The sequence below is a fragment of the Phyllostomus discolor genome, chromosome 4 (assembly GCF_004126475.2).
Source record: "Phyllostomus discolor isolate MPI-MPIP mPhyDis1 chromosome 4, mPhyDis1.pri.v3, whole genome shotgun sequence".
Classification (NCBI taxonomy): Eukaryota; Metazoa; Chordata; class Mammalia; order Chiroptera; family Phyllostomidae; genus Phyllostomus; species Phyllostomus discolor.
This window is the reverse complement of record NC_040906.2, coordinates 49,285,603-49,573,960: the sequence shown is the minus strand read 5'-3', so window position 1 is coordinate 49,573,960 and position 288,358 is coordinate 49,285,603. Positions and strand designations below refer to the sequence as shown.

At 39.6% G+C, this 288,358-nt stretch overlaps 2 protein-coding genes, 1 long non-coding RNA gene and 3 pseudogenes across 3 annotated transcripts in view; 3 read left to right on the top strand and 3 right to left on the bottom strand.

Moving 5' to 3' along the window:
* Positions 1-63,966: 63,966 nt before the first annotated feature.
* OLA1 (Obg like ATPase 1) lies at positions 63,967-224,434 on the bottom strand. Its single transcript, XM_028508819.2, is given in 14 exon segments — positions 63,967-64,441; positions 64,444-64,474; positions 68,033-68,106; positions 68,109-68,153; position 68,314; positions 70,199-70,295; positions 70,982-71,122; positions 114,921-115,018; positions 115,331-115,411; positions 139,812-139,987; positions 204,553-204,680; positions 210,354-210,497; positions 222,904-223,004; positions 224,290-224,434. Coding segments are annotated over 13 exon segments (1,185 nt in total). The 5' UTR covers positions 224,290-224,434; the 3' UTR covers positions 63,967-64,373.
* LOC114493961 lies at positions 129,054-130,074 on the top strand (annotated as a pseudogene).
* Positions 172,844-177,064, bottom strand: LOC118500076. Its single transcript, XR_004902606.1, has 3 exons — positions 177,054-177,064; positions 175,732-175,734; positions 172,844-173,190 (listed from the first exon to the last, which is right to left on the bottom strand). It is a non-coding gene; the product is annotated as an uncharacterized LOC118500076 (long non-coding RNA).
* On the bottom strand, positions 189,783-199,166 carry LOC114494017 (annotated as a pseudogene).
* Positions 224,435-261,882: 37,448 nt separating the features above from the next.
* Positions 261,883-262,739, top strand: LOC114495462 (annotated as a pseudogene).
* Positions 262,740-288,005: 25,266 nt separating this feature from the next.
* The window catches only part of SP9 (Sp9 transcription factor), a 3,700-nt gene continuing 3,347 nt past the window's right edge, over positions 288,006-288,358 (top strand). The window contains exon 1 of the mRNA XM_028510622.2: positions 288,006-288,139. Within this exon, the coding sequence (XP_028366423.1) occupies positions 288,119-288,139 (21 nt within the window). The 5' untranslated portion in view covers positions 288,006-288,118. The remainder of the gene's footprint in view (positions 288,140-288,358) is intronic.

Here is a 288,358-nt window from a genome sequence, read left to right as displayed (position 1 = left end):
GGAGTTGGTGGAGGAAGAACAGCCAGACACCAACGTCCCAGAGAAACTGGGGATCCAGTCGGAGAGAGACCGTGACACAGCCACGGAGCCTCTCACTGCACGTCCGTTTGCTCCACATCTGTCAAGTCACGCTGAGTGAGGAAGGAGCTTTGTGAAATACACAAAGCATCAGAAGCAATATTCAACTTCTTGAGTGGCCAGGCATCGTTTATCTGCTATACGGTTTCGGAGTAGAAAAAGATAATAATAGCAACATCACCATTGACTATTATCTCTCTCTATTCTCACAATAAACTCAGGAATTACAATGATCCCCATTTTATAGATGAGATAATACGAGGCTTAGAAAGGTTGAGTAACTCACTTAATAGTCCATAGATATTTGATAGCAAAAATTTTAACCCAGATTTATCTGATTCCAAGCCTTTGCTTTTTGCCATGGCACTCAGCCAACTTCCACTGTCCTGGGGGTCAGCTGGGAAACACACCGTCAAGAAGGTGAGGTTTGAATTGCTCTTGTGGGCAGTGCATGGTTTGGACTGCCTTGGGTTGAAAGAGAAGGTAAGAGGGCAGGTTCCCAATTGCTGAATTTATATCCCCAGGGCTTACAACACTGCCTAGTACAATTGACCCTTGAACAATACATGTCTGAACCGCACAGGTCAACTTATACGTGGATTTTTTTCAATAAATACATACAATACTGCCAATGTATTTTCTTTTCCTTATGATTTTCTTAATTACATTTTCTTTTCTCTAGCCTTATTGTAAGAATACAACAACACATACAACATACAAAATAAGTGTTCATTGACTGTTTATGTTATCAGCAAGGCTTCCGGTCAATAGTAGGCTATTCAGAAGTTATACAGCGATTTTTAACTGTATGGAGGGTTGGAGTGTTGTTCAAGGGCCAACTGTGTATGATAGAAGCTCAATTCCTATTTAATGAATGGATGGATGGATGGATGGATGGATGGGAAACCATACACACAAAGGCAAGGGGATGGGTATAAGGATGGAGAGCAAGGGCCGGGAAAGGGAAACTGAGAAAGTGGAAAAGGAGAGAGTGGAGAGATCAGATTGGATCACAGCATCCATTGTGGCAAAGGGTAGGGTCTGAGTTCATCTCACCCGGGTGGAACAACTGGGTGGGGCGCAACGTCTGAGGGTGCGGAACTTGGATTTAGTTCAATGCATCGCTGTAAAATAAATTCCTAAAGAGGGGCCTGACAAGGTGAAAGCTGAGATTTAGCAGGATAAATCTGCACTACTGAGCAGAAGGGGCTGGAGGTAGAGGGACCAGAGACAGGGAGACCAGCAAATGACTGCTTCAGCCATGCGAGCACCCGGGGCACTAGCTGTGGAGGAGCTGGGGTGGGCAGGTGGGGGTGGGGGACTCTGATTGGTGAGCTAGGGTTAGATACAGGCACAGACCTGGGTCTTGGTTAGATTGAGTTAGGCATCCCATCATGAGTGAATTGTTTACAGCAAGTAGAAGACAGTAGGAGAACACACAAACTCTCTTCATCCACACCACACTTGGAAAATGGAGATATTTTGAAACTATCCTTCACAGTCTCACTGAACAAATAATTACATTGTAAAATCTTTGGTCACCAGGTCAAAGTAATTGGCTATTGGTCTGAGCAAGTGGTTATAAGTACTTTTAATGATTTTCACTGACTTGAGATATTTTTTAAAAAATTAATTTGAGATAGAGAGAGAAACATCAATTTGTTCTTCCCCTTATTTATGCATTCATTGGTTGACTCCTATATGTGCCCTGACTAGGGATCGAACCCACAACCGTGGCGTATTGGGATGATGCTCTAACCAAATGAGCTGCCCGGGCAGGGTTTATATTCTCTCTCTCTCTTTTTTTTTAACTTGGTGAAATTCAGGTGGATCTTCTTGCTAATCAGAGTCATGAACCATAGGTGTCCATTACTATAGAAACTTCCCCAGCCAGAGGGCCGACTTGTGGAGAAAAAGGCCGGCTCTGCTCCTTTTGAGGGAACCTTGCAGTGGGCTCAGCACAGGGCACACATAAAATGAGTGCTTCACAAATGCATGCTGCCTTGACTTCCTAGCAACTGAGAAGCTTCCTCTAAGTTCTACACAGAGTTGGCACTTAGCTGATTCCAGTAAATGCTCAAAGAGCTGCTGGAGCTTCAAACATTTGTGCCCAACCTCAGCTCTCTGACTACGCTTTGATGGCAGACACCCACAGAGGTTTTGCCTCTAAGAAATGCAACTTAGGGCTCTTAGATGTTGGTCGCATTCTACGAGCAGAAGAGGATTTGGAAGTGCAGACACATAGATGCCCTATTCAACCATTTGACAAAATATTTGCTGCGTCTGCGGTACACAGGCCCGTTTATGGCACTAAAAATGCATCAGTGAACAACACAGGCGAGCCTGCCTTTGTGAAGGTCTCCTTCTAGTAGAAGAAGACAGAGAACAACCAACACATGTAATAAAGGAGCACATCAGTGGGTTGGAGAGTGAGAAGTGCTGTGGAGAGAAGCAAGAGCATGAGGATGGGGGCGGGGTCCCTCCCAGTTGTCCTTAAGACGGGCAGAGCAGGCCTCACTGAGACTGTGGCTCTGACCAGAGGACTGAAGGAGAGAAGTGTGTTGTTCCTAATTATAATACTTTTATGTAAAGTCTTCCTTCCAACATCAAACTTAAGGTAAAAATAGCAGCATCAGCCTATATGGTACACACCAAACTGGGGACTGGCCCTCTTGTTCTGAAACTCATCAGACACCTGTCTTCTGCACTTCCATTTTAACAACAAAGGCCAACAGAAAACGTGATTTTCTGGGGCATGATGTGTTAAAATACCATCTCCATGCCCCTTCTGGGTAAGAAAACTCCCCGTGTTAAAATTCTGGTCCTACCTGCCCGCGCCACTCTCCGAGGGTCCATTCTGTCTCTGAAGGCTACAGGAACAACTACTGTCTTATCAACATTAAAAACAGAAACTAAAATTTGCAGGAGATAATTAATAGCCAACAGTGAGTCCTAGCATTCATTCAGTGGTATATGGAGAAGTTATGAAAATTCCCTTTGCCAGAGAAATAATCAGCTGTCTTACCATTCACCAAGCTGCCTGTATTTCCCACTCGGTGCTGTACTGTACTCCTGGCATTTATGGGGGAAAAGAGGTTGGGAGTTACGTGTTGGATAGGTCTGATATCTGTCTAACAAAGGATAACAATTCATGTTAAAGTGCATGTTGCTAAAACTGTAGCTTCTGTTCCAGATTGTAAGCTATTATAATATGCTTATTTTCAAGACTTTCAGGTTCCAAATGGCTCCCAAATGTAGAAAATTATTGTACTGCTCAGGGGCTTGGTCTTGAAGAGAACCCATTTAGAGAAAGCTCCGGTGGGTGGGGAGCTCTCAGTCGCTGAAGCAGGATGCCTGTCTGGGAAATCAGCAAGTCCATGACGTGTGTCTGCATTACGTGGTTATAGCTAGGCTTGTGAGTGGCGTTCATGGCTCCTGAGTGGCTCTGCCCACAGATTCATCCCCCACGCCACCACCTCCAGGTGTCCACCTCCTGCCTGCCTTCCTCCCGCAGCTCACGTCCCGTCACTTCCGACATTGCTCCACACAGCTCAGGCCTCCCCCACTCTGAGCTGTTGAGACCAGAGGGCGCGGCTGAGGCACTGTTGAATATTCATGTGAAAGGAACCCAACTTCTGCTTCAGGGTCATTTAGCAACAGTTGCTCTATTTCCTTTTCTTCTGTTAAGCAATTCTACTTGCACAGAAAAATATAACCAACAAGTGATTTTTCTTGAAACCAAGTACTAAAAGTAAAGATAAGAAATTAAACTATGCCAGACATTTACATAACCTCCCATGCTCCCTGGGCACATCTGGCAATGTGTCGTGAGCCCTTTCAGGGGGAAATAACAAAGAACTTAAATGACAAATATTTTTTACCAAAAGCAAAAAGCATGGCTTAATTGTGATTTGACCTGACAAGGAACACTTCCTGCTTCAGGCAAAAATACTTCAGATCATCGGGCACCTTGTCGGGGTGGTGTTGAATACACCTGCTTATTTTCTCCATCCTTTGCCAAACACTCGATTTCTAGGCTTAGTATAGAACCCACAAATATATTCTGGTAAAGCACAGGAAAAAAATGGATGTTTTGTTCCACATGAAGGGTCAGCATATGAACATTTTCCCTTTGACCTATCCAACCTTGAGGCTCCACGCATGACCTTCCACACCCATGGAGCAAACCTGTCTTTCACTATAACCTCAGCCACCCTCCTGTCGTGTCCAGGAATGAACTGCGACAAGGTGAAGCAACACTCTCGAGGTCCAAGCACAGCACCAGCACTGTGGCCCAGGGATCCTGCCTGCCCGGCTAGTGCTCATGGCCCAAGGTTACACATGTCACTAACAGAAGGTGAAGTGCGTCCCTGCTTTCCAGCTTCCACAACATCTACTTCTCACCCTCTCTCACCCCCTCAACACACCTAGCATGTGCCTCAGCACAGTGGGAACATCTTGTTTCTGTCAACACGTGTTTGTATCCAGGGCCTCTTCTAAGTCTTTTGGTTGAGTGCTGTTTGTCTCATATGCAGGGCTGATATTCAAAATGTCTCACAACTGGTGTGACCTAGGCACTGACCAATCAGAAGGAACACCGACCTAGTGCTGGGTCAAGGACCTGGGGGCTCCCCTCCCCCTGCAGTAGGCCACTTCAGCTGGGGGGAGAGGGACAGCAATCAGAGGGATCCCAAGAAAGCTCTGCTTAGGGGCAGTTTCAGAAGGGACACTTGTAAAGGATCCAGTCTTCTGTAATTTGTGTACGTGTACAGTGCTTTCGATTTGTTGTTCACTGAACAAATTTAAACACCGGCAATGTGCAGAACCTTATGGAAAAACAAAGGCAGTCAGACATGCCCTCATGTCTTACCCTACTTCCTGACAGAATAGATGAGAAATGCTCCTTAGTAGCTACACTAGATGCCAGAAAGTTGTCTGTGTTTTAAGGTAGGTCCAGGAAAATGGGCTGGCAGACAAAAATAGGGGAAATCCTTTGTGGTCATAGATCAGAGGAGGCTTTCTAGAGGGTTCATTTCAGCTGTGGCTTTTAAAGGGTGAGGAAGATTTCATGAGGAAGAGCTAAAGGGGACCAGCGTTCCAGGCTGCAGCAAGAAGAGAAAGCAGCACTCGTGGGTAAGAAATGGTCAGGTAAATAAAGGCAACAGCCGTGGTCCAGCCTGGCTAGGGGCACAGGCGAAAGCATCAGCACCTAGTGGAAGTGGCAGACAGGTAAGGGAGAGGTAGACGACCATTGCCTGCTGGCGACTAGGGATCCCTGGAGTTCCAGGCAGGCTCCCCAGGAGCCCTCTCATTGCTAAGTTGGCCAGGCACCCCCCTCCCTCCGTTCTGACCATACTAAAGAACAAGCAGGCATTTGCCAAGCGGCCTAAGGGATTACATACCCTTGCCTGGCTCCGACAAAGCCAGGGAAGTATTGGCAATTGAATGCTGTGCCTAGAACCGCTGCCTGGGAACAGGATGCGCTCTCTCCGCAGCTTGGAGGCAGCCCAGCAATGAGTCTGGCCCTGATCCAATCTGGTTCCGGAGCCAGAAGGGAGTACGTGGCTATGGGCGGTGGGTGCTCCCTAGTTCCTAGCACAAACTCAGTTTAGGCTGGAGGTGGGAAAGGGGAGGGTTGGTGAAAGATGTAAACTAGGAGGAGGCAGAGAATGCTGGGAGGTCATTTGAGAAGAATGATTGATTCTCAGAGTCTGCTGTAGACAAAACTGGGAGAGATTAAAAAGTTGTTTTTACCACCCTCTATAGTATATGAGTCCCTCATACTTTTAGTTTATTGAAGGACACTAGCAATGTGCTAAATGAAAGAGCAAGGGCTCCGGAGTCCCACCAGTCTGGTCCAAGTCCTTCTCTTGCTAGGAGTGCACAGTTCCTCTTTCCCTGGAAATGATGCACTGGCCAGGAGGACGCACGGATTCGAGACGAAGTCTAGGAAAAGGGAAATCAGTGGCTAGTAGTTTGCGCATCTCTATCATAGTGCAGGAAAGATGAGGCTCTGTTTTCCACGACTGGGGGGTCCTAAACAGAAAAAAATGCACATAGGATAACTAGCCACCCTCGTCTGAGGGCTGTGTTCCCTGAGAACGGCCCCCTCCCTCTCCTTTCAACCTGCCTTCTGACCTGCAGTCCCGTTTCCTGAGTGGACTTGCTTTAGGGCATCCTGCAGTTTTCAAACGAAGCCTTTCTCCCATTACGTCGTTTTCCAGCTTGGAGTCTTTAATCTTATTCGCAGAAGTCCATAAATTCTTTAGAATATTTTCAAATTTCATGTTTTCATTTTAATGATATATAAAAGTTTTAACACAAACGTTACTTGGATCAGCACCGTTTTTACAGAGTGATGCCATGTAATAGCGATGCCCAGCCTGGGTTTGCATTTATGACTGTTTTTAAAGTCTCATAATGTAAGTGTGAATTTAATGTTCCTCAAACTGGGATATAGTCAAGAGTCTACAAGTTTTTAATTTTAAGAAAGAGTTCCTATTATAAATAATCTAGCAAGCTAGTTTATACATCAGTTTCATATAAGTTTGGCTACAATGAATTGATCCTTTCCAGCTTAATCGCTCTGAGTGAAGAGGCCCAGAAGTTATTGAATCGGCGAAGCCAAGGGTCAGATCTGTGGTGTTTGTACCAACACATTGCCGATCGGTACAGCAGTCAGCCAGAGATGTCCTCCTTGAAAAGTTCTACTCTCTTTTGTGTGACACATGGATTGTGATTGGTTCATCAGACAAACCCATCTTAAATTTGAAAGAAAAGACTTTTGGTCCTCAGTCCTTTAATCTCTGCTCTCAAATTTGTAAACTATAGGTGATACTACTACTACTACTTCTACTGCCACCAGGGATGTTGTGTGCTAATAATTTCCGGCTTTCTGTCGTTCTGAGTCTCTGTCTGGCCCCACTCCCAACACAGTACTCTAGGGGCTTACAATTTGCCAAGAGACCCATGAGGTGAGAGAGGCATGAGAAAGAACAACATTTTGGCAAAGTCATCCCTGAAGTCTGCAGACTAGCTCTGGTGGAACTGTGAAAAGTTTCTTTAAGCAAATAGTGCGTCTAAGACACATCTTGAGTCCAGATAAGAGCAGCAGTAAGCAGGTTTGGGATCCAAGTATCAAAGTAACAAAGGGGACTCACTGGCTCTTGTGTCTAGAATTGCAGAGGTGGGTCAGGCTGCGTGTGGACCCGGTGGCTCTGCCTGCCCTCGGGACAATTCCTGCCTGCCCTCCTGCCCTGCCAAACTCGGAGTTGGCTCCACCCTCAGGCTGGCCCTCCTCATGGGCATGAGATAGCTGCCAGCGATGGGCGAGCTACGTGCTTCCTTAACTTAGGGGTGTTTCTGCTCAGCTTTTCAAGCAAGAATTCCAAGATTTGCCCTGATCAGAGCCCTCCTTGACATCTCTCTTCTCCAACACTCCACATCCAATCCATCAGAAAATTGTTGGGTCTACCTTCACAATAAACCCTTCACCCAACCACCTCTCACCATCTCCGCTGCTACCACCCCACTGGCACCCACGAGCATTTCACCCGGATTACTGGAGCCATCTCCTGACTGGTCTCTTGTCCCCACTACAGCAGCCTGAGTGATATTTTACAAACAAAAGTCAGATCTTGTCTCTGCCCAGAACCTTCCAATGGCTCCCAATCTCTCCGAGGAAAAGCCAACGACCCATGAGGGCATGCGTGATCTGGCTCCCCGGTAACCTTTCTGACCTCAGCCCCTGCCACCCCCTCCCTTGCTCACCCCACTCCACTCCACTCCAGCTGAGCTGGTTTACTGTTTCTGTTACCAGCCAGGTGTGCTCAGTGTACCACTGGGGACTCTCCATTGGCTGAACCCTCTGCCTGGGACAGGATTCAGCATGAAAGGGCCTGGAGAACATGTCCTTGAATCTTTTGGTCACTGGAGATGAATGCTCCCACTGTGAGAGGACATTCTGTTCTCTTAAGAGTCTTAAGGAGTGTGGCTAGCATGACTCAGTTCCTGAGAGCCTGACCTCGGGGTCTGCATCGACAATGTGAGTTTTGGGAACTACACAACTGTGATGACCCCTCATTAGGCCTGTCTGCAGAACCAGCTGGCTTCATTCTCTGACATCATGGTGTCTCCTCTACAACTACAGAGGGAGCTCCATCTTAGAAGATTCCTAAAAAACAGTGAGTGAAGCCAGGAGGTGTATCTAGTGCACATCCCTCGCCAGCCCCATTTCCCAACAGTCGCCACACCAAACCTACTTCTCAGGCTCCAGGTCTGACACCTGCAAAAACGATGGATGTCACACGGTGTGCCCTCATTACAAAGGGGACAGACATGCTGGAGTCACAGATGGGGATTCCCAGATATTTTGCCACAGGCAGTCCGTCCTTTCACTGGTCCATCTTCCCTGGACAATAAGCATTTTGAAAAGCGGTGAACTTCTGAGAGCTCGTCCTATGGCCCAGAGTAAATAAAGCTGTCGACCCAGGAAAATACCCTCCTGCCCTTACTAAGCCCTCTGACCACACAGCCACATACCTGGTGCATCTGGGTGTCTCCACCAAGAAGGAAGGTCTTGATTTCAACTTAAACAAGTGTTCTCGCTTTTCACCATCCTTTTCTGGCTCTATCCAGTGTCCCTGAAAAGGATGCAGGGCTAAGACTCAGCGGAGGTTCTTAGAAGCCCCAGACATTGTCATAAACTGGGAAAACATGTTTTTTTAGATTAGCTGAGACATTTTTGTCAATTAATCTCCTCATTCTATCCATAGAAAAGGATATAATCAAATGGCCTTAAAATGCTCAGCTATGGTTGGTTAAATCTGTAACATGAACTCTGTGGGCCATCGGCACCAATTCTGAGCTTGAGAGTTTGGGATCCAGGCCAGGTTTCTTTAAAATTCAAACCACAACAGCCAAATCTTGAGTACGAGGTTTCCAAACCCTAGTGGTTGACCCAGAATTTAATCCAACGAAATTTCACTGCAGTTACAAGCCCTCTTACCAGAACACTGCTTGACCAACTCACTGGATTAACCCTCACTCCCTGCTCCTCTAATCCCCACTGAGCCGGTGTACTGAATGCTAGGAGGCTACTTTTTAGCATAGTATTTTTCAAACTGTCAGTCTTCATATCAATTTTCTGAGTAAAAATAAACTCACTGGGTGTTGACCACCATTTTTAAAGTGAAACAATACAGAATGGCTGAATTGTGTGCTTAGAGTCATTTATTTCTTCTAAAATGTGTTTATTGCCTCATAAAACAATGAAACGCAAGTGGGAAAAAACCCAAACAAATACAAGGCATGAGAAATGATGTACAAATAAAGTTGAGTGCTTTGAAAAGACTCTATAAAGGCAAGTCACTTAAAAATAAATAATGAAAACTGATGTTAAATTAGCTGCAAGTTAGAAAACTATAAAAGATGAGGGAGATATTGTGAAACCTGAAAGAACTCCACAATGATACTGTTTTACAACGCTCTTTAACTCTTTCCTCGCTGTAGAAAAACAAAGGCTGGAAATCCTAAACCCGCTGTGTCCAGAGTGGGGTGAATGTGAGAAAAACAATGAACAGTTTCAGTCAGAGTGCCCACAAGGTGAGCCCAACCTAACGACTGGCGAATTAATGCACAATTATATGCTTTAAGTAAAAACAGAAAGTTAAAGGTTTAACGTGTTTCATAATTTCAATGATACATAATAAAAGGACATATATTTTTAAATTTTAGCCAGTCCTTGAAGTATGATGAAATAGGACTTGAATGTTATAAACTCATTACACTTATCAATGAGTTTAAAATCACAAAGCTACCCCTCAAATTGTCAGAGAATGACATGTTTAGAACAAAGGGCACACAAAAAATGAAAGTTTCATACCAGGCCCTGACTGGTGTGGCTCAGTGAGTTGTGCATTTTCCACAAACAGAAAGGACACTGGTTCAATTCCTAGTCAGGGCACATGTCTGGGTTGTGGGTCAGGGCTCCCAACCAACTGACGTTTCTCTCCCCGTTTCTCCCTCCCTCCCTTCTCTCTAAAAATAAATAATAAAATCTTTAAAAAAAAAGTTTCACACCAGGAAGGACTACGCACTTAAAGCTAAAGGTTCATGACCAGCCCAGATAACTGATTTTCTACGAAGTTTTTCCTGCCTCCTCCTTTGCACTGTCCACTTGACCCACTAGAACTGGCTACTCCTTCATGTCCCACTGGCTGCTGTCTGCTGAGGGCCTAGCAAAGCCCCTGGAAGAATTCTATATGCAGCGTTGTGTGTCTGTGCATGTCTTCGACCCTGTAAAGGGTAAGAACCAAGTCTTGCCTGGTATTCTTGGCCACAGTCTGGGGCCTGGCACTTGGTAGGGAGGTACTTACCAAATATTTTCTAAGTGAACGATTCTGTATACAGATAAATTAAAGTCTTGCCCTAATTTTCAATAAAAATAGAAGGTAACTGAAGCAATTTGGAAATTTTAAACAAGTGTTTAGTAATAGAGGTGGGAGGGCACTGGCTTGGCACTGGAAAGGTTGAAGTTCACCAGACTGTTACAGGTTGGTCAAGATAACCGTGAAGACCATTCCACTCACTTTGCCTTTCTGGATTGAATACGAGCCCTTCTGTGGTTTTGGTTCCCTGCCTGGGACCTTGACACTACAAAGTGTCCCCTAAATAGACCAGAGAAAGGGACTGTCTTTACACTTCAAACAGATGAATTGATTTTTTAGCACAAGTCAGAAAAGATTGGCTGGTCTGGGGTTGCGGGGGAGGGGGGGAAGTAGAGAAAAACTATTGCTTTATTCTTAGGATATTTCCCCTCTACCTCTAAATATCCAAACTATGATCATTTTTATCAGCTATGTTATATATATAATTAAAGTACTTTTCCCGAGTTACAGGGTAATGCATACTGACCGTGAAAAAGTTGCAAAGGACTAAAAATCATTAAACAGCAGGAAAAAAAAACCTACCCATAATCCTACTACACCAGGACATCAACTCTAACACCTGGCATGCTCACATGTAACCTGGGAGTAGAAGCAGAGAATGATAGGCAAGAAGAGAGAACAAACTCAGTACTGGTCACTCGTAATGATAAGCTTTCCAGAAGATCACTGTGAGCAGGACAGGACCGAAGGCAAAGTATCGGGACCATACTTGATTCATAGCACTTGGGCCACATTGGAAGCTGTGGCTTCCCTGGGGACCTCCTGCCTTTTGAATTGGGACAGGTTTCATAGCCTACAGGTAACCCTAACCTTTCACCCCACCACTTACTGGAGTTTTTGCTTTTGTTTCTGGAGGGGAGGGCTGGTTACTGGAACAAAGGCCTTCATCCTTCATGAACACTTACTCCTTCCTGCTCCCATACCTCCCACAGACAAACACCTTCAACCTGGAAGAATGACAAACTCCACCCTCCCCTTCATCCTCCAGTTTCCGACAGAAAGGAAAGCCTCCTTTGCAGAACCACGGGCCCCTTGGAGGGGTTGGTCGAGGGCTGGGATGTGAGTCGCGCTGAAGCCCCTGCCCATCCAGGTTGCACTTCAGACTGGAGCCCCAGAAGCTAGAAGCACCCATGGCCAATCCTTTCTACAGAAAGCACAGCGTGGCCACGCGCCAGGCTTCCACCCACGTTTATGAGGCCGCACAAACGGGAACTGGCCTGGGAGGCTGCAGCGCCCTCCGCCAGGCACCCCTCCTTCCGTGGTTTGTCCAGACTTCCGCTCACTTCCCGGGCCGTCAACGCCCCCTGTGTCCCCCGACCTCCCGGCGGGCCGTGGGCAGAGCGCCCGGGCTTCGGGAGCAGAGTCCGTGCGGGAAACACAAGGTGCCGCTCCTTCGACCTTAGGCTCGCTCCGCGCGCCCTTTGGACTTTCCAGCGCTGGGCGGGCTTCGGGCGGCACCCTGGCAGGGCCCGACCGACCGACCTCCCTCGCTGTCCTCCCCCACCCCACCCCCGGGGGGCCCTCCCTCCCGGGTCCTCAGCCCCTTTCCCGGGCCTCCCGCCCAGCAATCTCCTCGGGCTTCTCCACCCGCCCTCCGATTCCCCGCCCTTCTCCTCTCTTCCCTCTCCCCGCTTTTCCTCTCTCCCGTCTTCCCACCCCCTTCCCACTCTCCGTCCTCCGCTCGCCTTCCCCCCTCCCCCTCTCCCCTCTATCTTGCCGGGTCCCTGTGGCCTCCCCATCCCCCTCTTCCTGCTTCCCTCCCCCGAGTGCACTCGGCAGGGAGGCGTGCAGCGCCGAGGTGAAGATCCCTTTCCTCCCCAGGGCGAGGGAAGCCTTGGAACTTTTAAAGTCCCGGCCGCCTGAGTCCTGGTGCTTCCGGACCCAGAATATGCAAACACTGAGCCAATGACACCCGCCAAACGGGTTAAAGGCACAAATTAAGCTTTTCGCACGAGTGGCTCCTTCCTTTGGACGCGGGAAAACTAAGAGGCAAGACTGCAACTCCAGGGAGAAAATATCTGGACGCAGATGGGGCCCTGAGGCACATTGGAAAGTGGGAAAGAATTTAGGTCAAGTAGCAAAAGTCCCAGGTCAGACCCAGATGCCCCGGGCCTCTTCAAGGGGATGCCCCCACCCCCCAACGTCCCTGCATGTGTTCTCCCTGCATGTGCTCTCCAGGCCCTCCAGGTGCCAGAAACATCTTTAGCGCACCCCCCCCCCCCCCCCCCCCCCCCCCCCCCCCCCCCCCCCCCGCAAGGCTTCAGTAAAGAATGGTAGAGCCAGTATTTTACATTGGGGGGAAGGGATTACAACCCTGCATGTCAAGAATGTAGAGCCAACATTATGATTTGACCAAAAGGCAAAATGATGTGCTCCACGAAAAAAAAAAAAATCAGTTGGGAGTACAGGACGATGGTGAGATCTAGAGTAAAAAGATTGGTTAAAATCTTGACATTTGCCCCCCCCCCACACACACACACAGCTAGTTTTAGGCCTGGAATAAGACATTGAAGCTCTTTGAGACCATTTCTTCATTTGTAATATAGAATAACAATCCCTTCCCTAATGGCTTTGAGGAGAAACTGTAGAATGCATGGGATAAATGTAAGCTATAAAATGCCATACAAATGTAAAGTTATATCCTCACAGATTTATGACCCATAAATCTGGTGGGGGGGACAGAATAGCTTCACCCCGACTTCCAAGGAGACCACAGTAAAAGTTGTATTTCCCAACATGGTTTGAGCAATACCCTGAAGGAGACCCAAGGGACCTATGTGACTGTCACACAATTCTTGCAAAACTGCCTTAGCCAGGATATTTGTATTTCACCATCACTAAAACATAACTTGCCATTTAGTATATCTGAGAAGAGGAAATGTTATGACTTAAAGATTGTGTGGAAATAGTGAAAAGCTAGATGAAGATTAGAAAGCATTCAGTTAAACCCAGTAAAACAGGCTGCTGTTTTACTACAGAATTTCTCAGAGTCTTTGGTAAGTGTATTGTGACTCAAAAGAGGTTCCCAGGAATCAGTGTTTCGGGACTGATGAATCTCTCAAGAAATGCACCTTAATGCCAAGCCTATCCTTAACTCACATCTTCACAGGCAGCTCGGACTAATCTCATACTCAGATTTCTAAACGTTTGGACTTGAGGCAAGTCATGGGCATTTCACCTCCCTCATCTGTAGCCAAATGCTTGCAAGTAAATTTTTTTTTAAAGAGAGGGAAAGCAAGGGAGAGAAAAAGAGAGAGAAACATCCATCCACCTGAGAGAGTGAATCATCAGCCACCTCTTGAATCTGACCCACAAGCCCCGAGGGCCTGCAACCTAGGCTTGTGCATGTGCCCAGACCAGGAGTGGAACCTGCAACCTTTCCCTTTGCAGGATGGTGCTCAGCCAACTGAGCGACACTGGCCAGGGCAAACCTCATAGATTCTTAACCAAACTTATCACATGCCTATGTGCCAGGCGTAGCACAAGGCTACAGGTACATAAAAGCATCTAAAATAAGTAATACTCCAGTTCTCGAGGCGTTTCCAATCTCAGGAGAAGACAAGCACAAATATTGACAATGCCACTGAGATCAGCTGTTCACCTTGAATGCCTGTCACAGAGAGCCGGGGTCGGGTCTCCAACTCAAATGACGACCAGGGAAGAGACGGGGAGTATAAAAGGGAGAGGCTGGGCCACAGCGCCGTGGAAGAGAGACCTGGTCTGCAGGGGGAACCACCGAGAAGCATGTCACAGACCTGCAGGGCCCAGTTACTACCGGTCTTTCAAGATAAGCCAGAAATCTGAATTTTATCTGAAGTCACATGATTTCTAAATGCGGTCAGCTAATTCAAACTTTTAGAAAAACACTTGCAGGACCATCAAAACTCATTCCGTGGGCCTGGAACTAACTAACCACATCACCCAAAACTATTCAACAGTGTGGCAGTAACACAAGAGTGAGAAACACTGCTTTGTGGCTACTACTGCAAAAGGAGGAGCAAGTGCCAGGTAAATATTATTTAATCTTCATGACTATCCATAAATACTTATTACAGGCATAATATGTGCTGGCCTTATTGTTTTGATTTTAAAAACTATCTGAATAAGTCATATTTCAGTTTATCCATCAAAAAACAAAAACAAAACTCTTGGCTCCACCTGAGTAGTAAAAAACTCTAAATTTTCCCAAGCAAGTAAAATGAACAGTGAAGGGAATTGACGTGGTTGCTGAAGTCAAAATATTGATTGTGATGCCATCCCTTTAGGTCCTCAGAATACTTGAGTTTGGGGAGGAATCCTGGTGTGCACACATACTATATTTATGTAACTGCCAATTCTGTTTTAAAGCTGCTGCCCAATACAGTTTACATTTGTTTTGCCGAACATGTCACCCAACTATAGTTTTTATGTTTGTTAAGGAATGGAGCTCTGGGCAAAGATGCTGAAAAGTTACTGAAGAGGGGCCCGAACACCCTCCAGCGAGCATGGCCGAGATATCCTCAAGGAGAAACAAACAGGCAGTTGATTAATTTGATCAAGACCAAAATTAAATTATTTTCTTTTTCACATTGTTGGGAGGGCATGCTGGATCAGTGAGGAACAAAGAGAAAAAGTAAGAAAAGGAAAGAGAGTGAGAACTAACAGCACCTACTATGTGCATCCTGTGAGAAAGTGTTATTGAAGACCCAGGATATAAAATAGACATGAGATTTACTACCTCTCCCCCTATCTCTCCACAGATAACCAAGCTCTCTGCCCACCTCATGGACAAAGTTAACGTGAAGTCTGCTTTCTGCCTTTACCTTGCCTTCATTACAAAAGTGGAGCCTTCCTACCCCAAGCCACACTTCCCCTTCATAGTCCAGCTTCTGCCCTCATCTCTACAGAAAAAGCCCCTACTAAAGTCACCAATACCTTTTCTTTGGCCAAACCCTCAGTGGTTAATTTTCAGTATTTTTCTGAAACATTTGACACTGCTTACCCATCCCTCCTTTTCTTTGATTCTGTGTGTCTCTCCTGTTCCCTGCCTGCCCTTCCTCAGTCTCCCCTGGGGCTCCTTCCCTTCCTTGTATTATAAAAAGCTAGCCCTTCTTTCCTTCTACTCTTCTTGGATGAGGTTATCCATGCCCACTGTTTCTGTTACCACATGGACACTAGAACCCTCAGGTCTGTGTCTCGAGCCCATACCTCTACCCCGAGTTCTCAGTCAGTGTGTCCATAATATGTCCAAAGACAAGACATCTCCAAGAGGGACCCCACCTCTTGAGGGATTCATCATGTCCTCGCCTACTCCTATCCTTGGCTATCATGTCTGTTATCTGTGCTAGAAACCTGGGAGTCAGCATCATGAGCTCCTCTTCTTCCCGTGTCCCCAACACTGGGTCAGCCGTTGAGTGTGTTCTCAGCAGTCTGTCTCCTCTTCACCTCCATAAACAACCTTGGCTTATTTAGCTCCTCTGTCATCTGGACCGTGCAATCAGCAGTGGCATCCCTTACCATCCTTCCATCACTCACCTCCTTCCTTATCTTCTAACAACTGGAACAGGACCACCAGAATGACTGAAGACACAACTACTCACATCACTCCCTGCTTAAAATCCTTTAGGGTTTCCCACCATCATTGGGATAAAGTCAAAACTACTTGGTGTTGCGAGCGAAGTCCTCTCCGGCCTTACTTCTCACTGCTTCACTCTTTGCATGTTATGCTCCAGTGAAAACTATTCCTGTTGTACAAATGTTGGTGGGATCCACATGTTTGCAGCTCAGCATCTTGGTGGGCATGAAGCCCTTACCTAGAAAGACTTCGACCTTCCTTACTCTAGGGGATGCCTCCCAGTATAGTCAGCCACTTACCACAGTATCCTCGGGATGGCTTTGGGGGCCCACTGCCTGCCTCCACCCTGCAGCCTCTTCATTATTTAACAGCCTTCACCCTCACTTTTCCTAGCCACCTTGCCTTTTGTCCTCTTCACCTCCGGAACCCTAATGCTTGTCAATAGTGAGAAGATATGTGCCCCTTAGTATTAGGAGGGCTTACAGCCAGTGCCATCTTATTTTGGAGAAAACTGCCTCCACAAAGACAGTCTGATTTCTCCCATAGGCTCTTGTCCATTCTGCTTCTGTCCCAGCCAGGTTACAGTGGACTTTTCCTCACAGCGAAGGAGGGCCCTCCCCAGCCATCGGCTGAGGTCGACTGGCCTCATCATCACCAAAGCCCTGTGGCTCCATGGGTATTGTTGGTTAGAATGAGGCTAGCTGGTGCATTCATGTTTTTCAAAAGTGAATTTATTAAAATAAAATATACTTAAAAATAATAACCCAAATGGTTTGTGGATAAGGCAAAATCACGAAGGCTGTTCACAAATGTCTGTTATTGGGGAAATATCCCACAGTAATAACTTAGGCCTGTGCCAGAAGTGCGCTGAGAGGCTGAGGGAGGCGCGGATCTGAGGACAGTCAGGGGAAGGAGAAGGGACCCTGTAAGGACTGGCTGGAGCCGGGCGCGCCTTCCCTCACGTCACCATCCCCCTCACCCCGCATTATCCCTTGAGTGTAACTTGGCTGCACTTCAACATAATAGTAAGAGAAGCCTAACATTTTTGACAAGAAAACTCGCTGGGGTTTTCAGTGGGACGGAAGGCATCTCCATGACCCCGTGTCCCACAGTGAAGACAGGGCAGGACCCGCTTTGGGCGCGGGACTCCGTGCGTGCGCACAGAGGGGGCGCACTCCACTCTGCAGCGACAAATTGCCCACTTAATTATCTGTGAATGTCCTGCAAACTCTAACTTATTTGACATTTTCTCCAAGAAAACATCTCCAAATTGCCAGCCGTCTCCCCTGCATCCTAATTATTGCATCGCTGTGTTGGTTCCACGTCTTTTTATACAGAACGGGTCCCTCGGCACAGGCTGATTGTGGTTATCACTCTTTAATGGCCAAATCTAATGGCCTCACAGAGTTTCCCCAAAGCTGCCGGCCATCTGGGCCTCAGCTTCGCGCCTCTCGCGCCTCCGCCTCCACGCGAGACAAACGGAACCGAGTAATGCCGTCCTAGCCGTCCGTCGGCGCTGGAAGAGAGAATGTCAGGAGCACAGGACAATCAATGATCGAACCACTTATGAATTTGAATTTGGCTGTACTTGTTGAAGGATTTTAACTACATGATGTTAACCACCTAGTGCCTTTAAATTTCATATTTTAAAAAAAAAACTATATAGTTTAATTTTTCTACCATATTTCTTGGCCTACCAGCCACGGGTAGGTTAACACCCAAGGAGCCCAGCACTCAGTCTGCATTAATAATCACAAAAAGCGACGATGGCGAATGAATGATGGCGAATGAATGGTGAACAAACGCTGCTCCGTGCCGGGCCCTGTTCTGAGTGCTTTGAGTGCATTGACTCATCTAATCGAGCAAACACTCTCTGAGGTAGTTACTGTTACTTTCCCCGTTTTACAGACGAGAAATGGAAGCACCGAGTTTTATGGAGGCTACGGAGCCAGGCAGTCTGCCCCGAGGCCACGCCCTTAACACCAGTTGCCCCCACCAGAAGAAGCAGCATTTCATTATCATCAAAAGATATGTGTGGAATAGCGCGTGAACTGCTTCACAGTCATCTCTCGTTTAATTCTCACACAAACTCCATAAGGAAGTACGCTGAACGCCACCTTACGGAAGAAAACATGGAGTCCCGTTACTGGGAAGTGCCAGAACACGGACTGTGCATTAGCTCCACCGGCCACTGCATGAGTTGCCTGTACGGAAAGGATTCTGACCCTGGCAGAGCAGCAGGCCCTAACTAAAGTCATCAGCAGAGAAATGTAAAATGCCCTGGGAGGCCCTCTGTTGAAATGCAGATTCTAGGGCGGAGGCAGCTGGGTTGAAAACACAAGATGAGCTTGGGGCATTTTGTAGTGGCAGCAAAGTAGTGCCCCGACAAAGTGAAACATGACGAGGATGGGCATGTCGAAAGGACGGAAGCAACCTACAAGAGCTCCCAAGTGTCCAAACCAGAACAATCTGGTAACAAGATTAATAACAATAATGTTAGATTATAACTCAAAGAAGAAAATGAAGATCCATGGGTCCATATAGATAGAAATAAATGACTGAACATGTAAACACATAAACAGGAGAGACAACTGTCCTGACAGAAGGTTCCAGATCGCAAGCGCAGGAGGGAGGAGGGCATCAGGAAATCGCCATTGGAGCCTCACAGTCGCAACTGCAGCCGGCAAGTCCCCTGGGGAGTGTGGACATTACGGGTGAACCAGCGAGGAGAAACAGGATCTTTGTATCTACCCCTAAATCTTAACTAATTACACCGGAGTTTGTTTTGTTTTCTTAACATTATGCCACAAATTCTGTGATATCCCTTCCTCCACAAAAGGAGCATAATTCCTTATCCGCTGAGTGTGGGCTGGACAGAGTGACTCACTGGCAACAAACAGAGTACGGAAGAAGAACATCAGCAACTTCACAGCGGTGAAACCTGGCAGATGCCACCTCGACTGAGTGATCAAACTAATATCATTTGCCCTGGCTGGTGTGACTCGGTTGGTTGGAGCATTGTCCTGTAACCAAAAGGGTGCGGGTTCAATTCCTGCTCAGGGCACATGCCTAGGTTGCAGGAGGCAACCAATCAGTGCTTCTGTCTCTCATTGATGTTTCTCTTTCTCCCTTCCTCTCTCTCTAAAAAAAAAACAAAAAAACAAAACAGCAATGAAAAAATGTCCCCAGTGAGAATTAAAAAAAAAACATTAACATCATGTGTAAGGGAATATCAGGTTCATATATGAACCCCCTTATTTGACGTCATGAGAAAGGCACTTCCCCTCCAGGGTCTTCTTCCTTCAAATTCCTCACTCCAGTCTCGTCATGAGAAAACATCAGCCCCAAACTCAGATGGAGGGACAGTCTACAAAATGCATGACCAGAAGTACTCGAAAGTGTCAAGGTCAGGAAAGACAAGGAAATCCTAAGAGACCGTCAGAGGTTGGAGAAGACTAAGGAGGCATGACAAGAGAATGCAGCGTGGTGTCCTGGACTGGATTCCAGAGCAGAAGAAGGATACTAGTGGGACACGTGGTGAAATCGGTGTGAGGTCTGCAGTTGAGTTGGCAGTCTCCTATCGATGCTGGTGTCTCAGTCGGAATAACTGTGCCGTGGCGGCAGGACATCGACATTAAGGGCAGCTGGGTGAAGGGTCGGAGGGAACTCCGCGTGATAGTTCTGAAGAGCAGAGGGCTAAGACGTGAGGGGCTGGCTGGGAGGCTCGGACAGCACCTTCGATGTGCAGACTGCTTTGCAGCCAGCGCTTCCGTGTGTTCTCTCATCAAAACTCACCTCAGTTCTGTGGTTTTTCTCTGTTTAGCTTTTGAAAGCCTGGAAGGCGATTCGAGAAAACAAGAAGCCGGATTAGGGAGTGGGCATGGAGGCAGCTCCAGTTGACCGGAAACCTGGGGAAATCAGGATACAATATGGAATTCAGTTAATAATATGTCATTATTGGTTCATCCATTGTAACAAATGTACCATGCTAATAGGAAAGCTGAGTATGAGGTATATGGAAACTCTCTGTCTTTCCAATATTTCTGTAAAATTAGAACTATTCTAAACAATAAAGCCTATACACAATTTAAAATAAAATACCGCCCCACTTGTGCTCCTAATGTAAACAGAGCACAGAGACTCTCTGAAGGCTCAGCAGAGCTGCCCTGGTGGCTCCGAGGGACTTGTGACGGGGCCCAGAGAGAGTGGCAGAGCATGCAGGTGACAGAAGAGCCTGGAGGAGAGGACACAGCTAGTCCTAAGAAAACAGGCAAAGGAGGACGGTGGAAGAGCAAATGAAGGAGACCCTGCACCTGAGGCAATTTGTTTAATTCGGCTGCTCTGCCCCACCACCCACCCTCTCACCTCTCCTCTTCCTCCCCCACCATTGCCTTCCGACACACCATTGCCTTCCAACAGACTGTCGGTTTTGCTAGATATTCTGTCTGTCCCTCCAAATTCCCCTTCCACTCTTTCCCACCCTGCTGCGTGCCCCAGGGCACTTTCTGCCAGTGGCTTGGTTGTGGGGGGATGAGAGGGGCCTGGCCAGTGGGAGCTGTGGGCCAGCTCTGAGAAGAAAGGGGGTGGGGTTGGAATCTGTGGTCCCCACCCCCATCTGTGTGCCTCAGATGGGCTAGCTAGGTCCCTCTAGCAGAGGCCACAGCCCCCTGCCCACAGGTCCCCTCACTTCATTCTGTGGATCACCCCCATTTTGCCCTGTCAGGCCTAGGCATGGGTAGTGGTTCCCCACAGTGGGTAATTCTGGGGTGCTACACCATTCCTTGTCAGCTTCCCTGCCTAGGTCTTGAGAAATCCTCCTACTAAGAAACTCCTCTCCATTACCCAATGGGGCACATCACCTGTTTCCTGCTGGGACCACAACTGATAGAGTTACTCATTCTGTTTATTGTCTATTGTTTATCCTTCCTTTTAGAACATAAACCCTATGAGGGCAGAGATCTTGTATGCTTCCTTCATGCTGTGGCACTTGATAAATATTTGTGGAGTAAATGCGTGAATGCCCACTTTAACCGGACTGTCTCCCACGGGACGCGTGGCTAGTGGCGACAGTGCCCGCCTAAGAGACTCCCTGAGTGCAAGGCATGTCCTCCAGCTACTGACGCCCTCCCTGCCCCAGCAGGGGTTAAGACAGTAGCTCGGCTGTTTCCCTTGCTCTGGGGGATGGTAATGCTGGTCTCTCTGTCATTCTCTCTCACAGGCAAACTTGGCAATGTGTGCTTTGCTTTTATACGTTTACATGTTCATTTCCCTGCAAACTTTCTGTTTCTTGGATAATAGAGTTACAGAGTGCTCACTAGGCCCTTACAAACTTGCAGCTTACAAAAGAGCTCTGGCCTTGAGCCAAGGGAGTCTCCAGCTGCTCACTGACCCTGCCTGGAAAGTCAACTTGGAAGAGACGCAAATGTCCTAATCCTCTTCCAAACCACCCTAAGTAGGTTTTATCCGGTGATCTGTAAAACCAAATTAGTAAAGGGACCCTTGAATTCCCGCTTGCTAGAGAGCTTCTGGAATCTTTGAGAAAGCCAACACAGCAAATTTCTGTGCTGGGGGGCCGAGAAACGCATTCTGTTTTCAAAAGCAAAATGTCTTCACTTTTTCATGGTTTCTCTCACCGTGCTCAGCACACGGAAGGCGTTTTCTGAGGCTCTCATGGGGGTCCCCCATGAAGGTGAGAGGGGAGGGGAATACAGTGGCCACGAGGCCGAGTGATTTTCCCCAGGTCCTGCCAAGCCCAGTGCGGCTCTGGTCTCCTGACTCCAGTGCAGGGAACATTTGCTCTGTTATTATTACCCCAGGAACTGGCTTATTGCACAATATCAGGAAATCGTCCATATGAAATCCTGGTCCACAGAGCGTACATGTTCTGCTTTTTATTCTGCAGCTTTTTAATAAAGTGTGTTTTCCTTTCCCATAATGTCATCTGGAAGCAATTCCTCCCAACAGCTGGCTTTGCTTTCCCCATTGGTAAACACATAAAATGGAAGGCAGGGAAGATGCGGGTGTCACCAGAGAGCCTCTTCCCCACCCGCTTGGCTCACGTTCTGAGGCTTATCTTGGGTCTCTGCACAAGCCTCATCAAAACTGAGAATGTCTTTAAATGAGCGACCCACACTGCAATCCCTCCTTCAGAGGGTCAACATGTTCTTTGGGGGAGAAATTTTCTGAAGGCTTTGCAGATAAAATTGACCAGATGCAGACCAGATTGCCAGCTGCCAAGATCTCCAAGCCACATGTGGAGGCCAGCAGAGCGGCATCTTCCCAAAGTTCCCACCGTTCTGGTACAGCCAGGACTTTGGGGGGTCTCGAGGGAAGCCTCTCTGAGAGCAAAGCCTGCCCCGTGCCGCTGCCACTGGAGCCAACAAGGCGACCACAAGAGCCCGAAGAGCACTGACTGGGTCATCAGAGAAGAGGAACGTCCCACAATGTGCTCCTCAGGAAGTCTTCACACGGAGCAGCGGCCAGCGCTCTGGAAATGGCCGAGGCCAAGAGCACAGCTGTCTTCTGGGTGTTGGCTCACCCCCTCTCCACTCTGTTCACCAACATGGTCAGCTCTGGTCCAGGAGGTCCAGGGCACAGTTTCAGCTGGAACACAGTCTAGGGGACAAAGCTCAGGCTTCAGGCACTCCCCACGTCCACGTAAGCAATGTTACTCTTTCAGTCCAAGTTTCAGATTTGAGGGAAATAAGCCCAGTCACATGGCTCAACTCTCAGAGGGAGCCCAGGAGCATGCCTGTGACCAGGCAGCCCTGGGAAGATGTAGGAAAGGGCATGTGTCACCCAGCCCAGGTGCAGGGATGACCCCTCAGCACAATGCTGGCCAGGCTGGAGGGAAGGAGAGGAGTTGGGAGGGGCTTCTTCCAAGCATCGCCAAGTCTCCAGATAGCCAGGGCCCACTCCACCTGAAGGGGCTTCCCCTTGCTGTGGGCCTTTGGCTGCCGGGTTCTCCCAGCGGAAATGGCTGTCCCTCCCACTGCACAAACAAGAAGAGACTGCCAGGGGCTGTCTCACCAGAGGAGGGTGGCTGCCCAGCTCTACGGCACAGGCCACCAACAGAGCTTCTCTGCCTGGGCCCAGGGTGGGTGCAGTGCTCCCCATCTCAGTTCTGCTTCTACACTGGGGTCCCGTTTCTCTCTCCCTCCTCCAGGAGGAAACTGCCTTGTCTGGGGTCAGGAGACAGAAACTGCATCATACTTTTCCCCCAAATATCTGGAATTTTGGAAATCTGCTTTCTGGTTCCACACCAAGACTGGTTCCCTCAGGCCCTGGCGACTCTGGTCTGGTCTCCTGGACCGCTAGGAAGGGGCCTCACAGCACACTTGGAGAGGCTCGCTGAGACAGAGAACAGGGCTGGCTGGGGCAGGGGGGGGCGGGTGAGAGCGGCCCATTGGGTAGTGCTGCCAAATGGCCCTCGAGGTTAAAGCGGCCCAAGAGGCCTAACAACCAAATGCAACACGTGCACCTTGTGTGGATCCTGATTCAAACGAACTGACTCCAAAATGAAGACATTTTGGGATGATCAGGAAAGTTTGAATTTGGACTGAGTATTATAAAATATTTACGAATTGTTCATTTGATGTGTGTGATAATGGTATCATGGTTGTATAAGAAAATGTCCTCATGTTTTTCTCCTTTATTATTGTTGTTGACACTATTACAGTTGTCCCATTTCCCCCCACCCTTTGCCCACCTCCACCCAGCACCCCCCCATCCCTCTGGCCATCACCACACTGTCTGTCCTCACGTTTTAAAACATGTACACTGAAATATTTGGGGGTGAAATACAATGCTGGCCTATTCTAACATGTTTAGGGGGAAAAGCTGCTGTAGCAAACACGGTGTCTCAGTCCATTTGGGCTGTTGTGACAGACACTGCAGACCGGGGGGTGGCGCTTACAGAAAACAACAGGCATTTGCTCCTCCCAGTTCCAGAGGCTGGGAGTCCGTGACCAAGGCGCGGCAGATTCGGGGTCTGGTGGGAGCTCTCTTCCTGGGTCACAGGCAAGTGTCCTCTCACTGTACCCTCACCTAGCAGAGGGGGTGAAATAGCCCCCGGGGGTCTCCTGCATAAGGGGCACGGATCCCATTCCTGAGGGCTCCACCCTGAAGACCCAATCCCCACCCAAAGGCCCCCCTCCTAACAGCACCACAGGTAGGCTTAGGTTCCCGCATATGCACTCGGGGGGACCAAATGTTCAGCCTGCAGCACATGGCAAAGCACTAATGGTTAAATCTGGACAATGGGTATATGGGTTTGTTTGTTTGTTTGTTTTCAGTAAGATGACTGGAAAATTTTTGATGACTGCATTGTAGTTCATCATATGATTTAACAAAAGTTTTTAAAGTTGAGTTTTTAAATGGATTTATAAAATTGAGATATTATTGACATATAACATTGTGTACGTTTAAGTACACAACAAAGAATTGTTTACACTATTCTTGCTACTTTTATGTATGTGGGGAAAAACTCTTACAATAAAAAGTGAAAAACAGACTATTTTATCACGAAAAGTCACAGAGAGGAATCAAGCCCACCTGTTGCCCCACCTCGGTGGTTGTTGAATTCCATACTGAGGTTCTTAACCCTGCTGGTCAGACAGGACCAGCGGGACCGACCCTGCAGAGTAATAAGGAAGTGACAGCACAGGGGCCCGGTGGAAGGCGACCCTGGCAAGCTCTGGCCAGGGGCTGCGGTCCCACCCTCCGCTCCTCTGCCTGGCAGACTGCGGAAGGAGCTCCTGTCCCAGAACAAGGGTGGCCTTCCTCGTCCCAGCTGGCTTTCTGGACTGTGGTCTCCTCCTGTGCATGCCACGTTGCCTAAGCAGGTCAGGGGCCTGGTGAGGGAAAGTAGGACACAGACCACATGCCACTGAGTAACTAACTACCAAGTAAAAGTCCCTGTTATCACAGCTTCTAGTTGCCACGCTGCCCTCACCGCCACTGTCCCATTGGTGTGCCGGCCGCCATCCTGTACTGACTCGGTCACAGGCTTGGCTTCAGGAAGAATCCCGGGCCAGTCCCCTTGTGAGGCACAGGGCAGGGTCAGGACTGTCTCCAGGGACAGCGGAGAAGGCCACCAGTTACTCCAGTTAGAAAAGGCCCAGGGGGGTCTGGCACTTACTCTCTCCTCATCGCTGGCCTTCTACCTTCCTTCTCACTCTAAAATCTTGAGCCTTGACCTGGTTTGAGAAGAAGATTCTTTGCTGTTTTCTTATGTCCTCCTTCTGGCTGAAACACAGGCCTTTCCAAAAAACAAAACAAACAAACAAAAAAACCACTTTTTCTTTCTGCTTTGAAATGTGCTGGTTATTCTATTTTCTTTGAGTCCTTGAGTAAAAGGGTAGTGTCTCCCACTGGTGCTGGGCTAGGCGGTCCTTCCTGAAGCACCCACTATAGCCCCAGCCCTCCGGGTGGGAAAAGGCCGCTGCTGAACAGCCTGCCTGAGCTGTTATTGCCAACACATGTTACAAGAAAGACTACTTTCCCAGAAACAAAAAAATCAACTTTAAAAAGCCTAATTATACTTTGTCAGACTCAATATTTGATATTTCTTCAGCATTTTCAATAGGTTCTCTAATTATATATTTTTTCCTTCCAAATGGTTTCCACCTTTGTCTCAGTTATAAGAGAGATACAAGTCTCACACATTTTTTTTTGTATTTCTGTTCATTTTTTAGTGAATAAGAAGAGCGCCAGCCCTGCAGGAACTGAGCAGGGGTTCCACTGGTGTGACACCACGTGATGGCCCAGCTGTTTCCCTCACCAGTGGGTACGTGGAAATCCAAATCCAGTCCTCAAAAGGCAAGTAAAGAAGGCCAATGCATGAAGTTTGAAAGTGTGGGTTGTTTAAGCTCAATATACAAAAGTCGAAAATGTCACCCAGCCTAAACTAGAATGGAAGCACCTTGCAGGCAGGAGTGCCGTCCACTTCGTGCACAGCCGCAGCCCTGTGCCTAGAACAGGGTCTGCCACACGGTGGTGCTGAGTACTGAATGCGTGAACTGCCTGTGCTTTGGGATTCTTGTAGCCACTCGTCACATTCTACCATATATTGCATTTTACTTAGAGATTGAAAGTTTCTTGAAAGAAGTAAATTTTTGTCCTTTGTAATTGGGATTCAATAAGTGTATCTTGAACAGATTGAACTAGCTAGTGATTAAATAGCTTTAAAACAAAATCCCATGTAGTTCATGAGGAAAGCGATGGCCTGTGCTATAGAAACGGACAACTGCTGGAGCCCCCAGAAGTTTCTAAAGGACTATGTAGCAGGGAAGTACATTTCCTGCCCCAGAAATCTGGCAAAAGAATTCACTTAAGGATTTAAGTCTCAGGGAAAAAAAAGACCCAAAGAAGGAGGCAGAGAAGGGGAGGTCTTTTCCAGGGCCTACAGATTAAGGGGATTTAGATACCACTTAAGAAAGGAACCAGATGCCAGGCAGGTTTGTGCTTCAGGGTAACCACGTTCCCTGTGAAACATGTTTATGGGAAGATCAGAAGCTCTGGCAATCCTTACAGAAGAGGATTCAGAGAAATTATCGCCTACTCCGGCTGAAGAGAGAACAAGTCCCGGTCTCCTTTTGGTGTCAACCTCGACTGAAATGTGCTGTTATCAAATCAAAAAGGGGACAGATCTGGAATTTCACAACTCTGATGAAAGTGAAATAAAAGAAAATCTGTATCATCTTAATCAAAGCATGTGCCACCTGAGTCGGCTCCCTGTCTCGTCCCTTGGCCTTGGTGACGCTCATGTGCTGGAGGTTAAGGGTTTGTTAAAGAAGATGGGTTTTGATTAAGTGTCACATTTAGTGTGATGTGACACGCTCTTTATCATTGCAAGGGAAGATTGCGGGCCAGGGGGAGCTTTATAGCTAGTTCCCAATATAAATTAGGAGTCTTGGGGAATGGGTGCTTTGCAGTTGGCCTTGATCTTCCCAGGGCCCAACGAATGCGTGCATGTGAGAGTGTGCACACATGTCTAGTGTGAGTGTGTTTGGGGAGATGGCAGAAAAGTCAGTTTCCAGACGCCTGCGCTAATGGGCTGGATCCCCCTCTTGGAGTTTGCCTGGCAATTGTAACACAAGGCTCCCGTTCTAAATTTGTCCACATTCTTCACACTGAGGGCAAAGGTCTTTGCACCCTTTCTTTCTTTGGAATTTCAGTGTTGCTTAGGGAAATCTCAAAGCACCCATTCATCCCTCTTGGGGACCATGGCATGAATTTGAAGATGGTGAAGCAGGAAGAAGCATTCTGAGCCCTTCATGCCATTTCTAACCAGAGGCTATGGCAATGCCTTTCCTGACTGCACCTGGAGAAAGGAGAGTAGGTGCAGCTGAAGCCCCCTCCCTCCAACTTGAAGGTGTGCATGCAGCACACCTGCAAGTTCTGAGTCTGGCCGATCCTGGCTGTGAGAGCACAGATTTGCTGCAGGGATGGGAAAGCCCAGCTGCCCTGGATGCTCATTAGGAACAGGAAGACGACAGGTGGGGATCAAGGAAAACATCCAACAGGGACCAGTGTCACCCAGAACACACCCCATCTCCAAGTTAACCTTCCTAAAACTGGCATCGAGAGGCCCCTCCCTGCTCAGAACCCTTCCGTAGCCTAGTCCTTCACTCTCATGGTCTAAGAAGAAAAATCCACACCCTTTATACTTGTACTGATGCCATACATTCTAGGTACCACCAAATTCATCCATTCACTGCCTCCCAAATGACTGACTTGCTCCTCTCCCGGCGTTTGTTCATGTCACTGCCCTATCCGGCTGCCGTCCCTGTTTCCTTCTTATGGAAAGGCTACCACCCATCTTCCAAGGACTGGCTACAGCTGCAGGAGTCACAGGCCTCTGAGATAATTCTTTTTTAAAATCCAAATATGTGAAAGGAGAGCCTACTAAGTGCCTAGACTAGCTGTAGGCATCTGAGATGGGTCAGAGAACAAAACAGATACAGATGCCTGCCTTCAACAAAGCTTACACTGTAGTAGTGGGGGCCGGGGGGGCGGTAAACACTGAAGATAAGGAATAAGCAGTATTACTCAGTAGCTGACCATTGCCATACAAAAAAAGAGCAAAAGAAAAGAGGGAAGGGGAAATGAGAAGCTCCAGCAGTTTGGGGGCAGGGACAGGCTATACTGTATCACAGGACAGTCAGGAAAGGTCTTGTTGAGATGCTGCAAGAGTAGAGAGAGGCAAGGGAGTCAGCTGGGCAGACATACCTGAGCGAAGAGCGTTCTAGGCAAAGGGAGGACCTGGGCATAGGCCTCCAGACGGAGCTGCCCTAGTCATCAGGGGGAATGGAGCACCCACCCCTTCCTCCTCACCTTTCCAGGGGTCTCTGCACACAGCATAGCTCTGGAAGAGTGTCTATGGACAAAGAAAACATAAAAGGAAAATTAAATAACATGGAGGAAGGCCTACAATGCTCATTACAGCCGGTTCTGCCTTAAGGAAGAAGTTAGACAAGTAATGGAGCGGTGCCTGGGTTTCATTGCTGTGCTCAAAGGTAATCTTTTTAACTAGAAATTTTTTTTCTAGTTAAGTAGATTTCTATTTATTTCTGTTCCTTTCATACATCTTACTGTTCAGGAGAGAACTGTAAGCACGTACCTGAGGTAATGCACTGTCACACACTCTATCTAAAGGCAAACACTGTAAGTAGAACTGACCAGCCATCCAGAGTTCTCAGCCTGTGGGGCCTTGCTCTCTGACTTCATGTTAATTTCTGAAAATCAGAATTAGCATCTCCAAAAACTAGTAAGGGGGTTTTAAACAAAAATAGTTACTTTCTTTAATGTTGGAGAAATGGAAGATATTTTCTTTAAAAAATGAAAAACTAAGAAAATACCGCTTTACATCATTGGTGTGTCAGCAGGAAAAAATACTGTGATAAGCCTCCTCTTCGCTACCAAGAAGACGTTCTAGTCCAAGCTTGAATGTGCTTCCTATGATTTCATAGAAGCTTCTTTCCTGCTGCTCCCAACCTTAGAGGTTTGGTACGGGCTTTGAAATTCATTAACGAGGCGCAGCCGTTAGCCGCTGCTTTCTCCTCAAATGGCACTCGGCACTCTAACCGTTTACGGTAGGCAGCAGGGCAGTTTCATTCTTGTAAACACTCTGGCCAGTGAGAAACCTCACCAGGACACAAATTCACCGAATAGTGCAAGAAACCTACTGAGTTCTGGATGGTTTGCTGCAGGATTATGAAACCTACGCCTCCCATCATAAACAGGAAGCTGGATGTGAGTCCTTCCATAATACAGGGAGGGCAAAGGTAGCTTTACAGTTGTGAGTACATGAAACACGGAGTTTATGCTTGTATTGTTATGTATTAATTATTGTAGCATTTTCCATACAGACCACTGTAAACCTACTTTTGCCCCGCCCTGTATAGTGTCCATTCACTCTGTAGGCCAAGAAGGCTACTGGCCTCTGCTACCCATGCTCATCAGTGGCAGAGCCAACACCTGGAGGTTCGACAGTGACATAAAGCACTTCCTTCCTGCCATGAGGAGGCGAGGCACCACCACCAGGGCGCATGCCATCATGGCCGTGCACCTAGGGCAGCCTCTTCAGTGTCAGGTGGGGACGTTGGAACACTGAGAATGGGACTCCGCATGCAGTCTTCCTGTTGGTGGCCACAAGGGCAGCTCTTGGCCTCAAGCCCCACATGCCACCTAGAAACAGCTAAGGCAATTTTTTAAAGACATTAAAATCATAAAAGCATTAACTGGCAATTGCTTTTTCGTATGGGGAAACAACAAATGCACTTGTGAAATGCACCGATGCCCTGCGTTTTGACTTGGACCTCATCACTGACACCTTACTGAAGCTTTCTAATAATCATCTCCTAGGGCCGCTCTTCCAGCCGCATTCATAGTTGGCAGTAACCTGGTGTTGTGATAGGGTGTGGAGTGGATCCCTACACTTTCACCTCTTGTCTGCCTGTATGTCCTTGGACGAGTAACTCGGCCAATCTGTTCCTCAATTCACTCTCTGTAAAGTGGGGTTTATCTTCACATTATTCTGCAGTGGGACATTTAAATTGCTTTCAGCCCTGAGAGCCATCCTGCAGAGCAAAGAGTTGCTGGTTCGATTCCCAGTCAGGGCACATGCCTGGGCTCCATGCTGGTCCCTGGTTGGGGCACATGCTAGAAGCAACCAACTGATGTGTCTCCCACACATGGACATTTCTCTCCCTCTATTTCTTTCTCCCTTCTACTCGCTCTAAAAATAAAATAAATAAAATATTTTAGAAATTGCTTTCAATGTCTTGCTATTATAATTTCTGTTATTATAAATTATTGCAATGCATATGTTCACATAAGCCTTTTTTTGACACTTAGGACTATTTCTTTAGAGCCCCAGAAGTGGAATTATTGAGTTAACAAGTATGAACGCTTCTAGGACTTTTAAATTCATTTTGCCAAACTCCTCCCTGAAGAGGGCTGTACAATGTACACTGCGACTGGTAATATGCAAAAATTCCAGCTTTGTGATGGCTTCAGCTGCGCTGAGTACTATTACTAAAAAACATTTTTTGATAATAGTTAGACACTAAATTTATTTTCTTATATAACCTGTATAATGAGGTTTATCATACGTTTAGAGAAGTACACACATAAGTGAGTTTTCACAGAGTAAGTAACCAGCACCCAGATCATGAAACTGAACATTCCCAAGACCCCAGAAAACCCCTGTCATGCCCCTCTTTCCCCCCTGCCCCCCACCCAAGGATGATCAGCACCCTGACTTTTCTACACCATAGGTTAGTTTTGGAAAGTGGCATTGTTAATTTTCATTTCCTTGATTGCTAGAAGAGCCAGCCATTTCTCCACATATCAGTTGATGAATTGTAGTTCTTCTTTTGTGAACTACATCTTTTCAAGTTCTTTGTCCAGGAAGTGGTTGATTAGTAAGCCATCTCCTAAGGTTGAGTTTGGCTAAAGATGGACTATAGTCATCATGACAAGGTTTGAAAATGGAGAAGTGTGTCTGTGTGCGTGTTTATGCTCTCGCGGCCTCGCCCTGAAAATGCTCCCCTCCGACTTATCCGTGCTTCTTCACTGCAAAGCAAGATGGCACCTCTCTAGGCAACACCTGGCAGGAGCAACTTTTCAGTGATGGAGCTGAGCCTAAATAGACTCTGCTTTCTTTCAGTGTCTGCGAGAATTACAGAAATAGGTCACTGAACCTTTTCGAAAATAGAACTGACACATTTGGAGAAAGCATATTTTTCTGCTGAGATGGCACACAGTACAAGACGAAATGATCTTTAAAGGGCAGATGAACTCAGACATTTGGTATCAAAAATAAATATGCTTAATTGTCATAACTCACAGGAAATATACTATCTTTCATAAGAAAGGCCTTTGAACATTGTTACCTGCACAGTCTATGTAAGGTCTTCCCGCTCAGTTCTAACGTAGGTTCTTCTGAGGTATAAGCAGTATCTTGCTAGCCCTTGGCAACAGCTGTTGATGGAAAGAGAAGGGTCACATCATGGTTGTGGTCCGTATTTGTGCCCTCACCAAAGCCAAGATCTCCCGTTCACTGGTTTGCTTTCTCCCCTCCTAAGTGGTTATACAGTCCACCTGCTCACTCGTGTGAGCTGTGTCACAGGCAAGGGCAAGATTATCTCACCGCCTGGGTATAGGTCCATTCCAGCCCTTCCAAACTTGACTGATTTGTGGCAGGCCAGCCGCAGCATCTTTGCCTACAGGTTCCTCACAAGCCACCTAGGGGCCTCAGGCCTGCTCCGTGGGAGGCCCTTTTCAGCTGGTTCCTGAGTCATCCCCAGAAAGCTCTCTAGTTATTGCCCCGGCCTCTCCTCATACTCCTGTATACCCAACTGCCTTCAGAAACCCTGTGCACCTCATGGGTGGTCACTAATGTCTTCTCAAGGGATTCCTGAGGAACTGCCTACACTCTGTGCTTGGGCTCCACAAATGAGAGAGGTGAGGTCTGTTGGCTGAGCCTGGATTTGCTAGGAAGATAATTCGATTCAGCCCCAAGAATGGCAAGAAGTCACCTGTAGGGCTTGGCAGTCCCAGGAGCGTGTGTGGCTGTAGGGGGAAGGGGAGAGGGTGGATGGGAGCGAAGGAGGAGAATGCAGAGCTGGTGCAGGGAGACCTGTGTTTTAAGGTCTGGTAGCAGGGAGGCAGATACAGGGCTGTTAGTGCCCAGGCAACCGAGCAGCTGCTAGGTGGGGCTGAGTGGGGCGGGTGGGGCAGAGGGCAGAACAGGAGGGGACAGATGCATAGGTGTGAGACATTTCTCAGAGGTAGAACTTGTAGACAAAAAAGGGATTCTGTAATAAAACTGACAAGGCTGCTGGGAAGTAGCCACACAGGTGATCTCATCATAAATTCCTAACTGAGCAGGTCATGCTCAGTAGTCACACCCCAGGCATGTACTTCTTCAGTAAAAGGGTTATTTTTGCCTTAAACAAGTCCTGGCCATTGTTCCTGACCATCTTGTTTAACTGACCTTTGAAATAAGTAACCACCCTCAAAAGAGCACACAATCAAGTTAACTCTCCTGCAATCCAGCTCCTGCCTTGCTTTCTGCCACCTTTGTGTAATCTTCCTTGTGTTCTCTCCCTAATTTCCAATGCATAAAAGAAACTGTGAAACTATCATTCTCCAAAGCATCTGAGATCTTGCTTCTTGGCATTTATCATCATTTTTGTTCAAACTCTTATTAAAATTCTCTGTAGGTTTGAACATTTCTTATGTCAACAACACACAGGCAGCACCTGATGACTTTGACACTGTACCAAGAGAGAAAGAAACTTCAAAGATGCTGATGCAGCACTTTTGAATCAAAACAGTTTCTCTTCTACACACATAATCATTCGGCAAGTATGTGTTGCATGCTTACATTGTGTTAGATACTGTCATAGAACCTGGGAATACCACATAGTACAAAAGGCTGCTTGCATTCTGCTGGGCATGGGTGATGGCGGTGCAGAAAACAAACTGGGAAACAAATAAAAAAGATGATTTCACATGGTGCTAAGTGCTCTTGGAAGATGATTCAGGCTGGGGGATTGTATGAAGATGTGCATTTGAACTGAGACCTGAATGATAAGAATGAGCCAGTCCAGGGAAGAGCCAGGGCAAGAACACTCTAGGTAAATCAAAACACCTCTGCAGAAGGCTCCAAGGTACCCTCCTGGCACACCTGAGGACAAGAAAGAAGACCACTGTGGCATGACAAAGAATTTTGCAAGATGAAATAGTTTTGCAACCCTATTTGCTGAGCTGTTGCTGGAGTTATACTGCCTAAGGGTTTCATCTTTGGTTTCCAGACTCTGCAGATCCCTTCTAGACCCTTCCTGCATTTCTTTATTCCTTTCTCTCCAGACAACCTAGGTTAAGAAGTGAGACCAGTAGCCATCACACCCCATCTGGGACTTGGGGAGGGACTGGTACCAGTTCAGTCCTTCCAGAAGCCTTGGAGCCAGCCTGGCTCCTTTTTGTAGGACTGCAGTTGCTAACCACTCTTAAACTACAAACCCCTGTAGCAATCTGTAATGAGCCATGGAAAACACAGCTATGTAATTCTGTGCACAATTTCAGAGTGATTGGTGACTCTTAGGAAAGCTCATCATCGACCCCCTTCTAGGGTCTCTAACTAGACAGCCCTTTCTAAGCTAGCCTATTTTCTCATTAAAGCTGTGTCGCTTCCACAAGAGAGAGGGTACGTGGAAAAAAATCCATGTATCCTTATAAACAGCAAATTAGCCTATAAATACAAGTTCTTATGATTATTATATCTTCTGGAGAGATATAATAATCTCTGTACATAGCAAAATGTAACCATAATATAGTAAAAATACATTTACACCGTGTTTTTTATACTGTACACACATTTCACTCATATCATGTTGTCCCATTGGCATCCTTGGCACGTGGGTAGGGAAGGCATGGTCATCCGGTTTTACAGAAGAGGACACGGAGGAATAGAAGGCTTGGTGGCATATCTGCAGTAATGGCCATTCATCAGCAGCTTTGGGACAGGAACCAAAGTCTTGTCACTCTCAGGCCCAGGTTCCCCAAGAAACACAGGTCAGGGCAGTGTCCATCCTGACTTCTCTTTGACTTCTCTCCGCGTTGCCTTACCCCAGGGCCTGGAGACAGCGCGAAGGCCATCTGTGTGCACACACACTCCTGGGGCCCGCTGCCTTCTTGGTGGGAAACAGAGACAGGGAGGACGTGATATTTTCTAACATGGGGAAACAAGCCCCAAGCCTGCCTACAGAAGTCAAGATTGTGTGGAACGAAGGACACTTCCCATTAGGGTTTCCTCTTGGCCAATTAAAACTAACAAGTCATTTCCTTTTTCCTCTGAAGATGGACAGTCCTGCAGAAATGAATCTAATGGCGCGCCACCTAGTGGCCTAAACCATAAGTCATAAGTATCCTAGTTATTTCCCCATGCTGCCCCGCCCCCCCCCCCCCCCCCCCACCCACACACACACTCCATGGGGCCACCTTGCCTGTGGGAAAATTGGACCCAAACCTTTTACCACTCACCAGGTAAATGCCAAATGGATCAGAACGCCAACTGTGAAAATGAAACCACCCCACAAGTATTAGAAGAAAACATGGGTGGATTTTCCTGGGTGTGTGAAAAGTCTTTCTATGACTCAAACCACGTGCAAACCCACGGCAGCGCTGGAACCGCCTATGCAGCTGAGAGAAAGGATGTGGAGCAGCTCTCTCCCTCCTGTAGCACCTGCCCTCCCCAATAAGAGCTAGGTGACTATCCCCAGCCAGGGTTCCTTGGGTTTAGGACAGGGATGCGGAACTCCTGAGAGACTGAAAACCAATCAGACCCGCTCGGTTCAGTGCCCCAACACTTCCTCGGCAGGAGGGAAAAAGAAGTCTCACTACTGCGCCTCACAAAAGGGAGGGATATCCAGTACAAGCCCAGCCCAACTCCCAAATCTATGCTTTCTAATGAAAAATAAAAGATCCAAATGCAATAAAAATGAATATTAATAAATTTAACATTTTTAAAAAATCCTGCTGCATGGCAAACAAACAAACAGCAAACTGAGAGAAAATCTTTGTAATAATATAGATACAGGCTAATCTGTAGTATTAGAAATAGAACAAACATTTTCTTAGAGCTTTTATTTATTTATTTTTAGAGAGGGGGGAAGGGAAGGAGAGAGGGAGAGAAACATCGATATGCCTGTTGTCTCTTGCACTTCCCCAACCAGGGACCTGTCCTGCAACCTGGGCACGTGCCCTGACCAGGAATTAAATCAGCGACCCTTTGGTTCGAAGACCGGTGCTCAGTCCACTGAGACACATCTGCTAGGGCTATAAGGAATATTTAAATATTGAGGGGAAAAAGCCAAAATTTGATAGAAAGCTGGCAAAAGAATGAAGAGTTCACACATACACAAACAACATGCGTAGATGGACATCAGATATATGAAAAGATGTTGAACGTCACTCAGAATGATATGGATGCGCATTAGCACTACTCTGAGAGCCCTGGCTGGTTCGGCCCAAATGTTGGGTGGTTGTCCTGCAAATCAAAATATTCTCAGTTTGATTCCAGTGCAGAGCACATGCCTAGGTTGCAAGTTTGGTTCCTGGTCCAGGAACGATGTTTCTCTCCCTCTCTCTAAAATAAAAGAAAATTAAAAAGAAAAAAGAACTGCATTGAAATATTGGTCTTCCTTGAAGTCTTATAGTCCTTGGTGGGAGTGCAGAATTCCTGTGGAAGGAATTTGGAATATCTGGCAAAGCTACATATGCATTTACCCCAATTCCAAAAATTCACCCTGTACATTTCCACAAATACAAAACAATATGTTTGTAAGGTTATTCATTAAGACAATATTTATAAATACCAAAATATTAGGAATAACTTACATGCTTACCCATTAGGATACTAACTGATTTAAACTATGGTGAATTTGTACAATGAAGTAACATAAAGCTGAAAAAGACTGTGTAATATTTCTATAAATGAACATTTGGTGATTTTGAAGATATATTAAGTGAAAAAAAAATCAAGGTGATAAAGAGTAGAGGTAGTATGCTACTTTTTGTATAAGAAAAAGAAACACAGGAAGAAGGAAGCAGACACGAAGAAAAGTGTCTGCCTGTAGTGGATGGGTAGGGATGGAGCGGAAGGAATGAGGATGAGAGCAAGGCTTCTGGGTACACCTTTTAATGTACAGTTTTGACTTTTGAACCATGTGATGAAAGTTGTATATATTGTATAGTACAATAATTAAACTTTGAAAGATTTGAAAGAAGCAAACCCTAAAACTAAATGCAAACAGAAACAAAGAAACCCAGCGGCACATCAGACTGGAAATGGAGACACACACCCACACGGGCAGCTCACAAGATTTGCGAGGGCGGTGCTCCATGCCCATGTAGTGGGGTGCCTTCTGAAAGCAAACAGAACTGCAGAGAAGTCTCGGGTTTTTCTTTAGTAATACCCCAGGAGCAGTGAGCAGACCCAGTGCCCAGAGCGTGGAGAGAGGGCTGACCCCAGCTCTGGGGCGGGGGAATACGGAGTGAGCCAGAAAGCAAGGACATGCAAGAACACGCTCAAATGATGGATGGAAACGTGTCAAAAGGACACAGACCTCGGCCTGAAGGAACTTCTAACCAATTGGGGGCAATTTGACTATCAGAAGTCAGTTGTTCCAGGGGACGACATCACAGGCGGCTGTGGGCCGGCCTCAGAAGACCCTCCCCAGGTTCACTCCTGTGGGCCCCTCTGCACGGCTGCCTCCCCACGGGGCAGGTGGCTTCCCCAGGGCAAGTGGTGCAAACAGAGAGATGCAGAGAGCCCCCCAGGTGAAAACCACAGTCTTTTTATAACCTAGTTTTGGAATCGACATTTTATGTCTTCCGTCATACTCTAGTCTTTCAAAGTGAGTCACTGAGTCCAGCCCGCACTCAAAGTGTGGGGGAGCGCACAGGATGTGACTCCCAGGAGGTAGCAACCACTAGGGGCCGTCTCCGCGGCTGCCCACCACACCGAGTGACTGAAGGTCATAGCGTCAATGATGGGGCAAACCGACATTCCGTGCCTCCTCATACAACGCAGTGGGAACGCACCATGTCGCCTGGTCAGTGTCGTTGGGGGGAAAGAGGAGAATATGAGGGAACAGATACACCCAGAATGTGGCACACTCTACAAGAAAACTAACTAGTCTGGACTCAAAAATGTCAGTATCATTGAAACGAAAAAAAAAATCAAAGTGTTGGAAGTTACAGGGGACCAAAGAGAAATGATAACTCCGTGTGATTGATGATTCTTAATTGGGTCCTGGGTCAACAAACAAAAATAACATCCCTGAACCAGTGAGAAAATTTGAATACAGATGATATATTAACCAGTAAGTATGTGTTAAATTTGTTGGGTGTGATAACAGTGTTGTGATTATAGAGGATAACCTTTCTCCTTAACAGAGGCGTGCTGAAATACTTAGGAGTCAAGTGTCATGATATCTGTAAGCTCTTTTCAAATAGTTTAGCAAAACAGTAAAAACAAACAAACAAACAAAACACAGAAAACTCCAAACCTCTTCTAACATGTGAAACATATATAAGTATGTATATATGTTTGCAAATATGAAGGACATACTCGTGTTCATTGTTTCACTCTTTCGACTTTTCTCTAGGTTCCTGGTTTTCCGAATAAAAGGTGATGAAGAGGGGAGTTTTGGTTGTTATCAGGAGCTCAGTGCGAAGCTCTGAGAGGGAGCCCCTGGCACTTGTCAGGCTGTCCTGAAGGTTCCGAGGAACATGGAAGTGCCGTACACTTTTCCTTGTGGTGGCTGGTGCGCAGGTTGGGGGTGCTGCGGGTCACTCCATTGTGAAGGGTGTAAAGGTGGTTTGGGAAATCAGACAAACTTGGACCCTCATCCTTGCTCTGTCCCTTCCTGGCTGTGTGACTTGGGGTAAGTTACCAAACGTCCCTGACCCTCAGTTTCCTCATTTGTAAAAAGAGAGGCCATGCCTATCCTGCAGGTTGTCGTAATATGCTCATTGAGTCCGGCCTCCCACTGCCAGACCGTTCATCCAATAAGCATTTACTGTTCCGCGCCAAAGGAAAGAAATGCAAATATGAGTCCAGTTCCTTCAGGGAACTCACCATCAATGAAGGGAACACACTGTGGTGAATGCTAAATTGAAAGATTGGCCCTGAGTGTCTTGGGAGCATGGGCGTGGGGAGGGGTGAGCAGGTGCCCCAGAAGACTTCACACAAGCTGTGTGCCTGGAATGACGAGCTTGGTGGCGTGCATGGGTGATGACAGAGGAGAGTGACCTGCACTGAGGGACATCGGGGGCCCTGGCAGGGAAGAAGGGAAGAGAGCTGGCAGAGTGGGCAGGGCCCCGTCAGGAGATGGGTAGGAGGCTCTGGTTCAGGATGATGGGCTGCCTCTAAAGGATGCACTTCCCAAGATCACTTAGTAGTGGCCAGACCTTGATGTTGGGTTCAGAACCCAGTTAGTGGAGCTCAGCTACGTTGTACTGGTTTAAAGAACACTTGAACTGGCGAACAGGAGGGAGTTACGGACCTTAAACTTTCTCCTGTCACCGTTCTCACAACCCTCTCCCCAGAAGGGAAGAAGAGGCATGGATGGGGGACCAGGTGTGGCAATAGGGCCTACTTCCAAGAAGGGAGATCGTGAAGCTTTTCTGTTACCTGTGGCCACCATCTCCTCATCTGGGCTCAATCCCCAGACACTGAAGACTGTTAGGTCCTCCCACCCCCAGACTGCAAGACTTCCTATTCCTAAGTCACATGCTTCTGTAATGCTTCATTTCCCTTCTTGCTGGGGGAGCATGGGGGCTCCACCACATGCCAGCACCCCTGCCCCTGGGGGCGGAGAGCCCCTGGTTGCCGGTCCCAGCAGGGTGCCTGGGGCCAGTCTGTGCCCAGGAGCGCTTAGCCCCCAGCTGGGTGGCACATGCAGAAGGGAGCTTCTTGCCTGATTCCAAATCATTTTTCTAAGAACAAAAACTATGTACAAATGAATATTTCCATCTTTATTTCAAATTCTAGGTTTCAACTGCAATATTAATGCTACTCCACAGTGTAATTTACTTGTAATAATATATCATTATTTCTATTTTACAGTTCTCTTCTTAAAGTAGTAAAGCAAATGTTTAAAACAGCACAAACCCGCAGCCCCACAATTCTCCATTCAGGCTCAGAATTTGTGCTCTCCTTTCAGAATTGCACGTAATTGAAAACAATGAAAACCCCCGATGTGTTAAATGCTCTAGTCATTAAAGCATTTTTTACTTTGGAATAAAAGACTGTTCTTGTGGTTGTGGTTATTTATTTATTTATTTATTTATTTTTAGAAGCCCCAAACAAGCTGCTTCCTGTTCCCAGACTGACATCTGCTGGGGATGTCAGGCTGACCGCCTTCCCAGGCATGCCCACAGCCGGCTGCCAGTCCTCCCACCCTGGGGGGCAGGGGACCAACCCCAAATGGGCCAGCGCCCTACCTGCAGGCCAGGACCAGGGCAGCCTCGGTTCAGGGCTACTCTCCTGTCAGCCAGGATCCAGGTTGAGCCCCTGGGCCCAGGGACCCCAGTTTCTCTCCTGTTCCCAGCAGCTGGGTTAAGGCCCAGAATGGCACCGAACCCCAGTCTTGGCGGTTCAGGTGAGGGGCTGCTGAGCCAGAAAGAGTTTGGGGGCAAAATAGGCGTGTGGGCAGGACGATGCCCTCTGCATGCAGACAGGCCTGCAGACTCTCCAGGGGCGGATCCTCTCTCTTTGCTCTCACCAGGAGTCTCCTTGCGTGTTTTCCTTAATCCAAAAGCAAGAAAGGAACAGGGAATAGAGAAAAGGACGGGAAAAAGAGCCCACCCTGCTTCCTCTGAAAATAGGACTTCGTAACTTCCTCATTCCTCCTTCCTTCCTCCTTCCCTTCCTTCCTTCCTTCCTTCCCTCCTTCCCTTCATTCCTTCCTTCCTTCCTCCCTCCCTCCCACCCTTCCTCCTTCCCTCCTCCCTCCCTCCCTTCCTTCCTTTTTTTCTTTCTCTTTTTTGGTATTGGCCATTTTGCCTTTGTTAAAACAGCTCCCTGCTTGAGAAGCCCTGGGCATGGGTCCTCTCGGGGAGGGTCTCCACCCTTCAGCAATCAGATCCCAATTCCACAGGCTTCACAGCTAACTACCAGGAATCAAGCTTCCTTTTCCACTTAGCCAGTCTGTAGCAAGTCTGGGTCTCCTCCCCTTCAATTTAAAGCAAAGAGGGGTAGGGGTGGGGGCTGTGGGAGGCTGGAGAACAGGAGTGGTCTCTTCTCTCACCTGGAGATGTCCTCCTGCTCCAGCGCCCCAAGAGCAGGAAGGATGGGTCGGGGCAGGGGGTCACCAGGACAGAGAGCCCGGGCACCTAGCCACAGGGAGAACTACGAGCCTTTGTCCAGCCACTCTCTAAAGCATTGGAGATGGCAGCTAGGCCTCAGTTGTATTTCAGCTCCAGGCCTAGAAAAGCAGCAAAATCAGACAACCGATTCCATGGCTGACATCAGGACCAGCTACAATGACTAATGACCCCCTCACTCTGGGGGGTGACCAATCCGTGGAGACCAGGACCCTGAGAAGACACACATGAAAAGCTGATGAATATCCTGTGTAGATCCACCCCTGAGACCCCAGGTAAGAGCCCTCTGCGTGGAGGACCCAGCGAGACCGTCTGCAAGGAGCCCACCTGCGCCTTTCCCCAGGCACGCTCTCCCTCCCTTTGCCAGAGCCTCTCCTCCCTCACTTTTTTGCCTCACACCACATCTCTCTCTCTCTCTCTCTCTCTCTCTCCCTCTCCCCTAAGCTCCAAAGGCCCTTCGACCATACCTGTGACTTTCTAAATAAAATTTTCCTTATAATTTGAGTCTTGGCTCTGAATTCTTCTCTTAGAACTCAAGAACTGCGGCTGCTGAACCAAGTCTAACTCACCCCTGGTGCCGTTTTCCCAGTGCTAACCCTGGGATCTGCAAAAGGGTGGATCCAAACCTGCATCTCTGGCCTCCACCCCCATGAGGAGCATTTTCCATAAGGTGCCCCTGACCCCCTCAAAGTCAGTGTCCTGCCCCAGCCGGCCCCCAGCACGCTCTGCTGCACCCCCAGCCCTGCCTGAGCAGCTCCCATGGCCTGGACTCCTGCTGCTTTGAACCCTCTGGTCCACTCAGGTCTGTCCCGCATCTGTCCCTTCCTGACCACCCGCTTTCCCACCCCAACCCCACCCAACTTCTTCTACTCCCATCAAAGTGCTCACCCCATCCCCAGATGAAACTCTCAAAGGCGCTCCCCAAATTTGCTTAAGCACCTTTATTGGAACCTCAGTGTCCACAGAAAAAGCCCAAGCCTTCGGCCTGACGCTCAGAGACAGGGCGGCTCAGCCCAGCTCCAGCCAGGGCTTCGCAAGCCTGGGAGCCTGCCCTGGTCGGGGGTGGGGGGGTGCGGTGTGGGGGAGGGGTGATGGGGTGGGGGTGCGGGGGGGTGTCCCTGGGATGATATTCAGTGGGATGAGGAGGAGGCGTTAGAAAGTGGAATGAGAAAGTGATTCTACTCTTAACTCTCTTTGACTTCTCAATGTCAAGGACAAAGCTTGGTTTGGAGCTATGATTTTTTTTTTTTAATGAAGCTTTTACTTCAGAATAGTTTTAGATTTATAGAAAAGTTGCAAGAATAGCCCGTCGAGTTTCTGTAAACCCTGCCCCAAGTGCCCCCGTGCTGACATCGCCAGCGGAGGCTGTGACCACCTTGCCGGAGACGCTCCTGTTGGGCCAGAGCCCGGTGCAGCCACCGCCGGTCAGCGGCCGCGCTGGAATCACCTCGCTTCTTTGGCAGTGAATGCATTTCCCAGCGCCTTCTATTTCAAGCAAGTGATACTACTTGTCCATATTCTAAAATCCACCAAGCTCTGAAAAAGAAAAGTGTTTTGTAAGTTGGGAGCCAAGGCTGATTTGAGGCAAGCTATATATAGCCTTTATCCTACCTTGTGTAAGTGTTCACACATTTCCCGTCAGAAGTGTCCATTGATTCTTTTGCCCTCTAGGGGTGTTAACTACTGTTGGTTACATGCTTGATTACCTTCCGAAATCAGAAAAAATACCTGATTTCCAAAACCATGTGATACTGTGAGCTTACCATTTATAGCTGTAATACATAATTTCCTTTAAAAATAAATTTAAATAAAAAGAGCAAGTCATTTAAAGAGAAACAGTAAGTAAATTGTAAGTACAGATGACCTAACTTTTAAGTTTTTTGTTTTACTTTTTCCTACCCTTCCCATGAACATGTAACTAGCACCAAAACCAAAACAAAGAGCCTTGGCTGGTGTGGCTCGGTTGGAGTGTCGACCCATACACCGAGAGGTTGTGGGTTCGATTCCTGGTCAGGGCACATACCTGGGCTGCAGGTTTGGTTCCCAGTCAGAGTGCAGACTAGAGGCAAGTGATCAATGTTTCTATCTAACATCCATATTTCTCTCCCTCCCTTCCCCTCTCTAAAAATAAATAAATAAAATCTTTAAAAATGCAAGGTCTTCAGGACCCAGCCGGTGCCCCTCAGCCAGTGTTCCTCTGTTGCTCGCGTTGCCGGCCCCACTCACCCCTCTATGCCCCAGCCGTACCTGTTCCTCCAACACACCGACTTGCTTCCCTGGCCAACTCCTGGCCCTTCTTCCAGACTCAGCTCAGCTGCTACTTCCTCCAGGAAGTCTTTCCTAGCCATGTAGTAGGCAGTTAGACAGGCTTGAGCAGAGCAAGGTCACCAGGGAGGAAAGCCCTGTGTGCTAGCAACGGGCAATTATAAGATGGGACCTCACCTCCAGGGTGACCTCTCCTCCCCCAGCATATTGCGGGCATGCAGTTTAGACCCCCCGACCTGTCATATTGCTGGTTATGATGCGGTGTGGATCCTCCCTGACCCCTCCTCCCCTAAAGTGTTTCTAGTCGTGTGGTTCAGGCCCTCCCGCATGTGGTAGGCCCCTTTAGAGGAGGAACAAAGAGGGTGGGAGACAAGCCTCATGTCACTCCCGTACAAGCCCTTGCATGTCTGCTCCCTTAAACATTAAGCCCTCAAGACAATGAGGTTCTGACCCACATCAAATCATCTTAGGAACAAAGCCTTGGGTCTGTTGACCACAGAGACAGAGTTTGGGTCAAACTAAAGATAACATCTAGGCCTTGGGCTCCAGGACCAGAGAAGCAGCAAGGTCAGGCCAGGTGATTCCATGACTGACATCAGGACCAGCTCCTATGACTAATGACCCACTGCCCTGGCGCTGATCAACTGGTGGAGACCTTGACCCTGAGGGGACACAGCAGGAAAGCTGATGAATATTCTATTGAGATCCTCCCCTGGGACCTCCCCTGAAATCCCTGCCTTTTGCAAGCAGATAAGAGCCTTCCAGCTGAAGAATGGCTCTCTGCCCTTTTGAGCACACCATCCTTTCCCCCACCGCCTTCTCCTTTCCCCGGCGAGCTCTCTGGAACATGCCGGAGGCTTTCCCCTCCCCTTCCCTCCAGGCATGTCTGTCTGTCTGTCTTTCTTTCTCCTCGGTTCCAAGGGCCCTTCGTTTGCCTCTGTAACCTGTTTCCTGAGCCCATGCAGCCCAGCTGGCTCACCTCTTCCACAGCTCATTTCTTCTGCCTCCGTGACTTTCTAAATTAACTTTTGCTTGGATTTGAGTCTTGGCTCTGAATTCTTTCTTAGCTAGAACTCAAGTATTGATACCAAGACTGTTGAACCAAGGTCCAGTCACCGGTAACATTCTGGTGTCATTGTGCCACTGACAGTTGCACCCAGTCTTGACTCGGCGGTCATCCTGGGAGGTTCAGTGGTCCACTATACACAGTATTGCAGGTAAGGGTGCGGTGTGACCCCCCGCTCTGCTCCTTTTAGCTGGGTGCTTTGCATCACTTAGTTATACTCACTAAGCTTCATAAGTGGGATTAGTAATGATAGATTTTATGTATGTATGTATGTATGTATGTATTTATTATTTCTTATAAATCCTCATCTGAGGACATGTTTATTTATTTTAGAGAGAGAGAGAGAGGGGAGGGGAGACAGAGAGAGAGAGGGACAAATATCCATGTGAAAGAGAAACACCAATTGGTCACCTCCAGTACACACCCCTACCAGGGACTGAACCCACAGTCTAGGTATGTGCCCTGATTTGGGGGTTGAACATGCAAATTTGGGGTGCACAGGACAACATTCCAAACAACTGAGCCGCCCAGCCAGGGCAATAGCTATTCTTTATTGAACTCATGCACTAGTCTAAGTATATATTTACACGTTTAAATTAATTTCACCCTCACAAGCCTGAGAGGTAACAACTGTTTTGATCTCTATTTAACATAGGGAAAAACTGAGGCCCAGAGAGGTTAAGTTCCTTTCCCAAGGTCACAGTGGACAGGGATAGCTAGGATTTCTCCCTCTATTGTTTTTGCTCCTCTTTGTAGAGCGGCTGGGGAAGCACCTACCTCGAGGGTCACCGGGTGAATAAAAGGGGAAAGCCCCGTCACGTGCTGCACCGCATCTCTGCAGGCTGCTCCCGGCCAGGCCTGCGCTCAGCGCCCCGGACCTGGCAGGCAAGCACTTGCTTCTGAGGAGAGCTCAGCTGGGGCCCTGCAAGCCTCTGCTCTCTGCTGCTCCTCTCTGACTTACCATCTCTCTTCTGGACCCTTCCTTTCTAAGCCCAGTTTGGGTGGGGCCTGCCCACAGCTTTTTATTGTAATCAGTACACATTTACAGCTTTGGCCTCTCCCTCTGAGCTCAACAGAAAGAAATGTGCTGGACTCACATTTGTCTTTCATCTCCTACCCTGTGCAGGGTCTGAACCAAGGGTTTGGTAAACACGAGAAGAATCAATGATGAAATAAATGTATGCATGCATAAATAAGTGGATGGGTGGGTGGGTGGATGAACGGATGGAATAACAAGGAATGAACACATTTTTTCCTTAAGTTTCTAATGCGTTTGACATCCTGTGACTCAAGCAGAGCGAAAAATAACATTATCCAGATAACTCTTCTAACCAGATGTTCAGAGGCTGAAGAAAAAAGCAGAGAAAGCAGTCCTTCGCCCTGCATTGCACTGTCTGCATTTGTGGTAATGGGTTTGATATTCAACCCTACAGTTCTCGCTTGAGACAGGAAGCTGATAAGGAAACACCAACATTCTCGATGAAGTTAGGACACAGTAACTGGCACTGGATACACTGAATGGTATAATAACACTCTAAGTAAACCTGAGCAGGACCCTAAGTGACAACGAAGAGCCGGGGTGTGTGAGCTGCCATCAAAAGGTGCCAGGCTGCACAGGGCCAGTCATGATGACCACAAACTGCAGCGCTGGGAGATCAGGTCCCGTGGAAAAGTGCGCAGGCGACCAGATACGTTCCAAGGCAGACAGTCAGTATGTCAATGATGACAAAGGGATGAAATGTCATTAACATTTACTTTATTAGACTACTGACCCTCTTTTTTCTTCTCTTCTAAATTTGGCAATGGAAGGATTACATTCATTAATGAGTGCATTTTTTTAAGGTACAAGTGTCTAATTATGGGATAAGAGGAAATTATTTTGCAGGAGAGTACGGAACAGCTTTGAGTCTGGGAATGGCACCCTCAGATGCTGCTGTTTAATTTATAAGCTATTTATCTCCTCCCTTACACCTGGCAGAAACAATTAGCACTTGGTAATTTGTTGATCTTATCAGGTCCTAGGATTAGTTATTTTAGCCTCCGCCAATATAAAGGCTATGCAAAATAAACAATTTAGAAATAGCCTGCTATTAAATCATGTTTATTTAACTGGGTTTGAATTTATTTTAGTCTGGTGGAGTCTTCGTATCTCGGTGTCACTTCTAAATCAATATATTAAATTTCCAAGGGATTTAACATGCTCCAGAGCCTTACACTATCACGATGGAGATGAGGATTATTTCAATTTTATTTATTGATTTTAGAGAGAGAGAGAGAAGAAAGGAGGGAGAGAGACAGAGAGATAGATGGGTAGAGAGAGGAGAGAGAGAGGGAAACATCGATTCGTTCTTCCACTTACTACGCACTCATTGGTTGATTCTTGCATGTGCCCTGACCAGGGATGGAACCCAAAACCTTGGCATACGGGGACACAGCCATGGCAGAACACCTTTTAAAAGTGTCACTGGGCCCTGGCTGGTATGGCTCAGTTGGTTGGTCCGTCCTGCAAACCAAAAGGTCTCGGTTTTGATTCCCAGTCAGGGCACACACCTGGGTTATGGGTTCAGCCCCCAGTTGGGGTGCGTGCCAGAGGCAACCTATCAATGTGTCTTTCCCACTCTTTCTCCCCTCTCCAAAAATAAATTAAATAAATAAATAAATAAATAAAAATTTTAATGCTAATAGGCTTAAAAAATAAAAATAAAAACCACTGGTTAGGCGCACTTGCTAATTAATTTCCTTGCTGTTAACACTGCGAAAAGCCGTCAGACTTCGGAGAGCTCCCCCACCCCCACGGGGCCTGAGCAGAGGCCTTCACTTTACTGTTCTCCACCTCACTGACCCCATCCCTCCGCCTTCACACCCTGCGCGGGCTGCTCACAGGGCTCTCCGCACCAAACGTCTGGCATGCAAATCTCTGCCTTGGAGACACTCCCATGCACACTGACCTAAGACTTGTCCGTTTACACATGCCATCAATTATAATTAAAATAACCAGTTTCCTGATTTATTGCAGTATTTCTGCATAGTTGGAATCTTTAAATGATTATACCCATGCAAGATCTATGATTTCTGTAAAGAATGAATAAAAGACAGGGTCTCCGTGGCAGCCAGCCTCCAGGACGGCCACATGTGATTCCTGGCTTGTAAAGAGGGCCGATCAGTAGGAAATACGGAGATAAATGTCTGACTTCTGAGGCTAGTTCATGAAAGATATCTTGGCTTCCGCCTTGCCCATTCTTGGATAGCTCACTCTGGGGGAAGCCGGATGACTTGGCGTGGAGATTCTCGAGTAGGTCTGTGGAGAAGCCCGCTCAGTGAGAACGCACAGAGGACCGATCCGGCAGCCGCGAGGGCGCCCTGTCTCAGAGGCGCGTCCTCCAGCGCCACGCAGGCCTTCGTTTAGGCGACGGCAGCCCAGCCAAGCGGATGCCAAGTTTCTGGCCTATAGAAACTGTGCTAAATAATAAATGTTTATTGTTGTCTTAAGTCGCTAAAGTTAGGGGTAATTTGTTATGTAGAAATTCATAACTAATAGAGTACCTAATCTTCAGGAGTTTTACAACTTAGCAGGGAAAAAGGATGGCTACAGACATATACAGGTATGTGAAATAAGCCAGTATGTGTATAATCAGATACTGAGTGCTACAAGTTCTAAGAAATGGGAAGGAGGGAAGGAAGAGGTTGTACAGCTGAAAACAAGAAGACCCATTTGGGGTGCTTACAAAGGGTCAGTTTTGAAAGAAAAGGAGATTTAAAGAAAGGCAGGACCATGTAGTAGAGCCTCTCCTTTTTGGAAAAATCAAATTTCTGAGGCATTTACCCAAGTGTTCTTTGCAAAATGTGAAATCCACTTGAAAATCAAGAATGTATCTTTTTCCCTGGGTGGTGTGGCCCAGTGGATTGAACGCTGGCCCGAGGGCCAAAGGGTGTCGGTTCGATTCCCTGTCAGCGCACATGGCTGGGTTGCCAGCTGAGTCCCCATTTGGGGGTAAACAGGAAGCAACCAATCAATGTTTCTTTCTCACATCGATATTTCTCACCCTCCCTTTCTGCCTCTCTTCTCTTCTCTCTGAAAATAAATAAAATCTTAAAATATATATATATATACCTTTTAAAAATTGAATTTATTGGGGTGATATTGGTTAATCAGATTTTATAGGTTGCAGGTATACAGTTCTATAATACCTCTTCTGTGTATTGTATTGTGTTCACCACCCCAAGTCTAGCCTCCTTCCATCACCACTCATCCCTCCTGTACCCTCTCTGCTCCAGCCCCGTCCCCTCCTTTCCCTCTGGTAATCGTACTACTGTCCGTGAGCATATATCTTTGGAACAACATACAAGTCAACCCACTTTCAGTAAAGTAATCCAAAAACATACCAATAGACTCAAAAGTTGTTACCAGGTTGCTATCAACCACCGCTTATGTTGGGTGAGATGCAACAGAATATTTACTCATTTGATTGGTTTAAATTAAAGAATAAAAAAAGATCTAGTTCTTAGTGGGCTGGTTTCCATACTGGAGAAATGCATACAAGCTGAAATAAAGGGAGGGATTTCTATTTATTTGAAAGAAATAAACAAACAAGAGCCCTTCAATCAACCAGAGAAAATTAGTACCTCTTTCCAGCCTATTGTTTTCATTTTGCTTCGCCTTTTTTTAAAAGCAAGTTTAGAGCCTGGTGGAGGTTGGGATGGTGTGAAAGTGCTGGCGCTGGTGGGGGAGCACACAGGTGTCCTTTCATTTTGCCTGATTCTCATTCAAGACATCAGTTTCAAATGGCATAGAGAGTTTGCTTAAACCAAATGGAAATCAAAGCACAAGCATTAAGCAGCTGGAAGAAAAAATACTATAAATATAAAGTAAATGAGTAAATGTATTAAAAAATACTCATCCTCACAATAATTAAATAAATACAAGGCAAACTATAGCAACATGTAATTTGACAGCAGATTGGCAAAGGCTAAAAAGCTTGATAATGCTCAGTATTTTCGGGTAAGTGGAGTCAGGCATATCACAGGGGGCAAAGGGGTGTAAACTGGTATGACAATTTCAGAGAGCAACTCGCCATCACCTAGCAAAATGTTAAATGTACAGACCCTTTGACAAAGCAGTTCCATTCCTAAGGATTTATCCTAGATGTAAATGTGTCAGTGCAAGTTCAAGGATATTCATTACAACCTTGCTAGGAATAGTGGGACAATCAGAAATAGCAATGTATACAACAGAGGGCAGGCAAGTAAACAAAGAGGTTCATGGTAAGTGTAGCATGCTTGCTTATTCTGTGCCAGCACTGCCCCAAGAGCTGTATGTATGTGAGAGCACGTGATCTGACAAGAACCCTGAGACTTGATTCTCTTCTCACCACAGCGCAGCCACCCAAAAGCATGGGGGTAGGCCCGGTGGTGCTGACACAAAGACCGCTCCTCAAATACAAGGGATAACAGGAGGTTTCAGAACTGACTACAGAGGACAATCTCATTTATCACAAAAACGTGTGTATATATGTTTATATTTGTGCAGGAAATATCTAGATGAGGTCTGGCCAGGATGGCTCAGTTGGTTGGAGCGTCATCCAGTAACCAAAAGGTTGCCAGTTCGATTCCCAGTCAGGACATGTGCCCTGGATGCAGGCTCAACCCTCCGTTGGAGCACAGGCAGGAGGCAGCCGATCGGTGTTTCTCTCTCACACTGATGTGTGTCTCTCTCTCCCTTCCCCTGTCTTTTGAATGAGAATAAAATAAACCTTTTTAAAAAAAGAAAGAGAACATCTAGATGATAAGCCAGGAAAAAATAGCTAACAGTGAGATCCTCTAGATTATTGGGACTGGTGAAGCCAGAGAAGATAGGAGAACTTACCATTTTTTACTTAAATCTTCTTATAAATTTTGTCTAGGTACAATGCATATGTATATACTTTTTGCCTGGAGTCAGAACGTGCAAAGGTTCAGTTGCTAAGACTGTCTTTATTTCTAACACCAACTACATGTTTGGGAGCATTCCTAAAATCACCACCAGGCTTGATAAAGTCACTAGAAAGGCTCAGAAGGCTCACTGAGAGCTTTTATTCAAATGGCTTTGGTTGGCTACAGGGAGACTGTACAGATTAAAATCAGCCAAAGGAAGAGATGCACGGGCAGAGTCGGGGAGGGTTCTGGATGTGAGGCTTCCAGTGTCCTCTCCTGTGGAGTCAGGATGCGCTGCCCTCCTGGCCTCCGTGTGCGACAGTGCGTGCGGAGCACTGCCCACCGGGGCAGCTCACCTGAGCGCCAGTGTCCAGAGTTTTTAATGGGGCTTCGTGATGCAGGCATGATTCACTGGTTGCCTGCATGGTTGAAGCCTGAAACCAGCCAGACACGACGTGACACAAACCCCCACCCTCAATTACAGCTGGTCTTTCTGGAGAGGCCAGTCCCCACCCTAAGATCAGGTGTGGCCGTCCTGTGCCCTAAACAAAGACCAGTCCTGTCAGGTGTGACATACTAATCCCAGAGGCTGTGAGTGAAGGCAGAACAGCCCTCTCTTTCAGCAAGGCCATATTCTTTGCTACACATTTTTATAATTAAAACCCAGAATAGTTAAGTGGTTGGTTTTCCACCTGCTTGTTGGTACACAGTATAGTTTCTAGGTGGTGTTTCTATGCAAGAGCGTTGATTTGCACTGAGCTGGCCTGGTCATGTGGATTTTTGTTCTGTGTTTTCTTAGATTCTATATTTGTCTATTTAACATCCATTAGTCAGTCACAAGGTCAAAGTAATGGACAAAGTTGTTTCACGTCTCCTCTGTGAACCAGCTTCAGTGGGCGCATGCAAATCATGTTACAAACCCTCTGACCAATCATGAGTCCATACCCCCAACCACCTCCTTTGCCTACTTCTCACACACCAGGCCAATACTCCTCTGCCCTACTCCCCCAGGGCTGGGTGGCACACGGCCGGAGACCACCCCCACAGTCCAGAGCCTGCCGACATTGTTCAAACTAGCCAAGCCTACGCTGTTTCCCTGCCTTGCCTTTCCTGTGGCAAACAATAGAGGTTCTGGGCCATGCTTCCCCCTCACTACTTCTGCCTGCGAATCACTGGTGTTTCCCCAGGTAGCCCTGAATGGTGTGGCATGGCCCCTTCTCTCGGCAAATGTAATACCAATATTCCCTCAATGGCAGCAACTTCTTTGCGTTACCACCCGGCCACCTCCAAAAATCAAAATCCTGTGGGGTACATTCGAGACGACTTCAAAGCCCCTCCTCACAGGCTAGGTTTCAAGAGGGCGACAGATACAGGCCGGCACAGGCCTGACTCAGATGTGCTTGCTGAATTGCATAAACAGGATTTACACCGGTGGTTTTACTCCAGTGATGCAGGAGATAAATTATGCATCTTCTTGGTGCAGTCAGTGCTCTACGGGGAATTTGAAAATCGGTTCAATAAACCACTTGTGGAAATGGTCGTCAGCCTATGAATTCTGCACTGACTGAATTCACTGCAAGTACTTACTTCCTAACTTCGTCCCTGCTCTTTCTCACTGGCTCTGATCCTCCCTCCCACCCCCAACCCCACGCCCAGCCCCAATTCATGTAGTTAGCAAATAAGGTCGTATCTACTGTCAGTGACTACATCTGCCTCGGCCAACTTAACACCTAAAACTCAGAATGGAGAGGAGCTTGTGCTTATTGCACTTAGGCTGGCTGCATGGTTTTTTTCGGCTCTGAGCAGATGGTAGTTTATGACTCCTTTTGCTTATTACAAAATGTCAGGGGTTTCCCAGAGCTGGTTTGAACCCAAACACCGTAATTGTACTCTCAGGCAAAAATATGGAAAACAGAAAACCAGGGGGAACTGGAGGTGTCCATTTGGTAGTTCATTCCTTAAGTGACAGTGTTGTCATCTACCCATTTGACCTAGCAGTCCTCAAAATGAGGTTTAGCCAAATTCCTGCATTTTCAGGGATGCAAGCTATAAATATATGAATGGGTTGAGAAGGAGAAAAACTGTGATGAATGTATTAAAAGCAGAACAAATGTAAGCCTCTAGTAATAAAAATGGATAACATGCTGAAGTTATAGGCAAATAAGGTTAAAAAATGCCAAGCCCTAAAGAATGAAGAATATTTGGGATTTTACTAATGCAGGTGAGCTTTTACAGCAACGAAAAAAATAGCATAGTGACCGCCTCAGTCACTCTGTGGAGACTGTCATGGTTGGTTTCCAATAATTCCCCATGGCTGACCCAATTAAGAGCTGGAATGCTGAGCCAGAAAGGTTGAAAAACAATTTAAAGAAGAAATGCTAAAACGACTATTTGTGAATACCAACATTCTCTTTTCTACAGATTAGTTATTTAAAACCCATTTTATTTATATTATTCCACTTTGCCAGGGTGCTAGAAAACCAAAAGAATTAAAACACTTTGCTTTTATAACATTCTTGGATCTTCAACTGTATTTGACAATGGAGCCACGGCTTAACCACCAGGCAGAAGATGAGGGGTGTTTACGTAGAGCTGGGGGAGAGTGTCAGTTATAAATGCTCCTGAGTGTAGTCAGTTCTGTGAAGTCACGTGTGCCTGGGGGCGTTTGGCTGCAAGTAATGGAATACTTAACTAAAAGCGGCTTCAACAATGAGGGCATTTAATTCTTGCACAAAGCAGGTCTGGAAGGAGGCTGCTCCAGGACTGGCTAGCAACAGGGATGCTTCTTGGCCCATGTCTTGGCTTTCCTTTTCCATAATTGCACGTAGTATTTAAGTCCATTTCAAATAAAAGAGGATGATGTCCAGGGAGCCCTGGAATTCACCTCCAGTTCTCACAGCAGGAGGAAAAAGAGAGGGGCTCTCTCTTCTTGTCTCCCTCTTTTTAATCAGGGAGGAATGTTTCCCCCCACAGCTCTGCCAAGCCCCCTCCCCAGGCCTCTTCGCTTGTCACAGGTCAGAGCTGGGTCACCTGCCTACCCCTTGTCCCTGGCAGGGAAGAGAGATTACAGGATGAGTTTAAACCAATAATGACTCATTTCCTGGAGCTGGGCACACTCGCTCTCTGTGGAACAAAGCTGAGATTTTGCTAGCGAGGAGCAGAGGGCGAGCGGGTAGTAGGTTGTTATGGGCAAACAAGCAGCAGTGCCTGGGACATCTGGAGGCCTTAGCCAGTGGAAGGTAAGACATTGGTCCCCAGTGCCTGCACTGGTCATTGCTATTCCAAGGATGCAGAAAAAAAAAATGCCTTTTACTTGGTACATTGCTTAAATCGGGTAAAGACCTCAAACTTGATACTGTGTAATACGTGGCTTTGTAAGAGGCCACAGGGCAGGCTCCTTCCTTAGACATAACACTAGGCCAAACCTTACAGTTGTTTTAATTAAATCCACTTTCAAGTAAAAAGAAGTTGTATCTTGAGGGTCCCTGGAATTCACTCCCAAATGACACAAACATGATAAACCCAGTGGCTGAAATCACTGACGCACAAACTTCGACCACAGTGAGTGCGCTTGCTCTCGTGCAGCGATGAGAAGAGCAGCGAACTGGATGGACGCTCGAGGCACCGGGAGCTCTGCATTCGAGAGACGAGGCTCCTTGGAGCGGGCAGATAGGTATCAGTACACAGGGTTAGTTCACCCGCGCAGGCAAGAGCCTCAGCAGTTCCGTCTGTGCTCTCCTGTCTACACTTTTATGGGCTTTCAAAGGACTGAAATGAAAGGCCACAAACCCTGCATATCACCCCTGCCCCCTTATTGATAGCATTTGTTAGCAGCAACCCTGCCTTCTACTCTCTACTGGGAATGAAACTTCTAAAGAAGGGTGGTTAGCTGATCTAAACAGAAACTGCTCTGACGTGGCTGCCCTGAGAGTCAGAGCTGAGGAACCTTTCACGACACTAGTAAACTATAAAGCAGAGCTCATCCGAGGGGACCTGACGTGCCAGCACTTCCTAGTCCTGGGGACACGGTAAAGAGCAGGAGCACAGGGTGCTCCTCCCCGGACCGAGGCAGCCCACTGCCCACGTGGGTCACATGCCGGAGTCCTTCTGAACTGACCCATGATTGACTCGTACCCCAAGTGCTGCTGCCCCTGCCCACAACCCGGGAAGCAAAGGGCTCCCAACAGGACAAAAGCCACTTTCTCGGGCCCTCTTTCCCAGAGCTGGCTAGACCTCCAAGCATGACTGACACTCACTGTTTATGAGCCTTTATCCTCAGGCCTAGAAAATTACTGGAGGCGCCCTGCAGGCACAGAGGTTCTGGAAGCCACGGAACAGGACAGACAAGACCACAAGGACCTGACCACCTGATGGGGTACCCTGCTCCCAAAGATAACGTTAGAACAAGCTGCAGCCCAGCTGAAACGCCCTGCTCTACAGCCGCCCCATCCCCCATAAAAGCCCAAAGCCCTGACCCCCCGCGGCTGGCGCACATCTCCGCACCTAGCCCTTTCCCTCCCCTGGGAAAGTAAAAATAAACACCCTTTCTTCTCTGCACTTTCTGCTCTTTGTGAATGCCTTCACAGCCCATGTTACCGACCACCCTAACAGTTACTAAACAGAGGCTTCCAGGATTCCGTGCTAGTCCAAGGTTTTAAAGAAAAACAGAAGCAAAAGTGCACGTTTGAAGAGGGCTGTGTAAACCTCCTACCTTTCCCTCAGACCTCCTCTCTCCACACTCCTCTGCTGATGGCTTCGACTCAAACTCAGAGACAACAAACTACACACCTGCTCAAGTCTTCCCTGTCTTCTCTCCTCTTCCCATGAAAGAAGCATCTACTGGAGGCCAGCGCCCACACCTCTGTTCCACATCTTACCCCCTCACCACGTAACTTCTCAAGGTTCCTGCTTCTTCTGTTCCCTCTTTTCTCTCTTGCTTCGTCAGCCTCAGACTCTCCTCCCCACAAGCATTTCTATCAGCATGAAGACACGCTCTATCATTTCCCATTGCTAAAAACCCCAAACCAACCCACCAGCCAACCCCCCACCCACACTATTGCCTGAACATCGCCCTCCAGCCTCCACCCCATTTTTCTTGTCTCCTTTATAGCTAAGCTTCTCAAAAGAGTAATTTACACTTGCTTTTAAATGAAACAGAACTTGTCAACCAGCACATCTTTGTCTTCATTTTTTTCAACTGTTCGGCAGCCTTTGCTTTCTTTTGGAAATTGACTTCCGCCGCTCTGACACCATAGTCTCTCGATGCTCCTACCTCATCAGCTGCTCCCTTCAGCTGTTTTGCTGACCCTGCTCCTTTCCTGACATCTGCATCAGGCTCACTACCCGGCCATCTCCTTTTCTGTTTCTGTGCTCTCTCTCTAGTCTAGGTGATTTATTCCAGCCACCAGGTTTTAAGTAGCACCATGGAGTGATGATTCTAAATTTATATTATCTGCTGCCTCAAACTTTCTTCTGAGCTTCAGACACATGAAGCTAGTGGCCATCTTAATATCTACCCAAAGGTGTTTAAAGGGCATCTTGAACCTACATTTTAAACATTTTTAAATTGAGCTGTTTATTTTCTTATTGTTGAGTTTTTAGAGTTCGTTTTATATTTTGGGTAACAGTTCTTTATCAGATATGTCTTTTGCAAATATTTTCTCCCAGTCAGTGGTTTGTCTCATTGTCTTGACAGCATCTTTTGCAGAACAGCAGCTTTTACTTTTAAGGCAGTCTGGCTTGTCAATTCTCTCTTCTCTGGATTGTGTCTTTAGTGTTGTGTCTAAAATGTCATCACCATACCCAAGGTCATCTGGTTTTCTCCTTTGTTATCTTCTAGGAGTTTGCTAGTTTTGTGTTTTACATTTAGGTCTCTGATCCATTTTAAGTTACTTTTAGTGACAGGTGTAAGGTCTATGTCTAGATTCATTTTTTTTTTTGCATGTGGACGTCAAGTTGTTCCAGCACCATTTGTTGAAAGGACTCTTTGCTTCATTGTATTGTATTTGCTCCTTTGTCAAAGATCAGTTGACTATACATACGTGGCTATTTCTGGGCTCTCTGTTCTGTTCCATTGATCTATTTGTCTATTCTTTCACCAATGCCACGCTTTCTTGATTACAGTAGCTTTATATTAAGTCTTGAAGTCAGGTAGTGTCACCTACATTCAAAATAGATTCTTGATTTCCACCTCCACACACATTTTATACCTGCTGCTTCCCCATCTCAGTAAATGACACCATTACACATCCAGTAGCTCACACTACAACCCTGGGAATCATTCTTTTTTTTTTTTTACATGAGGTATTTTTTTTTCAATTACAGTTTACATTCAATATTATTTTATATTAGTTTCAGGTGTACAGCATAGTGGTTAGACAACCCTATGCTTTACAAAGTGGTCCCCCAGTTATGTCCAGTATCCACCTGGCCCCATACACAGTCATCATGATATTACTGACTTCTTTATTCTCTATGCTGTAATTTACATCTTTGTGACTATCCTGTAACTGCCAGTCTGTAGTTCTTAATCCCTTTGACTTCTCCGCCTAGCCCCACAATCCTCCTTCTCCCTGGCAACCACCCGTTTATTCTCTGTATTGAGTATTTCAGTTTTGTTTATTTTGTTGTTTAGATTCCACATCTAAGTGAAATCATATGGTATTTGTCTTTCTTTCTTTATCTTATTTCATTTAGGACAATATCCTCTAGGTCCATCCACGCTGTTGCAAGAAGTAAGATTTCATTCTTTTTCATGGCCAAGTAGTATTCCATCATGTATATGTGCCACAGCTTTTTTATTTGCTCGTCTATTTGCTTCCATAACCTGGCTGTGGTAAATAATGCTGAAACGAACATGGGGGTATATACATTCTTTTGGTTTAATGTTTTGGATTTCTTTGGATATACTCCCAGAATAGGGTTCATTCTTAATTTCTCCCTTCCCTCTACTCATCCAATCCATCAGTGTCTTCCTCTAGCAAGCAGATCAAACCAAATTGCATCATTCCATTTGTACTCAGTCTATGTTCAGAGTCAATCTTCTTATTGATTGATTGATGATTGATTGAATTGAGAGAGAGCTGTTGAAATTATTTATGCATTCATTGGCTGACTTTTCTATGTGCCCTGACCAGGGATCAAACCCACAACCTTGGTGTATCAGGACAATGCTTAGCCTAACCAATTGAGTTACCTGGCCAGGGCAAGAGTCAGTCTTACTGGTACTACTATAACTAGTCTCTCCTTGTCATCCTCTAGTCAATAAGCCACCTAAACTTTTTCTTAAAAAAAAGGAAATGAGGATTTATCATACATTTTTAACATGCAGCTTTAAATGAAAACACAACCAGCCTGAGCAAAGTGCCTTTTTTTGAGATTTGTTGACATCACATGGGGATGAGATTTCAGGCTAAATTCCTTAGTGGGAAGGACAAAGCCCCAGACCTGCACTGGTCACTACAGTGGCCACTAAGGCATATGTGGCTCCGGAACCTGGAAACATGGCTAGTTTGAATCAAGATGTATTGTAGGTATAAAATACACGCCAGATTTTGAAGACTCAGTATGAAAGAAAAATATCTAAAACATGTTAATAATTTTTAGGTTGCTTACATGTTAAAATATTGATATTTGGATTTATAGGGTTAAATAAAATATATTATTAAGATGAATTATTTCTTTAAAAATGTGGCTGCTAGAAAAATTTAAATTACATGCATGGCTCGCATTATGTTTCTATGCCCTGGCCAGTAAGGCACATCCGGTGCACTTCTCTAGCCTCCAACAGGGCCAAGTGCTGCTCCCAGGGCCTCTGCTCCATCTGCCCCTCTGTACATCCACCAGCACTTTGCTTCGTTCTCACAGCTGGCTCTCACAGCTGGGAGGACTGGGTAACGTGGCAGATGGGTCAAGATTCCAGGTGATCCTTAAAATATAAATAAGATCATATGCCTGTCTTGTTTAAAACCCTCTAGTGGCTATCTGTTTAAGTTAGAATAAAATCCCAGCACTGCATCATACATACGAAGCTCTGTGTAATTGAGAACCTTGTATTCATTACACTGTAGCCACTCCAGCCTCCTGTCTTCTCCCAGAACGCCAGGCTCTTTCCTGCCTCCGTCTCTGCATTTGCCGTTCCTTCTGCTTGAGACGCTCGTACCCTCTTCTTTTGATAGCTGGATCCTTTTTCGCTCCTCTTATCTTGGCTTTAATGAGTATTTTAAAAGTCCTCAGACATGATGTAATTCTAGTTGCAATTTTACATTGCCTTCAAATCTTTAATTCAGACATTTGAGTGAAAAATTGCCTAACAATTAGATATAGCCCCATTTCTGTAAGAATATGTGTAGATGTATACAACACATACACAAATACAACTATTTGAAAGGAAACACACCAGTCGAGGTTACGTTTGTAACCATACTATACATTTTGTCCTGGCGCTTACTTTTCACAAAGCAAAGTAAGAAATGTTTCTGTGCCAGCTCACATAGATGTACTTCATTCTTTTTAAAGTCTGAAGGTACTTTTTTTTTTTCATTAAATCTCAGCCACAAATGAATGTCTATTCTTTTTTAGAAATTACTTTATTGTTGTTCAATTACAGTTGTCTGCATTTTCTCCCCACCATGAAGGTATTCTTTGTATGGATGTGTAATTTGTTCCACCATTTCCCTATATTGATGGATATTTAAATTGTTTCAAATTATTTTTGTCATTACAGTTGAAACCTATGATAGTGGATATAGATTTCAATTCTTCAGATCACAGAAAATTATTTATCTTCCCATCTATGGGAACCAGTGTTTTATCAGTTTCTGAAACATACATACTGTCCAATGAGTCATCTCGTGCATTAACAATTTTTGTATGCAGTTTATACAAGGTCTATCCAGAAAAAGTCCAGCCACTTACTATCATGAGGATGCTTTGCACATCAATGTAACCTGGCAGCTAAGGAGAGTGGACTGGAATGCACACGTGTGAACAATGACAACTTCACTGTACTAGTCAGTAGGGTTGGTAGACGCTGTTGAGTGAGCATGTGTACTGTGTGGCCACCGCATTCAAAATGACTGAGTGAGTACCATCAGATTTTGTGTTAAGCTTGAACATTCCTCTGTGGAAACTATCGGATGATTCAGAAGGCTGCAGCTATGGGCAACTGGTGATTGGCAGCTTCATCACAACAATGTGCCCTTGCATCATGTCTTGTGCAGACTTTTTTGGCAAAACATCAAACCACCCAAGTGACTCAGCCCCCCTATACAGCACAGATTAGGTGCCCTGTGACATCTGACTTTTCCAAAAACTAAAATTACCTTTGAAAGGGAAGAGATTTCTGTCAATGAGATTCAGGAAAATATGATGGGTCAGCTGATGGCAATTGGTGAGAACAGTGTGAGGTCCCGAGGTGCCTATTTTGAAGGGGACTGAGGCATCATGTCCTTCGTACACTGTTTCTTGTATCTTCTTCAATAAACATCTCTATTTTTCATATTACTGAAGGCTGGATACCTTCTGGACAGACCTAGTCCATCAATGATCTTCACTATACACATGAAGAACCTAAAGTAGTGACATCTAAGTGGTGGAAGTGGTATCTCAATGTAGATCTGATTAAGCTCTTTTCACCCTATAAAGCTGTCTTCATAACACAGAACAGAAGGTAGAAGCTCCAAATAAGTTATAAAGGAGAGAAGTACAGAAAACATCTGTATTTGCTAAGGTAGAAACTAAGCTGCTGCGACAGAAACACGGCAGCTCAAGTACAGTAGCTTCAAGAATATCTGAAGGTTCCTTTCCTTCTCATGTACCAGCCCAAAGGTAAGCAGCGGGTTACTGGGTGCTGTCTTCCTGAGGGTCCTTCCGAGATGCAAGTTCCTGCCCTACTGTCGCTCCACGGTCCCCTAGGGTACTGTCCTTGTGTGAATTATTAATGGATTCTCTAGAGGAAGAAAAGTTCCTGGGGAGCACACATCCATCATTTTAAGGTCTACATCTGGAATCCACCTTCATTCACATTCCACCGACAAGAACTTAGTCACGTGACCTGGACCTAGCTGGAAGGAGGCTGGGCAGTCTGTAGCGGGACAGCCACGTACCCAGCTATACTCTAAAGTATGAAAAGAAAAATGCATTTTGGTAGGCAACCAGCAGACCCTCATGTCATTCTCTGAGTAAAATCAACATTGAAATAACAATCTGCAAATAACCTCCTTCTAACAGAGACAGTTATGATCTGAAGAGTGTATTATAAAACTATATAAGAGGACTAGAAAATGTGATTGAATGTAATTAAATGAAGATGTGATCTATTTTTTTGTACTCTAAGGCAAACCAAAGGGGGTATATTTCACCAGAAAAAAATAGGCAATTTTCATGAAGATCAGGAGAGTCAAAGACTGCTTTTTATTCTCTTTCCCACACTCCTGTGGCAGGAGAAGGAATGCACTGCCCTTACCCAATGGCTCTGCGGGCCTTCGAGCACCTGGTGAAGGCTTCGCTACCTCCTTAGGTTCGTAGTCAAAAGGTGAAAGCAACTCTATTGTCCATAGTAAGAAAGCAGGCAGAGAAGTATTCCACCGGAAGAGCATCAAAATAAGCCACTGTCTGGTTTGGGCAGTGGCAAGTCCAGAATGACAGGAAGAGTTGGCTCTGAAAATCCCAACTCATGTGACTGGTTTTTCCTGTTTCGTTAAGAATTCTGTTGCATACTCTAAAGCTTAAAGGGCTGCGATGCTAAATGGGCAGATCCCCCTATTATCTCCCACTCTCATCTGTCCTTAGAAGAAATGCTGTAATTATTTGTTTATCATTTTACTATGGCCATACAGAAGAACGACTAATCAACTGGCTTATTCATCAAGTAAACAGAAGTATACGCAATTGGGAATGTCCATTAGAAATCCCACAAGTGATTTCCTGAAGAACCTTTAGGTTCTGCCTAGTTTTACATTCACCAAGCAACTTTCCCTTCTATGATTTGGTCTCTTGAGTGGATCCAGATGCTGTAACACTCCAAATTTAAATTAAAAGAATTGCCAATATCTACTAAGCACTTAGTAGGTGCTAAGCAGTTTTAGCGTCTTACATGTATAAATTCATTTAACCTTTACAACAACCCTGTGAAGGAGATTCTGTTGTCTCGTCCCCATATTACAGCTGACTTGCCTAACCGGAGTCACACATCCAGCATGCGGTGCAGTCAGGATTCAAATCCTGGCTTCCTGGCTCCTGAGTATGGGCCTTTGCTATTTATGTATCACAAACACATTCTACTGTAAGTGAAAGGACTTGCATTCTAGTTTACAAATTAGACTCTAAAGTTTGGAAAGTATTACACACAGCATCAGCTGACCTGAAACAAATCAAGTCCCTAGACGGCAAAGCCAAGGACCAGACCAGGTACGTGCTTTAAAAACCCTGGAGTGTGGCCTGTGTGATCAGTGAGGCCCCTTGTTTTTATATTCCTGATTGTGATGCGAGCTTTTCAGTGAGATACTAATTTATAAGTGGGTCAGATATTCATGTAGCATGAGGGCAATTCAAGAACGGTCAGTTTTTATAATGGGCCCCAAATCAGTTAGAAGGAGACAAAAAAGTCACTCAAAGGTCAAACCTAGCTCTTTTATTTTATTGCCCGTGTATTTCTACTAGCTTAAAATAGATGAGATCAATTTTCCCAGCTAAAGCAGTTTGCCATTAGAGATAATCAACACATTTGAAATATCTGGCAAAATAAAAAAGAGTATTAAGTGCATTTAAGTAGACTAATCAGAAAAATATAAGACAGGAAAAGAAGGAATTTTCTTTCCCTGACTCTTTGAGGGGGACAGAGTTGTTACAAAGGAGTTTTGAAAATACCAAGGATAAAAACATTGATCTGGACTTAAATGCAGGAAAATTGATTAATCATGAGTAAGAAGACTTACTTTTCAAGTGGAGCTGGCAAATTATAAGTGAACAGAAGCTTCGCAATCCAACTATGCTGATGACGAAAGGTGCCTGGAGTTTTGTGGGGTGAAGACGGGGGTGTGGCTCTGATCTGGGAGCAGGTGCCCAAAGAGCAAGTACAAAGGTAATATGATAAAACTAAGCTAAATGTCATCACAAACTTTTTCCAAATTTGGGCAAACAATAAATCTCTTAACTACAAATTTGGTTAAGATGGAGCTACAGACAGGTGAAAAAAATACTCACTTATAATCCTAAAATACATATGATTATCACCGATATTAAATATGAAGATATAGGCATACTCAGTTATCAAAATGTAAAAAGTTCTTGGAATCCTCAACATTTGCAGCAAATAAAATTTGTACACATATTTAGAATGTTGAAGAACGTCTAATCAAATTGAACATTTTTTAGCATTTAATTTTAGCCCCTAATGAATGCAGTTATCCTCAAAAACTTCTCTCTCTCATTAATGGTTCTGTCCTGCAATGTAAATACACAATCTTAAAGGCTTTTAAATGAGATTTCAAACTTATTTAAGAAGTCTATGCAGTTACTTTGGAGAAGACTCAAAAGCAAAGTATTTGACTTCTATACTAGTAAAATCCCTAACAATCCACTAATCTGTATGTTTCTCCAATACAGAAATACAAGAATTTTCATAGCAAACTTGGTCAACTACACTTGTGCCTGAGTTTCATGTTTATTTAGCTGTTTTTAAAAATTTTCACTTAGTTTTATTTCTCTGCTGCAGTTTACTAATTTTATATTTGCAACAGAATATCTTGCTCCATCTAGTTCCTCCTTATCTGTGGTTTTGCTTTCTGCAGTTTCAGTTACCTGCGGTCAACTGAAGTCCAAAAATATAACTCAAGAATTCCAGAAACAAATGAGTTTTAAATCACACAGTGTTCTGAATAGCATGGTGAATCCCACGCTGTCTCGCTCTGTGCCGTCCAGGACACGAGTGACCCTATCATCCAGGATCTGCACACTGTGTATGCTGTCTGCCTGCTAGTCACTTAGTAGCTGCTTCAGTATCAGATCGGCTAGTAGAGACCACATTTACGTAACTTCTGTATAATAATTACAAAGGTTCTATTTTATTGTTGTTCTTAATCTCTCACTGTGCCTAATTTATTAATTAAACTTTATCACAGGTATGAAAAACCACAGTATATATAGTGCTTGGGGGTACCCTCAGTTTCAGGTACCCACTGGGGTTCTGGAACATATCCCTGAGGATAGGGGGGACTCCTGCGTCTGATTCTCGAGAGAGTATACTTACTTAAAAGCTTCTAAATTACATTAATATTCAACCGAATCCTCTTTAAACACCCTTTCCTATGTATAGCCAGAGCCCCTTTAAACTCACTTTTTTCTTGCCTTTTGTGCTACATTAAGTTTCCATGTTAAGTTTGCCTGTGTTTAATATTTCTTTATCTTTGATGTGACAAAGTAAAACAACAGAATAAAGGGCTGACCCAGGTATGAATCTGCATTCCACTGAAATGGCCCTTTGGCACAGGGGAAACAAAAGGACCGTGGCTGGCGACAAGGGAGGGCTCGCAGGAGTGTGACCAGGGGAGAAGGGGCGGGCACGGGGAGGACAGAGCCTGAAGGGTGTCATGTTAGAGAAGGAGGCTGAGGGCCAACTGGTCTCCACATGACTAACTCATCATTATTTTCTTTCAGAATTTCCTATTACAATTTTCGAAAGTGCTTAACTTACACACACAAAAATTTCAACTTGTCTAAAATATTTGATAGCAAGTACAAAAGTTTTTTATTTTCAAGGTCTAATCTTTTTAGTAATAAATGTTTACACTCACTACTGAATTTAAACAAAAACCACCACCAGGCATGAACGGTTAGTTTTCACAGTAACTTCATAATCTCAAAGGAAAGATTAAAATAAACACTCTCTTCCATATGGTCAGAAGAACAACAACGGTCCCTTAATTTTTGAGGCAGACTTTTTCACATTTTTTTGCTTTTGGTCCCAGTCACTCATGTTATATCCTTTGTAGCATCACTGCTATCATCCTTCAATAAATGTCCATCTACAAATTAATTAACTTTCTTGAAACAAATCCCTGGTATACTATTCTTCTGATTCCCATGAAAGACTCACTTTTTAGATACAATTGCAGCTGCCCCACACTGCCAGTTACTGTGTCACACACACGCCTTAAAATTCTGTAATCAGCAACCACCAGGTGCCGTATCGCACTCAGCACACCACAGCCAGTCAATACAGACATCCCCAAACACACCGAGGCTGGTTTTGTCAAATGTTTTATTGAGTGTAGACATCTGGAGTACTGTAAAACATGCATTATCTGTAGATTCAGAAAGGAGCAAGCCACATTGTCCTCACTGTCAGTGGTGTCAGGCTTGGCGTACATGATGGAGATTAATGAAGTATCATGAGAGTAATGTGGTTCCTGGAAAGCTTCTGCAGTTTGGAGGGGTCTTAATCACGTGAAAAGCAAAGCTGCTCACGTTAGAGAACTTGCATTTTTCATCAGAGGTACACAGCATTTTAATTTTAGAACAAATAAAAATAATTCTGTTTGTAGAAGATTCCCACCCCCAATTCTGTTTGTCCCTTCAGTTTCAGAAATTTTAATTAAAAAAATCATACACCTTTTGGAAATTGTATGTTTATCTGAGCAATAAGTAAAATTTATTTCTTCTTCGGTTGCTGAGGTGTATTAAATTTGAAGAAGATAATATCTCCATCTTCAACAATTAATTTCTGCCTTGTTGCCTGTACTTTCCAGCAGCCTGCAAATAGGAAATACAGAAGAAAGGGATTATTGTACAACTAAATGCGTAAGGCACAAGTATTATACTTATTGGGTCATATTAAAAAAATTAAAAACTAGACTCAGAGAGAAGCACAGTATTCCTGATTTGGGCAGAATTAGATTTCCCATACATACATAATCATAATGTATTCTCCACTAAATTGTTGGTACATAAATGTAATTACACCAATATCATTAAGTTTCATTACATGCTGTTTATGGTACATTTCTGATGTGTCTGCAAACATCCAGCAAGTCACTGTAACAAAACAGATCAAACCAGGTAGGAAAAAAAAGACTACATAACTAGTTTAAGACTTCTTTATTTCTTTTTAGAAATTTTTTATTTATTGGTTTTAGAAAAAGGAAGAAAGAGAGGGAAACAGACAGACAGACAGACAGACATTGATTTGTTACACCTATCCATGCATTTATTAGTTGATTCTTGTATGTGCTGATCCTGACCCAGGATTGAACCCACAACCTTGGTGTATTGGGATGCTCTAACCAGCTGAGCTACCCAGCCTGGGCAAGGCTTCTGTATTTTCTTAAAGAAATTCTGTGGTGATATTGCTGATGTTGAAAATATGGTCTGTGACAAGAAAAATTACTATCAATTGTACTGCATGGTTTTCAAATTATTTCCCTGTAGTTGATTTAATCTTGACAATGACCATACATAGTAGTGTGTACTAGAATTCATCATGAAGAACCTTGGAGATACCATGGGTTTGGTTCCAGACCACCACAACAAAGTGAGTATTGCAATAAAGTGATTTGTAATCTTTTTGCAGGTAGAGGGTCTGGCCTTAAATTTGTAAAAAAATGCAACATTGTGAAGCACAATGAAGCAAAGTGCAGTAAAACGAGGTAGGCCTATATGAATGGCCCTAGTTACAGGCAGGCTCTCTAACAGGTTGGAATTGCAAAGACAGACATTTTTTCCAGTTGTATATCAGTTGGCAAAGCAACTGATTCCACCTGCTGGTATGCAGATTTAGACATGCAATCGGCCAGTAATTCTAATGCAAACACACAGCAGTTCCAGAGACCTAGGTTCACCCCATGGTGCAGCACACACACTACACCATCCTAAGCACAACAGGCTCTTCAGCAACCACGCTCACTAATGTACAAACCGACACAGTCCATGTAATCCTACCATCGACAACAAGGGCTCGAGGATCTTTTGGAAAAAATTCTCAAAAGTATTTTCCTTCTGTTAGAATTTATTGAGAACATAAAACCTTTGCCCAACAACTTCCCTTTGAACATATTAATAAGAATGTTCAAAGTCAAGTGCAGTTATACTAACAAGACATATCACTAACGAAGATCTTACATCTAAGGTTAAAAATCAACAAACCAGATCACAGAGCTGTAGTAAGCATATTTTCAAATATCTAGACTACAAATGAAAAAATCACCTACTAACAATGTGTGCTATTGAAACAAAGCTAATTTTTAAAAAGCCATGATACTCTAACATTCTAAAAGGCACACACACACTCTCTTTCTCAGATCTTCATAAAGGCAAGTGATGTATTGAAGGCCATATGCTACTTATTTTGAGAATATTCACTGTTATAAAACTATACAATTTACATCATATTGACGTGACATATTAATGTAAGTTTATATCTTTGTTACCACTCAAGTTTACTATTAATTAAGGTGACAGTGTTCCTTTAAATTCTCTAGAGACCATTTAATCCATTTTCCACTGCTATCAGAAACACTGGTTGGAAAAAAAAATCAATACCCATTTGTGAATCTTGAGTATGTATTAAACAAGACACGTCTAACCAGTTCATTTGCACTTGAAAGCAGCCATCTGTAGAAGCCAGCTTTGCCTAAGCAGATATGATTGCTAATAATGTGATATCCCTGTAGACTACAAAGCCCACACAGAGCTATTCGGTATATAGTTCACAGCACTGGCATTAAATTAGTTATGCTGCCTTGGTATTAGAGATACATATACATATATACACACATATACAATTTTGCTCTGAAACATAAAACCTACTTGATAATATGCAAGTATTTATTGTAAGAGCATAAAACATTCCACAAATGCTTTGTTTACTTGGAGTTCAAATTTTGAAATATTTTAGAGATTAAAAATCACATAAAACAACTAATGGTATTCTAATCTGAAAATCCACAGGTCAATCACTTCCAATTTATAGTATAAAAGCACCTTGTTTGTGTTAAGCATTTCTACAAGCAGAAAGTATTTTAATGTATACTATAAAGTTTCCCTGTGTTGTTAAAGGAAGTATTCACAATTTATACATCTTTCAAGTCTATTACAATGTAGACATCTATTAAGGATTGGTGGAACAGGCTTATCACACAAGATTTTAAAAAAGCAGCATCTGATTTCTAAATTCTAGTAAAAGAAAAAAATGTTTATTTTAATCATCTTTACTGTATAAAAAGTACATATGCCAACATGATGTTGCAAGTTGAAAAATAAACTGAGATTTTCAAGTCTAATTAGTATTCCTGACAAAGTTCAATCTCAATATTTACATACCTATCTACTGATATGCAGATGACACCACAGCGAAGTTAATGACATTGTTTAGTCATAAACTGTAACTTCTCTCACTCATTTTAAAAAAACAAAATGGCTCTCTCATTCCACATTGAACCAATTATACCAAGATGTTTCCCCTCCTCTTCCTGGGTTTCAAAAGTTCTGTTAAAGTCCTGCTGCTTAGTATGATCTTTCCAATGATCCCAGTGAGAATAAACTAAACTTAAAATAAACTCTTCTGCATTCCTTTCAAATTATGAAATAGTAAGCACAAGAGGCCTCTTTAAATTTTTCCACATTTTCTATTGGATAGTTTTTCAATATAAAATTAAATTAAAGATAAAGAAGCTTACTACAATTTCAGTTTAATCACTCTGACCTATCTATCATTAGAGACGACATACCTACCAGATTCGGCTAAGTAAAACTTATAAAGCCAAACAAGATTAAGCCTGAAATACAATTTAACATTTAAAAAATCATTCATTACTCACCTATAACATTGCTTTACTATTGTGGCTGCAAATCAAATTATACTTATTAGGTAAAATAAAGCACAGTTTTTGGACCTGCCCTCTAGTGTGAGAAAGCAACTCAATTCCCAAAGATCTTTTTGAAAAAAAGTACAGCCATAGAAGTTTCAGTAACAACAGATATTCTGTCCCCTTCTTTGTACTGATCATCAGCATACAGTGCTACTTCTATTAAGCCGTGCAAGTGTAAATAAGTATAAATTTCTACTGGCCATCAGTGAACAAATTCTTTGAAATTATTTATAATTTCTTAAACTAGTTTGAGCTTTAGAAAAAACACAATTCACACATTTTAAAATTATCAGAGCATGTAAACACCTATAGCTCTTCAATCAATTGACAGTGCCACCAAAACCCTGACACACAGTTTAAATGATGATTATTCATTTTGATCATGAGTACATTGCTACTTATTAGTACATTACAAAATATGAAACTAAAAAAACTAATTCCTTACCTTGACCGCATTTTCAGAACCTTCCTCTTTAAAATCTTCATATTTCATTACTTCAGCCATAATGAATCCCTTTCAAAATCTGTATGAATCTTTCCTGCAGCTTGAGGAGCCTTCGTCCTTTCTGTGAAAAGACAGACCAGAGAAAAGGACTGCGTTAAGATGACTGATTGTAATGTAGAGTTTCTTTTTTCTGATCTGCAGTTGGGGGTGACTTCAACTTAGTTTAAACATCAGTTAAGATGTTCAGACACACAATCAGTGCATTTTCAACACGGGGCAACTCTCTGTGCAGCAGATTCAGCACAGACCCGACCAGCAGATATTAGCGAAGCACAGCTTTGTTTTTTCCTAACAGGCAGCCCGCGTTTTATTGATTTAGATGCGGTGGTCTGGTTTTGGCCTGGGTTTCATTCGATTTTCTATTCTTCACAGTGGGAAAAAAATAAAGATTTTAAAGTACTTTCAGATGAATTATCAAAGATTTTAAAAAGATAAAAGCCTTTAAAAGCCTTGAAATTTTCAGCTCATCTAAAGAACATATAAAAATCAATATATAAAGGGACATTTTAAAGATATTTCCAACAAATCATATAATCTATGTTTGGCAAATAATTTTGAAGTTTTCCTAACACAATTTTTGAGCATTTTACATTGTATACCCTGCTCCTAACCATCATGTAGAAAAATTCAAGTTGATGTGGGAAGAGAAATGTCTTATAATGACCCCATATGTTACATTACAAGGACATACATCCCAGACACACACAACCATGGAAAGAAATTTGAGAAGTAATGGTGACCTAAACACTGCTTAATAAAGCATGTTAAAGTGATAAGAAGTCTGACACTATAAAGCACAGTTTTTACAATAAAAGATGTATTGGGTTAATATGGCTACTCACTGATGCTTACCTGACTAAATATCTCAGCACATTAAATCACGGATACTTACAATCAGTCTTAAGATAAACCAGCTTTCACATTTTCAAGCCCAGAACACGTTATCTTTCCTGTTACGCATACTTACACTCAGAAGTTTTAATGCTTTAAAATACATAGTACAAATAAACCCTGGCAATTTATTTACCAACTCAGAGTTGCCTTGACGTTATTTTTAAGTCTACGTAAAGAACCTTGGTTAGAAATCAATCAACATTTTTGTTTTTTACAAAGGGAAGAGGAGGTAAGAGGAAAGTGAATCTCACATTCACACAACACATTTAACACTATGTTGAACTGTCTCCATGTTCCTATCCATATTAAATCAAAATAAATGTTACAATAAATTGTGGTAGTCAGGGAAAAAAGAAATCAAAGCAGCACTAAATTAATCTTGTAGCATATATTTTAAAAGCTTATAAAAGAAATGAGTAAGACATTGAGTATTTCTAAAAGTTCTGACATAATTTTTATGTTTGATAACACTATTTGGGATCACATATATTTCAAAATATTTTTCAGTAGAATATTACAATATATTTACATTTAAAAGCAAGCCATTACAGTTCAGTTTCTATTGTCCTCTGGGAATAAATTAGTCATTTTCTCTGGTCCTAATCAGTATACATCAATATTTAAAATACAAATCACATTTTTAAAGAAGATTGAATATATAACATTGAAAACAATAAACACTACTTCTATGAATTCGAAGTACAAAAGACATGAATTATTACACACTGAGTTTAGCTCTTTGAGCCCAACTTTGTATCTATGAAGAGCATAATGATGTCATATTGCTTTTATTGCTGAAAATGTAATCCGAGCAAACCAAAGGAGGAAAGAACCACCCGCAACCCAAACAAACTTAGCGAATACAAAATGAAAAGCAACATCAATTTCACTGCAGACAAACCCAGTCACACAGATTAAGCAAGCACAATACTGGTGTGTCTTATCTCTGACCACAGGAGGAGGGTAGACAGATTCTACAGGATGAAGAAATTCATACTATGTAATAGGCAGAATCAATTGTTACCTGCCTCAATCAATGCCGCTCCACTTTCACTGTTCAGCAGCTCACAAATAATTAAAGTTATCCTGGACAAAAACCTCATCTGTAATGACTAGCTAACCGCCACCATGACAAACTTCAAAGTCAGTGATATCAATCTGAATTCAATAGTGTGGAACTGGATATAGCTGATGAATAAGTATGAATCTTACCCTGATGGTCCATGCACGCACTTCATCTGGGCCTGCAGTGAAAAAGTATTCTAGTTGGAGTGCTGCAAACCCAGCCTTAATGATCTTTGGCAAAGCACTGAAATAAAATGAAACAAATTCACTCAACACACAAGTTGATAGTGCCAGAGATTTGTATAGAGCTAAAATTATTCATTTCAAGCAGAAAATGTTAAAAGATATTAGTAAATGACCATTCATCTTTCTAGTGCACTTGAAGAAATAAGAAAGCATGTAACTATTTCTATAAAACCCCTTTAAAAATGGTTCTAATTGTATTAGTCTGAATATACTGTTTAGAATTGTTTACTATAAAAAAGAAATATTTGACCTACCCATTATATGGCTATTTCCTCCAATATTAATCATGTCCAGGTTGTGGGTCATGAAAGTAAAATTATTTGATAGAAATCCAATGTTTAAACAATATTTTACGGTTACTCAGAAAAAATTCAAGCAACTGATTCACCCTTTCCCCTCCCCCACTGAACATGACGAAAGAGTTTTGGCGATCGTTGCTTCTCAAAAATATACATAACTAATACCTATGTTATAATTAAAACACCGTACAGAGATGACAGATGACAGTTAAAAACTTAATTTAAAATAAATCTTTTCACTCTGTCTCATGGTAAAGAAAGGAGAAGATTCCCTCTTTATAATGGTAATTACTCTGTCATTTATTATTCTATCAGCGCAAGCAATTAAATTACTGCAAGGAAATAGTTGATAATAAAGTGTAGAGAAAATGAATGCTAAATTAACCTTTGTGTCATGTTCGCTTCCAGATACTTCTGTCTCTCCTCAGCACTCAATTCTTGCAACTTGAGTTCCAAGGCCCCACTAAAAGGAATGACCAAGGCACCTGGGTCATACCTGTCCACCCACTCTTTAATTTTTATCAACCTGTAGACAAAAAAGGGCACAACATTATCTTGTAGTGCATGCATGACTGTACCACATTCATTATTATCAAGTAGCACATACATATTCATAAGAATTGCACGGTTTTATGATGCCATCTTTTTGTGTATAGCTTTCCAAGGTCAAGGCATTAACAGGCAGCAATTGCTTCAGGTATACGCCATAATATTTTACTGTAATCCAGTTTTACTTTAGCACATTATCTATAGGAACTATTATACAAATATTTTAAAACTTTTAAGTTACAATAAATTTGTTCAGCATTAACACCTGTGCCCTTGAAAAACCTCAATTTTGAATTATTTTCCTTACTTAACAAAGCAAATTTTTAAAAAACAAAAACTAAGTTCTGTTTGTATAGACATCAGACCTAAAAGTACAACTAATTTTTGAAGAGTCTTTGATAAATAAACAATTTGTTCCACCCAGATATCTATATGCTTGGTTTAGTTCCTTCTCAGACTAACAAGAGTTTACATTTGTATTGGTTTTGAGGGAGCTTTCTGCTAATCAAAACAAACGTGTCCAGAAATACAGATTTACAAATCTAATTGACTACATACACACTGCTCTGTAGGATCATGAGTAATAGAACTGTAAAGGAAATAAAATCCTTTGAATTGAAAAGGGTTTGAAAAGCCAAATCAGTTAGGAAATTGATACCAAGTATTACTTAAAAAGATGACCTTATTTTTTGTTCTGCAAAGCATGGGGTATTCTGACAATGTAGTAGTTAGAACACAAAAGAAGTAAGTGTAGTGAATACATCAACCAAATTCTGATCCTATCACTTTGCTGGCTTTTTAATTCTTGGGCAGGTTACTGAACCTTTCTAAGCCTCAGTTTCCTCATCTATAAAAATGGAGATCAAACAGTACATATTATATTGTAAAGGACCCAAAAAAGTAATGCCTGGCATACAGGAAACAAATATTAACAGTAATTACTATTATTAATCTTTATTCTCAGATAATCATAGTATGTATGCCTATAATTCTAGAATAGAGTTTACTGTAGAATTGAATATAGATTTCATAGAAATTTATATTAATGTATATCATACATAGTATATAGTACTATGTATACTAGTTCCACTAGGCTCCCATATTTAGACAAAGGTTTTAATAGCTACTATGGCAAAAAACTTGCAGGGGTGTCCAACCTTTTGGCATCTCTGGGCCACACTGGAAGAAGAAGAGCTGTCTTGGGCCACATATTAAATATATAAACACTAATGAAAACTGATGAGCAAAAAAAAGGTTTCAAATAAATTTATGGCTTTATGTTGAGCAGCATACAGCCTGCAGGCCATGGGTGGGACACCCCTGCTTGAGTTAAATAATCAATGTTAATGTCACATTAGGGAAAAGAAACACAAGAATTAAGCCACAAATTTATTAATACTCTCTATCAAAGAAAATGACAGAGAATCAGCATTATTAGAAAATTAAAAGCATATATGACCTACTAAGTAGGATTTAGAATAGGATAAAGGAATGAAAAATTCACAAGTTTGTACATGTTTGTTATACAAGGCTAACATACAGTTTATTTATTTAATATGTTATCAGTGGTTCTTTCTTTTCATAATTATTTTTTCCTTTTGGTCACATCCTAGGAAAACCAGACCAACCCAGCTTGGTTTAGCACCCTTTAAAATAGGAAACTCAAACCAGGTATTTTCTTATCCAAAATTATAAAGGACAGGTTAATGAAAAAAAAAAGGGCAAATTTAAATTGATATTTCTGCCTATAATAGAATTATGAGATTCTAGGTTACTTCACAGACTTACACTACTCAGACCAAACTGTACATTAAAGTATGTCATACATTTATTATGCAAGTCAGATACAATCAAGTATGCAATTTAAAAAATCACACACCAAATACAGAGTCAATGAAAGTGAAATTAAACAAGCCCATGTAAAAGGATAATAATAAAAATATCATATATATTTTGCTTCATAAATATGGTCAACATAACTAATAAAACTAGAACTGTTAGGAAACAACAAGATAAGAAATAATTACTTTGGCTAAAACATCAATTCAGAATAACAATAGTTCTACCCTGTCACTTTAACAGCCTTTCCTGTAGAGGCCTCAGAGGGATTATTTGCATTCCTCAGGTGTTCTATTGTACAATTCAGATGAATAAAGACTTACAAATCATCCTTCTACCGCCAATGTGAGACTTTGATCTGGTGAATACACCATTGTACCTTAACTATAATTGGCAAAAAACCTGACAGTGTAGAGCATCACAAGCTTAATAACAAAGGAGAATATCTCAAAGTGTTGACAGATGATCTTCATAATGCAGAAGCAGAGCTGGTACATTTTAGCAATAAATGAGCACTGAGGTCTAAAGGTCTCTAAAGTGACTGACATCAGACCTGCTATAGCCTCACTAAAAGAAAAAGGTACCGTAGCACTCTCCGCAAAGTGAGTTAGGTTCTTTGCCTGCAAGCTTCACTTTTGTGACTTTCACTGTCATAGAAAACACAGGGAAGATGAAAAGTCAGTTAGGTTCTTTGGCTGTCTGCTTTACTTTTGTTACTTTTACTATCAAACAAAAGTGAGAAATGTCCCAAAGTGATTTTTAATTACATATTTGAAATAAGCCAGGGGTAATATTAAAAATATGACTCAATTTCAAGATTACTGACTGAAATATGTATAATATATCTGTTAGGTCTGATGGTTACAAAAGCGCGATAATGAGGCCAAGATCACAAGTTTGAACCCCATTGGGACCAGTTACCGTTTGCAGAAAAATGTCTATTCTATTGCTACAAACCATACCCCAAACTATAGTTAGTCATCTCAAAAACGTGTGCTACAGCACATGAGGGACATGGAAAAAATCAAAGTTGAGATCAGTATCACTACTAGAAAAACAGTTTCAAATATATTCTTTCAAAGTGACTGAAAAATAATTTCCATATATAAATCTTAGCAAATATGTAAAGAAAACTATGCAATTGTTAGTGATCAAAACAGTAATGCTAATGATAATATTGTCATACAATATCAAATTATGAGTGGAGAAGAAACAGTAAAGACAATACATTCATAAAGAGTTCTTTCATAGGACGTATCCATTTACAAATAAATGTACATGAACACATTATTGCAAGGGGTTCCATCCTCCTCCTGAGGAGCCGGAGCCACACTGATTTCCCCTAAAGTCTTTTGAGTGACAAGTGGAAAGAGGAACTGCCATTAGTTGTATTTTCCTCCCTGGGAATGACGCAAAGAGACAAAGCAGGGGCAATCAGTTTAAAGACTAAAAGGGTGATGCTTGGAGATACACTGCTTGTGATCTGTTAGATTCTTTGGTAGAATGAGAGCTTTAATATTAAGGTAGTACTAGATTTCTAAAAGACTGTGTCTCAAATTTACCTTTGGTTTTAACATCTGACCTTCTTAGCCAGTCTTGAAATTTCAGAAACTATAATTTCATTGTCTTAGGGTTAGTTTACATTATATTTTTCTTCCCAGACACTACTTTTATTTCTAAAACTTCTATTTGTTTCACTTTCAAATCTACCTGGCTCTTTGTTGGGTAACATTTTACTCTTGTTTAATGAATTCTTAGTTCCCTTCAGTCTTTTAATGAAGTTAATTTAAAAGTTTCTTTCTCTAATTACTCTGGTTTCACGGGTAGAACTCTGCTCCCACCATTTGTCATCTACTAACCTCTCACAACAGCTGGTTGCTGTGTATATGCTGTGTTGTTTTGGGTGTGTGGGCACAGCAGTTATGTTCCAATGGAGTCTGTGGTCTACTGGTTTGTTGAGATGTACCTACTGAATCGTTTTATGGTTGTTTCTTCTAGAGAAGGACTAATGGAGTATGATCTTGGGCTCTGGGTCATTTTAAGCCTTAGTGTTTTAAGGCTTAAGTTTCAGCACTAGGTTTTTGGTAACGCAAATTAGGCCTCCCTAGCTCTTAGAGTTGAGTTCCAGCCCCAAATTTCCTGAGATTAACAGTTTCCTCCCTTGTCCCCAAGCGGTGGAAGTGGGGGCATTTTTTGAGTATCTAATCATGGAACAGCTTTCTCTAGGCTTTGTGAGTGAGCCTTGTTCCAGTAGCACCTGCAGCATAGGGCCCGTGCCCTGACTGACTCCTACATGGACATGAAAGCATCTAACCCATAGGTGTAAGCTCAGTTTTCCCTGAGGGCCACACACTGTTGATTCTCTACCGTCACTGAGTCCTCTTCATTTGGGGCATCTAGAGAATCCTTTTTCTTGCTTTCAAGTCCTGTTGTGTGTTCTAAAAATACCACACCATCATCAATACAACCTGTTTCTGGTTATCTTCTCTGGTGTTTCTATATATTAGAAACAAGAAGGGAGTTTCTTGTATTGGCTCAGTCCACTATCTTAACTCAAAGACTTCCATCCTAAAGTTAAATCCTTCATTTTATTGTGTCCTAATACATTAGCTTTCAACATTTTTGACCATCACCCGCAGTAAGAAATTGATTTTATACTCAGCTCAAACATATGGTGCACAGACATTACTTTTATCCACATACCCAAACTAATACAGGTTTCACAAAACAATACTTACCTTTATAATGGGAAATAAAATAACCTCAATGGTAGTATTTGATATTTTATATAAAACTAAATTCTTGCAACTTAAAATAAGCCCCTTAAATAGTTTTCTCTAATTTAATATATTGTTTTCTACACTTCATATCCATCTAGCCATTCCACTACCTTTAGCTACTCAAATTCTGATTGTTCTAAAAATCCTTTAAAGATGGCTAAATTCAGCACTAAAGCCAAGTTACATTATCATTTCTGATATCTTTGTTGAACATTAGAACTCTTCCAAATTCTTCTTTGCAACATCAAAGTATATTTAAAATCTTTGAAGTTGTTACATATGGCATATTAGGTCCTTATACACACCTTATATAGTTTTGACTTTAAAAAATTAGCAGTGATATCTTGCTTTTGACTGAATATAACTGCTGGCAAGAACCATATGTCAATATTCAGAAAATGATGCAACTTACACAAAGGAGGATCCAGAGCTGGTTTATTCAGTGACTTGATACCATTTAGCTAATGTTATTAAGGACCTGACCTTTACTAAGCTAGTTCCCCTCATGTTGTTCATGGTATGGATGTACCATAAATCTGGGGGCACTGATAAACACTGAAGTCATTTCTAGTTGCCTCCTTTACTAGAAATGATGTTTACTCTTAATTCTATTAAAACTGTTTACTCTTATTTCTATTAAAACTGTTCAGTACCCCGTCTTGGCTGGTGTGGCTCAGTGGATGAGCTCCGGTCTGTGAATCAAAAGGTTGCCCATTTGATTCCGGTCAGGGCACATACCTGGGTTTTGGGTCAGGTCCCCAGTTGGGAGTGTGTGAAAGGCAACTGATTGATGTTTCTCTCCATCTCTCTCTCCCTTCCCCTCTCTCTAAAAATACATAAAAATAAAATACTTAAAAATTCCTTTTTTTTAAAAAAAAAGGCTTTATTTATTTATTTTTAGAGAAGGGGGAAGGGAGGGAGAAAGAGGAGAGAAACATCAATGTGCGGTTGCCTCCTGTGTGCCCCCCCCCCCCACCCACCATGTGCCCTGGCTGGGAATTGAACTGACAGCCCCTTGGTTTGCAGGCTGGTGCTCAATCCACTAAGCCACACCAGCCAGGGAAAAACATTTTTTTCTAAAAAAAAACAAACAACTATTTAGTGTCCCAAAGAATCACTTAAATATATCACATTCCTCTTTTCTGATTTCCAAACAAGCTCACTACAAATTAATGTCAATTTACAGTGTTCTGAAATAACACACACACATACAAAAGAAATAGAGTAAGACTTATGGAAGGTAAGGTTATCTTCTGAAAGATGACATAAACATTATTTAATCAATCTACTTCACTTACAAATATCAATAAAAATACTGGAACCCTACACTAAAAGTAACAGCACAAACAATACACCAACTGAAATATGTAATATAAACAATATTCATTCAATCTCAAAAATTGGCTCTAGAAACCCCAAATCACCAACTCTTAAAAATTCTTTGTTTGAATAAAGTTATTAGAATGGGTTGATTAAGGAAGTCAGTTGGAGGAGCAGAAGGGAAAAAGAAGAAATACCAAAAAAGTAATTTCTAGTATGTATAATTGATTAGTATCTGGAAATCTAATCCCTTTTCACAAAGAAATTCCCATCTTTGATGTATGTAATAAACTTCAAGTTTCAACATTCTTGTCCACTTCACAGAGTTATATAGAATAACAATTACAACTTGGCTTCTCAAAGTATGGGCACATCACTTGGGTGCTTGTCAGAACAGCAGAATTTCATAATTTGCATTTTAATAAGATCCCTAGGTATTTCTTATGCATGTTAAACTTTCAGAAACATTGAACTAATAAAGGAATTTCAAAATAAAAGCACATTAAGTGAAAGCATGAAAATGTCTAAGATAACTCTGAAGACCAACTGATAACTAAGCAGATGCTAACTACCTATCCCACTGATGAGAGGAGTGAGAATAGAAAAACTCCTGCTTCCATTTTCCAGGTTCAAAAACCAGAAGAGGAAAAAGTCACTAGAATTTCAGGAAGTCTATGGAAAATATCTGATCTGAATCCTCTGTCATGTCAAAGAAGTTTCAGATTCACAGTAAAAAGAATTAATTTAGAGAGAATAACCATGGTCAACTGTTTCTTACTTTATAAGACATAATTATCCTTCTCTCATTCTAATAAGCCTCGATACCTGGAAAAACATCTGTACTAAGTTAGCTTTGAAGACTAGATTCAAATTATAAGAAGTGATTCCAGCAGAGAGGACTTCTGTGAAATCTGAATTCATAACAAGTAAAAGGGATATCATCACAAATTGTTTCCTATGAGGACCTCACCAAACCACTGTCTGAAAAGCCCCATTTTGTTGTTACTATAATAAAATGGCATTTGGATACATGTATGTATGTGTGTACATAAAAAATTCTAAAGAAATGGGCATTCCTTCTGCAGGAAATACATGCTAGGCTTCAGGCTTTCTGTTTCAAAGATTAACAAGCTCTCTGACTCTAATGGTAACTGGAAGGTTATGAGGAAATTGAAATGATAGGTGTTGTGACAAGCAGACAACCTTAAAAGCAAATTAGAAACACTGAAATATATTTATCCCAACACTTTGGGCTCACTATGACTCTGGGACTTCTTTAACTCTTAATATGCTTAAAAAAAAGATAATGCAAAGATAATACATACAATTAATCTATGTAACATATAATCACTGTATGACAATATTTTCTATGTTCAGCAACAAGGCTCCCTTAAAAAAACATCTCACAATGAATAAACAAGAGGAACATTAGGGTGAATCCTAATTAGTTGGAGTAAATCATAGGAATCCTATTTTCCACCTGGCAACTGGTTTGAGTGGGCATATGCACCAGTTCTGGTCAACGCGGCAAGAGAAGAAGCCTAGGAAAAGAACCTAAAACATTCCCTTAGACTCTTAAAAAGAGAAAAGAATCTCTGCTGTCCACTGTGTCTGGATCTTAACCCTGAAATTCTAGCAGGCATTTTGTGACCTAAAGAGTAGAAGTGGGAAAGATGAGAAAAACCCTTTTTCTTGGTAATATCACAGGACATTGAATTAACCAACCCTGGAGACAAATTACCTTGGGTCTTATTATGCACAGAGATTGTCTTTGTTATTTGCAGCTGAAAGGGTTCTGATAATCCTTATTTAAGTATATGACTGCAGTTCCCGTTAACTGGTTTAACTCTAATTTATTCTTTAAGAAACCAGTTCCTGCAGAGCTTTCTTCCCTGAGCTTCCTATATGGATAGATGCTATTACCACATTATACCCTATACTAGAAATTGCCTATCTCCTCCCACTATACACTAAAACTAAAAACTTCTTGAGGTCAGGAACTTGTCTTTGTTCCCTGATATATCCATAGAACTCTCCTAGCACGGCACCTGGCACATGGTGGAAGCTCAAACATTTTCTGAATGAATAAGAAGGTGGAAAGAACTTTAGCTAGTAACTAGCTAGTAACTAGCTAAAGATAGTTATTTAAGGCCCCTTAGCTTTAATTTACTCATCTTCATCCCTGGCCAGTGTTGTGGCTCAGTTGGTTAAAGTGTCATCCCATACACCAAAGGGTCAAGGGTTCAATTCCCAGTCAGGGCACATGCCTAGGTTACGGATTCGATCCCCTGTCGGGGAACCTACGAGAGGCAACCAATTGATGTTTCTCTCTCCCCTACCCCTTCCTCTCTTTCTAAAAAAAACAATGATAGAGTGTCCTTGGGTAAGGATAAAAAATTCACTCACCTGCAAACTAATACGTAGTTTCCAACCTCTTCTAGGTTCCCTAAAGATACTTGGAAGATGCTAGGAGGAAAGAGGATGGAGAAAACAAGGGGGGAAGAAACAGAGAGGTTCTGTACCCTCCATTCTTGCATTTCAACCAGAGCTGCACCATTCTCATATGTTGGGTCTCTGCATCATATTTCATCAAAAGAAAGAGTTCTGTTGTTTTTAACAACTCTGAAGTTTAATGACTGAGTGATCCTTTTTCAGATGGCAAATTCTATCATTTTATGGCATATGCTAGAAATTGAACAAAAACAAGTGCAAAAATCTTTAGGCACTTCCTATTTCTGCTCAAATGCTACTACTTTGTCCCATATTTTTAAAAAAGCCTCTCTCTTCCGATTTCTTGTCACTCTATTCCCTCACCTTGACTTACTTTTCTTTGTAGCACTTATGGGGGGACCCCCCCAAAAAAGCCAGAATCACTGTATTTTTCAGACTATAAGATGCATTCCCCCAATTTGGGAGGAATAATGGTTGTTAATGCTGCTGTTGAGTTCTGTTTACATTTACATTGGTGAAATAGTATGGTATTTATGTTATTACATATTTTACCACGTTTTTTGCTTCAAAATTTTTTCCTCTATTTCCTCTAAAATCTAGGTGTGTCTTATGGTCCAAAAAATTCAGTCCCTTCTGGAGGGTGGCCCCTTGTAGTACAGGCTCCCCCTGTTAGGTGTGTGTTCTAGGAACCCATCTGTATCAGTGTACCAGTTGGCATTGTTGTGAGAAGCTGCTTTTGGCTTCAGTGAACTTTTTTTGAAGACTTTCAACACATTTGCCCATTCATGATGGGGTGATTCACGAGCGCACCTGCTCACATCGTGCTGAGTGTTCGGCAATTTTTGACCAAAAACATCATGACCCTGGTGCCCAACCCTCCCTATTCACCTGATCTCATCCTGAGTGACTTCTTTTTTTTGTTTCCCTGGACGAAAAAAGTCCTTAAAGGGAAACATTTTGCCAATGTGGAAGAGGTGAGACAAAAAACAGCAGACACACTAAACGGCATCAAAGTTGATGCATTCAAAAACTGTTTTAGCAGTGGAAAAAATGACTTGATAAGTGTATTGCATCAAATGGAGAGTACTTTGAAGGTGACTGAAGTTCAAACATGTAAGAATACATAATTTTTAATTTTAAAAAATCTACTTTTCTGGGTCCCCCCCCCCAATATGATCTTAATGTTATTGTCTTCCTCCCAGCATTGGTGAACCTGCTTTACCCAGTCATTAGGGCAAGGAACTTTTCAAATACTTTGTTCACTGCAGTATCTCCAGCACCACTTATACCAGTGACTGGCACAAGCAGATACTCAGTGAATGTTGAGAGATCAATAAATAGGAATGAATTAAACTGAAAGTTAATCTAAAAAAGATTAGGTAAATGAACACTTAAAAGTACATACATATGACTCTTATAGACCCTAGCTACCAGTCTCTTCTGTCAGAGGCAACCATTAGACATCAGTAAGCCATAGTTGACCTGACCATTGGAGATATGCATGTTTATTAGCTAGAATGGTGACGTGAAAAAATCATACCAACAGAACATGCAAGAAGTATACCAAATTCAAGTACAGTTATACAAATAAAAGTTCATAGTATAGTGGTGTTATTTTGATTCCCAAGTTAAATCTGTGGCTTGAACCACTTGTAATTCAAGTCTGAACACCAGGGTTCATGGTGAATGTACCAAAATGAGCCTCTCAAATGTTAAGATGTTTCCTGAATCTCAGGCTTCTTACCCCTTCAAGGCTACTAAATTATGATTTGTGTTCATACAAGTGGCCCCAAGCTGAGTACACTTTTGATACTTCAGAACAGTGTTTTTCAAAATATAGTTTCTGGACCACCTGTGAATCCAGGACTCCACAAGAAAACCTAGGTTTATAATCTCTGAAGTAGGACCCAATCTTTATAGCACTCTGCACTGTGATGGCTGAGAGGTACTAATTTTGAATCTCTTCCATTTCTTTGCAATTCTATATTCTAGTCTTAAACATTTCATATAGAAATATTCTGTAAGTAAAGTTGTCATGAGGCATGAAACCAATATTTATAGCTTAAGACTATAAAACTCTATTAGCTGCAAGAATACTTTCCAACTAAGTTAATAATCCTATAGATGAGATGAAAATACTTTTGGCCATGGTACCCCCAAATAAACTATCTTTCCTTCCACTTTTGTGCAAAGAGGAAGACACCAGGTTGATATAATCCATAATCAAAACATAAACTTATAGGGAGAGTGACATATCTTGATTAAATTACCACAGATAAAATTTTTTAGAGAATGTAGACGGTATCAACAATAGGATTTCCACATCCAGATTCCTTATGACTATGAAGAAAGTCAAGAGACTCCCTTTGATATCTTGAGAGAAATGGGGTGCAAATGCTTGGAATAAGAGTATATATACACAGGGGAAAGGGGCGAGGGAACAGGCAGCGAGGGGGAAGGGTGGGAGGGAGGGGATGCAGTGCACATAGCAGCAGTGTGCGGAAGAAATACACTACCATAAAAACGATGAAAACTTCAGCACTGAGCATATATAAATGGTAAAAACTGAACTGAGATAGGAATATAGTCAACAAAAGAAATGTACTTGTACATGAAAACTACAAAGTATCACTGACAGAAATTTAAGACAGTGAATGCAAAGATATGTTCACGAATATGAATATTAAGATAGCAATATTCCCCAAATTGATCAACAGATTCAATGCAAGCTATCATAATTCCAGCTGCCTTTTGTATATAAATTGACAAGCCCATCCTAAAATTCACATAAAATTTAAAAACCTCAAATAAACAAAACAATCTTAAAAGAGACCAAAATTGGAGGATCCACCTCTTTCTAATGCAAAACTACTCATAAACTATAGTAATTGAGACTATATAACAATGGCATAAGGCTAGACATATATAATCAATTAAACAGAATTGAAAGTTCAAAAATAAACCCTATATATCTATAATCAGTTGATTTAAAAAAATTTAATTGTGTTAGAAAAAAGATTACCATCTTAACTATTTTTAAGTTTGTAGTTCAGTAGCATTAACTATATTCACACTGTTGTACAGTGAATCTTCAGAACTTTTTTATCCTGCAAAACCGCAATTTTATACCCACTGAGCACCTACTTGTTTCCCATCCCAGCCCCGTCCCCTCATTCTACTTTCTGTTTCTGTAAGTTTAACTACTTTAGACACCTCTTATAAGTAGAGTCATACAGTTTTTTGCCTTTTTTGATTGGCTTATTTCACTTAGCATAATATCCTCAAGATTCACCTATGTTGTGGCATATGACCTTCTTTTTTATGCTGAATTTCCTTCTTTTTTACACTGAGAATATTCCATTGTATGTATATAACACATTTTATCTATCCATTCATTCACTGGTGGACATTTGGGTTGTTTTATCTGTTGAATATTGCGAACATGCTGCAATGAACACAGGCATGCAGATTCTGTTTTCCAATTCTTTTGGATATATATCCAAAATAGGATTGCTGGATTATACAGTAATTATATTTTTAATTTTAAATGAAACCTCCATATAGTTTTTCATAGTGGTTACACCATTTTTTACTCCTACCAACACTGCACCAGGGTTCTACCTTCTCCACATTCTTGCCAACACTTCTTATTTTCTTTTATAGTGGCCATTTTAACGGGCGTGAAATGATTCATATTTCATGGTTTTGATTTATATTTCTCTAATAATCAGTGATGTTGAGCATCTTTTCATATGCTTGTTGGTCACTTGTATGTCTTCTTTGGGGAAATGTTTATTCGAGTCCTTTACCCATTTTTAAAATTGGGTTATTTGGGGGCTGTTGTTATAGAGTTTATGTTATAGTCAATCAATTTTTTATAAGGGTACCAGAGCAATTAAATGGGAAAAGAATAGTCAAGAAATAGTGCTTAGATAATTGGACAGCCACAAACAAAAATTAAAATGGGCCAAAGACCTAAGTGTAAAGTTAAAACTATAAAAACTCTTAGAAAAAAAGAGGTGACATTTGCATGACCTTGGATTGGACAAGTTTCTTAGACATGACACTTAAGCAAACGACCAAAAAGAAAGTAAATTAGGCTTTAAAATTTTGTATACCAAAGATATTATCAAGAAAGTGAAATGACACTATCAATAAATCTATTTTTGATATCAAGAATCTATTCTATCTTGATAGAGTATCAAGAAAAAATATTTGGAAATCATCTATCTGAAAGGTCCTAGTAGCCAGAATATATTAAAAAACTCAATAATAATTACAATTTATAACTCAGTAATAAAAAGACAAAAACCCAATTTAAAATGGGTGAAGAACTTGAACACACATTTCTCCCGGGAAGATACACAAAATGGCCAACAAGCATATGAAAAGATGTTCATATCACTAATCACTAGAGAAATGTAAATCAAGACCATAATGAGATACCATTCCATACCCGTTAGGGTGATTATAACAAAGAATGAAAGATAGCAAGTGGTATATCCACATAAGGGAATGTAATTCGGCCATGAAAAGAAATGAAGTCCAGATGATCCTTAAACAACACAGGTTTGAACTGTGTGGGTCTTATACACAGATTTTTAAATACAACATTATACATGTGTTTTCTCTTCTTTATAATTTTCCTAATAACAATTTCTTTTCTCTAGCTTATTTATATAAGAATATAGTAAATAATGCATAAAACATACAAAACATGTGTTAATCAACTTTATGTTATCAGTAAGGCCAACAGCAGGCTATTAGCAGTTAAGCTTTAGGAATTCAAAAGTTATACATATATTTTCAACTGTATGGGGGTCAGTGCCCCTAAACCCCGCATTGCTCAAGGGTCAACTATACTGATACATGCTACCACATGGATAAATCTTGAAAACATTATACTAAGTATGAGTAGCCATAAACAAAAAGCCGTTATTGTATAATTACATTTGTATGAAATATCCTCGCTATACAAATCCAAAGGGACAGAAAGTAGATCAGTGGTTGCCAGGGGCTAGGTGGAAGAGGCAATGGGAAGTGACACAGGGTATGAATTGGCACAGGGTTTCTTTATGGGGTGGTGAATATGTTCTGACATTAGTGGTGATGCTGGCACAACATTATGAATATACTGGAACCCACTGAAACAGTGTACAGTAAGTCCTCACTTAATGTTGTTGACAGGTTCTTGGAACTGTGGTGAAACAGTGTGTAATGAAAACAATTTTACCAGAAGCCAATTGACATAAACAAGAGTTTAGTTCTTTTGATGAAATGACGTTAAACCGAATGATATTTGGGCATCTACTGTTCTTTAAAGGGGAGAATTTTGTGTATGTTAATTACCTAATTAAAAAAAAACAAAGCTAAACTGAGTATTTAAAGATAAAAAACTAAGAGCTAGCATTCTGCATATTATATTCCTGTAATGTCTGACCTTCCTACACAGGTAGTAGTGATCAATAGAAAAAGAGAGTTTGAGGCTTCCGATGAAGATAGCAAGGAAGGCAGACATGGCCCACCTCTTTGCACAACCACATTAAAATTACAACTAAAATATAGAACAACCATCACTCGGGAATGTCAGAAATGGAGTTGAATGGAAGCTTGACAACTATGGCATTAAAGAAACCACACCCATCCAGACTGGTAGGAGGGATGAGGATGCAACCGGGCTGGCCCCACACCCACATGGATAAAAATCAGGGAGGGATATCTTAGGAGGAGTCCCAGACCCACAGCAGACCATCCAGCCCAGGATTCCAGTGCCAGGAATTTCAATCCCCACAACTTCTGGTTGTGAATACCAGGGGAGATGAGTTGGTGTAGGAGGCTGCTGGAGCCCTAAGCAGTTCCTCTTGGGGAACCCACACACATAATCACCTACTCAGATTCATTCTCTCTGAGCTCCAGCACTGGGATGGCAGCTTGAAGGTCACCAGTGGTATATAGGGAGAGACAGAAGTGTCTGGCATCTGGGCAAGCAGAGGCCAAGGTCCCTTTACTGAGCCCTTCCCTAACAGAGCTGGTAGGCTGGTGCTACATCTGAGAGTCCATCAACATGGCTAATACTGTGTGAACCACCTTGGAGATCGACAGAGGCTCTACCCCACCCAACTTATTGGCCTACCCAAGCTGCTTTTCCATAGAAAGACTAGTCTTGGCTCCTAAATTCTATCAAACAAGCAACAGTTGGCTTCATGAGCCCTTGCAGCAGCCAGATTAGTCACAGCTTGGCTTTGCCTGGGAATCTCCAAGCCCAGCACAAGTAGCACCCATCTCAGATTGCTTTATAGCTCAGGCAAGGTGCCCTGTGCAAAAACACAGATGGGGGCTGGCCTTGGCCTGCACCACCCAGGATACCCTAGGGTCACTGCACCCAGTGGACAGCTACAGACCACACTGGAGCACCACCGCCCTGCCCCTACATAGTGGATCCTCCACAGAGGGTGAAAGTTGGTGGTCAGTGGTCACAGTCAGTCCTTGCAGCTGACTGACCTGGGTAAATCCCTCCCACTGACCTGCCAACAGCAACCAAGGCACAAGTAAAAGAGGAGGGTGTACTCAGCTCACACAAAGGATGCACCTTGAGTACCCAGCTTGGGTAATAACGGGAGGCTGTGCCACTGGACCCTGCAGAACATCTACTACATGAGGTCATACTACTAAGACATGGAATAAAAGTAGCTCTACCCAATACATAGAAACAAACATGGTGGGGGGGGGGCGCAGGTAACTGCCAAAACAAGGAGATAAAGAAACATGGCCTATATGAAAGAACAGATCAAAACTCCAGAAAAAGAACTAAATGAAATGGAGATAAGCAATTTATGAGATGCAGAGTTCAAAACACTGTTTATAAGGATACTCAAGGAACTTAGTGAGGACCTCCGGAGCATGAAAAAGACCCAGTCCTGGGATACAGTCCTGGCTAGTGGGGCTCACTGGATTGAGTGTCAGCCTGCGAACCAAAGGCTCCCCGGTTTAATTCCCAGTCAGAGCACATGCCTGGGTTGCGGACCAGGTCCCCAGTAGGGTGTGCGCAAGAGGCAACCACACATTGATGTTCCTCTCCCTCTCCTTATCCCTCCTTTGTCCTCTCTAAAAATAAATAAATAAAATCTTAAAAAAAAAGAAATGAAGGATACACTTATTGAAATGAAGAACAATTTACAGGGAAACAGTAGAGTGGATGAAGCCAAGAATCAAATCAATGATTTGGAACATAAGGAAGCAAAAAACAACCAATCAGAGCAAGAAGAAGAAAAAAGATTCCCCCCAAAATGAAGATAGTTTAAACAGCCTCTGGGACAACTTTTATAGGATCAATATTCGCCTCATAGGAGTGCCAGAAGGAGAAGAGAAAGAGCAAGAAATTGGAAATCTATCTGAAAAATAGTGAAAGAAAACTTCCCTAATTTGGTGAAGGAAATAGACATGCAAGTCCAGGAAGCGCAGAGTCTCAATTATGATGGATGCAAAGAGGCCCACTCCAAGACACATCATAATTAAAAGTTCAAAGGTTAAAGATAAAGAGAGACTCTTAAAAGCAAGAAAAAAGAAGTTAGTTACAGGAAGGTTGCCAGATGGGAGGCGGGAGGGGGAGAATGGGTGAAGCGGTCAGGGGATTAAGAAGCGCAAATAGGTTATTACAGAATTGCCATGGGGATGTAAAGTACAGCATTAGGAAATCAAGGAGCCAAAGAGCTTATAGCATGACCCATGGGCATGAACAATGGAAGGGAAATTGCCTGAGGGAGTGGTGCGGTGCCGAGTAGAGGGGGCAAAGGGGAAAAAGTCATCACAACTGTAACATCATAACCAATAAAATATAATAAAAAAAGAAAAAGAGATTTTGGAGCAAGGCAAATATCAATTCAAATTTCTGAGCTATAAGATTCTGGGAAAACCATTTAAGCTTCCTGAACCTTCATTTAATCACTTGTAACACAAATAAAAATACCTATTCTCACAGGTAAATGTAGTATGAAAGTATCTAAAACCCCCAACCTTAGCTGTCTCCTATCAGTGAGTGGGGTCATTCATTCTCAATAGTTACTGTAGAGTTAAAAATACTGTTAGATTGCCTGTGAGCAGTCAAGAATGAGAGCTCTTTTTAAAAGTCAGGCCCGTATTTCTGGGAGAAGTCTTGCCTAACTGACTCTGTATAGATAGGAAGGTGACTAGAAGGTAAAGAATTCAAGCACAATGACTGCAACTAGTCAATTAGTACACATAGTTTTATATATATATATAAGCATTATGCTAGATTTTGGGAATACAACTTTGAAAAAGGGGGTGTGGGAGGAGAGGAAAAACAGACATAATTATAAAAGAGCCTAAGTGTTATGACAGGAAGTAATGTGTCACAGACATAATGAGGAGAGGGGTGCACAATTTCAATTAAGGAAGATCTGACCTCATTAAAGCTGGGAATTTTGGAAAAAAGAAACCAATACATTTAATGTTTCTTTTTTGTTGTATAATTATAACATTTCTCAAGTTAATCCAGTTATACAGGATAAGCAGAAGAGGAAAGAACTTTTCTTCATGACAGAGCTGAAATTTTGTGGGGCCAATAAAAAAGTAATAAACCCCCAAGGGAAAGATAAATATGGGTGTGTATGTCAGAATCCATTTACACAGACCTCCTTTCTCAAACAGATCCTTCTTCCTGAAGTTGTTCTTAATTCAGCCTCTGGAGGGTGCTTCCATATTCTAACACAGGAGGCTATTACCTCATGATGTTGCTCATTCAAACCCTCTATCTATTACCATGTAGATTACATGTGAACGTCATAAAGGAACAGATGCAGAAGGGTACAATCCCAAGGCAAATAGTCATTGAGAAAAAGGGAAAGTCATTATTTCTGTAACTTTGGAGAAAAAGGATTTGGGGACAGGGAAGAAACAAGAAACACTGAAAAACTCTTATGCAAACTTCAATAGTTGCGCATAGCTACATGAAACTCAAACTATTCTTATTAACACATATTTTCAGGGGTGTTAAATGGAACCATATCAGAAGAGGAGTGAAGTATATTTTCCCTATCAGTGTATGCAGTCTGTAGCAAAACTTTCAGCTGCTTCTGATAAGAACTTATTCTCCATTATAGGAATGTCTACTTGAACAAAATTTGGTCTACACAGTCTTAAAATGCAAATTGGCTTAATGAAATATTTTTTTACACAAGAACAACTGGGAAACACATGGAAGTAGAATCACACCTACCAAAACTTGTAGTTGGTTTTGTAATTTATACTTTGTCTTAGCAAGCAATAATAAGCCAGAGCCCATTATTTTACTGCAAAGACATTGTACACAAAAATCGACTTTTAAAAAACTAAAGTTAATTCACTTGAATGAAAGAAATCCTATACTTAAGGACTCCCATAGGTAACATCTTTGCAAAGGGAGACAGTACAGAATATGGTTACAGAGAGCTAGTGCCAGACAGCACAAGGATCCTGGTTATGTCATGGGTCCTTTCTAAAGTTGCAGTTTTCTCAACTGGAAACCATCTACTTCAGAAGGTGTTTGTGAAGATTCAATGAGAAAGTGCACATAAAGTGCTTAGCATGACATCTAACACAACGTAAGTGCTCAACATACGTACCAGGTGGGTCAAAAGTAGGTTTACAGTTGTGAGTCTGTGAAACACAGTTTATTCTTCTATTATTATTCATTAATTATTGTATTATTTTCCATATGCACAACTGTAAACCTACTCTGCCACACCCTATTAGCTATTATTATTTATAAAATGAAGTATGGGTTTATTTCTTTTAAGGCTCAATGCTCATACTACAATTTCTTAAATAGAATTGTATAATCTGTAATCTGGCAATTAATCAGATTTATCCTGAGAAGGCAGATCTAAGCACTAACCACTAAAAAATTTATTTAAAGGCATGTCTTTATTTTGTTCCTTAAACTGCCCTATCTGCTGTACAGAAAAATGTCAAGTTTTGCTACCCATCAAAGTCACTGCTGAATGATATTCCCACAGTTTCTAAGAAGGAGCAAAAAATTATTTAGGATTGCAGATAACCCATATGAAATAGATTTGAGGTAAATCAGTAGAAGCATATGTGACTTTGTTATAATTTCTAAGCCAGTATTACTCAAAGCAGTCCGTCTAGGAACTACTTGTTCCCTGGCTCTGGGCATAAAGAGCAGCTTCTCACAGTCTGTTCCCTGGCAGTTCTGTGTCTTCCACTGGAGACACAAAACTGATTCAACATTCATTTCTTCACTACCATTCCCAGTTTAAAGGTTTTCCTCCACTACCCTGACCACATTGCCTGCTACATTTATCTACCGTTTTAAATAAATTCACTTGAAAAGTCTATTCATTTTCATAATGGTGTTTTCTGATAAATGGAAGATATTTATTATAATAAAGCTCATTTTTTCTATGTTTAATGCTTTTTGTTTCTCATCCAAGAGATCTTTGCCCATCCCAAGTTGTGAAGATACTCTCCCGTGTTTCAATGAAGGGCTGTAGACTGAGAAAATGGCAGAGTGAGCATGTTGAAAGCAAATCAGAATGCTCTGCGGATGAAAAGAAGCTACAGAGTCAAGGATTATAAGCTAGGAGACTGCTACCTAACTCAAAAACGAAGAGATGAGGTTTTAGTCTTGGTTGATAGCAGTGTAACTGAAGAGGAAGAGATGAATAAGGGCCAGATTTAGAAGAAAGTAGATGGAATTTAGTGATTGAATAACTATGGTTATGAAAGAAAATTGTTAAAAGGATTTGAAGAACTTAAATGTAAAAGATGCAGAAAGTGCCAGTACTACTAACAAAGATAGGAAAAGTAAGATAGGAATCTGAAAGTAGATTCCACTGTGTATGTATTATAGGGAAAAATAAGAAGTTTTTAGTTTTATGCATATTAAGCTTTATAATGATAATGGAATAAACAAATGGAATTTTCTTGTTGACAGTTAGGAATAGAGAAACTTGAAAAGGGCTAAGGCATGAAACTGAGACTATACAGTTGCAAATCATTAGCAGACAGCAGTGCTTCTCAAAGTAACATCCATATACCAGCAGCACCTAGAAACTTGCTGAACATGACAATTCTCTGCCCCATCCCCCCACAGACCTGCTGAATCAGAAATTCTGGAAGTGGGGCCAGCAATCTGGGTTTTAGGAAACCATCCAGGTCATTTTGATGGATGCTAAAGTTTGAGAACCACAGCATATAGGTTAGAGTTGAAGGCATTAAGCACAGAGGGCAAGTGAAAAAATGATAACAGTCTCTCAATTACTGATTCCCAGGGAAGATCCATGGCAAGCAGAGAGAAAAGAAAATCAGTAAAGAGAAGAGATTACAAGTGAAAGACTAATATACCTGGTTTCCTGAAAGCCAAGTAGCAGAGAATGTTGCCAAATTTCTAAGCACGGTTTATTCTGAAAGGGTAGGGACAGAAAAACAGAAACAGGTACAGAGAATGGAGTGTTTTTTCAACTCTTTTAGACCCTTCTGCTCCTCCTCCCCTGGGGGTAAAATTGTTCTGAGGAAAAATATTACTCAGGATATATTTTCCATACCAGTTTTCCTTTAAATAAAAGAAATCTGCAAAGTAATAAAAATACTAGTATACAACTGCATTTCTCTTCAAAGAAAAGGAGAAATTTATAGATATCTTACATATGTAATTTCATATAATACAGTGACCCCTCACGTATCATGGGAGTTACATTTCAGAGACCCCCATGATAGGTGAAAATCCATGAAGTCGCAGCGCTATACTTATTTTATTATTTATATATATTTTAAGGCTTTATAAACCCTTCCCACACTCCTATAAACCTTTCCCACTCTCTTATTAACCTTTCCCATGCTTTTACAAACACTTCATATGCTCTTAAACATTTTCTACACTCTTAAACCTATGTAATTTTCACAACATATAAAATTCTATATGGGTACTCACCAGTGAAGTATACAGTTGTCCCTCGTGATATCGCGGTTCACTTACTGCGGCTTCACTGTATCGCGGGTAAACCTGCAGGTAAGTCGCAGTAAGTGAACCACAATATCGCAAGGGACAACTGTACTTAGATAACTCTTTCCAGGAGAAAGTAGAAGATGGGTGATACTGCAGAAGGCAAGCAGGGTCAAAATCAATTGTTCTAAAGACTGGAGAAATCCCAGCATGCTTACACACTGATGGGAACCATCTACTAGGATGCTTCCTTCTACCAGGAAGGAGAAGCTGATGATGATGCAGGAGAGAGAAGGAACTACTGCAGCAAATGAATGGGGACTGGCGATCAAGTGCACAACTGAAAGGCTGTCTTTGGTTAAGTGCAAAGACCTGGGGTCAATCACTGCACATCTTTGTATGGCCCACAGGGTGAGAACTGTTTTTATACTAAAAAAAATAGGTGAATCATTCTGATTTTCAGGAAGCTGGTAGACAAATATGTGGGTTAGTTTGAGACTTACAAGATCTTCTTGGGTCCTTTTCCTTCTGAGGAGACATGCTTCCTACCCAATGTCCCAAATAAAGACTGTGCCATCATCCTGAGCAAAGCTTCCACTATGAGAAACTTTTTTTATATTTCAGAATGACTTCTCTCAAAAAAAAAGGAAGACTATTTTACAACAGTGAGATTATATGAAATTCAAATTTCAGTGTCCATACATGAAATGTGACTGGCACATGCCATGCCCATTGGTCTACATACTGTCTATGGCTGTCTTTGAAGCAGCAGCTACAACAGAGATTGGGTGGTCCTCCAAGCCAAAAATATTTACTATCTGACCCATTACAGAACACATTCCCTGACCCTGGCAGAGTCCATCTACCTGTGCTCTAAATCTTAGATGCATCTAATCAGAACAGACTGACTTCAAATATCTTGATATCTCTACTCACGAAGACTAAAAGTCACTGTTGAGACACAAGGGATAAATTCAGCTGATAGCATCCAGCCAGTTATTCAATCAATCAACAATACTTACTGAGTCCAGTGCCAAGAACAAGATATAAAATGAACAAAACAGGCATGGCCCTTCTTCTCAGAGAATTTAAATTCTTATGAGACAGAAAGACAAATAAGTGAGATTATATAACTTGTGGTAAGTGTTCTGAAGCAAATGCATGTGATGCTGTGAACACAAGGGAGTCTGGGAAATTATTTTAGATAGAGCAGTCAGGGAAGGTGTTTCTGAGGAGGTCACAGGAGCCAACCATGGTGGGAAGAAGAGCAGATAAGCAAGAATGGAGAAATGTATCCACTATGAGTAGCACATGCATGGGACACTTTGCCTGGTGAATTTTCCAATGGTATTTTTACTAGAAAGTGCACACAGTGTAATTATATAATGGATTGAAATCATTTGGGAATAGAATACAAATTTTTTTTAAATGTATAATTACTTAACTGAGAGTTAGGAATGGCCCCGGAAGCCTATTTCTGCTTATCAGGTATATACAGTAAGTCTTTTTTTTTTTTTAATGGGAGAGAAACATTCCACACAATGTAAGTTTCACAGGGTACTGGCCAATACAAACATGCCAAGGAAAGTATAAATGGTAGGCATTTTCTTAATTGCTTAAAACAAAATAAAGCTTTTCCTACTTTTCTATGAATATATCATAACAAATAAATATTTTAAAAGATCATAAAAGAATAAACCATGTCAGAAATCATAGTGTTCTTCAGTTATAATAGAGACATAGTTAATACAACATAACATACCAGTTAAAGCTTGACAAATGATAAACTATGAACTTTGGGAAAGAGTTAGTGTCATTTGATTCTTAATTCTAAATTTCTTACTTGGCACATACCAACATAGCTACTTAAAACAAAACCTGTACATTTTATGGGTTTACTATACAGTTTGTTGCATGTTAAAATAGTTAATTCTTCCATTTTCTTGACTTTGGGGCAAAAATGAACACCTTTCTATTTAAAATTTAGGCAGGTTAAAGGAGTACAAAATAATATGTTCAGTAATTTTTAGATAGCTATAAAATTATGCAATTCTAGATTCTTTCCCTTTGTAAAAAAATGATAAAACATAATTTTCAACCATTTGAAAAGCCAGACACAGGTCTATCGAAACATAAGGTGCGTTCAATGCAATGATTCATAGTATCTCTAACAGAAAGATTCAGCAGTTCTCAATTGAGGCCTTTATTCCTTCCCTGAATAAATGATGCCTGAAATTTTTATTCTTGTTCTAATGGAATTTCAATGGCCTTCACTGCAAATCTACTGGAAATTTTTGCATATTAAGTGGAAAAAATTAAATGATGTTAACCACATTTTAATGTGATTAAGCCTGACAGGGTCATTATTTCTGCTAATCACTCAGTTTAAAAAGCTCAAACAAAACTTTATAACAGACAAGGTTTTTAATTTTCTGTGTATCTTGTTGAAATTTTTTTTAAAATCCGTAGAAGAAAAAGAAGGGAAAAAGACATACTACAGTCCTTGACAAAAACCAATGAGCAGTTCCTACAATTTGCAGATGGGTCTCATTATCCTTAATCTGGTGATGTAAAAACAAAAATGCAAAACAATTTTACACTGCACATGCTCCTCTGGTTTCTTTCCTTTTAAACATGAAGAGAGTAAGAAAATATGTTTTTTAGAATTTTGAATTCTGTATTTCCTGTTTGCTACTAAATGGAAACAAATAGTTTTTTTCTTTAGATCTTATAGCAAACTAAAAACAGAATTAATGCATAATACTGTCTCAATTCTTCAGAGTTCTGTTTTTTAGATTAATCTATGCCATGCAATTATGATTATTTCAAATATATTAATGTAAACTAAAAATCTTTACTGATAAAATCTCCAGGAGTGATAATTGCTATCAGAATAATAGGAATTCTAATGATTAGCAGTACTTACAGATAATTTGTCTTCTCTTTTTTCTGAAATAAAATATAGTTTGTTCATTGGTCATTTATACTTGAAACTTAATAACTTTAGGTTGCAGTAATATTTGATGTAATTTTGGTGCTCTAATTGCAAAGAATTGTTTTTAAAAGTATATTATATATTCTTGAAGCAAAAATGTGTAGGAACCTAGTCAAAAAGACTTAGCTAGTGTCTTCTCTAATTTTCTGAGCATTCCAGTATTTTCTAGACAGAAAAACAGTTAAGCTAGGTATGTAACCCATATAACCATATACAAATGAATGAAATACCTTTTTGTTGGCTGTCAACTGCTTAACCAATGCTGGTTGTTGAAAATCTTTATCTTTTAGCTACTAAAATGGTAATTTCTAAAAATGATTTGAGGACTGTAATTCATTTTGACATATGAAGGTAATGTGACTATTCCTAATCCAGTAGTTATAGTTTTTATGGAAACAAAATTAATTAGCTTTCAGAAAAATATGATGGGCAAATGATTTTTGAAAGGAGATACACACCTGAAGTTCAGGCAGTCCAATTCATATTGCTTCACCCCAATCTAATAATTCAAACCAAATTCAATGTCTAAAAACATTTCAGACATAAAAAAGATTAAAAAAATATTTTTTGCACTGTATATATTTCCTAAAGCTTTATGAAACTATGATCACTGCAAATAAATGTCAAACTAACAATTAGTAAGCTACAGGTGCAGTATCTCTATCCAAAAACAACCCGTGATCATCCTTTTCATGGTAAATTACTCAATTGCATGCAAATACATAAATGAGTTTACCTCACTGATCACAATGTAAACAGCTAACAAAAGCAGAGCGCCTGGCCATAAACAAGTCTTTTGAAACACAATTTAGTACTAAACTTTGAGAAATTACTGTTCCTGTTTCATATTAAAAGTAATAACCCAATTACTTTTCACCACGAAGCTCAGACTTTTGTGAAGAAAACGAGAATCTGCAGATTACATAAATATCAAGAAATTCAACATTAATGCTGCACTGTAGCTGTAAACTTTGATGCCCATAGAAAGAATTAATATTGTTGAACTTTAAAAAAATTTTACTGTGATGCTATGCACTGGTGCCTCAACTAATAACCCTCCAGAATTTCTCTGCTCATCTAAAAAGAGTCCCTGCTGAATGTTCTAATGCATTTTATTGTGAATCTTCAGCAAATAAAACTTCATGTATGAGCTCATGATGTGCTTTGCTGCCGGAAAGTCACAGACTCTGTGGGAAGCTCTTTATCTTCCCAGCAGTCAGTTCTCTGAGAACATCAGTGCAGCTACTGTAGTTACCTGTAGATTACTTGTATTTTCTCACATCTGTGTCCAGCAATCTAAACCATGATGATAAAGGGTCATTAGGTTTTGAGTGAGGAAGGGGATGGACTAGACAATTTGCTCTGATAAGCTCCTTGTTGGGAGCTCCAGTTTAGAATGTGAAATGTAGGATATGTACAGCTTTATACTAAAAAGAAAAAAGAATTTTACTTTTCAACACTTACAATTAAAAATGATGCAGTTTAATGCCTCACAATAGTATATTGGTTCACATTTTATTTGGGGGATTTATAATTAAAGGTATTTAAGAGAAATAATTTTCTGCTTGTAAAATGGACGTCTATGCTCTATTAGCCACAAAGAATTCAAGTACAATTACTAAGATAACTGCTGTTTGGAGCACAGCAAAGCAATTTCCCGCAGTGGGACTTACAGTTCAATTTACCAGTTGGGCAAATATTTTGTGCTCTGTAGTGGCCTAGAGAGTTAAAAGCTATAGGTAACATTCGAGAAGTGTTATACCTGGAGAAAAGTTTCTTCCATATAAATTGATGGTTCAGATTTCAAAGTAAAGAGTTTCCTAAAAACATGCTCCTCAATTAATATTATATAATTTAAAAACTAATACAAAATATAGTTGTCATAGAAATCCTGACTGACCTCTTGTCCTTCCCCAAACAAGGCTCATAATTTAGAACTCAACACTGTACTTTAATTTTGTATTTGTATTGGATCCCAGGTCATTATGATACTTAATCACATTTCCCTAGTAATCAGGTGATAGAATGTTATAGTCTTGATTAGATTATAGAATGGGAATACTAATTACTTACTTTGAAATGGTTTAGAATAATTGTGTCAAGTTACAGAAATGTAAAAGAAGGAAAAAGGTTTTTTTGCATCCCTCAATTACTATGTGGTATGCCATATAGAAAGAATGGAAAGAAGTGTTAGTTTAGTGAGAGAGGCTTAAATATATTTGTGAATTTGCATTCATAATTTACCTCCATTTAAAGTTATGTTTATTTTAGTACAATATTATGTCTCCTACCCATCTTCCTCCAAAATGAAATTTTAAGAGATAATAGTACTGGAACAAATAAAAGACACTTTGCCTCAAAGAACAATATTAAAATTACAAAAGCATGTGACTAAAAACATGTAATATTTTAAAATAAAACATCAAGTAGTAATTTGGGTTTTTTGGAAATTGTTTTAAAATGGCATTCATTTGGGCCACCATTTGATGGCTTTCCAATGCTGATGGAGAAGAAAAATAAAAATACGGTACTGATTTTAAAAGTTGTTGGCTAGCGCACTAAACACAAGGAAGCAATATTTTCCAATACATTAAAGATAAACTAAGTAGTTAAAAATTCCCAGTCTTCCTTCCAAATAAATGAATTATCTAAAATCCTTTTATTAAAGACCATAAGATTGAAGATATGTCACTATTACTAATGTAGAAAGATTTCTTGAAATAAAAATTATCATAAAATATAGCATTTTGGTAACTAACATTAACATCCTAAGGCAATATGAAAACACAAATCCATAATAATTATTCAAATACCAAACCACTGTAAACCTAAATAATTTCTGAAGACCTGAATGTGTCAAGAACTTTGACAATTATGACTGGAGCCAGGAAACTGTAGCAGTGCAGAATTTCTTATGAATTTCTCCAGTTACTTTTTATAAATGCTGTCTTGGATGACAGCTTAATGTGTACCACATGCAATATTTATTCTTCTTCAGTGTCAGACTGTCTAGCCATCCAAGGGAATACAAAGAATGTCACTTTTAGGATAAAAGCACAAGGAAGGTAATCAAGGACATATGTAACATCAGCCAATCATGCCCTATTTCAACATCCTATTCCATTCATAACAGTTCAACAATTATTTGCTTACTGATAACTTGCTTTCAGGCTGTTTGTATTCACCATAATGGTGGTTTGCATTTATTTTGCTCTTTAGAATTGGACACTTGCTGTGCCATACGTGTTTGTCAAAACTTTGTATCTTCTGTCAGAAATGACTTAGCTCATCAAACAATTTCTATTTGTCAAGAAGTACCAATACAACAATCACTAACCCTTGCTGTCAACAGGGCACTGAAATAACTATAAAACAGAAAATGTATAACTATTAAGTATTTCATAGCAAAAATTCTACAAGTGATACACAATAGGAAAGTTGTTATTAGCTAAGCCACACTCACATACCTTCTTCCCCTGCATATGGCTAAGAATGTTTAATAGCCATTGTTTTTTCTTTTGTTTCAGTTTTTCCAGACTGTGAATCCAGGTAACAGAATTTCCCAATCTAATCTGGTAGTCTTTAAACTATATATCCAAAACGTCTAAGGCACATTAAAACATCCATTTGGCCACTCAAACAAATCTCACTTAATAATAGATTTAATATAATGTCCTAACATAACAGCATAATCATGAAATGTGTAATCACTGAAACATAATTATTTAATCATACTTAATCAGAAAACTTTAACCAGGTATGAGTTCAACAATGTATTCTAGTAACATTTAAAAGCTTTTAAAAGTACTAATTTCAAGAGCTCTAGACAACTAAGATGTTTATGACTGATCATAGGAAAGGACACAAATGGTCAATATTCTCCATGTTCTCTTAGTCTCCTTTTTCTCTTCTGTCTCTCAGATTTGGCTTGAAGTCAAGTTCTGTAATGTGACTCATATTCCATCTAAATTATTCTATACAATATCAAAATAAGACTCAGAAAAATACTTTTAAATAACAAAAACATTGGTACAAATTTTTCTTTTCCAGTCTACATCTATGAACTGTATTATACCCACTGATTTTCTTACACAGTAAGTGTTACAATGTAGCTGCTTATAGGACTAGGGAAAAACCCATTTGGACAGTGCTGGAAAGGTATTGGAATTAATCTTGATTAATGAAAAGAGCAACATACAAGATTTTCTAAGTGCTGCTATTCCACTTGAAAGTCTTGTTCATTCATGAAATGGTAAAATCTCTCCAAATAAAAAGTTTGGTAATTATATTTCTAAAAAAAATTCTAACTGGATCCCAAACTTAAAATTTTTTTTTTCTTTTTGGTGGGGAGAGAGAGGAAACAAAAATACAGTGAAAGGCAGAGAAAATGTAAATGACCACATCCTCGTAAATTTCAGAAGAGAACAATATTATAAAAAAGAAAAATATGTGTATTTAGGAGAAACAAAAGACAACTGAAAATTGCTAATATTTCTTGAGATTGGGTTAAAACAAAAATTTTGAAGACTTTCAAGTTAAGCTAATGAGAAAACGTATAAAACATTTTATTGCACTTTGCAGCGTGCTTTTCATGGAATGAAAAAATTCACCAAGAGTTGTCTATGTTGGTTGTGTCCTAGTGAAAATTACACAGAAACCCCTAGTTGCTGAAGAGCAAACATAATTTGCAGTGTTTATATAAGCAGGACTTAGGCTGGTTAAGAGAATTTATTGTGTCATTACAACTGCCAGACACACATACTTTTCCCCCATTATACTAGAAAAATTAAATTCCAAGTTATATAGATCTATTTCTACCACAGAATAATTTCATTTAGTATAAGTAAAATATTTAATTCTTATTATTCTATAAGAAAATTATTATTCTACTTGACAGGGGAAGAAACAAGGACTATAAGGAAACCACCCAAGTTATCTTGAGTCCTGCTTATATATAACAAAACATTGCAATTGTTCTCTAGCTGGTCTAGGTTCCTATGTAATTTTCACCAGGATACAACTAACACAGAAAACTCTGTGTGAACTTTTTGTTGCATGAAAAGCACGCCATAAATGCAACAAAATGTTATTTTATTGAGCTCAAGTTAAAAGAAGTCTAAAATGTTTAAGTTTATTCATATTTCTGAGTAAATGAGTAGATATTTGCTATCCAACATTGTGATGATGCTTAAACCAAATTAAAAACATAATAAGTGCCCCAAATTCCAGCATATAATAGATGCTCAGCAAGTGGTAGCCATTATTTTGCCCAAGACTTGGATGTATGTGTACAAACATACACATATATACATATGTATGTATATATAATGTTCTTTCCATTATATCGCTATGCATTAATAAAGCATTTAAACAGAATATTATACAAATTATCTGTTTGCACTTCGGCTAATAAAAAGAGATATGTACACATACACACACACACACACACACACACACACACACAGGTCCTTATTCCCAAGAGGGTACCTAAAACAAATGCAAGTTACTGAAAATGCAAGGAAGTGAATTTTTTAACCACTATGTGGTTAAAAACGAACACACAAACAGCCCTGGCTGGTGTGCCTCAGCGGACTGAGTGCCAGCCTGTGAACCAAAGGGTTGCCAACTAGATTCCCAGCCAGGGCACACAGGGTGGGTTGCGGGCCACAATAGAGGACACATGAGAGGCAATTGCACATTGATGTGTCTCTCCTTCTCTTTGTCCCTCCTTTCTCCTCTCTTTAAAAATAAATGAACACAATAAAAAAAACAAACACACAAACAAAACAACCAAGTGGTAGAAGAAAGGACTTATTTTTAAAAAGGACTGATAATATGTATTTTCAATTGAAAAATATAGAAACTATTTTAACTGTTGTCCCTACAATGGCTATTAAATTGGAACATGTTTGGAAAATAGTTTTCAGAGATAAGTCCATGAAAATAAAGGTACAGTTTTATTTAGTTTTATTTTACTTTAGAAGGGGAGGGAGGGAGAGAAACATCAATGTGGTAGAGAAACATCAATTAGTTGCCTGTTGCACATGTCCCAACAAAGGACCAAACCCACAAACCAGGCATGTTCCTCACAGCAAATCCAACCAGCAACCTGCCGCCTGGCACAATGATGCCATTCAACTGAGCCACAGTGGTCAGGCTAAAGGTACAGTTTTAGATACAATTTTTATATTACCTCAGTTGTCATTCCACAATCAGGTTATAATGAATTTTTAATCTCAAATTTTATAGTGCATGAACTGTTTAACAACAAAACTTTATCTAAATGGAATTTATGGTGCTAGGAAATATGGCTAGTATATAACCTAGTTCTCTGGCCTTGCATCATCAATGACCCAATGCTAATATACTATATGCAGTGGTCCCCAACCTTTTTGGCACCAGGGACCCGTTTTGTGGAGGACAATATTTCCATGGAGTAGGGGTGGTGGAAAGGAGGTTGGGGACCCCTGTTTAGGGCATTGTAGTAAAGAACATGAGTCTGGATTTAAACTGCTTAGGTTTGAATCTTGGTACCACTGACTGGCTATGTGACCTTGGCCAGGCTCCTCAATCTCTCTATACTTGTTTTGCCTTCCTTAAAATAATAGTGGTACCTACTTTAAAGGTGGTTGGGAGTCTTAAATGTAACTGGCATGTAGTTAAGTGTTCAGTAAGTGTTGACTGATGCTATTACTAATAACAACACTTTAGGCATAGAAATTTTCTGCCAGTCCTATTCATGATATTCTCTCATTTCCCTGTTCCTTTATTCATCAACTCCCTCACCCCCAGCAGTGAAGAAATAATCTTAACAAATTTTATGGTATGCTAGAAGAAAAAAAAGCAAATTCTACGTATTATGTTAACATATAAAAACTAGTCTGTGATTATAGCTATGTTTTCTGGGGTCTATTCTGTAGTACTACTTTAGACTTGGCAACCTGATGCAATTTTTAGTTTTGGTTTCAGTAAAAGCCATTGTATTTTCTCCACTAAAATGTTTATATATTTTTAAAAATAGATGCTAAAGTGGCTGCTAAAATATATTGCTGTAACAGTATTATATAGTTAATAAAATTACAAAGTGAGACAAAAACAACAGCAGCTGAAGTTTTTTATCCTAAGAAAAGCACACAGTTATCATCTTGAGAACTGTTTCCACTTATTAACTACAACAATTTGGTGTAGATAATATTTTCTCAGATAAATGTAACAGAATGTTAAAATTAATTAAAGCAATGTTTTCAAAGACTTCTAAAGATTCACAAATATAGCTTGTACAGTCATATGTGGAACAGGCACAAATATTTAAGTCAAATGTGTCTATTTTTACTACTTGCCCGTTAAAGAATTTAAACATATTCCATAATATCTCCAACTGCCCCATCTGTCAAATGGGCATGATAATATCTGTTTCAAAAAATATTTGTAAAATGTTCATATAAGTTTTATCTAGTCTATCACTATCTCATCAATTTGTAAGTTCAAAAGGGTGCCTGCTACATAGCAGGGACTCACTAATACGTGATGGCTTGCTATACGTGTCTCTTGGATTGGTATAGGAAAAGCTAAATCAACACCATTTAATAAGAGGATGTGGGTAGACAGACAAAAGGCATATGGCAAAGAGGACCCAAGATGGCAGAGGACGAGGTGGAAGCTGCACAAGCCTCTTCCCAGGACCAAACTGGAATTACAACTAAATTACAGAGTAATCGTCCTGAATAACCTGCTGAACACTGGCTGCAGAGAAACCTTGCAACCACAGACAGATGGAAGAATCCACATCACCACATAGAGAATTAAAAAAGCAATTAAAACATATTGCACAATTTAAAAAGTAAAAATTTTAAATATAAATTATGTATAAAAACTACCAGTGATGCTCATGTTTCAAACATCCAGGTAGGCTGAGAAACTCTTCTGAAAAATCATTTTTAAAAAGCTAAAAAACAAATACTAACAGACAAATGTTGGCATAAAACCTAAGATATTTTCTATTAACTATACTGTTCTTTTTAAAGAATTTCTAAAGAAAATGTTAATATCATCCAGGATTATTGATGACTACCCCTTAATCTTCTCCCCTCCAATAGATCATGGTTTATTATAACAGGATATGACTCAGGAAAAGCCAGATGGGAGAGACACACAGGTCACGGTAAGGGGAAAGGGTACAGAGCTGTCTCGTCCTCTGCAGGCACTCTATGCTCCCTGGATCTCCATATGTTCACCAACTTGGAAGCTCCCCTCTTTATTTTAATGACAAATATGTAAAGTACCAAAAAGGTACCTTTGTATCTTTTTTAAAAATTATACTTTATTGATTATGCTATTACAGTCATCCCAATTTTTCCCCTTTGTGTTGAGTTCACCCTCCTCTTGTAGTTGAGCCTTGGTTGCTGTTAGCAGGTCAGTGGGAGGGATTTACCCAGGCCAGTCAGCTGCAAGGACTGGTTGTGACCACTGACCCCCAACCTCTGCCCTCTGTGGAGGATCCACTGTGCTGGGGCAGGGTGGTGGTGCCCTGATGTGGTCTATAGCTACCTACTGGGAGTGTTGGCCCTGGGGTATCCTGGGTGGTACAGGCCAAGGTCAGCCCCCACCTGTGTTTTGCCTGGGGCCATCCTGCCTGAGCTATAAAGCAATCTGAGATGGCTGCTACTTGTGCTGGGCTTGGAGATTCCGATGTGAAACCAAGCTGTGAATTTAGGCTGGTTGCTGCTAGTGCTGGTCCTGGGACCACTCTACAAGAGGTATTGGGGCTAGGTTGGCTGTCACTTATTTGAGAAGACTTAAGAAGTTGTGAAGCATGAGCCAAGACCAGTCATTCAGATGGAAAAGCAGTCTGGGTGGGTCTGAGTTGGCTGGGACAGAGTCTCTGGGGATCTCCAGGGTGGGGCAAATGGTGTTAGCAAGGTTGATGAGTCCCAGATATGGCACCTGCCTGTTGGCTCTGTGGCTCTGTTGGGGGAGAGTTTAGTAAAAGGACAGTGGCTTCTGCCCACCTTTCTGTTTGGGAGAAAGCTGTCCCCCAGCTCTCACTGTGATGCCAGACACTTCAGTTCCTCCCTGTGTGCCACTGGTGCCTTTCAAGCTGCTACCTCAGAATGAGTCTGAGTATGTCTGAGTGTGGGTCCTTTAAGAGGCACTTCTTGGGACTCCAGAAGTTTCTTCTACTGACAATCTCTGCTGGGTTTTGTAGCCAGAAGTTTTGGGAACTTATCTTCCTGCCACTGGCACCCTGGGATGGGAGGCCTGTTGTGGGGTTGGGATTCCTCACCACCAAGATATCCCTCCCAAAGTTTTATCTATCACACATGGATGCGGGTCCAGCTTGTTCCTTGTCTCCACCCCTCCTACCAGTCAGGATGGATGTGGTTTCTTTAATCCTGTTTGTCACACTTCTATTCGACTTGATTTCTGACGGTTCCGGGTGCTGGTTGTTCTACATACTAGTTCTAATTTAGATGTGGTTGTGTGAGGAGGTGAGCCATGTTTACCTATGCTGCCATCCTGACAGGAAGTCCCCTACTTTTTATCTGTATTAATGCAAACACAAATCACTATCTTTCTGCTAGTTTACCCCATTCCTAAGCTAAAATACAGAACTCTTAATCCAATGATGAAAACACTTCATTAGTAAAAATTCAAAAAGGCTAAAATAATACTGTGTCATAAGGGCCATCTTGTGATTTGGTTGTGGATCCAAAGAAGTAATGTAAATTGAAACACTCTGAAGTTTTGACTAATGTAGGTTGTTGTTAATGATGTCATACATCAAGAGATTTTTTTGGAAGACTTAATTTTTTAAGAAGCCTCACCCAAGAATATGTTTACTGATCTTAGAGAGAGAGGAAGAGGGAGAGAAAGAAAGAGAAACATCAATGTGAGAGGGAAACATCAATCAGTTGTCCCCATACGCACCCCAACTAGGAATCTAACCCACAACCCAGATGTGTGTCCTGACCAGGAATCGAACCCACGCCCACCATTTTGGTGTACAGGACAATGTTCCAACTAAATGAGCCACCCAGCCAGGGCTATATCAAGGAATTTTTATTTTTTTAAAATCCTCACCTATGTTTTAGGTAGAAAGGGGGAGTGGGAGGCAGGGGCGGGGGTGGAAAGAAAGAGAAAGAGAGAGAGAGAGATAAATACTAATGTGAGAGAGAAACATCAACCAGTTGCTTCTCAAATATGCCCCGGCTGTGCATCAAACCCACAGACCTTTTAGTGTATGGGACAACACTTCAACCAACTGAGCCGCCTGGCCAGGGCAAGGAATTTTCTAAAAGAAAAATGCTTTGAGTGATATTGTGGATCAATAAGTTGCTAGACAAGAATGAAAAAGAAAAGATAAAATTCAAAATAAATCTATATAATTGCAAATATTACTTTAAAGTTTGTTTAAAACACACAGAAATTGAAATATTTCTGAACTATAAGAAATTAATGATAGCAAACTAGAAAATAAATGATGGTCATTTTTAAAACCCCAAATTAAATTTTAGGATACAGTTAGGATATGCTTTAATATATATTTAAGAGCAATATATGTGAGAATTACAAGTGCCTTCACATTTTCTTCTTTTTGATGCTCCACCACACTTGACTTTGCATTTGCTGTCCCCTCTCCCTGGAACTGAGCTTTCCTCAGATTCTCCCATGTTGTACCCCATTACTTCATAAAGACCTTTCCTGACCACTCCAGCTAAAACAGCACCCACTTAACCTGCTTTATTTTTACTCATCATCCTAATCACAAAATACTCTAATGGACTTATATTAAATATTTAGTTTTTGGTTGTCTATAATTCCATGAGACTTTACACCTTATAGAGGTTGGGGTGATGGAACAAGGGCTTTTCCTGTTCTCCACCTAGAATGATATATGACGCACAGAGGGATCAATGATTATTTGCTTAAAAAAGAAAAAAGAAAGCATAGTACATACCTCCTCAATGAACTCATATCTTCACAAGGAACATAAATTTGAAATTTATATTCATAATGACAGTTTTTATGAAGTTAATTTCTCTTGATGAAACATTAAAAAGACTGAACGGAAACCAGTGTGCAGCCCTGAACTTATAGGTGGGGTGTATTCAAAGTTCCTAAGTCAGTTATTTTGGAACATATTTTTAGGCTGAATTTAAAAATTTGTGGTAAAAATGGTCACAGATACTAAAATATGTCTCACCCAAACTGCACTATTTCTATTACATCATGAATTAAGTAGGCTTTTGAGAGTGTTTCATAATCTAATGTTTTTGATGGGAAAATGTTTTCCAGGTTAGTTCAGAATAAGGAAATGCAATAGCTTGGATAATGTAACTAGTCTGAAATACAGATATGCCAATTCTACAAATAGGCATCATTTCCATTTTGTTTTCATTCCAGCCAGAGCAATAGCTGTCCACTGCAAGGAAATACAAAATCATGGTGAGATCCAGAAAAAAACTTATTTTCAAGGGATAGGGATATGAGAGACCAGGTCTTATCTCCAATCCAGTCCAAAGAAGTTGCTCATAAATTGGGTATTTTGCAACCTTGGGAGTACTCTGTATAGCTCCAGAGTTAGAAAAAAAATTTCCTACATGACAAACCTACTTATGGGCATTGAGAAAATATTAAATATTCCAATGGGCATATTTTCTTTGTGATTTTGCTATTATCCAATCTATTAAAATCATAAAATTCAAGCACTGGAAGGAAACCTTAGAGATGATTTTTAATTCTTTACTGACCTTCACTGCCTCACCTTCAACGTACACATATAAACTAAAAAAATACAGAAACTGAGATACAGAAAATCACAATGTAACTGTTTTAAAAGACTTTTAAAAGAATATACACCTATCTGTTTTTAAATTATGCTACTGTAACAATTAAATAATGATGTAGGCTAATGGAAGCCAAGGAGTGATGACAAAATACTCTAATGCAAATGGTGAAGTCATAGGGCCTGACGTGAAATCAAGGTGAGAGTCATAAGGAAGATGGAAGATGGTGTACCATGGGAGTCTTACTGCTGCTGCTTCTGCATGACCGAGATGGTTCTTCGTCATTTGTTTCTATGTGGGCAGGCAACTGTTTCAAAGCATGGAATCACACAGTTTTGAGTGGGGGGCCACTCAAAAACTGGAATTATCTTCTGGAGGGCAGGCCCTTATAGTACAGGCTTCCCCCACTAGATGAGTGTTCTAAGAACCCATCCGTATCAGTGTACCAACTGGCATTTGTGAGAAGGTGCATTCGGCTTCAGTGAGTTTTTTTGAAGACTCTTTCAATGCATTTACTTGTTTCATTATGGGTGATTTACAAACACATTTCCCCACACTGTGCTGAGTATTCAGCAGTTTATTACCAAAAATGGCATGAACCCCATGCCCCACCCTCCCTGTTCTCCCAATCTTGCCCCAAAGAACTTTTTACTGGTTTCCCCCAGATGAAAAAAGTCCTCAAAGGCAGATGTTTTTCCAATGTGAAACAAGTGAAACAAAAATGGCAGAAGTACTAAAAGGCGCCAAAATTGACAAGCTCAAAAACAGTTTTCAGCAGTGGAAAAAAGTGCCTTGATAGGTGTTGTGCATCAAATGGGGGGTACTTTGAACGTGACTCAAGTTTAAACATGTAAGAATGAATACGCCTTTTTTATAAATTAATTCCAGTTTTTTTATCTCTCCTCATATAATTTACCCTAAAATAACATGAGTTTGAACTGCACAGGTCCACTTATAGGTAGATTATTTTCAATAAATATATAGTCAGCCCTCCATATCCCTGGGTTTCCCATTCACAAATTTAACAAACTATGGAATGAAAATGGTATTTTCAGTTCGAAGTTGGGAATCCACAGATGTGGAGGGCCAACTGCATGCACTGTTCTGTGCCATTTTATATGAAGTATCTATGGATTTTAGTATCTGTGGGGGTCCTGGAACCAATCCCCTGTGGATGCCAAGGGATGACTACAGTTAAGGTTTGGGGTAGTCAAAAGCTCTAGGCAAATTTTCACTGTGTGATGGTAGGGAGGTCGGCATCCCTAACCCCTACACTGTTAAAAGGTCAACTGTGTGTGTGTGTGTGTGTGTGTGACAGAGAGAGAGAGAGAGAGAGAGAGAGAGAGATACATTTTGCTCCTTTATCCATATATTGGAAAGAAAAACCAAGGAAATATATCTTGAAGGCAAATAAGTCCTTTTCCTATTGTGTTCTTTTTAAATTATGTTACTTAAGTTGGTAAAGAGTGTTTACATAGAACACATTTTACGTGAACATTCTGATGCATGGTTTTCAATACATGAAAGGCTAAGTAATTTACCTTCAGCCAAAGAGCTGGTTAGCAACAAGGCCTACAACATTAGTATTTCAAATTGTAAATGAGCAGTGTTCTTACCAACACCAAAATTGTTGATAATATATACTACCTAATTTACAAACAGACTATGCTCAGGTTTCTTAGAAATCATTTTCCTTATAGAACCCATGTTATTAATGGTACACAGCATTTTGGTCTAGCCTTCAAAAGTTCATTTAACTCATAATTTAGTTGAACTACAACTTTAAGTCCAAAGGTAAATCTTGTGACTGGGGAGCATGGGAGAGAAGGGCAGGGAAAAAAATACTTTTTTCCTATCCTGCATTAGCAGGACATGCTAGGCAAAATAGTGAAATTGCCCAAAGTGGCACCCTCTCCTTTCCTTTTCTGCATCCTTCTCCCAGAAAAACACTGCTATTCAGATCCCATATACAACATTAAGGCTCCTTCTAAACCCTTCACAAGACCCTGCCTTACGTCTATCCCCAACAGTCCTACAACTTCCCTGCTTCAAAATTCTCCTCTACCTCAACTAACTTAGGAGTCAAAACTTCCATTTTATGAGTGTAGCTCATCTTAATGAATCTTTTAGAAATAAAATCTGACTCAGAGGTCCTTAATCTCTTGGGGCAAATATTCTTAACAATATTAATAGTCCTTGAATTATTCACCAAAGTGAGTGGAGTAAAAAGCAAAGAAATTCTTTGTGTACACAAATCATTTGCAAATTGAAGGACACTTTAGCTATAAGCCAAACTTTGCCTTTCATTTTCTAGATTAAATATATGTGTGCATATATGAAGAACATATGTTTTAATTTCACATAAGAGAATCCTAGGGAATACTTTTTTTTAAAAAAAGAGCTTTAGTCTCTGAAGCTAGAAAAAATGTAAAACTTTTCACTATTACATATGGTGAAATTCTTCACATACTTTAAAAATATGAACATCTTGCCCTGGCTGGTGGCTGAAGGTTGCAAGTTTGATCCCCAGTCAGGGCACATACCTAGGTTGCAGGTTTGATCCCCAGTTGAGGTGCATACAGGAGACAGCCAATCAATGTTTCCCTCTCACATCGATCTTTCTCTTTCTCTTTCTCTTTCTCTTTTCCTTTCCCCTTCTCTTCTCTTTCTCCAACCACCCCCCTCTCTAAAATCAATAAACATATTCTCAGATGACAATAAAAAAAGATGAAAGTTCTTATATATTTGATAAATTATATCAATCAGTAAGTCAACAGATGAGACTACTAAAGATAACAAATGACCCCCCAAAAGTATCACTTTCTCAAGCTCAGTAAGACATCTTGCAAAAAGAAATGATTGTTTATAAATAATATTGGGCACAAGCGCAAATAGGCCAGGGGAAATTCCTAATACACATAACATGGTGTGTCAACAACATTCTGGTCATATAAAATGGTGTGCTTTTTTCTGTAATTATCTTTTTCATAATATGGAATCAGAAGTATGATTTGGTTTCATTATGACTAAGTGCTGTAGAATACTGGCACCTCCTGATAATATGAAATTGCTGAAATAACCAAAAAACTATGTAATGAAACCCAGAAATTCACAAGTATTATTACTTATACATATATGTACAAACACCAAAGAACATTTCAAGTAAAAATATTCTCACATGAGCAAAGAGGTCTTTTTCCCTCTTGCTTCTCTCAGCCTTCTATCTCTTGTAAAAAAAAGTTGGTTTGCTTTAACGCATTTTTTTTTAACTCTCAAGATTCTAATCAGAGAAACTAAGAAATAATAAATTCCACAAAATCCATTTAACAGAAATTATTTAAAATCCTAATTTATAGTGCATATGATACCATTACAAAGTTTTATTATAATACAAATTAAAAAGCAAATAATTGAAAAATATCCAGCAGCAAAAATAAGAAACTATAAAATGGAGAAAGGGTCTTAAAAATATTTTCTTTTTAGATTCATTTACAACTTACTTCAGTAAAATTAAGAGTATCTTGCACTGGAGTTCACTGATTTAATCAATCTCATATTTTAAAAAAGATAATCATTCAATTTAGACTTCCAGAATACCCCTGACCTGCCCTGTTGCCCTCCTGTATCTGTCAAAGGTGCAATAAGCATTAGTCCTCATAAAGAAATCATCACTAAAAAAGTATTTAAATTATGAAAAAAATGACAAATGATAGCTTTTACATTGTAAGTCCACTGAAAACAAAACAAAACAAAAAACAACCTCCTCACATGGGACATTGAAACCTACCAATATTATCTTATAATTTCAATTAGGTAGGAACACACTCAGAATTAATAATGTATTCTCATAGCCTTTATAATGTTAAGCACTTCAAGATGAGGCTGACACAATATCCCCCCCAAATTTTATGAACCACAAGTGATAAAAAGTAGAAATTATAACCTCAAAGAAAAACTACATGGACATTTCAGAACTTTTACTATGCCAGACTAGTGGATGATAATGTGAAACATTTAAAAAAACCTTATACGTGTGAATCTTGCTTTACATAATAGAGTATGTTCCTGAAAACTTTATATGAAATTGAACCTAATTTCAAATCTACTTGAGAAGCCTCCTGAACTAAAATAAATTATTTAAGAATAATTCATCATTCTTATTTTATGTATTTTAAGTAAATCAAATGTATGGCAGTGTGATTCTTCTAACACAGCATCTGTGTTAAATTTCTAGCTTCAATGAATAATCTTGTCAGAAATTCATGACTTCTTAAAATCATTTTACAGGAGTTTTATATTTATAGATATATATGTGTATCTATAGATATATGTACATATAAAATTATATTAAAAATTAACACACTTCCCCTTTCACATGTAGTTGCTGAGATATAGTACCTGTAATTCTTATGAATGGTTCAAGAAATGAAGAAAATAATTGGATTTATCCTGTAAGTCTCGCCCTAACCAGGCACATGATATATAGCACTGCCAAACTATTTTTAGTTATTGTGTACAAAAACAGGAAAGTGGGAGCTGGGAGACTGAATTACAGTATAATAAGAATTAATAAAGGCTTTTTCTATTTAAAATTTATTTGATGAACCTGACACATTGCCCCTGATTATACAACAGCTTAAAAGACTTTGCTAATATTTGTCTACCTATCTTGAATCAATTTCAACATTCAGATTAATTGACTCCATGCAATATTAGCCAAAGGGTGATGTTCAATGACCACAAGCCCACCAGGGCATATGTAAAAATGTATGTGATACATGCACACACACACAAAGTCTGTCTTAAATTTTAGTTGTTTTCCAGTGGAATAAGATAATATAGTAAAATAAACAATAAAATATAATGATCTTTTATCAATAGTTTTAAGAAAGATGGGGGCAAGAAAACACAATAATGAAACATAATTGGAAGCCGTGTATGCTTCCCTTATACAGTTCCCCTTATCCACAGTTTTGGTTTTCACGGTTTCAGTTAGCAGCAGTCAACCTCCATACAAAAATATTAAATTGAAAATTCCAGAAAAAAAACACTCATAAGTTTTAAAGTGTGTACCATTCTGAGTAGCGTGATAAAATCTCCCACTGTCCCACTCTGCCTGCCAGGGGCATGAGTCATCCCTTTGTCCAGCACACCCATGCTGTATATACACTACCCCACCCATTGTCACTTAGTAGCCATCTTGGTTATCAGATCGACTGTCACAAGTATCAGAAAGCTTGTGTTCCAGTAACCCTTATTTAACTTAATAATAGCTCCAAAGCTTGAGAGTAGTGATGCTGTCAATTCAGATATACCAAAGAAAAGCAATGAAGTGCTTCCTTTAAGTGAAAAGGTGAGTACAGTGCAAAATATTTTGAGAAAGACCACATTGACATAACTTTCATTGCAGTATTATTATAATTGTTCTATTTTATTATTAGTTATTGTTGTTAATCTCTTACTGTGCCTAATTTATAAATTAAACTTTATCCTAGGGTATGTACAGGAAAAAACCAGTACATGTAGGGTTCGGTACTATCTGTGGCTTCAGGCATCCAGTGGGGGTGCCCACACTTGGAATGCATCCTCCACAGATAACAGGGGGACTACTACATCTAAAATTAATTTGTTTCACTGATTTCATTATTGGATGGAATATATCACTAACAGAACAGCAAGGGTGCAAAGACTGAAATTTAAACCCCTAAGTAAGCAATGGTTTGAGAGTTCTAATGTCCTATACCTGCTTGACACCATGATTCAGTGGGCAATCTCAAATGAAAATTAATACTGCATACAATAGAATCTTAATTATATAGCAACAATGATTATGTTTAAAAATCGAATCCTCAAGTGTTCAAAAATCATTGGCACCCACTAAAGACAAAACCACTTACTTCTGTACAGTTTTATTCATTCAAAGAACAGTAACGTGTGATAATATGCAAAGGTTCTTATGGATTCCCTTACATCTTGATTACTGTCATCCAATCATAATGCAACTTCTACTAACTCGGCTTCTCTTCAGGAGCTAGGTATTAGTCCTGAATCAACAGAATGACTAACTCAACCTTGTTAAAACCAGAGAATAGATGCTTGGAGCAATTCCAGTTTTTACATCTTTCAAAAGGTCAATACACCTACCTACTACTCAGTGATATAACAGGCTTTATCTTTCAAGATGCTTCCCTCTTTTCTAGAATTGAAAAGCAACATTACCATTTAAATTTAAAGTGAACTTTAGTGATTAAATTGTTCATTATTTCTGAAATAGTTTTAGTCTTTCTCTTGTGGCCAAAACCACAAACCGTCCTCCTCTTTCTTGATCATTTAAAATAGCTTTCTAGATCTAAGACTTAGGAAAATATTTATTACTGCTTCCTGTGTCAGTCTTCATTTGCTACAGTAGCATTATATAATAACCTTAAAAAACAACCTTTTTCTTTTGCTAAAGGAGAAACTAATGCAAATGGAACTTAGATATAAACATCACCGAAAAACAAGATGCTAGAACAAATTAAAAGGATTTAGTCGTGAAAATGTATTTTAACTATTTACATCTGCTTGCAGTGTTATAAAGGATGAAAACCTAGTGTTCATATCCTTCATAATAAAAATTTATTCTGCACTTTAATACAAAGACAATGTTGCGTAAACAGAGGATTTAAAGCTGTAGCAGAGTGGCTGAATGAAAGGCAAATGGCAATCTTCCTGGCTCCAGTAGATGCCATTCCCTACCACACAATGTTTGCCACTCATAAATACATGACAAATACTTCCTCAATCATTTTTTACGAGCAGGGATGCACAGGGGGTAGTCAATGGCTAGCTTCGGGGAAAATAGGAACAGCAGGCGGCAGAAACTGTACAGAAAATGGCTATGTGGTAAATTCTCTTCTGGAACATCACTCAGTTACCCAGTCTTTGATCTTTCAGCTGCAATTACACTAACTTCCACAAGAACTGACCCCCCAACCCACCAAACATACACACAACCCAAACCAGACCATTAGCTATACATAAAATCTAAAATTCGGTTTTATACTTAGGATCATCCATACCACTACATTTTTATAAATTAAAATTTGCTATTTAGACAAGAGTTTACTTTCAATTGGCTATAACCATATCATCATCACAACTGGTCTCACAAAAAACACGGGGTGTCTGGCGACAGCTAAATCACAGACTGGCGTCTCCCAAACAGTCTGTCTACCATTAGGGTCTGGGAAATGGTATTTACTATACAATTAGAGCCAGGGAGTTCTACCTGTAATCATCCAAATACAGGTGTGAGAAGCCCCTTTGGGCAAGGAAACTGACTCATCCCTTTTCATGTAAACTTTGATGTGTGTATTGTTTCATAGAGCCTCAGGAAACCTTACCATTTATACTACAATGAGAAGATTTATTAACTGAGATCAAGCAATAAATCTTAAAATTCCTTCCCAAAGGTAACAATTTTTAACATATTAATCATCAAATTTATAAGAATTTGAAACAGGACAGAACTGATTATTTTAAACTTATCTATGGGAAGACACTGACTAGCTGGAACTAAATTTTCATGTTAAGTTTATGCTTTCTAGAATATTACCCATAAAGAGGCCAAATTCAACTTCCTATCAGGAACACAAAATGTCTTATGGCAATATCAACAGGGCATTTTAAGTTGCAGTAATTTCACAGAATTTATTCTAATGATTTATTGGAGTTAACCATCTGACATTAATTATTGTTTTGGCTTCCAGTCTATGAATGTTTATTTTTCAGTTTAAAGCTTCTCACTCTTTGATATCATATGGAAATGAGAATTTTTAATGGAAAATTGAAACCATGTGCATCTAAGTACTTAATGAAGTACAGGGAAAAACCGACAATATATTTTAGGAGAATTCAGATATTTTGCTTTGGGTAGTCTTGATTTGTTAATATACCTTAATAGTACAAAACACTGAGGGCCCAGTGAGGCAAGTCAAAGCAAGCAAGCACTATGCCAAATGGTGTGCATGTCCACATGCTATATGAACACATGAATTTTTGGAAGTTATTAGTGAGTGAAAGGAAACCTTGCACATTTTGGTTACATGTCATAAATGATAATCAATACACGAATGCATAGTTTTTACCTTTGTACACTTTTAAAATATTTGAAACAGATACCTCAGCTTCCCCCTTGCTCCACAGTTAGTTTGTTTTTTTTAATTAAAAAAAGTACTTTTTTGAAGCATTCAATTTGGATTTTTAAATTTATGCCCAACTGTAATCCCTTTGGATATTTTAAAGTTACATAGAATATCAACACAGAAATTTCTAGTTTAAAAAATTTTACTGTTCCAACTACATTTATTCTCATTTTGCAAAGAAAAAAAATGATGTCTATTAAATTTAAATTTGGTAAATAAATATGTAAGATTCAATATTACCTAATTTGTTTTTTTTCCTTAAGTTCTCTCAGTGTAAATCAATTAAGAGACTCATCTAAGAATTTAAACACCAAGCAAAGCTTTCTCATTCATTTTAAACTTTTTAATAATAAGAGGGAAAAAATTAAAATCCAATGTAGCAGTAAGTACATATGTAGGTGTTCATGTGTGTACAGATATGATATGTCTGAATATATCTGGAGAGGAAAAACTCACCATTTGTTTTTTTTCCTAATGTAGTCTTTTTCAGAAAGATTAACCAAGTAAACCATTGGTTTTGAAGTCAGAAATAAGTGTTTATTCAGCACTTCAATCTAAAGTGGGAGACAAAAAAAGAATCCTTTTTAAAACTCGAGTTAACTATTGAGTAAATCACTAAATAACTTGAAAGTAAACTGTTTAAACAACCAGCCATTTTCATTTTCATATTTCTTATTTCTAAAAGATTAGTTGTTATAAAATATCAAGAGTAGGGGAAAGAAATAACAGGCCTGAGAGTAAGCAATCATTGCCAGAACTACAGTTTAACTAGATACAATAATTAGTATAAAATAATGACAAGTCTAATTTGTTCTGTAAGAAATCAAAACAAAGGCAATAATAAATGGCACATATCTATAACTTACCTCTTTATCATTCCAATCGTGATAGAAGCGAACAGGTTTCTTTTGATCTATAACCCAGGATTTGACTTTGCACATTATGTCCTGTACACAATTGAGAAATATAAATACAAGATGAATATTATGCATTTAGATACTAAATACCAAAATTAAAAGAGGAACTAATTTACACAGATAATAATTTTCAGTATCTCATTTAAGAAACCAAATACTAATGAAACAGTGTTGTGGCATTAAAAGATTAACATATAAAATGTGGAATACTAGCAAATTTAGTAAAAGTCTTAAAAATTTTAAATAATTCAACTACACTAAAGATGACAAAAGACAGTAATATTTCAACATTACCTAGTGGTGCCATTTGCAAACATGCTATTAGGAAATGGAGGGGGGAGATACTAGACAGAGAATGAATTGTAATTTTTTCCTTAAAAAGAAAACCAAACAAATAGATAACATTGAATCTATTATTGATAATCCAAAATATTTTATCAACTGACCAAAACCCTTTTTATTATGAATTAATTTTTTGCCAACACCTTCTCTCAGCCCACTTCTCCTTGTCCCCACTCCAACAATCCCCCTCCAACCTGCCAAAGCCTCCATTACACAATGGCAAGAGCCCTGCACTGGTGACCTCCAACCAGCTGCATTCACTTTCAGAACATCTCTCTCTGCTGGAAATCTAAAGGCCTTTTAGTTAGCAAGCTAGTGTGCATTCAGAAGGAGTAACTGCAGGAAGAGCCCAATGTGCTTTGTTTCTCTGGCCTTTCTTCACAGAAAGATTAATCATCTGTGAAATGGAAACGGCAAACAGCAAGTGACACAAACTGAACCCTTCAAGCCTTTCCTCATCAGTTTTGTGGTTCTGAATCTAAAAGCTGCGTGTGGCAAGGTTCCCCTTACAGGCAGGTGTTAATAAAAGGCTCTAGGGTCTGAAAGGTCAAACTTAGCTCTTCCAGAAGAAGTGCATTTGAGAGTCATCTGTTTTTTGTTGTTGTTAAAGATAATTTATGGATGTTTAAAATATGCATTTTTTAAAATTTATTGTAATACACAATTATTAGTAATAGGTTTCTTGGGTTTTCACCAATATATTTTCCTTTACCATAAATCAGTTGTTCTTCTGTAAATATCCACTTGTATAAATTACCTCAATATTTAGTATACCTTCCTTCCAAATCTTGCTGTTACCAACAGGAAAAATAAGGAAAAAGCCCTATATCCTTAGATCCTGATTTGAAACACTCCAGGAAAAGGACTTCCCACAGATTTTAACAAGGAAGGGGCAAGCTAAAAACTTTTAATGAAATCTAACATGTTCTGCTTAAGAATAATCACTTTTACTCTTCTATAACTGAATTTCACTCATAAATGTTTAAAAGTGGCTAATGTAACACCATTTCCTACGAGGAGAAGATCAAAGTGCTATATTACAAATGCATTATGATTAAAAAAGCCCTGTGCAGCCTTGCTATTAACTGTTCTTTAAACCCTAAAAGGCTTCCCATAGATCTCACTTGGCACTGCATATACAACCTTTGACAAGTAATGTAGACCATTTTTATTCATTGCCTAAAATTGTAGGCAATTATGTGCGTCACACTGGCCACCTGCAAATTCTGAATGCCTGCTCCAGTTGTCAGTGCAAAAAACTAATGTCGGAGGGGATTAATCTAGGGGGAGAGAGTCCTCTTTAATGGCTCCAGCAGGTGAAATGGCCCAGCTGGTTACTATGATGAGTGGCCAGAACAGCTTATGTAGAGATACGCAACAAGATTATACAAAAGGAGAAAACAGTGGTACCATCTTATATTTGGTTCCATTAGTTTTTTCAATTAAAGAAAGAAAAAAAAGAAAGCCAAACCAAAAATAAGGAAGAAAATTAAATTTTAATCATATAAAAAGTGTAAAATACTTTTGTAACTGTAAACATTTTTATAAAATTGAAAGGGCTTCGATAAGTGCTGATCACTAGTGAAGGAATTTCGGTATCTGTCTCTCATTTTAAATTAACTAGACCATCACCACAGACTTTTGGCTATCACACATGCTTTTGGCATTCATTTTTTTTCACCCACCCTATACTAAAATACTATATTATAAGTTAGGAGCCTCAAATTTTAAAGAGAACTAACTCATAATTAACGTTCCCAAGCAGTGTATCCAATAAAGCCACTGTCAAGTCTGTTTAGAGAAATTTATAGATTATCGCCAAGTCTTTCAAGAGTTGAAAATAAAAATACTTTGAAACTGAAAATATTTTATTTTGTACCCAGTACTCTCTTTATTATCCCCACAGAATATTTAATAGCCAAGAAAAGACATCTTAAATTACTAAAAGATGTCAGTTTTACTGAAGACAAAAAAATTACATTGATCAGATAATATTATCTTCTATAAATGATCATATGGTATAGTTGCAATGTGTTGTTTTTCTTAATTTAAGTACAAATTAATTTTAATTTTAGCAAGAAGTTAAAAGATATTATGTTCCTGTGAAAAACTTTTCTAATCAGATAAAAGAAAACATTTTGACTTATTTGTATATACTTAATGGATTGAATGAATTTTTTTCTTGTATATAAAATTATGGTTAAAACAAGGAAAAGTTGTAATTAGTGAATTTGGTAACTAAAAAAAAATAATCTAGTGCATACCTAATCTTTTAACAAGTCAGAATACAATAAAAACATAAAATAAAAACACTTTAATGCCTGATGACTCAGAAGTTATTTTAGTGTGGGAATAAATCCTGGGTCAACAGCTCACCAGGCCTATGACCTATTACTTCATTGATAAAATTCAGATGAGGATACTATCTGCCTCCTGGGGGTCACTGTGAAGATTAAACGAGATAACGCATATAAGGTGTTTCAGTGCCGTTCTTGGCACAGAGTAAGTTTCAGTCAATGTGACTTGTTACCATGGTTATTGTGATTGCTGAAAGACTAAATGCCAGTGATCTACAAAATGATAATATATTCTCTTTGGTTTGCCTTTAATGCAAATATGTATACATCTTCCACAACTGAACAATTGTTTAGTAGTCCTCTTCTTCAAATTTCTGAAGGTTACCAACAATACTGGCCTTCTTAGTGAAAACTCAATTCAGGCTTCTAGTCTTAACATTCTACAAGAACTAGCTTAATACAAACTCACCTTGAAAACCTTGCTCCTCTACTTTGACTCTTCTTATTGAGAGCATTTCACTTTAGAAATGCTCTCTTTTTAAGATATTTTATTATTGTTTTTAATAGCATCTGAACGTATTTACACTCAGGGAGGATGTGTGACTTGCCTAAATTCCCATAGCTGGTAAGCAGCATGGCTGAGATTCAAATTCAGGCCTAAGCAATGCAAAACCCTGGCCTATTTGTCTTCCTTAGCACCTAATTGCTCCTTGTTTGCCTAGGCATTCCTACGGTTGTTATTCAAAGTCCTCATTCTCATTCCAAGGTCATCAGAGAAAGTTAATATTCTTACTATTAATAGCCACACAGTACACATGCTCCCTCAATGATGCCTACCACCTCCATTGATTAGTACAGTGAAGTCATCATTGTTCATGCATGCACATTCCAGTCCACTCTCCTTGGCTGCCACCCTACATCGATGTCATGCAAACTGTTCTCATTAGGTTAACAATGGCTGAACTTTCTCTGAACAGACCTCATATAATAAATATAAGTAAATGTACTAAAATAATGAAACTGGATAGGTGTCACATCAAATTGTTACAACAGAATTCTCTAGAAGATTGTACTCCAGAGGACTCTCCTTTTCTGCCTTCTTCTTTTAAAAGTACAATGCTGTTTTTATTTATTTTTAATTTTTTTAAAGATTTTATTTATTTATTTTTAGAGAGGGAAGGGAGGGAGAAAGAGAAAGAGACAGAGAGAAACATCAATGTGCAGTTGCTGGGGGTCATGGCCTGCAAACCAGGCATGTACCCTGACTGGGAATCGAACCTGTGACACTTTGGTTCACAGCCCGCGCTCAATCCACTGAGTTACACCAGCCAGGGCTGTTTTTATTTATTTTTAACCAGTATATTATCTTTAGGATAGGGAAAAAATAAGAGTATATTCACAGGGTGAGCGTAAGGGAAGGACTTTATCTATTCTCTGCCTACCATCTGTAATCCTAAAATTTAATGGCTAACTGGATAGAGTTGGCAGTTTAAGGTGACTCACTCTTATTCTATAATAATTATAGCCTCCCAACTTGATACTTCCCTCTAGCCAAACCCACTACCCTAATGCTTGATGCTAACACTCCAATGTGCTAAGCTATGCCAGTTGGGTGGTTTTAACACAGCACAGCCAACAATGCACTCAGACTAGAAGAATGGAAGCAAGGCCTCCAGCTCGAAATAGTCTGGTTAGAAGTCCACTAACACAGCTTCCTCCTGCTCCAGCACAGAGTGTCCTCTTTAAATATTCCAAATTGAGATAAGACCACTCTGGGTTTCTCTCTCAAAACAGACCTCCGTTGTATATTCTAAATTGAGATTAAGAATCTGTCTGAATCAGAATATTCCGCACTTGTTGCTCTACTAGATGAATGTTGCTCATCTGACTACTGACCCCTGACCATCATCTTTCTACATGATATAATCATGCAGATAGTGACTAAAACTCCCAGGAAAGAATCATGCAACAAAATAGCGAACTGAGACAACTGGCAGCCATGGTCTGCATGACTGTGTATGTGTGTGTAAGGGAGATGTCCTCCAAGAATTAAAATAATAGGTTAATTCTTACAATAACCTGGGCAGAATACAGATCAGCAGTTGTGGGTTTTCAGCTATGTGATTCACTACAGTTAAGAGTGAGAACTTACATAGCAGTACTCCTGACTATAATGTTGGCAATAGGAACAAACACCAATTCATTCTTAAGATACAGATCTTAGCAAAAGATCTGATCATTACTAAGGAAAAGAAGGCAATTGCCCCTTGATTCCTGTAAATAAGCCAGAATGGATTTTGCCATGTTCCAAGAAAAGACAAGGCAGTGGAGGATGCGGATTTTAATAAAAATGCTACTGAATAAGAGTCAGAAAGAAAAAAAAAAAGAAAATGATCACACACACAACCCTCTTAATGAATTATCTGGCATAACTTGGCAGAATGCAAAAAGATCGAGCAGCTATGAACAGGAGAAGTCTTAAAAAGAGGCCAGGTTAGAAAAACTGAATGAAATGTCAATAGAGTTGACAACTAAGAAAGACTTTTAAGGAAACAAAAATCAAAGAAGGTAAATAAAAATCCAAATTGGAGATTCAACTAATAAGGCAGAAGATAATTGGGGGTTTGGAGGTCAAACTTGAGAAGGGCTTATACTGAAATAAAACACATACCCAGTGTAACATTCATAAGTTACCTATAACTTGAAAAAGTATCATGAAATGAACACATGCCTGTAACTACAACCCTGATAATGTGTAGAATATTATTAGCAATGTAGTTACAATGTTCCACTCCTCTCCAGAGATAATCACCATCCTGGCTTCTTTGTATCACAAATTAATCCACTATTGGAATTTATAGACAAGGAATCATATAGTAGCATTACTTTATGTCCAGCTTCTTTGTTCAAAATTGTGAAATTTATCCATGTTGTTAGATGTATTAGTAATTTGTTTTTTCTTTGCCATGTAATATTCCACTGAAGGAATATTCCACAATTTATTTATTCTTTAAAGCTATTTATGCTATTGAATTTATTATGAATAAAGTTGCTATATAAAATTCTTATACATGTATTTTGGTAAATTTATATATGCATTTCTCTTGAGTATATGCCTAAGATTAGAACTGCTCGAGCATAAGTCATACATTTATCCAAACTTAGTATATATACTAATCAGTTTTCAAAAGCAGATATACCAATTCACATTCCCATCAACACTGCCTGAGAATTTCACTCACTTCACATTCCTTCCAAAACTCGCCATTGTCCGTCTTCTTAATTTATGGTATGTGGTATCTCACTCTAGTCTGAATATATACTTTTCTAATGATGAATGAAGCATTTCCTTTTTCATGAAGTACTTGTTCAAGTCTTTTGCCATCCAATTTTTAAATCTCTTCCTTTATGACTACTGCTTTTTGTGTCCTATTTTAAAAATACTTATCTATTCCCAGGTCATGAACATATTCTATGTTGTATATTATAGATGTTTTATTTTGTAAGAGTTTCACTTTTTAGTCTATGTAAACTTTACTTTTTGGGTATACTGTGATTATATCTTTTGGGGGCCTGGGGAGGCAATAATCTTATCTTCCAAGTTGTTCCTTCTATTGCTTTCAAGACCCTTTCCCAGCTCTCGGAATAGGGGTTACAAATCACATTCCTTATCCTGCAGAATTTGGTCCTAGCTGTTGCCTTTGACTCCCTGACCTCCAGAACCAGGATCATATCTTACTGTCCCATCTGTGGGACTCATTCTGCCAAAGTTGGACCTGAAGAATTGGTGTACAGGAAGAAGGGGTTTTTTTAAGATTAAAAAAGCTATCTTTATAAACAAATAGGACTTCATCAAAATATAAGGCTTCTGCATGGCTAAAGAAAACATTAACAAAATGAAAAGGGAACCAACTGTATGGGAAAATATATTTACCAATGATATCTCAGACAAGGGTTTGATCTCAAAAATATATAAAGGGCTCACACAACTCTACACCAGGAAAACAAACAATACAATTTAAAAAACGGGCAAAAGACCTGAACAGACACTTCTCCAAGGAGGACATACAGAGGGCCCAGAGACATATGAAAGGATGTTCAGCATCATTAGCCATCAGAGAGATGCAAATTAAAACCACAATGAGATACCACTTCACACTGGTCAGAATGGCCATCATAAACAAATCAACAAACAATTTAAGTGCTGGCAGGGTTGTGGAGAAAAGGGAAACCTAGTGCACTATTGGTGAGAATGCAAACTGGTGCAGCCTGTGGGGAAAACAGTATAGAATTTCCTCAAGAAACTAAAAATGGAATTTCCTTTTGACCCAACATTTTCACTCTTGGGTTTACCCTAAGAATCCTGAATCACTAATTCAAAAGAACCAATGCATCCCCATGTTCATAGCACCACAATTTACAATAGCCAAGTGCTGGAAGCAGCCTAGGTGCCCATTGTTAAACGAGTGGATCAATAAGCTATGGTACATTTACACAATGGAATACTATGCAGCAGAAAGAAAGGAGGAGCTGCTACGCTTCGCAACAACATGGATGGAACTGAAAAGTATTATGCTAAGTGAAGTAAGCCAAGTGGTGAAAGACAAATACCATATGATTTCACCTACAAGTAGAACCTAATTAACAAAACAAACTGGCAAGCAAAATATAACCAGAGACATTGAAATTATAGCCAGAGACATTGGCGACAAACTGACAGTAACTAGAGAGGAGGGGAGAGGGGAATAACATGGGAAAGAAGGGAAAGGTCCATAAATGAACATGAATGAGGGACCCATGGACAGAGCCAGGTCGGTGGTACTGAGGGTGGGAGGTGGGTGTGGGCGGGGTGGGGGGGAATGGTGGTGTGAAAATTGAGACAACTATATTTGAACATCAATGAAAAAATTAAAAAATAAAAATAAAAAAGCTATCTCTATATATTTGATGAAAATAAGCTAGTTTGAGAGTATAAGTTGTCTACACAAGAAAGAAGGGATTATTGGTAATCAAAACAACTTTGTAAACAGAATAAAAACAACTGAACTGAATACTTTAAAAGGGTGAACTTTGTGATATGTGAATTTATCTCAATAAAGTCACTTAAAAAACAACAAACAATGAAAAAAGAGGGAATGACTAATAGTGCAAGGTTTTTCTGAAAAGTTAGGAAGTGATAATATCCAAAGAACTGGAATAACTAGCCACAGATAAGTGGAGTGAATATGCTTTGGCTAGTGGAGAACAAAGGATTCCTGTCTGATGGCTTTTATTTTGATCTTTGAAGTAGGAGGCAAGGTCACGTGCTGAGGGCCCGGGTGGATGAAAGCAGGGAGTGGGCATATAAAAGAGGTTTGAAGAAATAGAGGAGCAGTTCTGACAGAGAGTAGGAAGGCATATAGGAAAGCTGGACATAGCTGATGGTCCTCTAAAGGTGAATAATATTGAGTTTATGGAGATATTAACATCCTATTTTTAATTTTCTTCATCTGTGTTTGGTTGGCTATAGGCAAAGAGAAAGTGGACAAGTGGGAATATCCAGGAAAGTATGCCTACAGCATATGCACTGTAACATCAGTTCTTATGAGTTCATTCCCCTTAGGACATATATAAACTAGTCTGGCCTGAAATGAGCCTACTTCTCGTGACCTTTGCCCCAAACACAATACATTCTTTTGTGTTATCCTGGAAGTCTTAAACAGTTTTGCACTTCATAAATACTGTCCTCAAATAACAGTGAGCATTGAGGACCTATAATGTGCTGATACTCATAACATTTTACAACATATACTCAACACATTATTCAACATGATGCTTTACTCCCAGTACTCCATTAAGGGACTCTAACTCAGTCCAAGCAGTCTCCTGGCCAAAACTGGTGGGCACTTGACCTATGAAGTGGTCTCATTAAAAAAGCAAACAGACAAACAAAAGCAAAAACAAAAAACTCTGCCAAAACGGGAATTGAGGCAATTAGATGCTTATTCTAGAAACTGGAATTAGAAAAGGTCAAGATAATAGAACTGGAAACTTAAATTGTAAGGCTACACTAAAAGAACTCAAGATAGAGTAAATTACATGAAATGATAAGCCAACTGTAAGTATGCAGAAATTATGAAGAAGCAGAAATCAGGAACAAAAGCAATATATAAAATAGCAGATGAAGTCTAATGGCAGCAGAACAAAAAATAAGTAGAATTCTAGTGAAGGAGATATGAAGAATATCTGAGTTACATGAATGACAGAGCACCACCGCACAACGCTATCCTGGAACAATTTACAATTCAACTCCAAAGGCCTGACTATACTACACTTCCTGCTCTTGAATATTTTTGGATTTCATTTCCCTTCTTGCCTTGTATTTTAAAAATAAAAATCCATTTCTTGATATAGCTTAAGTTGAGTCTCTATCCCTCATAACAAAACAAAACAAAACACCACAAATCCAATTACAAAATATAGTAACTTGGGAGAGCCAAGATGGTGGGAGTAGGTGGAAGCTACTTACCTCCTCCCAGGACCAAACTGAAGTTATAACTGAAATACAGAACAATCACACTGAAAAAAACAACTAAAGACTAGCTAGAGAGAAGCCTTATAACCAAGGATTTATAGAAGCCATATTGACACCAGTAGGAATGGCAGAGATGCTAAAAGAGCTGCCCCCACTCCTACAGGAAGCGGCCGAGGTTCCAGAGGGATATCTCAGCTGTGGGGGTTCCCCCTGGGAAGTGTGGGGTCTAAATCCCAAGTTGGGCTCTCTAGCCATGAGCACCAGAGCCAGGAAGAGGTGCCCATCTAACATCTATCTGATCATGAAAAGCAGAGGGGCTTACTGTCTGATAGAGAGAGAAAGGAGTCTGCTAGAGACACAGGCACCTCTTAAAAGGCCAATGGATAAAATTTAGCTTGCAGCCACTCACCCTGGGCTCCAGTAGAAAGAGGCAGAGTGGACGAGAGTTGTATGAGGAAAGTCAGGTTTATGGCTCTGGGGAGAGCTGAAGGGACAGCTACCAGGATCCCTGTGCTTTCATTCTCCCATACTATACAGACACCATCCTTCTTGGGTGGAGCACTCACCTCCATATGACACCCTGGGGGAAAGCAAGAACCCCACCCTCTGGACTCCCTCTTGCCCACCCTGTGGAGCTTATGCCCAGCTGAGAAGTCAGCTGCCTTGGCGAGAGTATAAACGTCTGGGCAGACTCAGGGGTATCAGTGACTGAGCTTTGTGGCTTTGGCACAGGGGCCATTTACTCCACTTCCCAGTGAACCTGACTGGCGCTTTCCCACCATGGGAGATCCACTAGAACCACCCTTTAGGCTTCAAGCCACAACTCCAGACTCCAGCTTCAGCGGCTGCACCTGCTTGACTCCTAGTGGCTCCACCCTACTGCAGTAAGGGCAAAATCCAAACAGACTGAAGTGTGTGGCTCTAGAGTGGGGGACATGCCCCCCACATCCCCAAAGCCTGACCAGCACCTCCCCCTCATGGGAGATCCACTAGCCCCATCCTCCCAACACCTGGCTGCCCCACCCTGGTGTGCTCTGTCTCTGCCCAGCAAAATCTGGGACAGACTGAACTGTGTAGCTCTAGAATAGGGGCCATTTTTCTCTCGTATGCCCAAACAAGGCAGACCCCTTCCCTAACATGGCCAAATCTTGGTCTGTTTGGGTGTGACAAAATCTGCTGGCCTCAGCATGACAATTCCCTGAGACCTGCCACAACACAAAGGTTTGTGAGCACCCAGAAGATGGCAGCTAGACTTGATGTACCTGGGGACATTTGCTGAGTTGAGTGGCCTCAGACCCAGTACTGGCACAAAGTTTGAACCTGTATCAATATGGTAAACATAATTTGCCCCTACCTGGTGACTCACTGTGAACCTATCTCATGCAGCTTGAGTACATCCAGAAGCTCTTTTATGCCTGAGGCTAACAGACAACTAGCAGGAAGCTGGTGTGTAGAGGTAGGCGAAGGAGGATCTCAGGTGCCTTTGAACTTTTGCTGACCTATCCTTGGGCCCAGTGCTAGTGAAAGCTGGCCTTGGGGTGCAGTTTGGTCCTTCCTGTGCATACCTACACCAGCAGAGGCAGCTACAAAAGGTGAATTCCTTTGTAGTCCCAAATAGGTTGCCCAGGGCCAGTCACAGGCAGCATCTGGTATTGGTCTGTACCCGAGTTCCTCCAAAGAGGCTCAGAACCAACACACCCAGTGGCCAGCTTCAGACAACACCATAGCAGGACCTAATAAGCTTCACCAGCAGCATATCTAAAGGGAAATCTTGGCCTGCACCAAACTCAGCTGAGGTGAATTCCAATTCATGTGGTTAGCACCCACACGGCAGCTCACACACTGTGGATGGGGTTGAGTCTCACAGTAAGCCAGCCTGAGGATGAATTCCATGCATGAACAGGCCAACAGAAATTACTCAGTTACAACAGGAGGATGCACATACCCCAGAGGACATTCCTGAAGCACCCAGCTTAGGTGATCAAGGAGACTGCACCACTGGATCCTACAGAGCACCTACTATATTTGGCCACACTATCAAGACAGAGAATCACAGCAGCTCTACCTAATACATAGAAACAAAAAACAGAGAAGCAGCCAAAATGGGGAGACAAAGAAAGAGGCCCCAGATGAAATAACAGGAGAAATCTCCAGAAAAAGAGCTAAATGAAATGGAGGCAAATAATTTATAAGACATACAGTTCAAAGTAATGGTTAGGGACTTGCGGTAAACATGGCGACATAGGTAAATACAGTTCAACTCCTTGCACAACCACATCTACATTACAACTAAACTACAGAACAACCATCACTCAGAACTGGCAGAAATAGAGTTGAATGGAAGCCTCACAAATATGGAATTAAAGAAACCATATCCATCCAGACTGGTAGGAGGGGTGGACATGCAGAATGAGCTTGTCTCACCTCCACACGTGGTAGATAAAAACTTGGGAGGGATATCGCAGGAGTGAAGAACACCAGCCCCACTATAGGCCTCCCAGCCCAGGGTTCCAGTTCCAGGAAGATAAGCTCCCATAACTTCTGGCTGCATAGCCAGTGAGGAATGACTTTCAGAAGAATTTCTGAAGAAGAATTTCCTCCAGAAGAATTTCTGAAGTCCCAAACAGTTCCTCTTAAAGAACCCACACATAAACTGACTCAGACTCACTCCCTCTGAGCTCCAGCACAGAGGTAGCATCTTGAAAGGCACCAGTGCCATACATTGAGGAAATGAAGTATCTCATATCAAAGAAAGAGCTAGGGAACAGCTTTTCTCCTAGACAGAAAGGTGGGCTGAGGCCAGCCATTGTCCCTTTTATGAACCTTTGCCCACAGAGCCACAGACACAGCAGGTGGGTGCCATATCTGAGACCCCATCCACCTGGCTAATACTGTTTGCCCTGCCCTGGAGATCCCCTGTGACTCCATCCCACCCAAGATGTTAACAGACTTTTACATATGAACAGCTGGCCTTGGATCATGCTTCACAATTCACTTTTAGTGTTTAGTATTTAGTATTTAATATTGCTCAAGCAATACTATGGTTTGCTTGATAGTACCTCTTGCGGAGTGGCCCCAGGCCTGGTACTAGCAGCAGCCAGCCCAGATTCACAATTTGGTTTTGCCTGGGAATCTCCAAGCCCAGCACAAGTAGCAACCATTTTATTACTTTATAGACCAGGCAGGGTGACACCAGGAAAACACAGGTGGGGACTTACACTGGCTTGCACCATCAGGGAAATTGCAGAGCCTGCTCTTCCAAGTGGACAGCTACAGACTATATCAGAGCACTACCACCTTGGCCCCCCCCCCCCCCCCCCCCGCACACAGCTGATCCTCCATGGAAGGTGGAGGTTGGTGGTCAGTGTCTCAGCCAGTCCTTGCAGTTGACCGGCCTGGGTAAAGCCCTCCCACTCACCTGCCAACAGCAATTGAGGCTCAACTACAAGAGGGTGAACTCAGCATACAACAGGTACACCTGTGCCATTGGACCCTACAGGACACCTACTATATTAGGCCATGCTACCAAAACAGGGAGTCATAGCAGCTCTACCTAATAGAAACAAACACAGGAAGGCCACAGGCAGGCTGCTAAAATGAGGAGACAAAGAAACATTGCCCAAATGAAAGAACAGATCAGAACTCCAGAAAAAGAACTAAACAAGATGGAGATAAAGCAATCAATCGGATGCAGTGTTCAAAACACTGATTATAAGGATGCTCAAGGAACTTAATAAGGACCTCAACAGCATAAAACAGATCCAGCCAGAAACAAAGAATTCACTAACTGAAATAGAGAACAATTACAGGAAAACAACAGTAGAGTGGATGAAGCTGAAAATCAAATCAACGATTTGGAACAGAAGGAAACAAAAAACAATGAATCAGAACAACAAGAAGAGAAAAGAATGAAAAAAAAAAAGGATAGTATAAGTAGCCTCTGGGACAACTTCAAGTGTTCAAACATTCACATATAGGAATGCCAGAGGAGAAGAGAAATAGCAAGAAGTTGGAAATCTATTTGAAATATGAGTGAAAGAAAACTTCCCTGATTTGGTGAAGGAAATAGAAATGCAATTTCAGGAAGCTCAGAGTCCCAAAAAGATGGATGCCAACAGACCCACTCCAAGACACATGATAATTAGAATGCCAAAGGTTAAAAATAAAGAGAGACTCTTAAAAGCAGCAAGAGAAAGCACTTAGTTACCTACAAGGGAGAACCCGTAAAATTGTCAACTGATTTCTCAAAAGAAACTTCGCAGGCCTAGAAGGGATTGGCCAGAAATATTCAAAGCCATAAAAAGTAGGGACCTACTGCCAAGACTGCTCTACCCAGCAAAGCAATCATTTAGAATCACTGGCAAATAAATGTGTTTCAGACAAGAAAAAACTAAAGGAGTTCATCATTACCAAACCATTATTCTATGAAATGCTAAAGGGACTTATTTAAGGAAAAAAAGATGAGGCTCTCTGCTCCTCCTGTTTGTGTCTTCCTACACAATGCCAGTTTCAACCCTGAGACACGATAGTGAAGATCGGAGTGCACGAATTTGGCCATATTGTGTGCCTGGTCACCAGGGCTGCCTTTTACTCTAGCAAAGTGGATGTTGTCACCATCAATGACCCTTTCATTGACCTCAACTACATGGTCTACATGTTCCAGTATGGTTCTACTCATGGCAAGTTCAAAGGCACAGTCAAGGCTGAGAAGGGAAGCTTGTCATCAATGGAAAGTCCATCTCCATCTTCCAGGAGTAAGATCCCACCAACATCAAATAGGGTGATGGTGGAGCTGAATATGTTGTGGAGTCCACTGGTGTCTTCACCACCATGGAGAAGGCTGGGGCTCACTTGAAGGGTAGAGCCAAGGGGGTCACCATCTCTGCCTCTTTTGCAGATGCCCCCATGTTTGTGATGGGTGTGAACTATGACAAGTATGACAACTCCATGAAGATTGTCAGCAATGCCTCCTGTACTACCAACTGCTTGGCCCCCTGGCCAAGGTCATCCATGACAACTTTGGCATTGTGGAGGGACTCGTGACCACAGTTCACGCCATCACTGCCACCCAGAAGACCGTGGATGGGCCCTCTGGCAAGCTGTGGTGTGATGGCCAAGGGGCTGCCCAGAACATCATCCCTGCTTCCACTGGCACTGCCAAGGCTGTGGACAAGGTCATCCCTGAGGTAAACAGGAAGCTCACTGGCATGGCCTTCCGTGTCCCCACCCCCAATGTGTCGGATGTGGATCTGATCTGCCACTTGGAGAAAGCTGCCAAATATGATGATATCAAGAAGGTAGTGAAGCAGCCATCAGAGGGCCCCCTCAAGGGCATCCTGGGCTATACCAAGGACCAGGTTGTCTCCTCTCAACTTTAATAGTGACACCCACTCCTCCACCTTTGATGATGGGACTGGCACTGCCCTCAATGACCACTTTGTCACGCTCACTTCCTGGTATGACAATGACTTAGCTACAGCAACAGGGTAGTGGACCTTGTGGTTCACATGGCCTCTACGGAGTAAGAGGCCCCGGGACCACCAGCCCTAGTGACAGGAAGAGAGACCCTCAGCTGCTGGGGAGTCCTTGCCCTGAATTGATCCCTCAACACACCGAGAATCTCCTGACCTCCAGTTTCTATCCTAGACCCCCCCAAAGAGGGGAGGGGCTTATGGAGCCCTGCCTTGTCATGCACCATCAGTAAAGTTCACTGCACTAGTCAAAAAAAAAGAGATAAAAACTATGAACAATAAAACGGCAATGAATACATATCTATCAACAATTGGTATTGATGGTTGTCAGATAGGAGGAGTATTTGGGGTAATGGGTGAAGAGGTGTGGCAATTAAGAAGTATAAATGGGTAGGTACAGAATAGCCATGGGGATATAATGTACAGTACAGGAAATGGAAGAGCCAAAGAACTTATTTGTATGACCCATTGACATGAACAATCGTGTAGGGATTGCCTGAGAAAGTAGGAGGTGCTGGGTAGAAGGGGGCTAAGAGGAAAAATTGGGATAATTGTAATAGCATAATGAATAAAATATAATTTAAAAAAAGCAGTGGTTATAAAAATGCTCAACAGAATAAAAAGACATAAAAATCATAAAAAAAGGAATAGTTAGAAATGAAGAACACTTGCCCTGGCTATTGTGGCTCAGTGGATTGAGCACTGGCTTATGAACCAAAGGACTGTCAGTTCGACTCCCAGTCAGGGCACATGCCTGGGTTGAGGGCCAGGTCCCCAGGAAGTGCACATAAGAGGCAATCCCTCTGATGTGTTTGTGTGTCTCTTTCTCCCTCCCTTTCTCTCTGTTTAAAAATAAATAAATAACGTCTTAGAAAGGAAGAAAGGAAGAAAGAAAGGAAGAAAGGAAGAAAGAAAGACTACAATGTCTGAAATGAAGACTAACCTGGAAGGAATAAACAATAGATTGGATGAAGCAGGGGAAAGAATCAGTGATTTGGAAAACAATGTAAAAGAAACACCCAATCAGAGGAGCAAAAAGAAAAAAGAATTTAAAAAAAACCAAGATAATTTAAAGAACCTTTGGGACACCATAGAGCATAACAACATCCACATCACAGGGATACCAGAAAGAGAAAAGAGAGAGGAAGAGACCAAGAACCTATTTAAAGAAATAATGGACAAAAATCCCCTAACCTGGGAAGGAAAAAGACACCTAAGTCTAGGAAACAGAGTTCCAAACAAGATGAACCCAAGAGGCCCACACAAAGACACGTCATAATTAAAAGAGCAAAGGTTAAAGACAAAGAGAGAATCTTCAAAGCTGCAAGTGACAGTTAGCTACAAGGTAGTTTCCATAAGGCTGATATCTCAATAGAAGTAGTTCAGACCAGAAGGGATTGGCATGAAATATTCAAAGTGAGGGAAAGCAAGGGCCTACAACCAAGATTACTTTACACAGCAAGGTTATCATTTAAAATTGAAGGAGAGATAAAAAGCTTCCCAGACAAGAAAACACTAAAGGAGTTTGTTACTACTAAACCAGTCTTACAGGAAATGTTAAAGGGCTTTCTAGAAGAAGGAGGAGGAGGAGAAGGGGTAGGAGAAAAACAGAGGAACATAGGTAAAAGAATAAAATGACAAATAAGTATCTATCAATAATCACTTTAAATATAATTGGCTTAAATGCTCAATCAAAAGACATAGGGTAGTTGAATGGATAAGAAACCAAGACCCATATATATGCTGTCTAGAAAAGACCCACCTCAGAATGAAAAATACACACAGACTAAAAGGGATAGAAAATTTTTTTAAAAGCTGGGGTAGTAATACTTACACCTCACAAAATAGACCTAAAAAAGGCTATAGTAAAAGACAAAGAAGGACACTACATAATGATAAATGGAGCAATACAACAAGAGGGATATAACCCTTTTAAACATTTATGCACCCAACATAAGAGCACCTAAATATGTAAAGCAAATCCTGATGGACATCAAGGGAGAGATTCACAGTAATACATTCAGAGTAGGGATTTTTTAACACTCTATTGACATTAATGGATAGATCTTCCAGGCAGAAAGTCAACAAGGAAACAGTGGCCTTAAATGGCACACTAGGTCAGATGGATTTAATTGATATCTTCAGATAATTTCACCCCAAAGCAGCAGAATATACATTCTTTTCAAGTGCACTTGGAACATTTCCTAGGATAGATCACATGTCTCAATAAATTTAAGAAGATTGAAATCATATCAACCATCTTCTTTGACCATAATGGTATAAAACTAGATATCAGCCCTGGCTGGTGTGGCTCGGTGGATTGAGTGCTGGCCTGAGAACCAAAAGGTCGCCTGTTCAATTCCCAGTCAGGGTACATGCCCGTGTTGTGGGCCAGATCCCCAACTGGTGGCATGCGAGAGGCAACCATGGGATGTATCTCTCACACATCAATGTTTCCCTCCCTCTATTTCTCCCTCCCTTTCCCTCTCACTAAGAATAAATAAATAAAGTCTTAAAAAAATAATAACTAGATATCAAGCACAAGAAAAAGAACTGAAAAACACAAGAAGACATGGAAACTAAATAACATGTTACTAAACAGTTATTGGGTTAACAATGAGATCAAGGAAGAAATCAAAAGATAGCTCGAAAAAAATAAAAATGAGAACACAACAACCCAAAAGCTATGGAACACAGAGAAAGTAGTCTTAAGAGGGAAATTCATAGCATAAACAAACAAAACCTCAAATAACCAATCTAACTTTACACATAAAGGAACTTGAAACAAACAAACAAGCAAACAAACAAACAAAGCCTAAAGTGAATTGAAGGAGGAAATAATAAAGATCAGAACAGAAATAGAGTCTTAAAAAAAATACAAAAGATCAATGAATCCAAGAGCTGCTTTTTTAGAAAAGATAAACAAGATGGACAAATCTGTAACCAGATTCATCTAGAAAAATAGAGGACCCAAATAAATAAAATCAGAAATGAAAGAGAAATAACAACTGATATCAAGGCGTTTTAAGGAAATATTATGAACAAGTAAGTACCAACGAATTGAACAATCTGGAAGAAATGGATAAATTCCTAGAAGCATACAATCTTCAAAAACTGAATCACAAAGAATCAGAGAAACTGAATAGACATATTAAAACTACTGAAATTGAAGTAGTAATCAAAATACTCCCACCAAATAAGAGTATTAGACAGGATGACTTCACAGGTGAATTTTACCAAACATTCAAAGAACTAAGACCTCTCCTTCTCAAACTATTTCAAAAAATGCAAGAGGAGGGAAGACTCCCAAGCTCATTTTATAAGGCTAGCATTATCTTAATTCCAGACCAGATAAAGACACTGCAAAGAAAGAAAATTATAGGCCAATATCCCTCATGAACACAGATGCTAAAATCCTCAACAAAACAGTATGAGCAAACTGGATCCAGCAATATATATGTGGAATCTAACAAACAAAATTAGCTCACAGGCAAAACAAAGACAGGCCCAGAGACAGAAGGCAGGTTGACAGCTGTCAGAGGTAGGGGGTTAGGAGACAGGGTAAGGGTAGTAGTGGAGGGTTTGAGCAAGAAAGGAAAAAGAGAAAAATCTCATTGACACAGATAACAGTGTACTGATATGGGGGTAGGGAGGTGTGGGGGAAGTGGACGAGGGTATGGGGGGATAAATGATGGTGAAAGGAGACTTGACTTGGGGTGGTGAACACAAAATACAGTGTTTAAATGATGTGTTGTGGAATTATACACCTGAAAATTGTATGATTTTGTTAACCAGCGTTACCCAATAAATTCAATAAAAAGGAAAAAAATAACAACTCTCGGAGATTCAATGACTCATTATTTACCTTTAGTAGATCACACCTATTTGTTCGCACAATGTATTATCAAGTAAGAAATGAAATGTTTCCCCTAACACCTTAAAGAATATGATGATTTGCTTAAAGTTATCATTATCAACTGGAAAGTAAAATATCTTATGCAGTGTTACGATGACCATCAGATTAATCCTGGTTACACTCTCATGCTTCTCATTCCTGTTCAAGAAAAAGGATACACTCCTTCTATCCTTTCAAGTGGCCTAAGAACATTATTGCCAAAATTTCCTCATTAATGCTGAGAATAATTACTACGATAACCATTTCTCCAGGACTTATGAAGTAATCCCACCTTTAACAGTTTGACTCCTACAGTGGTATTGCTGCATCAAATTAAGCAACTTGTCATTTTTATTTTGAAAATTTTATAACCCATTCCTAGTTTGGGGTACTGTGTATTAAGTAGACTCAAATAATGAACTACAATAAATTTTAATCACACTCCTGGTGCATGCATTTTTAAATGGTCTGCTACATTTAATAGTTTTAACTTTGGGGTTCATTTCCCTAAGTTTATTTTTATAAAAGAATAAAATCAAAGTAGAAAAAACACTTAAGGGGAAAGCATTCATAACTCTACCCCCCCCAAGTCACTATTATTGCTTAATATTTCCTCTAGATTATTTTCAATAGATTTCTTCAAAAGTGCTGAAACCACGATGTACATGTGGTTATACACAATGTACAACAATGTTCATAACTGTACTATTCACAATAGCCAAAATGTAGAAATAACCCAAATGTCCACAAAATGTGGTGTGTACATATATCATTCAGCCTTAAAAAAGAATGAAATACTGATACATGCTATAACATGGACAAACCTTGAAAACATTATGCTAAGTGAAATAAGCCAGATATAACAAAAAACAAAAATTGTGTGATTCCACTTATATGAGGTTCCTAGAACAGGCAAATTCATAGGCAAAAAAAAAAAAGTAGAAATAGGGATTACCAGGACTGGGAGGAGGAGAAAATGGGGAGGTGTTATTTAAAGGATACAAAGTTTCAGTTTGGAAATGAATAGTGGTGATGGTTATAAAACACTGTGAATGTACTTAATGCCACTAAATTGTATACTTGAAAAGATTACCAGTTCAATTCCCAGTCAGGGCACATGCCTGGGTTGCCAGCCAGGTCCCCAGTAGGGGGTGCATGAGAGGCAATCACACACTGATGTTTCTCTCCTTCTCTCCCTTCCTTCCCCTCTGTCTAAAAATAAATAAATAAAATCTTTAAAAAAAGGTTAAAGTGATAAACTTTATATTACATATAGTCTGCCCAATAAAAAGTTTTTTTAAAGAGGAAATTTCTGCTTTAGGCTATGTCTTAAATGATAACTTAAGAAACAGGGATGAAGGAGCAACAAAAGGGTAGAGTTCAAGTAAATGAACTCATGTGAAACCAAAAAGTTTAGCTCACTGCCAGGGGAGTTGAGAAAATGTAAGTCAGGGAAGGCCAAATTAGAGAGAAATTTGTGAGCATGGACTCTGTGTTGGCAGTATCTTATAGAAAGATGGTGAGTGTTTTAATAAAGGGAATAACATAATTAGGTCTGCATTTTATATTTGTGGAAAACGAGCAATAATGGAGGCAAAGAAATAAGTTAAACTTTAAAAATAACTTAAGCATAAATGAGGCCCAAACTAAAGAATTTATGAAAATGAGGAAGGAAAAGATATAGGGAATATTTGTGAGATAAAATCAATAGGGTAGGGTGTAGGTGGTCAAGTAGAGAGAGGAGTCAAAGATACTGGTTTTCAGTTCAGGTAATTTGGCCCCATTAACTAAGTTAGAGACTATGAGGACAGAGAGAATATGCGGGGGGTGGTGTGCGGGAAGATGAATAACTGCAGTTCATTCTCAGCAAGTACTTTTTAGTATCTTGTTCTTTTAGACATGATCTTTTTAAGTCATGTAAAAATAGTTCCGGAAGAATACATAAGAATTTAAAGAGCAGATATGGGGAAATAGGGAGGCAAAGTGAAGAGAATTATGTTTTTATAGTATACTCTTTTGAACCTTTTGTTTTTTATTGAAAAATATATCATTACATATTCAAATATTTTAATGATTTTTTAAAATTATGTAAAAATCAACTTTAAAGGCTGCCCTAAAAGAATGAGAAGAAATCTGCTAATAGCTCTATGTTTTGGGAGACCCTAATTATTAACTTACAGATATTGAAAAAAAAGACTCATTAATTACAATTTCTGGTTGCTTTCTTAAGTTTTTTCATTAAATAACTTAATTCTATGAATAATTTTTAAATATGATGATTTCCAAATAATTAAGCAATACAAAATAAATTGTTCTTTAAAGAGTTCTACGTTCATTTTCCAAATTTTGTCTTTGCACATGAAATGTTTACACTGTTACATAGATTTAAAAACAAACTTGATCTTAAGCTTTGGTGTTATTGTTATGGTTTGAACTGTGTCCTCCAAAAAGACACAGTAAAGCCCTAACCCCATTACTCAGAGTATGACCTTGTTTGAGAAAAGGTTAAGATGAGGCTATATTGCAGTAGGAAAGATCTTAGTCCAATTATGACTGGTGTCCTTAGAACAGGAAGATGTGAACAGAGATACAGAGGGAAGATGGGTATGTGAAGATGGAGGCAGAGACTGGAGTTATACTGCCAGAGACCAACAAACACCTGTGTTACCAGAAGCTTAAGAGTCAAGAAAAGAGTCTCTCCAAGAGGCTCCAGAGAGAATATGTCCCTGCCAACACATTGATGTCAGACTTCTAGCCTTTGGAACAGTGAAAGAATACACTTCTATTGTTCTAAGCCATCCAGTTTGTGGTACTTGTTATGGCAGTCCTAGGTAACTAATACACTTGGCTAATTAATACCAATAGGAAATGTTTACTCCCCTCTTTCCTTCTTTAGTTGTCTCAGTTTTATCACAGACTGCAAGACCCACTATAAAAGGTCTTTATGTCTGAATTTATCAAACTTACTATTAAGAAAGATTCTGATTTAGCATTAAGAAGTTGGTTCATGCCCTGGTCAGGTGGCTCAGTTAGTTGGAACATCATCTTATGCACCAAAAGGTTGCGGTTTGATCCCTGGTCAGGGCACATACCTAAGTTGCAGGTTCAATCCCCAGTCAGGGAATGTACGGGAGACAACTGATCTATGTTTCTCTCTTACATCATTGTTTCTCTCTCTTTCACTCTTTTCTTTCCTTTCTCTTTGAAATCAATGAACATATCCTCAGGTGAGAATTTAAAAATAAAAAACACAAAAACCTAAAACTAAAAAAAAAGAAAAGAAAAGTTAGTTCATGTTTTATGCTAGACTATATCTAATCCAAGTTTTTCTAGCTTATTCACATTAAATTACAATGACACCCAAATATGAAAAATGAAAACTTTATGAAAAGAGAACCTTGACTTCTGAATTTCTAAGATTATACAGAAAAACACATTTGAATGAGTATTAATGAAGAATCAAGTAAATACCTAGTGAACAAAATGATCTACATATTTTAAAATAACTTTCAGGGAGCTATTTCTTTCATAGCCCAGGATCTATGTTCACTTAAAGTCCTGATTCTGTTAGCCAAGATTACAAACATAAATTAAAGAAAAGAAGCCAATCACATTTTAAATCTTTAGAGCAATTGTTAGAAACTATAAGGAAACTTAAAAAAAAAATCTCCCCTACAAGAACTAGCTGATATCATAGTTGCAGAGGATTCCTCTTCGTATTAGGAAAACTAAAGACAAATCAAAAGCAAGGAAAAATATAAAACACCACCAAATTAAACTTGGGATCCTAAAGAACAACCAAAAATATACAGAATGATTATGACAAAAAAAAATTTAAATTCACAGTGGGTAAACACACACGTAGCAGAGCCTGCCAATATCCCCCCACCCCTTTGTCCTCATAGGTCCAATAGATGTTGAACGCTTCTTACTGTAAAAGCATCTGCAACTCTTCTTAAGCGCTGTGCTCAGACCAGAGACATCAAGTGCCAGGGAGTTATTCACACTCCTAAAAGTAGCCCATAACCAATGACTGATAACAATTTTAATAGATAATTACTTGGGCTTCCTCACCCTTCCTGTTAGAAAAACTACAAGACACTTTCTACATGGTTTTTCCAGAGGTCCCTAGCAGGACTGAGCCCCAGATGCTCAGGGTTTCCACCACTAATTTACATGCTTTATATGAGTTTTCCTCCTGGTCTTGATTCTCCACCCCCTGACTGTGCTCCCTGAGATAGCTCCCAAGGGAACAACCTGCACTCCAATTCTTGCTTCTGAGGAAACCCAACCTAGAACCTAAACCTAAGCTTAGATTAAAAGGCAATGAATCTCAAATATGATTCAAAATGGCACAGTCTTCAGGAAATTCATAAGGAGTTTCTTAATTTTTATTTATAAATTACATTGCCTTGACAATTTTTCAGGTTAGTGATGACAGAATGGATCCTAAAGCCTGTAACTTCTCATGTATGCATCTCTCCCAGCTTCACATCTCCTACTGTACTCCTTCTCATTTGCTTCAGACTATCAAGAAAATCAGTAGCACAATACAGGTCTCTGGGTTCCAAGACCAAGCACCTTTGGCCATAATTATTAATAGTGTGCTTAAGTTTAAACATTAATTCTATAGTTGATTTCTTCTTTCATAGTGTACAGCTCCCAAATCAACTTTGAGTTTTCCAAAATTATTTAAATAAATAAGGGCCCTGGATGGTGTGGTTGAGTTGGTTGCGCATTCTCCCACAAAGTGAAAGGTTGCTGGTTCGATTCCCAGTCAGGGTACATGACTAGGTTGTGGGTTTGGACCCCGATTGGGGTGCAGCATGTGAGGCAAGCAATCGATGTTTCTCTCTCTTTCTTTGTCCCTCCCTTCCTCTGCCTCTAAAAATAAATAAATAACACCTTTTCAAAATAAATAAGAAAGGAAGGGAGGGGGGAGAGGGAGAGAAAGAGAGGGGCAGGGAAGACGGGGAGGGAAGGAGGAATGGAAAAGATAATCAGTTTCCAAAAATGAGAAAATGAAAAGTTAAAAAAAAAGAAAATCCTTCCCAGGACAAAGAAGCATAAAAGCAAGGGTATGTTTATGAAAGATGTTAATAAATAAGAAAATATGTAATTAAGGCACTACTATTATATATTTTTAAAGATTTTATTTATTAATTTTTTTTAGAGAGGGGAAGGGAGGAAGAGAGAACCACACATCAATGTGTGGTTGCCTTTCAGGTGTCCCCTACCAGGGACCTGGCCTGCAACCCAGGCATGTGCCCTAGACTGGGAATTGAACCAGCAACTCTTTGATTTGCAGGCCAGCATTCAACCACTGAGTCACACCAGCCAGGACAAGGCACTGCTTTTTTAATGTAAAAGACAATCTGATCATATTTAAACTAAAGTCTTCAAAACTGATTTTGAAACATTTGTTACAATATAACTAATAACTATTCATTACAACATGATAGAAAACATCTGAATATTAAAGACAATGACATACATTTACTCCATAAAAGACTAAAATTATCTGTCTACTTTAATAGTGTATTCCCTATGGAAGACAATTCCTTGTATAAATCCACAAAGCTCATATGTTCAATAATTTTTCTAAATCTAGTAAGCTTTTCACCACAAAACCACACTTTTCTAACACCAAAACTTGAAGCTATACACAGTAACCATATAAACAATCAATATTATAGCTAAATATTGCTTTATAAGAACACAAAAAACTTATCACCATGACACTTTGTTGCCAAAAGAAAATAAAATTTCTCAACAATTTTTAACAACAACAAAAAAATCCTTGGAGTCTAAAATTCTGTAACAATATTAGATATTTTATGTGGTTTATTTTAAAATTTTAATCAAGAAAAATGAACTTACGTATCTAAAGAAGCTGTAAATTTTTACTTACATATTCAGGTTTTAGTTTTTTATCTCCTCCTCTCACAGCCACTTTTTCTAGTTTATCTATAATGGGCCCAATCATTTCCTCATCTTTAAGCTGAAGCTCTTCATGTATTATTTCTATATCTCGAATAGGATCTACACTTCCTTCAACATGAGTGATATCATCATCTTCAAAAGCACCTAAAATGAATTAAAAGGAAGCAATTCAATAAAAAAAAGTAATCCAGAAGGTCATTATTAAAGATCCCAATAAGGTGAACAGTTATATAAATTATTATGAATTCTCGCAAGTAGGACCAAGCATTTTTTTCCTCTTTAGTAATATTTAGGGCACTAGCAACAAAACAGTAATTCAAGAGGCCTCAACATTTCAAAAACAAATTGAAATAAATGAAATTATGATCTTTACAGAAAGAAAATTATGCTCCAGAACTACTGGTATTTTCAGGTTTGGTACATTAAGATACTGAATTCCAGGCATGAGAGCCTGAAGTTCTAAACACTATTAAGGTTTCCAAGGGAAACCGGATTTGGAGGAGGGGGGTGAAATCATCTGGCAGACCTCTTCCTTGCTTCAATCTACTTTATCACTGTGGTTCTGACGGTGATTAGATAATGAACCACTCAGACACACAATTTACACAGCAGCTAATTTCATCGGCCTGATTTGAGGGTATGGTTTTTAGGGGGCTATCAAAGAAGCAGACGAAGGTGCATTTGTCATATATGAGTGACAACCATTCACACTATCTGAACAAAATGGTGCTGGCCCTTATTAGAAACACATGCTATTATCACATATTTAAAGTGCAGTTGAAGCCATAATTTCAAATTGCCAACTGGAAACATAAGGGTAAAACAACCAGATATTACTGAAGCGTGTGTACTGACTTTATGCCCTTTTGAAGACATAATGTGGCAACATAATTCAACTGGGATTTACTCAAATTACCAGATAAAGAACAGTATCACAAAAATAAACAAATTCTAAGAAGTATTATAAATAGAAAGCAATGATATACCTACAAACAATAAACACATTTATAAACAAATTGTTAATTAATTTAATTAAAATCACCAATTAGATTATGCTCCCAAAATGAGATGTTTTCAAACATAATGTATCAATTACTTTAGGTACTATAAGAATCATGAGATAGTTTGCATTTGATGGGAGAAAACAGTGACTATTGCTCCTTCTTACATACCAAAAACCAAGATATTTTCATTACAGATTACAAAAAGTTTTTAAATATAATTTCCCAAAATTAAAAATAATTAAGCTGTTTGTATCTTAATGTGGAATTATTCAGTAATAACAACAATAAAGCATAAGTATATTATTGTAATTAAAGCATAAGTATTTAAAATAATACTAAAGAGTATTCTTGGCATACAACTGATATTTTATTATATAGTGCCAAATTCCTATAACAAAATTAGCAAGAAATGAGGAAGTACATTATAGCTCACTAATAAACACATAAGATAAACTGATTTAGGTAAATTGTTTTATTATTTTAAAAGTATGGAAGAAGTCTCCCTAGAAGGACAACACTACATATTTCTTGTCATGATTTGGACTTGAAGTGTCTTACAAAAATGACACAATAAAATAGGAAAATAAAAATAAAAGTTAGCTTCCTGGCAGTCTGAGCAACAAAGGAAACATGGTCAGTGCAATTACAGAAATAACTAAACTTTTTTTGACACTCAGAATGAAAAATATCCTATGTACTTGTCTTTATGTAGTAACTACTACAGTGTCCTCAACAACATCCCTACATCAATGCATTAGCAGGTTTTAAATGGCAATTTCTTGATGACAACCCTCAATTTTAACCAAGTGGGTAACAGAAACAATAATTGCAATTCCTCTGGAAGCAAAGAAAATAAAGCTCTATGATAATCTGAACTAATCCAAATAGAAAATCTAGAATAAAAGGGGATGAAGGGAATCACTTGTCTATCTTACAACCTTCAAATTATTCTCTAGATTGCACCTTGCCTGGAGTCTGCCAAGGAGTAAGCTAGGAAAGAAGTTATGACTGGGTCATCACTAATCCATTGTCCCTACTATAAGAATAAAAACCCAAACCACAGACCCTACACTCTAGATTACATTCCTGTTCCTATGCCTGGAAATTTAGTAGTATTATTATATTCATTTGTGTGTGAGGTGCTAACATACTATAAGAACTTCAATTCATCTTTGATAATAAATATTACCAAAAATTGATATTAAAAATGAAAGGAAGAGTAAAGTTATCCTTTAAAAGTGAATAGCTTTCTTATGAAATGAAGTATAAACAGTATAAAACTAAACTTAGCAAATGTGATGATCATTTGGGCAACTTCTCATTTCTCAGGACTAAAAAATTAGAGGTTACTTTCCAAAGACACGTTCCTGGGTCATTAACAGACTTTACGATATACTTACATTACAGTATTCCTTCACATTTTAGCTTTTATAGTATAAGATTTAGTGATTAAGGAAAAGGCTTTAAAGTCTGACAGGCTTACTGGTCATAAAATCTTAGCCAAATCACTGAACCTCTAAGGATGTAATTTTTCATAATTTTAAAATGAAAATGTTTTTACCTCTCAGAGAATAGATATGATTAAATCAGATAATATATGTAAAGTGCTAAGCAGAGAGCCCAACACATAGAATTCTTTCAAATAACTCGGTCATATACTAATTTTTTAAAGAGGTAGGAATTAATAATTTAGAAGAGAAGTTCCATAGTAATGCACTCAAACATTATCATTTCATGTTACCCAATTCTTTAGAACAGGTTAAAATAAACTTTGTCAGTTTATAGTGCCCCCCCCCACGGCTATTATTACTAGTTTACTAGAACATTTTTACCCTAGGCCATGGCCAAAATTATTTATTTCAATTTCCCATTAACTAAAACAATAATCATTTTCATGATTAATACATATTTGTGATTATTATCACAATTCTTTGGGGAAAACACTACACTGGTAAAGATGACTTTAGTCATCTTAATGATTTCACTATATCACACTGAATTGCTTATCGAGAAAGTTATTTCCATATTAATTCTCTGCCAGTCTTTGTATGTTAAAGAAAATCTCAGTTTGATGCTGTTGGTCTTTAATGGCTAACATATATAAATTTGTCTTTTTAACAGCAGAGCAGGCTTTAGCCTCTGTGCTTCTAAAGACTAAAACCTTTAATAAATATGTAGTTTTCATTGAATTTACTACTGTTATCTTCAATTCTGACAAGTGATACTAATTTTCCACTTATATTAGAGGCAAAGTTTCCTTGTTTAAGTAAATTTAGTCAGAAAGTAAGAGTACATTTTTTAGTAAAATAAAAAAATGCTGAAAATATTAACTAAATATTAAATATGGACTATGTCCATCTGGATGGTGGGCATGTTACTGATGTTTTAAAACTTTTTGGTATTATTCTATATAATTGGGTAATGTAACAGAGGTTGTGTGGGGGGGCAGCTGGGGAAGAGGGCACAATGATGTGTAATACTTCATTTAGCTAACACAGGGAGGCTTCTCTGAGGAGATGACATTGGAGCTGACACCAGAATGGCCAGAACATGGCAGTAATGTGAAGACCTGAGGAAAGAGGGTTGTAAGAGGTATAAATATTCTAAAATGGGAATGTTGAAGTGTGGTTGAATCACAGCAAAGGACAATAAATAGTGTTTAAGTTGTAGAAGTAAGGCAGTTCACATATATTTATTTGTAAGACATGGGAGTTTGGATTTTGTTCTAGCCGTAATGGGGAGCCACTGATTGGAGAGCTTTAAATAAAGAAGAGGTGGGGTAATAAGATAAGATTTATAATTTAAAGAGGCCACTTTGGCCACTTTAAAAAGAACACACTCTAAGGAAGGAACAAGAGTGATGGCAGGAAGATGAAGTTAGGAAGTGATTGCAGTGGTACAGATAAGATGACCAGATGAGTGGTAACTTGACATAAAAATGCAGCTGTAGAGAAAATGAGAAGTGTTTATACTGGGACGGATTACATATAGGAAGAAAGGTCATGGCTGGAGACATAAAATTTGGAGTTACCAGATACGTTTAAAGTTATTTGGTCTAGATGACACCATGTAGAGACATCCCAACACTTAGATGTTTGATAGGGAAGGAGAATTTGGCAAAAGAGAGTAAGAAGGTATGACAAAGTCAGAGAAAAGGTAGGAGTGAAGGAGAGAAAATGTTTCAAGATGGAAGAAGTATTTCAACTGTGTCAGATGCTGTTTAGAGGTAAAGAAAAGTAAGTACAGAAAGGTGATCATTGATTTTGGTAAAAAGTGGGTCTTAAGAGGAACACTTTCATAGTTATAGCCCTTTTCACTACTATCTATTTCTTCCATATATTACAGATGAAAACACTATGACTCAAGGACATAAACAGGGACATTATTTTGTGTAACTCAAGAGTACAAAAGAGCTTAATTTTAGCATTTCTACGTTCATTTAGGTTTTGAATATTCCTCACCTGTACTCTAAGTCAGTGGTCCCCAACCTTTTTGGCACCAGGGACCAGTTTCATGGAAGTCAATTTTTTCCACAGACTGGGATGGAGGGCATGGATTCAGGAGGATTAAAGAGCATTACATTTAAGCTCACCTCCTGCTCTGCAGCCTGTTTCCTAACAGGTCTGGACCAGTACTGGTCCACAGCCCAGAGGTTGGGGGCCCCTGCTTTAAGTGGACTGATGATACAGTAAAAACACCATACGATTTCTCACAGTCTTTGAAATAGATGTTATCAGTTAAGAAGAAATCATAGCCACTTTCAAAGTTTTACATCCAGGTAAGCTAGCATAAATGAACATGGAAACAAAACTTGCCATTGGTCACCCAGACAGAGAAACATCAGCACCATATATGTCACCAATACCAAAAGCTGTACAACCAAATCACATGTAAAGCTTCAGAATTCTCCAAGGTAGCTCTATGCCAAAAGACAGTGGAGTGGTCTTCAGAGTTCTAAGGAAAGAAATTGTGACTCAAGAATTTTATATCCAGCCAAGCTGTTTTTCATTGTCAGGAATAGAAATCAATGGCAAATAGATTCTGAACTTAATATATTTTAACATCTAAGACTAAACAACCACAGGAATTATGTTAATAAAATAGAAAGAACATAAGTACTGCATTATAAACTATAAAAAGTTAGGAAAAAATAATATAAAAATTGAAGACAGGGAAAGGGGAGTAGAAACATAAGTGTGCTCGTTTCCTTGTCTTCCAGAGTAAGGAATCAATAGATGCCATACATGTAATTAAAAATAATTTCTCCAACCTTTTAGTGTTTTCATGATTCTATAGTAGGATCATTGAAACATACATCTTTTATTAAAACAAACAAACCTACTTGAAGTTCAGTAATTTCTCCTGTATCATTTTGGCTTTTTCTTTTTTTCAAACTCAAAATAAAATTTAATATTCTATTTAAAATAGCATATACACTATTGGTCATATTGATATAAAATTGTTTCTCATTCTTAATAAAACGGATCAAATGTTAATGAAAATAATTCCTGAGCAGCAAGCTCTTGAGCAATTTTTAAATCATCTTCTTTATTAGTTTTTGTCTTGTTTACACTTTTATAATGAACATGCATTGTTTATACAAAATGAGTCATTTTTAGAACTCATTCTTTTTAAAACACAACGAACAACTTTAACTTGCAGAAAAATTTGCACAAATTGTAGTTAAAATTTTGGTTTTGGAGTGACTAGTCAAAAGGAGAAAAGCACTATGCCATGAAATTTACTTTTTATCTTTGTCCCTCTCCTTCTCTCTCTCTCATATATATATTACATATAACATATATGTTATTTTCAGCCACACATATGTACCTGCTCTCTCTACCTCTTTACTTCCCATTTAAAATTTAACACACTGCAGTTTGGAATATTCCTCCACCATGCTATCAGAAATTGGTTACAAAAAGGACACCAATGATTTGTCTTCATGAAGGTATATCGAAGAGCCATTCTTCAGAAATCTTGAATGATGTCTCAGTAGGATCTTGACAGCACTGACATAGTCTCCTTCACTGCTTCTTTCTAATGGCATTCTCTGGATTTTCTTCTATCTTCTTGACCATTTATTCTCAGATCATTCCTTTTCTTGCTCTAACTATCCCATAGATGTTGATATCTCTCTTAGCTCTCTTCTCTTAACCCTCTATTACAAACTCATTAACAGAACATCTAGCCCAGAACTACCCTGAGTGGCTACAGTATACTTGGAGGTAATAGAGAAAAGGAGCCAAAAAATCTTTCTAGTTATTATATAAATTGTTTCCATTATAAAGTCTATTCACTAACTGAATAAGTGCAAAATGTCAATGCTTATGCTTAACTTGTGACTTAAAATTTGTGTATCTCCATCACTGAAAGCCAGTCAGAATATGAATATTTGACTTGGTGAGACACATTTGACTATCCATATGTACTAGAGACTCTGTATGATATTTATTTCTTGGTATAATGTGGCAGAAATGAGTTAGCTATTTTCAATTATTATAAATAGACTGAAGATTGACCAACTCATTCATTCATTCATTCATTCAATCATTCATTCATACATTCAAAGCTTATCTTGTTCTATAAAGATTTGAGTAAGATGGGTAAATCTATACACTGTTTAGGATGCTAAATCAAACTGCAAAGGACTTTAGAAATAAAAATATGCTTTGGAAATTAAGAACTTTTTAGTGAACTGCTTTGCTACTTAAATTTAGGCTATCTTCAATTTTCAGAAGCAAAACATCCCTAGCTAGAGGTAGAAATAATTTTAAAATACACAAAATACTAGTATTTAAGTACACAGGCTGCACAGTAGTACTTCAAAAACACCTGTCATGGAAACTCTGATATTCCAAACAGCATGTCTATAGAGTTTGAGGGGTAATAAGAGAGTGTGTGGTCAAGATGGACCTAATCATGTTTTACCACCCTCTACCACTATACAATGCAGAGATCAGGAACTCCTTGGTATATAAACCAATGTATAAACTGCCACCCCCTCACAAAACATATGCAAGCCACAATATGCCTTGCTAAATATAAGTTCCCCACTCAAAGACAGCTTGCTTACATATCTAACAATATGCTAAGTCTTGTGATAATTAAAAGCAAAAATCAAAATAGTAGGACCTTGGTCTCAATGACTGGACAATCTGGTTGGTAAAACAAATCTAATCTAATAACAAAGAACAATATTCACTAGCAAAGACTTTAAATATAGGTTTAATTAATAATAGTGAATCAGCAAGGCCTTTAAATATAAAAAAGAATAGAATAAGTAAAGAAGATGAATAAAGGCCCTGGCTGGTGTAGCTCAGTGGATTGAGCATGGGCTGTGAACCAAGGGGTTGCTGGTTCAATTCCCAGTCAGGGCACATGCCTTGGTTGCAGGCAGGTCCCCAGTGGGGGCCACGTGAGAGTCAACCACACACCAATGTTTCTTTCCCTCTCTTTCTCCCTCCCTTCCCCTCGCTCTAAAAATAAATAAATAAAATATTTTTTAAAAATGTTAGTTTTTTGCAGAGTGATCTATAAATTCAACATAATGCCAACCCAAATTCTAGAAAAAAAAGAAAAAGATGAATAAAGGCATGACAAGTAACAGGGAAAAGCATTGGAGGGTGGGGAAGGCTGAAATAAATGAGGCTTACTGGAGAGCTGACCATCGAGAAATTGCATTGAAGCATAGTAAAAGATTTAAAAATTTATTACATCAGGTAAAGGATAGAGAAGTCCAAATAACAAGGTAAGTCTGGATCTCATCTTCTGGTCAACAGAGAGTCAGCATTGGTTTTTATGTTAGTGAGTAATAAATGGGAAATAGCATTTTAGAAAGAGAAACCAGAAGTAGGGAGCCAGCTAAAAGAGAACTGCTGTACTTTAAATACGGTGATGAAGAAGTACACTAGAGTCTTGATGGGAGATATGAAGGAGGGATGAGTAGTGAGACCTAACTAAAGAAAACAATATCAACTAGTAAAAGCAATGAGAGAGAAAGAGAGACAGAGAGACAGAGAGACAGAGAGAGAGAGAGAGAGAGAGATCATGACAAAGTTTTGGCAAAAAGATCTTTATTTGCATCTAAGGTAACAACACATGTAGGATTCAAAGCCCAAATCAAGTTCTATGAAATCAAATGGTATTCTATAAACAAAGTAGATATTCTAGAATAAAAGAAAATTATTACTTTTTAAAAAATCTTCACCCAGGGATATACTTATTTTAGAAAGAGGAGAGAGACGAGGGGGGGGGGGGGAGGAAGAGGGAGAGAAATATTGATGTGAGAGAGAAATATTGATTGGCTGCTCCCTGTACATACCCTGCAACCTATACGGGAATTGAACCTGCAACCTACGTATGTGCCCTGCTGAGGAATTGAACCTACAACCTTTTGGTGTACAGGCCAATGCTCCAACCAACTGAGCCACACAGGCCAGAACTAAAATTATTACTTTTAATATTTAAAATACTACTACAAATATACTGAATCTTATTCATGGCACCAAAAAAGCCTATATGCTACATTATTTCACATTCTTTCCAGCCTGTGTTATGTAGCAAATAATCAATGTTTTGAGCATCTATATGCTAATCCAGAGTACCACTAAAACTGCTAAAAGGTCAGGAGTCACATTCCTAAACCAGTAAAAGGTGAATTCTTAAATACAATGTTAGAAAACAAGGATATCCTGCTAAAAAATCTTGATATTTCAAATTTCTAACTCATTCTTCAAAGTAAAGTCCTATCTTGTGTCAGAACAATGATTCCCAACTTCCTTGTTTTTATAGCACATTTAAAGAGATAGGAGAGAGCTAAACTTGCATTGGCAATTCACTTCAATTTATAGCTTTATTCATAAAACTGGAAAATGCCAGTTCCTACTTACTTTCCATAAATGACATGAAGAAAATTCTTAATTGTATGGAAGGAAGAGTGGTTTAAAGAGAGTTAAAGCTGTTTATTGCACACACCAAATGCTCTGATTTAGAAGTGCAGTTTAAGCCCAGATTTATAGATGCACTTTAAAACTCATCTTAATCTAAATTAAGCCCCTTCTCATCTTGACAGGAAAAATGATTAGAGCAAAAACAGAACCTAATTCATAGCTGTACCTCAAGCATGTGTAATTTTAAAAATTCTTTAAACAAAATGCATAGTTTTAAGTAGTTTTCTTAAGTTAGAAAGTGGGAGAGGGACATCTCAATTTATCCAGGAACACAGAAAAGAACTAATACATCATTCTGCTAACAAAATTCCACTAAAAAGGATGTAGGTTAAGTCTCTAAGCTTTCAGAGTTTGAAGCAAATGAAAAGGGTTGTATCAATCAAATTTTAATTACTTTAAGTGGATATATTTATAGACCTCTGGAAAAATAAAATATTTTGTAAACATATAAAAATGGAAATAATTGGTCTAGTAATGTAAACTGTTAATTACTTGATGCAATAGCATAAATGGAATAGCGTAACTAGACTTGGTGGGTTACACTTATTTACAATAACAAATCAATCAAAAGTAGCCTTTAAAGTCTTTAACCCTCATTTTCCAGGGAAAAACCTATTATTTGACATATAGAAAAAGCCCTGAAATAAGCCAGTCTATGCCACAGACTAATTGTTTAATGCTGGAACAGAAAATAGGACTATGGGTAGTCAAAGGATTTGCTTTTACTTTGCGTCTCTTCCAGAGCTTTCCCTCCACCTCTCTCAATAGGAAAAGGCTTTAAAACTAAACCCTGGCCAAGAGGGAAAAAATTACCATCCTCCTGACATAGTCAAAAATTGATCAAGGTTTTCAGAAAGTTTAGTAAAATAAAACGCACATGTGGCTGACTTTGAGGAGCCAATCTAAAATTAAAGAAATTATGATTCATGCAAGACATTTGCACAAAGTAGTTAACTTGTATGGAAGCAATCAAGCAATGCTAGAAGTAAAAAACCATTACTAATCTTGAGAGAAATGGGTATTTAATATAAGAGAGATAATAAAGTAGGTCAGTCAGGTTCTAAGAAAACTTAAAAACTTTTTTTATTATTTTCTCCTACTTTAAAGCCATTATATAATTTAAAAATAATATGCTTTTAAGCAGTGATTCAAAAACAAAACATTAAGTAGGAAAGGAGAGATGAACAAAGATAAAAAAGATAAAGGTAGAAAGACACAAAAACATGAAAATTAGAGCTTATATAAGTGTAGTAGTAAGCAAAAAAATCATTTAGTTATTACTGACACCACATAATGAATTAGAAGCAACACATTACAATATCATACAATAAAATTCTTTTAAATATACAAGACACCAGAAAACTCTGCCTAATAATTACTGGTATTATACTTATATTGTATATCAACTCTTTCCAAAGAAACAGGCAAAAAAGAAGTACCTTAAGAAGAACTAACATTCATTTCAACAAGATTTTCACTTTTTATTCTACCTAATAGATATTTTAAATGCATAAAGGCAAATTTAATCAATGATATTTTGAATATCTACTTGCAATGTCAAACAAGCTGCTTTTGCTGTACTTAGCCTTCTCAACAACCATCTCGCTAACTTCCCAAATTCTAAAACATCAAGTAGCCTTCCACCAGCAGAAAAAGCTCTCTTTAAACTGGCCTAGTCCCACCCTCCAAGCTCCAACCCTGCCTCAGCCTCCAACAAATCCTCCGCTCAAGTCAAATTCTTATACTGACCACTAAGCCCTGAAAGTTCTTCATATTCAACTGTCACTGTATTTTTGCCCACTCCCTTCCCTGGATCTGAAATGTAAATATCCTTTCTATTACAAGTCACATTCATCCCTAAAGTGCATTGTTTACTTTCCCCTCATCTATAAGACAATTCTGGAGGAGTCTAGGTCTAAGAGATCTCTACCGTCCCTAAGTCATAAGAGGAATTGTAGAGACTTGTTTGGAATAAAGTACACTAAAATTGATGGTTTAATGCATTACTTGAACATGGCTCCTGAGAAATCCCATTAAAGAGTAATGCTGTGCCCTGACTGCTGAGGCTCAGGAGATTGGGCACGGTCCCACAAACTGAAAGGTCATCGGCTGGATTCTGCGTCTGATCACATGCCTGGGTTGCACTAGATCCCCAGGCTGAGGGCCTATGAGAGGCAACCAATCAATGTTTCTCTCCATCTTTCTCCCTCCCTTTCCCTCTCTCTAAAAATAAGTAAATAAAATCTTTATTTTTAAAAAAACAAGGGCACAAACTCTGAAATCAGACTATTTGGCTCAAATTTGGATTTCCAACCATTTGATTCATTAGTTTAGTTGTGCAACTACCGAATTTCTTGTGGCTTACTTTCCTTGTCTGTAAAATGTAGACATTAATACCTACCTCCTAAAATTGTTCTGAAAATTAAAAGTGATAGCCATGCTGGTGTGGTTTAGTGGATTGAGCACTGTCTTGAAAATCAAAAGGTTGCTGGTTCAACTCCCAAACAGGGCACATGCCTGGGTTGAGGGCCAGGTCCCTAATTGGGGGGTTGTGCCAGAGGCAACCCATTGATGTTTCTCTCACACATCAATGTTTTCCTCCCTTTCCTTCTCCCTCCCTTCCCCTATCTTTAAAACTAAATAAAAATAAAATCTTTAAAAAAAATAAAAGCGATAATATATGCAAACATCTTAGGATGATGCTTGGCACATAGTAAGCACTAAAAATGTTAGCTATACTTACTCATAAATAAAAACCTAAAGACAAGGTACATAACAGGATTTGTCAACCATGGCATTACTAATATTTTGGACCAGATAATTCTCTGCTGAGGGGTGCTGATTTGTGTTCTGTAGGATTTTTAACAGCACCTCTGGCCTCTACAGACTAGATGCCAGTAACACACATGTGTGTACGTATGCATACAGGCATACACCCAGTTGTGAAGAACAGAAATGTATCCAGCTTTGGCTAAACCACTGGAGAGAACCACTGGTGTACACTAAAAGACAAAGTTTGCAACCAAAAGATGTTGCCGTAGGTTCAAATGTACAGATGTCAATGGATGGAAAGGTTCTAACACTGAACTGAGAAGTTTAAAACTTAATCTCTTAGATTATAAAATTCCTATGTAGACTTTCAGAGAGGCACTCTTGTGATCTTGCCCTGCTCAGTTATGTACCAGGTCTAATAGCTTGGAGAGAGACTGATGGTCACAAACAAAGCAGTTGTCTATTGGGTACGAGTTGTATAAATTTTAAAGAATGGTCAAATCTAACAAAAATTTAAAGAAAATCTTCACAAAGATTTCTTTGTCTAGTAGGTAGGATGAATGATACCAAGTTGAAAAGAAATGAAATGTGGTCAGGCATATAACTGGAGGTGTATAATAATTAAAGACACACATTTTAGAGATATATTTAACAAGTATTTACTGAATGTTAATAATCACAGAGTTGTACCAGGAGCTGGAAGAGAACTGCAGACATGAGAAAAAGCTGAATAAGATTAGTTTCCTCCTTCAAAGATGTTTTCAGTCTAATAAGGGAAATAGATCGGTACATAAAAAATACAAAAAAGTAAATCCAGGATGAAGGGAGGTCAGTATTCAGTACCAGGTGATGGAAAAAGACATCCTCAAGGTTTCAAACTGGAACATTGATGTCATGAAGATGGCATTTAAAATTTAGATTAAAATTCATTTGCAAGTTTTGATATAAGTATAAATTATTTTTAATTCCATATTTAAGTGCACTGATGTTGTGGTAAAAGATAATACTGTGTCTGCTAAAGTCTGAAACTGGTGTTCAAATGCTTGAAAAATGTAAATATGTGACAGGTATTAATCGGTCAACTAAATGGTTGGCTATTAATTTTCTAAATAACTTTTATTATAGCTTTCTCTATAATATCAATGGATTATGACTTTTTACCTTGTTTTCCTAAAATATTTGCAGGGGAGGGTGGATAGAAGGATGGAAGAAGGAAAACGGAAAACTCACCAAGAACACTTGGTGTTAGAAAAGAAAAGTGATGGTTTGACTAAATCCACATTACACAACAGGGATCATATCCTTCAGTCCAAATGGAAAGTACTAAGCAGATATTGTTCTAAAACCTGATAACATGACTCACAAAATAAGTACACCTTTAAATACAATAATCCACAGTTCTAAAAAGAGAGCAGAAACACAGAAAGAAGGATAAAGCCTAAAGAGATTAAGGACAGGCAAGTAACCACGCCTTTGGGAGCAGGTTGTGTAAGGTAGGTCTCTACATCCCCAGTAGTCTTCCAACACAATCTACTCTAATTAGCTCAAAAAAATGGGTGACAACTACCTGAAAGACACCTAGAATTCTACAGCTAACCTACAGTCTTCCCAATCTAGTCATAACCATAAATAGTTAAGCCAGAGCAAACAATCACCACCAGGTGGTGCCAAATCAAAGCCAGTCCCAGAATGGATTTGGCTAGGCCAGCACCTTGCCACACCCTTTACCCCCTGCAGCTAGCTGTGCAGGTTCACCCATTGTTTCATTCATATAGCAATAAAGTGACCTCATATTTTATGCAGCTAAAACTTTTGGACCCATGTAACATATTATAGCAGAGCAGGAAAGGTTACTATAATACACATGGGGGGAGGGGCAGTGAACACTTGGGTTTATTAAGACTAGTCACAGAATAATTTTTACAAAATGTTTTTGCTTTATGTCATACTTCATTAATATAAACTCAGATAAAGTCTTTAAAATAATCAGGTAATGATAAACAAGAATTCAGTGTACAAAAAGTTCTGACCAATCAAGACTTTAAATAATTAAATATAAACACAATGCTTCTTAGCATTCCCACATGGCTCTACTAATGAACCATGATCTTCAACAAGAATGAAAGAATGTAACATCAATGATCCCCTTAAATAATGTTAAAGAACCTATGGCTATTTTGTCTTTAGAGTATAAAACATGTGGACTATAGTAATAAGGACAAATCTTCATACCCTTCCCCCAATGTAAAAAAAGTTTTTGAAAATTTCTCTAGATTCCTTTAAGAATAACTTCAAATTTTTCAGTAAAAGACTCTATGGAGCCTTGGCTGGTGTGGCTCAGTGGATTGAGTGCTGGCCTTTTAGTGAACTAAAAGGTCACTGGTTCGATTCCCAGTCAGGGCACATGCCTGGGTTGTGGGCCAGGTCCCCGGTAGGGGTGTTAGAGAGGCAACCACACATTGATATTTCTCTCCCTTTCTTTCTCCTTCCCTTCCCCTTTCTCTAAAAATAAATAAATAAAATCTTAAAGAAAAAAAAAAAGACTTCATGGAAAACTTAGCCCTCTCCATCTCCATCCTATCCCCATCACCACCACCAGATTTTAGCACTGCTTCTATGTTATACCTGTCAAGATCTGATGACTGTATGTTATGTATTCATCTGAACAGAACCACTACACTTAGTTACAGGCTATCATCAACCAATTCATTCTCTTGCTAAAATCAAGTCATCCAATTACTCCTTGACTAATCAAGGCTGTTTTGGCTTTTTCTTTTTTCAAAAGGTACTCAACAGCATAAACAGTTCACTTACAAGAAATGGAAAGGGGCTAATCAGCAGAATTATTGTTTTGCTGCTACAATTTGCAGTATTTAAATTTGGTTGCTGATTGGACTGAAAGTTTTATGATATAGCATATGTAACTAGTTTAATACAAATGTGAAGCTGTGAAGCTGTATTGTCTTGCCATGACTATATTGGTCTACTTTGCAGGATAGACAATTAACTAATTTATTTAAAATAAATACATGTTAAACATAAGTTTCAGTACACTTTCCCTCATACATTGGTTTTATAAGCAAAGGCAACAAGCTATTAATGCCTATGCATTATTTCTAAAGCCAGCAAATGTGCCCACACATACACGTGTGTTTGTTCAATGTGTATAAAAACTACAATTGCTTAGTGGTTGGGGTTTTTTTGTAAGATTTTATTTATTTTTTAGAGAGGGGAGAAGGGAGGGAGAAAGGAACAGAAACATCAAGAGGTGGCCTATCACGCGCCTCCAACTGGGGACACAGGTATGTGCCCTAACCAGGAATTGAACCATCAACCTTTTGGTTTGTGGGACAACGACCAATCCACTGAGCCACACTAGTCAGGGAAAGGGGTTTTAATATATATTTATTTTGGGTTCTAAGCAACAATAAACTAAAAAGAAATTATTTAAATTATCTGATTACTATTTAAGAAAATAAAGATTATCCAAAATGAGTACATATTTTAAATAAATGTGTGACCCCCCCCCCATGCAATAAAACAGTGGATACTACATTTTAAAATGGGTAGTATTTCAATTACAAGAATAGTTCTGGGTAAACATAGACTGTAAAATAAAATTATTATCCATCAGTATTGTTACTCTTATCTATGTAGAGTTTGTGAGAGAGTATTTAACAAGATGGCTAAATACTATAATCTAAACACTAAACTAAAAACTTGAATTTTGTTTATTTGCTAAAAAATAATGAAGAATTTATGTCAAAACCTTGGAGATGAGATCCAGTCCTTTAATTTGTTAAATATGAAAATACATTAACAAAAAGAACACATTTTGTAGGAGGAAGACACACACGCTTTTATATTAAAATGAAAAGTTTGGCTTTTAAAAAACCTTAAAATATAACCAAATTCTATATACATTAAAATGATGCTGTCACTAGCCATTAACAAGAACTTATGGAAAGAATAACATAACAAACACATATACGTAAGATTAAAACAATTTTGGAATCTTTTATCTGTGTGCACATACTTTATATAAGTAACACTCTATAGGCATATGTTTTACATGCTAAGACCCATCTAGAACTATAATTCTATTCAGAATTGTAAAATTGTACTTCCATCAAATGTCTGATAGGAGCTTTTGACATAAACAAACATTTTAGAAAAGCCTTAATTTCACAAATGCAGTCAAAAGGTTATAAATGCTAGTACATTTCAAACCAACTATGTTTAATTTCCAAACAAATATGCTACCATTTAAATAATATTTTAGAAAAGAATAAGTCTGGTTACCTATGCTGAAATTTAAGAAAGCAAATAAATTAAAAACTAAAAATACATTAACAGAGAACTAATATTCTTTAAAGATGAATATTTCTCAGAGTAGGCACACCTGCCAATATATTAAAATAAGTAAAATCAACTACAAAAGTGATAAATCAAACGCCATGGTAGACTTGACTTCTTGAGACAGCATTTTCAGCCGTCTTTTGTGGCTTTGTTTGGCGCCATAGTCCTTTAAGTTTTGTCTTCATAAAGCCCTAACTAGTTGTAATCATTTGCAGCCTAATTGTGGACATTTATCTGCTTTTCTTATGCATAGAACATAGCTATTAAAGCTGAATGGTGATGGTGTGAAGTATAGGTTAAATTGGGTGAAATTAAAGCAAATTACTCCGGGATGTGGAAATCTGAAAATAGAAACCACCAATGATTTGCAACCCTCTTGATGATCAGCTTCACAGAACCCTAAACGACAAGAAAACTTACATATTTTAAAGTTAACTAGGTTTTTTAAAAAATAATATGTATAAATGTATTTTTAACTACATGCACGTCTTAGTAATGGTGAAAAGATTATTTGTTTAACTCAGCTGCAATGTTAAAAAGAGCTCTCAGGTTTCTATTTTAAATAGTACAGTTCACTTCTTAAATAAGATTTTCTTTCCATCATATACTTTTTTACCCGTAAGAGTCCATGCAACTATATCAAACACAGTAGTATACACTATACATCATAAATTAATTTGGTAGCTAAGTTTTAACCCTGAATAAAAGTATTAATACCGGAGATAATAGAACACTGAAGGTATAGTAATAAAAGCAAATTAAAAATGTAAACAACAAATGTATTATATCTAGGCTTCATGTGATGTGTGCAATAGAGAAATCTGTATGTGTGACTAGCACACAGAAAAAAATAGAGGCCTAGCACTAACATAAAACATTAAAATACAAGAATTTTATTTTCATTTATCTAAAATCTTACTGCTTGATCACAGATTTGGATAAAGACAATAAAAATATATCCATCTGCACTTTGCTAGACCACAATTTAAACCAGCTTACTCTAAAGCTAGAAAAATTTTCTAGCAATCAAACTGACATTATTCTTTTAATTGAATGCAACATAGAAAGCATACTTTGGTATCTGGGAAAAGATGAAATTGTATGATATGGCCCACACCTTCAAGGAGCTTATAGTCTAGTTGGAGCAATAAGACAAGCTTATGTACCTAAACCATGGCTACATGAAATGGTATCTAAAAAAACAGAGCTCCAGATCTCAAACATAACACAGGAAGAGCAGAATGCTGGAAGTAAAGGATGGATCTTAGAGAATAATGCTTTGCTAGAGGTACAGCAAGACAAGGGTGAAATGCATAAAATACATTTAGAGCACAAAGAACAAATCCATCTGAGGAAAAGTTGGAACAGAAAAGAGAACACTGAAAAACATATTCATGCTTGACAATGAAAAGCCTTGAGTACTAGCCAGAAAATGAAATTTCCAAGGAAGGCATAAATGTTTTACAAGAGTAGTAACATAAGCAAATGCAATGACTCACAAGCAGTGACACATGTGATTTCTCAATGTCTATACATCATCAGTAAAGTTGATATGCCAAAGATGCGGTCCTCTGGAATACTAGCGATATCCATATACCCTACAGGTTCTACTTTTCTTGCCTCATACCAGGCCATAAAGGTACTGCTTCTTACTTAATAACTGAATCCTTATGTATTCATTATCTTTCTGTTTTAGAGTAAGCATAGTACAAAATGTAATATTCACTATAACATTCTGCTACTGGTAGATATTTGTGCATATTTTTAAACCATAGCAAAAATACTCCTAAATAATACTGCAATATTAATAAAACTTAAGTAGGAAATTTAACAAAATGCACCCAATTATTTTCTGCTATGGGGAAATAGGCATATTTTCCCCTCTACAGTATGGGACCCAAATGCTTGGACATAGTCACTATGGGACATAAGCATGGTTGAGAACCACTGCTCTTGATGGAAGAAACTGGGGGAAAATGAGACTAGAACACTGATTTTCAAACATCTCCTAGGGTGCAGATGACTCCCAGCCTTGTCCTTGAGTCTGGTTCACTGGAGTACTATCAGGAATTCTGCATTTTAAACAAAGTATGTCTGATGCAGGTGATCCCAGCATTACACGTGAGCAGCAGAAAGACCCAGCAAGAACATTTCACTAAGGTCAGTGATAATACATGAGAGCCGGAACCAAGAAGTGGTAAAGAGAATGGAGTAGGAAAGGAAGGGAAGAATATTTGCAGAAAAGACCAACAGTATTTGACGACTGAGTATAGCAATTACATACACAAAGTAAACCATTATCACATCTAAACAAAAGTAGGAGTCCTACTTAGAAAGCTGATCAAAAATTTAGATACCAGAAGACTTTTAACCTAGATAAAAAAAGATTTCCATTTAGAGAACAGACTTCATTTAACCAAATAAACAAAGACTGTTTAAAAATAAATAGTACTATATAAAACTTTTAAAACATGGCATTTAATACAGTTTTGGATTTATACTACAGTTGTCCCTCGCTATATCGTGGTTCACTTACTGCAGCTTCACTATATCGCAGGTTTAAAAAAAAAAAATACATCTAATTCTGTATTGCTGAGTTTTTGCTATATTGCGGGATTTTGCGATATACTCTACCCATATAGAATTTTATATATTGTTAAAATTACATAGGTTTAAGAATGTAGAAAGTGTTTAAGAGCATATGAAGTGTTTATAAAAGTGTGGGGAAGGTTAATAAGAGAGTGGGAAAGGTTTATAGGAGTGTGGGAAGGGTTTATAAAAAGCCTTAAAATATATAGAAATAATAAAATAAATATAATGCAGCTACTTCGCTGATTTTCACCTATTGCAGGGGTCTCTGGAATGGAACTTCCAAGATAGGTGAGGGAATCACTGTATGTCTTTTTCACTCGTGGGTAGACACACTTAAAATTTGCACTAACCAATAGAGAGCACTATGAGGAGATTCTAATACCATTCTGTTTTATGTTTGATAATCCCACAAAGTAAAAGATCAGTTTCACTTCCCACAACAATAAACTTCCATCAACAATAAACTTCACCACATATTTAATGAAAAAAAATTTTTTATTATGACGCTATGAAATTTCATCAGAATTATACTGCTTTAACTCACAATAATGGAATGTTTTAAAACAATATTATGAAGTATTACCATGAAAAAAATATGTATTTCTCAGTAAAAAAAAAAAAATCAAAGTAAGTAGTTTCTTAGAAACTTTTAAATATAAAATTTAACAGGCATTTTTCTCTTCTCTCCAAATTAACAGAATTGCAAATAACATTCAAGTTTGACACTGGAACGTACACCTTTGTTGTCAGCTCCCCAACCCCCACCTGCGCCCTCTTCAAACCCCCAACCCCTCCCAATTACTTCTTAGGGCTTTAAATACTTTCAGGTTAGATGATTCCATCTGCCCACAGCGACTGGTCAAGGGTTAAGCATGGTCCAAGTAATCTCAAAACCTTTTATTGAAAGGCTAAGCCAAAGTCACTCATTCTTCCCTGATGGATGTAAACTAGAAACCACATGTCCAGTGAGAGGCTGGAAGCCATCTGAGGACAAAATCAATCAAGGCAGAAGGCAGACACAGAAAGAAATTAAGTCCTTAGGGGCGGTTCTGAATCAGTGGATCAAGTACTACCTGAAACTATGTATATTATCTGTTCAACAGTACAAGGTGATAGATTATTTTTAAGCTATTGTGAAATAGGATTCTATTGTAAATTGGAGATATTTCAACTCAGAAAAAACAATGCTTCCTACCATAAGTAAAACATTATAATAACGAGTATCTATAACCAAATATTTTAAAATTAATGCATCCAATTGGTATAAGGTATCATGGGAAGGGTATATTCAGGCCAACAGTCCTGGCTTCAGAAATGATCAGTTCTGCCATTAACTTGCCTAAGGTCTTTAGCTAACAACAATCCTTCTAACTCCTAGATTCTTCATCTCCAAGCAGAGATATTTTCTACTGAAGAAAATGTGTAGCAAAATCTTTGATAAAAAGATGGTACAGAACAAGTGTTAATGCTATCCCCTTTTCTGGAGACTCCATGCCAAGGAAATTCTTGCTCCCATATGTCTAACCACAGTCTATTCAGTTCAAGTTTTATTTTTTCCTTGGATATAAATGACTAGTTTAAATGATGTTTAAACCCTTATCGCAAAAGTACCACCTATAAAAGAAACTAGTGTAGGCTATGGTAAGCAAGGGCAGAAGTGGTGTAACGTGAATTTAAAGAGAAGCAGACCATGGTAGGAAATGTAGATCTTATATTCCACAGGAAAAAGAAAGCCTTTGAAGAGGAGACATGATCTAATTTACACCTTAAAAGGCCATGCTACTGAACGTCAATTGCTGAGGAAGTTAATAATTTCTTTTTACTTCCATTCTCTGGAATATTACATGGCTATATAAAAAAGAGAAAGGGGAAATGAGAAAAAACAAAAATCAATCATTTTTTAAAATATTTTTTAAAGATTTTATTTATTTATTTTTAGAGAGGGAAGCGGGGGGAGAGAGAGAGAGAGAGAGAGAAACATCAATGTGCGGTTGCTGGGGGGCCATGGCCTGCAGCCTAGGCATGTGCCTTGACTGGGCATTGAGCCTGCGATGCCTGGTTCACAGCCCGCGCTCAATCCACTGAGCTACGCCAGCCAGGGCAATCATTAAATAAATAAAAAGAGAAAGGGAAAGAACTATATATTGGCCTGAAAGAATGTCCACGATATATTATTAGGTATAGGTAAAGAATAAGTAAGTGACAATACAATATATCATATAATGTAATCCATATTTTAGAAATAAAAAAGAACCAATAAAAATATTCAAAAAAGAAATAGTATTAGTCTGATAAGTTAAATAATTTCAGTAAAAAAGGAAAAAAAGAAGTATACTTTGTAAGTTACTGAGAATGTCTTTCCTGTTTTCATTGTCTAGCAAATTATCACTCATAGTTCAAATGTTACCTCTTAATACTTATCAGGAGGTAATATCCAAAAATTTTTACATATCCGATGAATGTTTTACTTTTGACCCAACTTTTGGAATTTCAACTCGCAAACTAAAAATACGCCAATGTAACTTACAAGAGGAACCTAAATTTGTGTCTTGCACAGCAGAAAGATATAACAAAGCCTCTGAGAGGCAATTTCATAGGCAGACTAAAGACAGTTATCACTCTATTAGGTATGAATTTGTAGACACAAAAGAGGACGAGGAAGCTTCAACAGGAACCCAGCTGTGGGAGTGGCAGTTCCAGTTCATACACCTGGGAAACTCAATCTGAACAGGAAGTGAAAAATTTTAAAGAAAAAAAAATGTTTACTGGAAGGGGGCTCTGGTCCCCAAAAAGAAAGTTGTTTTTATTGCTACCATTGCAGGGTATAACAGGAATCTTCTACCATTTTGCTAAAGTATCTCCATTTATATAATTTTAAATATCTTTAAAATTCTATTCTGTAATAATAAGTCTATTACAAAATTTCTGTTAGTGATAGTCATCAGTACTATTTTTAAAATAATGGCGTACAAAGATGTGGTAAAATATACTTATTGTACTGTTGATTTATCTTATCTACTACTTCAAGTTATGGCCCCAGTTACCCTACTAAGAGGTATTATTAAATTGGACCTTCTTTAAGGGAAAAAATATCTTAAAGTTCTCTTCCCCATTCTGAATATTTAGTTAAGAATTCACTTAGTATGTCACCTTTTTATAATATTGTCCTAATACTTGTTATGGAAGATAAGATTAACTCACATTAAAAAGTATCAACAATCATGTCTTATTACTTAAGAATAAGGAATTTTTATGTTTTTAAAAAGGAAAAAAAAACCCAGAGGTCAATTTCCTCCACCAGTAAATATAAACTTATTACTAACAATTTAGTCACTAACACACTAACAGAATCTTTTACATCTTCTTTAATTCACCCCGAAGGCTGTATGAGAGACAGCATAGTACAAGTCAAGTCAGAATCTTTAGAAATGTAACCCTTACAATTATCAGTGATTCATTCAACAAAATTGTATTATATAACAATCAAGGTATGATCCTATTACATTAATACTAAGGATAAAATACTATGTAATAATCAATTTAAGACTATGATTATAAATATTTTGGTAACAAGTTGAATGTAACTATAAATCTCAAATTCCATCTTCTTAAGGTTCAAAACCCACTGCCTTAATATGCACACTACCACTATAGGAAGTAAAATAGTGGTATACAACACAACTCTGATAAAAAAATTGTATTCCAGTTGTGCCACTGAGTTACTGGGTAATATATAAAAATTCCACTCGTGGGCTTCCATTTTCTTTTTTTTTTTTTTTTTAATATATTTTATTGATTATGCTATTACAGTTGTCCCATTTTCCCCCTTCTCTCCCCTCCACCCTGTACCCCCCTCCCACCCACATTTCCCCCTTTAGTTCATGTCCATGTGTCATACTTATGAGTTCTTTAGTTTCTACATTTCCCGTACTATTCTTGCCCTCCCCCTATCTATTTTCAACCTACATTCTATGCTACTTATTCTCTATACCTTTTCCCCCTCTCTCCTCCTCCCACCCCCTGCTGCTAACCCTCCATGTGCCCTCCATTTCTGTGGTTCTGTTCCTGTTCTAATTGTTTACTTAGTTTCTTTTGGTTTTGCTTTAGGTGTGGTTGTTAATAATTGTGAGTTTGCTGTCCTTTTACTATACATGTCTTTTCTTTATCTTCTTTTCTTAGATAAGTCCCTTTAGCATTTCATAAAATAAGGGCTTGGTGATGATGAACTCCTTTAACTTGACCTTATCTGAGAAGCACTTCATCTGCCCTTCCATTCTAAATGAGAGCTTTGCTGGATAGAGCAATCTGGGATGTAGGTCCTTGTCTTTCATGACTTGGAATATTTCTTTCCAGCCCCTTCTTGCCTGTAAGGTCTCTTTGGAGAAATCAGCTGACAGTCTGATGGGAACTCCTTTGTAGGTGACTGTCCCCTTATCTCTTGCTGCTTCTAGGATTCTCTCCTTCGTTTTTACCTTGGCTAATGTAATTATGATGTGCCTTGGTGTGTTTCTTCTTGGGTCCAACTTCTTTGGGGCTCTCTGAGCTTCTTGGATTTCTTGGAAGACTGTTCCCTTTGCCAGATTGGGGAAGTTCTCCTTTATTATTTGTTCAAATACGTGCTCAATCTGTTGCTTTTCCCCTTCCGATTCTGGTACCCCTATAATTCGGATATTGGAACGTTTAAAGGTGTCTTGGATGCTCTTAATCTTTTCCTCAATTTTTTGAATTCTTATTTCATCATGCTTTCCTTCTTGGTTGATTCTATCTTCCTTCTGGTCCACTGTATTGTTTTGAGACTCATAATCTTTCCTTTCACTATTGGCTCTCCTCCGCGTGTCTTCCTGCATCTGTTTTATGGTAATCTGCATTCTTTCACCTAAATTTCGTCCAAAATCCACCAGTTCCGTGAGCTTTCTGATCACCAGTGTTTTGAACTGCGCATCTGATAGATTGGCTAATTCTTGGTCGCTCAAAAGGATGAGTCCTGGGGGACTGATCTGCTCTGTTGAAAACATGGTTTTTTTTTTTCCCCCTGTCTCTCCTTTTTTTTTTTCCGGTCTGGCTGCTCTTGTTACTGTGGGGCGCGGAGCCTTAGGTGCTCACCGGGGCTGGGCACCCGGTCGCTAGATTGTGACGTTATATGATGGAGCGGAGCGGGAGCGGGGCGGGAGAAAACAATGGCGGTAGTTCCGTTCCACTGGACTCAGACCCTTGTCTGGGCTTCTGGGCCGTGAGTTCTGCCCTGGTCCACAATCGCTACCCTTCTGGGTCTGCCAGCCGCAGCTTGCGTACTCAGGGATCACCACTGCCTTCTTGCGCGCCGGATGGCTTTTCTGCCGATTTCGCGCCAAACCTTCCCCCGACCTCCGCGAGCCGCCGACCCGAGCCAGCCCTGCGCCCGTCCGGCTCGTTTGCTCCTACCAGTCCGGATGAACGCGTCTACTTCAACTTCTTGGCTGCCCGACTTCCATTCAGATAAATCCTCTGCCAGATCTGGGTGTTATTCTGATAGTAAATTATTGTTGTAAATTATTGGTTTTCTAATCTTGGTTGTACGAGGAGGTACGGTGCGTCCACCTATTCCTCCATCTTGCCGGAAGTCCCTGGGCTTCCATTTTCAACAAAGGCTTAGTAAGATCCCACTGGAAAACCACCACTCTCCAATCTAGAGGGAAAATATAATACTATGGAACAAGAACAGGATAATAAAAGCAGCTATCTAAACGCACTGGAGACTGGTTGAGAACACTGCTTAAAGGAGGGTAGTTATAAGAAGTGAGTTCCCCTTTTCAAGACTTTCAGCCTGGGGCCAAGTGCAGGCAGCATAGCACAAAAACCAAATTACTGTCTGGAATAGGGAACCACAAAACTAATGCCAGAGAAACTGCGGTAATAAAAGAGTGCAAAGGGACAGTGAAGTGCAAGGAAAAACAGAGGGAATTACCAACTTTAGTTCGAAGACCTCTCTGCCTGATGCCAGAACCAGGCACGGGCAGGGCATACTCAAAGCTGACTAGTTAGACAAAATACCTGAGGGGAAACTAGAGCTGCCAACTAGGAAATGTAGTTTGCAGTTGAAGTCCAACTGCCTGCTAATATAAAAGAAACAATATATATCAGGGAGAAAAAAAAAAAACAAGAGAATCCAGAATCACAATTTAACATTCATAATGTCTAGGATACAATCCAAAATTACCTAAGGAAAATCAAACATACTATTAAGAGAAAAGAAAACAAGACGGAAGAAAACAAGACGGAACTGAGATGCCCAGATGTTAGAAGTAGCTGAGGAAAATGTTTAAGTGACTAAAGAGTAAGTTAACTTCTAGATAAATCAATACAAATTATCTAGCTTGAATGACCCCCCAAAATAAGATTGAACAAAAATGAACAGTCTGAGGAACCTATTAGAATATATAAAATGGTCCAACATGCACATAACTGGAATTCTAGGAGAAGAGGGGAAAGACATGGAGAGAAAAAAATAGTTGAAGAATTAATTAATAAAACTGTACCATAATTACTGAGAGAGAAATTTACAGAATAAAGAAGCTCAATAAACACCAAGAATAAATTCAAAGAAGTCCATGCAGAGATATACTCAGGGGCAGACACAATAGCAGAAGTAAGACACAAATGTCAAACAGTTGTTGCATTCGAGATCTGAGGACCACCATGATTTTTATTTCTGTCACAGTCCTCAAAACAGTTTTGTGATCCCTCTCTCCTACACACACACAGAAAAAGATAATGTTGGGGTTGATCTGAAGATGGCTGGCTGATCCCTCTGCTCTATACAGATGGGTCTAATGCCAGAAGCAAGTCATGCCCTGAAAACTGTGAACAGTAAATACTCAGGAATGTAAAATCATGCAGGTCTTCCACCCAAGTCTAAATCAAAGTTGGTCCAGGTTTTTGGGAACTTCATTCCTGATCACTCTCCAAAAATGTAAAAGCATAGGCTTTTTGACTTATCAGAACTTATTTCTATACTGACAGGACCTTCAAGAAGCCAAACCAAGAGAGAAAGGCCAACACATATAACATATAAACACATTCCTGTGCATAAACACTCGCATTCTCAGGTAACAGGGTCAAAAGGGCTTGGCCACAGAAAGGACATGACCATTTTAGGAGGTGCTGGCTTTCTACCTTTGGACCCAGCTGAACAGTGGTAGCTACTTTCAATTTCTGGATACTGAAGGGGACCAAAGCTTTGCAAAACTAAAGCTGCCTTTGATTTTGAGCTGGTTATTAAGAAAAAAAAGAGTCAGAAAGAACTTTTGACTCTCTCCTTTTCTGCCTAAAAGATTCATATGGAAAAAACCTACTTCAGTAAGGGAACCTTAACATAACCACCTAAAGAACTAGACAGGAAGACTCCAAGCAAGCAGAAGCATGTTTACCACCTTTCCACTGTGTCCCACTATACCTGAGTCACCTAGCAAGAATTTGCCTGCGGAATACTCTACTCTTCCTCAACTACCTGCGAATTGCTTGTTTATATTTCTGAAATCTAAGACACCCCCCCACTCACACCCACTTTTGCTCCTTTATCCAAAATGTCATATATACCTAGTGTTGCCTCATTGTCTTTGGAATTTTCGTGCTTATGCAAATTCCCCATGCACATGTATTAAAAATTTGATTTTCTCCTGTTAAAAAAAAGTGAAGAGCTAATTGTAAAAGCAGCAAAAGAAAAAGGTTTCAATTAATGTCTGACTTCTCATCAGAAACTAAGAAGGCCAGGAGAGTGCAACATTTTTAAAGTGCAGAGAGAAAAACCAAAAACCTGTCAACCAAGAATTTTATATACAGTGAAAATACTCCTAAAGGATAGAGCTGACATAAAGATATTTTCAGATGAATGAAAACTAAGAGAATTCACTGCCAACAGCCGTGCACTATAATTAATGCTAAAGAACAGTCTTCAAATTTAAGAGATATACTATTAGATAGAACCTCAGGTTCTCAGAAAAGAGTCAAAAACATCAGGAATGGCAAACAATCTGGGTAAACACAAGACCACCTTTGTTCCTTTTATGCCTCTTGATTTCTTTATAATACAAATATATGTTTAAAGCAAAAGTTTTTTTCCGGGATTTATTACCTGTCAATGAAATGACATAAAATTACCTGTTAATTTTATGTTATGTGACATCTTAATTTTGAAAATTTGGGGCTTTATATATACAGTATTACATACTACAAATACAGCATAAAGGACTGGAAGGACATACATGCTTATATACTTCAGGTTTTTATATTTTATAGAAAGTGACACAATACAAAGCATATAAACTATAAGTAACTTAAATACATCTATACACTATCTGTTAAAATAATGTAGACAGTAATTACTAAAGCAACCAAAAAAGAAAAAGTGAAGAAGTCTGGTTAAAAACCAAGGTGAGTATTTTTTAAAAATCCTAAGAAGTCATCAAGAGACCCCCACCCCCTCCCACCTTGTGGGCCCATCCTAGCTGTTTCCAGTGTCCGTTCCATAAAAATGGCCTGTCTTGGCTCATTCTGCAGACTTTCCTAAAATCTTTCAAAGATTTACAAACCTACCCTGGCTGCTGTGGCTCAGCTAGTTGGACATTGTCCTGTAAACCGAAAGGTCACAGGTTCAACTCCAAGTAAGCAGGTTCAACTTGTTTGGAGGCTCAACTCCAAGCAAGTAAGGTCACATGCTTAGGTTACTGGTTCGGTCCCAGGTCAGGGCATGTGTAAGAGGCGACCATCAATGTTTCTCTCCCTCTCTTTATCCCTGCCTTCCCCTTTCTCTGATGTTTCTCTTGCACATGACATTTCTCTCCCTCTCTTTTTCTCTCCCTCTCCTCACTAAAATGAATGAATGAATGAATGAATGAATGAAAATCTTTAAAATCAGAAGCATGTCATCATGTGAGAATTAAAACAAAAAGATTCATAAACCCCAAACAAGCACCATCCGAGCTCCTTGTACCCGCTACACCTCTTGCTAAATAGCCCCAGGCACAGCACTAGTGGCAGTCAGCCTTGGTTAGCTGATTGGCCTCTCCTTGGCACCAGCAGGCCCAGCAAAAGTAGCAGCCATTTGGAGATCTCTCTGTTGCTTGTGTTGTGTGGCCCTAGGCAGAGCATAGGTGGCAGCTGTCCTTGGCCTGCAACTCCCAGGAGGTCCCAGAGCCAGTGCGCCCAGTGCACAGGTTCAGACCACGCTGGAGCACCACCCAACCATCACCATCAGTAACACATTCAAGGGGCAGTCTTGGCAGACACAAGAGCCCAGCCAAAACAGTCCTGCTCTATAGGATCAACCCTAGAATAACAGCTCCTGCTAAAAGCCTGGGGGTAAATGCTCCCCATTGACTTGCTAATTGCAATTAAGGCTCAACTACAATAGGAGAGTACATACAGCCCACATGAAAGGTGATGGCACACCTGGAGTTCCCGGCTTGGGGAAGTGAGGATGCTGTGCCACTGGACCCTACCAGACACCTGCTACACATGTCCTCTCTTCCAAGACCAGAAAACATAGCAGTTCTACCTCATACATAGAAACTAGCACAAGGGGACAGCCAAACTGAGGAGACAAAAAAACATGTCCCAAATGAAAGAACACAACAAAACTCCTAAAAAAAAGGACTAAACAAAATGGAGAGAAGCAATCTACCAGATGCAGTTAAAAACAAAACACTGGTTATAAGGATATGCAAAGAACTTAGAGGAAAAGTAGATAAGCTTAGTGAGAACTTCAACAAAGAGACAGTGAACATAAAAATGGGGATTGAAAACATGAAAAATAAGCAGTCAGAAATGAAGAATGCAATAACTGTAATGAAAAATACAGGGAATCAACAGTGGAATAGTAGATAAAACAGAAGATCAAACCTGAGATTTGGTAGGTAAGAAAGCAGAAAACACCCAACCAGAGCAGCAAAAAGAAAAAAGAATCCAAGAAAATGAGAACAGTTTAAGGAGCTCTGGGACAACTTCAAGCATACCAACATTTACATCAAATGGGTGCCAGAAGGAGAAAAGAAAGGGCAAAGAATTGAAAACCTACGTGAAAAAAAATGATGGAAAACTTCCCTAACCTGGAGAAGGAAATAAACATATAAGCACAGAAAGCTCACACAATCCAAACACCAAAAAACATCATTATTAAAATGCCAAAGTTAAAGACAAAGAGAATCTTAAAAGCAGCAAGATAAAAACAGTTAGTCAGTCACCTACCAAGGAGCTCCCTTAAGACTCTCAGCTGATTTATCAACAGAAACTTTGCAGGCCAGAAGCAGCTGGCAAAAATATTCAAAGTGATGAAAAGCAAGGATCTAGAATCAAGATTAATTTCCTCAGCAAAACTATCACTTAGAACTGAAGAACAGGTAAAGAACTTGCCAGACAAGAAAAAGCTAAGGGAGCTCATCACCACCAAACCAGTATTACAAGAAATGTTAAAGGGTATTCTTCAACAAAAAGAAAAATACCAAAATGATTAATAAAATGGCAGAAAATACATATCTATCAATAATTACTTTAAATGTAAATGGATTAAATGTTCCAAACAAAAGACATATAGAGGCTAAGTGGATAACAAAGCAAGATCCCTACATATTGTCTACAACAGACTTATTTCAGATTGAAAGACACATACAGACTAAAAGTAAAGGAATGGAAAAAGATATTCTGTAAAAATTTAAATGAGAAAAAAAAGCTGGGGTAAAATACTTATATAAGACAAAACATACTTTAAAGTATAACAAGAGGCAAAGAAGGACCTAGGAATTCTACTTCTGGGTATTTATCCAAAGAAAACCAAAACACCAAATTAAAAAGACATGTTCATTGCAGCATTATTTACAAAAGCCAAGATATGGAAGCAACCTAAGTGTCCATCAATAGATGAATGGGGACAGAAGAGTGGTACGTATATACAATGGAATGTGACTCAGCCACAAAAAGAATGAAATCTTTCCATCTGCAATAACATGAACAGACCTAGAGGGTATTGCACGGCGTGAAGTAATTCAGATAGAGAAAAACAAATGCCAGATGAATTCATTTATATGTGAAATCTAAAAAATAAATAAATAAATAAATAAATGAAAAAGCAGGACAGAAATAGATTCATAGATACAGATTTTGATGGTTGCTAGTGGGAAGGGGTCAGGAGGATGGGTGAAACAGGTGAAGGAATTAATAACTACAAATTGGTAGTTACAGAATAGTCATGGGGATGTAAGGTACAGTACAGGGAATATAATCAATAATACAGGGTGAGGCAAAAGTAGGTTTACAGTTTTGAGTACACAAAACAGTTTATTCTTATATTATTATCTACTAATTATTGTATTATTTTCCATACCAGTAACTGTAAAACCACTTTTGCCCTACACTGTATTGTAATAACTATATATCATGTCAGATGGGTACTAGATTTATTGGAGTGATCACTTAGTAAGTTATATAAATGCCCAATCACTGGGTTGTATGCCTGAAAGTAATGTAATATTCTATGTCAACTGTAATTGAAAAATAAAATCTTATTTTCAAAACAAGAACATGAAATCGTAAAATAAACATAAAATTTCAAAAATTATTCTGGGTCTCAGGTTTCTACAAGAAAGTGAAAGGTGATAATAATTTAAGTTAGTAAAAATAGAAAAAGTTATTTAAAATATCAATTTATAATATGTTGTCACAAATAACGAATAATGAAAATTTGAGGGGAACAATTTTCATTATTCATTAATAATGAGGGGGAAAAACATGCTACTCCTAATGATTTATTAACTTTCCTAGATTCCCTTCCCTATACTTTGGAGCTTTTCTAAACACTTTCTCATGTGTTCTGTGGCTATGCAAAGAAACTCTTCACTCAGTACTTAAGATATTAAAAGCTGAAAATTTCACCAAAGTAAGCCAGACCTAGAGAGATAAAGAGCTTCTTATTACAAAAAGATGGAGAATGTATTAAAACAATGAAAACAAAGCATGCTTTTGCAACAAACTTATTTTCAAAAGGAACCATTTTGTTTCAGATGTCAAACTCATCAATGCAAAATTTTGTTTTTCAAAAGCTTTCTTCAATAAAGCAGTTTATTTCTGTGTTATTTAGTTCACTGTATTTTTACAAGCACCAGGCTGAGCAAACCATGATTGAGAGAAGCCATCTTATGCACACTGCTGTTGTCCCACATCATTCAGAACAAACCTTTTTAGATCGTTAACTACCACAGGAGTGCTGATTACACAGGCACCAGCAATTTCCTAACCAATGACCACCTGAACAATGATGTGTTCAGCTTCTCAGACCCTGCAGCCTTTCAAAGGTGAATCATTTCACAGTTTGGAACTAGATCTCCATAGCAACTTCCCTTTGAGGGTTTTAGAATCACCATCCAGTAATTCTATGATCATCAAGCTCAACCATTCCCAATGGTTCTTTTCACAGCAGATGGAAAAGGAAGCCTTGAAATTTTACAGTCTATTTCAAGTAATTCATCTGGCAGCCTATTAGAATTCAAAATATTTCGACCTTCAATCACAAAGCATGTTATCTGAAGCTGTGGTGATCTCAAGTCAAGACAAGCAGACGTTTTAGTCTAATCATCCATGATGAGAAGAGACTGACAAAAACTCTTAATTCAACCACCATCAAAATGCTTATTTTAACTGCATGAAAAGTCTTTCAACAGGCAATGAAAACACACCATGTACCATTTTATCACAACCTTCTGTTCAAGGAAAATATGAATTCTGAATATTGACATGTATCCCTGTGCTTCTTAGACTGTTTGGAACAAATACGTTTCTTAAAAGTCAGCATATATCACATTTAAGTACACTATTATTCTCTGCTTGCAAAAGCCAGAAACCATAAGCAAATGGCAATAGATTTTGACAAAGTCAGTCAGTTTAATAAAATCAAGTACATTTGAATCTCTTAAATTTTGGGCAACCTCTGACGCGCTTAAACAGAAAATAACATTCCTCAGGAAGTTAATACCAATTAAGAGGGAAAGGCAGACCTTAAACAAATACTTAATTTACAAAAAGTCACTAACTATTCCCAAATTCAACTAATTCTCTAATGGTTTCAAAATTCTAATTTACAAAAAGTCACTGACTATTCCCAAATTCAACTAATTCTCTAATGATTTCAAAATTCTTTAAAATATTGGATTCAATCACATTAAAAGCTGTACATTTCAAACTGCTAATAAATGCACTTAAGAAGTTTTTATCCAAACCCTTTCATACTTGAAAATTCAACTACATGCAATAATTCATTAAATAAATAATTTTCAGAATTACACATATAAACCAAAATTAGGTATTTATTTCAGTATTTACAAATGTTTAGTGGCATATGACTAATCAAATCAAAACACAGTTCCCAATGAAGAGCTAAATGAACTTTAAGAATAAACTAAACACTGGTAAAACAATGAAGCTAAAATCTATAAATCACACACCTGGCTGGCATAGCTCAGTGGACTGAGCTTGAGCTGCTAACCAAAGTGTCGCAGGTTCGATTCCCAGTCAGGGCACATGCCTAGGTTGCAGGCCACGGCCCCCAGCAACCGCACATTGATGTTTCTCTCTCTCTCTTTCTCCCTCCCTTCCCTCCCTGAAAATAAATAAATAAAATCTTTAAAAAAAATCTATAAATTACTAAATCAATTCAAAGCAGATGATATTTTTTAAAAAATCAGAACATAAATATTAACTATTTTTGCATAACCTCAAATATATAATGGACCATGGAAATATACATGGTTTTCTAAATAAGACCACCTAGTGTCTTTATATAGTTAATGACTATTGAACTAAGCCAATTTTAATTTATGAATCCACCTCCTTCCACAAAGAAACACTATAAACAAACAGCAGTACAAAGCCTCAGTGATTTGGAAAAAAGTCTAAATTTAATCATTTCATGAGCAAGAAAAATTTTAATACTCAACATCCTTAAGACAAAATTAGAGATGCAGACATACACACACTTCATATGCTTAAACTGTTACTTTCTGTATAAATTGTGCCAGCTAATTTAAACTATCTTTATCTGAACCTATAAAATAAGTATATTCCCAGTCAAATACATATATTTTATTTCCTGCTTAATATCTTAAGAATCATGCTTGGTTTTGCCCTGGCTGATGTGGATCAGTGGATTGAGCAGCAGCCTTGTGAACCAAAGGGTCGCTGGTTTGATTCCCAGTCAGGGCACATGCCTGGGTTGGAGCCCAGGTCCTCAGTAGGGAGTATGTGAGAGACAACCACACAATGCTGTTTCTCTCCCTCTCTTTCCCTTATGTCTAAAAATAAATAAATAAAATCTTAAAAAAAAACAGTGGTAAGATTCATTTTTGGTTTAAATATCTAATCACAAAAAGAGAAGATAGCAAAAGTATTATATGTTGTAGAACTGGTTCCCCAAAACTGGTACAAACTAGATAAACTCCTGACTTTTGAAAAGTAGTACAAGTTTATAAAGAGAAAATAAGCAATTTAACAATTATTTCAAAGACAGTATTATTAAACTTTCCTTCTTGGGAATATTTCTTACTTTCAAACTTTCCACTTCTACCAGGAAGTATAGAGGAGTAGACTAAGAAAGAAGCCTTAACATTAAGCTCTATTTGTCTTATTTTGTATTCATTTAGTTTATGATCTATGTGACAAATTTAAACCAAGAATAATGCTTAAATTTTTAAAAAATAACAAAAAAATTGTATGTACATATTCATTCATACAGTTTCCATTTTTAACCATAAGTACAATAGTATAAAAAGAAATAACAGGGCCCTAGTGGGGTAGCTCAATTGGTTATAGTGTCTCCTGATACATTAGGGTTGTGGGTTCACTCTCCAGTCAGGGCACATAAAAGAAGCAACCAAAGAATGCATAAATAAGTGGAACAACAAATCGATGTCTCTCTCTCACTCTCAAAAAAAAATCTGTTAAAAAGACAGAGAGACAACAGCCCCAAAATGGAGTAACTTATGCACATTAGCAAACCAAGACTTAAGACTTAACCTAATTGCAGTTTCAGCTTTCCAAGAATGCAACCTTACCGTTCAACATGGAATTACCTGGTGAGGGCTAGACAGATAATCTGTCCAAAGGGCCCTTCCGTTTCCTTTAGGAGGGCAACTGTGCCTGAAACAATACATTCTTTGCTAATAACTTCTTTTTTTCTGCCCCCTTTCCACTTTTAAACATATTTCCTTTTTTATGCTAGATGGAGCTCCTTTTTATTTGCGAGATGGAATACTGCCCAATTTATAAACCATTTAACAAAGCCAATAAGACCTTTAAATTTTACTTGGTTGACATTTTGTTATTTAACAGTAGTTTATTTTACTCATATCCAGGGGCCTAAAACACAACGAAGGGAATCAGAAAAAAAACTAATGAAATTCTCAGTAATACTCCAAATTCTCAAAGTGCAATTTAATTGCTTCAGTTTAACATCATTGTGAAAAACTGCTGACAATTAGTACATCAAAGTTTAAATAAACAAAAACTTCTCCAAATAGTTATGCATGAACATTTTCATAAATCTGAGTTAAGTTTATTAAATACTCCAAACTTCATGCCCACATGCTGGATACCCAAATATATATCTTTGTTGGTTTATAAGGCTATTTCGTGTGTACTCTATCTTAACTGAGGAATACTTAAAATTCTTCGCTATCAATAATTATGAAGGCTATACATATTTTTGTTCAATTAGCTATAAAACAGAAAGAGACTCATATAGGATGGCCTATATATAAAGGCTATATAGACATTTCTATTGCTAACATTAAAATAGGTGTCCTATAATGACATCCCCCTTGTAATACAAAGATTTACTTGACTAATTCTGAGTTACAAATTCCATCATTTGTCTTAATTCCATCATTTGTCTTAATTTGTCTTAATGTTAGTTATGCATTTACTAACCTAGCCCTTATGGCTTTACATCCAAAATTGTAGGTACTTAATAATAAATGTTTGCTATTCATGATTAGATAGTAGTGATGGCTATAATTCAAAAACTCCATGGTCCTGAAACATTCTGGATTAGTATCTAAGCTTCCCTTTTATTTGCCAGTGAGAACCAGAAATGGAAAAAGATTAATTTACTGAGAAAGCTTAACAAAAGAGGAAATATCTTGGTATCTTTTTTACTTTTATCTTCACCTTCCTTCCCAAAATGTACAAAAACCTGTTCTAACAATAAGCAAATATACAACTACTGAGTTTAGCAGCCTAGGGTAAACTTAAGTTTATTTTATAACATATAATCAACCAACGTACTGTAATTGAAGTACATTGAAAACAGCAGTTACTAGCTAATTAACAATACTAGAAACATATCTCTCAATAAAGGGGAAAAAATCTAAAGATTACATAATAAAATATACTTTGTTTTAAATGTAAGTCATATGGCACACAACTTTACATTCAGTATAACACTACCATAATTACTAAAGGTGCCCATTTTTATTCGTATCAATAGCTATGCCTACATTTTGAGTACAAAATACTGGGAACATGTAAATAAAACCAGACTACTCAGCTTTAAGTCCAGCATCAGAATTTCAGCCATATAATCAGAATACAGATGTGTGTGTACGTGTGTGAATGCTGTTTCTTCAAATAGCAAAAGTGTAGTTACCATAGTACTTGACCTCTGACTGGGGCAGCAATCTGAAAGAAAACACCTCTAGTAAATATGTTACTTCTCAGATAAGACATCAGGATGTGGCATAATGGCTAAAACTCTTTACTAAAGACAGTAATACTGCTTCCGTGATATTCTAAGTCTCCAATACTCTGGGAACACAAAACTTCAGGTGGCCCCTTTCTCTTCTAGTAGCCAGCTCTGACAGAACATTCGAGTATGAAATCTCAAGTTACATTAGAATTCTGGCATACATAATCTGATCCTGGCAATCTAGGAAAAGAATAAATATGTAAAATGGTAAAAGTACAATATTTAAGAGATGTTTGCAATAAATGCTAAAGCCTTAAAAACAAACAATATTAACAGTATGTTTTGGTTATGGAGGCAGCTTAGTAACAAGTAACAAAAGCTTTTAAAATATGCATACCCTTTGACTCAGTAATTTCAACTTTTAGACATTTAGTCTTGGGGTGGGGGATCAGGCAGGTGGACAATGGCGTATAAGGTATGGACAAGGAGGTGTGGGGCATCACTCACCTGCTCATTCAACAAATATTGAGGAGCACTCATGTGCCCACTGTCATAGAACTTGCATTTTAGTAGGGAAAAACTGATAATAAGTAGAGATATAGTAAGTTAATGTTTAACTAAACAAAGTGGTGAAAAAGGAGCAACTGACAACATGGAGGTCACTGGACTGGACAACAGCACTCTTAAAAAGTTCTTTTGGTAGCAAAGCCTCACTGGAGTTGAAAAGAAGTAAGAAGAAGAAGGAAGAAGGGAGAAGGGAGAAGGAGAAGAAGAAGAAGGGAATATGAAGGAGTGGAGATAGTATAAACAGTCTCCTCAATTTCGGGAACACAGAAAAGAACAGTAGTTGAAGGGGGTCACTAACCACACTTGCATGGCCATGAGAACAAAGCAATAGAGAGGAAACGTGATACAGAAAAGACAGGACGTGACAGCAGGATCGCAGTCCTACATGAGAGAGGGGAGCAAATTTAATGTGCAAGTGAAAGGGTTGCCTTGGCAGGGACAAGTCACTTGTTACACAAAGAGGAAAGGTAAAGTATACGATACAGGCGGATACCGGATGAAAGAACTCAGAAACACAGGCCCCACTGGCTTTGGAGCCCTTGAATTTGCTGTTGCCTCTGTGCCCAAAAACCTCCATGACTTGATCCCTTACCTCCTTCAGTTCTTTATTCAACTTCAACTTCTCAGTGAAGCCTCTTCTTGTATATTTAAAATTGTACCCCAACACTTAAAATCCTCTTTCCTTACTTTGTTTTTCTTAGTATCTAATACCATCAAATATATAACATATTTTACTTTGAAAACATTTTGTGTCTATAACAAATGTCTAAAGATACCATTAAAGAACATTGTGACACTTCTTTAATAACATGGGACACTACTTCAACAACAACAAAAAATCAATCTTTGCTGATATGACTACTACATCTGCACATAACTTATTTTCAGGAAAATCGTAGCAAGTTTATTTCACTATTGTCAGTTCTGAGGAAGGAATTAGTTATAATGGTTCAGCATACCAAGATTCTAGGTTAGCAGAAAGTTGGTCACAGGCATCAGAATAAACTGGCAGTGGCAAAGTCAGGCTTGATAATTTAACTGTCAGCTGTGCAACAGTGAGCTGGAACTGAGACCTGGAGAGTCCAGTCTCTTAAGGGTTTTTTCAGACATTTAGGAAGTCTACAGTAGGACAGAGAAAACAGGATAGGGGTGGGGGAGGCATATGATCTAGGTTGAGGGAGAATCCTAACTTGAAAATATAATTACATCACATAGCACTAATGGTCATTGTACCTCCATATTATCTGTTAAGTACACCAAACAGCTATCTAACCCTCTATTTAATGTTAAGTGGGTTGTTCTCATTCATGTGGAGACAAAAGAACTGGTGGGATTGTGATGTATAAGAGGACCAAAAATGAAAAAAAGAAAAGAAAAAATAGTTTTGATCTGGATACTACTACTTACAAGTTGCATGTTAGGCAAGTCTAACTCTAAGCCTCAGTTTTCCTCATCTGTAAAATGTAAATAATAGTAGCACTTTTCTCGTAGGGTTGTTCTAAAGATTAAGTATGGTTCATGTGAAAGGCCTAGCACAGTCCCAACCCCAAATGGAACTCAGTAATAAATGGTACTTTTCCCATTAATAATACCAGAAATGTTCAGGTCTCCAGACAGAGGGAATTTAACTTTGATTTCCAGATCAAGATGACAAATAGAGAACACTAAGGCATTTGGGGAGGGACACAGATATATTATTCCCTGAGACTATTTTCCCCCCTTTTGTTCCCAGCTAGTAGGCTATACTCAGTGCAACTAAGGAAGGAAATTCCAGCCTGGTTCCATGCTAACTAGTCAGATGTCCATAGGATCAAAGCAGAAGATTTAAAGAATTCAAAGTTAGTTTGGTGGACTCATCAACACACTATACACACATAATTACACATAAAACACATAACTACTATTTTTGCTTTAGATGGTTATCTTGTACAGCAGAGGTGTGCCAACTATAGCTCATTGGCTAAATCGAGCCCACTGCCCTCTTTTTTAAAATGAATTTGATTGTAACACAGCTACTTCCCTACTTCATACTTCAATGGTAGAGTTGAGTAGATACAAAACACTATATGGCTCTCAAAGGATAAAACATTTACTATTTGGCACTTTGTATAAAAATTTTGTTGACCTTTGTTTCAGAGAAATTAAAAATAAGAAATTACTTTTTTTCCATTTCCAATAGGCTTTTTTTTATCCAACTTTACATAGATCATATTCTTTCTGCCTGAAGAACTTGCTTTAACATGTCTTACAGAGCAGGTCTGCTGGCTTAGTTTTTCTTTGTGTAAGAAAAAGTATTTCTCTTTTTGATATTTTTCATTGTGTATATATATCTAGGCTAAAAAAATTTTGTTTTTTTCATTCAGCACGTTTAAAATGTAATTCCACTGTCTTTGAGCTCCCATGGTTTATTTTATTTTTTTGTATGTAGATTTTCTTTTTTTTAATATATTTTATTGATTATGCTATTACAGTTGTCCCATTTCCCCCTTCACTCCCCTCCACCCTGTGCCCCCTCTCCTACCTACGTTCCCCCCCTTTAGTCCATGTCCATGTATCATACTTATGAGTTCTTTAGCTTCTACAATTCCCGTACTATTCTTGCCCTCCCCCTATCTATTTTCAACCTACATTCTATGCTACTTATTCTCTATACCTTTTCCCCCTCTCTCCTCCTCCCACCCCTACTGCTAGCCCCGCCATGTGCCCTCCATTTCTGTGGTTCTGTTCCTATTCTAGTTGTTTACTTAGTTTCTTTTGGTTTTGCTTTAGGTGTGGTTGTTAATATTTGTGAGTTTGCTGTCCTTTTACTATACATGTCTTTTCTTTATCTTCTTTTCTTAGGTAAGTCCCTTTAGCATTTCATAAAGTAAGGGCTTGGTGATGATGAACTCCTTTAATTTGACCTTATCTGAAAAGCACTTTATCTTCCCTTCTATTCTAAATGAGAGCTTTGCTGGATAGAGCAATCTGGGATGTAGGTCCTTGTCTTTCATGACTTGGAATATTTCTTTCCAGCCCCTTCTTGCCTGTAAGGTCTCTTTTGAGAAATCAGCTGACAGTCTGATGGGAACTCCTTTGTAGGTTACTGTCCCCTTATCTCTTGCTGCTTCTAGGATTCTCTCCTTCGTTTTTACCTTGGCTAATGTAATTATGATGTGCCTTGGTGTGTTTCTTCTTGGGTCCAACTTCTTTGGATTTCTTGGAAGACTGTTCCCTTTGCCAGTTTGGGGAAGTTCTCCTTTATTATTTGTTCAAATAACTTTTCCACTTGTTGGTCCTCCCCTTCTGGTACCCCTATAATTCGGATGTTGGAACGTTTAAAGGTGTCCTCGATGGTCTTAAGCTTTTCTTCGATTTTTTGAATTCTTATTTCATCATGCTCTCCTGCTTGGTTGATTCTATCTTCCTTCTGGTCCACTGTGTTGTTTTGAGACTCAGATTCCTTCCTTTCACAATTGGCTCTCCTCCGTATGTCTTCCTGCATCCCTTTTATGGTAATCTGCCTTTTTTCCTGTAATTTGCATCCAAAATCAACCAGTGCCGTGAGCTTCCTGATCACCAGTGTTTTGAATTGTGCATCTGATAGATTGGCTATTTCTTGGTCACTCAAAAGGATGAGTCCTGGGGGACTGATCTGTTCTGCTGTAAACATATCTTCTGTCTTTCCCTATCTCTCCTATTATTTTACTTATTTATTTATTTTTTCTCCGGTCTGGTCGCTCTTGTTACGGTGGGGGGTGGAGCCTTAGGTGCTCACCGGGGCTGGGCGCCCCAGTCGCTAGATTGTGACGTTGTATGTGGGGGCAGGGGCGGGAGCGGGGACAGGAGGGATCAATGGCGACTCTTCCGTTCTCCTGGAGTCAGACACTTCCCTGGGTTTCTGGGCCGTGAACTCTGCCCTGGTCCACAATCGCTGCTCCACTGATTCCCCCAGCCGCTGCTTGCGTACTCAGGGATCAACGCTGCACCACTGCGCTCTTGCATCCCGGATTGCTGTCGCGCCGATTTTGCGCCAAATTTCCCCCGACCTACACGCGCCTGCGACCCGCGCCAGCCCCGCCCGCGCCCGCTCGGCTCGTCGTCCCCTACCAGTCTGGATGTACGGGTCTACTTCAACTTCTTGACTGTCCGACTTCCATTTAGATAAATCCTCTGACAGTTCTGATATTATGACTGCAAATCATTGTTGTAAATTATTGTTGCTGTGTTCTTGGTTGTGCGAGGAGGTACGGTGCATCCACCTATTCCTCCATCTTGCCGGAAGTCTGAGCTCCCATGGTTTATGATGAAAGTCAGTCAAAGCAAAATTCCTAGCTTTGTTCTTTATATGGAATGGTTTTCTTCTCTGGATGCCTTTGAGATTTACTCCTTGAATGTTGTTTTCAGCAGTCTGAATATTGTGTGTGTGTGTGTGTGTGTGTGTGTGTGTGTGAGTGAGAGAGAGAGAGAGGGAGAGAGAATTATGTATGCATGTTGTTATTCTCTGAGCTTCTTGGATCTATGGTTTTGTATCTCATTGACTTTGACAAATTCTCAGTCATTACTTCTTTGACCCCATTCTCTTTGTTTACCTTCTGATATTTCAACTATGTGTATGTTAGACCTTTTGATGTTTTCCTACTGGCCTTGGATATTATTTTTTTTTTTTCAGGTTTTCTTATCTTTGTATTTAAGTTTTGGTAATTTCTATTGACCTATCTTAAAGTTCACTGATTCCTTCCTCAGGTGTTTGGAATCTACTAATGAGATTAGTGAAGGTATTATTTATCTCTGTTACTGTTTTTATTTGCAACACTCCATTGATTCTTTTTATCAGTCTCTGTTGAAATTTCCCATCTGATCATGAATGTTGTCCGCCTCTTCTTGTACAGTTTTTAACATATTGATCATGGTTATTTTAAATTTCGTGTCCCAACAACTGTGTCATATGTAAGGTAAGGTTAGTTTCAATGATTGCTTTTTTTCTGGGTGTTTTTTTTCTTGCCCTTTTGTGAGCCTTGTGATTTTTTTGTTGAAAACTGAACACTACATAAGTATAAAGAGCAAAGATTGAGGTTAACCATTTTTATGCCTGAAAAGGGAAAGTTTTTTCCTCCCCTTGGGCTTTGGGGATGGAGGGAAATTATTTAGTTAAGAGTTTGGCTGGTTTGAGTTTAGTGCTATTGTGACTCTCAATGTACCACAGACTTCAAATTCCTATAGAGATATCCTGTATTTAGGATGGGAAACTGGTTTATCAGAATAATATCTAGTCTTTTTTGAGTTAAGTTCTTTCCTTGGCACTGTGTCTCTTTCTCTCTTCTTTTTCCTTTCCTGTATTTAACCCAGCAGTATTTCCGCTGTTACTTGTTATTAGGAACTTCTTAATCTGATGATAGGGAATGGTTGGACAAAGGAGAATCCTCTGCTGTTCTGAGCAACACCCAGCCTTAGCCATGCACTGTGTCTCTGGCTCTTGGGGGTGTAGCTTTTTCAGTTCTCCAGCTCTGACCTAACCCCATGGTTGTGGGCTCAGCTTATTCCTGAAGAGTAGATATAACTGCCCCCACCCTTTCTTCCCTCAGCTGCAATGAATTTCATTAATGTTCCTGAAGCACTGCCTCCTACTCCACCACTCCCACTTAGATGGACACTTTTATTATGTAGTAGATCAGGGGAGAAGGATTCAGATGCTTCTGTTCTCTTCTGCAGGGTGTGTGCCATGCTGGATATTTCTTAGGGCTCATCCCTATTTCCCATGTCTTGGGGTTCTTACCCCATGCAATGTGGTGAACGGGAAAAGAACATATAAGAGGGCTCAGGGGTCCTCCAATTTCTATTTTCCTCATAGATTTTGCATGTCCTTACTAGCCTGTACCTGGCCTTTACTAATATGTCGACAGTTCTAGCTGAACTCTTTACTGGTGCCCAGCTGAGTCTGTCTCAGGTGAGTGAGTGAGTGAGTGTGCCTATTCTTTCCATGTAGGTACCACTTGTCCTTACATTTTGGAGTTAGGTTCTTTCTCATTGTAAGAGTGGGAATGGGATGGGAGTAAAAGGCAGAAAACTGTACTTGAACAACAATTAAAATAAAAAAATTAAAAAATAAAAACAAAAATAAAGAGTGGGAATGACACTCCTTCCAACTCTGCATCCCAGCGCAGAAACTGAAAGACCTGAATAGTTTTTTCCACCCTCTTTTGGAATAAAAATATTTCCTGATGACTGTTCTATATTTCCAAGATTCGAAAATCCTAATGTGTAAATTAACATGTGCTCAGTTCTTATCCAAACCCCCACCCTATTACACTCTTTCTTGTTAAAAAGATTGTTTCTTTGGCTAAGTATAAATTTTCTATGGAAGAGGGGAAGACTTCTTCTATGTTAGATAATACCCTTTAGAGAGAATTAAATGTGATCATAAGAATTTATCTTCTGTGGCTTGTTGATTATAAATAGTAACATACACATATGTGTGCCACAAATCTCTGTATGTCATTATCATCATCTGGTATATTACAACGTCCTTTTGTGTAGGAGTTTGTGCAAAACAGGTAAACATGCATATACATCTTCCTTCCTTTGCCCTTCTCTGCCTCTGGTTAGAATTTTAAAACTACAGGAATGCTCCAGTTCAGAAAAGACCCAAAATATAGGCTTCTGTTTTAGTTAAATATCCTATCTGAATTGTGCTGTGCTTCAGGTTCCATTTGGATGTCTCTCCTGTTGTAACACCAGTATTTGCAAGAAAATTTCCTCTGCTGAGCATCCATGAGTCATAATGTAAAATCCTACCATAAATAACCATTTTAAGACATGCAAAAGTAAGTGTATACATTTATTGCTATCCCTTAATTACTATTTTGCTAAAAAAAAACAAAAAACAAAACTATTCATATATCACAGATGTCAGGATGGGCGGGGTATGACGAAATGGCGCCTGAACTATAACCCGGAAGAGACGGCTGACGTCAAACCAGGGCGTGAGGAAAACCACCAATGATATATTGCCACTTTGTTCAAAGGGGACCAATCCCCAGCTCCTACAAAGAGAGCCAACCAAGATAAAACCCAGGCACGTTCCCTGCTCCACTCGACTTCCCCAGCCCCACCCGGCCCCAGGGGAACCTTGTCTGGGTGTGCAAACTCCAATAAAGCTCTATACTGCCTAACTTTGCGTCTGATTAGCATTTATTCCTCGGCAGATCCTCAGATACCTTTCAACAGGTACAAATCTTCTAGTTGCGTGTGTGAAAAAAAGTTTTTCTCAGTATGCTGTCTTCATATAGTAACTAATCCAAAATAGGAAACCATCCTTGTGCCAACTAAAGTCTCAGGGACAGATGCACTGATTAGAGATTTCAACAGCATAGCTTATGCTGTCTGAAAGGCTTTCTGAGGCAGATGTTCCATCTTATGACTCATCTAATCATTTATTTATATACTAATGTCCACTATCATATCATTCACATCAGAGCAACCAGTAGTGAGAAAAAAAACCCTCCAAATTCTGTTCCTACAAATACAAAGTTCCCATTTAGATTCAATTGTTTCTGAAAAGGACAGAAAATCTTACTTGTTACTTTTCTGTTTTTAACTCACAGAACTCTTGTAGATTTTGTGTGTATCAAAAATTGTCAAAGCATAGCAAGCCCATTGCAGAGATATACCACTGGCTACCTTAGAAAATGTACTTATACTATACTTTACTTTTTATTTATTATTAAAATAAGTACCATTAGTGACATTTCTAAAGCTTTTTACAAAATACAAGATAATTTGCTTTAAGTGAGTAATTTTATTCCATTAGTTCTGAAATATATTCACTAAAAAGTTATCTGAAGAAAATACTTGTCAATTTAAATAATGTCAATATATTGGTACTATTAACTTATTTCAGTAAATTACAACCAGGATTATTCAACAAGATACTGAAGGGAAAATATTCAGATTACTTAGAATCCATTGATAAAGTTCTTTAGGAATTCACATTGCCATGTAGAGTTAATGTTACTATAAGCATAAAAGTTATCTAACAGTCTAAATATTTATTCTAATATCAATCTTAAGTCTTAATCAGTTATACTTTGTTCATTTTTAACACAAGAAAATGAATAAAAATGACTGCAAGCCTTTTAACTGCAAATTTAAAAATTAGAACAATACCATTAAAGTTATCATGAATGTATCATATTAGAAGCATTAAACTTCATTTGAAAATCAAATCATACAATTGAAGGATTTTCCACACATAAAGGGTTTCCTACATTTTATTTCTTAATGTATTATTTATTAAAGAGAAATTTTAAAATTGAGAAAAACCTTTAATAATATAACCACCTCCTTATTTGCTATGAAAATAAAGAGAAAATTTTTATGAAACTGTCAACTTAAATAGTAGTCAATAGCTGCATACAATCAGTGAACAAATTCAGTTCAAGGCAAGAAGAACTACATCTCCATTTAGTGGTTGCAATTTAGATTATTCTAGCGTGTAATACTTTAATTGTATAAAACAAAGCTGATGTCACAAATACAAAAGAACTTCTTGCAAAGCAAGTACCACAAGTAATTTCTATGCTGCCACTGATGGCTGACAACTGATGAGCACTTTGTTCAAATGTATATACTATGCACATAAGACAACAGGTGGTTTTTAAAAGAAAATACTGAAAAAAAAAAGCTCTTAAAATTTTCACAATCAACATTTTAGAGTATCTTGTCAGAATATCTACTTTGATCTTCAACTAGCTAAAACAGACCTTGTACAGAGAAATATACTATGCTTGACATTAAAAAAGAAGCTGTACTAGAAAACTAGGATTAACACTGGGCTAAAAATGTTTATAAGAGACAGTGTACTAATATAATGTCAACGTGTTGATACCAGCATATTCCATGTTTAATAATTTAGGTTAAAATACTTTCAAAATTTAAAAAATATCCTTATTAATTAACTTCTGGGTACTGTTTCAGTGCTGGTGGGGAAAATCTCCCCATAAAAGCAAACAAAGAAACAAACACCCAGGTTCTTTAGGCCTTATTAGCTATATTGGAGGTGCTTTCTCTTTGATGCAAATAGGTGAAACAGATGGCAGTGTCCGAAATGACTGGCACTTCCCACTACCACCACCACCTCAATCTAAGCTTTTAATAAAGCACTAGAATGTATGTTGTTTTTTATGTTATTTTTAAAAGAATAATGCAGAATAAAATAAAACTTCAAAAGATTTAGACACAGGCACTCACTACCCTATCTCCCGCTCCATGAACTAATCACAGGGAAAAAAACTTTGGGAATAAATAACTACTAAATATTCCTATACAAAAAGAATCCTTATTTGTCTAAAATGATTTTAACTGTTCTGGTTCAAAGGGCAACAATTGGGGATGAAGAAGCATATACTTAATCCACGAAATAATGAGGAAAAATGAATAGGCAGTTGTTCTACAGCTTCCCTTACAATCACATTAATACATGTAAAGAATAACGAACAATCTCTGTGAAATATTAAATTACCTCTAAAACTCACATAACAACGGTTTAATTCTAAGGTATACACACGTTGGCATGAGTAGGCTTATAGTTGCATGTGAAACAGAGTTTATTCTTGTATTACTTATTATATTATTTTCCATATGAACTGTAAACCTACTTTTGCCCACCCCTGTATGTAACATCCAACTGATTTACATACTCTAGCCAAATATTCATTTGTAAGCAAGATGCTCAAAAAATACAATATGTATTATTCAGTCTTTCTAAATGACTGTAGCTGAGGGCTCTGCACATTTGCAGTGAAATTCTGTATGCAATGTTTATAAAACAAAAATGGTCAAGTTAAATAATAAATTATTTTCATTTACCTGGAATATTAGAAACTAAGGAAATCCAGGTAGTATTAACAGACAATGAGAAAGCAGGCAGATTCACAAAGATGAACAAAGACTGGTGAGCATTTTCTAAGAATTTGAAACAGTGGTTCTCAAAAGTATGGAACCACTAGTGGGTCTGTAAGGTCAAAACATTATTTCATAATAATTCTTAGATGTCATTTGCCTTTCTCACTGTGCTGACATTTGCAGTCATGGTACACAATTAATGGGAAAAACTGTCAGGATTTTAGCATGGATCAAGATAGTGATGACAAACTACATGAACCATCACTGCGTCTACACACACACACAAAACAACAATCAAGTTGCACTTAACAATGTCCTCAATGAGACACCAAAATTATTAATTTTATTGAATTTCAGCCTCAGGGTACAGATCTTTTTATGTGCTGGGTGAGGAGACAGAAGTACACATAAAACACTTGTGCTGCATACCAAAATATAATGGTTGTTAAGAAAAAGCATTTGAATTGCAAGGTGAACTAGTCGCTCTTTTTGTGGAACACAAGTTCTTCTTGAAGAAATGACTGACATTCAAAGTACAGTTATTTAATCTTTGGTACCTGGCAGCCATGTTACTGTAAATGATAAAATTCAGGCTTACTGAAAATTTTAATTTTTGAAAACATAACTGCCAGCAGGAGCTTGAGTGCCTCCCAATATTTAAAGATTTTTCTTACAAGAGCTGTGCTGTTATTAACAGATGTGATTTTAGAATATTGCATAATGAAACGTGTACACACTTAGATCTGCATCATTCACTGAGAAGCAGTATTCTCCAAATGATTAAATACATGTAGGGGTAGGAAGAGCCATTCAAAGTACAAAACAGACCAGTAGATTTTTAAGGTAAAAGTTCAAAAGGTCCATTGCTAAAGTTGCAGATACTACCTTCCATTAACATTTAAGAAACTTCTATCTGTCAAGTTTTGATATAGTATCAAATATTCACAATTATTGAAAGTATTAAAATATTCTTCCTTTTTTGAACCACATTGCTGTGTGAAGCCAGAATTTCTTCATATACCTCAACCAAAATGAAATATTGCAAAATATTAAATACAAATATGATAATCTAGCTACCTTCTATTATGCCAGCTGTTAAAGAAATTTGTAAAATATAAAACAATCCTACAATTCTTATTAAATATTTCTTTTAGAAAGTATAATTATTTTCCAAGTAGATATATATTAACTTTTAATAGGTTTAGCAGTGCTATTTTAAAATACATTAAGAAATAATTTTTAATAATCTTAGTTTTAATTTCTAATATGGTAAACATTGATTGATATTAACCTACATAAACACAAGTTTGGGGGAACTCTTAAAAATTTTAAGAATATAAAAGAGTGTTGAGACCAAAAAGTTTGAGAACTGCTGTTTTGGAGGTTCTTAATCCCAATTCCTTTGAAGATATTTTTCCACCTCTCCACATGGGGGTGGGTGACTGAAAAGTTGCATTCTTTTTTATAAAAACAATTTCAGTATAGGGTTATAAAGACAGTTGAGTGAAAAACACTATAGCAGTTAGAGAAAGGTACCAGAGCTCTTTGCACATTTGGCTATCTCCAGATCTACAGCAGGATATGGAAAAGCTAAGCCAGGAAGGAACATCCTTCACATCATACCAGATAGCAAAAAACTCTCCAAGACCACTAGAGTAGTATCAAGAGTTCAGGAACCAACTCAAAGAGGCTCCCTCAGCCAAAAATAGAACAACCTGAACATCAGTAAGGATGATAACTGCGATGAACTGAAACATAAAAAGTACTTAAGCCTATGATTTAGTAATGATCAAAAAGTATCACTACTCACTTTTGAAGGATACTAATGAATCAATTCATTGTGCCCACTTTATCCTAAGAAAATATCAATATAATCCCATTTTTTTTGTATCCAATCCACATACCCAAGAGAAAGGAAGAAGCCTAAGTCACCAAAATATTTCAATGTAATGTTCATTTGGTAAAAATAAGTTTCTGTACTCTATAATTTCAATTTTTCAAATTCTAGATTAAAAAAAAACTGACATACTGATGCTAATTAACAGTAAGCACCCACTTTCTAACGTAAGCTGTATTTTCCTTACCATACATAAGTTGCTTTCAAAGACGTCTACACAAAACACCTACTTTTAACAACCAAACAAAATCACTTCTCTAAATGTGATCTCTCTTCCCCTCTGAACTGTACCCCTACAAATGCTAGTGCATATCAAAGTAATTACCATGAGTACTTTAGGTTCAAAGAATATGAAGATTTTCTTGAACTAGGTTCTAAGGTAAAGGTGACTAAAGTCTTAAAATATAGGACATGAATGTTCTAATCAAGTAACTAAAAATGCACACAACATATCAGATAATGGTCTTGAAGGAAGGGCTTTAGATCAGAGCCCAGATTCAACTCCCAGTTCTGCCATTTACTAACTTGAGTGAGACACTTAACCTCTCTAATTGTTTCTGTAGTATGAAAAACAAGAATAGTAGTACAAACTTCATGTAAATCTTGTGAAGGATTAAATGAGATAACAGATTCTTTAGTATACTGCCTGTAATAGATTAATCCTCAAGAAATAATGCTTCTGGTAATAGTACTTATTATTATTGATTTCATGTAAAGGGAAAGAAAACAAGGTAGAAAAATGTTGGGCAAAACAGTTCCTTTTACCAACTGTCAACAGATAGTATCACTAGTCCAGCAAAGGTTATCGGTGAGTGAGAGATAGAGAGTGGGGAAACAGGGAGAGAGGGAGGGAGGAAAAGAGAAGGAGGGAGGGAGAGGAAGACCAGGAGAGAAGGAAGGGGTAGGGGGAGACAGGGAGAGGAAGCCCTGACCAGTGTAGCTTAGTGAGTTGGGCATTATCTCGCAAAACACAGTATCTCCGCTTTGATACCTGGTCAGGGCACACACCTGTGCTGTGGTTTGGTCCCCAGACTAGAGGTAACTGATCAATGTTTCTCTCTCACATTGATGTTTCTCTCCCTCTCTTTCTCACTCCCTTCCCCTCTGTCTAAAAGTAAATAAATAAAATCTTTTAAAAAACTAAAATAAAGAGACAAAACATCTCAACAACAATTATATATTAAAAAAAGAAACATCAATGTGAAAGAGAAACATTGGTTAATCAATTGACCAACCTTGTTTGGTTGCCTTGTGATCAGCTGCCTCCCATACCATAGGTGCCCCAACCCAGGATCGAACCCACCACCTTTTGGTATAGCAGATGACGCACCAACCAACTGAGCCACCCAGCCAGGGCCTTCCTCAGTCCTTTAAAGTAAAACACTAAACCTTGGTCAGATTTTAACCCCTAATACAACACTTACAATTGTTTTTAAAAATCATACTTAAAATTATTATTTTTTGTTTATATTGGTTTAATCCATCTGTATCGAATATACAGACACAGCATCATACCATGGGGCACAGAGGAGGGGAAGGGAGACAACCCTCTTCCCTGGGAACAGCAGCTCTAATCCCAGGAATGGTTCTTAGCAGAAGGCTGGGCAGCCAGGAACACCCTCATCCAACTCCAACTTGAACCCCTGCTGCAGCTCAGTTCCCATTTCTGTGCTTCCCCTCTCCCCAAATCCTTATGAAGAGCCCCAGGAGCTAAGACTAAAGGCAGGATCATGTGCCTTGGGGTATATGCCCCATGTCTGGGAGAAGAAATACAGTATACACCACTGAACACTGAGCACATGGGAAAGGGAAAGGACACCATGGGGAGAGAGAGGCAGGCACCCCAAGAGGTGGATGGGCCAAGGCCCAAGCCAGCCCTAAAGGAGGCACTGTTTCCAGATATTCTTTAAAAAAGAAGAGAATCATACAACCAAAGGGGAGGGGTGGGGTGAGGGTGAGGAGTTATCCCATTTATATACACAACACTGTAGAAATACATGGCCTATATTACATGTGCTTCGGTGTGGTTTCTGCATGTCTGACTGTCTGTCAGTTGGTCTGGGGGCAGGATCTCAGGGGCCTTGTCCTGCTACCCACCTCACTTACTACACCTACCTGTCCCACCTTGGGAATTGAACCTGGAATAGGTATGGTCCCCAATTTTGGTAGGAGCCAGCAAGCAGGGCTCTGGCTCCACAGTTTAAAAGTGTGTATGCACATGTACTCCCACATGTATGTACATGGGAAACTATGTGCAAGTATGTACAAGGGATAGGGTCACATCACAGAGGCAGGCAGGCAGGCCTTCCTGAGACAAGGCCTGCCTGGGGTGGCTAGCTCACAAGTGTTCTCCACAGGTCTCCGAGCACTGTGATAGTGTTGACCTGAGGGCAGAGCTTCTGGGGACCCAGGTTCCGCAGCCAGCACTCCTCACAGTGCACATGCCAACAATGGATGGACATTAGGGTCATGAGCATGAGTCCATGCACATTTGTAACAGTTCCCACCAGATGGCTGCTGTTCCAGTTCCCTGACCCGAGCCTTCAGGGCCTTAAATGTGGTCACAGATGAATCTTCGGTTATTTTCTCAATGTCACTAGTCTTGCAGGTCTTTTGCATGGTGTCCTGCTTGTTGCTCTCCCCATTGCTAGTAGATGGCATCTCATCACTGGCCCGTTTAGAGCCAGTGTGTGATGTGTGTGCTGGGAGGGCCACCATTTAGGACTGCTTCCAGAATGCCTCTCTCTCTCCTTGGCTTCACCAGACTCCTCACCTGAGGAGAGGATGACGTAAGCCTCTATGTATTGTGGCTCCCAATAATACAAAGTGTCATCCCTATCCACATCCAAGTCAGCATCACTGTCCAGATTCTTTAGCACTGCACGTGATCTGCTTCTGCCCCACCCACTCATACTCCCCAGAGTAGTTGCTATGCTCATGCTCAATGTCCACAGTATCATCCTCAGACATGCAGGAGCCTTCCCTCTTAGAAACAAAATGCTCCACATGCCCATTCATCTCCTGCTCCAATCCTGCCAGGCGTTGGTGGCACAGGGGACATACCTGCCCTTCATCTTGCTTCGTCCATTTCATTTTCCCAGTCGCAGCATGCCAGTGGGTCTACCGGTTGGCTCACACTTGCAGGATGGTTTCCTCCCTCCCCTGGCCAACTGCGCTAGGCCCAAGGCATAGATGCCTGGGACTGCTCTAAGGAGACCCCGTGGCTGCCACATGGTGCTGTCCCAGGCCTGACATCCAGCACTTTGGGCCCCTCATGTTGGTGCTGGTCCTCAAAATTATTTTAATTAAGAGTTCTTTCCAAACATGTCACCCACAATACACAAATCAGAATTCAGCTATATATACAAAGGTAGAAAAAAACAAGTTAGGAAAATGGGTGGAATATGTGTAATCCCTGCATTTTCCCACTAATGTTTTATTAAACTTTGAACAATAAATTTAGTTGCAGGGGGATGATTAAGAACACCATTCTCAGAAAGCTATAAATTACTGGTTGGATTTAACTCAAGCAGTTATGTCATCATGACAGACACTTAATTAATGTACAATCCATAGTTTCAGTTCTACCCATCTGACAACCTGACAGAAGAGAGAAAACCTTCACAACTGGCCAGAAGAGAAGGTGGATAACAATTGTTGTCCCTTTCATCTCATGTTCCAGGGAAGGCGAACAAAACCACCTTCCCCTGAGCCAACTCCTTACCTATGTGAAGTGCAAAATACCTAAAGGTCTGGTGGTATAACGGGTTTAAGTCCTATGGCAAGAGCTGAGTCACCCAAGTCCAGGCCAGCCAGGCAGCGCTCCTTCCAGCCCACAGATGGAACAAGGACAGCAAAGGCAGACTTGGAGTGGACAAGATGGACCAGGAAGAGGACACCACAGATCTGGACGAGCAAACTAAAGGCTGAGGGCCAGTTCAGGATTTCTGAGGGGATACCAGGACTTCACCAATGCAAAGAAGAGGAAACTTACAGTTCTAAAGGACCAGTGCTGCTACACAGCTTGTAGCCCTTAGATGAAGCCCTGCCTGCCTTTCCTTCAAATGCATGGGCTGGCAGGTGATACTACCACTCCATAAGCTCAAAATTACAAGTCACTGATGTATGAAAACTGTATCTGGGATACAATGGGTGGTTTAAGGGTGTCAGTGTAGAATTTGCAAAAGGACAAGTTACAAAGAAATTGAAGGCTAATTATAATAAAATACAAGTGCTCATCTGATTTCATTCATGCAAGTTGAGTATAACAATGAGTGCACTGGTTTTCAAAACCAAATGAGTCTCAATACTTACATTTTTAGCTTAACATAATGACAGTGTTTTGACAACTAAGAAGAACACAGTTTAAAACTATGATGCCTGAAGATCAAGAGATTCTCCAGGACCTTAGAAGTTGGCCTAACATCCCTGAGTAATTTCAACCCATTAGTGAGAAGAGTTTTAAAAAGAGTCCATATAGTTGCTATTTCGAGCAAAGATAGGAAATGAGACCTCTAAAACATGTCAGAAAAGACATTCAAGAAAAAAAATGAGAAATCTTCATGTACCTAAAGTACATATAAGACCACTATGAATATGAGAATATGTTCAAGCAACTAAGTTGTAAATGGCTAGTAGATTAAATAGGTTCATACAATATTACAATGCAAAGTAGAGAAGGAACTGTCTCCTACTGCTGCAACATTTTCCACAGTAAACAGAGCTGGTTAATAGAATGCATTGTATATGTAGATGAGAACCACTGCATAATTACTTAACCCATTGAATTTGTATCGAAGAAACAAAGAAAACATATGTTTTTTGGTCCGATTGTTTACTGCAATCCAATACTAGATTAATTTAATAAATACTGCTGAAAAAGAAAATTACAGGACCCAAAGAAAAAAACTCCGTTATTTTAGGGTACAATCAAAGACTGCTTTATATTGGCAATTTGTGTCTATGCAAAAATGTGTGACTCATTTTAAACTTTTAAAGGACTGGCTTATGAGAGGGGGAGGTGGGCTCTGGAAAATAGTAATTTATGTCTGTGGTAATTAAAGGTGATTTACAAAACATATAAACACCCAACTTAACCTAAGGGGGGTGGCAATTAAATGAAGGTATTTTTACCTTCTCATTTAGCACTTCAATAAAGTTGTAGAGCCTTGAGGGCTACAATTCCATATAAACTAGAAAGGCAACTTAAAACCTATTTCTTCCACCAGTGCTACCTTCATTTCTTTTTAGCAAACACGGCAACAAACTAAAGAAGCTCTCTGGAATCTTACTGTTAAAGCTCTACACAATTTATATATAAACTCAAACAGATACAGGGGGACAGTAATATAAAACAGAATGAAGACACATCTGTCATTAATAACAAAGGAGAAGGAATGAGGTCTTTTATTGTCCTGGCCAAAAAATTCTAACCAGCTGCACACAAATCATCTTCTCTATGTAGATTGTCTTAGTTATATCTTGGTAAGAACTTGTCTGCCCAGTTTAATTAAGAAGGGTGAAGGCCAAGATATAAGCAAAATCAGTGAACAGCTTAAAATCATATTGGGGAGCTCCAGGAGAGAGAGAAGTATTTTTAAGAATTATAAAACTGGATAGATCTTTCAAAATAAAAAGAAATGACATCAAAATCAAACTACTATTAACAGTTATTCCAAAAACTGAAATACTGTGCTTACTGAAGGAGACTTTTTTTTGGAGGAAAATAAAGATTGAAAAGCAAATTCAAATAGCAACTAAACTTGTCCATGTAATCAGGAAGAAAAAATAAGCATATATTCTTTCTAATTTAAAAAGAAGGGAAGGGGAAGGGGAAGGGGAAGGGGAAGAAGAGAAACCATTACTTCTAGAAACTGGGAGCAAGGGTTCCCAGTCTGAAAACATGAAGTTTTCTTCAGGGAAGGAAAGAGGAAAGAGAGGAAGAGAAACATCGGTGTGTGTGTTTGCCTCTTCTACACCCCTTACTGGGGACCTGGCCTGCAACCCAGGCATATACCTTGACTGGGAATCGAACCAGCGACCCTTTGGTTCACAGGCCAGCACTCAATCCACTGAGCCACACCAGCCAGGGGCTAGAACTTCCTTAACAACAGAACCCACTATGTACAAGTGGGGACCCAAAAGAAACCCCATAAATTTATAAATTTATTTATAAAAAATTGTGTATTTATTCTTACATGTTTGGACTTCAATCACCTTCAAAGTTCTCTCCATTTGATGCCATACACCTATCGAGACCTTTTTTCCACAGCTCAAAACAGTTTTTGAACTCATCAATTTTGTTGCCTTTTAGTGCTTCTGCTGTTTTTTTGTTTCACTTCTTCCACTTCAGCAAAATGTTTCCCGTTGAGAACTCTTCATTGGGGGAAACAAAACAAAGTAGCTCGGGGTAATATCGGGTGAATAGAGTAAGTTGGGCATGAGGTGGGGCTCATGCCATTTCTTTGGTCAAAAACTGCTGAACACTCAGCACGGTGTGGGCTGTTGTGGTCATAAACCATCCATCACAAAATGGGCAAACATACTGAAAGAGTTTTTTTTAAAAATTCACTCTCAGATTGGCTCAAATAAATTATTATAAAAAAGACTTCTGACAATTCTGGTCAAGATGGCAGCATAGGTAAACATAGCTTGCCTTCTTGCACAATATCAAAATTACAATATATAGAACAATCATCACTCAGAACTGTTAGAAATCTAGTTAAATGGAAGTCTAACAACTTCCATTAATTACAAAAACCACTTCCATCCAGACTGGTAAGTGGGCAGAGACATGAAACATGCTGACTCCACATCTGCCTGTGGTGGATAAAAATTCAGAACAGATACCTCAGGAGTGAGGAGTCCCAGACCCACACCATACCCCCAAACCCAGGGTTCCAGTGCCAAGAAGCTAAGTCGCCATAATTTCTGGCTGCACAAACCAGTGGAGATTAAGTAGGTAGAAGAAACTTCAGGAGTCCCAAGCAGTTCTCCTTAAAGAAACCACACACAAACTTACTAAGACTCACTCCCTCTGAGCTCCAGCACCCAGGTAGTACCTTCAAAGGCACCAGTGCATATAGGGAGACACTGAAGTGTCTGGCATCAAGGCAGGAGATGGGGGACAGCTTTCTTCCAGACAGAAAGGTAGGCAGAGGCCATTGCCCTTTTCTGAACCCTCACCCCACAGAGCCACAAAGCCAGCAGGCAGGAGCCATGACTGAGACCCCATCTACATGGCTAACACTGTTTGCCCTACCCTGGACATCCCCTGGGGCTCTATTCCAAACAACTTTCCAGCCCACCCAAGCAACAGCTGACTTTTAACAGCAGCTTTTCCATCTGAATGGCTGGTCTTGGTACATGCTTCACAACTTCCAAAATCCTATCAGACAAGCAATAGCCAGCCAGTACCTCAGTGAGCCCCCAATGCCTATATCTCATGCTAGGAGACTCGAGGCCCAGCACTAGCAGCTGCCAGCCTAGATTCACAGCCTGCTTCTCCTGAGAATCTCTAAGCCCAGCACAAGTAGCAGCCATCTTAGATTGCTTTATAGCTCAGGCTGGGTGGCCCCAGGCAAAACACAGGTAAGGGCTGACTTCGGCTGTACCACTTGGGAAATCCTAGAGCCTACACTGCCAGTGGACAGCTATGGACCACATCAGAGCACTACCACCCTTCCCTTGCACAGCTGATCCCCCACAGAGGGATAAGGTTGGTGGTCAGTGCTCACAGCCAGTCCTTGCAGCTAGCAGGCCTGTGTAAATCCCTCCCATTGACCTGCCAACAGCAATAAAAACTTAATTACAAGAGGAGGGTTTACACAGCCCACAGGAAGGATGCACATCAAGTACACAGCTTGAGTGACAGGGTATGCTGTGCCACAGGACCCTACAGACACCTCCTACATTAGGCCACGCTACCAAGACAGGGAGTCATTGCAGTTCTACTTAATACACAGAACAAACACAGGGAGGCTGACAGAATGAAGAAACAAAAAAACATGGCCCAAATGAGAGAACAGATCAAAACTCCAAAAAAAGAACTAAACAAAAGGAAGATAAACCAACTATCAGATGCAGAGTTCAAAACTGTGGTTATAAGGATGCTTGGGGAACTAAGTGAGGACCTCAACAGCATAAAACAAATCCAGACAGAAATGAAGGATACACTAGTTGAAATAAAGAACAATTTACAGGGAAACCACAGTAGTGTGGATGAAGGTGAGAATCAAATCAATGATTTGGAACATAAGGAAGAAAAAACAACCAATCAGAACAACAAGAAAAAATAAATAATAAAAAAAAAAGGATAGTGGAAGGAGCCTCTCAGACAAACTCAAGCTTTCCAACATTCTCATCATCAGTGTGCAGGAAGGAGAAAGGAAAGAGCAAGAAACTGGAAATCTGTTTGAAAAAAGTAATAAAAGAGCACTTCTCTAATTTGGTGAGGGAAATAGACATGCAGGTCCAGGAAGCACAGAGTGCCAAATAAGATGGCTGCAAATAGCCCCACTCTGAAACACATCATAATTAAAATGCCAAAGGTTAAAGATAAAGAGAGACTCTTAAAAGCAGCAAGAGAAAAGCAGTTAGTTACCTATAGGGGAGTTCCCATAAGACTGTCAGCTGATTTCTCAAAAAAATAACTTTGCAGTCTAGAAGGGAATGGCAAGAAATATTCAAAGTCATGAAAAGCAGTGACCTACAGCCAAGACTGCTCTACCCAGCAAACCTATCATTTAGAATCAAAGGGAAGACAAAAAACTTCCCAGACAAGAAAAAACAAAAGGAGCTCATCATCACCAAACCATTATTCTATGAATGTTAAAGGGACTTAAGAAAAATAAGATCAAAGCTATGAACAATAAAATTGCAATAAATATATATCTGTCAATAATTGTATATAAAACAAACAAACAAACTAAGCAAACAAGAACAGAGACAGAATCATAGATACAGAGAACACTTTGATGGTTGCCAGATGGGAGTTGGGCATGGGGTAATGAGTGAAGAGGTGAGGGGATTAAGAAGTTCAAGTAGGTAGTTACAGAATAGCCATGGGGATGTGAAGTACAGTACAGGAAATGGAGGAGCCAAAGAACTTCCACACATGATCCACAGACATGAACAACGGTGTGTGGATTCCCTGAGGGGCCGTGCTGGGTGAAAGGGCTGTGCTTGGTGGAGGGGCCAAAGGGGGAAAAACTGAGACAACTATAATAGCATAATCATAAAATATAACTTAAAAAATAAACTCATAAAAATTTTAAAAAGTTTCACTGAAGCCTAAGCAGTCTCTGTGGTACACTGATACAAATGGGTTCCTAGAACACTCACCTAGCAGGGGAAGCCAAGGGACCTGCCCTCCAGAAGACAATTCCAGGTTATTTTGTGTTCCCCCTTGTATGTGAGAATAAACTCTTTCACAAAGTCATCCTGGCAGAACCATCCTGATTATCACAGCTTAAAAAATCAAACACTTTACAGAGATAGAAATAGACACTGATGGCAGCTGAATCACAAGATTCTAAGCCGAGGCCATCTCCCCATTGTTTCAATACAGAACTCTTGAGAATTTTATTTGAGTCATTTACATACCTTACACTGGTATTTAAATTAGATATTTTCTCATGTTTTAAAAATCAGACTACTAGCCCTGGCTGGCATAGCTCAGTGGATTGAGCGCGGGCTGGGAACCAAAGTGTCCCAGGTTCGATTCCCAGCCAGGGTACATGCCTGGGTTGCAGGCCATAACCCCCAGCAACCGCACATTGATGTTTCTCTCTCTCTCTCTCTCCCTTCCCTCTCTAAAAAAATAAATAAATAAAATCTTTAAAAATCAGACTACATATTCATTTTAAAAAAGCCAACAGTCTAATGTAAAAAGAAAAGTCACCTGTTTCTCCTTCCACCTCAATTCCATTAAAAAAATCCTTCAACAATTTGACATATTTTCTTCAAATTTCTTCCTATGAGTATAATGTAGAGCTGAGTTGTCCAATACTGTAGCCACTTAGCCACATGTGGTTGAGAGTACTTGAAAGGCAGCTAGTCCTAATGGGGATCTACTCTAAGCATAAATTACACATCGTATTTCAAAGAGTTGTTAGCAAAAATATATCAATAATTTTTCATATTGACTAAATGTTGCCATAGTATTTGTTAGATTAAATGTTACTAAAATTCATTTCACCTCTTCTTTTTACTTTTGTTTTTAATGTGGCTATCAGAAACATTTGAGTTACATACTTAGCTCACATTTATGGCTCACATTAAATTTTTGTTGGTCATCACTGGCACAAAGGCTGACCACACAGGTTTTGGAGTCAGGCTTGTCGTAAGGAGTACTACTGCTAACTATACCATCTACCAGCCATGTAACCTTGGGCAAGTTTCCTAACCTCTCTCTACCCACTTCTGGCTTGTTCTGAAAATTAAATAAAATTCCTCACATAAAGCACTTAGCACACAGCCTGGAACTTAGTAAGCCCTCAATAAATAGTTGATGGCAACAAAAGAACAAAAACTATATCCTAATTCTTTTACAATCATTATATAGCACCTGTTTCTTCAGAAACATCTCCTGATATGCCTATAGGTCACTATTGTGCAGAGCAGGTATTCTCTGAAAAACAATGCACACCAAGCATTTTAATTCTCTCTCCCTCTCTCTCACACACACTCATGCATACACACACATGAATCTTAAACATGCTAAACATTCAGATCTAAAAATGTACAAAAGCAGTGTGGTAGAAAGACTGGAAAGACAAAGAACTTCAAAGAAGAAAGACAGGCTCTACAACCAATTTACTAGCTATACCCTAGGAAAACTACTTAACCTTTCTCTCTCAACATCTTTATCTGTACAACTGGGATAACACCAATCCTGCAGATTGTTAAGATTAAATAGAATGACATATTTGAAAGATTCTACTATAGCACCTAACATTTACCAGTTGTTTCATAATCATTCCTCTTCTTCTAGAAAACAAAATAAAATGCTAACAACTCAGGTGCATGCTAACATTATTGCTGTGCCACTGATACCCGTAGCCTGGCCAAACCTCAGGGAACAGGAGAGCTACCAGAGAAGATCACTAACTGCCAGACGCAGCAGACAAGACTACAGTGTCCAGGTAACCAAGCTGGGCCTTGCCAATGCTCCGCATGCACCCTGACCCCATGGAAAGCATCCTATTCCTGGGGACAGAGCAGAACTAGCAAACTAATGGATGGGGCAAAAGCCGTCTTACCCGCTTCATGCACCTGACTGGGGGTGGGATCGGGTGAAGTCAGGCACATTGCCCTGGAGGTCAGAACTGCCACAAGGGGAGGTGCGAGGATGGAGAAACCTGTCAATCTAGCCTAGGGAAAAGAAGGAATTAGTTGGGGGGATGGACCCTCTTAGAGTGTATGTAAGTTTGTGAAGTAATTTGGACATTTTGAGAAAGCACCTGGCCCCTGGGCCCCTCCCACACCCAAAACTAATCCCCAAGGAAGGAAGGGATGTCCTTTTACCTACCTCACAAACACTGGCCAGTGTGTTTTGGGGACCTCCTGGCCCTAGAAACTCCATGGGCAATGGCATCGTTGGCCCCACACAGGGTCTGAGGCCTAAGAGTGGCCAGGAGAAAAACTGAGCTGACTGGATGACCACCCAGTGGCCAGCTGTGGTTCCCAAGGGATGGTACTTTAAATGGTCTGACTAAGGGCAGCTGGGTTTTCTTCTGGGTTTCCAGTAGGAGATGGGCTTTGAGATAAAAATCTGCCATTCTCTGAGATAATGCAGCATTTGAATAAAACCTCTGTCATTTCTCACCAACATCTGCTTCCAGAATTTGCCTATTGGTGACAGCTGGCAACTGAACCCCAACTTTGGTTTGGTGACACCACAACTTCCAAAACCTGTTCATACCTAGAAAAAGTAGCTTTAAAACCTAGTTGGGGAGCTAGTTGGTTAAGCAGTGTCCTGATACACCAACGTTGTGCATTCAATCACCAGTCAGGGCACATACAAGAATCAATCAATGAATGCACAAATAAGTGGAACAACAATGTCTCTGTCTCTCTCTCTGTCTCTCTTTCTCTCTCTAAAAAAAAAAAAAAAACAATTAAAAAATTGCTAAGTCTATAGTCATCTAGATTCCCTACATTTTATCCCTTGTATAAATTGGAGTTCAAATCTATACTACTGTAAAACCATATAGGTAAATACTTGAGAAAAGATAAATATTTCAGGATAAAAAATAACCTAACTCTATACTCTCTGTTTTTATTAAGTGTTATAAGAGAGGTAAAAGATTGCTTCCAAATTACTGCATTTTATGCAGACTAACAGAAAACACTACACACTGAGATGTGCCTCAGGTCTCTCCTACAAAAATGCAGGTTTCACCTGGCTGGCGTAGCTCAGTGGATTGAGCTCAGGCTGCAAACCAAAGCATCGCAGGTTCAATTCCCAATCAGGGTACATGCCTGGGTTGTAGGCCATGACCCCCAGCAACCGCACATTGATGTTTCTCTCTCTCTCTTTCTCCCTCCCTTCCCTCTCTAAAAATAAATAAATAAAATCTTAAAAAAATTTTTTTTAAAAAATGCAGGTTTCAATTCAGAGCTAGGAAGGGCTATATCCTCTGATATACACGTATATTGAATATATGTGAAATCAGATAACCCATAATTTTTTCTCTTTGCCTTGGCTGCCATGATGCTAGTAGTGAGATTTATTCTCAGTTTTAATATTTTATTTGGTATGAGTTATGTCTTACCATGCACTCAGGTTCCTGACCATCCATCTACCCCACTCCCTTTAATTCTTACTCTTCATTAATTTGCCTTTGTCATTTTGCTGTTATTTTGTCTTTTTTTATTGTAAGACAATTAAAACTCCTTTTTGAAGTCAGCATAGCAAAATAATAAACACAACTTAAGTTCACACAAAAAGTTCAAAATAAATCCACAGGCAGAAAATTTAACTTTAAAAAGCCAACTAGAGAACAGAATTCAGGAAGAACAGGGCAGTATATCCCACATCCCACCAGACACCCCTCACACATAAACACACATGTGCATGCACACACATAGCTGAAAATAATCAAATTGTATGTGAAATTTTGTTTACTACAACTTTATATGATTATATACTTGATAATGAACAGTTTTGTAAATCTTAACCTCTTAGGTTTCTAAATCGCTAATAAAATTGACCCATAGCTCAGAAAGCAGAATTCTTACCAGGTCATATCTCTAAGTACCTACTGAAAAACATTATCTAGTTTTATCTATAAACAGGCTGACAGTACCTGCAATGAAAATGCCAAGGTGTTGTCCTTCGGATAACACAGAAATGCCTTAGCTTCTTGTTAAAAAAACACTTCAAAACTTCTAAAGACAGCTTTCAAAAATTAAAGATTCAGTGAAATCAATAGCCCTGTCGTGTTCAAAGCTTTAAAAGTCTAACAACAGGAAGTTATAATGCCTCTAAAAATTGGTAAAAAGAAGTCACATTGGTCCATTAAATACTAGAGAAAAAAATTAATCATTTTCCAAAATCACACCAGTTATCACAAATTACTACATGTACAGGGACTAGAGGAGCTTCCAGCCAAGACAGAGGTGTAGGTAGATACACTTTGCCTCCTTACACAACCAAAAGAAAGATAGCAACCAATTTAAAAACAAAAAATAACCAGAAGTGCCAGAAAGTTGAACTGTATGGAAGTCCAACAACCAAGGAGTGAAAGAAACATTCATCCAAACTAGTAGGAGGGGTGGGAACAGGCAGTAGGAGAGCAGAGGACATGCAGCAAGGTGGCTGCTAGTACACTGAGCAGTTCCACATTCAACAGCAGATAAACTGGGAGGAACAACTGGGGAGCGAGACAGACCTCACAACCCAAGGTGCTAACATGGGAAACTGAAGTCTCAAAACCTCTGACTGTTATCCCCAGCTGGTGTGGCTCAGTAGATTGAGCACCAGCCTGTGAACCAAAGGGTTGCTGGTTCGATTCCCAGTCAGGGCACATGCCTGGGCTGAAGGCCAGGTCCCCAGTAGAGGGTGCGTGAGAGGCAACCACACACAGATGTTTCTCTTCCTCCCTCTCTCTCTCCCTCCCTTCCCCTCTCTAAAAATAAATAAATAAAACCTTTTTAAAACAAGGAATATAAAAGATAAAAATCTTATTTCACCCTCATATTTAATAAACTAATTGCTGAAGATGAAAATATATCATAATTTCAAATTGAAGAATTTTCCACTTTCATAACTTTATAGCAATCACTTTATCTTTTTAATCTCTACAAGTCTTTTTTATTTTTTTAAAGATTTTATTTATTTATTTTTAGAGAGAGGGGAAGGGAAGGAGAAAGAGAGGGAGAGAAACAACGATGTAACAGAGAAATATCAGTCAGTTGCCTCTCAGACATGCCCCAAATGGGAATGGAACCACAACCTAGGCATGTGTGCTGACAGAGAATCGAGCCAGTGATATCTCACTTTATGGGACAGCTGCCAACCAGTTGAGCCACACAGGTCAGAGCCCTACAACTCTGTTTTACTGATTTTAAGTCAATGAAGTTTATTTTAAATTCTGGTTACAAGCATATCATTCTATGTTCTTTGCGTTATACAATAATACATACATTATTTCATTAATTCTAATATATATACAGGGTCCGACACAAACAACACCCCTTTTTTATTACAAAATCATAAACATGTAACTCTGTAACATAACAATATCACATTGAAGCACACTATATGGCAAGGTAGGTAAAATGTTCAAATTAACACTATAAATTATTACACCCATATTATTACCCTACCAACCACACCCAAGCAGGCCTTACTTTTGCAAGATCCTATATTTTCACAGTTTAATACTTCTGAAATTAGTCACTACAACAAAGTGTGGTATCTACTTTAACTGGATTTTTTCCCTTTCCTAACAATACCTTTAGCCCGACTAAAATATAATAAAGTATGGATAATCCTAACCAAATTCATTTTTTCCCCTAAGGTTTAGAAAAAACATAGATGAAGATAATATTAAAAGACAATAAAACCAAAGAATTTATTACATTTACTAATGGTTTCAGGCTATTATCAGGATCTTACCATCACCCTAAACTTCTCCTGCTCTCTAATATTTAAGTCGTGTGTACCTCTCTAACCGCACTCTGCCATTTACACCCAGCATCTTTCTTAAACCTGAGCAGGTGATCAGATACATAAGCCTTCCATTTTTCCATCCTCTCCTATTTTCAAGCCCTGTGTTAGGCTCTATTCCACCTACTAGTTTAAGCACTCTCACACCCAAACCTTCTGTTCTCTTTCCTACATACCCCTGTCTCACCTGCCCTCTCAATCCTACTTCCTCATATATCAATAGGATATATCAAACCTACATCTCCTATATGAATGTCCTAGGTATCCAAATTCCAAAACTGTCCCAAACTGAACTTAATCAGCTCACTCCCAAGACTTGCTGCTCCTTCTATATTCAACATCTCAGTGAATGACATGAAGACTCATTCAACTACCCAGCAGAGAAACCCAGGTGTCACACTTGATTCCACCCTTGCTTTGCAGCTCTCAGAACCAGAACCAATTAAAAAAACCAAACTGTCAAGAAATAAAAGGCTCTCGCCAATGTACAGGCTTTAGGTAATGCTGCTTCACACAACTGAATTTCTACTACCTCCACCCCTACCCATAACCTTATTCTTCACCTGCACCACAAACCCTTTCAGAAGACGTTTCCATTCCTTTACCCAAAGTGAAGGTACCTAGATCAGTGCTTCTCAAACTGTCTGTGGCAGGCTTTTTTGTAAAATAAAATAAAAATGAATTACTAGGCAAATGAATTTTTTAAAAGACATACCAAAAACTTGTACAATTTTATTAAATTCAAATGACAAAAAAAATTAGTCAACCTGACATAAAATTTTCTAGATGCTCATCTTTAATTGCTATGGGTATGTGGTCGAGGACCAGTAACAAACAAAAACACTAAACCAGACCATAGCTGGCACCTACCTCTAATTTGTTTAATTTGATTAAACAAATCAATTTTCTCATAATTTTGCCATAAAGTGCAGTCTTAACCTGAGCCTTCACCTAAACCTTTCTCGTCTTTCACAAAATTACTATGTTTTTAGTTCACTTTTGCAGTTAACAGGACACAAACCAACATATAGTTCTACTTGTTTTCTCTCTTTGCTTTTTTAGAAAATAAGTTAGTGAAGTTCATTTTTAATTTTTTTTAAATATGTTTATTGATTTCAGACAGGAAAGGAGAGAGAGAGAATCATCAATGTGAGAGAGAAACATCGATTGGTTGCCTCCCATACGTGCCCCAACCAGGGATCAATCCTGTAACCTAGGCTTCAGCCCTCACTGGGAATCAAACCCCTAGCCTTTTGGTGTATAGAACCACACTGCAACCAACTGAGTCAGACTGGCCAGAGCTCTCTTTGCTTTATATCCCTCTCTCCATTAAAGATCAGCTGAATTATGGTTTCTCTTTAATCTTTTCATATCCAATAAATCACCTGGACACCCTCCACTCCTCTGAAATAATGGAATCCCATCCTCTATCAATTCTGCTTTCTCAACACATGGAAAAATAAGAATGCAGAAGAGTTCTACAAGTTACGAAAATTTCAAAATTTCTATAGAATTAACAAAATTACTTCCACATAGAAACTTCTCAATCAATGCAATCCAGAACAGAGAATAAAATTCAATTAGAACATAGTATCAACACAGCATACACATGCTATAAAATAAACCCTCTCATATGGAGATTATACTAAGTAACATTAATGTCACAATTAACAAATGAACCCATGATTTGTCTTGTGAAGCAAAGCAAATCTCCTATTATCAGTCATTTCTAATTTTATTTGAGCAATAATGGAAATAAAAATTGGTCATAATGAAATTAATCAGCTAAATAAACAACTCTACTTACGTGTTAGATGAAAGATTCCATCACAGGCACTAATATGCGATAAAAAGGCATTTCCCAGACCTTGGCCATTGTGAGCTCCTTTTACAAGACCAGCAATATCCACTACATTTAGAAAGGCAGGGATTTTGCTGAAAAAACAAAAGATGGTTTTATTATAAAACAGTCCTACAAATCTAGTTATTAAACAAATAAATTTCCCTAACATTTTATATAAATTAATTCCTTCTTTTCTGAAACAATGTTTAGAAGATTCTCAATAATGATTTCACAAAAACTACCAAAATAAATAAATAAATGAGTAAGAAATCATCTTTAATACATTAGGACTTTCTTATCTAGGAAAATAAAAGAAAAAGTTATAAAGGAGAGTAGCAGGTTTTATTGTCCCTAAAAAGTAAAACTCATCATTAATTTTACTATCCTATTTTATTGGCCCATGCACACACACAAAAGCAGCGAATATTTAAAGAGTATACTGATACAATGCAAGGTAATCATCATAGAATAAGGCAACATACTTTGTGCCAGGCGCTGAGCTAAATGCCCTGCATGCATTATCATTTCAAAGTTCAAAACAATTCTCTCTGGTAGGTATTATTTATTAAACCTACTTTACAGATGAGGAAATTAAGCCTTCGAGGAATTAAGAAACCAGTTGCATACAGTATCACTCAGCCAGTAGTGAGAAAACTGAGATTCAAACACGGGATATCTGGGTTTGCATTTAATCACCATATAGATCAGGGATGTCAAACTCATTTTCACCAGGGGCCGCATCAGCCTCGAGGTTGCCTTCAAAGGGCTGAATGTAATTTCAACTTCTTAACAGTTAAGTAGTTACATTTATACAGTCCTAAAATTATTTTGGCCATTTGAAGGCAACTGTGAGGCTGATGTGGCCCCCGGTGAAAATGAGTTTGACACCCCTGATATAGATTATATAGCCAAAAACTGCATGTAATGGTGTGACCCAATTATCATTATGGTAATAAGCTAGTTGTAAACAATAGCAACAGAGTTAGACATACATACAAAAAACCTCTGCCCAAAGTAGTAGCACAGTTAACACAAGTTAGAAACCAAGTTAGGAAAATGAGTCAGCCATATAGAAATGGAGATCAAACTATTTGAGTAAATAAAGCTAATTTAATATCATATGACAAAGATGAATGACAAAAGGTATACACGTGTATGTATTCTTTGTCAATTTATAAGCGTATTCATTTTTCAGACTGTCATTTTTACCACATGATAGATAAAGTACAACATAAAAGCTAAACAAGAGATTTCTGGTCAAGATGGCAGCATAGGTGACCACGGCTGCCCTGCCTTGCACAACGGCATCTAAGTTACAATTAAACTGATAGAACAACCATCAATCAGAACCATCAGAAATTGAGCTGAATAACAGTCTGACAACTACGAAACTAAAGAAACAACCAAGTCTGGTGGAGATAAAGAGACATACAGAGGGTCTCTGGGCCCTCTGTATGTCCTCCTTGGAGAAGTGTCTTTTCAAATCTTTTTTGCCCATTTTTTAATTGGATTGTTTGTCTTCCTGGAGTGCAGTCGTGTGAGTTCTTTATATATTTTTGAGATCAAACTCTTGCCCGAGGTGTCATTGGCGAATATATTTTCCCACATGGTTGGTTCCCTTTTCTCTTTGCTGATGTTTTTTTAGCCATGCAGAAGCTTTTCATTTTGATGAAGTCCCATTTGTTTATGCTTTATGTCCCTTGCTCTAGGGGACATATTGCTGAAAATATTGGTGCATGGAATAGCTGAGATTTTCCTGCCTATGTTCTCCTCTAGGACTTTTATGGTGTCACAGCTTATATTTAAGTCTTTTATCCATCTTGAGTTTATTGTGTGGTTGAGTTGGTGGTTGAGTTAAATTTTTTTGCATCCTTTTAAAATAATTGTTCTAAAGAAATATACAGGCAGAAATTACTTGGTAATTGTTATCAGCAAATCTACAGAAAACACACAAAATGGGTTAGGTTTTTTTCTGTTGGATATTGTGGTTGCTCCCCAGCATCCTGTGCCCCTCCCTCTCTTGGTAACTATATTGATTTTCCTTTGGTTAGCCATACCTTACCAGGGTATTCCAGTGCTTTGGAGAAGCTGGATCTACCCCTAACTCTAAAAGAGAGGCAGGTATCTTAGGCCTATACAAGTTTAATCTCATCCCCTTGGCATGATAAGTGATTCTAAAACCTTCACCTTGCCTCATTTGCTGAGAAAGACTTAAAGAGAAGTTTGCCAGAGGGGGTTAGCAGGGTTCTTAAACAGAAGCTTATCAGTCTTCTGACAGAGCATCTAGAAGCATACCCATTTTCCTTCACTCTGAACATGGATGAGAAAGTATGCAATTCCAAGATGTGAGAAACATCCTGTGACCAGAGGAGAAAGACAATCTTACATCAAGCTGATAAAGTCAAATGAAAAGGGAAAAGAAACCAACTCTACACAGTTGAGTTGCCTAAATCAACACTAAACACCATGCTATCTGTTATTACCTCAGTACTTCAAATTTTTTTAAAAAGCTTAATCCTCACCCAAGGATTTGTTTATTGATTTTAGAAAGGGCAGGGGAAGGGGAAAGAGAGAGAGAAAGAGACAGACAGACACAGAGACACATTGATCTGTTGCCTCTCATACACACCCCAACCAGGGATTGAACACACGGCCTGATCAGGAATAGAACTCACAACCTTTGGTGTATGGGATGACACTCCAACCAACTGCACCACCTGATCAGGGCAGTAAACCAATTTTTTAACTCAATATGTGTAAGTCAATAAGGACATCATCCTAAATAATATCATTTCTAACAACTAAAAACACTCACATGTCACAAATGAAGTACAATAGCAGGGATATGAATGGAAAGTCACTGCATTTGAAATGAGAAGACTTGGGTTCTACTCTTGGTTGTCCTTGACTTGGGCAAATCATTTCACCTTTCTGGGCTTCAGTTTCCCTATATGAGGAAACTAAACAGGACAATCTATAGCTGTAAGACTCTATTTGCCAATAAAAATGAGTTTCTGAATTCTGATTCTTGATTTAAGGTCTAAACTAGTAACACAACATCTCAAAAAATAACTAGTTAAGCCCTAATTCAAGGATAGTTCATGACTGTATCAATGATTTCATGACTATATGAACAAAATAATGTTCTTAGACCATATGAAACTTTCTTGAGACTAAAACAGTAAGGTTAAAAAATCTTTTTAATCACTATAGTATAATGAACAGAGAATAGTAAAAACATTTATGTTTTTCTTAAACAGAAGAGACTGAAATGATGAATAGGATATTCCTTTCATCAAAAATAATCTAAAAACTCCTAATGTAGCAGAGAAGCTTTGGGTAGCAAGAAAAAAAAATACTGCCCTGGCTGATGTGGCTCAGTGGATTGAGTGCCGGCCTGTGAACCAAAGGGTCACTGGTTTGATTCCAAGCCAGGGCACATGCCTGGGTTGCAGGCCAGGTCCCCAGTGGGAGGAGCATGAGAGGCAACCACACACTGATGTTTCTCTCCCTCTCCTTCTCCATCCCTTCCCCTCTCTCTAAAAATAAGTAAATAAAATCTTTAAAAAATTTTTTTAAAACACTGAATTATTGTCAATTTTTTATTTGCTTGACCACAGAGGTCAAAATCCATAAAGGCATTTATTTAGTCAATGTTCACTACTAAAGATAAAGCAAGGGAAATTTTAAGAAATTATGTAATTCCTTCACTGCCTAAAATTTCAACAAATTTGAAGTTTAAAAGCTTTAATATTGTTCTCTTTATGTTTCTGAAAAAATTCAGCAATGTCACATGACCACAGAATCTGGCAATGGCAAAGAAAGACAGAATGGAGAGACAAGGCAGCACAACGATAGCCAGGACCCAATAAAGGGTCCAAGGTGACAACCCATTAGGGTCAAGAGATTGGCTACAGCCCTGGCCAGTGTGGGCAGTGTGGTTGAAGCGTGGTCCTATGAACTGAAAGGTCATGAGTTCGATTCCTGGTCAGAGCACAAACCTAGGTTGCAGGTTCGATCTCAGGTCAAGACGCATGTGCGAGGGAACCAATCAATGCTTTCCTCTCACATCAGTGTTTCTCTACCTCTCACTCTCCCTCCCTTTCCCTCTCTAAAAGCAGTGGGCTTGTCTTTGGGTGAGGATAGTTTAAAAAAAAAGATACTGGCTACACATAAAGGGACTGGGCAAATAGCACATTATTGGGACAACTGGAGAAATCGAAATGCGGGATCAATATTAATGTCCTGATTTTGATGGGCTTACTGTGGTTATGTAGGAGAGTGTCTGTATTTAGTAAGTACACAGTAAAGATCTGAAGTGCAGTGTGGCATCAAGACTTTAACTTATTCCCAAAGATTTGGAGAAATTTACATAAAGGATATATAAGAATTCTATGTGGTATTTTGCAGCTTTTATATAAATTTGAAACCATTAAAAAATAAAAAGGTCTTTAAAGGGACCCAAAGTCACCCTGAGGAACTAATCTGAGGAATATAATTTCAGCTACACTCAGTAACTGATAGATTATAACCAATTGAGTAATGCCGATATGAATAAATACATGAATGACTAAATGAAGAAAGCACTTCCTTATAGTAGAATGCCAACTAATAGATGAAGAAATGATGTAATTACAAAATCACCATGTGACAATAATCATAGTAATAATTAATCACTGGACACTAAAAGTCAATGGATGCTGAAACTAGTGGATAAAAGTTGGAGAAGTGAATGAATCTGGTATATATTTTATAGTTAGAACTCATAGGAACTGCTGATAGACTGAATATAGGAGAGAGGAGAAAAGAAAAATCAAGGATAAATCTTGGGTTCTGACTTAAGCAACCAGAAAAATAACAGTGCAGTACAAATGTCTTGAGGAAGAACAGACGTGACACAGAGTGAAATCAAGCAGTCCATTTTGGATATGTCAAGTCTGAGGCACCCGTTTAGTCATCCAAGTGTCAATATCAAGAAGGCAGTTAGATACATGTCTAAAGTTCAGCAGAATTCAGGGTTGGAGATAGAAATTTGGGACTTATTCAAAATAGTGAAAAACTAAAAGTAAACTAAGTTTTCAATAATAGGGAAAGAAAATGCACATTCATACAATAATTGATTTGCTTTGTGCTTTTTAATCTAGAAAAATATTAATAATACCCAAAGTAAAAAGTACCCTATTTCTGTAAGTACATGTGCACATATTCAAAGGAAAATGTGGGAAAATGTCCTTCCGAAGTATTTATTATATCAAGATAGAAGTCTAGGTAATTTTTACTCTCTTTATACATTTCCATATTGCCTGAACCTTCTACAATAAACCTGTATATTTTATTTTTTCTAATTAAGTAACAATACATGTTTGTTATAAAAATTTCAAATATAGAGGAAGTTAAGAAATGAAGTAAAATCACATTAAAATTCTATTATCCAGGGATAACTGTCAATTAATTTGTGATCTTCATTTCATACATCTTCCTATGAATACATACATACATGTATAATTTTACATAAATGAGATCATATAATACAGACTAATTACTCCCTCTACTTCATATTCTCCAGGAAAAAAATAACTGCAATGTTAACAACCAGATGTATCCCTCACCCTTCTCCATGCACTACTTCACTTTGCAACCCCAAACAATGCTACATTAATTTTAGGAAACAAAATGTTCTACATGATTTTAAATATATTATTCACAGATATTTACTCAGTTTATGCAGGACCACCAAATAAACAGTGGCATAAAGATTTTCTTACCTTGCTGGTTTGTGGTATTGGCAAAGAAAATCAAACCTTTCATCTGGCACAGGTACTCTGCTCTCATTTGGATCAATAGTGCAGAATGGGAAGTTTTCTGCTGAAGCCTGACTATTGGTTAATACATTGAAGAAGGTAGATTTCCTAAAATGGATAAAAACAATTGAATCAGTTCTTAGGCTAACACTGAGAAAAATTTATCTCACTCTCATTTGAATGCTCAAATAAGATCCATGAAAATTATAAACCAGTCAGGAGGTGGGGAGGAAGAAAACATTTTTACTAACAAAAATGAATAAAATTTACAACAATGCAGCTCATGATTTATAATCAGGTTATGTCCCTATCTCAGGCTTTAGAACTTGAAAAATATTTTCCCAAAGAATCTTTATTATAAATGATAGCTAGTCCCATATCACACCACAAATCTATTTGACCTAGTTAGGCCAATCACTTCCCAAGCATTCTGAATTGGGGACTAGGAGATGCTAATTGTCCAACAGAAAATGGGAGGCTATAGCTCAGACTCCCTTTTAATTATTAGTATATAAGGATTACTGTTAAGTCTAGAATTATGAAATTATAAATTATGAAAGTCAAACTGTGAAATTTTCCCAAGGTATAACAAATATTAAAATCTATCAATAATGAATAAGTTGATCAATAACTTTCTAATTATTAGATTCTTATCAGGTAATACATGCTCAAAGAATGCCAACTCATATTAACACCAGTCACATTTTTAAAAATAATTACAGTGCCAAAAATCATAGATTAAAATCCAAAACAAAATGAAATTTAAAGCTTTGTTGAGCTGGCTTTTCCTTGCTCCAGAAATAGAACTATAATACATGAGAATTTACAATAAAAATTATTATAATTTTTTTACAGCTGAGGACTTGAGAAAGTAATTAAGGATCATATGAGAGAATTTGAGACTGGTGCTTGCTAACTCTGGCTTGACATGATAATGTAAAAATATTTGCATATAGACCAAGTTTGATAACAAAAGAATATTCAAAAGTATAATGGTTATGTCAGGATAGTGGGATTATGAATGATTATTATTCTATTTTCCAAATTTTTTTACTGTAAAAATGTCTATTAAGATGAGATCTAAGCCTACATTCATCAAGAGAAATTTACACTTAATATAGTTAGCTCATCTTATTGAACTTTTAAACCAAAGAACCAGTCCTTTTTTAACTCTAAGAACCTTGTAAGAGTAATGAACAAAAGGCAACAAGCAGGGCTGATCTAAATACTACTGGTGAGAAGTATGTTTTGGAAACAAGACACTTAAAACCTATACCTGCCTATAGGTCTTTAAGTATTGCTCTTAAATCACATTCAGAGTAAACATAAAAAAGAAGTAGGAACATGATAAAATACGCACTTAAATCATTACTCGTTGCTTAGAGCACCACTGGTCAAACCAGTAGCTTTCAAATGCCTGCCTATAAAGAATCAGCTGAGAATGTAAAGGAAATACATTACCAGACCTCTTTCAAGACCTGGTGTAGGTCCCAATATTTTAAAAATATCTTAGGTGATGCAGATGTACAGTCTGGTTTTACAACCACTGGGCTAGATTCAGACTCAGCTAACAGCCCACTGAATAATACTGACTGTTGTAAAATCTATATTGGCAACCTCTCAGGAATGACAAGAAGAAATCACTAATTTCTAGTGATTTCAATTTCAACCCTGTTAATATAAATGTCACAGTACTTAATTTAAGATAATCTGTACATTTATAAAGTTATAGTTCATCCACTTCCAGAAAGACACTGAAGCTTAACACAATTTTAAAAATTAACACATACTCAAAATGGGGTATTTGAGATCTTGCTCCCTGGCATTAGTTGTCAATTTGGCTACAATAAACTCTATAAAAAATGTTTTAAAAATTATGCCCTGGCAGGTGGGGCTCTGTGGATTAGAGTGCCAGCCTGTGAACCAAAAGGTCACCAGTTTGATCCCAGTTAGTTCGATGCCTGGGCCAGGTCCCCAGTGGTGGGGGCGCATGAGAGGCAACCACACGTTAATGTTCCTCTCCTTTTCTCCTTCCCATCTTCCCCCCAAAAATAAATAAATAAAATCTTTTTTTAATTAACACATATAATAGGGCACAAAACTTTTAAAAGGAGAACTCACATTCAGACTACGATCTGTAAATACTATGTCCACTAAAAATAACCAGGACTTCTTGGAGACATGGCTAATTCCAGGTCCAGGACCAGAAATATACAAGATGACTCGCAAACGATTTTCTCAAGGTAACATAAGGAAGCTATTAAAGGCCATAGAGTCTTATCAAAAGCACTCTGGAGTTCACGTGAATAGGCTCACTGGCCAAAGTGGATCAGTCTGAGCATCAATAAGAATAGCTACAATACATTGTAATAAATCAATTTTGAACCCAAAGTTAGACATCTGCATATTCAGAGGTCCAATTTAGAGGCAGATTTTCACTGTGCCAGGGTGGGTGCTTCTAACCATGACCACCCCTCAGACCCCAGTTGTTCAGGGGTCAACAGGAACTTTATATCCATGAGTTGTTAATAATCCTTAACAAAACAAAACAAAAAAATCCACTCTGGCCACCTTTAAAGGATGCTAGGTGATAGATTCTTTTGAAGATTAACTAAAGCACTTACTGTATCTTTCCTATACAAAATACTTTTAGAGTATCAAAGAGTTGACAGTAATATTTATTTTATAGACATATTCCAGACCATAAACAAGGAAAGAATAAAAAACTTCAAATACTACCATTCTGCAACCCTTAAGGAATTAATAAAGCTGGGAAACAATCACCAAAGATAGTTAACACTACAAAAGGGGGAATAAAAATAGTACCTAACAGTGCATGTATATACACCATCTTTCATGTACTCTCAACATAAAAATTATCAGATAAAAAATTATCTGATATTAATCTGATTAAGCCTTTAGATATTACTACCACTTTATAGGAAAAAGAGGACACAAGAATATATTAAATGATACCACAAGTATGCAATCAACAAAATTCAGACTTTAGAAAATTCTATAGCCAACCAACCAGATTTTTTCAACAACCAGGGAAGAGAGGGAATTCTGCTTTTGGGTAAGATGCACAAGCTAATAGATTACAACTCTCACCCAGAAATAGAAAAGCCATATACAGGCAAAATGAAGAAAGCATCTGAAGGGGCTAGGAACCTGGAAATATTTGGGGGTGGGGGCGAGAGAAGCCTTAAAGACGTGATCTGACTTCTGCAGCCACTTTCACCCTGGAGACATCTGCCCATTGGGGACAGATGACGAAAGAGGACCAGAATCCAGGCTTTATATTCATGGGAAACTGATGCTGGAGGACACATATGGAGCAAAGGATTTGGAGGAAACTTAGAGGACCTAAAGAACACAACCAGAACCCTCAGGGTATTTCTCCCAGGAGGGAAAACTACAAAGGTAAACAGTGACATAAATTGGCTACTCTTTATACCTTACTCCTTTCCCCACAAAAACAAATAAAAAGTGATACTTAGTTGCCAAAACAGTACATGTCCTTATTTATCTAAAATGTAACTAAAAATATTGTATACCTGCAATGAAAATATTACAAAATAATGTTACTATAAAAGTACTTAAAATTTAAATATATTAATTCACCCAAGCACTTATAGAATACTTGTATCTTTTTGGAGGAGGGAGGGGACAGAACAACTGCAATTCTAATTTGGTATATTGTAGTTAAAAAAAAAACCTGCTCATTGCTATTACCACCGTTATAGTAACTGCAACATAAAAAGACTGCATGGAGTTTGTGAAGTTATTTTCAAATTTATGGTTGTTATTAAGTATAGCATTTTTTTACCATCTAAATGGACAAAAATATGTTTTATAAAAAAGAAAAAAGTTGATCCCTTCAATCATATCATATGGTAGAAATATAGTAAAAGAAAATCCCATTATCTCTTAGGCCAAAAAACTTCTTACATACAAACCAGACTTGGAAGGCAAATCTCCATTTTCACAGATCATCTTATCTTGGATTTTAAATTTCATAAAGTCATCCGTATCTTCCAATCACTTTGTAAGTACAAAAAAGTAAAAAAAAAAGAAGAAAATTTTTTTCTAAGGATTTTTACTATAGGCTTAGTGGCAAGTTAAGACATTTTGATCTATTCAAATCTATTAAAGAAAAACCTTGCAAAAGCAAAGAATTTGAAAGTTTTGGCCTAAGCCTTAAGTGTTAAAAGCCCATAAAGCTTTTGTGAAATGAGGATTTTACACACACATGCACATTTAGATCCCTTAAGGTTATTATTAAAGCTTGAAAGTACAAGAAAGGTTCGAAATTGTAGCAATCTCTCTTTTGCCAAAAGAATGGGTTTACATAAGTATTATTTCAGCAATAATAGCATTAAAAAAAAGAGTGGCTAGACTTAATGTATGACCCCACCATTTAGAACCTAAATACTTCATTCTTGATATTTTACTGTAATAAGTAAATCTGACTGAATAGGTGTTTTATCTAAAACCTTATGCAAAAATTACAATATGGACTGGGAAGTCAGGACACCAATTCAAATCCACAGCACTCTGAATTAACCATTTATAAAACACACATGCAAAACATGGAAAAAAGTAGAATGTTCTTTAAAATGTTTTCAATTTAGATATAACTAAACTGTTTTTTAAATCTATCTATCTAATAGATACAGAAATAACTATAGATGACAGAAATAAATACCAATGGGTGTATACACGGGTTAGTATAACCACATATATGTCCTGACAAGTGAGAGGGCCTAAGAGCATAGCATACCAGCAGCACATACCCTACCTAGAGCCCGGATCTTAGTTTCTAACCACCATTCTCCAGTAAAAGAAACCTGGGCTCCCTGAAGTCAAGGCTGGGACAGGAAAGACACAATGTTAGCCTGAAATTTCTTACAGTGTCAGAAAGTACATTTTTTCCTTTTTAAAACAAGAAAAAAAATGATCAGGGTATGTCAAAAGGACATAAGAGGAAACTTAACAAAGCTCCCAATGGTCAAAGCCAGAACAATTTGAGCAACAAAATAAACAGTAATGATAATATGGGTTATAACCCAAAGAATAAAACAAAATTTAGTGAGTCCAAATGGAACTATATAAATAACTGAATAAGTAACAAAATGTGGGGGGAAAGACAAATCTTCCTTATGGAAGAATTACAAATAATAAGTGTAAAATAAATAAGGAAAGTAGAAAATCACCATTAAAACACCACTAATAATTGCTGCAGGTAAAACCTACAGAGGAATGATAAAGTTTGGTAGGGGAAATTTTAAAGAGAAACAGGACATTTGAATAGCCTCACAATATCTTTCCCCCATAATAATAATAAATTTACTGTGGTGGTGCTAACAAATGTCTACAAATTCTCTGATACTCCTTCCTTCAGGATGTGGAGCTTAATTCCCCTCCCATTGAAAATGTCAAAGCTGAAATCCAAGACAAGGCATCCCACCTGACCAGGAATGTCTGATTTTTGTGGGCAAACAGCTGGAAGATGGCCTCACTCTCCCTGATATCCAGAAAGAGTCCAACCTGTACTTGGTGCTGCACCTGCAGGAAGTCATCTTCGAGCCCTCCCTCCTCTAGTTTTCCCAGAAGTGCAACTGCGACATGGTCTGCTGCAAGTACTCAGCTGCACCCCTGCACTGTCAGTTGGTGCGGCCACACCAACAACCTAAGCCTCAAGAAGGTCAAAAATAAGGCCCCTTCACCACCTCCTTGGCCAGCAGGGTGGCCTCTTGCCCAAAACCCCTTACCCCTGGGGCCTCAATAAAGTTACCCTTTCGTTGACTAGAGCAGTTTAAAAAAAAAAAGCCTCTGCAATACTTCAGTAAGAATTGAAAGAAGATGTGAAAAACACCGATGGATGCCCTGGCCAGGTGGTTCAGTTGGTGTCATCTGGTAGACCAATAGGTTGTGAATTTGATCTACGCTGGGGCGCATATGGGAGGCAACCAACTGATGTTTCTCTTTCACATAAATATTTCCCTCCCTCCCTTCCTTCCTTCCTTCCTTCCTTCTTTCTCTTTCTCTCTCCCCTTCCTTCCCTCCCTCCCTCCCTCCCTCCCTCTCCCACCTTACTCTCTAAAAAATCAATAAACATATCCTCAGGTGAGGATTAAAAAAGAAAAAATAGCCCTCACTGGTGTAGCTCAGTGGATTGAGTGCTGACCTGAGAACCTAAGCTTGCTGGTTCAATTTCCAGGCAGTGCACATGCCTGGGTTTTGGGCCAGATCCCCAGTTGGGGGTGTGAGACAGGCAACCGATAAATGTGTCTCTCACACACTGTTTCTCCCACTCTCTTTTTCCCTCCCTTCCCCTTTCTCTAAAAATAAATAAATAAATAAAACATTTTTTAAAAAAACAGAAAAGAAGCTCTGGCTGGCGTAGCTCAGTGGGTTGAGCACGGGCTGCCAACCAAAGTGTCACAGGTTCAATTCCCAGTCAGGGTACATACCTGGGTTGCAGGCCATGACCCCCAGCAACCACACACTGATGTTTCTCTCTGTCTCTCCTTCTCCCTCCCCTCTCTAAAAATAAATAAATTTTTTAAAATCTTTAAAAAAAAAGAAAGAAACCAGTGAATAAAAAAAAAAAAAACAGAAAAGAAAAAATAGGTTTGGTGCCCTACTGAAAAATACAGTTTAGAAAAGATGCAATGATAAATCTCTCAAGTATCTGGACAGAAAGCAGTATTATTACCCAAATAGGGAATACAAGAGGCAATGAGCTCAGTCTTAGACATGTTGAGTGGAGACATTTAACTGAAGATATTCAGGGCAGAAGACAGATGAATCTGGAACTCAGATGCAAACTGAGCAGAATGTATAAATTTAGAAAATAGAAGTCAATAGATGATTAAAATCAGGAAAGGATGAGACTGCCTAGGGAGAAAGTGTAAAAGAGGAGACAGCCAAGAACAGAAACCTATTTTTAGGGAGCAAACACAGGAAGTATAGCAAGCATAAAAGGCTGAAGAAAGAGTAAGACAGGTGGGGAGTTACTGATAGTGTCAAACAGGGGAGATAGGTTAAGTTAAGGAAGGACAAAGATGAGTGCCAGCTTTGGCATTCACGTCACTATTGCCTTTTGCAATAGTTCTATCAAAAGCAAACATTTTTAAAAGGCCTTAAATGACCTAAAAAAAAAAGTTAAAATACACAATTTGCACCACTCTGTACCTTCACTTCCACATCCATGTCAAAGTAGTTCATGCAAGCACTTTGCAAAAAACAAATTATTAATAATTGTAAATGAAAGATATTAAAAATGTATAACTACAACACAATAAATCGTATCATAATTGTTTATTGTTCCTTATATATAATATACATATAATAAACATTTCATATAAAAAATTAGTGGCTTGTCTGTATGTGAAATTTTTATAATCAAACATTTAAAAAAACCTAGCCAACATGGAAAACATATACATGCCAGTTACTTATTGAGCACTAGTATATACTCAAGTTGTTTTTAAAAGCTTGCTAATCTGTCCTTTCAACAGACATGGGAGTCTCTGGCTCTCAACTTAACTTTATCAGCTCTTCGGAATGAAAATGTTCTGATCAGCAGTATTTGCAGCCTAGAGAATAATCTTACTCCAGGAAGTTTCTTTAAGCAATCAAGAATGGAGCCTCTACAATAAGAACAAAAAGCTAAGAACCAGCCAGGAAGACTTCCCCAAGGTACACGTGGCCTCGTACAAACCATATTAGGAAATTAGTAGACTGCAGTGGATTAAAGACAGCCACACGTTTTTGCCACTTCTCCCATAAAGAGTCTATTCTCCCCTCCCTCCTTGTCTCTGGGCTAATATCTTGACTTGTTTTGACCAAAAGAATTAAATAGAAGTGTGTTGTGCTAATGCCACACTTTCACTCTCTTGGGAACTAGCCACCATACTACACAGAAGTTGGGCTGGAAATCACTTGGAGAGAAAGAGGCCAGGGAAAGGAGGACAGAAATGCCCCCAGACTTCCAGCCAATGCTGATAAGACCCCAGGCCTGCGCGTGAAGCCATCTTGGACCTTCTAGTACTGACTAGCCACCAGCTAAATGCAGACACATGAGACATCCAAAGTGAGAAAGAATAATGAAAGAAATTGTTATTGTTTAGACCATGAACTTTTGGAGTGGTTTGCTACACAACAATAGAAAACTGAAACACTGAACATAATTATCTAGTGATTTTTTAAAGTATTTCCTACACTGTTTTCCCTAAACAACAGTAAATAGCTTTTAAAGAAGCTGTGGCCACAATTATAAACAAACAAACAAACAAATATCATCAACATTTTTTTAAAAATCTGTGGCTGGTCTGTGGCAAAGTCCACAGGGAAAAGGCAAGTTGTAGGAACAACCAAAGCACATTCCCAGAAATATCAATTAAGCAAGACAAGTACTCCTCTGGTACAGTTCCTGAGTGTTCAGAGTACACAGCTGTTCCCCAATATCCATTCTCCCCTTCTTTCCAGAATTCTTAACATACAGCCATCAAAATAAAGACATTTCCCAGCCTTCCTTGCAAATAAATTCTGTGACTAAATCTAGACAAAGGGATGTTAGCAGAAGTTAGCAAAGGGATGGTGTGGCACTCAGTTTACAGGGAAAAAATCCCTAAGAGACTGCAGGTCAAGTCATTTTGGCTTTTGATGCTCAGATTACCAGTTGTCTAGAATTGGAATTTATAACACCTTGAACCAGGAAGATGATGGCCACACCTTTGGGATCCCTTAAGGCAAACTGAAAGCAACTAGGGTTCCTGAGGACTTCATACAGTAGAATCAATATACCAATCTCTGACTACAAAATTCACTTTTACATACAAAAGAAACTTATGTTTAAACCAAGGTTATTTGGGGTTTTCCAACATTCTCAGTTGAACCTAATCCCATCTCATGGGGTGGCAGCAACAAGAAGAGCTGTCCAGTGACACAGTAAAGAAGTCTGAAATATCAAAATCTAGTTTCTCAAGCAAATGCAATATAATGAAAGAAAGATAGTCTTTCAAACAAATGGTGCTGGGAACAACTGGACATCCACATGCAAAAAAAAAAAAATCTAGATACAGACCTTTCTTTCACCCTTCACAAAAAGTAACTCAAAATGGATCAGACCTAAACGTAAAATCCAAAATCTATGACTCTTAAGGGCCCTGGATGGGTAGTTCAGTTGGTTAGAGCATCCAGACACACTGAGGTTGCAGGTCTGATCCCCAGTCAGGGCACATAGGAGAATCAACCAATGAATGCAAAATAAGTGGAAAAACAAATCTATGTATCTCATTCTCTCTATATCTCTCAAATCAACAACAACAAAACTACAACTCCTAAAAGCTAGGAGAAAAACCTATAACAATGACTTTTTAGATACAACACCAAAGGAATGATCCATGAAAGAAATAGTAGATAAACCAGACCTCATCAAAATTAAAAACTTCTGCTCTGTGAAAGACCAGAGCAAGAGACTGAGAAAACAAGCCACAGACTAGAAGAAAATATTTGCAAACACCTACCTGAAAAAGAATTGTTATCCAAAACGTACAAAGGACTCTTAAAATACAACAATAAGACACACAACACGATAAAAAAAATGGTCTAATACCTCAACAGACACCTTGCCAAAGAAGATATATTAATACAAATGGCAAATGAACATGTAAAAAGATGCTGCCCATCATATATCATCAGGAAAATGCATATTAGAACAACAATGGGGCACTACTACACAACTATTAGTATGGCCAAAATCCAGAACAGTAAAAAAAAAACACCAAATGCTAACACAGATCTGGAACAACAGAACTCTTGTACACTGCTTTTGGGAATGCAAAATGGTACAGACACTTGAGTTTATCACAAAACTAAACATAGTCTTATCATGCAATCCAGCAATCGTGCTCCTTGGTATTTACTCAAACAAGTTGAAAATGTATGCTCGCATGAAAACCTATACATGGATGTTTACAGCAGTTTTATTCACATTCATATTACCAAAAGTTGGAAGCAACAGGAAATCCTACAGTCAGTGAATGGATAAACTACAGTACATCCAGTCAGTGGAATATTATTGAGCACTAAAAAGAAATGAACGATGAAAGCTATGAAAAGACATGGAGGAAACAAATGCACATTACTGAGTGAAAGATGCCAACCTGAAAAAGCTACGTACTATAAGATTTCAACCATATGAAATTCTAGAAAAGATACACCAATGGAAACAACTAAAAGATTAATGGTTGGGGCAACGTGGGTGAACAGAGCACAGAGGACTTTTAGGGTAGTGAAACTACTCTGTATGATACTATAACGGTGGGTACATGGGCCATTATACATTTGTCCGAACCCATAGAAGGTACAACACCAAGAGTGCACCCTAAGATAAACTATGGACTTTTGGGTGACTATGTGTTAACACAGTTTTAGCAATTGTAACAAATGTACAACTTAGCCAGGGGATGTTTATGATAGGGAAGGTTACGCATGTGTAAGGGCAGGCAGGACACCGGAAATCTCTGCACCAACCCTTCAATTCCGCTGTGAATCTAAAACTGCTCTAAAAAAATGATTTTTTAAAAAAAATAGTTCTTTTATAAAGCAGCCTCCAAGGCTCCCACCTACAATGATACACTGGCCCAAGAGGAGGTAATTTACAAAGGGTCACCTGGGTAAGAAAAAGCAGAACAAATCTAGAAACCAAGTACTCATACACTGGGTATGTTCACAACCAAACACAATTGCCAAAATTCATCAAACTGTACATTATTAAAATGGGTAAATTCTACTATTTGTAAAGCATACTTCAATAAAATGGGGGGTAAATAGGGGTGGGAGGAGTATTTAAATGCATAAACAGCACATTTACACTGGATAATGAATTAGGTTATTCTCATATACATTGATTTTTATTATGCTTTATGACTAAAAACCATATTCACTTCTTAAGATGGCCCATTTTCAAGTAGTCCCATTTAAAGTGAAGCTGCACTGACTGCAGTGATTCTAAATTAAGAGATGCTAATATCTAAAAACTATGTCTTGCTTACAGGTGCAATAGAGCTGACTACACACATAATGACTATATCTTGCTTTCGAGGTTACATTTTGCTTAATTATTTGTTTTGCTTATACTGTATTTTCACACTATTTCATTTTACTTTGCAAGCAGCCTATATCACAGCAGGAAACCCCTTCAAAATGCAAACCTCTCCAGCTTCAGGAGAGAAATTAGGACAGCCAAACTTGTTTATGTTTGACATTACAAAAATTTAAGAACTACCTTACTTGGTCATACCATGCTCCATTCACTAACCAATCTCTGTGGCAGGGGCTTCAAGGGGCTCTTTCCACATGAAAGAACATGGTGTCCTACTTGCCACCAACCTAAAAGCCTAAAGAAGCACATGTCAAAATACTTTCAGTCACCTTAATAAATCCATATTGGATCTACTACCCTTTAGCACACCCTCATCACTCTTGAGATGCTTTATATTTTAAAGTTAATAAAAGGTATTAAAGTAGGAGGACAAGTAATGAAAAAATAGATGTATTTGAAGTAATGAATAGACTGATCATTCAAGTTGCAAGTGTGTAGATTTATATAATAAACATCACATGTATCTTCTATCACTGTCTTATTTGCAATAATTCACTTTTATTTTAAACATAATGAAACTCAAATTTTTGCTCTCACATCTTTCAGATTTAGCTAGTTTACAACAAATATCCTTTATTTAGCAACTCCCAGTATTGAATTTAAAATTGTCAACTCCTTTTCCAACAAAAATTTTGCCTTCCAATCCCTAATCTCCCAAAAATGTAATCAAATTTATGAGGCTTTTAAAACTATTTCCTAAAGTATCCTACTGCATGGCCTCTGGTAGCCAGCCTAGGTAGGTAGCCTACATAGCCAGTCAGCACTAAAATCAAATTTAAACTAGTCCATTTCCACTTAAATTCAATACTGTGTGTCTCCCAACAGTGTTTTAAGCAAACAGCTAATCTGGTTCAATTTGATGTTTTAACTCTGTTGCTTCTTCCTCTGAGTTTAAGCAAATCAAAGAGTATAACTACCTCACCCTGGCTGGTGTCACTCAATGGACTGAGCACCAGCCTGCGAACCAAAGGGTCACTGGTTCAGTTCCCAGTCAGGGCACATGCCTGGGTTGTGGGCCAGGTCCTCGGTGGGGGGCCATGTGAGAGACAACCACACAATGATGTTTCTTTCCCTCTTTTTCTCCCCCCTGCCCATCTGTCTAAAAGTAAATAAAATCTTAAAAAAAAGAATATAACTAACTCAAGTCTTAATATAGTAACTGTATAGAAAACCAAATATAAAATACAACTAAACAAAGCCTTGCTTTGCAATATATTAATATTCCAGCTTCCTAAACTCCTTCAATTTAAACTTTAATTACCTCACAACTTCCCACATCTACAATAGGAGACAAAATATTTGCAAGTGAAAAATGAGGAAAGCCCAACATTCACCTACCCAACATTTGGCAATCCAACAATACCAATTTTCAAGGAGGTTCCAAATCTTCCAATGATTGGGGGTGGCTTAATTCCATCACCTCCCTTTTTGGGGGGCATCTGAAATGTCAAAACAAACACATATAAAGGAAACTTTTACTATCCCCATCAACCAAGAATGCATTTCATCATATAAAATATATTACTGAATAATAGATTAAGAATAAAACATACTGTATATATCAATAGAAAACTGACACAACTAAATCCACTTTATTTTACAACAAACACAAATTTTTTAAGTTCTACAAACATCCTATTCTAATAGTTGTCAAAGCAGTCACTCCCGAAAAGTCCTGGAAAGACTGATTTGAAAATATGTGGCATCATAAGTCAAAAATAAACTTAAAAATAACTGCCCACCTTCGATCCAGACTGTTTACAAAACACTTTCTTAATCTGTCATAAGGTTAAATGAGTGAAAACCTCAGGAAGCAGGAGCACAGATGAAAGTCAAAGAAAATCTATTCTGGAACCACCAGTAACCAAGTCACTTACACCAAACTATCCCTCTTTTTTGGAACTTGTTGTTTCTCGCTTGCCCCACAAGCACCATTCTTCACATGGATGAACCACGCTGATATTAAGGGCTTTCCAACCAAGTCTCTCCCAACTTTGGCACTGCAGGTATACGACTCATAAGCAACCTCCGGAATCTACACTCTTATTTCTGGTTGTAAATGAATCCATTAACCCTTTTTTATTTACAAGTCGAACTTTCCCAGTCCCCATGCATCTGGTTCCAAGCTCCTCCGTGCAGAATTAATCCCACTTTACCCCTGCAACCTGAACTCATGAAGACTGCCAGCCTCACGGTTTATAAGCTGGGAACTAAAAATGTCCCTGTCTTGTGGATCCAGTGGAACCTCCTGGGGCCACGCTGAGGCCCTGCTCGTGAAGTGATATTCCAGCCTTTGATCTCTGACGCCGAGGGCCAGGGATCTCCCTTCTCAGGGTCTTAGCTAACTCACACCTGTTCGCGGCTAAAACCCAGGCCTCCGAAGCACAGCGACCACGAGCAGAGCCTCTCTAGTCCTCTGGCCTCCTGACGAGGGATGACCGGCCGCCCAGCCAAAACGGGCCCCTACCAACATCTTCCCCACGGGACTGGGCCTCTGGCCGGCCAGGAAAGCTTTCCCCAGAACCTGCCGGCATGAGGCGTGGGCCGCTCTGAGGACTCGCGGCCTAGTCCGAGAGCGCCTCATTCATCCACACACCCCATGCCGCCTGCTGCCCTCACTCCACCCCGCTGCCCAGCCCTTGCCTGACGCTGGCCTCAGAGCAACAGGCCAGGGCGCCGTAGATGCGGCGGGGAGCGCGTCCCCAGCCTTCCAGGAGGACTCACCGTGCTCGGGGCCGGCGATGACACGGGGTCTCAGAAACGGCAGCAGATGGTCCTACCGGCAGCCGGAGGCGGGGAGGAAGGAGGAGTGAGCGCAAGCCCAGCCCCTCCGTGGAGCGGCACGCACGACGGCGGCGGAGCGGCAAATCGAGCTGGCCGGGCACCCGGCCGCACCTGCGCGCAAGCAGCGCACTCCGCCCCTCCCCGCCCACTCCGCCAATTGGCTGGATCGGCGGGGAGGCGGGAGCAGAGTGCGAGGAGCCGTCTGCAGCTGGATTGGGAAGAGGCTAGAGTAGGAGCCGAAGCTCGTTTCCACCGCTCCTCAGAACCTGTGTCCTCTGGCCTCTCGACTTGTCAGTCTTGGTTCTCCGCTTCCTTCTGGGAGCGCTCCCTATGTTGCCCGCACATGCTCACTGGCCAGCTTGCACTTCCACACTTTACCCACTGGACATCGAAGCACCCTCTTCCGGATCACCTGCCCGCCGAGACAGGTTACCTGAGGTCTGGCGAACAGCCGCTCCATCCCTGCTTGGACTCCTACCGACTTCTCGGATACCACAGTCCTAGCCCGCCTCTATTAACTGTGACTTTCGTCAGTCAATCCAGATGGTGAGAAGCAGCTAAATAAACTTTCTTAAAGGAAAAAGGGAGTAAGGGAAGCTTATGATCTAAGAGTTCCTTCATCACCTTATCCTTCAGGCATTTTTCAGGGATTGGACCCCAGAATGCGTTTAATAGAGCCAACTCATCCCCCCCGCCCCCGCCCCTTTCACTTTGGATGGCTTTGGCTTCACTTTGGAAGATCAGGGGCCTCTAGAATTTGGGAAGCATAGTTTCCAGTCTGGATTCCACTACTCATTAGCTGTGTAACCCTAGACAGTGTATCTCTCACACACTGCTGTTTCTCTACCTCTCATTCTCCCTCCCTCCCTCTCTCTCTAAAGTTAATAAATAAAATCTTTTAAAAAAAGAATTAGAAAAATAGGATATTAAGAATTGACACTAATGCCAAGCCTTGGGCCTTTTGCATAAAGGTAAGTCTAGTATCTGTTGGACTCAGTGATTAAGTGAAGCCTAGAAAAAACAATCAGAAGTGATCTAGAACAAAAATTGATTGAAAGATTTCTATCAGGGGGAATAAGACAGGTCAGCTCAACATAAGGTTGCTACCGAAGAAAGATCAATGGGATGAAAAAAAAGTAGCCAAAACCCATTTTCACTCTTTCTGGTTATTAGCCTTTCAGAATTTTTTTTTCCTTCCCAGGCTTCAGCCAATACCAGGGATCAAGTGAGTTAAGCAGAGGTCACAAAGGATCTAGGAAGTGTTTGAGAGTCAGTAATTTATCCCATAGAGAGTAGCTCATTAGAAATCCAGAGATTTACTGATCCTGTATAGCTAAGGGACAGAAACAGCAAGAGTAAACAGAGGGTTTGCAGGGCTTGATTACAACTGTTGGTCAGCCTCGTCCACATCTGTTACAGGTTAAACAGATAATAATGAAATAACTACAGTAAAAGGGAAATTGAGTCTTGATAATAATTTTTCAGGAAAGGGAAAAAATATATATCCTGGGGGGATAGAATTGCAAAGATGTTGGTCAAAGGGTGCAAACTTGGAGTTGGAAGATAAGTAAGTTCTGAGGATCTAACGCATAGCATTGCGATTATGGTTAACAATACTGAACAGTTGACCGTTGAACAATGAAGGGGTTGGGGCACTGACCTGCCGTATATTTGAAAGTCCATGTATAACTTCCCAAAAACCTACCCACTACTAACCTGCTGTTGACCAGAAGCCTTACTAGTAACATAGTCAACTGACACATATGTTCTATGTTATATGTATTATATGCTGTATTTTTACAATAGAGCAAGCTAGAAAAAATTTAAAAAATCGTAAGGAAAAGAAAATACATTTACAGTAGTTAAAAATATCTGCATAAGTGAACTCACACAATTCAAACCCATGTTGTTCAAGGGTCAACTGTATTATATGCTTGAAAGATGCTAAAGGACTAGACCTCAAATGTTCTCATCACCAAAAAGAAATTATAAATGCATGAGATGACGGAACTGTTAGCTAATGCCATGGTAGTAATCACATTGCAATATATACGTTTATCAAATCAACACTTTATACACCTTAAACATACATAATGTTATATGTTAACAATATCTCAGTTTTCTAAAAAAGTAAGTACCTTAGGGGATAGGATTGAGGGTGGGAGGTGGGGGTGGGTAGGGCAGGGGAAAGTGGTGGTGGGAAAATGGAGACAACTGTATTCCAATATCAATAAAAAAACTTTTTTAAAGAAAAACGTAAATACCCTATATAGTTATTAAATGACATTTTTTTCTGTTACCTGTGTCATATTTTTTCTTTCTTTATACTAAGCATTATATCATATTCAGTATCCAGAAAATAGCTCCATATATTTAGAATAGCCTATTCTTCACTTTTTATTGTTGTTTATATAAAATTATTTTCTTGAGTACCTACTCCATGCCAGGCATTGATCTAGGCTTTGGAGCAGTGAAGAACAAGATAAATATGTTTCTTGCCCTCAAGGAGCTTATAGTCTAGGAGAAAGGACAAATAAGTAATTATACAAACAACTGTCTGAGAACCTGGTTAAAAATCTATAGGATACCTAAATACTCTAATTACAATTTGAGATCTAAAGTAAATGACCTTGGTTTTCACTTACTCTCAAGACTTCTGACATTATGTCCCATGCAGTGCTTAATCACTTCCTTTCTGTATTCCATTACCAGCAGTACTCAAACCCTGTCAGGCATCAGCAAAGCAAATTGTTAATTTTCACTCTTCTACTTGACAGATAATGATTGAATTGTAACCATAAGTTACCTGTGAAGTAAAACATGTTTAATCAACTGCTCTCGATTCTGGAATTGCTCACAGTATTTGAAAGAATGCTGATTGACTAGAGTCAGTTATCATCGCAGAAAATACTAGAGTTTTGTAATCTAAAATCTATTGTAATTCATGCATAAAGATTTAGAGATTCTTAAAAGAAATTTTTACATCCTATTTTCTTAGAGGAAACTTAAGGAATATGCCAATCTAGAAAAGTAAATATATTATTAAAGTATTAGCTAGGATGCTTTTAGCTGCAAGTAACAAATTCTAATTCAATGGAAATTTATGCTATGTAACAAAGTCTAGAGAGGGAGAACTTCAGGATTGAGAGATTTGATAGCTTAACACTATGTTTGAGGATCCTGGTTTTTTCACAAGGGTCATGTCAAGTTTCCTCTGGTGTCCTCTGCAGGCTAGCGTCAAGAAGGCTACTGTAGCAACACATCCAGAAATGACAATACTCAGAGGTAATGAGTTTGCAGGGGCAAGAAATCATCTCTTCCTGTAACTCTTAGAAAAAGAAAGCATGTTTTACAAACACGACAGCAGACTTCTTCCATTGTACAAAAGATTCTCATGCCTAGACTTGAACCAAACACTGGCAGGGAAAATGGTGTTACTTTGAGACCACTAAGCCCACCCTTACAGCTAGAGGACAGATCAACTTTCTCTGCAGCACATGGCTGTGTGGGATACACATGTGTGTCTGAGCAAAATTAGGGTTGTATAAGAAAAGGTCACCAGCTTTGTCCACTATACCTCCTGAACTACTTTTTTAAAAGATTTTACTTACTTAATTTTAGAAAGAGGGGAGGGGAGGGAGAAAGGGAGAGAAACATGGATGTGTGAGAGATACATTGATCTGTTGCCTCTCTCATGCCCCCAGCTGGGGACCTGGCCTGCAACCCAGGCATGTCCCCTGACTGGGAATTGAACTGGTGACTTTTCAGTCATAGGCTGGCACTCAATCCACTGAGCCACACCAGCCAGGGCTACCTACTGAACTATTTTTTTAAGATAACAACTTGAGCACAGTATGATAATTCTTAAAGTTGTCATTGTCTCCCTGGCCAGTGTGGCTCAGTTGCTTAGAGTAGCATCCTGTGGGCTCAGGTTTGATTCCTTGTTGGGATGCATGCCCAGGTTATGGGTTCGATCCCTGGTTGAGGCACATACATGAAGGCATCAGTGTTCCTCTGTCGCATCGATGTTTCTCTCTAACTCTCTCTTCTGCCTCTCTTTCTTTTCCCTCTCTCTAAAGGCAATGAAGAATGCCCTCAGGTGAGGATAAAAAAAATCAGTGTCATTGGTGGTCATCTGATACCACTGCAATATAATAAATGTTGGCACACCTAATTCATTGAAAAAACACTGAATCATCTTATAATACGTCATGGTGTTACAAAATGAAAGCATGTGAAAATAATATTTGTATTAATCTCTATAAGATACTTAAAACTTTAGTCATGGAGAGGGAAGATTACTAACCAAAATGTGTCACAAGTGTCCTGTTAATTGAACTGGAAATTGGGGGATCTCATACATAGGCCTAGGTCACCAAACTCATGGCCTCTCAGATTAATAGCAGCTCAGCATAACATTTCATCTTCATTGCAGTTTTGAACCTATGTTCATTTCAAAGGATATTTGTGCTAGTCAGGATAGCTTAAATTACAATATAATAACAGACAACTCCAGAATTTCAAAAGATTCATGGAATAAAAGTACTTTCTTTAAGTCTATTGGGCATCTGCCAGCTGTCTGTGAACTGGCTTGGCATGTTACGGCTGCTTCAGTCTCAGCCCTTCCATGTCGAAAGTGCCCCCACACACATTTCATTGGACAAGTCACATGGGCACAGCTAATTTCAAGGGGCAGGGAATCCTTGTATCCCAAGGCAGAAGGAGGTATAATAGAGTGATAATACCTGGCACAATATTTATAATAGACTCACAAATACTTTCCATGAAGGACATTCTTTCCTAAATCAATTTGCTATTGTCAGTATATGAAATACACAGTCAAAGCTGCCCTTGTAGCAGCTTGATTGTTATTAATAATAACCTTGATTGTTATTAAGAAGCCATGACTGATGTTACTTTGGTGGTATGTACTCATCCTATGGCCCCTTCATTCTAAAACAGATTCATTCCCCTGGTTCTACTGAAGAGGTAGGCCTAAATCTTTCTAACTATAGTACATGAACTCTAGCCACATCTAAGTGAAATGGGAGTGGGTGAAAACTAGACCCAAGCTGGGCAATGAAGATATTCTCTTTCTCTTGAGAAGTTGGACTTAGGCCACGGTGATAAATACTATTGACTACTTTAAAGGAACATACAGTCAGGACTATGCAGATACTTTCTTGACAAGTATAGATAAAGCTCTTCCAAAGAAAAAAGCAAAACAGGCAGGTAGCAAAAAGGGCATGAAATTAACCATACGTTCCTTTAATCACAAGTTCTGACTTCCCAGTTGAAGTCGAGTCCTCCTAAAGCTCTGGATATTTTCTGACTTTAGGGTCTGTGAGATAATCCTGTGTTTTACCAAGAACTGCCATTTGTTGTTTACACTGTTTTGCAGTGGGTTTCTTTTTCTTAGAGAAAATGTTCCTCTTGCCCATGATTTTAAATTATAAGACATTATTTCCTGAAGTGTGTTCAGTGGAACAATGGTCCTCCATGCTGCTCTAGGAAACACAGGATCTAGCGTTAGGAAGTGCTATATGAAAGTTGCCATTGAATGGCATTGAATGGCATTGAAAGTTGCCATTAAATAGTCATTTAGGAGTATTCTTGTTGCATTAAAAACCTGTTAAGAGTACCCTCTTTCTGGCCTGACTGGTGTGGCTCACTTGGATGGGCATCATCCCTCAAAGTGAAAGGCTGGCAGTTCAATTCCTGGTCAGAGCGCACATCTGGGTTGTGGATTCAGTCCCTGTTCAGAGCACTGAGGCACCTGATCAATGTTTCTCTCTCAAATTGATGTTTCTCTCCCTCTCTTTCTCCCTCTCCTCCCCCTCTCTGAAAGTAAATAAAATCTTTAAAAAGAAAATGAGTGCTCTCTTCCCTTGCTTTGTTAACAACTACCAAAAGACAAAAATGAGTATCTAACAAGGGGGGGGGGGGAGTGAGTACCAACCCTCGGGAAAGCATTGCTCCCACCGAATGTCTCACTATCAGGATGAAATTTAGAATTATAATTGAGGCTTGTGCTTCATTTTACTCTGGATGAGAAAATGCCTTTTCAAGTGGAATAAAACATCTCCAAAGAGAGGGATGAAGCATGTAGCTTTTCTTGAGTGATCCTGAAAAATTATTAAGGAATTTCGCTCCAGAAACTCTTTGGGATATCCTGTCTGCTGGATAATAGGAGACTCTTGATTAGGTTAGCCACTTTTTTTATATTACTCCTATGACTTATACCAGCAATTTTCAATCTTTTCATCTCATGGCACACATAAAGGAATTACTAAAATTCTACAGTATACCCAAAAATATATTATTTTTTGCTGATCTGACAAAAAATAGGTATAATTTTGAGTCATTCACATCGAATGGCTATGGTTGTGTTGGCTGTTGTGATTTGACAATCTAAGGGAAAAGCGGTCAGTGCCCCTGACTAAATAATCAGGTATTGCATGTTTTAAAAATTCTTGCAGCATATCAGTTGAAAATTGCTGCTGTATACAAATCAACAGTTCTAAAAAGATTGCTTAACACTTTGGCTTCCTGGCCAACAGAAGCAGTAACAGCTTAGGTTGGTGTTCCTTTAGAGCAGAGCTAGATTACAGAAAATGATCTAAGAATCAAGAGAGGAAGTAGGACTGTGCTCACAATCATCTTCAAGGTCAAACGATTTCTTCTGCTTCTGCTTGGCCCAAGAGGGTTTTAGGTTTAGAGAATGAAAACGATTATCAAATCCCTATTGTGTGCTGGGTACTGTGCTAGCCACCTTACATTTGGGACCTAATTTACTAACTCTCTTAAGTATGTATTACACCCATTTTACAGCTAAGACACGAAGTTCATGAAATGTTAGGCAATGTTATTACAGTCATTGTTAGTAGTTATCAGGCTATATAAAATCAACTTCATGTGACTCCAGATTTATTTTACTTTCCATGTAAAAATGCTTGTTTTACAATAGCCAAATGATGTTGTACACATAATAAATGATACAGTCTAACAGTATAAAAAAAAGCTGTGTGTGTGTGTGTGTGTGTGTGTGTGCAGATATACGCTTTTTACTGGAGCAAAAGATTTAACTCAAACATGTCATATAAAAATTTGACCTCAAAGGGAACGTCTGGCTAGGGTTATTTGTTTTCTTTTTAATTAATTAACTTATTTTTAGAAAGAGGCAAAGGAAGGAAGAAAGAGAGGGAGAGAAACATCAATGTGCACTCTCACAGGCCCCCTGCTTGGAACCTGGTCCGAAACCCAGGCTTGTGCCCTGACCACAAATCAAACCAGCCACCTTTACATTAGCAGGCCAGCACTCAATCCACTGAGCCACATGAGCCAGACTAGGATTATTTCTTAATTATGAATATTTCAGTTCAGTAAATAGGACCATTAGCAGTATTGGAAGACATATTCAATCTATTTGTAAGCCTTGCTATTCAAGGACAGACAAGAGCCTGGAAACATTAAGGTTTCAGTGTCCATGACATGACCAGAATGATCTAAATGGAAATAATGAGTAAAATGTTTTGTCAAGGGGCAGTTTATTCAGAGAATGCTGGATGAACTGCTATGAAATCAGTGCTGGACTACTCAGTGATGCATGTGAGTGGGAAGGTGAGGCCCCAGAAACTGTGCTGCTGCCCGTTTTGTCTTTTAACTTCAGTTCTGAGTTTGAAAAAAAAAAATTTTCCAATGATGCCTATAAAATAAACAAAAAACATTGCTTGACAGAGTACCAAGAAGACAGTCTTAAAACTAATGAACTTTATATCAAGTTGGTGACATAACCACACAAAGAAAAGAACTTTTTAAGTTTTTTAGGACATAAGACTTCGACTATATATTCTTAGAAATGTGTATATTCTAAAGACAGAAAGCATGCAAATTTCAAATTTCATTTGGTAGCCTAATGATTAGTAAAAACAAATATTGTCATCATTTTGAAAGTATTCTATGGATATTACAGAGCAAATAATTCTGTTAATGTGTTAGGATCCAAAACCTTCTACATAAAAGATGAAACATACAAATAGAAAAACAAAGGCATAAAAGCTCTCTATATTTTTTTTCCTGAAAAAAACTTAGAAGCAATGACAACCCAGTAGCAATGAACAGCCCTAACATCCAGATTATACCATTTTTGAAATAGCTGATTCTAGGTCTGGGACATAATACATACAAAATAAACCTGGATGACTTCTACCTGAAAGCGAGGAAGTGATCAAAGACTGTTGGAGTCATATGAAAATGGCACGAAAATCTGCTTCTTCTGGGGCTTCCTCTGGCCTAATAAGAAACAATTTAAACATCCATCCATGGGGGGGAGTGGGACATAAGGGTACTAAATGGTAATAGAAAAAAAAATTAAACAATTATTTTAAAAAATAATCATTTATACATGACTTCATAATGACATGAAAAAAAGAAAGAGAGCTAACTGATTAATTACTTAATTAATTAACTACACAAAAGTCACTGGTCACCATTAGAAGTAGCTAGGGTATTGTATTACTTTGCTAAGGCTGCCATAACAAAGTACCACAGGCTGGGTAGCTTAAACAACATAAACTTATTTTCTCAGAATTCTGGAGGCTAGAAATCTAAGATCGAGGTGTTGGCAAGGTTGATTTCTTCTGAGGCCTCCTCTCGCCATGGCTAGAGGATGGCCACTTTTTCCTAGTGTCTTCACACAGCCTTCCCTCTCTGTGTATCTGGGTCTAAATCTCCTCTTATAAAAATACCAGTCTTACTGGATTAGGGACCACCCTAATGGCTACATTTTAACTTAATTACCTCTTTAAGGACTTATCTCCAAATACACATACTGGGGGTTAGGATTTCAACATACAAATTTGGGAAGGAAAGAACATAGTTTAGTAACCACAAGCACCAAGTCCATACTTTGAAAATTACAAATTAAAGGAAAAGAAAAAAGGATTTATTCTGCCTGTCCTTTAAAATTACTAAACAGCTCTGAGGAGGAAAACCAAGTTAACAAATGTAAGCAGAATACTCGAAAATCACAGTTTAAGGGTATAGGCATCACTCATTTACAGATGATAAAACTGTTAGGAGAAAGGTCGATAGTTCACTTTACAATCTAAAGACTAAGCTGTAAGTGTCGCAGGTTCAATTCCCAGTCAGGGTACATGCCTGGGTTGCTGGCCATGACCCCCAACAACTGCACATTGATGTTTCTCTCTCTTTCTGTCTCCCTCCCTCCTCTCTCTAAAGATAAATAAATAAAATCTTAAAAAAAAAAAGACTAAGCTGTAACCATTTGAATCACCAATCAATTCAGCATCACTAACAGTAGTCAAGATGACCAGACATTATGTGGCTCCTAGTATGATACAACATAACATGATAGTAAGATATTCTTGCTAAAGAAGTTAAAACTGAATCTAACTGAAGCTTTAGTTTTAACTTCCAGTTTACAGGAAATATAGTAGATAGGAGGATAAGTTGAATTCCACAAGGAAGCAATTATGCAAAGGCAGAATGTAAGCCATTCTGCAGATTATCTGGCATGAGAAAATAAAAAGGAGAAAGACTGTTCTAGATTAAAAGAGACTTCAGAGTCACAATGAAATGGAATGTGATAACCATGTTTTAATTCTGATTTGAACAAATGAACCATACAAAGTTTTTTTGAGGTAGTCAGAAAATTTTGATAATTGTCAACTGGATGATATTTAAAAAGTATTGTTAAATTTTAGGTGTGATAATATTATCTTTTTAAGTCATCTTTTAGATACAGAAGTATTTGAGAATGAAATGATTTAAAAATGCCAGAAATTTGCTTTTAGAAAAGAGAAGGAAAAACATGGAGGAAGGAAGGGAAGAATAAATGATAGATATGGCAAAATGTTTGATAATTATTGGAACTGTTAGATCAGTAGTTCTCAAAATATGCCCCCCAACTAGCAGCAGCATTATTTAAGGACTTGTTACAAATGCTAGTTCTTGGGCCCACCCCAGACTCACTGGATCAGAAATTCTGAGAACAGGACCTAGAAAATCTATGTTTTAACAAACCCTCCAGGTGATTCTGATGCAGCTACAATTTGATAACCACTCTGCTAAACAAAAGGGATTCTGTCTAGTGTTCAATATTTTTTTAGTATGTTTGAAAACTGTCATTATTTTAAAAGAAGGATTAAAAAAACTAATTGTGGTATATGTGATAGTCTGAAGGAGTATAAATGGTATGTCCAACATTTCATCACAACATAGATAACCCTAAGGAATGAGTTATATGGCATGTGAACTCTCTCTCAATAAAGCTGTTTAAAAGAGAAAGTAGGATACTGTTTATCTGTGGTTCTCCTCGAATGTGCCTTTCTAAGGCTTGTTTTTTTTTTTTTAGTGTTTTTTGTTCTCTAAGGCAGAGGGGCTTCTTTTCCTTTCATTCTCTCCTTTAACATGCATCTATTGAACCTAATGCTGTGCCACATACTCTGCTGAGGGATGGGGAAATAAAGGTGGATAAAATGCAATTGCTTCCCTCAATAGTGCCATAGCATAATGGGAGAAAGAGACAAAGGGATCACAGTGTAATAAGCAAGGGCTGAACTGGAGGTAAGTGAATGCAATATGCAACCAAGACTAAGGATGACTGGAGGGCTTACTGGAGTGGGAGACACTGTGCTGAATTTAAAGACGAAGGTTAACTGAGATGGGGAGAAAATGTCAGCGAAATCAAAAACACAACTCACAAAATCACCAGTAGTAATAGCTGCAAACGGCTACGGTAGAGCAAGGGGTTCATGGTGGTGGAGACCTGCCTGCCAGACTCCTCACTGATGCTGTCTCCATCAATTTTTCTGTTAATGTACACAGTGAAAGTGTAGTAAAGGACCTACCAACTGGAAAAATAACCCTAAGAAGAGCCAGATTATGAAATTGTAAGTCTAGAGCAAGCAAATAAAAGGGACAATTTTGACTAAAACCATTGCTCACATTTATATAAAACTATACTGCTAAGGAGAATGCTTCGAGACCCCTCTGTATAGAATTATAAGCTAAATATAACTACCCAGTCTTTTGTGAATAAATTGAAATGAGCTATCTTGGGAAAGTATAGAAATGTCACTATTATTTATCCACAGATTCCATCTTAGATATGCGGCTTTGAAGCAGATATTTCATGCTGCTTGAAAATTGTTTTAATGTTAATGTCCTAATCCACATTATTTTTTTAAGTTAAAATCTCAGGAATGTTGTGCCTTTCAGATGAGATCAGGCACGTTCAGGGTGGTATGGCTATAAACTGTGTGCCTTTCAAATGTAACTGTCTTCTGTTGCATTTTATATCTATGACACAAAAATTAACTTTAAAGAAAGTGTAATGTAATGAATAGATTTTTGTCAGCTGGTTTGACAGCATTAAACCAACCAAAGATTTCATAATGAACAAGAACAAAAGATTTTTCCAAAGAAGTATAATAGAAATTTATTATCAAAATAAACAATGAACATGTCTTTCTATTATTTGAATGATGCATGCTAAAAGAAAAAATTAAGTTCAATAAAAGTCTGTTGAGGCAATGATAAAACAAGAATTTGTCTATCACTATATTAGCATTGTATGTAAAATAAGAATTTGTTGGTATGTAATATAAACAAGGTTTCAGGAGTAATACCCTTTATAATCACAAATTACATTTTTCTCTGTGTTACACTTGAAGCTTTCCATTTATAAAATATTGGTGCATGTCTTGATATATTAAGAAGAACACAGCCATTGAAACCAGATAATCTAGACTTAAGTTCTGGTATTACCACTTACTGGCTATGTAATTTGGATTAATTTATTTGTCTCAGCCTCGGTTTTCTGATCCTACCACTATCTTCTTCACAAAGGTTTTGTGAGAATTAACAGAGATGGTATACACAGGGGCAGGCAGGCTACCTGGCACAAGATGAGAACACTTTACAGATATTACTAGTTCTCTTCCCCTTACAGTCTTCCATCCAACCAAAACTTAGTGGCTTAACACTACAATTTAGTATTTCTCACATCTCTGTGGTTTACCTGGGTTGTTTTTCTTCAAGTGGTATCAGCCAGGCCCTGGGATTACTAGAAGATCCCAAATGGCCTCACTCATTTGGCTAGCATTTGATGCTAGTCAGCTGACGTTGCTGGTTAGGGCACCTCAGGAGCTTGAGCATCTCAACAGTGCTTTGTCCACATTCTATAGGTCAAAGTCAGTCTGGAGTCAAAAAAGGGAAATAAGCCCCATGTCTTAATGTGAAGAATGGCAAGTATATACAAGTAGAAGCGTTTGGGGACCATTTTTGGAGACTAGCTCCTAGATCCACCATCTGGCCACAATCCACATTCTTCCCACATGCAGAATGTACCTACTCCTCAAAACCCCTACAAGTCCCATACTCTTATGGCATCAGGTCAAAGTCTAGGATCTTGTCCAGTAAATAATGTCCAAGCATAGCTAAAGCACTTCAGGTGTTGTCTCTCAGGCGCAGCTTGGTTGCAAAGCCCTCTGAACTAAAAAGACACAGTATCTGCCCACATGCATCCAACAATACAATGGTGAAATGGGGACAGGAGTATCACAATAGACACTCCATTCAAAAAAATCAGGGGTTGAGGTTGTGGTAATGGGAGACTCATTACAGTCACCAGAACATAGTAATTCTCAAATTAGGCCAAGCAGGTATTATCGCTGTTCGGCAACTCTGAGATCAGAGAATGTTCGTTGGTTTGGGCCTAGTTCTGCTTGCTGGGAGTAGTTCTCTCAGATTCTTACACCTTTGGCTCTGCGCTCTGAGTCATTCTTCCTTTTCCATAAAAACGGCATATGTTTACAACTGAGTAGCTTTCTCTGTTGCTTCTTGTCCAGAGAATGTTGGGGGCTCAGAAGCCTCTGCCATTTTTAAACTCTATCCCTTCAGGCCATGCTTTAATAATTTCTTTAAAAAAACAATTTTGTGGGCTCCCAGTATACCAAATTATAATCTACATTGGATAAAAGCCACACTCACGAATCTCTTTGAGACAGACAGCCTCTATCTTGGTTTTAGAGTCAGGTGTTATGGCATAATGCCCTTGATTCTCAGAAGGCTTTTTGCTTAGAGAAAAAAAATTCATGAGGTGCACACTTAAAATTCTTAGGAACCCTATCATGGAGCTGGCAGCACCTTGGACTTGATCTTTGCCAGCAACGTCCTGGCTTGGACTCTATATTCACGTTTCATCATAGGCAGCTAAAAGAAACCAACTGGTACTTGCAACATTCTGCCTGCAAATCTCCTTAGCCTTATTCACAAGTTCATTGTTTTCTATCTTGTGTATCGCCTCAGTCAGCAGAATTGGCAGTCATTCCACCAGTACATAACAAGGGTTGCCTTTTCTCCAGTATTCAATAACAATTTTATCGTGGTCCTTCCGCCTTGCTTTCGTTTACAGATTCCTCAAGGCCTTTTTAGCCTCTGCCCTCCAGCTCATCCCAAAGCCAACGCCATGTGTTTTTAGGTTTTTGTTACAGTACAGCACACTTCCAGATTTCAATTTCTGACTCAGTTATCTATTGTTATATAGAAAACATCCCAAAATGTAGTGACTTAAAATGATTGTAGACATAGTGGTTGGGCCTGGAACATACAAATGCTTATTTTCTCACATATCTGGCTCAGTGTTCCTCCTTGTGACCTCTCTCTTTATATGACACTCCATCCTCCAGGGTCACTCTATATGGCCTCTCTCCAGCAGGATAGTCTAGACTTCTTGTATGATGACTCAAGGTGCAAGAAGTGAAGTGCCAGCCCTCTTCAGGCCTGAACTTGGAATTTCCAGAAAGCTATTTCTATTGAGTTTCTTTTTTATGGTGGGGAGGGAAGAGGGAGGAGCAAAGCAAGACCAGCTCAAATGAAAGGGGAGAAGAAATAAATTCCATGTTAAGGAATAAATGTTTGTGTGGAAATCTAATCCCCAATATGATGATATTAGGGGATGTGGCCTTTGGGAGATAACTAGGTCATGAGCATGGAGCTTTTATGAATGGGTTTAGTGCCCTTATAAGAAGAGGCCAGAGAGCTAGTTTACTCTCTTTCTACCGTGTGAAGATACAAGAAGTAGGCTGTCTACAACCACAGGACAGTCATTAGAACCCAAACAAGCTGGCACCCTGATCTTGAACTTCCAGCCTCCACAATGGTGAGAATGAAATTTTGTTGTTTAAGCCACCCAGTTTATGTAGTTTTGTTACAATAGCCCAAACTAACTGAGACACTCCACTTCTAAATATGAAGAATAAACCCTGACTGGTGTGGCTCAGTGGATTGAGTGCCAGACTGTGAACCAAGGGGTTGCTGGTTCAATTCTTGATCTACATGCCTGTGTTCTCGGCCAGGTCCCCAGTGGGGGGCGTGCTAGAGGCAATTACACATTGATGTTCCTTCTCTTTCTCCCTCTCTTCCCCTCTGTCCAAAAATAAATAAATAAAATCTTTTAAAAATTAATAAATAAGAAGAATAAAATGTCATTCAGGGAGGGTAGGAATTGTTGGGGCCAATTTTAAGCTTCAGTTTTACCACAACAGTGAAGTCTAGAGTTGCCTTGTTTGGGGTAAGTTGCAGTAAGTCTGGGCACAGACTCCTCTCTTCTTAAGCGTTGGTGCACTTAAGCGTGGGGACAGATCTCTGCCTAGACTGAGCACGGTTGCTGTCAACCACAAACCCTGTTTCAGGTCATCAGTGAATGGTAGACCAGGCATTAGAAAATTGCAAAGTTCCCTTTTCCTTCTTCTTCTTTAATCCTTCCTTCCTTCCATCTTTTTTTTTTCTTTTATATATGCCATTAATGCATTTAATTGGTTCTGGTAAAGAAGAAAATTTTACAATAGCCAAGATATGGAAGCACCCAAGTGTCCATCAGTAGATGAGAGGATAAAGAAGCTGTGGTACACTTACACAATGGAATACTAGGAAGCTATTAAAAAAAGAAAGAAATCTTACCTTTTGTGAGAGCACGGATGGACCTGGAGAACATTATGCTAAGTAAAATATGCCAGTAAGAGGAAGAAAAACACCATATGATTTCACTTATATGTGATATCTAGTGAACAAAATAAACTAACAAACAAAATAGAAACAGACTCATAGATTCAGAGAACAGACTGACAGGTTCAGAGGGGAGGGAGTTGGGAGGCTGAAAAAGATGAAAGGATTTTAAAAAAAGAAAAAAAACTTATCGACAATAACCTGGTGATTACCAGAGGGAAAGGGGGGGTGAGAGGAAGTAGAAGAGAGTAAAGGGGGAATAAATGGAGATAAAAGGAGATTTCATTTGTAGTGGTGAACATACAATACAATATACAGATGATGTATTTTAGAATTGTATCCCTGAAATCAAAATAATTTTATTAACCAATGTCACCCTAATAAATTTAATAAAAATTTAAAAATAATAAAAAATAAGAACAAAGCAAAAAAAGTGCATTCATACATTTATAGTCCTTTCTCACTCTACCTAGAATTCCCTTTTTTAGCTTTACCATTGGCAAAATTCCCCTTCCTACTCCAAAACCCAGCTCAGATAACACTTGGCCATCTTAAGTTTTTATAACAGCCTCTTCACCCTACACAGAAGAATAAATTATTCTATTATTATATTTTATTATTGGTACTTATTTGCATATCTATCTTTCCTATTAGGTGGTCAGATTTTAGGGAGAAGCTTATGCAGTTATATACCCCGTCTATTAGGCTGAGTAAGTCTGTGCTAATTTGAGTTGGAAATCATTTAGATAAATGGGGTGTGACATTGTTGAGAGCTTTATGAATATTATTTTGTGGAAGTTGTATTTTTATCTTGTAGGCAATGAGGACGCATTAGGATTTGGGCTGGGCGGGTGGGCGTTGATAAAATGGACTCTGCCATGTTTAAGAAAAATAAAGCAGCATCAAACGAAAGAACAGTCTAGATATGTGTGCAGGCAGGAAGGGCAGCTGGGTTGCCTGCTCAACCCACATGCCTAGATAATAATCTACCTCAAACATTACAAACAGTGATGGAAAGGTGTTATTCCTGCAGAGGAGAACAATTAACCAATTTCTGAGTTGTTCTCATGTTAGCTTCCAATTATAACGTCTCATTTGATGTTCCAAATGCCAATTTGTTTAAATCACCCTGTAAGCACACTCATACCTGTTTCTTCATGGCATTGACTGGCTTCTAAGTATAGGCTTTATTTGTGACACGGCTGCATATTCTACTGCCTGCTAGGATATGTGGGGAAATAACCTCTCAACTCAAGGGCCAGTCTCTGTTCCACTCCCTTGTATGACTCCCCTTTTCTTAACTGGATCCCACTGACTTCCTTAACAGGACCTAGGCTCCCTCCAGACTGGGCATGGCAGGAACTTATTTCATGACAAAGTCAGGTCATCCTTGCAGAACCTTTGCTCATCTCCCCTTTCTTTACTTGCTTTCTTTGTTTTCCCTTGGTCTTGATTTTATTTTTCATTAACCTCATTGCATATTTTTTTTCTGAAAACCATGTCAAATACATTTTGGAAAAGGCAGGTTATAAATAAAACCAAGAAAAAAGGAACAATAACATGCTTTAAAAAAAGAAAGAAAAAGCACCCTGGCTGGTGTGGGTCAGTTGGCTGGGTGTCATCTCACAAACCAAAAGGTTGAGGGATTGATTCTGGTCAGGGCACATGCTTGGGTTGTGGATTCTAGGCCTGTGTAGGAGGCATCGATGTCCCTCTCCCTCTCTTTCTTCCCTCTTCCCCTCCCTCTAGAATCAATTAAGAAATAAAATAAAGAAGCAATACATATACATATATATATTAGAAATTATATGAAATGTAGACAGGTATAGAGAAAAGAAAATCTTGCTTGTAAGCCAAATTAAAGATATCTTCTTCAACTCAATCACTTACTTCACTTGCCTTGTAAAATATCTCAACCAATTACCATTTGACTGGTTCTCCTAAAGCAGTCTAAGAGAATTTGTCAAGTAGTAAAATACTTATTAGTGCTCAATTCCACTCCTGGCTGCTTAGGTCCAGACTCACCATTGAAGATTTGGCTTGCTTAGTGAAACTTTTCAAACAATGGACATAAATAAGACATGTTTAATGTATGCAATAATCTTAAATTCATTTTTTAAAAGGCAATATGACCAACTGATTAAAAGATAACTTTGACCCCATTTTTACAAATCTTAAATCAGATAACTTCAGAGCCCACAATGATAGACAAGTATAACAAGGCAAAATAAACCAGCCTTGGGGACATTAAATTGGAGTAAATGCTTTATTTCTATGTGGCATGCCAATGGGTTATATAGACCTTACTTTAATCTCAAGTAGCTTTCTTTACTTTATTTTTTATTGAGATATAATTCACATTCCATAAAATTCACCTTTTAAGATGTACAACTCAGTATTTTTTGCAGCTATCACTAGTAACCAATTCTAGAACATTTCTATTACCCCCCAAAGAAACTCTGTACTCATTAGCCGTTGTTCCCCACTCTTGTCCTCCCAGGCCCTAGAAACCACTGATATTCCTCTGTCTCCATAGTCTTACCCATTCTGGACACTTCAAATAAGCAGAATTGCATTATACGTGGCTTTTTGCGTTGTTTGCCTTCTTTTACTTAGCATAATGTTTTCAAGGTTCATTCATGCTGTAGCATGTATAAGTACTTCATTTCTTTTTATTGCCAAATGATATTCAGTTAAATGAATGCTACCACATTTTCTTCATTCATTCATTACTTAATAGACAAGTGGGCTTTTTCACCTCTTAGCTATTATGAGTAATGCTATGAACATTTGTGTATAGCTTTAACTTTAAACTAAAGATTCCTATAGAATATCCTAAATAAACAAGGTTAATTTTTTTCTTTATTTTTAGTTCTTATTTTAATGTTATAGACAGTTTTTTTTAAAAGAAAGCTGTCTAAAAGAAAACTGATTCCTGGAAGGAGAAACTAGGGCAATAATGAATAGTTAGATAAAGTATATAGTGTGAACTTAGAAATTACAGGTCCACTTTACTAATCAAACTCATAACCCCAGGAGAATGACAAGGACATAAAAGAGAATTCAAGCTGTTTTTCAGGGATGGGGGGGATTTATATAACAAAACTTAAAAGTTCTCTGGTTTCAAGATTTACAGGAAGTATAACCAAATAAAATGCCTTATTATGAAGATTTAGGCAAAAAAGTTCTTTCTAGCTAGTTATTTAACATCGCAGAGTGCTTACCTCTCCTGTCCTGTTTCTTGTTTTGAGGGTGTTTTTGTTTTTACATATAATTAATGGTCCCCAGATGTACTTGCTTTTTAGAGCTCTATCTTTTTTACTTTCATCTTCTTTAGGGAACAGAGGTTTCCAATATTTCCCTAAGCCCAAAGTTGAAAAAAGATCAAATAATAGAGCCATGTTGACATCATTTTTAGGAAATTTTGCCTTTAGGTCTAGTATCAGGCTCTCCTGTGTAATCTCAGCACATTTTCTCTACATATTAATACTGACTTTAGGACCTGGTCATTACCGACACTGCTCTTCCTCCAAAATCTTTAATCAGAAACCTCGTGGTTTCCCCACCGTTTTCTATGCTTCTGCAGTTCTCGTGTTCTCCCTGTCATTAAACCTGCTCTTCAGCCTTCCCTTTACCTCAAGTATCTTAGTTTGTCAGACTTCTAGTCCCCTCCTGGTTCCTTTTCTTCCCCCTCACCGGGATCTCAAAATGTCAGCACTTTCTCACCAGCCTCCCTAGTTCCCTCAGCCTGAAACTCTGGCTTCATCAACCCTGTCAGCTGTCCAAACAGGAATCAGCCTCCTTCAGTTTCTCTGTTCCAGGACTATTCTGACTGGGCCTCTCTACCCTGTTATGAGAGCCTTGCCTCACTGGGGTTTCAATGTGGCCCAGACATTGTTTTATTCCCTTACTATTCACAATGGCTACTCTAATACTTTATTCACCATTCTCTTGGCAGAAGCAAATACAAAGACAAAAACAGGTATCATGCAGGAGCTCCTTTAATTCCCCTCCATCTGTAAACTTATCTGAATCTTTCCTCACCCTTATGTCTTTCTCTTTTCTTTATCGATCTCCTTCTCTGTGCATTTTTGTTGTATGGCTTCCTTCAAGACCTCATTCTGTCAACTTCCTCACTTATAAGTGCAGGTTCTTTTACACCAGCTCCTGCCTTACAGTCTCTACACAACACCCTAAAACTCCTTCTAGCTTGTCTCGTCTCTCTGGATTCACCCTTAACTTTCTAATTAATTTCTCTGCCTTCAAACACTTTCTGTCTCTATAATTCAATCCCCAAAGTAGAGGGAGATTCAAAAACACAAATTTGGTTGTGCCATTTCCATAATTTAAAATTTCTTTCATGGCTTCCAGTAGTCTCCATGTTAAAATCCAAATTTCTCAGCTCTCTAGATAAGACCCTCAACCCTGGGAGCCCCATCTGCCTCCCCAACCCCATCTCTCTCAGCTTCCCATGGAACACATTACTATTAACCACAGCAAACACTCAGGGATCATCATATACTTTCATGACTTCATACCCCTGCCTAGTACCTCAGAATTGACTGTATTTGGAGAGGGGGCCTTTAAAGAGGCCATTAAGGTAAAATGAAATCATATGGATATCCCTCATCCAATGTGACTGGTGTCCATACAAGAAGAGGAGATTAGGCCACAGACACAGAGGGAAGACCATATGCAGACAAAGGAAGATGACTGTCTGCAACCAAAGAAAAGAGGCCCTAAGTAAAAATCAACCTTACTGACACCTTGATCTTGGACTCCTAGCCTCCAGACTGTGAGAAAATAAATTTCTGTTGTTTAAGCCACTCCAACTATGGTTTTTTGGTATCTCAACCTGAGAAAACTAATACACTTCCCATTCACTCCTCCAAGTTCCTGCCATGCCCAGTCTGGAGGGGGCCTTGAATTACATGGAGGCTCTATTACTTTATCACCCTCATCAGTCATTGTTGTTCTATATACCTCATCGGCTTCTTTAACCTGGAAACAGTGGAAGTAGTATTTATATTATTGTGTGATCAGATTCTCTCTGGACATCAAATACTAGGAGAAGATATTTCTGCTCCTGATAGAGATGCCAGCAGCCTTAAAAACCATCACAATTTCACATCTATGTGAGGTTTTCTCAGTGTCTTCTAGTAGACCAACAACCTGATGTGACCTGAAAATACATTGCGTCACACAGATGTTCATTCAAGAAGTTCCTATTTATTTTAAAGATTTTTACCATGTACAATTAATAACATTTTAATAATTTATAACACTGAGCTTTTCAGATCTTAGTATTATTACTCCAAGTGTGTTTTTAAGCACAGTAGTAAAGGAAATGAAGAATTACATAGAAAACAGGTCATTGTAGAGTGTTGCTTTTTGAAAACACCCCAAAATGAAGAGTAGTCCTTTAAGGTGTGAGATAGGCTACAACCTTTGCCAGACCAGCTAGACTTCTTATATGACTGCAAAAGGCATTGTCCTTTAAAGGCAGCAGTTTCTGCAGTAACAATGGAGAAGACTCTGGCTGCCTGCTATCTGAGGTCAGAGGAGTAGAAAGAAAGGAGCAATGACATGAGTGGGTAGCCTCACTCATTAGAGCTGGAAAGAGTATCTTAGGATGGCAGACAACAAAAGAGATGTCAGGAAGATCATCTCTATCATGAGGAAGGCATTGGGAGAACCGTGTGCTTGCCATCCAGTTTGAGATAGGAGAACTCTCACTAAGACTTTGCTTTGAGCAATTGTTAGGGTGATTGTATGGCCATCCAGCTTTCATATAACTCAATTCCAACATTTAAAGGGACATAAGTGAGAATTTGGTACACACTTCAGCTAAAGAATTTAAGGGCAGAAATAGTATTTTGTAGGTAGAAAATAACACCTCCTAAAATACAGTCTGAAACAACAAATTAAAGACAGGCCAGGGAATTATGGAGTTAAGAGTTGACACACATAATAATGCATGAGAGACTCCAATCTCAATTTCATTGTTGCAAAAAGCTCTGCAACAATAAAGGAAGACAGTCCCATTTCTTGGCTAATACCTTCCTTACTTATTGTATAAGTCACTGCCCTTAACCTCTAGCAAAAATCAGTCTAGATCTAATCTGGTTCAGTTTGTACTAGCCCTATTTCCTTGTCTGTTTCAAATTTGCATTCTCCATCTTCCACCTTATTTAAAGTGCAGTGTCATATAAATAAAGAGGTGGGCAGTGACTTGAACAATAGGAGAAATCATGGGCCAGGACACAGGACAGCCACCCTCATTGCTCCAGGACATTCTTACAGCAATGGAAATGAGATTGTAGGACCGCACTCTTTCTTCCTTTGAGGTTATGAGTGTCAGATTTCTCTTTCCCACCCTCTGAGCCTTTCACTCACCATCAAGATGTCTCATCTCAGGCTCTGTGGATTTCCACTTAAACCCCTAATTGCTAGGGGCATAGTAGTTAATTTGTAGGTGTGCGAAAATGTAGTTTATCTGGGGCAAAGGAGCCAAGTGGTGCTCCCGAGCAATGCCCCATGTGATCTTATGTTCTGCACATTTTTCTGTCCTATTGGTCATTTTATGTTGTGTCTATGGAAAAGACCCTGGACGTCAAACCAAGGTTTAAAATTTAAGTTTGCTGTACTCCACTCTTCCTTTGTACCATCCCCTATAATTGCTGACTGCTGTAGGTTCCTGGTGGTTAGGAAGACCAGTCTCACATCTTCCCTAGTCATTTCCTTATTCGACATTCAAATAAGGTAATGAATATGAAAGCTCTCAATGAACTCTAAACAATTATGCAAATATTAATAGAGATTTTATTGCCTTGTTCTAATATTACAGATTCACTGTTTCTATTCATTCATTTATTCATTCAATAAATTTGGAGGTACAGAAATAAATAAATAAGTAAATACAGGATCCAGAACAAGTAGCGCCCCTTTTTGTTACAAAATCTTTTAGTACAAAATCATAAGTATGTAATTCTGTAACATAACAATATCATACTCAAGCACACCATATGACATTTTAGGTGAGATGTTCAAATTAAAACTATAAATTATTACACTCATTTCCCTACCAACCACATTCAACCAGGTCTTCTGCCAGACCCTGTATATAATAACACCTACCATTTCTACATTTTTACTTTATTTAAAAAACTTTATTTAAATACTTTACATAATTTATCTCCTTGTCACAAAAATTCTGTGAGGTAGAAATTATTATTATCCCTATTTGCATATGAGGAACTTGCAGCTCTTATATACCAAGACCTTATAACTTTTAAATGGCTGAAATGGTTCTCGGTCCAGGCCTTTTGAAAAATATTTATTGACTTTCAGTCAAGATGCAGGCATAGGTAAACATGGCTCACCTCCTCACACATCCACATCAAAGTTCACAACTAAACTATAGAACAATCATCACTCAGAACCATCAGAAATCGAGTTGAATCGAAGTCTGACAACTACAGAATTGAAACCATATTCATCCAGACTGGTAAGAGCAACAGAGACATGGAACAGGTTAGTCCCACAGCCACACATGGTAGATAAAAATCTGGGAGGATATCTCAGGAGCAAGGAGTCTCCTGGGAGGAGTGGCACCACACAAGGCCACTCCAGCTCAGGGTTCCAGCACCAGGAAGATGAGCCCCCACAACTTCTGGCTGCAAAAAGCAGCAGGGATTGAATCAGTGGAAAAAAACATCTGTAGTCCCAAGCAGTTCCCCTTAAAGAAACCACACAGAGACTTACTCAGACTCACTCCCTTTGATCGCCAGCACCAGGGTACAACCTTGAAAGGTCCCAGTAACATACAGGGAGAAATAGAAGTCTCTGGCTTCAAGACTGCCAGTTTTCTCCCAGACAGAAAGGTGGGCAGAGGCCATTGTCCCTTTTCTGAACTCTTATCCCACAGAGCCACACAGCCAGCAGGCAGGAGCCATAGCTGTGACTCCATCAACCTGGCTAACACTGTTTGCCCTACCCTGGGCATCCCCTGGGGTTCTATCCCAAACAACTTTCCAGCCCACCTAAGCTGTTAAAATGGCTTTTCCATCTGAATGGCTGGTCTTAGTGTATGCTTCACAACTTCCAAAATCCTATCAGATAAGCAATAGCCAGCCTCAGTGAGCCCTCAACCCCTGTATCTCATGCTAGGCGACTCCAGGTCCAGCACTAGATTCACAGCCTGCTTCTCCTGAGAATCTCTAAGCCCAGCACAAGTAGCAGCCATCTCAGATTGCTTTATAGCTCAGGCAGAGTGGCCCCAGGCAAAACACAGGTGGGGGCTCACTTGGCCTGCAGCACCTGAGAAATCCAAGAGCCTTCACTGCCAGTGGACAGCTATGGACCACATCAGAGCACTACCACCCTGCCTTCACACAGCTGATCCCCCACAGAGTGCAGGGGTTGGTGGTCAGTGGTCACAGCCAGTCCTTGGAGCTGACTGCCTGTGTAAATCCCTCCCATTGACCTGCCAACAGCAATCAAGACTTAATTACAAAAGAAGGGTGTACTCAGCCCACAGGAAGGATGCATATCGAGCACACAGCTTGGGCAATAAGGGAGGCTATGCCACAGGACCCTACAGACACCTCCTACATTAGGCCACACAACCGAGAGAGTATATCATAGCAGCTCTACCTAATACACAGAAACAAATACAGGGAGGCTGACAAAATGAAGAGAAAAAAGAAACATGGCCCAAATGAAAGAACAGATCAAAACTCCATAAAAAGAGCTGAACAAAACTACCAGATGCAGAGTTCAAAACACTGGTTATTAGGATGCTCAAGGAACTTAGTGAGGACCTTAGCGACATAAAGAGATCCAGATAGAAATGAAGGATACACTAACCAAAATAAAGAACAATTTACCGGAAACCACAGTAGAGTGGATGAAGCTGAGAATCAAATCAATGATTTAGAACATAAGGAAGAAAAAACAACCAATCAGAACAAGAAGAAAAAAATTAAAAAACAAGGATAGTGGAAGGAGCCTCAGGGACAACTTTAAGCTTTCCAACATTTACATCATGGGGGCTCAAGAGAGAAAAGAGAAAGGGCAAAAAATTGGAAGTCTATTTGAAAAAAAATAGTGAAGTAAAACTTCCCTAATTTGGTGAAGGAAGTAGACATGCAAGTCCAGGGAGCACAGAGAGTCCCAAACAAAAAGGATGCAAAGAGGCCCACTCCAAGATACATCATAATTAAAATGCCAAGAGTTAAAAGATAAAGAAAGGCTCTTAAAAGCAGCAAGAGAAAAGCAGTTAGTTACCTACAGGGGAGTCCCCATAATACTGTCAGCCAATTGCTCAAAAGAAACTTTGCAGTCTAGAAGGGATTGTCAAGAAACATTCAAAGTCATGAAAAGCAGGGAATATACAGCCAAGATTGCTTGACCCAGCAAAGCTATCATTTAGAATCGAAAGGCAGATAAAGAGTTTCCCAGACAAGAAAAAAACATCATTATATGAAATGTTTAAGGGACTTATTTAAGAAAAAGATGATCAATATTGTGAACAATAAAATGGCAATAAATACTTATCTATCAACAATTGAATCTAAAAAACAAACTAAGCAAACAAGAGGAACAGAGACAGAATCATAGATATGAAGACTATTTCGATGGTTGTGAAATAGATAAGGTATGTGGGGGAATCAGTAAAGAGGTAAGAGGATTCAGAAGTACAAATAGGCAGTTACAGACTAGCCATGGGAATGTAAAGTACAGCATAGGAAATGGAGTAGCTGAAGAACTACGCATGATCTACGAACACAAACAAAGGTGTGGGGATTGCCTAGGGAATAGGTGGTGCTGGGTTTGGGAAGCAAAGGGAAAAATTGGAATAACTATAATAGTGTAATCAATAAAATATATTTATTAGAAATTTAAAAATTAAAGTATTAATTTTTGCTATGGTAAAATATATAACATAAAATTTATGATTTTTACCATTTTTAAACTGTAGCATTTAGTACATTCATATTGGCTGGCAACCCGGACCACCATATATCTCTAGGATTTATTTCATCATCCCAAACTGAAATCTGTGCTAAAGTAACACTAATTCCCCCTCTCCCTTTCCTCCCTGGCCCTGGTAACCACTATTCTAATTTTTGTTTCTGTAAATCTGACTATTCTAGGTACCTCACTTAAGTAGAATGGTAGAATCAGATGGTACTTATACTTGTATATCTGGCTTATTTAAATTACCATGTTTTCAAAATTCATCTATGTTGTAGTATGTAGCAGAATTTCATTCTTTTTAAGACTATGCCATTGTATGTATACCACATTTTGTTTATCCATTCATTTCCTGATGAACAGTTACCCAGGTCTTTTAAATGACAAAACTCTTAACCTCTAAACCAAAACTAATTGTTGGTCTAATAATTATTATGCTGTCAAAATATATTAAAAGCTAAACTGTTGCTCTTAGAATTTTACTCTGGATGATTCTAGGAATCATTTAATTTTCCTAGCATTAAATTTAATAAGCTTTCCTGCCTAATATAATAGTGCCAATTCAGATTATCAGGGATGAAAAAAATATATATCTGCATGAATTGTGTCATTCTAAAATTAATATTTATTTTGGAGAATTACTTTCTCATTTCAAAGTTAAAAATCTATTATTTTAACTTTTAGCAAAAGATACAATTTTTATTTAGAAGACTTCTTTTTTCTTTTTTTAAAATATATTTTATTGATTATGCTATTACAGTTGTACCATTTCCCCCCTTCACTCCCCTCCACCCTGTACACCCTCTCCCACCCACTTCCCCCACTTTAGTTCATGTTCATGTGTCATGCTTATAAGTTCTTCAGCTTCTACATTTCTCATACTATTCTTTTTTTGAAAGATTTTATTTATTTATTTTTACAGAGGGAAGGGAGGGAGAGAGAGAGAGAGAGAGAGAGAGGGAGAGAGAGAGAGAAACATCAATGTGCAGTTGCTGGAGGTTATGGCCTGCAACCCAGGCATGTACCCTGGCTGGGAATCGAACCTGTGACACTTTGGTTTGCAGCAGCATTTCTCATACTATTCTTACCCTCCCCTTGTCTATTTTCTACCTAAAATCTACGCTACTTATTCTCTGCACCTTTTCCCCCTCTCTCCTCCTCCCACTCCCCAGTTGCTAACTCTCCATGTGATCTCCATTTCTGTGGTTCTGTTTCCGTTCTAGTTGTTCACTTAGTTTCTTTTGGTTTTGCTTTAGGTGTGGTTGTTAATAATTGTGAGTTTGCTGTCATTTTACTATACATGTTTTTTTTAATCTTCTTTTCTTAGATAAGTCCCTTTAACATTTCATAAAATAAGGGCTTGGTGATGATGAACTCCTTTAACTTGACCTTATCTGAGAAGCACTTTATCTGCCCTTCCATTCTAAATGAAAGCTTTGCTGGATAGAGTAGTCTGGGATATAGGTCCTTGTCTTTTATGACTTGGAATACTTCTTTCCAGCCCCTTCTTGCCTGTAAGGTCTCTTTTGAGAAATTAGCTGACAGTCTGATGGGAACTCCTTTGTAGGTTACTGTCCCCTTATCTCTTGCTGCTTGTAGGATTCTCTCCTTCATTTTTACCTTGGCTAATGTAATTATGGTGTGCCTTGGCGTGTTCCTTCTTGGGTCCAACTTCTTTGGGACTCTCTGAGCTTCCTGGACTTCCTGGAAGTCTATTTCCTTTGCCAGATCAGGGAAGTTCTCCTTTATTATTTGTTCAAATATGTGTTCAATCTGTTGCTGTACTTCTTCCCCTTCTGGTACCCCTATAATTCGGATGTTGGAACATTTAAAGATGTCCTGGAGGTTCCTAAGCTTCTCCTCATTGTTTTGAATTCTTATTTCTCCATTCTTTCCTGTTTGGTTGTTTCTTTCTTCCTTCTGGCCCACTCTATTGTTCTGAGTCCCAGTTTCCTTCCCATCACTATTGGTTCCCTGTGCATTTTCCTTCATTTCTTTTATGGTAACCTGCATTTGTTCATCTAGTTTGCGACCAAAATCAACCAATTCTGTGAGCTTCCTGATCACCAGTGTTTTGAACTGTGCATCTGATAGGTTAGCTATCTCTTGGTCACTCAGTAGGATGAGTTCTGGGGCACTGATTTGTTTTTCTGTTTGAGCCATCTCTCTCTCTCTCTTTCTCTCTCTCTCTCTTTTTTTTTGGGGGGGGGGGCGTCTGGTCACTCCAGCTATGGTGAGGGGAGGAGCCTTAGGTGTTCACCAGGGCTGGGCACCCCAGTCACTAGATTGTGATGTTGTATGTGGGGGCGGGGTCAAGAGGGAACAATGGCGGTAGCTCCATTCTCCATGGGACCTCAGTCCCTTTCCTGAGATCCTTGGTTACACGCTCTGCCCTGCTCCACAATCGCCACCTCACTGGGTCCGCCAGCTGCGGCTTGCGTACTCAGGGTCCACCCGCTGCAATCTTGCACGCCCCAGATGCCTTATGCACTCCTAGTTGCCTTATGTACCCAATTTTCCCTGTTCTCTGCACCTGGCTGTTTGACTATGCCCTCCTACCAGTCTGGATAAATGGGCCTATTTCAACTTTTTGGCTGTCCAACTTCCATTCAGATAAATTTTCTGTCAGTTCTGGGTGTTATTCTGCCTCTAAATTGCTGTTGTTCCAATCTTGGTTGTGCGTGGAGGTACGGTGCATCTACCTATGCCTCCATCTTGCCAGAAGTCTTATTTAGAAGACTTCTGACATCATCTAAAAATTACACATTTTTTTCAGAAATAAATCTTAATGTTTTTCTAAATAGTTGTACTGAGATAGAGTGACATAGGATAAAATACATATATTTGAATGTCTACAACTTCACAATATTTGGCATATATACAAGGTCTGTCTAGAAGGTATCCAGCCACATACATAATATGAAAAATAGATCCCTGGCTGGTGTGGCTCAGTGGATTGAGTGCCAGCCTGCAAACCACAGGGCCACTGATTTGATTTCTGGTCAGGGCACATGCCTGGGTTGCAGGCCAGGTCCCAGTAGCAGGGGGTGTGAGAAGCAACCACACATTGATGTTTCTCTCCCTCACTTTCTCCCTCCCTTCCCCTCTAAAAATAAATAAATAAAATCTTTTTTAAAAAAGAAAAGAGAAATAGAGACATTGATTAAAGAAGATACAATATACAAGAAACATTGTACACAGGACAATGATGCCTCAGTCCCCTTCAAAGTAGGTACCTTGCGACCTCACACATTCTCCCAGTCACCATCAGCTGCCCCATCAAATTTTCCTGAATCTCATCAGTGGTCTGAAATCTCTTCCCTTTCAAAGGTGACTTTAGTTTTGGGAAAAGCCAGATGTCACAGGGCACCAAATCTGGGCTGTAGAGGGCCTGTGTCACCTGGGTGATTTGCTGTTTTGCAAAAAAAAGTCTTCATGAGACATGATGCATTGAGTGGACACACTACCGTGATGATTGGTTGTCAATCATCAGTTACCCATAGCTGCGGACTTCTGAATCATCCAAATAGTTTCCACAGATGAACGTTCAAGCTTAACGCAAAATTTGATGCAGATTTGTTGCTCCACTCAGTCATTTTGAATGCCACGGCCACACAGTACACATGCTCAGTCAATGGTGTCTACTGCCCCCACTGACTAGTTCTGTGAAGTCATCATTGTTCTTGCATGCGCATTCCAGCCCACTCTCCTTGGCTTCCAGGTTACATTGAGGTGCAAACTGTTCTCATATTAACAATAGCTGGACTTTTTCTGGACAGACCTCATATACATTCCAGCACCAACTGATTGGGAAAATTAAAATTATCCTTTTTCCACTGAATTGCCTTTATACATTTGTCCAAAATCAAATGTCCACACAGATGTGAGCCTATTTCTGGACTCTATTCTATTTCATTAGTCTTTGTGTCTATCTTTGTGCCAATACTACTCACCATCTTGATTAGTGCAGCTTCGCCATATCTTGAAAATAAATAGTATAAGCCCTCCAACTTTATTTTTGTTGTTGTTGTTTTAGCTATTGTAGGCTCTTTGCTTTTCCATATAAACTTTAGCATCAGTTTGTCAATTTCTATAAAACAGACTGCTGAGTTCTTTTTTTATCAGAATTGCCTTGAATCTATACATCAATTTGAGGAGAATTGACATTTTCCATCCCATGAACAAAGTTTAGCTCTCCTTTTGTTTAGCTCTTCTTTTGTTTCTATCAGCAATGTCATGCAGTTTTTAGTGTACATGTACAGGTCTTGCATGTCTTCAGCCAGAAAAGTATTTCATATTTTTGATGCCATTTTTTAAAGGAAATTGGATCTTTAAATTGCATTAATTCACTTTTAACTATAGAATAAGTATACTAGCATACAGCTGTCTGTTTTGAGTATAAAAATGTTTTAATGTCAGGAATCTCTAAAAGTTGTAATGCTTCTAGCTCTGTTTCTTATTGATGAGGAGCAGAATAGGCCTTGGTGGGAAGGCTTCATCCCAGTGGTAAGGGTTTCACTCCTTATTTATGGTAACTCTTTCCTGACTACAAAGAAAACATGCTTTTCTCCCTAACTTTCTAATTAGGAAGGTCATGAAAAATATACATTCCAGTTGGATATTTGGAGCCAAGTTTTATTTTTCTGGTGAATGAAAACATTTCCAGCTTTCCGCTACAATCCTGGAAGGTGCTTAACAAATATTTGTTTTGAAAGAATGAATAGTTAACATATGGGGCACAGAGGCTCTCTCCGAAGATGCCTTTTGCAGTGGAAGGAGTCAGGATCTTTCATCTAAGCTCCGCCTGAGTTTTATAATTTTACTCAGTTTATTTGTGCTCACTACTTTGTATTTGTTTCAAAGAACTTTTAAATGATACACACTTGAGGATGTTTAAATGTGGATGGAGGAGCCAGTAGAGATGGGTTCAATGAGGTTGAAAACAGGAGAAAGCAGAAATAATTTAAATGAGTTCTCTCAGAAGTCAGAATCCAGGGCAGAATCCAGTGAGAATCCAGGGCACAAATGGAGGGGTTGGTCTTACACAGGCGGAGGGTGACCGTCTCTCTCACTGAGGAATACAGGTGACACATGCAGTGTAAGCTGTAGGTGTGTCGCAAAGACATCGAGGGAGCTCTGGCCTAGTGTTGTCCACTTTCTCTGACAGTCAGAGGCAGAGTGGTAAGGAAGGTGAACAGGAAGTTTAGTTGGGAGAGCCCAATGAAGAAAGATAGAATCATATACCAGATCATTTTCTATTAATGATATCATTAGGCTACAAAATTATTGTTTTCTTCCCCTCATTCCCACTCCCCAACAACCCTACTCCAAACCTTTGCCAAACCCTTGCAGCACTGGTGAGGGTCCAGTGATATCAGAGACGATGAATTAAACAAGAATCATCTATAAAGAAAAAAATATATTTACATGTATTAAGCACTGGGATCATTTTGATGATTTCTAGTTAAGTTGTGAGATCACAAAAATTGAGAAGTATTAAGAATTATTTTGGGGCTATGATTTTAAGCACAAACCAATATAATAAGTCCACTAGTAGTTAAAAATTTCAATATTACTTTCTGTCATAATCCTTAACACTTTGGAACACAAAGATGAGAAAGAGTTTCATTATCTACACTCTTTGCTGCCAGTGGTAAGTGGTTGATAACCACTGTTGATGACCATAAAATTACTTTTTTTTTTTTGGTCTATCCTAAGATGTATTTTTTTACGTTTTAATACTTTAGAAATTTAAAAGTATATTACAATTGATGGCATCTTCTGATTATAATTAGAAGCATGTTTCCTTCTTAAAGAAATACATCAAGGAAAGGCGCTCCTTACGATTGAAGGCTTCATAAATAGCTCTTGTGTCTCTCCACTTCCCTAATTCCTAGCTAAGAATGACAGAGAAAAAAATAAATTTTTTGATGCATTCACTCTCTTTTAGAGAAATATGGTTAAGAATGTTATTTATCCTAAAAGTGTTTATATTTTAAAAGGGTTGAAATAGAGAATGAATCCATTCTGTAAGAGTAGAGGGCATTTCTATGGGCAAAGGCTTTTGGGGGCCCTCAGATCTACCATGGTGGCAATTCTCTGCACCTCTGAGACGGCCTTGTCCTCACCTCCTAAAAATTAGATAAACTTGTGAACAAAATGAAGTCTAGGCTTTTGCCCATAGAATTATCCTAACTATAACTCCAAAATCCCTAGGTAGTGCAGGGGTCGCACCCACCGTGTCCACCAAAGCAAGAAGACGATTGCCTAAATGGTCTGGTTTGAGGAGTTGCTGGTCCCCAAAATGTCTTCTCATCAGAATGCACTAGCTCCTTTTCTCTCCAGGAACTCCAATACAGTCTTTGGGTAGTATTTTAAAAATAATAATATAGTTATTTTCTGAAAAGGAGCAACATGCCCACAAGGTCTTACTTAAAAGATGTGCATTTTCTGAAGGCAAGGGGTAAAGACTTAAAGTAACATTTCTCATATAGTGCGCTCCGGACAACTGCATCAGAACCCTCTGGGAAGCTAGTTAAAACACAGCTTCCTAGGCCCCATTGCAGGGGATGAGCCACAGAAAACCGCATTTTTAGTAGATGACTCATATATACATTGAAATTAGAGATCTTAGACCTCTGTAGAGAAGCTCATACTCTCATAAGTTTTACACATAGCCTGGCACATACATACCATAAATAAAGGGTAAGGGATTGTATCATTATCTATTGCCGCATAGTAAATCACCCTCAAACTTTTCAGCTTAAACGACAGCATTTATTATCTCACAGATTCTGCAGGTCAGGAATTTGGAAGAGGTGTAGCTAAGGGATTCTAGCTCAGAACTCTCATGAGGTTGTATTCAAGATGTTGGCACCAGCTACAGCCCTCTGAACACTGACTGGGACTAGGGAATGGCTCATCCACATGGTTCTTGACAGAGGCCTCAGTCACTCCTGTTGGCTGCCGTTTGGAGGCTCAGTTCTTGGACTGACGGGCCTCTCCATAGCACTGCTTGAGTGCCTTCTTGAGACTGCCTCAGGAGACAGCCACTGCTTTCCCAAGAGTGAGTGATTCAAGAAAGAGGCCGGAAGATTCACCAATGGCATGCTTCATCCTTTTCATTATATTCTGTTTGCCACTAAATCCAGCCCACTGTCAAGGAGAGGGGAAATAAAATTAAGTGCCAGCTCTTAAAGGGAAGAAAACCGAAGAATCTGTGGACATATTTTTTATCCTCACCCCAAGGACATTCTCACTGATTTCTAGAGAGAGGGAGAGAAATATCAACGTGAAAGCAAAACATCAATCAGCTGCCTCCCGTACATGCCCCTCATCGAACCTGTGACCTTCTGGTATATGGGATGATACTCCAAGCAACTGAGCCACACAGGCCAAGGATGTGGACACAGTTTTAAATTACAACAGTACTAATATTACTTCTTGTGTTAATGCAGAAAGCAAAGCTTTGTATAATGAAAGGGCCCCTTAGTTTAAGTTTCTTAGAAATGCCCATACTTCTAACCCATTTTTTTGGAGGAGACTGACAAAGAACCAACCCTACAGACCATTCTGGCCAGACATGACTTGCTTTTCTAACTGTGAGTAGAAGTTGAACCTCTCCCTACCCTTCCTTCCCCTGCAAACAGACTTTGGTTCAGCTAATGGTTTAAAAAACCCAACAACCTATTATCATAAATGTTGTAGAGCTATAGGAAGAGAGTAAGCTTGAAGTGGGTGTTGTATTCTCCCTCTGTGGTGCCACTTCACAATAGAAATGCCAAGTGGAATTGCCACAACTACATTGCTACACAGCCCCTGGACCTGTCAACCTGGAGGTCAGCACTCCATCAAACCAAGGGGGAAGTGGTAATGTGCCTTTTAATAACAAATCCTTCACCCTGCCAGGTGTAGCTCTGAGTGTCATTCTGCAAACCCAAAGCTCATGGGTTTGATTACCAGTCAGTGCACATGCTTGGGTTGTGGGCCAGGTCCCCAGTTGGGGGCATGTGAGAGGCAACCGATTGATGTGTCTCTCACACATCAGTGTTTCTCTCCCTTTCTTTCTCCCTCCCTTGCCCTGTTGCTAACATCAAAAAAAAAATGTTTTAAAAGAACAATTCCTTCTTTTATAAAAATTTGGACTATAACATTCCTCTAAGTAACCTGCACTATTAACACACTTAAGATATTTATTTTAAACTTGTATTGCCCTAACCAGTGTGACTCACTTGGTTGGACATGATCCTGCAAAGCAAAAGCTTGCAGGTTTCATCCCCAGGTTTCATCCTCAGGACCCCATGCCTGGGTTGCAGGTTCAGTCCCAACTAGGGAGAGTACGAGAGGCAATCAATTGATGTTTCCATCTCATATCAATATTTCTCTCCCTCTTTTTCTTCCTCCCCTTCCCCTCTCTTTGAAAATAAGTAAATGGAAGAACTCTAGGAGCCTATCAAAGTTCTATAGCTTCCAAAAGCATCTAGTTTACAACCAGCAAGTAGTTCAAGCAGTAGAAGCATTGGGTTGATCCCAGGGCTGCCTTAGCTGACACTCTGAAGGGAAATTGAGTGCAGTACAAGATGGAATCAAATCCGATCTTTCTTCAAATGCCTCTTGTCTGTTTTATCAAAGACATTCAATATGGAGACAGTGCTGGCTATTGAGTCTCAATAAAATCTTTTCTTCACTTTCTTTTACCTCTCCTCTGCAGGCTGTTGACATTTTCTTTTATTTCAACACTGATGTTTTTCTTTTACATTGGAGATTTTAGCACTGATGTTGTAATTGCTTATCACACAGCTGGCCCTGTTATGATGTTCTTATGAATGTCCCTTCATTTTCATGATGGTCCTGTGATCCAATCTACAGTCCATTTAAAAACAAAACATTCGTGTGCCATTTTATTCTGTGGCTCTTTTGGAGTTCCATTTCAACTTCATTAATATTGATGCTGTCTGTCTCCTTGCTTATTGCAGAAGGTTCTTTGAAATTAATCTTTAGAATTCACTGTGATTTGTTGCTGTTTGTGTGTCAGCCCCAGTCCAGCTTGTCTCGTTAATTTTGTTTTTCTTTATTTTTGCACGTCTGCTATGACTGTCCTCCTAGTTGTACTACCAGTGTGTGTCAGGTCCTTTATGGAATCCAGTGTCGCCTCTGTCTTTCACTGTGATTTCCCATCATTAGGGACCTCTTGAATTAAAATGTAGCCCTTGTTTCTGACAGAGTCCATGGTCCTTTTCTTTTCTTTCTGCGTGATTTTCCATCATTATGGTTCTTAAGTTTCTTGAATAATGATATATACTATGCACAAATGGACAGAGCAGTAATGGCTTCATCAGTGTTTTCTAAAATGTATCCACAGCTTTTAGAGCACAGAGTGCCACAGTAGAATCTGTACTATGTATGTAAAAGAATTTTAAAAATTATTTTGTGGTCTGTTGATGCCAATACTTTGGTGCCTTAATAATTCACATTCTTGCTTACAGCATCTGCTTGCTAGAATGCCCGTTCCACAGCAGCCAGGTGGAGAAAAGCCTTAGGCCTGAGTGTCTTTGTGGAAAACAAGTGTATTGCTGCATCTTTTTTTTACTTTTTTATTGTTGGCACTATTACAGATGTCTTCATTCCCCCCCTTTTTTGCTGTATCTGCTTTTATTTCTGTAATATTTTCAAAGACAGCCAATATTTCTTCGACCAGGAATGCTAAGTGGGGAATTGCACTAATTTCAAAAATGATGTAGATGAAGCAAAACTTTACTCATTTGAGATATTTTGTCTGCTAGAATGAGTACTTTCATTGACCATTTCTGAATAAAATAGCTACATATTCTAGCTACAAACAGACAAGAGAGCATTATAGGTGATAGAAGAACAGGATTCAAACTTAACAGCTACAAATGATTAAAGCCAATACGATAAATGCATGGAATGAGGGCAAAACTAAAATATTGGCTATCCAATTATTGCTATCAAAATGTGGAGAAACAGTAATGCTTAAATAAGACATGGAAAATATACTGTTCACTATGCTTTCTATATCATGTTCAGAACACCAATTATAGTCATACCTCAGTACCCACAGGTGACTGGTTCTAGGACCCCCCATACCAAAATCCAAGGATGCTCAAGTCCCTTATATAAAATGGTGTAGTAGTTGCATATAACCTGTATATACTTTCAGGTTTCCATATACTTTAAATCAGCTCTAGATTACCTGTAATACCTAATACAGTGTGATATGTAAATAGTTGTTTTACTGTATTATTTAGGGAATAATGACATTTAAAAAGTCTATATCTGTTTAGTACAGACACAACCACAACCAATAATGATAGCTCATAATCTTAATTACATAGTACACATTAGCACTAACATACACACATAAATGCATTTTTCAATTCATGGTTGGTTGAATCCATAAGTGTGGAACCCATGGATAAGAGGGATGACTGTACCAGCTGAAGATTCCAAGTCAGCTCAAGCAGTTTACTCTTTAAAAATGCCCTATAAGAACTACCAAAACTTACAGAGAACTGGTCTTTCAGAGAGTGTAATAAATCTATGATCTTCAGGTGATTTCAAAGTAAAACAGGAGATTTAGTAGTTTCCCCTTAGATGAAACCAGTGTAACTTGGACATGAACCTACAAATCAGAAGTTCTGAGTTTTCAGTTTATTGTTAATACCATATTTCATTAGAATTATATCAGTTCCTTTATCAATGCTTTGTATATTTTAAATAGCAGCAAAAGTTTCTAGAAACTTTTGGAATAGATATCCACATTCAAAAGAATGAAGGTGTACCCCATCTCACATGATATTAAAAAAATTAATGAAAAATGCTTCAAAGACCTAAATGCAAAAGCTAAAATGATAAAAATCTTAGAGGAAAACATAGGGGTAAGTCTTCATGACCTTTGATTAGGTAATGGTTTCTTAGACATGGCACATAAAGCATAAGTAGCCAAAAAAATAGATAAATTAGACATCATCAAAATTAAAAATGGGTGTGTTTCAAAGACACTATCAAGAGAGTAGAAAGACAGCTACAGAAAAGAAAATATTTGCAAGTCATACATGTAATACAAGTCTAGTACCTAGAATATATAAAGAACTGTGATAGCTCAATAATAATAAGGCAACCCAATTTTAAAAATGGGCAAAGGATTGAATAGACATTTCTCCAAAGAAGATACTCAAATGACCAATAAGCACATGAACAATGCTCATTCAACATCTTAGTCATTAGGGAAATGCAAATTCAAACCACAATGAGATATCGTGTCATACCCACAAGGATGGCTGTGATGAAAAAGAGGGACAATAAGTGTTAACAAGGATGTGGAGGATTGGAACTCTCATACCTTGATGATGAGAATGTAAAATAGTACAGCCACCTTGGAAAACAGTCTGGCAATTCCTCAAATAGTTAAACAAAGTTTCCATGTGGCCTGTGATTCCACTACTAGACATACACCTAAGAGAACTGAAAACATGTTTTCCTACAAAAACTTGTACACAAATGCTCATAGCAGCATTATTTATAATAGCCAAAAAATAGAAACAACGGGAATGTTCGTCAACTGATGAATGTATAAACAAAATGTGGTATATCTGCATAATGGAATATTACTCAGCCATAAAAAATATGTAGTACCTGTTTATGCTAAAACAAGCATGAATCTTGAAAACATTATGCTAAATAATAGAAGCCAGCTACAAAAGGCCATATATTATATAGTTTTATTTATACAACACCCAGAATAGACAAATTCACAGAGACAGAAAGTATATTAGTGGTTGCCAGGGGCTGGGGGCACAGAAGAATGGGACGTTACTGCCAAGGGGTCTGAAGTTTCTTTTTTGGAATGATAAAAATGTTTTGTAATTATATAGTGGTGAGGGCCACACAGTCTGGTGAATGTACTAAGGCCCACTGAATTGCACATCTTAGAAAAATAAACTTTAAGACTTTTTGTTTTTTCCTGTTGAATTCTTCATGAATTTTCTTTTTAAGAAAAATAAGATGTGAAGGAGACGAGGGAAAAATACCTGGAAAGGGTCTTTATCAAGCAGAGTATTATGAGAACTGAAATACTCTATTAATATTAATAACATGTTTTTTTAACTTTTTGAATAGAAGTGATTGTTTGTACCTTGGAAAATTTAACAGAATTGGGCACTGAATGTAAATTGATATTTTGAAGCTGTATTTATATTGTCTTATAATGAAAAGACTCTGGAAAAATTCAATTTTCAAACATGTCTCTAGGTTGGACAATACATTTCTTGACATTTTCTTAGGATCTTTTGGTGTGTAGACCTTAATCTTTTTTCCAACAGTATCCATAGCTTGGTTCGCCTTGGAACCCACTTTTCAAGTACTATATATTCCATAAATATTTGTGGAGTTCTAAATATTGACATAGTTATTGACTCATCTACATAATATTAAGCTCCAACCATCACTCAAAGCAAAAATTATGGGAAAAGAAATTTTCACTTCCGGTCAGCCAGCAGGGGAGTGCAGCTGCGTGCGCCGATCTTCAGTTTACACATTAACGGGCCACCGCAGCAAAGGATGAACGGAGCTCCGGGAAAGGTGCTGTGTTTGAAGAATGCTATCATTTTTAAGCAAGCCTTTCACCTCTTAAGATTCAAAACTTCAGGAAAGAATCCCATTTGTTCTGCAGGTGGCATTTTGCTGAGTACCAGTGGGCATTACAAGACAAAACCCACCCATGGCATTGGAAGATACAAGCACCTAATTAAAGAACAAGAGCTCAAGAAGAGGGGAAAAGTGGAAGTGAGACCCATTAATTCGGGGACAGATTATGAGTGTAGGATTTTGAACATTCACCTGACTGCGTACAACATGGCACTGGCAGAGAGTTATGCCCAGTATGTTCACAACCTCTGCAGCCACCTCCCCATGCAAGTGGAGGGAAGTTATGCGATGCCCACCAAAACCATGGAGGTATAACGGCTGCAGGACCAAGGCAGCAAAATGTTCCTGGATGCAGCTCTTACCACCCATGAGTGAGTGGTTCAGATAAGCAGTTTGGGTGCTACATTAGCAGAAATTTTCTTGGAAATAATCCAAAGCAATCTTCCTGAAGGAGGCAAAATTGTCAATGAAGGAGCAGTTTAAAGAAGACTTAAAGGGAAGATTCAAAGCTCAGCCAGAATTGGAAGAACTGTTAGCCAAGTTGAACTAGCTCATCACAGACTCTTTCCTGCCAGCACTGGTGATGTTGATTCCAAGGGGAAGAGCTTGCTGGGTGGTCAAAGTAAAGCAGGAGACCCGGACCCTTAGACATTAGCATGAACCTCCACAGCCAGGAGTGCCTCCTCTCTGTGCAGAGGAGTGCTGGCCGATTGTCACCACTTTCCTTGGTGACAACCCCTAGGTATCCTCCATCTAATAAAAATCTGTTGATAAAAAAAAAAGAAATTTTCACTTCCTAGAGTACACATAACTTAGTATACAATGATGCTACAATAGTAGTGAATGTTGAAATATATTTCAGTGAAACTAAAAAATATCACTAAATTTTCATTAGATATGAACAAAGATGTTTACCTGAAATAATCATACCCATAACTCACTTTTGAGAATTCTTGGATCTAAATTGTGTCATAAATCAGACATAAAGAATCAGAAAGTGGTAAATGCTCCCAGTTCCTGACCCTTCTTTGAAGTCCCCAGGAATGCTCTCAATTCAATGTTACATTCCTCTCTGCCTGCTCCCCATAGACAAGGCCGTCAAATTAGCAGAACAATTCCTGGTGAGCAGCTGAATTCTAGGGTTACCACCTGGATTCATGGCTCTTGGCACAAGGTAACAGATTCCCGATGGAGGCACATCCAATGATCCTAGCAGTTGGCTTCCCATCATGACTCTTCCTTATTGTCCCACCACTGGATATGAGAGCCCGAAAGTGAGTCTGCATTGTACTGTTTGTTAACCTTACCTTCCTTTGTGTTTCTGGTATAGCAAACAGATCATCTTCCAGCCAACACAGACTTGTTTCTTGAGAGAGCAATGTATGCAGGGTCTGACCACTACAATGATTTATGTGATGCTGGTCCTTTCATCTATCACAGAATAGGCTGCAGAAGGCTAGCAGTGAATCACCATTCTGTGCAAATTGCCATTCTGTCCCCTCTCAAAGGGGATGGGATAGTTGGGTCCAACTTTCAGAAATTTAACCAAACTAATTTGTAGTATTCACCCCTCATCAAATGGATCATCTGGAATCACATGTCTTCTGGACACAATCTTTGTGAGAGCAGAAAAAGAGGGTGTACAGGGAGCAATATATTTTTTATTATTCTTTCAAATAAAAGGGCTGCTGGGGTAAGAAGGGCTGTGGAACAGCTGTTTTCTCCCCAGTTTTACACATGAAAGAATCCTATATGTAAAACACCTGTAGAGCATGGGTTATCTGTTAATCCACTGCCCCGTATATTGCTTATCCCATCATAAGCCCAAGCAAACATTTATAACAAATGAAAGTCTACCATTTGTAGACCTGAACACCCTTGGACACATTTGGTAGCCCCTGCAAATCTTGCCTCTTTTTTCTTTGATGTTGCCCATGGAGAATGAATTAATTCTCTCCAACCAATAGAATGAAACCAGATTGGGAACATGCTCAGGTTAGTGTATCCTGTTCTTCACAGAAATTTCCAGGACACAAGAAAGATTTTTTAAAACTGCTTAAAAATATAGGTAGTTTTACCTGGACCAAGGAAGACTACCTCTCCCTGAAAGAGACTTAATCCAGGAAGTAAGGCACCTAATGAAAAAGCGTAGAGAGAAAGATAACCCAGCCTTCTCCTAAAAGGCAGGTTCCAGCGCATTTTATTCCTTCTGATGCATGAATGAGGAGAAGTACCAAAAAGGAGTAAAATGCCTGTGTTTTAAATACAGGTTCATGCCAGCTCATTGTACGAAAATATAGAGAAGAAAGTGTATCTTTAATCACAGTAACCCTGCACACAGGTAATTGTAGTCTAATAAGTTTCTGAAAGCCTGACAAGAGTATCAACCCCTCCTCCCTACAGAAAGGGGCACGAGATTTCCCTTTCCCTTTTCTGGGCTTTCAGCCCCAGGTTGGCTTTGGCTGTCACAGCCCCTACTACCATGCCTTGCTCCTGCCCAGTCTGAGTTAGATTCTTGGTGAGTTAGATACTTAGCAATCAATTTTGCCTAAGCAAGATCTGGGCAGGCACCAACACCAGAACTGACAGCATTCTTTGTCTCTGCTGGCTGTGGGCCCAATGCCCTAGCCATCAGCCACTTTGCTCCTTGAGTTCTGCCTCTTCCTAATCCCCTAGAGACAGAAAGGAGAGAGTTCCCTCTCTGGTTTCAAAAACCCTTGGAGAAATTTTGGTTAGTCACCTCTTCCACATTGATGAGGATGGGGCTTTACTCTTGACCCTTTTGCTCAGTCATTTTGGGGAATTTTTTTGAAATAACATTGGTTAATAACATTCTTTAGGTTTCACCTTACAATGTAATTCGATATCTGTGTACACTATAGTGCACTCACCACCAGAAGTCTCGTTTCCTTCATCACCATGTATTTGACCGCTTTACTCATTTTGCCCTCCTACCACCCCTTCTCCCTGGTACCCATCATTACGGCCTGTTTCTATGAGTTTGTTTTATTTTCTTTTATATGTTCATTTGTTTCTTTTTGTCTTATATTCTGCATATGAGTGGAACCATACAGTTTTTGTCCTTTTCCACCTAACTTATTTTACGCTCAAGATCCATCTATGCTATCACAAAGGGCAATGTTTTATCTTTTTATGGCTGACTAGTATTCCATTCGTCTGTCTATGGACACTTAAGCTGTTTGCATCCCTTGGCTATTGTAAATAATGCTGCAGTGAACATGGGGGTGCATATATCTTTTGGGGGGTAAATATCCAGAAATGGAATTTCTAGGTGATAAGTTCTATCCTTAATTTTTTGAGGAATCTTCATACTGTTTTTCATAGTGGCTGCATCAATTTATATCCCCACAACAGGGCACAAGGTTTTCTTTGAGGACTTTTAAAGCCCCTCTGCTACTAAATTGTGTAGGCTTTTAAGAACATTTGCTTTCTCAGCAATTCCATTCATCTTAGTGCTCATAGCATGTGTTCCATCTTATGTCGATATTCCACTGGGGGCAAGCAGAAGAATTTCCAATTCTTCAGGTTCAAAAGTTATGCCTCTATGTTGGCTCTTCCACTCCTTTGCTGTTTTCTGTCTTTTGAAAACTTCACCTGGCTGGTGTGGCTCAGTGGATTGAGCACCAGCCTACGAACCAAAGGGTCACAGGTCTGATTCCCAGTCAGGGCACATGCCTGGGTTGCAGGCCAGGTCCCCAGTAGGGGCCACATGAGAGGCAACCACACATTGATGTTTCTCTCCTTCTCTTTCTCCCTCCCTTCCTCTCTCTCTAAAAATAAATAAACAAAATCTTTTAAAAAACATTATATAAAAAAGAAAACATCAAAGTGCCTGGCAAAGATGAAAAGCAAGTTCTAAACCCAATGAATAATCTTACCTTTACCTCCTCTATTAGATCTGCCTATTATCCAGTCTCTTTAATGACTAGTTCCATCTAATAGCTCTCTAAACACAGTGGTTTGTGGAAGGGAGAGTAAATTTCTCACTTGTACTAAAAAAATTTAGTAATAATATCAGGAAGACCATCATATCATAATGGAAACTGAAAAATGCAGTAGCATTAAGAAACAGATAAAACTTAAGATCTTTAAAATTGTGGTGGAGCTCAATCTCTTTCCAAAAACTATGACGTCAGACATCATACCAAAATCCTTGATTCACAAATGAAGACTTAAGAAAATCTATAAGTAGCAGGACTCTCCAAAAACAATTTCCTGCCCTGGACATGTGTATGACATCAGGATGGCCAGCTAGCTCCTAGATGATGAGCCGAAGTGGAGATGTAGAATGATTAGGGTCAACGGACTGCTGCAGGGGTATATACAGACATTTAGCTTTTTTAAAAAAAAATAGATTTTACTTATTATTGTTAGAGAGAGGGGAAGGGAGGGAGAAAGAGAGGGAGAGAAATGTCAATGTGTGGTTGTCTCTTGCACGCCCCCTTCGGAGGACCTGGCCTACTACCCAGGCATGTGCCCTGACTGGGAATTGAAGATGTGACCCTTTGGTTCGTAGGCTGGTGCTCAACCCCCTGAGCCACACCAGCCAGGGCAACATTCATCTTTAAACATGTAGTATCTCCATGGAATATTGAAGAAAATCAATAGCAGCCCTTCTCAAGAAAAGATTTTAAATAGGGGATAAATTTTAAAGGACAGAATTACAAATAGCAGTAAGGGACTATGAATGGTGGTGGCTGCCATATATTTTAAGAGAACATGTGAGTCACTTGAAGTAAGAAATGCTTTGGAGCACCGCTGTTATAAAGAAGGGTCACTACCTTTGGTATAACTAGTTAGTGGTCCTGTTAAGCAGACTCTCCCACAGCCCTGATCTTTCCACCCCAAAAAGCACAACAGCACTGAGCAGCAATGGTTTATATTTCACTAGAAGTTTCATGATTCTTACATTGGAAGTGCAGTGATAAAATTTGCAAGGATATTACTTAAACAACCAGGTTGGTCTAATTTGAATAATCAGAGCATAACAGTCTGTTGGATTATTTCTTCATCAGCTACATCTCATTTAATAGCTGTGGAAGTATATATTATTGTTTTCAATTATTCACTTTTACTTTCTGTAAGAAAATTATGTATCCCATACATTTCCATGTGACTTGCAGTCCCTTCCTAGAGAAATACATACTTCCCCATTTCATTAACATTAGGTTTAACCATGTGATATACCTTAGCCAATGAAATGTGAGGTATGATCCACATGTACCATTTCAATAGAAGCATAAGAGCCATTGCATGATTCAGTCATTACACTCTTTCCCCTGTGTCACAATAATGAGTGGTCTAAATAGGTGTTGCTCCTTCAGCCTGGATTTTTTTCTCATCTAAGGACATTTCTTCATTGCTTTTGGAGAGAGAAAAAGAAAGAGGAGAGGAGACAAGAGAAGAAAAAGGAAGAGAAGAGAAGAAAAGAGAGAGAGAGAAAGAGAAACATTAACTGGTTGCTTCCCGCACATGTGCTGACTAGGGATCAAACCCACAACCTTTTGGTGTATAGGATGATACTCCAACCAACTGAGCCACACAGGCCAGGGCCAGCCTGGATCTTGAAATTAACATATATTGAACTGAGACACAGCTGACATGTTCCATGAATGAGAAATAAACATTTGTTGTTCTAAACCATTGACATTTGTGCATGTTTCTTACTGCAACACAAACTAGCAAAAGCTCATTCATATAATAACCATGTAAATTAGTACAATAGTTACCCATTAACAGTATTAGTCTGTTATGCAATATACATGTTCCAGATGAAGTGCTGGAGTCCAAATATCTTAGATAAAAACATGTCTCACAAAGAAATGTGAGACATTGATGTTAATCTTAATTTTCTACCTCTGACTTTTTTGCTTTTTTGGAAGGTTGATAACAGGTTGTAGAGTATAATATATCCAGCTTCTGACATCATCTTTAAAAAGATTTTGCCCTGGCTGGTGTGACTCAGTGGATTGAGTGCCAGCCTGTGAACAAAGGGGTTGCTGGTTCAATTCCTAGTCAGGGCACATGCCTGGGTTGAGGGCCAGGGTTGAGGGCCAGGTCCCCAGTAGGGGGCGTGCAAGAGGCAACCACACATTGATGTTTCTCTCCCTTCCCTTCTTCTCTCTTTAAAAATAAATAAATAAAATCTTTTTTAAAAAAGATTTTTGTTGTATTCAGTCAAATTAAGACTCTTGTCAGTGTAACATCTCTCCAAATAAAAACCATGCATAACTTTTAAAGGAATCTTCATTTTTTGGACAAAACATTACTAATTCCCAGAGTATTTTGTTGAGTGGAAAATTAATTTGCATTTATGAGTTTGAATAAACAATTCAATTGATCTCCAGCATTTTTAACGGTAATAGAAGCAAAATCATATATTAGAGCAGAACACAAAAGCACTAGGAACCAGGCAGCTTTCTATGGGTTTTTATAGCTAATGAAGCTCCAGACTATAATTATTTCCTCCTTCAGTTGTATTTTGTCTTGGGAACCCAATATTTACAACTTCTAGGCTTGACATTTTTAAGGTCAAATACTGCAGCTTCGACTTCTGAAGAGATTATTTCAAATTATCTGTCTACACAGGGTCAAAATGTTTGGTCAGATCAATGAAAATATTAAGCAAATCAGCTGTTTGATGCAATGTTAACACAAAGTGACTCCCAATGACTGGTAAAGAGACGACATTCCTTATTTATGGCTTTGATCTTACATTTAGAAATATCTTTGCCTCCCTGTGATTATAAAGATATTTACCATTTTTCCAGGTTCTCATGTTGGGGGACAAATAAAAGGACTTTGGGAAGATACCCAGACCCTAAGAAGGTGGCTATAGGCCAATTAGCTTCATTTGGGGCAGCAGCCAGCCATGAAGCCAGACTGAGCTTTGCCACCTGAGTAGCTACGACCTCCTGGCTTGAGGAAGAGTCTAGCTCGCGGTTCTGTTCTCTGCCACATACCCTCAAAGGGAACCTCCCTAAATGCCTTTTCCTCAACCCTAACATACCCTAAGCCACACCTGCCTACAAAGCCTGCTGTAGTGGGGGCTGGGGGCCCAGTGGAGGGGACATGCAAAGGGAGAATCAGCTACTTACACCATTTCTTATCAAATCCATACTTGAATGCGTGCACAAATCATTTAAACCTCCATTACTTTTCTTTTCTTTTCTTTTTTTTCTTTTCGAAAGAAAATGCTAGCTTCACACTTACCAAATTGGAGAGTTTGATTCAGCCTCTACCCAGACTCGTTTTCTAATACTTCTACATGTACCATCATATTCAGTCGCAGGCAGAGCTCCTGGACAACCCACCTTAGCCTCCCCTCCAAGCGAGCCAGTGCTATGTCCCATGTTGTCACACACTGTCCTTCTACCTGTGTGTGAACCCCATACTGTGTTATTTGTGTTGTTGTTTAAACCATCAATTATCTTTTTAAAAGATTGAAATAAGAAAAAAATCTTACACACTTATATACATAGTTACCACTTTCAATGCTCTTTATTCCTTTTGGTAGGTCCATATTTCGAACTGATAGTATTTTTTTCTGCCTAAAGGATTTTCTTTGATATTTTTAATGTGGATATGCTGATGAAGAGCTGCTTCAGCTTCTTAATGTCTGAAAAGGTCTTTATTTTTGCCTTTATTTTAAAAGATATTTTAGTATATGTTTATAACAGTTTTTTTTTTAGTACTTTAAAGATGTTACTTCACTGTTTGTTTGTTTCTTACATTATTCCTGACAAAAGAATATTACCTCATCATTATCTTTGATCCAACGAGCTGTTCCTCTTCTTCAAACTCAAACGGGGAAGCACTTTGAAGGCTGTTTGGTTAGTTGGGGACACTCTGAGGGAAAACTTCACCAAGGTATCCCTACAAAAGTCTCATCCTTATTGTGACAGGTTACAAAAATGGTTTCAATTCCTCTCCTCCCAGAGCCCTCGCCTCTTAGGATGTAATTCGCAACTTCTCCCATCTGGAGGTGGAATCTCTTTCCACTACCTTTGTATCTCTGCTGGGCTTGTTACTTGCTTAACCAGCAGAATGCAGTGAAGTGACCATACCGGTTCTGAGCTGAGACCTCAAGAAGCCTTACATGCTTCTGCCTGCTCTCGTAAAACCCTGCCTTCACCATGACGGTGAGTATGGGATAGACTGCTGGAGGCTGAGTACAGAGATGAGTCACATCAGTCAGGGCCATCCTGGTTCAGTCAGCTCCCAGCTGACTTCCTGGAGGATCCCAGACTGGAGTGAACCCAGCTGAGATCAACCAAGCCCAGCTCAAATCAGCATAACTACCTAACCCCAAAGACTCATAAGCAAAAATCCATATTTACTGTATGTGGAAGTAAGTTAATGTCTGATGATTTCCAGCATTGTAATCTGGGATACTGAACTATGGCTATCTGCTATTACTTGGTGGAGGAGCATTGAGCATACATATCTTATATATCAAAGCTCAGTGTTGATCTGAAAATGTGGTTGGAACTCAGCCCAGCTGTGTCAGGGCATCACTGCAATGATTGATTGATTCAGATTGTGTACTCAAGGGGAGAATTTCCTATGGAAGATTTAGACAGAATTTATAGCTATTGGTCACAAAGATCATGTAACAATATTGTGAGAACTTGTAAAAGATTGCAGGCTGTTGTTCCATCTACAAAACCAATTCTTACAATAGGGACCAACAGAACTCAAATATTTGTGGAGTTTGTAAACTGGCAACAATAGAATTTGTATCATCAACTCACTTTGACAGTACTCTTAGTGGTATAACCTCTTCTTCCGCTTATGTCTCTATGTTTTCTCCTACAGTACTTCCTTCTTGCTTTTAAGATGGATCCATCTTTTATATCTCTAGTATCCTTTTCCTCTTCAGTAGAGACTTCTAAGTCTTAAAATTAAATATCAAGTTATAAAATAAGACATACGAAATAAAAAAGTTTATCTAATCTTAACCTGAAAGTTGTAAATAACTTCGTTGTCTTTGGAAACTTCTGAAGCTTCTTTAATGTCATTTTTCTGAGTCACTTGCTTTCCCTCTGACCTGGGAGCTAGGCATTCTCTATCAGAGCACACATCTCTTCCTCTTCCCTGTGGTCACTAACGGTCAGCAGGCTGCAGCAGTTCTATCCCATTTTTCCTTCTTTGAGGGTGGCTTTTGGGGTTCACCAATCTCTGTATCAGAGCCTCAGATGTGGCCCTGAATCTTTGCATTCTGCTGACTCTCTCCTTGCTTGTATCCATGTTTGACAATTTTGTCTGGATATTGTCTTCTTCCTTTTCTTCTATAACAATGCTATCACTGGTTTTCATTTTATTTCAAATGAAATACTACTTCTATTTAAATGTTAATATTATATAACTCATGGGCTACTCCAAGGGCAAGAATGGGCTTGTTTTTCACTGTCTTAGGTTTTCTTGGTGCTTCTTCTCGTGGGTTGTAGGAAACTGAAACAAAAACAGCAAAAAGGTTTTCTAACTATTTAAGACACTTGCTAACTTTCTTTCTTTTTAGGTTCTGGACCCACCTCTAGAGTCTTTGCTGCTTGTTCTTTTGTTTCAAATTCCACAAAGGCAGATCTCTTTGGATCTCCAGTAGACTTGTAACGTGATATACTTATGTAAACAACATTGCTGCATTTTCCTAGTACTTTTTCCATTCAGCTATGATTAACATTTTTAGGAAGCAACTCCAGTGATAAATTAGCAGCAGTATTAAATATGTAACAATTCTTACTCAGAAGGTCAATATATGTTTGCTTGAATACTTTTTAAAAAATGTTTGTATGACAGAATTGTCGAGCCCCCACTGGATAGCCTGCTCTTTGGAAACAGTTGATAGAAGAAAATCTCAGTACTGCTAGAGAATACTCTGTTCCTTGGGTCCGTAACAAAATGTGATGTGATTATACTATGGCACATTTTCCCAAGGTGACTAAAAAGGAAATTACCGTTCCTCTGAGTTGCCAGTATTTCCCTTGTGATTTTGAAGATGCCTATGTCTTTGCCTTTCCGCCAAACTGAAACTCTGCCACCGTGTGTCATTTGAAGCTAGTTATTTCCTTGTTCTGGCCTTCAGTTTTCTTTTATGATATATTGAATGATCTCTCAAACCTCTTCTATGTCAGTTTTGCATATGAATTTTTTCTTAAAAAATTTTGTTCTCACTCATTGAACACTTATTTTATATCTATCATATGCCAGGTGGTTTACTAGTCACTGAAGATACAGCAGTGAATAATGAGACATGGCCTCTGCCCTCACATTAATAATAATTACAAAAATGACGGCAAGCATAGTATTAACAATAATTGATACCGTACTGCATTATGGGTTCTGAAACACTTTCATAGGTATTTTTACATGTGACCTTCACTGAGATGCTATTAACTGTTTAGGACAAGTATTATCATCTACATTTTACATATGAAGAAACTGAGACTCAAAAATATTAAGTAACTTGGCCAAGGCTACAACTCATGTTGTTACTTAGGATTTAGAAATTTGAACTTGATGATTTACAAAAAAAATATTATAACATGTTTCAAAAATACTAAAAAATAATAGTATGACAAATCCCATATACTCATAAACCAAAATGTAAAATTATAAAAATTTTGACCCTATTAGGTAGGAAATACTTTTTGCCCACAACATCTCATCTCCCCTTTTCCCTTGGTTATATAGTTTTTAGCTAGTAACATGGCCATGAAGAATGAAGACTGCTCGGCCCCAGGCTTTCTTGCATCTGGAAATGACTGTACGAGTAAATTCTACTGGATAAGAAGTTAAATGTTGGGTGTAGCTCAGGGGAAGTGTTCTTCAGGGAGACAATATGTTTTCCTTGCTCTTCTTCCATTCCACTGACTAGTCTATAGAATTGATAACTAGGACTTAAGTAAGCATCTTGACCCATGATGCTCTATGCTAAATAAAGCGGGTGAGTCAGCACAAGAGAAGGAGTCAGATTCAGGATTATGGACCTACCATATTAGTTTAGAAGTAAACTTCTATTTTCTAAACTTCAAGCCAATGTTATTTATCTCGGTTTCTGTTTTTTTGACACATGTAGCCAAACAAACCTAAACTTACACACATTTATCTATATATACTTCTTCCACTATTCCTCAATTATGGTAGAGCTAGGCACACAGAAAAAATTAGTTAATGCCTCCTCATTTAATATAACAATGAACTGAGATATATTCCATTAACTTAATGTTTTAAAATGACAAATTGTCAACTTTAATACTCCTTTCCCTTGGGCATGTCCCTACTATATAATCAACATAGTTTCTGCCTTCTTAATTGATAGGCTACCCAAATGTACCAATTGTTTGGTTCTTAAAAGAGGTGGAAAGTCCTGAACCATTGAATGTGTGACAAGCTTTGGATGTTGAAATCAAGAAAGCCCGTGACCTGTCTCAGATCTCAGAAAATACATCATTGATTTCAGAGCTAATCTGGTGACCACAGTGAGCTGTCACAATTGATGTCATTATCAAACGATTAGAATATAGGAGATTTGTCCAGAAGGTTTCCATCCATATAACATGAAAAATAGAGACATTTATTGAAGAAGATACAAGAAACATTGTACATAGGACAATGGCGTTTCAATCTCCTTTAGAGTAGGCACCTTGGGAGCTCACACAGTTCTCCCAATTGCCATCAGCTGCCTTATTGTATTTTCCTGAATCTCATCATGGGTATGAAATCTCCTCCCTTTCAAAGGTGATTTTAGTTTTGGAAAAAGCCAAAAGTCACAGGATGCCAAATCTGGGACATAGAGGGGCTGAGTCACCTGAGTGTCTTGATGTTTTGCCAAAAACTCTGCAAGAGACATGCTGCATGAGCAGGCATGTTGTTGTGATAAAGCTGCCAATTACCAGTTGCCCATAGCTGCAGCCTTCTGAATCATCCAAATATTTTCTGCAGAGGAATGTTTAAGCTTAACACAAAATTTGATGCAGATTCGTTGCTCTACTCGCTCCATCATTTTGAATGTCATGGCCACACAGTACACGTGCTCATTCAACAATGTCTACCACCCCCATTGACTAGTACAGTTAAGTCAACATTGTTCACACATGTGCATTCCAGTCTGCACTCTTTGGCTGCCGTGTTACATCAATGTTGCACAAACTGTTCTCATTATATTAACAATGGCTGGACTTTTTCTGGACAGATCTTGTATAACAGGGCAGCTGATGGCGATTCCAATGAAGGATCTTGCAGGGTATTTTGAATGGTGGAAGAGACACTGGGAGAACTGTGTGAAGTCCCAAGCAAGATGTGTCCTTTGAAGGGGACTGAGGCATCACTGTCCTATGGACAATGTTTCTTGTACCTTGTATCCTCTTCAATAAATGTCTCTATTTTTCATACTACATGGCTGGGTACTTGACATGAACAATGGTGGTGGGATTACCTGAGGGATTGGGGGGTGCTGAGTGGAGGGGGTACAGGAGGAAAACCTGGGACAACTGTAATAGCATAATCAATAAAACATAATTTTAAAAAAGAAAGTAGAAGGACAAATAAAGAGCTTTCTAGACAAGAAAAATCTAAGAGTTCATCACCACCAAACCAGTATTACAACAAATATCAAAAGGTCTTCTTTAAAAAGGAGGGGAAAAAAGATAAAAGTATGAATAATAAAAATACATATCTATCAACAATTACTTTAAATGAAAATGGATTAAATACTCCAATCAAAAGATATATGCAGGCTGAATTGACACCAAACAAGACCCTTACATATGCTATCATCAAGAGACTTCAGATAGAAAGACATACACAGACAGTAAGTAAAGGGATGGAAAGAGATATTTCATGAAAATACAAACAAACAAAAGCTGGGGTAGAAATACTTATACCAGACAAAATAGACTTTGAAACAAAGGCTATATAACATGAGACAAAGGAGGACCCAGCAATTCCACTTCTGGGTATTTATCTAAAGAAACACAAAACACTAAATCAAAAAGACATATGCATGCATATGTTCATTACAGCTTTACTTATAATAACCAAGATATGGAATCAACCTGCGTGTCCCTCAATAGGTGAATGCATACAGAAGTGGTGCATATATACAATGGAATGTGACTCAGCCACAAAAGAATGAAAATCTTGTCATCTGCAACAATATGGGTGGGTCTAGAAGCTATTGTGCTGACTGAAGCAAGTCAGATAGAGGAAGACGAATGTCATGTGCTTCCATTTATATGTAGAATCTAAAAAACAAAATAAACAAATAAGCAGAACAAAAGCAGACTCATAGATTCAGAGAACATGTCAATGGTTACCAAAAGGGAGGGGTGTTGGGAAGATGGGTGGAAAAGGTGAAAGGATTAAACAGTACAGATTGGAAGGTACAGAACATTCAAGGGGACCTAAACTACAGCACAGGAAATATAGTCAATAATATTATATCACTTGTATGGTGTCAGATGGGTACTAGATCTATCATGGGCATCACTAAGTTATATCATGTCTCATCACTGGATTATACTTAAATTTAATGTAATAGTATATATCAACTATAATTGAAAAATAAAAAGTATTTAAAGTGAAGAAAATAGTTTAGCTAAGTAGAGCAATCTAAAATAAAATGGAAGGACTAGAAACTTTATTATATTGCAAAGGAAGACTTCCTGTACCAGAATTCCTTTTTTTTTGGTCTTCTGAGGGATGACAAAATAGCCTCCCAGGAGACTCGTAAAAGGAGTCATCTTACCAACAGCAGCAGAAACACCTGGCACTTTTACTACCTCCTGATTTATACACACCGTAGTTCCAGGTCTTGAAACAAACCTTCCTTCCATTCAAGAGGAAGGATTTGAATATTTGTAAATTTACAAAATCAGGTTTTGGGTTTTGTTTTGTGTTTTGTTTTGTTTAGAACTATGTGCATTAGAAGCATGACTGTGAGGGAAATTTTATTTGGAAACCTTACTGAACACATTTCTCCTTTGCTGATTCTTCTCTACTTCACCTCCTTGAAACACTAATGACTGATTTATCAAATGCATAAAACTCAACTCAGTGTGCACCACCCCTTTATTCCCTTATCTCACTAACTAGCACCATTGCCCTCCTTGGCAACAGCACACCTATCGGGTGTTTCCAGAAAGATTCTGTAGTAGACTATTGGCTCTTCTAGTCACTTTTTTCCCCTGGTGAAGTCTTTGGGGACTGAGCTAATGCTCTTTAGCCATCCCTCCTCTTTTTGTTTTAAAATAAATTAAGCCTTTAGGTTTATTTTAGTGCTTCTTCTCACCTAGAAGCTCCTTTGGCAGGTTAAGGCCCTTGGATGGTATGCAGCAATAGACACTGAGTCCCGTCCTTACTGATATTTGTTCCTTGGAGGTGAAGAAAATAAATGTTTTATAAAGCTCAAATTGGCCTTATCAAACAAAACATCTGCTAGATCAGTGAATGACTGGTGACAGCAGGAGATGGCAGTGCTGGCCTCTCCAATAGAAGTCACTGCAGTTAATGGAAGCTATTATGGGAAAATTCTGGCAAGAAGTTTTTTCTTTTTTTTCTCTTCCAGACAGCTAAAATTTTTTAAAAGAAAAAATGTATTCAGTTGCTAGGGTAACTGTGGTTTCAAAACTACTGTAACAAAAGCCAGATATCACATATCAAGCTACTAAATTGTTAATTTGACTGGTATTTTAAAATAAGTATGTAAAAAGAGATGTTTTCTCCTTATCTAGCTATAGAGAACAGAGAAAAGGGTGAAATAGGAGGAAAAATGAGGAGGAGAACAGAGAAAAGGAAATTGGTAGATTTGTTTAAGAAATGTTTTTGCTTTGCTAAATATTTGTTGGAAATAAAAACCCCTTCAACCATGTTATAAATACATTTGCATGCAGAAATTTAGTCAGATTCAAAACATAAGAAGGATACTGCATTATCCTGTTTTCAATTTCTCTTCCCACATTTCAACTCCTGCCTGAATTTTAAGTGAATGGTTTTCTGTAGGCACTTGGTAAAGGAACTGGTTACTTAGAGGAGTCTTGCATGTTCTGAAATCTTTTACGAGTGATTGTGTTTATCCTCCCTTGATTTAAAAGGAATATAAATAAAGCCACTAAGCACTTGGGTTCTAGAGTCAGACATAGGTAGGGCTTAATTCCTTTTCTATCTTCTACTAAATTCTTTTAACCTCTCTGAGCCTGCTTCTTCATTTATAAAAAGGATATTAGGACAAATGACTTGGTTACTTCAATAAATAAATTGCAAGGAAAGAAAAAGGGAGAGAGGGACCCATAGATTAAAAGAGACTTGAGAGGCCCTGGCTGGTGTGGCTCAGTAGATTGAGTGCTGGCCTGTGAACCAAAGGGTCACTGGTTCGTTTCCCAGTCAGGGCACATGCCTGGGTTGCAGGCCAGGTCCCCAGTAAGGGGCACATAAGAGGCAACCACATATTGATGTTTCTCTTGCTCTCTTTCTCCCAACCTTCCCAGATCTCTAAAAATAAATAAATAAATAAATAAATAAAGTCTTTTTTAGAAAATACAGAGAGACTTGAGAGTCTAAATGTGTGGATATTGGTTAGATATGATTGGGGATGGGAAGCAATGATCAAAAATCATCTATGAGACAGCTGGAGAGACTTAAACACTGATTAGATGTTTGGTAACACTAAGGAATTATTTCAAATGTGTTTAGGTATGATTGTGACATGGTATTCCAGTTTTGGAGTTTTTAAAGAGTTAATTGTCTTGATATTTTGATACCTACTAGAACATTTACAAGTGAAATGGTACAATGTACAAGATCTGCTTCAAAATACGGGGTGGGGGGAGGACACAGATGGGGTAGAGATTAAACAAGAGTGGCTATCAGCTAACAATTATTGTTGCTGAATGATGGATGTAGAGGGGTTCATTTTAGCATTCTCTACTTTTAAATGTATATTTGAGATATTCCATAATAAAAGTTTAAAAAGAGAAATGGCAATACTAGTCATCTGATAAGGTTATGGGGTGGATTAAATGAGAAGCTGTGTGTAAATCGGTTGTCAGAGCGTCTGCCATATAGTAAGTGCTCGATAAAACCTTAGCTACTCCTATCAGAGAAAACATTTCTTCCTTCCCATGGGCAGACTAGCGAAAGCCAGACCATGACAACTTGCTGACTGGAGCAGCTACCTCTACCCCTCCCCAAACAGGCAGCTGTCATGACACTTATCCAACCTGACTTTGTTCTAGTTCCTGTGCTTTACACACACACACACACACACACACACACACATTCTGTTTTACAGTAGCTATTGATTTTTGTCATTAGTTCCATGTAAGTTTTAGGTGGAAATACTATCTCAGTGGAACATGAAAATGAAAGGCAAGAACTTTTTTTTAGTTCAACTATTAAGCTTTGAGCACATTACTATGAATTTCCCTATAAGTTTTATTTAACCTTTATAATAAAACTTAGGAGTTTGGAATTATTAGCTTCCTGTTAGGGAGGAGAACATGTGGAAGCGTCTTGGCCCAGCCAACATCACAGCATTAAGTGGTGGAGGACCCTAACTCACACCCAGCTCCTGAGAGTCCCCAGGGGTGCGTGCCCACCCAGGACAGGAGCCCTGGGCATCAGCCCACTTGCCTTTCTTTTCCTTGTGCCAGCTTCAAAACAACTACAACCCAGAAAAAGTTAAATGGCATCCCCAATCAAGAGTTTGAAACCGTATTTATCTGTCCTTTGGACTGACTGGCAGGATAGTTTGCAGCAGGGCGGTAAAAGATCTGTATAGCTGATAAGGAGAGTCACAGGCTTGGGAGGTAGCAGAAGAGAAACTCAGGAAGGAGTAATAGAAAAAGGTTTTCAGGATTGCTCTGACATTTGTGTTCAATTTTCCTCTTGTTCGAAATGCTATTCAACTTTTAAGGGAAGGAGAAAGCAGAGATACCAGAACTGTTCGATTCCAAAAATTAAAAACAGCCAGCTGCCATTCAATCCTGTGGGATCTAATTCAAGCACCAGCTGTAATTGAGTTCGGTGGTTGCACCGGCACCCTAAACTTGCAAATGATGAGTTGACTTCAGAATCCAGCTCATTTAAATGGAACAACTGCACGCAAAGCGGGTATCTGATTACAACTGGAGTTACTGGTTGTTTATACCGAACATTCTTGGGAATGGAGGGGAGAAACAGAAACTCCTAGCGGCAAAGTGCCCCGGGAGAAAGTGTTACTGCCTCAAACTGGAGGGCCAGCCTCCTGCGTCCCACTCCAGGGCGTGTCGGGAGTGGATCGAGGTTTTTTTTAACAGCCACCAAGACCTATCCCCACTAACCCCTTCTCTGCGGAGGCCCAGAGGCCTTTCCTCTAGGGCCACAGTGGCAGCCAAACTGTGCTAAGGAGTGAACACCACCCCTCGTCAGAGCGGACCGCCCACCTCCCCGGGCCCGACCACCCGTAGCGGCGAATCGCGGATCTTCTCTCGGTGAGGCTGAGGTCCTCTTTTAGGGAACAATAGCTATTTCAGAAAAAGCGCAAAAAGCCAGGTCTCTGGTCGCCCAAGCAAGACATTCTCGGGAGTTCCCGCGGGCCAAGGAACCTGGCAACTCCCAGCAGCCGCGGAGGAAAAGAGGGAGCCGGCCTGCGCAGGCCGGGGTTCCGGAGCACGCGGCGACCCGCCTCCCGGGCCCCGCCCTCAGTTATCCCTCCCGGCCGGGACCAGCCCGGCGTGGAACCGCGGAACCGCTCTCTTCTCAATGAGACACATTTGGAGGGGAGGGGTCCAGAAGCCGGCTGGGAGACTGCGCCCAGCGCGATTTCGAACCGTTCGGAGAACGGGGCGTCCCCCAGTCCAGCTTCAGGCTCCCCGGGCGCGGGGTGTCACGGCCACGAAGTCCTATTCTTCCCCGGAGAGAGCCGCCCCTCGATCCCTTGGAGGGTGGAGATTCCTTACGTTCCCTCCTCCCGCTCTCCCGCGTCGGAGAAGAGATGTGTGATTAGGCCGGAGTGAATATTCTGCGTGCTTTGTAATTACGCACACACTGAAATGTTCACCGTTGACTTAAGTTACTTAGCGCTGCGAGGGTTGGGGCCCTGGGTATTGATTAAACGCAGCCTCTATTTACCTAAACAATAAATGTAGAGATTGGCCACGTTCACTTGATCGCAATAATGGGATTGGCAATTAAGGGGCAATGCATCCCAGATGGAACCCAGTCTATGGAAGGCGGGCGGGCAGCACACTTCTCCGCGACCCGCGCTCCATTGCCGAGACCGCGGAGGTGCGGAGAGGGGCGTAGAGCTGGAGGCGGTGCCCTGAGCGCAGCAGGAGACGGAGGGCAGGCCCTGCCGCTGCAAGGCAGCGGGCCACCAGCCCGGGAAGGCCCCCAGCTGGCTTTGGGCGACCTGAACATCCCCTCTCGCAGGGTGGCGTCTGGAACGCGAAGTCCGTTTCCCAAAAGCGATGTCACCTGCCTGGCTGGGAAGGAGGAGGGACGTCGCTGCGCGAGCTCGAGTAAGTGTGTCTGTGTCCTCAGTGTGCATTCTGCGTGCGGCAGCGGGAGGGGGAGCGAGAAGAGGCGCACGTGTCTAGTGAGTGCGGAGCCTCCCTCTGCCCTTGTGTAGACCCGGCTGTCGATACTTCGAAGAGCGAGTCAGGGTGGTGGTGTCAGTACGGCCTCGAGATGTAGGTGAGTGTGACAAGAGAGGCTAGATGGCGCAGGGTTGGACTCGAGAGTGGCCGGAATCCAGAAAGCATGGTAGTGTCGGCTCAGGACAGGCCTGTACCTGGGGATGTCGCAGAAGTGCCTGGATCCTTGGAGAGAGTCTTATAACCGACTTTCTCGGCCTCTCACTGAGCTGTAGGACCCTGTGAGTGATGAAGTCTTAGGAAGAAAGGGGTTGAAAGGCACTAACTCAGAAAAGAACTCAGGAGAATGAGATAGGGAGTGAAAAAGGATCCATGAGAGCAGCCGCTGATGGTGGGAGGGTTGTGTGTGTGAAAGCATGATCCATCTAGAGGAGTTTCCAAATCCTGGGCTCTGGTGGCATTCCGGCTGCAAAAGATGCAGGTAGCAACTCTCCCAATGCATGTGGTTTCTCGGCTTTCCATCTCTTCCCTCTGTGCCCCATTATTCACTGGAATGCTTCCCATTCCTCATTTGAACACAAACAAAGGATTTGTCCCAGACACCCATGAACAAGCTAGGACGAAGCCCTTTCCCGCCAAAGCACTAAGGCCAGGAAATCAGGGGCGCCTGCCTAGCCTCTGGGCGCGGGAGCCCGCGAGATTTGAGTGGTAAGAGGACCTAGAGGATTGGAAGGGAGGAGGGAGAAAGGAAAGAAGGAGAAGGTTGGGAAAGAGAAGATGGAGGAGGAAGAGGAGGAATCAGCAGGGGCAGAGTTGGACGTGGGGTGCCATTACGATTGCTCCGCCCCCCCTGCCCCCCCCCCCCCCCCGCAGTGTTCCGAGGTCTTTCGGCCAGCCGCCCGCCCAGCATTTCAGAGCTAACGGGAGGCTGGGGGAGGGGGGATAAGACAAAGGGAATTCTCCCTCACTGGGAAGTGTGAAGTGCGTCTGTCCTCTCTTTGCAGGCTCTGGAAAAACTGGCAGGAATTTCCTTGTCACGAGAAGACCGACGAGTGTCTGCAGCAAAGGAGACAACTACAACAGACTTTGGGACGGGATAGCAGGGCGGGAGGCGGGGTAGCGGGGCCAGCTTTGATCGCTTCAGCTCTGTTGTAATTTTGTCTTCGCCAGATAGATTAGCTGAAATAGTCGGCCCTTGCGAGGAGTTCCGTTCCGCTGAGTCCCCTCCCTCCCCGCCCCACCCCCACCCCACCCCAGCGTCATCTGCGCGCGGGGAGCTGGGTCGCAGCTCCTCTCGGAGCAGCGCCTGAAACTTAAAGGGCTAATGGTTCTGTGTTCCTTGCACAATTAGGAGGCCACACGGCTCTCCAGCACACCGTTAAACAAATGTGTCATCCTCCCCCTCTCCAGGGACAGACCGGGGAAGAGAGACAGCTGGGACCCCTCTGGGAGGTGTCCTCTCCTAGAGGAGTGGCGTCACTGTGACCCCCCCCCACCCCTTCCTCCCGGCCTTGGTCTAAGTTCTTCCTTAGGGAAAAAAGAAAGGGGCAAAGAATGTCCATCTTGCCACCCACCGGACGAGCCAAGAGAGCCTGTGTCCTTGCTTGAAAAGTTTTCTAAATAAATCGCTCTGGTGGTTCTAAGTAATAGCGGTCCCAGGTTTTCTCCAGAACAGTGGGAGAGGCGTAAAGGATATGCAATCGTCCCCCGCCCCCCACTCTTCTTTTTCTTCCCTCTGTAAATCAGCCATATAAATCATTCGCATTGTTTAAGGTACATTGATCAATCTAATGGCTTGTAATAGGCTCCTAATTGCCATTTGCAGAGTTCTGCAGGCTTCTGTTTGAACAGGGAAGGTTCTCGATTCCAGCAAAGTCCACCTTAATCTTGAGCCTGGAGGATTACAGACCCGGGAAGAGAACCACCAAGGGCCAGGTCACTGCAGCAGTCTCAGCGCCTCGGGAGAGCGGGGGAGGGGCGCTGACTGCAGATATTTGCTATTCTTCTAAAATCTCACTTCCAAATCAGCGATTCGTTAATTAGCAAAGCTCAGACTGTGATTTACTTGTTATTGTAGATTGAGGATGGTTTCATTTATGTTAGACAAGAAACCTTCCTCATTTGTGTCCCTTGTGTCTGTATGCACAGGGGAAAACGTCCTTAGCCACAAACCCGTGTGCTCCTAGGCATACCTTTTCTATTTATTTACTGATTTCTAACAGGGCAACATTAGGACTTGTGATAGGAAATAATATGGGGAGGCATGTTAAAAGGAAAGAAGGAAGGAAGAAAAAAAACTTTCTCCAGTATGAAGTCCTGGAGGTATGCCTAAGCTCATGTTTAACAGCTGGCACTTACAGTGCCTCCTCCAAGCCCCGGGTGGAGGAGGAAGAGCTGGAGGTCTCCTGCCTGTGAAGGAGTAAACTGAGGAATCTGGTACTCGGGCTGGGAGAAGTTGACTAGTGACCAGAATCCTCTGGCCTTTGATATATGTGTGTGTATACATATATATATATTTTCAGGGTTTATGTGAAAACATTACTTTAATGCCTCCAAAGATGGTTCCATTAGAATTTGCCATGACAAGAAGTATACTCTAAAACAGGAGCAAGCCAATACTGACTGCCACATTTGCTTAGGTCTATGACCCCTGTATGATAGTTGATGAGGGAGGGAGGAAGGTAAACCCCAAGCTGAATAGGCCCCCCATAGTTTCCAAGTAATGCAGTAAACAAATCTATGATGCTTGTTGAATAATCTTCCAATAATTGCAGTCATTAAAATCATCACACAGTCTACAGTCACCTTCCTTCCTTTGACACACCAGAGTCTTTCCTTTAATTGTTAATGCATTTTTGGCTCAGATAAACAGATCAAGACAAGCTTAAAATATATGGCCCAGATACATCTAGCAGCAGAAAATTAGTTCTGTAGCAAATGTTTGGAGTATACTTAACAGACTAAGGGTTTTCAGTTTCTCCAGTAGACCTTACAGGCAAGATGGGTACTTCTGAGCTGGAGAAAAGATGAAAGTTCCATTGACCTACTGATTCTTCCTGGCTCTTTTATTTGCAAGGGTTGGGCTGGAATGAGGGCATTCTAGAACAAATATTAAATGAAAGCTCAATAGAAATTGTGGGAGAGTTTCTCAATTTTCAATTAATTTTCCCTATTCATTTGATCTCAAGGCTGGTGCTTTTTAAAATTGAGTATGTGTTAACTATAAAAGATTCCCTTCTAATCAAAAGCTGCATTTCCTTTGCACCCACAACTGACAAACTCCTACTGTGGGAGGGAGTTACTGTGCTCACCAGGTGCTATGGTCTGCACGGTGTCCTCCTCCCTTGTTCACGGCAGGTGACTATGGTACACAGGGCAGCTTTTTTTTTTTATTTTAACTCACCTTATTCATGTATTTCCCCAACTCCCACACCGTGTTAACCTAATAATCATTGCTGTAGTGTAGGTCATGCAAACGAAAAGCATAATTAATTGCGCAAATGATTCAAAAAGGCAGTTCTGAGGGCTAGCAAATAAATAAATAAAGACAGGTAGGAGGAGGGCAGGTCAAAGACACGCTTTTCAAGGGTTCCTCTTTCTTGCCTCTCCCCTCTCTTCGCCCCTAGCACCCCGGCACGGATGGCTGACACCGGACAGTAGGGCCCTGGCGAGAAGGTTCGATTCCTCCTTCCCCGACGCCTCCACTCCCTCCCACATCCTTGAGTCTCCCCAACTCTACCTTCGCCCCACCCCCACGCAGTATATCCGCTGCTAACTCAGCTACTGGCTAAAGCCCCCGGGGGGACTAGGCAAGCCACCTAATATTTTGAGTTTCTCAGAAAATAACTGGTCCTCCCCCACTGCACTCTGTTACTTGTGCATTAGGGAGAAGCTGCCCCGCTCCCTCCCCCACAATCACGCCCACCCCCGTGGCATAGGAGCTCCAATCCTTCGGATCAGTGCTAATGACCGAATTGTTTCCCAGCTTTGCCTCCTAAACTCAGCAACTTGAGCAGTTGCTCTAGATCAAAGCTCTCGGTAGAGGCAAGATGGGGGAAACAATATTTGTTCAAAGGAAGTGAACTCCTCCCTTTAATTACCCTATTCTTCTTTATTAGGATTTCTATTGAAAATTTTGCAAAAAATTATGTTGATTTAACCATAGTGTATTTATGTTGTAAATATATTCCAAGATGAAAACATCACGGATCAATTGTAAAGGACTCGGATACATAATTTTTAAAAATCAGTTTCAGTGTATATGAGGTTCTCACCCCACTTTCGCTGCTCAGTCAGATTTGTTTATGCAGAATCGACATTTAATAGTGCTAATTGCACTCCAGTTAAATTGCCCTGATTGCAGAAAGGGAAGCAATTTTCGTGCTCTCTGTCTGGGTTTGGAAGAAATTGTTTTATATTCACCTCTTTATAAAGAAGTGGAGATAAGGCACCGGGGCCTTTGCACAAATTGCACTTAGGGGCTGACTGGCAGCATTCAGGCGCTATAATAGAGCATTATTTGGCCGTTTTGAATAATGTAAAGCGTTTGCTGAAAGCTATTCTCCTGAAAATTGCTTTAACTTTTAAAAAAGGGTGATGATTCACTCCAAACCAGGCCTTTGTTACATTGTCATTATTTCCCCAAATGTTTTAACAGTCAGCTCAACACTTTAGCATAACACATTGATCTTTGTTTAAAAACTAGATTTTTAGAGGATGAAAAAATCTGTCACACAAAAAACTGGACTTCTTCAGAAAGATTTCCTTGGGGCCCCACCTTAGATTTAAAGTCGCTAGGGTGTTTGCCTGCGTTGGTTTGGAAGATTTCCCTAACTTTTGTGATCCCGACGCGTGTATCTAAAGGAATATCCCAGGGCATACGTGGAGTCTGACAGCTGGAACCACATTGAAAACGGCAGGAGGGGGAGGGGAGGGGAGGACGAGGAGGAGAAGAGGAAGGCGAACGGGGCTCTCGGAGCCCGAGATGCCATCGTGAACGGTTTTAAATGGTTGATTTGAAAATGTCACCAGTGCTAAGTGGCTTTCGGATTGTCTTATTTATTACTTTGTCAGGTTTCCGTAAGAAGAGGGTGTGTTGGAGTGAGGGAGGAGGTGGAAGGGGGAAATCTCGGCCCTTCTCCTCCCGGAGCTTTACTGGGTGAGTCTGAAACGCCTCACTGCCACTTAACAGTTCCTCTATTAGTAAATCCGCGCAGAGACTCTACAGGAAGCCGAGCACCAGTCTCCCCTTCCAGGGCAGAAGTCACCTGTTGGGAACGGCTCCCTAGTACCCCTGCTAGGCTTTCTGGCTCTCCCAAACTGCTTGGGTTCCCCCTCAACCTCCACTCCGAGTCCCACGGGGCTTTTCACACCTGCCCCTGTCTCCCGCGGATTTCCACCCCAATCGCCCAGTACACTGGGCTTCATTACGGTCATGTGAGTCTTCTCACTCTCTCCTCTCCTTTCTCTTTCTCTGTCATAATTTCCTGGGCGCTTTCTCCACCTTAAACCAAAGGGGAGGAGAAAGCATTCTGAGCAAAGGTATTCTAATGAAAAGCAAAGAAAACAATCCGTTTAGCCATCCCCACCCAGGGAGTGCACTAGGATGCAAGCAGGCTCCATCTTAGGGCTGAGAGAAGAGCCATGCTAGTTGCATTTTTGGGCCAAGAGATATTGCAAAACAGGAAAGAAAGCAAAATTCCACGTCCTCCTCACTGGATTTTCCGCTGCAACGACTCATCCTTTTCACCCAACTACTCGAGGTTCATGGGTTTAAAATGTCTTTTAAAAAGCAGGATGTGGTTTTGGAGGTGAATGTGGTACACTAAAACCAGTACCCAGGTCTGTCCGAGGGCACTGGTATTTCTGGTTCAAAAGCAGCTCCTGGCTGCCCTGAAGAAAAAAGAGAAAGCAAGAGCCAGGAAGAAAAAAGATCCAGGAGGAAGAAGCTCAGCGGTTGCTGAGGGACTCCAGGAAGCGCAGTTTTCTGTTTGAGGACCCCTCTTTTTAAATAGACAAGTCTGGAGAGGACTTCAGGAGGCTTCTTCTTAAGCCTCCTGAAGGCTAAAATGTGGAGGCGCCTACGTTTGGCCTCGTCCTCTGCACTCCAGGGTGGAGGTCCCGGAGAAAGTCTCTTCAATCATGTTTGCCAAAGCAAGACGGCGGGGGGGGGGTGAGGGGCTAGCCTACCTCTCAACAGGGTGCCCTTTCCCTGCAGAGGGGCCCCTAGGCCCAGGGGGACTGTAGTGGGAGTGGGTTGAAGATGGGACAAGAAAACTCGACTCTAGGCTGAAACGTGACACGCAAATCTTCACCGGGTTAAACAAACAGCCGAGCAAGCTGCAGCTTCAGCGGGGGTGGAGGTGGGGGGCGGACGCGGCTCACGCCGGTCTCTGTTCCCAAAGTTGTTGAAACGTGAAAATAACCAGCTTCATGCAGCGTGTTGTACGGGCTGATACCTCCCACCCCCATGCCAACCCCCCAGCGAAACACGGCAGATAATCAGCACGTCCCACTGTTTAGTCGTATTTGACAACTGGGTTAACCTGGTATCTAGGCGCTTGCGAAACGGTACAAAGGGTGCCCTCAATTACCATCAGAAGCCTCTGGTGTGAGTGGCACTTGCATTGCCCACCAGGTCAGAGGCCAGAGCGACAATTAGGAAGTCACTTAGACCGCTGGAGAAAAACGGTGGGATGCAGCAGGCTCTAGGCCCTCCCAAGTCTGTGGGTGTAGACTTCGACGGAGAGGCCTGTTTCTCTCCCCTCAGAGGAACTGCCCCTTCCCGCTCCCTCCTCAATGCGACTCAGAGTAAGACTGCATCCACTGGGAATAAGGAACTGGGTAGAAGCCATGAGACAAAGCTAAAATCGTGAGCTATAATGATGGATTCCAGCTGAAGTTGGGCTCCGAGGCGAAAGCCTGGACACACAAAGTGAGCGTTGACATTTGCGTCTCCACTCAGGCCTTGGTCGTACGGTCTCTGCCTCGGCGCTCCCTCCCCTCCCGCTTCCTTTTCCACAAGTGGGGAGTGGAGTAGGACTGTCAGTTCCAACTTGCATCATCTCGGGGTGCTCTGGGGGGCTTGTGACTCGGTCTCAACGGTACTTAAACCTGGCTTGTTGCGTGTGTGTAAATTTTTAATTGCACAGTAATGTCTTCAGGACCTAGCGCGAGACCCCCCCCCCCCCCCCCCCCCCCATCTCAAGCAGCTTTGACTGGCACGCGCCAGGAGCCCGGGCTTGAGCCCGTCTGAGCATCTGATTGGCTGCGGGACAGCTCCCGTCTGCTCAGCCTGCACCCTCATTGGGCGAGAGGCGCAGCCAGCGGCACTTCAAAGCGGGTGCTCCTCGCACTTAGGCTGAGTTTAGCCGGCGGGAGCCCGGAGTCTGCTCGGCGAGAGCGCGGGGACACGGGAGCTGCGCTGGACCGGAGCGGTTTTCCCAAGCAGCCGCCAGGCTCAGCTCCACTCCTGGCCCCGTCACGCAGCCCAGGGACTTGCTATGGCCACGTCTATACTTGGGGTAAGTCGGAAGTGCGGCAACGCTTTTGCGTGTTTTAACTGAGTAATTTTTCGTTATGGCTTCTCTGGGTCTGCGGCTCCGGAGAAACTGTTGCTGCCGGACTGTAGCTTCAACTTCTTTTAGCACTTTCCACATTTTAGGGACTGATTCTTTCTAAGTTATTGGCACCTAGGAGGTGCCTTTGTTTAAAAAAAAAAAGATTTGTTAAGTAAGTCTTTT